The sequence below is a fragment of the Scardinius erythrophthalmus genome (assembly GCF_964197995.2).
Source record: "Scardinius erythrophthalmus genome assembly, chromosome: 3".
Classification (NCBI taxonomy): Eukaryota; Metazoa; Chordata; class Actinopteri; order Cypriniformes; family Leuciscidae; genus Scardinius; species Scardinius erythrophthalmus.
Genome location: NC_138223.1, coordinates 53,983,676 through 54,219,404, shown reverse-complemented (window position 1 = coordinate 54,219,404; position 235,729 = coordinate 53,983,676). Strand labels below are relative to the sequence as shown.

The 235,729-nt window shown below is 42.1% G+C and overlaps 3 protein-coding genes across 3 annotated transcripts; 1 reads left to right on the top strand and 2 right to left on the bottom strand.

Annotated features, from left to right (window-relative positions):
- Positions 1 to 27,504: 27,504 nt before the first annotated feature.
- On the top strand, positions 27,505 to 28,797 carry LOC308687968 (putative nuclease HARBI1; the record flags this gene model as incomplete). The annotated part of the gene is made up of 2 exons (XM_081360785.1): positions 27,505 to 27,937; positions 28,427 to 28,797. The coding sequence occupies 2 exons, from the start codon at positions 27,505 to 27,507 to the stop codon at positions 28,795 to 28,797; spliced, it is 804 nt and encodes a 267-aa protein (XP_081216911.1).
- Positions 28,798 to 46,369: 17,572 nt separating this feature from the next.
- LOC308687967 (uncharacterized protein) lies at positions 46,370 to 215,174 on the bottom strand (the record flags this gene model as incomplete). Its single annotated transcript, XM_081360784.1, has 38 exons — positions 46,370 to 46,968; positions 50,144 to 50,294; positions 53,552 to 53,643; positions 53,726 to 53,792; positions 53,876 to 54,108; positions 54,186 to 54,392; positions 54,468 to 54,629; positions 108,449 to 108,630; positions 108,756 to 108,875; positions 117,025 to 117,217; positions 117,374 to 117,445; positions 121,803 to 121,834; positions 122,792 to 122,923; positions 138,824 to 138,964; positions 140,453 to 140,584; positions 140,673 to 140,813; positions 147,748 to 147,888; positions 149,799 to 149,930; positions 150,019 to 150,159; positions 157,813 to 157,953; positions 159,847 to 159,978; positions 160,067 to 160,207; positions 167,198 to 167,338; positions 169,250 to 169,381; positions 169,470 to 169,610; positions 177,296 to 177,436; positions 179,325 to 179,456; positions 179,545 to 179,685; positions 187,366 to 187,506; positions 189,400 to 189,531; positions 189,620 to 189,760; positions 196,771 to 196,911; positions 198,823 to 198,954; positions 199,043 to 199,183; positions 206,869 to 207,009; positions 208,898 to 209,029; positions 209,118 to 209,258; positions 214,886 to 215,174. The coding sequence occupies 38 exons, from the start codon at positions 215,172 to 215,174 to the stop codon at positions 46,834 to 46,836; spliced, it is 5,379 nt and encodes a 1,792-aa protein (XP_081216910.1). The 3' UTR covers positions 46,370 to 46,833.
- Positions 215,175 to 219,498: 4,324 nt separating this feature from the next.
- Positions 219,499 to 228,553, bottom strand: LOC308687529 (uncharacterized protein). The gene is made up of 5 exons (XM_081360128.1): positions 227,051 to 228,553; positions 226,831 to 226,962; positions 224,802 to 224,942; positions 220,308 to 220,448; positions 219,499 to 220,219 (listed from the first exon to the last, which is right to left on the bottom strand). The coding sequence occupies exons 1-5, from the start codon at positions 227,304 to 227,306 to the stop codon at positions 219,999 to 220,001; spliced, it is 891 nt and encodes a 296-aa protein (XP_081216254.1). The 5' UTR covers positions 227,307 to 228,553; the 3' UTR covers positions 219,499 to 219,998.
- Positions 228,554 to 235,729: the final 7,176 nt, after the last annotated feature.

Genomic DNA, 235,729 nt, shown 5'->3' with positions numbered 1-235,729 from the left:
AAGCCAATATGTGAGGGGGGCGTGAAGGAGGAGTAGTTTACACCTGAGATTACAATGTCCCACCCACTCTGCATAATGAGCCATTCATTCAGGTGTGACACTGACTGGGCCACAATGCAAGGACAAAAGATGTATTTAGAAGAAGACTTATATTGACCATTTAAGATTTTGCTTACATCTATCTTGTAAATATGTTTTGCTATTTTATTAAAAAGGTTACAATTACAACAATAATTACAATTTCAACAATATTTCAAGTGTACTCTTTCTTTGTAAAAAAAAAAAATGATTATAGGCCTACATTTTATCATATGTATTCATTAGTTTGAATATAGCCAACATTGGAACAGCTAACATCTTAGTTGATGACTTTATTTTTGACAAATTTTTTATTTTATATATATATATATATATATATATATATATATATATATATATATATATATATATATATATATATATAAAACATATGAGCAGAAATTGCTAAACAAAAGCTTATTTGATGTGGCAGTATATTCTACAGTAAAAACTGTACCCAAATCTAGTCAACAAAATGTTGTCTTTCATATTTCGCCTGACTGTAACGTTGTTTTTATGAAACATTAGGGTATATAAATGTTAATTTGCAGTTTAATACGTTGCTTATACAAATAGCCTACATTTTATTTCAACATATTTCAGTCGATTTTTACTCATCTCAGTATAGCAATACAGTTTGCTAAAACATCATCATTCATTCACACACAGAAACGTGATTTAAATTTAAACTGTCTTTTTGCAAGCTGTGGTAAACAGCACGCATCTCTGCCGTTCATTCATTCACAAACAGAAACGCGATTCACTTGAGAAGGAAAAAAAACTTACTACAGTATTCCTCAGCTCAGTCGGATCCTTGCTCCTCGAAATACCCGCACTTCTGAGGTATATTTTCCATTATTATTATTCCTCACAGCGCTGCGAGACGGTGTAAACAAGTAATGATCTGAATAAACTTGTGTTTTCTCGAGCTGATATGGGGGCGTTCACAGGTTTGCGTGGATTGCCTCATTCATTTGCGTTTGAATAGCGCGCGCTCTCCGGGGCGTGGTCACATTACATTTGAATGAGCTCTAATGAGCTCGACTGGAATCGCTCTCTTTTAATACAGATTTCACAAGCTGAGAATATTTGTTTTTTTATATAAATTACTTCATTTAAAAGAAGAGAATTCAAGCTTCATGCCTGTGTGTCTGTATGCCTGTTTGACTGAGTATTCGCTGAGTTATTGTTCATTTTCGGACGCGTTTCAGAATGGACTTCACTGACAGAGAGAGGGCAGATCTCACTTCGTGTTTATTTTTCTTTATTTGGCAAAAAGCACAACACTTTGCTTTTATTGTGAGTATACACAAAAATAATACACATTTAACAGAATCGATTGATGTATGAAACTTGTTTGTAATATCAAAGTCAACAGAGCAAAATTAATCTCTTTTGAACTAATAAAAAAAAAAGCGAGCTGGTATCGCCGCCGACCCCAGGGGGTTATGCCAATACAACCTGGATTCTTTTCCTTGTTGAATAACTCCTTAGGAGCATAAGAATTGGCTTAAATGATCCGTGCTGAATTCGTCTGGTCTGACTCAGTTCATCATTGATTGGGAGAGAACAGTTCAAACTTACTGGCTGTGGAAATCAGTGGGCGTGTCTCATTACACTATAAGCAAAACGCCGTAAAATAATGCGCGCTCTGTGCCACCAAAACAGCATTTTTTACGGCGTCATATGGCGAGATGAACGGCGTAAAAAGCGACGCTTTCCATGCACACTAAAACGCCGTCAAATACGGCGTCATTGAGGTATTTTGCGCGTTTTTTATGGCGTTTGTAATTACAACAGCGTATTTTGCGCCATCAAATGCTGTTTAAAACGGCGTATTTTACGGCGTTTGGCTGTAAACACGATTAATCTATAGCGTAATTCTGAACCACATGGCTTGCCATACACTCGTGAGGTCGTGAGATATTGCACACGTTGCGAGTCAGTTTAACTGATAATCGCGTCAAAGCAGCTGGTACATGGCACGACTGTCCTGCACGAATTTTATCCCGAGCCGGCAGCAATCACGTGAGCTTTCGCGCTAAACACAGAGACCGTCAATGTTGCATGCAGGCAAAGCTTCAGATAGGAAAAAAGACAGAAATGTGTGTGCAAATGATTTGTTGAAAAGCAGAACAGTAGCCATTCCTTTCAACATTAAGACTGTATGGTTGCTGCCACCGAGGAAGCCTATAGCCCCATCGACGTGGTTGTGTATGATTTGGCAATAGGGGACAGCAGGTGAAAATCGGGCCGACTCCCCGAATTTTTAAAAAATTATCGGGAGGTCGGGAGGTGCTCGTAACGTGCTCGGCTCGGCTCATAATTCCTCTCACACGCTGCGAGCCGCGACCATGCGAGCAAAAAAATGAAAAAAATCATCTGTGCACAGTAAATTCCCCGGTGTTAAATTAACACCGCTCGGTGTTCATATGGGAACCACCAGCAGGGTATTAAAAGTAACACTGATGCAGTGTTAGAGTTAATTAGATAATTAAATAAGTAATTGAGTGATGATTGTTCGATTATTGAAGACACCTGATGATAACAAGCAGAATCGCTGAAGAAAAGAGAAACAAAAGAACTACAACTGACTTCCGGACACAGCTTTAGATGAAATCAACTGAAAAGACATGACATCTCTCTTATTACAAACCAGTTTGACCTTATTTCTGTCATTCATCTACAGAAGTTCTTTTTGAGAATGAACAAATGTTTTGATGAAAATATTTGGTCACCATCATGGTGATCAGTGTTTCCTCAAGTTGGGTGGTTTGACAATTGATATATTTTTATGTTAGTTGTTGTCTTTGTAACAGTGTTCACTGAAACATAATTTGTTTCAAAGGAAACCATAAACTAAGATATGATATATATTTCATCATCATCAAATTTTTTTTTATATTTGATAAATGTCATAACTGAAGATGTAACTTGTTATTAACAGATTTTAACCATCAAATTTTTTTTTTTTTCAAAGATCAAACATTCTGAATTTTAACTTCTAAATACATTGCGAGAAAATAAACCGAAGAGACAGACAGACAGACAGACAGACGCGCACGCGCACAGTTCAGTTCATGGAGTCTCTCCTAATGAGCTGATGATCTGATTCAGGTGTGTTAAATAAGGGAGACATACAAAATGTGCAGAGCAGTGGGTCCCGAGGACTGGAGTTGAGAACCACTGCTTTAGATTGAGACAATATGTACTCTGAGCGGTGTTGATTTAGCACTGGGGATTTTGCTGTGTGCCTGTAACGTTGTAGTAATCATGAAGACATTGATTAGCTTGTTCAGGTGTGTTTGATTCGTTTTGGAGCTAAACTCCAGGAAAGTGGATCTCGTGGACCAGAGTTGAGAACCCCTGCTCTAGACTATATAAACTCCCTGATATCATATATAAGCTCTGTTTCATCATCAATAATAACAGTTTCTCCACTCACCAACAGCAGCAAGAGTAAAATTGACTCTGTCATGTGTGTCTGTCGGCTTCACCAATGTAGAGATGAGTTTCTCGTTGGCTTTTAACACATGGTTTCCGTTGGAGGCTAGTTCAGCTGGTCTGACTGATGATGAAGACTCTGAAATCTCTCCTGAAGCGTTGAGGACCATATTCAAAACATCGGTCACATTCTAATTTATTGATCAGAAAAAAAAATTAATGTAAATGTAAATATTAAGAAAGCCAATTAATCAGACCTGCGATGTCAATCATGTAACTGACAATTACATTTGATTTGATTATTTTATATATAAAAAAAAAATTATCTTGAAGACTTACAGTCAAAGGAAGCTCTTGATCTGTATTGTTCTCAATCTGCTCTAGAAGATTTTGAAGCTTTTCAGTCTGACTCTGAAATCAAAATTGAGAAGACAGAATTTGATGATGTGTGAGTGATGACTTTAACCGGGTATGAGTGCCTCTGAAATGAGACACAGACAGTGTTTTTGAACGAATTTCTTTAACAAATGATTCAATGACATATATTTTTTTAAACATTTGTCGCCACCTACTGGTGGAAATGAAAATACTTTTCTAAAGGTGCTTTTCTGTATTTTGCTCACTACAGTGGACAGTGTTTGTATCCAAACCAGAGCCAGCCGAGCCTTTTGGGGGCCGTAAGCAGAATTTGATTTGGGGACCCCTCCCACCACGCGTAGTTAAAAAAGTTGTAACTTTTTCTTTACTCTTTTACTAACTCTTTGAAACTTCTGAAAACAAACTGTAAACATATTCCAGCATTGCAATCTTGACATCGCAGCCTGTTCATTATAGCCGTAATAAATATATAATAATAAAATAGTCAACCTAACATATAAAACTTACACTGCTCTGTTTAAATAGTCAGTAGTACAATTCATACCGTTCACAGTAAGCACCGCTCCTGTGATGTTTCCAAGCACATTTTTGCGTGTGAAGAAGATGATTTTTTCCGTCGATATTGGAACGTGAGTGAAGTACAAAGAAGCCTATAATAAAGAATAGTTTACCATCCAAATACATCGCGAATCACTTCGCTTTAAATTATTTTGTTTTGGCTTGTTTATAGTTATTTTTTTATTCTTGTTCTGTTCTGAATATCATTAAATTTAAAGAATAAATCATTGATTTAAATGTCAATCATCAATCATTGATCAAATAAAAAATTTATATCATGGCTTAACATTACCGTGACTTTGTGCACGAATTGTCTGCACGCGAGGTTATGCGCATGACTCAAACACTGGCAGACACAGCAGCAGATGTAGGCAGGTATATTGATCATGAAATCAGAATGTTACTTGTCTTGAATTATTCATTCATTCATTCATGTCACTTTTTAAAGTTAATTAATATGTAAAAAAAAAAAACAGAGGGTGGCCAGGGGGCTTTCTCTGCACATTAAATCCCCCATATTGAATGCAGAACAATGATGATGACAGAGAGTATAGGCATCAAAGCTATTGTGGACCCGCTTACCCAAAACCCTGGTTTGGCAAATAAATGAATGACGGACAGTTACGTATTTCCAACATTTTATTATGTAAGCTTTATGTTACTCCTCAAATAACAAGGGCATTTGTAGTAATTTATATTGTTAATTAATTAGCGAGTCCACAAACTCATTCTTTCAATTGGCTTTTGTATGCAGAGTATTCACAGCTTGTATGGACTGAATGCCCCATAAACCATCAGCAGTTATTAGAAAAGCACATTCATATTTCAGATTACACACATATCTAAAATGCACATGTTATTGCACTGCTTCAGTTTGGACTATTATTGATAGGAGCTGTGAGTCTCTACAACTTCAATTTCAGAAACTCAACTTACGTTGCGTCCTTCCAGCGGCGTTTTATTTATACCTGCAATGACAGAAATCAGCATGAAGACAATAATATAATAAACTGCAAAACTCTGAAAAATAACTATTTTATTAAGCAGCAATTTCAGCAAGATTTTGGATTCAGCAAGATTTCAGCAGTTGTGGACTAATGGTGAGAGCAGTGGTTCCAACTTTTTAGAGTGGTGTACCTCCTTCTGCGTACCCCCTCTCTTCCGGACTTCAGTCATACCTTTTCCATTAAGGGACAATATTTGCCCCCTAAATTTGTTTCCCAGTGCTTTTTTTAACCTTTATGCATAACTTTATGAAATAAAAAATGTTTTCAATGAAAAATGTTCAATAAAGCAATATGCAATGAGGGAAAAATGAAGTGATACTTTAAAATATATTACACTAAAACCAGTAAGTCACTGTCTTCTCAATGAGTGAGTCATTGAGTCATTCTTACATTCAGTAACAAAGCAACTAGCTGTATTTATAAATGAATCATTGAATGATCGACTCACAATTCTTTTCAAAGCTGCAGAATTGTTTACGAAACACTGCACTCTAAAAAGAGATGTGTTAAAAATGACACATGTTGTGTGTGTGCTCAGGGACAACACATGTTGTGTCAGTTTTAACACATGTAGTGTGTGTGCTCAGGGACAACACATGTTGTGTCAGTTTTAACACATGTAGTGTGTGTGCTCAGGGACAACACATGTTGTGTCAGTTTTAACACATGTAGTGTGTGTGCTCAGGGACAACACATGTTGTGTCAGTTTTAACACATGTAGTGTGTGTGCTCAGGGACAACACATGTTGTGTCAGTTTTAACACATGTAGTGTGTGTGCTCAGGGACAACACATGTTGTGTCAGTTTTAACACATGTAGTGTGTGTGCTCAAGGACAACACATGTTGTGTCAGTTTTAACACATGTAGTGTGTGTGCTCAGGGACAACACATGTTGTGACAAATTTAACACAATAAATGTGTGTGTAAGTAATTTTAACACACAAATTGTGTCATTTAAAAAAATAAAGCATATATATTGCATATAAATAACTTGTATTTACACTGGCCTGTTTGTTTGAGAACATAGCAAACACTGCATATCATTCACGGTGATGGTGAGTGTCGGCACGCTCTTATAAAATGAGTTGAAAACAACACAACCTGTAAAAAGAGATGTGTTAAAAATGACACTTGTTGTGTAGATTTTAACACATGTAGTGAGTGTGCTCAGGGACAACACATGTTGTGTTAAATTTAACACACAACCTGTGTCGATTCTTAACACATCTCTGTGTTTATAAGGAGTACACATTTTGTATTACCTTTAACACAACTAATGTGTTATTCCTCTTACACAGAAATATGTTGAAACCTTTTACACACTAATGTGTTATAGTTACACAACTTGTGTCAGATATGTGTCACATGTGACTGTAGTCGGTGTGTATTTGCCAGAGTCACTTCCTGTGTTTTCCAGTCACTTCCACAACTGAGTGTTTGGATGAACACTGAAACGTATTGTTAAAGTCCCTGTAAAGGCAATTCTACAAAAAAATTCTAAACACATTATAAGTGCTAGAAATGTATTGCTAAAACATGTTACAAAGACTGAGAACTGTGAAGTACTAAATTGTGGAGTTAGACCGTTAAACAGTTTTTCACCCTTGCTGTGAGCCGGATTTTTTGGGCGGGGCTAAAACGGGGGATTGATGACGCACTGCGACCCCCTGAGCTTGATTGGGCCCCTACTTGATGACGCACGGAGTCACTAAGCCTATCGCTCAATCGCGAGTTACTATCAGACAGCCTACAGTTTGCTAGCTACTATGCCCACGGCTCTGGCTATGCCTTCGTCATGTAAATGCGTATTCCCTGGATGCAATCACTTAGAAAACAGATCGGTGTCCTTATTTAAATTTCCGAAAAATGATCATATCAAGAAGAGGTGGATTTATCTTATGAAGAGCTAACGTTACCTTGATGGAGAGCTGATGATCACCACCACACCCGCCTCTGTAGAGATCAGGATAGTTTACTTTCGTTGGAGACAACTGGAATTCACTGATAATCCGCTGTTACTGGTGAATGGGGCCGAACCGACTATCTCCCGCTGCCCCCAGCGTTTGAGAGCTGAGACTACTGCTCATTTTTTCGAGATTCTGATAGCTTATTTTATTTACTTGGCGGCTTTTTTAATCATTGAAATTGGGCTGGGTGGCTAATAACACATTTTTCGGTGGTATGACAAACTCAGAACACATACTTAATTTTGACTTTACAGGGACTTTAACTTGTTTTTATGGAGTCCAGTGACGTTTAATAAAGATAATGCATGTTGACACGAACACTCGCCGATGTATTCACATAAACACAACACAATTAATCACTAAAACTAGCACATATATTTTTTGAAAAGTTCGCATGCTACTTGATCGCTCACCGGTGCATTTGGACTGGCTGTTGCCGTAGTTACTGTAACCCGGGTTACATTCGCAGGTGTAGCCGTCTGGATGATTTTTGCACACTGCGTTTGTGCCGCAAACATCTGGATCTTTATTACACTCATCGATGTCTGTGAGAGGTTATATAACGCTTTAAAACTCCATAATGAATATAGTTCATGAAATTATATTCTAGGCCTATTTATTTATGGATTTAAAAACCATCTGTGCATTCAGATTTCTTCTCAAGACACTCATTGATATCTGTTGGGGAAACCGTTGGTATTAATCATAGTGTTTTAATCATAGTAGTGGACTCTTTTATCCCATAACCCTTACGAAAATAAAATACATTTCCATATATTTTTGATCACTATATTAAATGGTTTAAATACAGTATATTGAAAAATATATGGAATCAATGTATTTTCAATGTTTTTTCAATGTTTTGAAAAAGATTGAGGGGAACATTCCATTTGATCATTTTGCAAAAGTTCTTAAATATTCTCTGAACATTCCGAAACAAGTACAACATTTAAAAAAAATGTTGCATTTAACCGTTCCAGGTCAAATAGTTCCATGAACGATGTATAGTTAATGATTAGATGATAATTGTTTTATTAACGACACTGGAAGAACGTTTGTTCATAACTTTGAGAGAATGTTCTGAGAATGCTCTCTGCTCTCTGTAAACCATTTTAACCAACTGCCACTGTAAATGTCGAAATAATGAAAGCCAAACATTTGTTCTGGAAGACACATATTGACCATTAATAAAAAATTGAATTTCTGAAACTGAAGTTCTTTGGTTTGATAAACAGTAAATGGAAAGCAATCCGAGTGAGGCCGCTCACCTTCACATGATGAGTCTAGTCTTGCATCACGATCAAATCCTTCAGGACACGTGCAGTTATAAGAGCCAACGGTGTTCACACACACCAGACCATCTGTGCATTCAGAGGTCTTCTCAAGACACTCATTGATATCTGTTGGGGAAACAGTTGGTATTAATCATAGTGTTTTAATCATAGTAGTCATAGTAATCATAGTTTATCAGATAAACCCCTCTCGTACCCACACACTGTCCGGTTGATGCTGTGAAATTGGGTGGATCTGATTTAAATCCTTTATCACAGGTGCAGTAGTAACTTCCATGTGTATTGAAACACTGAGCGTTTTCGCCACACGGACTCCGCGTCTCACACTCATCTTCATCTGTAAGAGAGGCAGGAATCAAAATCGAAACGTTGTTACAAAGTTTAATAACTACGGTTACACAAATTCCCTCTTTTGAGTGACATACAGAGCATTAACTGTGTATTATGCACATTATGAAAAAGACATTGTATTAAAACACACAAGGTTCTCATTAACGACACAGGTCCTATTTTTTAATGTTTTGAATCCATCGCCACATCCATGAGACTCACTAGACAGCAGGAAAAAACCTGATGAAGAAAAAGAAGATCTGTAGAATTATCTGTTTTTGCATTCATAGAAAAATATAGAATATATGTAAAAATGTAGACATTTATAATGTTACAAAATATTTTTATTTCAAATAAACTGTCCTTGTGAACTTTTTTTGTTCATCAAAGAATCCTGAAAAATAAAATGTACATCATTGTTCCCAGAAAAATATGAAGCAGCACAACGGATAATAATCACTGATAATAATCAGAAGTGTTTCTTGAGCTGCAAATCTGTCAGGGTTCTGCCCTGGCTGCCTCGTCTGTGTTGTCGGATTCATGTTTCTGTGTTTGTCTTGTGTCTGCGCACATGGCTCTGTCCTGGGGTGCGTTTCCCGAAAGCATCGTTAGCCAACTATGGTCGCAAGTTCCGTCGTTATCAGCATAGTTCAACGATTTGGTGTTTCCCGAAACCATCGTTCCAACGAACGTTCGCAAACAGCATCGCAAACTTGTGTGGTTGGAACGACAGCTCTCGAGCTGTGGTTAGAAGCGTAGTTATAGTTTACATGAGATGTGGACTGAATAAATCCTTATCTTCAGCAAAATAAGCAAGCTGACATTCAGTCCAACCCGTGTTATTTATTTAGAATACATACAAATGTAATTTACGTCTTTTAGTTTGTCAAGAGATTTAAAGCATCGTTTCTGAAGACTGCGCATATGCATTTATTTCCTCTGCCAACACAAATGTTTTCCCATCAGTAAATAACACATGTATGGTGTCAACTTATCCAGAGCGGGAGAAAAAAAAATACACATTGTGTGCAAAAATCTACACAACATGTGTCAAAATGCTATCTACACAGTCACATGTGTTGTTTTTTGACACATCTCTTTTTGCAGTGCGGTGTGTGCTGTAGTTCTGCTTTTCTCTTTCGTTGGAACTATTGTTTCGTTGCAAAATAGAGTAAGTACTGACAGTACTGTGTTTAAAATACACGTTTTGTTTGTTGACCTGTTGTATGATAATCAATGTCACGTTTGCCATCGTGTGGATATTTGGGAGTAATTGCATTCTTGCTCGTCATCAACATTAAATACAACAACTCGCACAAGGTGTTTTTGCATCAAAGAAAGTTTGAGTCTTAAATCTCTCACTCTGTGTCTATATTTGTTCTTCATGTGAGTACGTACTAAATCCCCACTTTTGGTGCGTTGTCGAGAACGGCAGTAATGTAGCGCAGCAATACTCTGCAGGCAATCTGTCATATGCTCGCTGCCTGTCACTTATCACTTATTAACAGATAAGTAGGAGTCAAAATGAAAGAAAGATTCAATTTGTGAAATATTGATCCAACACATAAAAAAGTACAATATTGGAAAATCGACCATGTGACCATGTGAGAAGAATGACCAGAAATTGACCTATCGGTAAGCTCCGCCCCCTTAGTTACGGTTGCTAACCCGGACAAACAAACGGAGTGGCTAACTGTCTTACAATGACAGCTGTCAGTGTGGAATCCTTGTCCCAAGATGTTTTTGATAAATTTTGGACGCAGAAGGACCACCTCTCGTCGAGGAGCATTCAAGTGGGACTTAAATATGCCATGGAGGGATAAAAGATTATAAAATAAATATGGTGGGTAACAAGATTAATTTGGAAGCGAGTGTTTACAGATCACAAACAAGCGGGAGAAGCCTCATGTTGCGGTCGTCACGATCGCAGAAAAAACAATATCTAGGATCAACACTGTTCATTTATACCGCAGGCTAAGTTTAAATTAATTTACATTTAACCAGTTTAATATGGAGAGGCACTCCCAGTCAACAATTTGATTTCACAGTGATCTCACCATGAGCTCTCAGGATACTCGTGATGTGGTCACAATCTGAGTTCACAGCGCCCTCACTGTGTGCTCATGCTACAGTCACAATGTGAGGTCAAAGTGCACACAAAGACTGATTTGATTTCGCCCTGCAGCTCAGGCTGGAAACCTCTACATTCTTTTATCCTGCTTCCATTACAAATTTGCGGGAACCAATCACCATCTGCCTTATCCACCTGGCGCGCTATTGGCGGGTTTAACACAATGATGATAGAGAAGCAAAGTACGTCACCCAGATCGTTGGTCTGATTGGTTGAAGGACTATCCAATTGCGTTCAGAGTCATTTGAACTATGCCCGTTGATCACGCCTCTTGTGCAGGAGAAAACACAGAGCAGACTCACCAGACTAATGTTCAATCTGAAAAGATTGAGCTTGGTCTGGTGATAGCCAGACTACACAAAGACTAGACAACATTGTTGAGATTCATAAGCTGATTCTTGATGTCTCTTTGTGTCTAAATGACACAGTAGTTCAAATGTTTGTGTCTTATTATGCAATTCAGATCCATTATAAATGATTATGACACTGTTGGATATCAAACTGTGTAATCTGAGGTCTATTATAATTTAAAATATCAATATCAAACAAAATAATAAAACATCAACATCTAAATCTCTATTAATTCTCAATAAGAACTTCTGTAGACATCTGACAGAAATAAAGTCAGTCTGGTTAGTAATAAGTGAAGCTGGTAATGCTGTTTGTGGAGTTGTTTAATCCTCCTCTGCTGAGATCTTCACAGATTTAATGTCTTCTTTTATTTGATCTAAGGCTGTGGCTGAAGTCAGTTGTATGTTTGGAGAATGTTCTTATGAGAAAGATCTGTTATCAGGTTGTGCACTCATACTGTGAGCTGAACATGTGACACCACGCACGTCCCATCATTGCCTCTCTCATCTACTACGCAAAATATCACAGTTTGACATGTCTGTCACTGGAAAGTTCCACATGGTGTCATGAATAATTAAGAGCAAGTGTCTTCTCATTGGATAAGAAAACTCAGTCACATGAATAATTATGAGACAGTGATGAGTCATCAAAGTACTATAGTGATCTGACACGATGAAGATTTTAAACCCGGAAGATGAAAATAGCGGAAAAAGCTATGGCAGGTGATGTTCAGATGTTCTCCAGTCACGCGAGACACGACAGACACTAAATCAGGGCATAAATGAGAGATTTAATATCCCAAAGTCTCTTTATGGCACAGCAGTACTGATGTCCATCCTTGAGTCTCTGTTATAGTGACAGTATGGGCTGTTTTATCTGATTCAATCTAATCTAATGTAAATCATGTCAGATGTGTTTTGGTGTGAACGGCTTCTCTGTTGACAAAGACTGATAATGGAAAAAATATAAAATGAAAATGTATTTTACTACAGAAAGACCTGAACTTTTGTGTACAGATAATGTATACTTTGTGTTTTGAATGAGCGATTTCTCCATAACTGAGACAGTGTTGTGTGTGAGGAAGTGATGCGGGTCAGTGTCTGTGGTGTGAACACACTCGCTTATCATCATCTACAGAGAATACTGTGGTTTCTGTTATCTCGCCTCTTTACATCCTTACACAGGGTTACCACACCTTGGTTAAACACTGCGAGCCCTAGGCCTCCCAACTGAGTGGGTTTCTGTACGTGCGTTTTTGCTATTCGGGGAGTCTTGTAAGCCCAAATAAACGGTATAACTGAATCCAAAAGCTTGAAAAAAGGTACAGGTATATAAGTAGGCACATTTTGAAAAAGGTAGATTAACTGTGGTAAAGTGACCATTTTAATTGCAATAATTTTGCCAATCATAGATTGCGGAAGGAGCCTCCATTGCTCTATATTATCTTTTAATCTGTCAATCTTAGCCAACATTTTTTATTTAAATAATTACTTGGGGTTCTTTGGTACCACAAGGCCAAGATATGTAAAGTGGTCTTCGACTGTTTTGAAAGGTGAGGGACCAACCTGCCTGGAATTTGTGTGTCTAATTTGTCATGTTGTTCCCGATATAAACAATATGTCACTTTGCAACATTTATTAATGCAAGTCAAGATTATGAGTTTAAGTCTTACATCAAGAGACAACAAGGTTGTTGAGGGTGTCTGTTTCACATGTGAAAGTCTGTTATTACAGTCAGTGTTGAGTATCGTGATGTTGAGGAGATCATCATGAGTTTGAGGGTCTCAGTTACTCACCTGTTAAAACCTTCAGATTCACTTCAGTGGTGGGATCTATTCCAAACTTTTCAACTCCACAGTAGTACGTGTCAGAATCCCCTTCTCTCAGATCTCTGATGGTCACAGTGAAGACTGCTGATCTTCTGTCATCATACAGAGAGAATCTATCCTTCTGAACCCATTTATCTTTAATATCAGTCTTGATTCTGTCTGAGCACTCTAACCATTCACCTTTACAAAAATACTTTTTATTGTCTCTATATCCTTTATCATATCTGCATTTGATCGTGACTCCTCCTCCTGAATATCCTGTCACACTCATGGAGCTCACGACACCTACAACAAACCAGCATTAAAACACTTTAATTTACACAGAAATTAACTTTCCTCAACAGTCAATAAAACAACATGAAGTTAAAGACTCTCCTCATCAATTCTGTGCTGTTTTTCATGATTTACTCTGAGTTCAGATTCTTACCAGGAATCATCAGCAGAGTGAAAGTCCAGATGATCTTCATTCTTCTCTCTTATTAAATGATCTTCTCTGTTGTTAGTAGATTCAGTTCTTCTGAAGCTCTCGATGTGTGTTCAGAAGAGTTTTGAGTGTTTCTTTCCTGGTTACATGTTTAACATGAAGAGCTGAATGTGACAGAGACACCCACTTCCCCTGAGAGAGAGAGAGAGAGAGAGAGACAGAGAGAGAGAGAGAGAGAGAGAGAGAGAGAGAGAGAGAGAGAGAGAGAGAGAGAGAGAGAGAGAGAGAGAGAGAGAGAGAGAGAGAAAGAAAGAAAGAAAGAAAGAAAGAAAGAAAGAGAGAGAGAGAGAATTTTTTGAATTTTAAATACACCTTTATTATAACAATTTAGTCTTGAATTATTCACACTTCATCCAACATTTTTTTATTTCTTCTATACACATGTATATTTAAAACGTCAACACCAATTCATTTCTCTCACATAAAGTACACAATACCTCATCAACACACCAGATTTCTACAAACTTTGGTAAGCAGTCAACCAAAAAGAGAGTATAGAGAGGCACCTTTCGTCAAACAGTTTTTGACAATTGTATTGCCCTCTATGCCCCGTCCACTTTTTTTGACCGTGGGAATTTTCCCACGCTAGCTCCTTCCACTTATGCACTGTTAGCCCGGATTTTATATCTAATTAACAATTTAATTACAGCATACTTAAATTATTTAATTTTGAATTCTACTACTTTTGAAGACATATTTGAATGAGTGGAAAACTTTAAGTTTAATGGATTAAAATTGTAAAGTTTGTGTACTAACCACGCCCCTCCCCCCTCCACACACGTGACGCACGCACACACAGTTAGCTATAGAGTGCCGAAGTTATGACGTCACTTTGTAGGCCAAAACGCGGAAGTGAGTTAGCATTTTAGCACTTCCGGTTCCCTCGCCCTAAAGTCCATGGGTTTTTTGAATGGGTTTTTGCTAAATCGCCTGAAATAAGGTCTGTGGTTAACAAAGCCTCTAAATATTTTCACGTTTTGATCTATGACATAAAACACACCAGTTATAACCTGCTTGTGATTTTTTCAACTTTATTGTGTCTTGAAAAATGGTGGTTGCTAACAAGTTGCTAAAAGGGACTACATCCTTTGGCGGAGACTTTAAACGTCATCATGACAAACAGGAAATCTCTCACTAGCCCGCGTTTCAGCCTCACGTTCTTAGAAGTTTACCTTTCAGTTACAGTTTTTCTCGATTGCTTAAACACTATAACCAGGCTTTTGAACTAAAATTTCAAAACCATAATGCCATTTATCAAAAAGCACACCCATTTCACTAAACTATAAACACTATTCCCTGTTTTGACACATGAGTCAAATTTGTTGAACTGTCACTGCAAAACTCTACACACAAATCTCTTCATTTCTCATTGCCTAGACCATGTTGTCATGTATAAAGCACTAGCACTCAATATTGTTCACTCAAGTCAGCACAGCTTCAGCTCAGTTAGCACACAATTACCCAGGTGGAAACACTAAGAGTCAAAATTTAACACACATCAATCAGATCCTTCAATAGATAGATAAAAGGGCCCAAATCAATTTACTGAGTTTTGGAACAATGGATCCAGAAAGACATGAAGGAAGAGATCGAGGAGGGATAAGGAGGAGTACGAAGGGCAAGAAGACAAGCAGTCTCAGATGAAATTCAAGCCACTCTAGTTGCACGTCTTTGTCAATGGTATGACTATGAGGGAGGCTGGGCTATGAGTAAGGCCAAATTTGAGTCGCTTTACTGTCGCCTCGAGAGCCTTCAGGGAGGAGTGTGGTGGCAAACAAAATTCTATCACTGAATAAAAGACAAACATTTCCAATAGTCTTTGATGAGGTGTATTTTCTTGCAAGAAAAGGCCAGCAGTCGTACAGTCACACAGTGTGGCTGCAGAGTGTGACAGTGAAGAGAGGGCAACATTTCTCCTTTATAGTCTTGACTCCCAGAATGTTATCTTTCTAGGCAAATGATGGTATTTCAACCATATGTGGAACATTCTTAGACGTGTTCATCATATTGTATCCTTGAGTGGATCGAGGCCCTCCTGTCACCTACTAACACTCTTTACCATTCCAATACAATTCCATATTAGAAGAAGGTTTTGTGTGTGCTCTTTTACTGTCATATGATGGTCACACGCATCTTACTGTAAGTAAGTAAATACTGTAAATAAAATAAGAGGAGAGAGTAAAAAAAATATATATTTGTGTGTGTGTGTGTGTGTGTGTGTGTGTGTGTTGTACTGTGTAGTACATGAATGAATAAAAATGTGCCAGTGTATCCATTGGTTGTGTCTTTTGTGTTCATCATGTGAAAAGGTTTGTGAGGGGGGGGAACCACAAGTAACATAACTTACCAGTTTTGGAAATGTTGTTTTGAATTTATTGCACCAGTGTGTTAGACTATGTTGTAGTGTGTGTGATTTTGAGGGCTTGTGTGTCCAGTGTGAGGGCAAAGTTTGGTTTTTCAGCAAGAGTGAATGGTTTTGAGTGTAGAGCTTCATTTTGACCTGAAAATAGGATGTTTGGGGAATTGGGTGAGACGTTATGGATTTGTGTTTATAGTTTTGAGAATATGAGGCATAGTTTCAAGAAATGTGTTTAAGCAATCGAGAAAAACTGAGTTGACACCTAAAATTCCATCTTTAAAAAAATCAGCAGGCAGTTACAGTGTAACGGGGCTTCCTCTACACAAGACATCTAAATGTCTATTTTTATTTATTTATTTATTTTTTTTTGGTTGTTGTTGTTACTTTTTAATATTCACTGTAATGTAAAAAAAAAGCCCCAGGTTACATTTTGTCCGAGAGATGACATGCTACTTTAAAGGTTGGTTGTTCAAACCAAAGTTTTATTTTGTTTTGATGTAGGTCTGTAGTTCAGCCTTCTGATCTGAGAAACTTTGCACTGTTGCACTTTGAAAATAACATGTTTCCTCACACTGATAGTTTAGCAGACTATTTCTGCAGGAAGTACAATTTGACAAATAATTGTACGGGTCCCCTGAAAAAGAAAAGCAGGTAAATCTGTGGACTCTCAGAAAATGTGTTGTTCAAGTGAAGATCATAACTTTTGTTTTTGAAAGAATTTAAGTGAATGCAAACTATGTAGCTTTAATGTTATATCTGTATTCATTTATACAGTTGTTTTATGGAAAAAAATTTCTCAGGAGAATTGTTCACACATATTGCCTCTTTAAAAGCATTTCATTAAGGGTTATTAACTCTACTTGTTTCTGAGTAGAGACACTCTTATTACAAAAGTTTGAAACCTCTTAAACTTGAAGGCAAGGAATGATGTTTCTTGTATTTTGAAATGAAAAGATTTCAATTGAAATAAAAAGAGGGGAAAATTGTTATGATGTTTGCTTGCTTTTTTTAAATTTAAGTTAAGTTTACTCAAGTTATCAAGTACACATTACTTAATTGATTTAGGGCAACCAGTTTGCTCGCATTTTTTAAGTAGTTGGGCTAGTACATTGAACTTAAATATACTATGTGTAATAACTGCAAAGTAATTGATATTACAAAGCATTTTAAGTTTAATTATTTTTTTGAGTTACCATTACTTAATTATTTTAGGGCAACCAGTTTGCTCACATTTTTTTAAGTAGATTCAATTTGTCCGGGCTAACAGTGTGGGCTGTACGTACAGCGTGGGAATTCCGACTTATGCCATGCCTCCTTATGGGTTGAACATCTGAAGCGTGGGAAAATCTCCCACGCTCAGTAGTTCTAAAAGGTGTGTGTTAAAAAAAACTATATATATTAAAACTTTTAAGAAATGTATAATAAAGACATGGTCAGAGGTGAGATCAGTTTTTTTTTTTTTTATTAAAGAAGACAGTTGTATTTTCATTACATTAGAAGTGTTCAAAATCACTTTTAAAACGATGTATAAATGTTAAAAAAATGTTAAAACAACACTGAAATAAGTTAAAAAGTTATGTTAACTCAGCCAGCGCACATACCTGTATTTACATCCTGTTTTCGGTTGAAGTCCACAGTAGTCGATTGTCGAGTTCACGCGCGTGATCATAGGTAACTAAACCTATGCGCGTGAACTCGACAATCGACTACTGTGGACTCCGACCGAAAACAGGAAGTAAATACAGGTATGTGCACTGGCTGAGTTAACATAACTTTTAGCAAAAAATATAACAAATTTTTCATCAGCTTCTGAATTAAAAGTGAGTGTAGTCGAAAGGTTTAATAGAACTTTAAAAGGGCGAATGTGGAGGTATTTAACTTCGATACATTCCAGACGCTACTGTGATATTTTGCAAGATCTGATAGAGGGGTATAATTTCTAGTTATCACAAATCCATAAAAATGAGGCCGCTCGACGTGAATAAAGAAAATGAAGCCGTGGTGTTCAATAATCTATACGGAAAAATGCGTAAATTGACACCCGTCTTTAAATTCTCAGTGGGTGACGTGGTCAGAATATCTAAAGTCCGAAATATTTTTGCCAAAGGGTATGAGCAGAATTATACCGAAGAATATTTTACAATAGCTTTGTGTATACCGAGGGAAGTACCGGTGTATAAATTACAGGACTATGATGGTGAGATAATATAGGGCTTTTTTTACGAAAAAGAACTCCAAAAAATTATTGTGAGTGATGATAAATCGTTTAAGGTCGAAAAAATTCTCGATAAAAAGCGACGCGGAAAAGCCATGTACTTTCTGGTGAAATGGCTTGGTTGGCCATCCAAATTCAATAGTTGGTTTCCTGAAAAACAGGTGATTGATCTACAATCTCCCTTAAAGCCGTAGCAAAAGCCACAGACGCTGTCATTTATGCAAAACATCTAAAATGTCTAAGGAGGAGGGGTTCTACGTCACGCTCCCGTGCAATGCATCTGCAAATGTTTACCCCGAGAATCGCTTATCTAATTACTAGGGGTGTCCCCGACTATGGATTTTCATAGTCGAATCAGAATCGTCAAGTCTTGCCTATAGTCGACTAATAGTCGAATCATGTGTATGGGGCCGGGGCTTTAACATTTCAAAGCCGCGATGTACAGAAAATCACACAAAGATATAGACGAAAATGTATAAAAACATTTTGGATCAATAAAACTAAGAAATAACATAAATAACTCCAGAAAGGCCACACTGCAGACAGGATTTACATTTCACATGCAAATCAAATGAAATCGGCTAAATTACCTGTGCAAGCAGGCTCTAAGCCTACAGCACAACATCGATGCACCGAAAAAATAAACAATTAATTTTACTAAATTAAATTAGAACAGAATATACCTTTCTAATAAATAAAAATACAAGACGAAATAAATAAGAATCAAGTCACAAGATGAGGAGCAAATGTGTGCAAAATGCCTAAAGTGCAGGGGAACATATATTCAAAACACAAGCCACAAATAGTTAGATTAGATAACCCTGAAAGATCAATAAATAAAATTAAAATAAAGAAATTATTAAAATAACGATAGTAGCCAGAATTTTCAACTTTGTGTTTTTAACTTCAGAAACAACAATAAATGCTAAACTGGAGTGCCAGTCTTTTTAGCTAAAAATGTTCACAGCATCCAAAAATCAAATTAGAACCGGCTGAAATGTTTTGAAATCACTTGTACCCTACCTGATCGAGAGAAAAAATCCAGTCTTTCACTCTGTCTGTGTCCGTTGGAGTCTTTTCAAATTGTGCGTGCGGATAAAATACATTCTAAAACACTTAACGTGAAAAACGTTTAACGACTTAATCTCCTAAAATAGTTAAATTAAAATATGAAAACGCTTTACTATAGAAGGAACGCATTGCGTTTTCCTGATGCTAAATCCAGCCTTGGAGAATAATATCCTTTCTGATGGTATACATCCACACTTTAGATTTTCTTATCCCAGACATTGTTAAAGATTTAAATCCTTGCCGCCAAGACGGTCCTCTGTCGGTCACGGATTGAAAGTGAAAGTTAAATCTGTCACGGGGTGTTTGGATTTATTCACGCACGTTAAAAAATATTTATTAAAAGCTTCTTTCTTTGCACATTTTTATATACAGCATTATCATAATAGGCTGAATATTAACGTATTGACATATTGTAAAAGCTAGTTCTATGTGAAATCAGACATTGAGCGTCCTCATATTGCCAAAGTGGCATAATCCTCGTTTCATAACACCTCTGTGGAGATTTGACCGTGAGATCGGTAGTCGAATCAGGCTCCTCCTATCGAAGCATCGAATCTTCGACTATTCGGGGTCACCCCTAATTACAGAACTAGATTGGCAAGAGCAATACATTTAAAAGGGTTATGGGAAGTGGCACTGGTTGATTTTCAATACCCACTAACCTGGTACACTCTCAACGAGGAAGACGCTGATTTCATTATTGAATGCGACCAATGACGAGAATGACGGTGAACGTACCGAAGTGTGAGGGGATCTTAATAGGCCTATTCAAACTTTTCGGAAGGCCCTAAAAATATCTACGAATCATAATAATATAAAATACGGCTATTTTGAGGATATTTCAGCATTACTCAAGGAAATAAATACATCTCTTCCACCGCGGGTGCAGCTTGGCTACGATCATATAAAGAAATGATGTTTTATAAACAAAGTTCGGGAGGAGCACGTTCAAATAATCAATCCAATCTACTCGTCATCAAACAATTATGTCTACCCTAATCAGCATGACAAGAAGTATATATATATCCACTCTGTCAACTCACCTAATATTCCTTGACAGTTTTCCAGCATCCCTCCACCACCCCGACTCCTCACTCTTGGCTCAATCTTCACAGCCAGGAATACGGGGGGAGTACTCTGGGTTCGGGCCGAATACCGAGCCCGGAGCCCTCTCCTCGGACAGCACGCCAAATACGCATTTATTCTATCTGACTTATTTGTAAGTGTGAACTAGTGAATAAGATATTTCTGAAACCAAATAAGAGAGCATCGCTAACGTTTTACGGAAAGCTCGCTGTCATCCTAGGATTAAAATCCGGTGTTTCTATAGAAAATGTAAACAGTTCGGATGAACACGAAGACATGTGCACTACATCCGTCACATACGCGCCATACCAGGCTGATATAAGAGGAGGATTTTATACACTATATGTATACACAGATATAATAGAATAACAATCAGTCGGCGATGCATATGTGCCTTTATTAGGAATGGTACATATTGAACCAGTCACTAACAAAGCAGTTAAGTGTCAGGTACGAAAAATCACATTACGTCTTAAAGGGATAGTTCACTTTGAAATTAATTTTTGATATGTTTTAGCTTACCTCAAGGGCATCCAAGATGTAGGTGTCTTTGTTTCCGCAGTAGTTTCAATTTTGATATTTTTAGGTCAAACCGTTCTTGTCTGTCAGTCATATAATGCAGGTCTATGGTCACTGGCTCAAAACACAAGCACAGAGTCCAAATTAAAACAATTCCCCACGTCCAAATGAAACAATTCCCCATCATAAGTACACATTGATGGCCTAAGACACGAAACGAGCGGTTTGTGTGAGAAAACGAACAGTATTTATATCGTTGTTATCTCTTGAAAACAGCACACGTCCAAATGATCTGACGGCGCGGGCGGGTATAGATATATACATAGATGTCGCCTTGGCTACGGTTTCGTTCCAATGAACTGCAGTAGCGAAGGCGACATCTAGTGTATACATCTATACCCGCCAGCGGGCGGGTATAGATATATACACTAGATGTCGCTTGGCTATGGTTTCGTTCCAATGAACTGCAGTAGCCAAGGCGACATCTATGTATATATCTATACCCGCCCGCGCCGTCAGATCATTTGGACGTGTGCTGTGTTCAAGAGATAACAACGATATAAATACTGTTCGTTTTCTCACACAAACCGCTCGTTTCGTGTCTTAGGCCATCAATGTGTACTTATGATGGGTAATTGTTTCATTTGGACGATGGGGAATTGTTTTAATTTGGACTCTGTGCTTGTGGTTTGAGACAGTGACCATCGACATGCATTATATGACTGACAGACAAGAACGGTTTGACCTAAAAATATCAAAATTGAAACTACTGCGGAAACAAAGACACCTACATCTTGGATGCCCTTGAGGTAAGCTAAAACATATAAAAAATTAATTTCAATGTGAACTATCCCTTTAATAAAAACAAAATTTATGAGATTAGTGTCGAAATTAAAGACGATTTAAATAGAGACGTACCATTCACCTACGGCAGCGGCTCCCAAACTTTTTTTCCTGCGCACCCCCTTCTATGTCCCAACCGGGTTGGCGCACCCCCAATCCCCACTTCAAAAAAATAACGCAACAAAGCTTTGTTTTATCGCCATATAAAGACTCATGTTTAATCATGCGCAAATAACCAGAACACGCATGACAATAACAACATCAACAAAGTTTCAATATAATGCAACAAAGCTACGCAGAAGTTTCCACTTTTAAGAGGACGAGTGACAGACACAGGCTCAGTAACAGAAAGCACGGTTATTTTCAGCCGTGTAAAAAAGAAACATTGCAGCAATATTAAATGACCGTAAATGACCGTGGAGCTAGCATCATCATCATAACACAACGGTTATGGAAATTAGAACGACAGTACATTGAATTAAATTGCAACGAAGTTACAAACGATCCACAACATTAAAGAGAATATAGGCTCCGAAATAGATAAAATAAATAAAAACGAGGATCAATCTGATACTTTTCAAGTACGACAATAAAATTAGCCTACACACGATCCACAACATAATTAAGTAACAAAGAGCATAGGCTCAAACATAAAATAAACAACTATATATATATATATATATATATATAAAGAGCTCACCAAAGCTGAATTTGTTTGATCAAAAATACAGTAAAACTTGTAATATTGTGAAATAGTATTACAATTTAAAATCTTATTTGAATATGTTTAAAAATGTAATTTATTCATGTGATGTCAAAGATGAATTTTCAAAATCATTACTTAAGTGTCACATGACCCTTCAGAAATATGAAAACAGTTTGCTGCTTAATATTTTGGAAACTATAATTTTTTTCATGATTCTTTGATGTATACAATTTTCAAAAGAACAGCATTTATTTAAGACCGAAATATCTTGTAACATTACACATGTGACATGTTTTAAGGTCACTTTTGATCACTTTAATGCATCCTTACTGAAAAAAAAATTCTGACTAACCAACAAATTTTTGAACGGCAGTGTACATTCAGTTGGTCATTATTACAATATAAACACTATCAGACTGATCAACAAGGTATATCTTCATTTACCAGTCGAAGACGGAGCCACTTTCTGCTCTTATGTTTACTCCGTGCACTTTCAAGGGCTTCATCATATTTGTCGTGGTACCGGTCTTTGCAGCAATTATTTTACCGCAAATACTGCATCGCGCGCTGTTGGCATAAAGCCTGGAGAAATGTAGCCATACTTTTGATCGAGTCTTTATGGTATTGTGTGTGTGTGCGCTCGCGTCTCATATGAGTATGTGCGCGGAGAGTTTGTGTGTGTGTGCTCGGGTCACATTGAGTATGTGTATGTGCGCGAGTTTGTGTGTGTGTGTGTGGGCTCGCGTTTCATATAAGTATGTGCGTGGAGAGTTTGTGTGCGCGCGCGCGTCTCATATGAGTATGTGCGCGGAGAGTTCCACGCGTCTCGTGTGTGTAGAGTTTGCGTGTATGTGCGTGAGCGACTTTAGGTGTGTCGTTGTGCATTTCATATGTATTTGTTTTATCAAAAACGAATAAATTCTAGTTTTTTTATTTAAAATAAAAGGAAAAGGAACTTACAAAGGAAATGTTTACTGTTCATGTTTTTTTATTGTATGGAAAAATCAACTGGTTTCCGCCACGGGGAGGCATCTGAAGAACCAGTCTCTGGCTATAGACAGAGAGGATTTTTTCAACAGTTACACACGTATGCCTTCAACTTAACTCCCGATGAAGAATGTGGACAGCATGTGTCACTGATTAGATCAGGAAATATTAGATAAGAGCCTCTAGAACAGTGGTTCTAGAGTTTGTACAGCTCTGCACAGTTTGTATGTCTCCCTCATTTAACACACCTGATTCAGATCATCATCTCGTTAGGGAAGAGCTCTGAACTGAACTGGGTGTGTCAGATAAAGGAGACATATAAAATGTGCAGAGCTGTGGGTCCCCAGGACCAGGATTGAGAACCACTGGTCTAGAGGCTCTCTAAATCGTGCTTCTAATCTAATATTTCCTGATCTAATCAGTGACACATGCTGGCCACATTCTTCATCGGGAGTTAGATTGAAGGCATACAGTGTGTAACTGTTGAAAAAATGAGAACATGTTAAACATTTTAATTTACGCTAAGTACGATTCTCTTTTTGAAATATCAAATCGGAGGCAGGTGCTTGCTGAGCACTACTGAAGGGGACTGAAATGAACACGGTGCAGCTGACGGGAATTATGGTTAACATTGTTTGTAATGTCAATTTTTTAGGAGTACTTGCTTGTGACCATCTTCCCAAAGAACCTTTGAAAGATGTACCGGCTCTATTAATTTGTAATACGGATCCATCGGATGAACCAGGACAGCACTGGCTAGGCTTATACATAGATCGAAACGGACTCGCTTGTTTTTTTGACAGCTTCGGTAATCCACCGCAATCAGATTACTTCCCGAGATCTATTCTCGATTAAAAAAAAACAACAATTCTACACAAATTCATTATTGTACCAGACAAGTCCAAGATTTTACTTCAGTCACCTGTGGGGAACATTGTGTATTTTTTCTATATCATATATCACGAGGAATTGAGTATGAAAATATAGTGAAATTTTACCATCACGATAATCTGTTAAAAAATGATGTTATGGTCTCTCTTTTTGTGAAAAAAATTTAAACCCATTGTCTGTGATAGTAAAAGATTTAAATGTATCTAGTGTGTACAGTCTGGTAAAATGTTCCAGTCTTATTAATTCCTGTGTAACGAATAAATAAAGAATATGTACAGTATATGTAACGAATAAACGACTCGTAATCAGATTTAGTTTTCTTTCTTTTATTTGACATCAAAAAACAATAACACAATATACACAAAATACATCTTTTTTTTTTTAAACACACAAATACTCATAATGAAATACAAAATATCACACATGATAATATTTTGTAAAAAAAAAAAAACACATAACTATATCATTACATATAATTGTTAAAAATCCAGCCATTGCTTTGCATCTAGTGGGGGTGAGTTAAATACGTTTTCATCAGAGGTGTGTGTGTGTGTGTGTGTGTGTGTTGGTGTGTGGTGTTTTTTCAAAGACTTAGTAGGTGCAGAATCAAAGCTATCCGCTTTTGTTTTTCTTTTAAGCGATTCAATCATCCGTCTTACATTCTGATTGGTTACAGTCGAATAAGGTATATGTAATCCTGCAAATGCATTCAGAAATTCATACCACCCTGCAGGACGACGGTTGTCACGGATCATCTGTGGTGATGTTAGGCTCTTTACCAGATCAAATATATGGGATCCGGGAATGATTTTCCCTTTATAAACAAATTCTCTGTCAACTGTCCATGAAGACAAGTGTTTGGCTTTGGACATTTTATCCATAATGTATTTAAAAAATGTTAAGCTTCTCTGAGGAACAACTCTTCTGAGACGATTACATCATCACTGATGTCAACACTATGGGAGGTGACAGGTGTCTCATGTTCCGGCAATGTAAGAGTTAGAGTGTTACTTTCCATATGACCGTGTTTTACCACACTTAAATATCGTTGTAAAACAGTGTAGAGCTTGGATTTTTCGTAAGTGTCCAAATCGTGTCTCTGTAATATCTCTCTAATAGATGAGTCTAGGTTTTCCTCCACAACCGTATGGATATTTTCACGAGGCGGTGCAGTCCTTAGTCTGTCCAGCTGATGTTTTGGCACAAGATACAGTTTTTCAGTATGTTGCATTTTTCTCTTCAGATTCAGTTTCTAGTTATCAGACTAGTTATGAAAGGTAATGCTACACTTAGCAGTGGTAGCAGAAAACCTCAATTTGATTAATCATACGTCGCTGCTTGGGTGTCGACTTGTATAATAGCTTTAAGAGGTAGAGATTTCTGGAAAGCCTCGAGCTCATTGTTACTTCTGGACGTACACCACCGGATAGTCTGAAAAAAGATCCGTTCTGAGCCGGAATTTTTCAGGGGTTTGTGGTTTATAATCTATTAATAAGTAACTGTAAGTACGTTCGGTTGCATCCTGGTACGCTTCGATTAAAAAAAAAACGTTTAAATATTATTCAATAATTTGTGTTTAGGCTTATATAAGATTTCCCCTGAAAAAACTTATTTTGTATTAATAGCAAACAGCTCATAGATCTATGGTGCACAAATTGTGTAAAAATTCGTTCAATTAGACTGCTGGATGCTGCATCTGCCATAACATCATCCAAGACAAAAAGTGTCAGACATCTTCTGTCAGGAGGGAATAATGAGTCGTCATTCAGATTCTGTGGTATGCCTTCAATGAATTTAATATAAAAAGCATGTAACATTTGATCATACATTGGTTGCCACACTAAAAAAAAAATTTGTGTCTAAACATAAGATATATGTATTTGAATTGCATAACAAATTTCCATGCATTTGGATTACATAGTTTTAACATAAACCAATCAATAATCTGAATGTGATTCATATTTTTAAGTCATATCTAAATGAAACAGATAAGATTTATGTATTTGTATTAATAAACTGAATGTGATTTATATTTGTTAGTCGTATGTAAATGAAACAGGTAAGATTTATGTAATAGCACACAGAAAAATGCCCATGTTAAATTAACACTGCTCAGTGTTCATATGTGTGCACACTACAGAGTTAAAGCAGTGTTGAAGTTAATGAGATAATTAACTGATGATTGAGCATTAATTATGAACACCTGCTGTTAACAAGCAGAATCACTGAAGGAAAGAGAAACACAAGAACTACAGCTGACTTCAGCCACAGCCTTAGATGAAATCAACTGAAGAGAAAAGAAGACATTAAATCTGTGAAGATCTCAGCAGAGGAGGATTAAACAACTCCACAAACAGCATTACCAGATGCTATACAGTGGGAAAACCAGCCTGGCAACATAGTGCGTATTAATAAAAGGACACCACATCCTGCCAAATTCCAGCTGCACTAATTGTATTGTGTTCACAGAGCTCACAAGCTATCAGAAAGTTGTACGGCAACCACGTCCGGCGCCAAATAGAACTGGCAGACATAGACATTCAGTACAAGAAGAAAAAGATGGAAAATCTTGCACTGGAGTCCGAAATAAAAAAGAGGACAATTAGGAAACTGGACCTTGAAATAAAAAAACTTGAGAGGGAGGTGAGATATGCCTTCAATGTACACTGTATGCTAACTGTAACACAAATGTATTAATCATTATTTTTCTTTCCTCCCCCAGCTCCAAGAAGATGACACAGCTCAAAATAAAAATTAGGTATATTCTCGTAAAGTCAAGTGAGCCATGACATATGAGCTCTTATTGTGAGCACACAGGACGGTGGCATCTTTCTAAGGTTTTTTTTATTTTCCCAGCAATCAGTACAACCAAGTCATCGTTATAAGGCACCGGCCTCTTTTGCCCACCCCCCCAGCACCAGGTGTGGCCACTAGCCTATTTGAAGGCCCAAAATTGTGTGTTCCTTTCTGCTCTGACAATGGCATGCCCATTCTTGCGAGATGTGGTGGATGAAGAAGCACTTGTGCTGAGGAGAGCCTTCAGGCGAGAAAGGGTCTTCAGGGACCGGTTGGACCCACTGGCCTTCCCTGATGACCATCTATATGAAAGATACAGGTTTTCTGCAGATGGCATCAGGTATCTATGCAGACTACTGGGTCCCAGGATTAAGCACCGCACTGCACGGAGCCATGCACTGAGTGTGGAGCAAATGGTTTGTGTGGCCTTGCGCTTTTTTGCTAGTGGAGCCTTCCTGTACTCAGTGGGGGATGCAGAACAGCTGAACAAGGCCACAATTTGCCGCACAATAAGGAGTGTGTGTCTGGCTATCAAAGCATTAGCAGATGTCTTCATCTCCTTCCCTGGCCACAGAAGACTCTGTGACATCAAAGAGGAGTTCTATAGGATTGCAGGTAAGAGGATCTACAAATTACAGGACAACTGTTAACACATAGTAGGATACTCATTACTTTGTGTGACAGGTTTCCCCAATGTCATTGGTGCAGTAGACTGCACACACATAAGGATAAAAGCCCCCTCAGGTGCCCATGAGGCCGATTTTGTGAATTGGAAATCCTTCCACAGTATTAATGTTCAGGTGAACATAACTTTTTGATATTGTCCATTGACGAACACTCTGCATTGCCAGTGATGTGCATTGATTGGTGTAATATTCCTCATCTTATGATTTCAGATGGTCTGCAATGCTGACTGTGATTGATCAGCAATGTTGTGGCAAAATGGCCTGGCTCAGTCCATGACTCCAGAATCTTTCGGGCCTCTGAAATCTATCAGTGCCTATCACAAGGTAAGCCACACAACCCCCATTTATAACCATCATGGCTGTGTCAAGAATATCACTGTGTTTATGAGGTAGTAATGATGAGATTTTGTGTTGACAGGTGAATTCTCTGGTGTGTTGCTGGGAGACAGGGGGTATGGCTGCCAGCCTTTTCTCCTGACACCTTTCACAGACCCCCAGGAAGCACAGCAGGCCTACAACCATGCCCATGCCAGGACCAGGGCCAGAGTTGAAATGACCTTTGGCCTCCTGAAGGCACGCTTTCACTGCCTTCACAAATTAAGGGTCAGCCCTGTTAGGGCATGTGATATTACTGTGGCTTGTGCTGTCCTCCACAATGTGGCCTGCCTGAGGAAGGAGAGGGCCCCCAGAGTGCCACCAGCCATGGACTGGGACAATCCGGCAATCTTCCCTGATGACGACAGTGGTCGGCTGCTGAGGGACCAATATGTGTTGAATTATTTTAGTTAGTATGTGTGCTTTCAATTTTGGTTAAATATGTCCTGCGGTGGCAGAGGAATTTGGGTTTTTTTGGGTTCGTTTTTTTACGAATTTGGCCTCTTATGATGTTTGTGCGGTATACTGTGTGTAATACAAGGCTGCAGGGAGGCTATTGCATCCATTCATTTGTCTGTTCAGTTGATGTGTATGGATTTGTCCTGCATTTATTTTAGTGTGCAGACATGCAGGGTGTGTTATATACAGACCTTTGAATGTGTATGTATCATTTTGTATAATATGCTTTGATTCTGTGCTTTCCATCTTGTAGAGTCACTGTGACTTCAGTTTCGAAAGGAGCTGATGGTTTACCTGCTTTGTTTTGTCCTTATTCAATAAAGGAACATAATGTTACACATTGTGTTTTTATATTCATATGGAATGTGTATTTGTGTATTTGTTTATATGACAGAGTACTAGGTCCACACTGAGGAAAAAGGATAAAGTCATAAATTTATGAGGCTGGTTCTTTCTGCAGAAAAGCTACATATTCTTTTAACAGTTTTGATACTTATGACAATGTGATACTTAATATTCTGGCACATCAGCATGTCTTTGTTTATGAAACCATACTGAAGTACAATTTCACGAAATGCCCCACATCTGTCATTTTAACAACTGTCCTCCTTTAAAACAACTGGTTACAATATTATGACTTGTCTTTTTTTTCCCTCTGTGGCCCTAATATTCTATCATTTTATATATAGCCTTATAGTCTATGGGAAACTGTAAATTATCTAATGATAGCAACATCATCTAAAAATCATTATTTATCCAAAATGATTGAAATTAATGATCACAAACGTTTAAATAATGACAGTGGGTCTAGTTATATGTGATAACAATGTATAGTGAGCAGTGAAATAACTATTGGTTTCCATTTGTGGTGACTGCTGACTGACATTAGGGATGAGATTAAATAGATCCTTGAATTTAGCCTGGTCTGGAGCAGGCTAGCTCCACAGAATAAATCTCCATGGTAATTTATACCATAACATATCCTCCTGCCCCCTATCCAGCTTTAGTGCAACCGGATTACGGATCAATTGAGCCAGGATCACCAAGATATCCTGGCTTAATCCCTTATCCTAGTTTTGTGCAACAGGCCCCTGGTGATGTTGGCTGTTTATTGATGATGACAAAGTCATCATCATGTAATTGCCTCATTCGCTGATCTTGTTCAGTGTCTAATGCTTTTTAATATTGTTTTATTCATAACAGAAGCCATTTGATTTTAAAGCATGAAATCTAACAGTGTTGTTTATCAAACAATATACTTTTTTTTTTTTTTTTTTTTTATAGTTAGTGCACAAAAACCTTTCATCTATGGCGTTACTTAGACTCACACAGACATCAAGAAACAGCATATGAATCTCAACAATGGTTGACAAAAGATACAAAAAATCCTGATGCATAATTTATTAATGCCGCAATGCATGCTGGGAGATATGGGTGAGTTTTGATTGGTGGTACCCAGCATGCACTGCAGTATGAAGCATTTCATTGATTGTCACCATTGTTGAGAGTCATACACTGATTCTTGATGTCTAAGTAATAATGTAGAAGAGAAGGTTTAATGCACTAAATGTTTTTAAAATTCTTTATATTATTTGATTAACTGTTGGATCTAATGCTGTCAGGTCACACAGCTACTATAATAAATAAAACAAAATCACGTAACCCCGATAATCAAAGCACTGACTAAACTTAGACACTGAAAAAGATAAGTGATTCAGGCCACAATATGATGATTACACCTTCATCAATAAACAGCCAATATCACTTGATCTCATTTTCTCTTGGCTTTTTTGCTGCAACAAATGTGTTTTATAAACACATAATTATAGCAGCCAAAGAAAATGTGATATTAAAGAGTCAATGGTCAAGAGCCCAACTAAAGCAAACGCTAACCACCATCATGGTGACTTTAAAATACAACTATTGATTTCATTCAAACAGAAATGAAATAAAGTCAGTCTGGTTAGTGCTGTTGTGGAGTTGTTTAATCCTCCTCTGCTGAGATCTTCACGGATTTAATGTCTTCTTTTCTCTTCAGTTGATTTCATCTAAGGCTGTGGCTGAAGTCAGTTGTAGTTCTTGTGTTTCTCTTTCCTTCAGTGATTCTGCTTGTTAACAGCAGGTGTTCATAATTAATGCTCAATCATCAGTTAATTATCTCATTAACTTCAACACTGCTTTAACTCTGTAGTGTGCACACATATGAACACTGAGCAGTGTTAATTTAACATGGGCATTTTTCTGTGTACTATTACATAAATCTTACCTGTTTCATTTACATACGACTGACAAATATAAATCACATTCAGTTTATTAATACACTTACATAAATCTTATCTGTTACATTTAGATATGACTTAAAAATATGAATCACATTCAGATTATTGATTGGTTTATGTTAAAACTATGTAATCCAAATGCATGGAAATTTGTTATGCAATTTAAATACATAAATCTTATTTTTAGACCAAATTTTTTTTTTGAGTGCAGGATGTATACACGTACACAAAATTATCAAACTTGACGGAACACATTTTCTCTGAATTATGCATCAGAGTCTTCACAAAAAAAGTCTTCCCACTACTGCTAGGACCGCTAATAACAGCCAAACAGTCAAAAACATCTGTTTCACACATTTTCAAAATATTGTTAAAACCCGTAAGGTAAGGTAGTATAATCTGGTTGGAGTACTCGCTTATCATACACGATGGAAAAAATTGTCACATCTGACCTATTGTGCAATGTGAAACGACTCTTGTTTTGTGTGATGGTGTGTGTTTTTGCTGACAGGTTTAATTTGACACCTGTTTCGACATAGCCTCGCACAAGACCGATCAGTCTCTGTAATGTAACTATTTCATTGTTCTCTTCAGTTAGCGTGACCCCTTTAGCTTTGAGGCACGAGCGACCATTGGCTGTGCGAAAAGCATACGATTTCGGTCCTGAAGAACAGAACTCAATAATAAAATTGTGAGCATCTAACTCATTCGTGAGCTGTCCAAGATATGCTCCTGTTTCAGGCATCCATTCGCCGATTTTGGACACAAAATCCGTGTCTGCATAAATCGCACATCTGCCTAATTTGTCCAAAAGATTATACAACTCCAGTCGAGCGTAAGCGGTGGTAAAGATACAAACGAAAACATTAACATCGCGCGTGGGAGCGGGATCTTGCGCCGAGCTACTCCACTGGATTAAGGCGACTGTGTCAGATACGAAAGAGAAATGCTGTATTACGTGGGTGCTACTAAAGAGACGCTGTGTGGATTCTTCCGGGTCTGTGAGAAGCTCTGTGGTTGGCAAATGCGAGCGCAAAAAGCAGCGACCCCACAATGTGTTCAGAATCAATTTGCTTATGGATCTTTTCGCTGGATTATGGATTATTTTAGAGGTGTCTAGCTGAATCCCCTCTTTTTCGAGATATTCTTCCACGTAAGATTGTTTTTCTGCCTCTGTCACTACATGAGAAGGGAACCCGGAGGCTTCCTGTTTGAATTTTAGAAATGTTTTGACGTAACCGGTGAATAAGATATCAGACGTATGTGGAAAATGCCATACCTTGTGTATTTTTATTATACGGTAGCTGTATTGAATAGCCTTCTGGAGCTCCACGCTTACCAATGTGCCTGTGATTGAACGAAAGTCGTCAGTATGACTGCATTGTGTGTCCTGAATCTGATTTTCGGCGCACGTTCTACAGAGAGGGAACATCAGTTTGCCAGCACATCTGTAAGGCAATACAGGGTGATACAGTCCTCGTGGGGGGAGAACTGTCGCTTTGACGAGACCAAAATAATTCTCCACCGGTTCAAAATCCTTAAAAATTATTTTAGGATGACCTATAGGATACGTTTTACTAGACTGAACGTATGGATACAATGATGTATAGTCAATGTAGTCGTGTAGTCGATTATCTCATCATCAGCTACTTTGTGGTAGAGCTTGTATGCATTTGTTCGCCCGCCGAAGAGCGCCTCACGAGGGCGTAGTCTCTCAGGCGCTGCGTAAGACTCCATAAACTCGATGACGTCAGGATCTGTCTGTTTTAACCCCTCCCACTCACAATCCCAAATAGAGATAACACGCAAACCATACACTTTACGGAGGGATTCTAGTTTTGCATCCATCTGTCTCCTAAGAGTACCAAAAGACACTTTTGATAAAGGATTAATTTCATCTGGTTTAAACCGACAATTGTGCCCGTGGTAAAAACAGCCTAAATACTCAAGGGCTATTTTTTGTCTGCTGTCAGATTCATAATAACCGTCAACGTGATATTTCCCAATGGTTCTCTCCATGATTTCTATATCAACGTTTTGACTCGTTTTAATATACTCGAGCCACTGAACGGATACGTTTGAGAACGTTTTATACTGGTTTATGTAGGCGTGGCTGTGTGTTAGAGCTAGTGTGTCGCGAGAGAGAAAGTTCGTTTTGAAGGTCTTCATGCATGTCCCTGGTAATGTTATTGATTTAAAAGGATACATTTTTGTAATGCTAAGGAATTCGGATCTGTATCGTACGCACGCTTCTCGTAGAATAACAACATCGTTTTTGCAGTAAAACGCAAAATCCTTTTTAAAATCAAAGACACTGTCTGACACATCTGCGTACCACTCATCAAATTGTGTGCACTCGGTTTCACTCATTGTCTCACATCCATAACTCTTTATTGCTCCAATATAATCCGCATTTTCTGATTTATTGAAACGATGTGGGAAGAAACCCTTTTCGTTCGCGTTTAGGTTTAACGCAGCGGGTATCTTTGCGAGTTTTAACCCCCTGGGCTCGGCGGTATCGTCGGCAATACCAGCTCACTTTTTTTCTTATCAGTACAAAAGAGACTCTAAATAGTCTGTTGATTTTGATTTTACATGTAAGTGTTATACATCAATCAAAACGCTTAAATGTCTTCTTTTATTTGTGTACACTCATAATAAAATCAAAATGTTGTGTTTTCCGTAAAATAAAGAAAATAAACATGATGAGCGTTCTGCCGTCTCTCTCAATGTGAATCTCATTCTGAAACGCGACAGAAAATGACCTGTAACTCAGCGAATGTTTGTCACACAGACTTGAAACGCATGTCTATACAACGCTTGGAGTCTCTATTTTTAAAGTCTGTAAGTTATATAAAAAACAAATATTCTCTGTTTAAGTAATCTGTATGAAAGCAGCGGCATGTACAGTTTCTCAAACGCTTCCTCATTAACTCTAATGTGACCACGCCCATGCGCATGCACAGTTTTAACACCTGATAACAACCATGATCCATCACTCTTCATAAACCAGATAGAACAGGCCTCTCAAAGCAACCACAACGTATCAACTGATTCCACTTTGACATTACAAATCTCTATTGTGAGAGATAAAACAGGGGGTGGCAGTAGGAAAATTATGAGCAGGAGAAATATGAGAAGTTTATGATCACAGATCTGGATCATTTTCTGCTTTATCTGTGAGCCGCTGGTGGCCTGTGTTATGAAGAGCTCTCTCTCTCTCTCTCTCTCTCTCTCTCTCTCTCTCTCTCTCTCTCTCTCTCTCTCTCTCTCTCTCTCTCTCTCTCTCTCTCTCTCTCTCTCTCTCTCTCTCTCTCTCTCTCTCTCTCTCTCTCTCTCTCCCACTCACTCACTCACACACTTCCCTGCCTCTTTCTCTCTCACTCACTCACTCACTCACTCACTCACTCACTCACTCACTCACTCACTCACTCACTCACTCACTCACTCACACACACACACACACACACATTCATTCATGCACACTCACTCACGCGCACACACACACACACACACACACACACACACACACACACACACACACACACACACACACACACACACACACTCTCTCTCACTTCCGGTGCGATTGTTGAGCAAGTGTGTGCGGGTTGGTGTGAGCGTTGTGCAGACTGGTGTGAGTGTTAAAGTGTTAAAGTGGTGTGGTGTGAAAGTTTTTTATTCTCTTCTTTCTGCTGTGATGGATTTTTTAATTAATCAACTAAATAATCAACTAACATTTGTTTTTCTTGCAGGAATGACATTCCTATGCTTTTACATGTTTCCAAACTCTTCAGGGAAAACTTGTGACTTTGAGTGTGTGTGTGTATAAATAAAAATTAGGGGAAGTGAAACTAGATAGATTACTAGTTCTCAAACCTTGTGATAAGTAATCACAAAAACAGAGTTTGCTTGTGCCATTGACAGAGGGAAAAGTTTGGGGCTTTTGAACCAATTGAACCAATCATATTGAAGGTGACATGTTAGTCACTATAATCTTATTTGTTGTCTTGATTCTATAAAAACTGTTGTATCCGTGTTTTCTGGTGGGATTCTCAATGGAATTTGTCTGAGATCCTCCAGCCTTGCTTCTTGGGAGAGATTCCCTGAGAACTGCTCGGGAAGATCTCCTGGTCGTGATTAAAGCATTTAAAGGACATTTGCTGAAGTCTGTTTGTCGATTATTCCTGCGCAGGAAGTAAGCTAGTTTAGGTTAGTTAGGTTAGGTGACTATTATTGAACTGGGACGTCGATTTGTAGATGAGACCCAGATAGTTAGGTTTAGGGAAAAATCTCCCACACTGCTTATCTTTGTGTTGATTTTGTTGTTGTCCGGTTTGTTAATAGTTTTGTTAGTTTAGTTTGAGGGCCGTGTGCGATCCGTTATTTGGAGGCATGTCGGCCGAGGAAACACAGGGTTTGAGTTCACTCACGAGACGCCATGAGATTAAGGTGGCGTCTGCGGTGAGCGTTGAGGAACATTGTTTGGCCGTTGGGGAAGTGGTGGGACACGCTAGTGTTTTGTCCGCTTCTAGAATGAACAATGCAACAGTGTTTTTTCTGGATAGTGTAGACAAGGCGAATGAGTTAGTAGAGCGGGGAATTGTTATTGATGGCGAATTTATTTCAGTTCTCCCACTCTCCTTACCAGCGAAAAAAGGTTATTCTATCTAATGTACCACCTTTTGTTAGTGATGGATTTTTAACGCAAGCTTTGACACGCTATGGAAAGTAGGTGTCCCCAATAAACAAGATTCCAATTAGTAGCGAGTCGCCTTTATTGAAACATATTGCTTCTTTGAGGTGCTTTGTGTACATGATTATTCTGGACGATGCGATCTAGATCTGACACTGAATTTTCACAGAATTGACGATTTTAGCTATGCTATTTTCATCACTACTGGAAAAGTCAGATGCTTTGGATGTGGTAATAAAAGACATTTCATTCGGAATTGTATGAACAAAAATACTGAGGGAGAAGAAGGAAAAGAAAATGGAACAGTTGAACAAGTGACTAAAAAGATGTAAATGCATTTTTGAGCTTTTTAAATGATAAATTATTTAAATTTTTTTGGAAGGTATTTAAGGAGAAGAAATCTTCCTTTAAATCTATACAACAATGGTGGTTTGTTGCACCTTGTTCATTATATGGCAAGGTGCCGATAAAACAATTTATGCAACAATATACTCGAAATGTCACAAAAGAATTGAATCGTTCTTTAGATATGCTTGAATAAGATGGATTTACAAAAGTGTTTTCAAACCTCAAGTGATAGTAATTTAAGGGAAACCCTTTAAAAGATAAAAGCTGAACTTAAAGAGCTGTTAGAGCATAAAGCACAAGGAGCATTAGTTGTAATATTGATCAGATGGATGCACCTTCCAAATATTTATTTAGTCATGAGAAGAAAAATGGGCAAAAACATTTAATCCATGCTCTGCATTCTAAGGATGGGACTTTGTTATCTAATCCCAGACAGATGCGTGAGGTAACAATGCGGTTTTATCAGTCCCTTTACAGAAGTGAACTTGACCCGAAAAAGAGGGAATAATCTCAGAAGACTCCAATGAAGAACTGGGATGTGGCCTAACTCTAGGAGAGCTCTATAAGACACTCTGAGATATGGGGTCTGGGAAAGCTCCGAGTGTGGATGGGCTTCCAGTGGATTTTCTGAAAGCTTTCTGGTCGGAGATGGGAGATGACCTGCTGGAGGTGTTCAATGACAGCTTACTGAACCGTTGAGCTACCGAAGGGCAGTGGTTACTCTTCTTCCCGAAAAAAGGAGATCTCACTGAGATTAAGAACTGGAGGCCAGCATCACTTCTGTGCAGTGATTATAAATGACTTCGTAACAAGGTTCAGATGTTATGGGAAGGAGGAGGCGGGAACCGGCGGACATTCAAATATTTTAATAAATAAATAAATACAAAAATGGAAGTATAAGCCAGCAGCCCCTCGCGGACGACTGCTGGCCACACACAAAACAGAAACAAAACATAACATAAAATCAGGCCTGTTCCTCTCTCGTTCTTCACTGTCGTCGCTCCTCCTTTATGCTTCCGCTCCTCCATGAGAGATTCGAGACCGGTGCGTCGCGCAGGTGTCACTCATCAGCAATCATGCCACTGGCCTCGTGCCGCCCTCTCACGGCCCCGGTCTCATCCTGCTCGCCACAGACTTTCTTAAACTTTAGCTAATAGATTGACTAAAGTAATAGGACAGGTGATCCATCTAGATCAATCTAATTGCGTACCAGACAGGTCAATTTTTGACAATATTTTTTTTAATTAGAGATATTATATAGGCTTCCAAATGATTTAATATCAAATGTGGTGTGTTGTATTTAGACCAAGAGAAACCGTTTGATCAGGTTTAGCATGCTTATCTATGGAATGTTTTAGAAGCTTTTGTTTTTAACCCCTTGATCGGCAGGGATCACTGGTGATCCTGGATTATTGTTGTTCAAAATTCATTACTTGTCAAAACATCACACTCTTACTTGATCTGGACAATCTCAGCATCATAAGAAAGGTTTAAGACTCCAGCTTCGATATTTGACCACTGTTTGTGATTAAACTGTTTTGCAGTGACATTAATTTCTTAATTTATGCCAGGAGAGCAAAATAATTAATCTGTAACGTTCGTTATTTTGAATAGAAATCATCACTCATAAAACATTAATTCTCGTCTACTCCGGTTTATTTGTCTTCAAATACATAAAATATACAGCATTCACCAGGGCTATTAGTCCAATGGTGCGCATATTTGGAGAAATAATGATTAATTATTAGCTAGATGTGTGTCTACTCTTCCTGATTTGCGTCATATTTGATCTCAGAGCTCTATCATTTGCTGTACAGCTGTCAATCATCTCACGTGGTTCAACATGACCATAATCCTGCATCTTCTGCATGACACGTCCTGTGTACACTTCTTCATTCTGGACATCCGTGATAAGGTCTGAGTGTACAGCTGGTGTTGCAATTTTAAAAAACAAATTTTCTGGGGACATTTTATTTTCTGAGGGGGATCCCCTTCATTTATTATTTTAATTATTAAACTAGATCTGGTGACTATAATTATTATAGTTTTTTATGGATACAATTCTAAAATTTAAAATTATGCTCTACTCAAGTTAGGGAGTTGTATTACACACTGTTTATCTAAATTCCCAAATTCACTTGTTATTATAGGAGGAGATTTTAATATCACCTTAGACAACTCCCTTGACCGATGGCCACCTCACAGTGTAAATTATCATAACTCCACACTAAAGACCTTTATGCAGAAATGTAGTGTAATAGATTTAGTGTAAACGCGTCCTGTGTACACTTCCTCATTCTGGACATCCGTGATAAGGTCTGAGCGTACAGCTGGTGTTGCAATTAAAAAAAAAAAAAAAAATTCTGGGGACATTTTATTTTCTGAGGGGGATCCCCTTGGTCATTTCATTATTTTAATTATTAAACTAGATCTGGTGACTATAATTATTATATATTTTTATGGGTACAATTCTAAAATTGAAAATGATGCTCTACTCAAAGTTAGAAAGTTACACACTGTTTATCTAAATTCCCAAATTCACTTGTTATTATAGGAGGAGATTTTAATATCACCTTAGACAACTCCCTTGACCGATGGCCACCTCGCTGTCACGGAATGGGTAGGTGGAAGTAGCGAGGACTCAAGTGCAGAAACAAATAGCTATTTATTAACAAAAGAATTAAAACAAAACTACAAACAATAACTACCCCATGGGGGAAAACAAGAGAGATCATAGGCGGGAACAGGAAACACAAGGGAAACATGGACAACCAGCGAACCAGCACAGGACTGCAAACACAGGGAGACTAAATAGGGAAGCAACAAAAGAGGGTAACGAGGAAAACAGGTGGGGCAAATAAATCCCTAATCAGGTAACAAGGTGGGAGGGGCTAGACAACTGACAGGAGAGCACATGGCACAAGGAAATACATGACAAGCCATGCGCTCACAACAAACCAGACTATACACAAACACATGACAAACCGGGAATGCCAGAGCTCTGTCACCAACCCAAGATGAAACCCAAACAGAAGTGACAGAACTCAGACACTCGCAGTGTAAATTATCATAACTCCACACTAAAGGCCTTTATGCAGAAATTTAGTGTACTAGATATTTGGAGTGAGAAATTCCATAGTATTATTTATTTCACGTGGAATAATAAGGCATGTACCGTTAGTTCTATATGTATAAAAGAAGTCCTTATTACAGAACTTAAATTTAATAAATCCCCTGGTGTAGATGGTTTAAACTCTGAATTCTATAAAACCTTTTCAGAAGAACTTGCTCCTTTTCTTAAATCCTTTCCTTGCTCCTTTTAAATCTTTTCTTACAGTCTATTGAGTATGGTAAACTCCTGAATTTAAACAAGTGTGAATTAATGTCTCTTAAAAACAATAATCTTCTGTCAATTTGTAATATTCCCATTAAAGATGAAATCACATATTTAGGTATTAAGATTGTAAAGAATGAAGATGAATGATGTAAACTTAATTTTTCACCAGTCATTGACAAAAAAAAAAATAAAAATAAAATAAAAAAATAAATCAGTGGTTAATAAGAGACCTATCCTTGAGGGGGAGAGTACTGATCACAGAGGCAGTGGGCATCTCGAGACTTACATATGCAGCGCTCTCATTAGCAGTTAATGATAATACTTGTACAATTATTGATAAAATGCTGTTTAACTTCTTCTGGAAAAATAAAACTCATTATATAAAAAAATCTGTGGTTATGAACTCAACTGAAAATGGAGGCCTGAACTTCTTAGATTTTACCACCCTTAATCACACCTTCAAAGTTAAATGGATTAAGCAATTCCTTAAAAAAACACCATCTATCTGGAATATTACACCTCACTTCATCTTTTCACAAGTTGGTGGTCTCCAATTTCTACAGTATTACCAAGCTTCCTTTAAAACTGTCCAACTTTCATAAACAAATGCTTCTTTCCTGGAATTTAATCTATAAACACAATTTATCTCCAAACAGGTGTTTTATCTGGAATAATAAGCACATTCTGTATAAATCTAAATCTTTATTTATTATGAATTGGTTTTGTAATGATATAATTTTTGTTAGACAACTGTATAACAATGAAGGTCTTATGTTGACCTACTCTGAATTCCTTTCTAAATATAATATTCCAGTTACTCCTAAGGACTTCGCTGTGGTTATGGATGCTGTTCCCTCTGGTCTAAACATGCTTCTTAAAAACACCTGTCCTCTGTTCTCTCCATACTCGTTGGATCCTGCTGATACTGAAGTAGGCCGTATCTGTTTCTCTCTTTCCTGTATTAAAAATAATAATCGTTGTGTACGGGCTTTGTTCCAAAGGGATATTGTCTCCAGACCTGCTATTATAACATTCTGGAATGGTTGTGCTGATAATCTGTTATGGAATAAAATCTGGAAACTTCCTCACAAATATTTAATCACAAACAAAACTCATTTATAAATATTACCCATGTAATTATTATCTTGTGAACAGATTTAATTGTGATATTGATACATTTTGTACATTTTGTGATCAACATGATGAAACATTTTATCATTTATTTTGGAGTTGTCCTCATACAGTTTGTTTTTGGTCAGATTTCTGTTCCTTTATTAAGGCTCATAAACTCTCAGAAAAAAAGGTACAAAAGCTGTCGCTGTGGCGGTACCTTTTCAAAAGGTACACTTTTGTACCTAAAGAGTACATATTAGTCCCTCAAAGGTACATATTAGCAGAGGTGGGTAATCCAGGGGCCAAAGAGTAAAAGTCCTGCCATATGTTTATTCCACCCATAAACTCAGTCAGCTGATTTCACTAATTAGTTCTCTCTCCTGCTGAATTGGAACAAAATACTGAGGAGGACTTTTACTTTCTGAACCTGGACTTTACACCTCTGCATAGCAATGCCACATGTCAGCCAAGAGTAAAGAAATAAACCAGAACTCTGCTAATATGTACTCTTTAGGTACAAAAGTGTACCTTTTGAAAAGGTACCGCCACAGCGACAGCTTTTGTACCTTTTTTTCCGCTAATGTTTTGCCGGCTTCTTGAGCCGTGTATACTGCAATGCTGGAGACATTGCCATTGGGAATTTTTGGTTTCATAGTATTTAAAGGATGAATATGAGGGGCTGCTGAAATTGTCGAACTGTTATTCTGTAATGTACTGCCAATGAGAGACTATCTGACCAAAAACATTGCTGGACTAGACTGGTTAATGTGTTTGTCATGTACATTTTTAACTTCCTAAATTTTTTGTTTCCCCCCATTTTAGTTTCATTTGGGTCAAGTCCAACAGAAAGTATCCAGCTGCGAACTCTTGGCCAGCTTTTTGTCGTCAACTACACACATCTAACACATCTAAGTTTACTTATTCCAAAGATGGACAGTAGAGCATGTTGTGATGTTGCAGGGCTACAATAATATAGTTTCTTATCAGCAGCCTGATCCTTTGGACACCTCAGGGAAGTCTTTCTGTGAAAGCAGCCTGCACTTTTTCTGCTAATACGGTCAAATGTGACTATTTAGTGATGCCACTAAAAGTCATTTCCAATATAGTGGTGGCTCAAAGTAGGGCTGGGTGATATATCGATATAAAAAATATATCGATATATTTTTAAACGCGATATGGAATTAGACCATTTCGCATATATCGATATAATTCAAATTTGCGCTGTGATCCTTGCTCAAGGCAACAGCTGACCCGGAGCTCTCTGCACTGCTCCCCGCGCCCCCGCCCCTCCTTTTCCACTTTGCGTGCATGTTTAGAGCATGTATGTTATGAGAGGCAAATCATTACTACTTCAGAAAACCCAGCACAATAGGAACTACCAGGCAGTGACATAAGTGTACACAGCAAAATCCCCAGTGTTAAATTAACACTCCTCAGTGTTTATATGTGTCCACACTACAGGGTGTTAAAAATTAACACTGAAGCAGTGTTGAAGTTAATGAGATAATTAAGTTAACACTGAAGCAGTGTTGAAGTTAATGCGATAATTAAGTGATTAATTAAGTGATGATTGGCCATTAGTGGTGACACCTGATGATAACAAGCAGACTCACTGAAGGAAAGAGAAACAAGAACAGAAAAGAGAAACACAAGAACTACTGACTTCGAGCCATTATTGCACTTATTATTTTACCAGTTTGACTTTATTTCTGTCATACATCTACACACGGTCTTATTTAGATTTAACAGAAGTTTAGATGGTAATGTTTTATGGAATGTTTCGTTTCATGTCACCATTATGGTGACCAGTGTTTGCTTTAGTTGGGCTCTTGACACTTTATTATTTAACATTAAGATTTCTCTGGCTGCTCCAACTCTGTGTTTATAGAGCATATGTGTTGTGGCAAGAGAAACTATGACTTGGGCTGTGTTTCCTGAAAACATTGCAAGCCTAATTTGATCGTATAGACCATTTGTTGCAGTTGGTCTGCGATCAAGTTAAGTTTAAGATGCTTTTGGAAATTCAGTCCTGGTTATGTTTCAATGATGAAATTACTAGTGACCTGATTCAATGATGTCACCCAGCATTATAAACTGATTATCTAATTGTTTTATTAATTTTTCACTACAGTAGTTACTTCCAGCAATGTTTTAAAGATCTGAAGGATTTAAAATCACACACAGACATCAAGAATCTACATATGAATCTCAACAATGGTTACAATCAAACAAATGCTTAATGTTGCAGTGCATGATGGGAGCCACCAATCAGAACGCATCAATGGCTGACATCATGCATTGCAGCATGAATAAATTATGCAGCTGAATTGTCCTGTAATTTTCATTGTTTTTTTCTGTTTGCTTTTATTTTGCTATTGTTTTGTTCTGACTTTAGTATCTTGTTTTGTGATGTTCAGAGTTGATCTGTTTGTCACTAGTTTGTTTATTGTCACCATTGTTGAGATTCATATGCGGATTCTTGATGTCTGTGTGTTTAAACACAACAACTTCTTTGCTCAAAGTATTTTCAAAATTTTTGATATTGCTGTTGGATCTCAAACTATAGAATCTCAGAGCTACAATCACCAATACTAAAACGAGACATTATGCATATAGTCATAAATTTAGAGTCTGAATGACATCAGTGAATCAGGACATTACATGATGATAATGTCATTATCATCAAAACATACAGGTCATGTTTTCTCTTGCAGTAACAAATGTGCTTTATAAACACAGAGTTGTAGCAACCAAAGAAAAACATATTTTAAAAAATGAAAAGAGTCAAGAGCCCAACTAAAGCAAACACTGATCACCATAATGGTAACTTGAAAAGAAAAATTCCATAAAACATTACCGTCTAAACTTCTGTTGACTCTCAAGAACTTTTGTCGATGTATGACAGAAATAAAGTCAAACTGGTAATAAGTGCAACAATGTGTAATGACTCGAAGTCAGTAGTTCTTGTGTTTCTCTTTTTTCTGTTATTGTTTTTTCTCTTTCCGTCAATGATTCTGCTTGTTATCATCAGGTGTCACCACTAATGGCCAATCATCACTTAATTAATCACTTAATTATCTCATTAACTTCAACACTGCTTCAGTGTTAACTTAATTATCTCATTAACTTCAACACTGCTTCAGTGTTAATTTTTAACACCCTGTAGTGTGGACACATATAAACACTGAGGAGTGTTAATTTAACACTGGGGATTTTGCTGTGTACGCTGAAATAAAGTCTTTCACCTCAGAAAAACAGACTTTCTTGTCCTGTCAGCCGATATACTGTCCTCGTAGCGCACACTCATCAATTGCACGCGCAAATGCGGCGGCGCGCGCTGTGTATCACCTCACTATCGCCAAACTACCAGCATGCAACGCCGTTACGTTGTAAATTACACGAAATAAAAGTAATGCAGGTATGATTTTCATTCTATTCACCAAGAGCAGTTTCCATGTTTCATTAACAGTTATTGTTATTGTGTATTCACCACCCAGCGGGCATCTTGATGTCAAAATTACGTCAAGAAATTGGTCAAAAATGAAAGTCAAATTGACGTCAAAGTGTTGATGTCAATTTGATGTCAAGATTTGACCTCTGCTGATGTCATTTTGCCAAACAAAAAGGTGAAACGCATGGCCGTACACTTATTACCAGCTTCACTTAAAACTAACCAGATTTACTTTATTTAATTTCCGGTTTAAATAAATATAATATTTAAATAGTTTAAAATATATTAAACATATTTTGATGAAACCATGATGGTGGTTAGCGTTTGCTTTAGTTGTGCTCTTGGCCCTTGACTCTTTAAGTTTCTAAAGACTCTAAAATAAAATTTTCTCTGGCTGCTATAACTGTGTGTTTATAAAGCACAACTGTTGTAGCTAAAAAAAGTCATGAGATCAGGAGATGTTGGCGGTTTATTGAAGATGATGACAGTATCATCATGTAATTGCCTGAATTGCTGATCTTATTCAGTGTCTAATGTTTGGTTATATAGGACTTGTGTTTTTAATGTTGTATTATAATATAAGCCATTTAATTTATCAGCATGAGAATAACGTTTTTTTAAATTAATAAAGGATTTTAAAAAACATTTAATGCATTAAACTTAACATTATTACTTAGCTATCAAGAATCAGTGTATGACTCTCAACAATGGTGACAATCAATTAAATACTTCATGCTGCAGTGCATGCTGGGTACCACCAATCAAAACTCACCCATATCTCCCAGCATGCATTGCAGCTTTAATAAATTATGCAGCTGGAGTTGATCTGATTATCTGGATATTTTGTTTAATTGTCACCATTGTTGAGATTCATATGCTGTTTCTTGATGTCTGTGTGCGTCTAAGTGCTGCCATAGATGAAATGTTTTTGTGCACTAAATAGTTTTTAAAAACCAAGTGCATTATTTGATAAACAACACTGCTAGATATGCTGTAGAAACAAATTACTTCTATCATGAATAAAACCACTTTTAAACCACAAGTCCCATATAATCAAAGCATTAGACACTGAACATGATCAGGGATTCAGGCAGTTACATGATGATATCATCAATAAACAGCCAACCTCTCCTGATCTCAGTTTCTGATGGCTTTTTTAGCTACAACAATTATGTTTTATAAACACACAATTAAAGCAGCCAGAAAAATTTATATATTAAAGAGTCAAGGGTCAAGAGCACAACTAAAGCAAACGCTAACCACCATCATGGTGACTTTAAAATACAAAATATGATTTCATTAAACTGGAAATTAAATAAAGTAAATCTGGTTAGTTTAAGTGAAGCTGGTAATAAGTGTACGGCCATGCATTTCACCTTTTTGTTTGGCAAAATGACATCAGCAGAGGTCAAAATCTTGACGTCAAATTGACATCGACACTTTGACGTCAATTTGACTTTCATTTTTGACCTATTTCTTGACGTAATTTTGACATCAATTTGATGTCATATTGATGTTAAATTGACATCAAATGCCCACTGGGCATGGTAACTGTCGTTTCCATAATAACCCCAAAATGCCACTTTATTTTTCTTTGTGTTAATTTTTTATATTTTTTAAATGACATTGTATTAACAAAAACTAGTTTGGGACTGCTATTTAATAGCTTTAGCATAGGCCTAATGTTTATTTATTAGTACTGGTCTTTACTATTAGTCATATTCTTACAATTCATGTGTATGTTAAGTAAAGGGGGACAGTACTTGTGTGTGTTAAAACGTGTTATAATTTGCATATATAAAAAATATAATTGGCATATATATATATATATATATGCAAATTATAACATGTTTACACAAAATTTGTTTATATATATTCAATGTAAATTTTGATAATCATAATTAATAGATCACAATTACAATTCCAAGGGAATAATCGGCAATTATGATTTTTGTCATAATCGTGCAGCCCTAAGGTGAAGAAACCTGTTTATTATTTATTCATTTGATTTAGCAACTGTTCACTGAAATAGCCGGTTTCAATAAAACTACTTGTGATGTCATATTTGGCTTTGACTTTGACTGAACATTTGCTCTCATTTTGCGGAAAAAAATATCAGGATATATATCGTATATCGATATTCAGCCTAAATATATCGGGATATGACTTTTGGTCCATATCGCCCAGCCCTAGCTCAAAGTGATGCTTGGATCCTCTCTCTTCTAAGTATGTAAAACAACACTTGATGCAGAAGTTATATGGTGAGAAACTCAAAAGCTCAAAGTCAGATAGAGGACAAATTTGTAACAAATACTAGATTTATTTAAAATAAATTATTCAAACTACTGATATTGTGGTTCATTTCTTATGCAAAATCATATGAAACCTTTTTCTGTTTTATTACAGGTAATTTATGTTATTGTTTTTAATTGTGAAACTAAATTTGTTTATTCACAAATTCTGTGAGATACTACTGTGGAATCTTTTTGGATTGTGAGATTATAAGTTATGAATATGTTTTGAGTTTTGAATAGATTGTTTAAAAGAAAATAAGATTTGAAATGTTACAGATATCACACTGCTTTAATAAAACACTTTAAGCTGAAAAACAATTGCTTTATCTTATTATTTTTGTTAGCGTATTAAAAGTGTAACCCAGTATACAAGCCTCTAAAAATCATGGTAGTTCCTCTACCAAAGAAATGTTGCACTTAAAGAAATGTATAGATTCACATAAGTGTATTGACCGCTGTAAATATATAGCAGGTTAACTAGTGACATTTGTAACTGAGACGGTCATGTCACTTTCATAAGAATGGCACTTCCTTTGCTGAATATGGATGCTTTCGTCTTCAGTGTTTCTTGATGGACATCTGAAGAACTTCCTGTACTGCTGCCTGACCTGGACAAGAATGAGAAGAGAAATAGTTTTAAACTCTGGTTAAAAAAACAAAAACACAGAACATGTCCAAGTTATTTTTCAAGAATATAATTTTAGAAGATGAGAAATGAAAAATTAACTTAACCCTTTAGAACCTGAAGCTAAAATAGGCGTTTTTCACATATTTAGATTTTTTGACTGTACAATTCTAAAACAATGTGCTATCTTAATGTGCAAGGTGTCATCTTTTTCAGAAAGAGATAAGCTTTCAATAAATTACAGTTATTGACCATTAATTGTGTGTGGTGAGTTTGTAAATAGAATTTAAATAGACAAAAAAAAAAAAAAAAAAAAAACAGAATAAAATTTACTGATTTTTATTTAGAAAAAAAAACAGAAAAAATCATGAACGAAAGAAACTAACACTTTAAAGTTGAACAATGAACTATAATACATATATACAAGTCTTTTTTGTGACATTGGGTGGCACAGTTTTCATTTAGGACACTTTTTTTCAAACACGCACACATACAAATGCACACATTCTTAGGCACGCACACATACACATACACGCACTACATACTTAGATACGTGAAAGAGTAACGGCCATCCGCTTCCCAAGTTTCATTAAAAATCATCCTTATCCCCTCTTCTGCTGTCTAACACTTCTTTCGCCATGTATTTGTTTGTTTCTTTTATTATTTTATGCAATCCAAAACACTCTAACCTGCCGCGCTTCGTATCTCATATGTTCAAATCCTCCTTCCCGCGCTGCTGTCATTTGCAGACGGAAAGCATGAAATTACCGTAATAAGCCGTATATTGCCGAAAAGCGTATGTTATCTACTGTCAGGGGCAATTTGAATGGCTTTGATAGTGCAAACGGTTGAAGAGTTACGGTCAAATGAATACAGCTTGCTGGTATGTGTCGGCGACGACACAGCCGGTTCTAAAGGGTTAAAGGGTTAGTTCACCCCAAAATGAAAATTAGCTCATGATTTACTCGCCCTCAAGTCATCCTAGGTGTATATGACATTCTTCTTTCAGACGAATACAATCAGAGTTTAAAGTATAATAGTTGATCCAGTTACAAGCTTTATAATGGCAGTGAATGGCCGTTTCGGTGAAAGAGTGACCCTTGACCTGACGCACAACGTAATGATGAACACGGAGATCGAGCAAAACAAAACACCAGTCACAAATTAGTTTAAAAAGACAATTTTTTGAGAGAAAATATGAGAGGAGCTTGAGTTTGTTGCCCAGCCCTGTTTGTTTGAACCGTGAGAGGCGTCAAAGCTTCCCAGCGGGCATCTTGATGTCAAAATTACGTCAAGAAATAGGTCAAAAATGAAAGTCAAATTGACGTCAAAGTGTCGATGTCAATTTGACGTCAAGAGTTCTCTGCTGATGTCATTTTGCCAAACAAAAAGGTGAAACGCATGGCCGTACACTTATTACCAGCTTCACTTAAAACTAACCAGATTTACTTTATTTAATTTCCGGTTTAAATAAATATAATATTTAAATAGTTTAAAATATATTAAACATATTTTGATGAAACCATGATGGTGGTTAGCGTTTGCTTTAGTTGTGCTCTTGGCCCTTGACTCTTTAATATTAAATTTTCTCAGGCTGCTATAACTGTGTGTTTATAAAGCACAACTGTTGTAGCTAAAAAAGCCATGAGGGCAGGAGATGTTGGTGGTTTATTGAAGATGATGACAATATCATCATGTAATTACCTGAATCTCTGATCTTATTCAGTGTCTAATCTTTGGTCATATAGGACTTGTGATTTTAATGTTGTATTATAATAGAAGCCATTTAATTTAACAGCATGAGAATAACATTTTTTTAAATTAATAAAGAATTTTAAAAAACATTTAATGCATTAAACTCAACATTATTACTGAGCTATCAAGAATCAGTGTATGACTCTCAACAATGGTGACAATCAATTAAATGCTTCATGCTGCAGTGCATGCTGGGTACCACCAATCAAAACTCACCCATATCTCCCAGCATGCATTGCGGCTTTAATAAATTATGCAGCTGGAGTTGATCTGATTATCTGGATATTTTGTTTGATTGTCACCATTGTTGAGATTCATACGCTGTTTCTTGATGTCTGTGTGCGTCTAAGTAATGCCATAGATGACAGGGTTTTGAGCACTAAATAGTTATTAAAAACCAAGTATATTATTTGATAAACAACACTGCTAGACATGCTGTAGAATCAAATTACTTCTGTCATGAATAAAACCGCTTTTAAACCACAAGTCCCATATAATCAAAGCATTAGACACTGAACATGATCAGGGATTCAGGCATTTACATGATGATATCATCAATAAACAGCCAACATCTCCTGATCTCAGTTTCTCATGGCTTTTTTAGCTACAACAATTGTGCTTTATAAACACACAATTAAAGCAGCCAGAGAAATTTTATATTAAAGAGTCAAGGGTCAAGAGCACAACTAAAGCAAACGCTAACCACCATCATGGTGACTTTAAAATACAAAATATGATTTCATTAAACTGGAAATTAAATAAAGTAAATCTGGTTAGTTTTAAGTGAAGCTGGTGATAAGTGTACGGCCATGCATTTCACCTTTTTGTTTGGCAAAATGACATCAGCAGAGGTCAAATCTTGACATCAAATTGACATCGACACTTTGACGTCAATATGACTTTCATTTTTGACCAATTTCTTGACGTAATTTTGACATCAGTTTGATGTCATATTGATGTTAAATTGACATCAAATGCCCACTGGGTTACGCCACTCCTACATCTACGTCATACATGCGTCACTGGTTACTCTTTTGGTGTAAGTCGACTTGTGTACGGCTGTCTGCCGGAAGCTAGTTGTTTTAGTCGATATATTTTTCTCACACAAACACATCGCTTCACTTCAGAAGGCCTTTATTACTGTACGTACACACCGCGGCCGACTTGAGCTTCCAAAGTTACCGGAAGTCATTCATTTTCAATGGAAGCTGGCTTCTCTCAGAGCCAGGACATTTTTTAATATATCTCTGATTGTATTCGTCTGAAAGAAGAATGTCATATACACCTAGGATGACTTAAGGGTGAGTAAATCATGGGCTAATTTTCATTTTTGGGAACTAACCCTTTAATATAAAGTAGGTGAGAGATGATTTTCTGGTAGACTGTCTGTACTGATGTCTGACCTGATCATTGAGGACACAATAGACCAGGAACATGAAGGTTCCCTGCTGGGAGTTCAAGATCAGGAAGAAGATCTCCAGCTCCTTCCAGAAACCCAGAATCCAGGAGCAACCAAGAACCACAAACTGAGCCAGTGTTTTAAATGTCATATTCCTGCAGAGAAAGATGGAGAGTTAATATATATTTATTGATTATATTGTTGTGGAAAATCTGCAATTGTCCTGTTATAAGTATGACTTTTTGTCTGCACTGTAAAAAAATTCTAACCCTCCCAAATCAAAAATTTAAAGTGACCGATAACATCTAAATTTTTCAATTGGCCCAAGTTTTAATTTACAGAATTTCACTTGGGCCAATTGAAAAATTTAGATGTTATCGGTCACTTTAAATTTTTGATTTGGGAGTGTTAGAAATTTTTTACAGTCTGTAGAACACTTCTGTATTGTAATCAACCACACTTGAAACTTGTTTAAGAAAGTGATTTATGAAGAAAAACTCTGCAATTGTTATTGTACACATTTGACTTTACCTAACCTGTATGGAAGTAAAATAATGTCAAATGTTTTTGAAATAAAAAGCCTGTTGAATTGCACTACTTAAAAAAATAGGCATTGCATTAACCATGCTTGCATTTTAATGCATTGTATTAAGTGCATTTTTATGGGCTGAAATTCAACATGGTTGAATATTTAAGCTGTGAATATTTCAATTAAAAACATTTCAAACACCTTTTCATTATTAAAAATTCAAAAATCCATATTCACCTTTCATATTTCACTTCCAAAATATTCAAACTGTTTAAAAATAATGATCAATAATATTCAACAGGCAATTTTCGGTCCATTTTCGGTCCATTTTATTTCGCTTTGCAAATTCGCTTCCACAAATTCAGTGGTTCAAATTCGACAGTTAATTCAACATTGACGTCCAGGAACTGCAGGAAAAGCAGTAGATTGCCGAGCATACTCTCCATCTGCTGTTAGTCGACCTCACCATCAGATGGTGCAAAAGCATGTGTTGTTGACGAAGACATTCATTCATAAAATGGAAATGATTATCTGTGTCAGTATATGTGGAAAAGATGATAAAGACACAAAAGCTGTATTTATGTTTCATTCAATAACTTCATTGTTACTTTCCCTGTGTATTCTACATGTCATCAGCTTTCTCTACCATGAACAGGATTATAATCGGTTTCCCTTGTAAAGGCAATTTTCAGAGGTTAATAAAAACAGCATCAAAGGCGTAAGAAACTTTCAAGAGGCAAAATTGTAATAAAGTGAAAAGGTTTATTCTTTGAGGATTCTTTTCATACAAGTCGCAGCTACCCAACTTGGAAACAGAACTCCTGCCTGACTCAACAAACATAGACATTTTTATACAGGTTTCTGACATCCTAACCCCTCCTTCCCAGTTTCTGTAGTTTTCCTTAAAGATATCCCATATCTTTAGCTGGTTTGGACTGGTTTCTACCCCCCTGGGCAGGTCAAACTGTTCTTTGTCCATGAGAAGCCAAAAGGCCTTCATTTATGACCTAAATTACCTCCTGCTTCCCTCAGCTGCTAGAAACCCTCACAGAAACACATGATTAATTGAAATTAACAGTTTGGAAACAAATGAATATAGGAAATACAGATTTTTTCCATAACACCCTCAATACCTCATACTCAAGGATTCACCTTCCGTTGGGACAAAACGCTTAACGCATACAGTGATATGAAAGACCAAACTCGCACCTTATTGGGGATGTAGGCTGTAGGCTATATAGGCAACAGGCAAGAAGATGGACTCAGAATATAAACTTAACGCGCAAAGTTTCATGCTGAGCGTTTCGTGATATACTGGCATAAAATCAACACTTGATCAATTAATACTAACACTTTCTATTCTATTCTATTCTATTGTATTCTATTGTATTCTATTCTATTCTATTCTCTCTCTCTCTCTCTCTCTCTCTCTCTCTCTATATATATATATATATATATTTATTATGCCTACGTGTATTGCATTAGCTTAAACTGGGAAGAACCATAGCACTTGCATATTGTTGTCCTATTGTTAGTTTAACTGTAAATCGCTTCGTCTGCTAAATGACTAAATGTAAAATTGGCTTGACTTTGGACATTCGCACATTTAGGGACCGTCTCTAAAGTTGCATACAACATTGGCATACACGTTTCTAACTTCAATAGCAAACTTCAATTTATTTGAATAAATATAAAAAATCCAAAGGGTGCGCATTATGCCTGACACTACATGAACACGTTACAGTTGGTTTTATGACTGTAAGTCGTTCTATTCAAATGCTATCGGAGTTAGAAACGTGTATACCAATGTCGTATACACTTTAGAGACGGTCCCTAAATGTGCGAATGTCCAACGTCAAGCCGTCTTTATGCCAGTCTATCACTGGGAAACGCTCAGCTTTGCGCGTTATTCTGAGTCCATCTGCTTGCCTGCGAGTTTGGTCTTTTATATCACTGTAATTAGTCCATTAAGATACGTTAAGCGTTTATATGTCCAGCAGGGGAATCCTGAAGTATTGAGGGAAACCCATAGCCTGCATGCAGCACATCGCCACAATATAAAGTTAAGGCAACTAAACAACCAAGAAAAATATATGTCAACCTCAAAAATGTAACATTGGATCTGTACATCCGCATCGGGGAATAACATTATAATCTCGTTCACGGTAGAGAAAGATGCATGTAGGCTACACAGGAAAAGTAACCGTGAAGGCACTGAATTTAACATAAAACAGCCGTCATAATAATCACAAATACACTTACATTGCTGTAAATGAGTTTTATGAATGAATGACTTGCTCTAATTTTGCTGGTCTTCGTCAACAACAAGCGCTTTTGCACCATCTGATGGTGAGGTCGACTAACAGCAGATGGAGAGTATGCTCGGCAATCTACTGCTTTTCCTGCAGTTCCTGGACGTCAATGTTGAATTTACTGTTGAATTTGAACCACTGAATTTGCAAAGCGAAATAAAATGGATCGAAAATTGCCTGTTGAATATTATAGGTTGTATTTTTAAACAGTTTGACTATTTTGGAAGTGAAATATGAAAGGTGAATATGGATTATTGAATTTTTAATAATGAAAAGGTGTTTGAAATGTTTTTAATTGAAATATTCACAGCTTAAATATTCAACCATGCTGAATTTCAGCCCATAAAAATGCAAGCCCTAAAAATATAATGCATTAACATGCAAGCATGGTTAATGCAATGCCTATTTTTTTCAAGTAGTGCAATTCAACAGGCTTTTTATTTCAAAAACATTTGACATTATTTTACTTCCATAACCTGAGAATAATCAAAATAAGGTTAAAGGTAAATATGCAGCATATAACAATATATATACATATTTCATGGAGTGTTCAAATCATATTGTTTTTTACCTGGTTCGTTTCATATGTGAAACTTCAGCGTTCAGATTTTTCAAGGTGGAGGTCAGACTGATGATGATGTAGATGAAGAGAATCATGTTTAACTGCACAGTAAGAGAAACAACCGTAATTAATCTTTAATCACTTTTCCTTTTAATACAAAGTCATGATGAGAAATGTGCTTACTGCTAGTATGACGCAAACAGGTCCCTGAAAACTCCAGTTAAAGCCTTTATCCATTTTAATCCAGCACCTGTTTAGAGGAAGAAAAATAATTAAATGAACAAACATGAAGGATGAAGGTGTTGATCTCTGAGTCGCTCAAACTAAACTCACTGTTCACTTCCGTAGCCTTTAGGATTCACCCCAGCAGACACAGCCACCACAACCAGAGCAACCGTATATCCAATCACACACAGGAATCCACTGCTAAGCACCCCCCTCCTTTTGGAGCTGATCTGTGATAGGTTCTTCACACAGATGAAGAGCAGCACAGCTTCAATGAACATCCACACAAAGCCGGAGAGAAAGAGGAAGTGCAGCACACCTGATATCACGGCACACAACACCTGGAGATCATGAGAGACGGTTATGATGATTCTCAGTGAGACTGTGCTGAGCTGTAGGGCTCCTTCATCATTCTCACCTGATGAGGGCTTATAAGGCTCAGGAACTGTTGTGTGAGCAGGAACAGAAGGTGAGCCAACAGAAGACTCACGCAGAGGTTGATTCGAGCCACATTATTCACTCCAGGACTCCACTGACAAAGGGCAAAGGTCAACAGGGCCAAACTGAAGAACACCAGCCCCACGATCACACACACCAAATTCAAGATGTCCAGCTTTGAGTCGCTCTGAGGAAACATGTCAGAGTACATGAGTGCCAAATCTGTGCTGTTCTTCAATGCTCACTATAAATGTTCTCGTACCTCTGATGGGCGGCTGGTTTGCATGATGAGAGCGAATGTGGACAGATGAGCACAGGAACACACAGTGTAGCTGCTGTTGGTCTCTAAAACAGAACAACCATCTACAATCCACTCGCTGATGTTCCAGTACACACAGGACAGAGGACTGCCGGGCTCAAACACCTGCAAAAAGAAGAAAGAACATGCAGAAAATAGTATAACACTGAATATTAGATGTTTTCAGATGTTCATCAGTTCTCAGGTTGGACAAAAACACATTTCAGTCTCTCACTCTGATGTGTTTGAGGGTGAAGTTGACTGGTTTGGTGAGTTTAGTGTTGGTGGTTTTGGGAAGAGTAACTGAGATCACAGTGGACATCATTTTAATCGTGTCATTTGATGTGTTGAAGACGCCTGGCTTCAGTAAATTCTCCATTGTGTTATAACTCATGAAAGCCACAGCAGCTGATCCTGTGTGACAGAAACAGAAGAAACTTGTACTGAACACATTAAAACCTTTAGTTAAATGTGGTTTAGTGATATATCTTCTAAAAATGTTTTATTTTAAATGTTGTATTAAAACACATCTCACATACTTGTTTCATTGTTGTTCTTGGCGATCCCAATGAGATCGATGTCCACGGAAGAATTTGTTGTGTTAAGTCGAGGGATTTTATCTAAGGTGACACTGGGTCCAACCATGAAGATTTCAACCTCTGATTTAGAAAATAAGCAGTTATGTTTTGTTTTTTGTTTTTATTAAAGTTGATTCAATCTGCACAAATGTGCAAAAAACAAAACAATAAAAAGACTAAAATAAAATAACTATTTCATCTAATTACTAGTTTGAACTAATCAGTTAACTTTGTACACAGCAAAATCCCCAGAGTTAAATTAAGTCAAGCTGGTAATGTTGTTTGTGGAGTTGTTTAATCCTCTTCGGCTGAGATCTTGAGAGATGTAATGTCTTCTTTTATCTTAAGTTGATTTATCTTAGGGTAGGGGAGACCGGGGAGTGTTGCAACAGGGGATGGTTGCAACATGTCATTTTTCTCCAATCAGAAACAAGCTAGAGTGATGACACTCATACTGCACATGCACAGTTAGACCCTCCCCCACCAAGAAGACAGTAGACATATTCAACATCTGCTGCTGCATTTATTGAACAAAACTTGCTTTGGAGGTATGAAAGTAATTTTTTTCATGAGATGTAATTTTGTCATACTGTCCTGACATTTTGTATGAATTAATCAAAACTTACTTAGTTTGAATTATTGTTTTGTTGACTTCTAAGTGACATAGTTAGCATGTGTCAAAGTCAGTGTGTCTAGCAGGCATGGCTGATGGTTTTGCAACAAGTTATAAATTGCATGTGTAATAAAAGTTTGTTGCATTGCAAATTGTTCAATTCTTCCTGTCTGGCACTGAAATATGGAGAGATTGAATAGCATCTGTAACACCTGCACACTGAATATATGTAGGCCTATGTTCTACACATAAACAAACAAAACTCAATAACTGTTATTTGATAAATATCACTAAATAAATAAATAATAGGTTACAATAATATTATTATAGAAATAAATAATACTATTGGCCTAAAACAGTTCATATTTTCATCATTGAAAGCCTAATTTGATTGTACAGACCATTTGTTGCAGTTGGTCTGCAATCAAGTAAGGCTTAAGATGCTTTTGGAAATGCAGCCCTGGTTATGATTTGATGATGAAATTACTAGTAACCTGATTCAATAATGGCACCCATCATTATAATCTAATTATCCTCATGTTTTATTAATTTTGCACTACAGTAGTTATTTCCAACAATATTTTAATTATCTGAAAGTTTAAAAATCACACACAGATATCAAGAATCTACATATGAATCTCAACAATGGTGACAATCAAACAAATGCTTAATGTTGCAGTGCATGATGGGAGCCACCAATCAGAACGCATCCATGGCTCACATCATGCATTGCAGCATGACTAAATTATGCAGCTGAATTGTCCTGTAATTTTCATTGTTTTTTTCTGTTTGCTTTTATTTTGCTATTGTTTTGTTCTGACTTTAATAGCTTGTTTTGTGATGTTCAGAGTTGATCTGTTCCTCACTAGTTTGTTTATTGTCACCATTGTTGAGATTCATATGCTGATTCTTGATGTCTGTGTGTTTAAATACATCAACTTTTTTGCACAAAGTATTTTCAAAATTTTTCATATTGCTGTTGGATCTCAAACTGTAGAATCTCAGAGCTACAATCACCAATACTAAAACGAGACATTAAGCATATAGTCAAAAATTTAGACTCTGAATGACATCAGTGAATCAGGTCACTACATGATGATAACGTCATTATCATCAAAACATATTGGCCCTCATTTATCAAAAGTGCGTACACCAAATTTCCAGCGTACACCTGGCGTACACCCAAAACCACGGTGACTTTGAGATTTATCAATATGGACGTTGGCGTACGGCACGCTCAAATCCTACGCCAGCTCAGGAGGTGGTGTACGCACGTTTTGAGTGCGGGAATGCGCAGAAAAACAATTCCTAACACCACAAAACGCACTGACAAACTAAAAGATATGATATATTATGACCCACTGTAAAAAAACAACAACATAGTAATTATAAACTTCAGTGTTTATTTTTGTGCAACATGGACTTCAATGTTTAATTTGTGTGACTTTACCAAAGCATTTGAATTGTAGGCATATGTATTCCTTAAGTTGCGAGCCTGTGCGCTTTACCTGACGTTTCAAGCCTTGTTTATACTTTCGCCTGGCTCCGCAGCGCGAGTCTCCCCAGACTGCGCGCGCACCTCCCCAAATGGACGAGGCGTTTATACTCGACGCGCTCGCCGTTGTACTATTCTTTGAAACGATGGTTAGGCCAGGGTTAGGCCCGGCAGGTGTGCACGGACTGGGTTTAGTAATGAAAGGCTTTCAATGACCAAAAAAATCATTCAGACTGACAAAATAATAAAAATGACATTCTTCTTCTTTTAAATAATAATAATAATAATACAAATACAAATAATAATAATAACGACATCCTTCTTCTAAATAACAATAAGCGTCATTAATAATAAAAATCTAGAAATCAATTTTGTTTCTTTCCACTTCCCTGGTTTCGCTTTCTCTTTCTCAAAGAACTTTCTCTTCTTTGCCGTCTTCCGTGTGTCCATGGCGTAAAATAAGGGCGTGGGGGGAGCGGAGACTTGAATATATAGGGGCGTGTTATTCTAATGACACTCGTTTTCAGCCGCGGCATTTATCAAGCGCAGGTATTGCGTACACCTGGATTTCAAAGGTACGCACAGCTTCATAAATCAGGCGGTGAGAAGAGTGTAAGCATAATCTTACGCCAACATATACGCCCGTTTCTACGCAAGAATGATAAATGAGGGCCATTGTGAGCAGATCATGTGTTCTCTTGCAATAACAAATGTGCTTTATAAACACAATGATGGAACAGTCAGAGAAAAACTAATATTAAGAAAATGAAAAGAGTCAAGAGCCCAACTAGAGCAAACACTGACCACCATAATGGTAACTTGAAAAGAAAACTTCCATAAAACATTACCGTCTAAACTTAACTGTTGAATCTCAAGAACTTTTGTCGATGTATGACAGAAATAAAGTCAAACTGGTAATAATAAGTGCAACAATGTGTAATGACTCGAAGTCAGTAGTTCTTGTGTTTCTCTTTTTTCTGTTATTGTTTTTTCTCTTTCCGTCAGTGAGTCTGCTTATTAACATCAGCTGTCACCACTAATAGCCAATCACTTAATTAATCACTTAATTATCTCATTAACTTCAACACTGCTTCAGTGTTAATTTTAACACTCTGTAGAGTGGGACCATATGTACTCTGAGCAGTGTTGATTTAACACTGGGTTTTTTGCTGTGTGGCTTCTTCCATTCAAATAAATACTGTGAACAATATGTCATATATAATCATCTTTATATGGTATGGAGTTTAATAAAATTTGAACATTTGGTTGATCTAGTCCCAATAGTCTCTGAGTAACTGAGAAAAATGCAAAAAGTGTTGCAACTGTCCCCGGTCTCCCTTACGTTTACACGACAACGATACGCTTACAACTCAGAAGTGTTTCCTTTGAGTTTTCAAAACTTTGCATTTTCAGCAGAGGTGGAAAGTCCAGTGGTCAGAAAGTAAAAGTCCTGCCATATATTTATTCCACCCATGAACTCACACAGCAAACACTCCAGTGTTAAATGAACTCTCCTGGGAGTTTATTTGGCTCCAGACTCAAGAGTGTTAAAGTTAATGAGATAATTAAGTGATTGATTGAGTGATGATTGAGCATTATTGAAAACACCTGATGTTAACAAGCAGAATCACTGAAGGAGAAAATCTCTTTTTTAAGTTGCCATTATGGTGATCAGTGTTTGCTTTAGTTGGGCTCTTGACCCTTAAACTAATAACTTTAGATTTTTTTTGGCTGTTGTATCTGGGTTATAACTCTCAGATGAACAAATAGAAATGTTGATCATGTGGTGTTTTTTATGTTTTGACACAATCATAATTTGACCTGAATCACAAAACTCATTTAGAGAGTTAAGTTTACCTTGTTGATTATAGCTGCCTGTGATTCTAATATTATGCCATGGTAATAATTTTCAATGTAAACAGAAAGATTTCTTGAAAGTTGTTCTGATCAAAGGACTTTGAAAAATTATATTATTTGGACACACTGACACCAAGAATCAGCCTGTGATTCTCAACAATGGTGACAATAATAAAGCATGTTGCAGTGCATTCTGGGTGCCACCAATCAAAACTCATCCATGGCTCCCATCATGCATTGCGGTATGAATAAATTATGATCTGAATTGTCTTGTTTTCCTAATTGAATATTCTTTTTGTCACCATTGTTGAGATTCATACACTGAATCTTGATGTCTGTGTGTGCCTTAAAGAAAAATTTTCCTTTTCTTTATCAGAACAACTTTTAAGAAATAATTTGAATTATATTGAAAATTCTGGAACTTAATCTGTAGAATTACTGTGATGTTGTAATGACCAATATACATTTAAGTCAGAGATTAGGCTCTAATTGAGTTCAGTGATTCAAATCAAATTATGATTATGTTCAAATATAACCAACACCACCTGACCAACTTTTCTTTTTGTTCATCTGGCTGTAATAACTCAGATCAACAGCCAAACAAAATCTAAAGATAATCATTTGAAGGTCAACTGCCCAACTAAATCGAACACTAATCTCCATAACGGTGTCTAAAATTGTGATTTTTCTCCTTCAGTGATTCGGCTTGTTAACATCAGGTGTTTTCAATAATGCTCAATCATCACTCAATCAATCACTTAATTATCTCATTAACTTTAACACTCTTGAGTCTGGAGCCAGAAAAAAAACAGGAGAGTTCATTTAACACTGGAGTTTTTGCTGTGTGAGTTCATGGGTGGAATAAACATATGGCAGGACTTTTACTTTCTGACCCCTGGAATCTCCACCTCTGATTTTCAGGCACCCAAACTGACTCTTTGTTGTCGTGGAAACGAATGGCCAAAACGTATAAAAAGTTATACGTTTTTAGTTGAAAACGGTGTCGTGTAAACAGACCCTAAAGCCTCATTCACACCGGACGCCGAAGCGGCGCGGAACGGAGGCCGCTTCCTTTCGGCGCCCATGTTAACCTATGGTGTCATTCTATTTTTTGCGCGAGCCGCGAGTGATCCGCGTCCATTCCGGCAGGAAGTCACACCAAGAAACACGAGACATCCGGTCAATTGTCAAAATATAAGCAATTTTCTAATTAAAATACCGCGAGTATTAACTAAACACGTGTGTGTCTCGACAATGGATTAATAAAAGAAGTGTACAAACTTCTTGGTTACAGAAACATGGTGTATTCATTTTATGAGGTTATTTACTTACCCATGAAGTAAAAAATAGCTCTGAATAAACAACAACTGAGCAGAAGCGCTTGTCGACCGCCGCGGAGAACACGCGTCTGGTGTGAACAGGCAGGCGCCGGACCGCGTGTGATTTTCCGTTTCGCGTCGCTTCGGCGTCTGGTGTGAACCAGGCGTAATGCTGTGGCTGAAGCGGGTGTTCATCACTAATGCTCAATCATCTCTTAATTAATCACTTAATTATCTCATTAACTTTAACACTTTTAACACTCTTTAGATTGGGACAATATGTACTCAGTGTGAGCAGTTTTGATTTAACTCTGTGTGCCTGTAACGTTGTAGTAATCATGAAGACATTGATTAGCTTGTTCAGGTGTGTTTGATTAGGGTTGGAGCTAAACTCCAGGAAAGTGGATCTCGTGGTCCAGAGTTGAGAACCCCTGCTCTAGACTATATAAACTCCCTGATATCATATATAAGCTCAGTTTCATCATCAATAATAACAGTTTCTCCACTCACCAACAGCAGCAAGAGTAAAATTGACTCTGTCATGTGTGTCTGTCGGCTTCACCAATGTAGAGATGAGTTTCTCGTTGGCTTTTAACACATGGTTTCCGTTGGAGGCTAGTTCAGCTCGGCTGACTGATGATGAAGACTCTGAAATCTCTTCTGAAGTGTTGAGGACCATATTCAAAATATTGGTCACAGTCTAATTTATTGATCAGAAAAAAAAAAAAAAAAAATACTGTAAATATTAAGAAAGCCAATTAATCATACCTGCGATGTCAATCATGTAACTGACAATTACATTTGATTTGATTATTTTATATATATATAAAAAAAAAATCTCTTGAAGACTTACAGTCAAAGGAAGCTCTTGCGCTGTAATGTTCTCGATCTGCTCCAGAAGATTTTGAAGGGATTCAGTCTGACTCTGAAATCAATGAGAAGACAGAATTTGACGATGTGTGAGTGATGACTTTAACCGGGTATGCTGAGTGCCTCTGAAATGAGACACAGACAGTGTTTTTTAACAAATTTCTTTAACAAATGATTAAATGACAATTTTTTTAAACATTTGTCGTGCTTTTCTGTATTTTGCTCGCTACAGTGGACAGTGTTTGTATCCAAACCAGTGCCGGCCCGAGCCTTTTGGGGGCCCTAAGCAGAATATGATTTGGGGGCCCCCTCCCACCACGCTGTAAAAAATAAAATCGTAAAAAAAACGGTCAATGACTGTCAGCTACGGCTGCCAAACAAAAACCGTAAAAATAAAGTAAAATATCCTAATTTAAATGAAGTGCAAAAAACTTTTACATAAAATTTCCTTAAATGTTTTACAGAAAAACACTGTTATTTTACAGCTATTTCCTGAATTATTACGATCAAACACCTTCACTGTAAAAAACTCCCATAAAAAAACAGTCAAATGACTGTCAGCTACGGCTGCCATACAAAACCCATAAAATTAATATAAAATATCCTAAATTAATTAAGTGCAAAATACTTTTACAGAAATCTTCATTAATCTTTTTTGACAGAAACACAGTTATTTCACATTTATTTTCTGAATTTTTTACTGAAAAACATGCAATTAACTACATGCATGATTTGCTGCGACTATACGTCACTGCATCAGCAACTACACAGTTACTGTCAAATAAAACAACATGCAGCTTTTCTTCAGTGTTACTCTGCTCATCCTGGACTGAAGCTCAGGCTCTACTCTTCAACACAATGGTGACACACGAAACACACCATACAGAAACACTTTAAACCCCAACAGAACATTAAACACTAACAGATCTCTCAGGATCTCAGCATCTTCACTTATTACAATCCAGACTTTATTTCTTTCATACTAACATTCTTATTGAGAATTAACAGAGGTTTAGAAGTTGAAGTGTTATTGAAAATAATAAAGTTTGATGTCACCATGATGGAGACCAGGGTTTGCTTTAGTTGGGCTCTTGAACTTTTAGTGTTTAACATTAATTTTTCTCTGTCTGCTTTACCTGTGTGTCTCTGATGCATATTAGTTATGGTAGGAATCCAAGAGAAACTCAGATCAGATGATGTTGGTCACTTTTTAGTGATAATAACATGTAGTGTCCTGCTTCATTGATACCATCTGTAGTGAAGTCTCTGATTAAGTTGGTAAATATTAGTTAATTTTGTGTGACAAAATTGCTGGAGAAGAATCTGCAGTGCTGAGATACTCAGATTTTATGAAGTTATTATACAGAAAATGCTTTGACAGGATCATGTAGACTCACTCAGACATCAAGAATCAGCGTATGAATCACAACAATGATGACAATGAAAAAAATAAAATAAATCTGAATTACTATAAAGTCACAAAAAGGCTTTGTTGGTTGTCACCATTGTTGAGATTCACATGATGATTCTTGATGTCTCTATACTACTAAAAAAAATGAACCAGCTCAAATCTTTTCTGTATAATATATATATATTTTTTTTTTCAGTTTGTTATAATACTGACATCACAATATTTCAAGGGTCATGTGAAAAATTATGACATTAATTATAGATTTGCATTAAGCTTAATTCCAGCTACATATTATGCAATCTAAAATAATATATTCAGATATTTGATTGCTATACATGTGAATCAGACCATCATCAGATCATCACCAATGAATGACCAAGACCATCTGATATTTTCTCCTGCATTTATTGCTATAACAAATGCTTATTAGATACACAGTTAAAGCCGCCAGAGAAAACTAAAGTTATAAACCCAAGGGTCATGAGCCCAACTAAAGCAGACACTGATCTCAATCATGGTGACATCAAATTTATTTTAAAGTTTTTTATACTTTATTTAAATTAGCATATTTGACTTTAATTTTATGGTTTTTGTTTGGCAGCCGCAGCTGCCAGTCATTTGATCCTTTTTTTACGATTTTTTTTACAATGAAGGTGTTTGATCGTGATTATTCAGGAAATACCTGTAAAATAACAGTGTTTTTCAGTTTATTTAATTTAGGATGTTTTACAGTTTTTTGGGGAGCTGACAGTCATTTGACCATTTTATCATTTAACTGTTCTGTTACTGTTTAATTACAGATTATATTTGTAATTTTACATACATTTTTATGTAATTTAACAAAACAGAAAAAATATTGTATGAAAAATACAATCAATTTTCTGTATAAAAAATGTGAATTACTGGAATTTTTCATTAATGTCACAATACCTAAAATAATAGCTGAATTTTTATTTTACAGATATTTTTTGTAATTTTACAGTGTTTTGAGTACAATTTAAAATTAAAGAAAATGATCGTCAAAAAATCACAGTTATTTTCTGTAAAATTTGGATTTGTTTTTACAGTGCACGCGTACACAGCAAAATCCCCCGTGTTAAATTAACACTCCTCAGTGTTTATATGTGTCCACACTACAGGGTGTTAAAATTAACACTGAAGCGGTGTTGAAGTTAATGAGATAATTAAGTAAACACTGAAGCAGTGTTGAAGTTAATGAGATAATTAAGTGATTAATTAAGTGATTGGCCATTAGTGGTGACACCTGATGATAACAAGCAGACTCACTGAAGGAAAGAGAAAAAATAATAACAGAAAAAAGAGAAACACAAGAACTACTGACTTCGAGTCATTACACATTGTTGCATTTATTATTACCAGTTTGACTTTATTTCTGTCATACATCGACAAAAGTTCTTGAGAGTCAACAGAAGTTTAGACGGTAATGTTTTATGGAAGTTTTCTTTTCAAGTTACCATTTTGGTGGTCAGTGTTTGCTTTAGTTGGGCTCTTGACACTTTTCATTTTTTGATATTAGTTTTTCTCTGGTTGCTACAACTCTGTGTTTATGAGGCACATTTGTTACTGCAAGCAAAAACATGACCTGCTCACAATGATAAAAATTTTGATGATAAAAACATTATCATGTAGTGTCCTGATGCACTGATGTCATTCAGACTCTAAATTTTTGACTATATGCTTGATGTCTCGTTTTAGTATTGGTGATTGTAGCTCTGAGATTTTACAGTTTGAGATCCAACAGCAATATGAAAAATTTTGAAAATACTTTGAGCGAAGTTATTGTGTTTAAACACACAGACATCAAGAATCAGCATATGAATCTCAACAATGGTGACAATAAACAAACTAGTGAGGAACAGATCAACTCTGAACATCACAAAACAAGATACTAAAGTCAGAACAAAACAATAGCAAAATAAAAGCCAACAGAAAAAACAATGAAAATTACAGGACAATTCAGCTGCATAATTTAGTCATGCTGCAATGCATGATGTCAGCCAGGGATGCGTTCTGATTGGTGGCTCCCATCATGCACTGCAACATTAAGCATTTGTTTGATTGTCACCATTGTTGAGATTCATATGTAGATTCTTGATGTCTGTGTGTGATTTTAAATCCTTAAGATTTTTAATACATTGCTGGAAGTAATTACTGTAGTGAAAAATTAATAAAACAATTAGATAATCAGTTTATAATGCTGGGTGACAACATTGAATCGGGTCACTAGTAATTTCATCATTGAAACATAACCAGGGCTGAATTTCCAAAAGTATCTTAAACTTAACCCTCTGGGGTCTAAGGTGTTTTTGGGGTCCTTGAGATATTCTGACATGCCCTGACATTTGTGCTTTTTTCAGTTGCTTATAAACATATTAATGGCAAAAAAAAATTACACACTATTTAGCACAAACAGGGCTACCATAATATGTGAGCAACAAGAATGTACATGTCTGCATTTTTGAGAGAATAATGTTTATGCGTGGTTATTGAAAAAACTAAAAACTAAAGTTTCTGAAATAAGACCACAAAACACATACTAAATATATGTCAATAAGACTTTTGTCTAATGGATGTCATCGCCTAGTGTTTTTTCTTCAAAATTATGTGAAAATCACCCTGCCTAATCATTCACATAACACAATACATTGATTTGAATTTTGCAAAGCACTTTCTGTTTGGAAAGGCAATATGGGCGTCAACGATTCAACACCATCATGCATATTTAGTGGTTCACACCTTAGGAGACAGTGGGGCCTGCATACTTAATTAGCCATTCATTCAGGTGAGTCACTGAGCCACAAGAATGCAAGAGCAACAGTTGGAAGCATCTCAATTCTTTTTTATTTTTCCACATATTGTGCTTGCAATTTGGCCTATAATATCCAAGGAAAACAGTCTAGTAATTGTGCAGTTAATTCTCATACTGTATTTTCAGTTTTGGAATATTTATCCTCTCCCCAAATTTGTCACTAATAAAACACAATAAAAATTATTTAAAGAAAAGGCTTATATTTACCTTTTAATAGTTTGTTTACATCTACCTTGTAAATATATTTTTTTATTAAAAAGGTTACAATTACAACAATTCAAGTGTAATCTTTCTTTGTAAAAACTAAAGTATAGCCTACATTTTATCATACATATTTCAAAGTTAAGGATTTGATTGATTATTTGATTACTTTATTTTTGACAAAACATACTATATTTAACATGAGCAAATATTGGCAAACAAAAGCTTATTTGAGGTGGCAGATATTTTACAGTAAAAATGTATAATCTATCCAAAACTAATCAACGAAATGTTGTCTTTCATATGTCTGTAACATAGGTCTTTCATTTTTATTATAAGAAATATAAATGTTAATTTGCAGTTTAATACGTTGCTTATACAAATACATTTTATTTCAACATATTTCAGTCGATTTTTACTCAGTATAGCAATACAGTTTGCTAAAACCGAAACATTCATTCACAAACAGAAACGCCTGACTGTAACGTTGTTTTTATGAAATATTAGGGCATATAAATGTTAATTTTCAGTTTAATACGTTGCTTATACAAATAGCCTACATTTTATTTCAACATATTTCTGTCGATTTTTACTCAACTCAGTATAGCAATACAGTTTGCTAAAACATCATCATTCATTCACACAGAGACGCAATTTAAATTTAAACTGTCTTTTTGCGAGCTGTGATAAACAGCGCGCATCTCTGCGGCTGCCGTTCATTCATTCACAGAAACGCGATTAACTTGAGAAGGAAAAAAAACTTACTACATATTCGGATCCTCTCTCCTCAATACCTGCACTCTGAGGTAGATTTTCCGTTATTATTATTCCTCACAGCGCTGCCAGATGGTGTAAACACGTAGTAGGCTACAATGATATGATTAAACTTGTGTTTCCTCGAGCTGATAAGGGGGCGTTCACAGGATTGCCTCAGTAATTTGCGTTTGAATAGCACGCGCTCTCCGTGGGCGAAGTCACATTACATTTGAATGAGCTCTAATTAGCTCGACTGGAATCGCTCTCTTTTAATACAGATTTCACAAGATGAGAATATTTGTTTTTTATATAAATTACCTCATTTTAAAGAAGAGAATTCAAGCTTCATGCCTGTGTGTCTGTATGCCTGTTTGACTGAGTATTCGCTGAGTTATTGTTCATTTTCGGACGCGTTTCAGAATGGTCTTCACTGACAGAGAGAAGGCAGAACTCGCATCACGTTTATTTTTCTTTATTTGGCAAAAAGCACAACAGTTTGTTTTTATTGTGAGTATACACAAAAATAATACACATTTAACAGAATCGATTGATGTATGAAACTTGCTTGTAAAAGTCAACAGAGCAAAATTAATTTCTTTTGAACTGAACTGAAAAAAATCCAGCAAAACGCGGGGGCGCGTTTGTCAACCTCAGAGGGTTAACTTGATTGCAGACCAACTGCAACAAATGGTCTATACGATCAAATTAGGCTTGCAAATTTTTCAGGAAACACAGCCCAAATCATAGTTTCTCTTGCCACAACACATATGCTCTATAAACACAGAGTTGGAGCAACCAGAGAAACACTAACGTTAAAAAGTAAAGGGTCAAGAGCCCCAACTAAAGCAAACACTGACCACCATAATGGTGACATGAAACGAAACATTCCATAAAACATTACCATCTAAACTTCTGTTAAATCTAAATAAGAACATGTGTAGATGTATGACAGAAATAAAGTCAAACTGGTAAAATAATAAGTGCAATAATGGCTCGAAGTCAGTAGTTCTTGTGTTTTTTTTTTTCTGTTCTTGTTTCTCTTTCCTTCAGTGAGTCTGCTTGTTATCATCAGGTGTCACCACTAATGGCCAATCATCACTTAATTAATCACTTAATTATCTCATTAACTTCAACACTGCTTCAGTGTTAACTTAATTACCTCATTAACTTCAACACTGCTTCAGTGTTAATTTTAACACCCTGTAGTGTGGACACATATAAACACTGAGGAGTGTTAATTTAACACTGGGGATTTTGCTGTGTAGTTAAAAAAGTTGTAACTTTTTCTTTACTCTTTTACTAACTCTTTGAAACTTCTGAAAACAAACTGTAAACATATTCCAGCATTGCAATCTTGACATCGCAGCCTGTTCATTATAGCCGTAATAAATATATAATAATAAAATAGTCAACCTAACATATAAAACTTACACTGCTCTGTTTAAATAGTCAGTAGTACAATTCATACCATTCACAGTAAGCACCGCTCCACTGTGATGTTTCCAAGCACATTTTTGCGTGTGAAGAGGATGATTTTTTCTGTCGATATTGGAACGTGAGTGAAGTACAAAGAAGCCTATAATAAAGAATAGTTTACCATCCAAATACATTGCGAATCGCTTACTTTCACTTTCGCTTTAAATTATTTAGTTTTGGCTTGTTTATAGTTATTTTTTTATTTTTGTTCTGTTCTGAATATCATTAAATTTAAAGGATAAATCATTGATTTAAATGTCAATCATCATTCATTGATCAAATTTTTGTATCATGGCTTAATATTACCGTGACTTTGCACACAAATTGTCTGCACGCGAGGTTATGCGCATGACTCAAACACTGGCAGACACAGCAGCAGTTGTAGGCAGGTATATTTTACTTGTCTTGAATTATTCATTCCTACCTATTATTCCTACCTATTCATTCATTCATTCATTTATGTCACTTGTTTAAGTTAATTAATATGTAAAAAATAAAATAAAAAACACTGAAAAAAGTGAAACATCAGTGCAATTCATTCAAAATATATATTTACATTGGTCCAATGGAAAATTGTGATTTTCAGTTTATACCTTCTGTTTTCACTTTGCCTCAAAGTAAGTGTTACGCCCTCTATCACTGAAAAAAAAAAAAAGATGTAATTTGTTACAGCTAATTTTTTTAGATTTTCTCAAATTGTATTTATGATTTAGTTAAAACCATAAATTTTGATTTAATGTCAAACCAAAATTATAATTTTTTTACTCAAGAGTGTTAAAGTTAATGAGATAATTAAATGATTAATTGAGTGATGATTGACTATTATTGAAGACACCTGATGTTAACAAGCAGAATCACTGTAGGAGAAAATCACAAATAGTAAGTTACCATTATGGGGTGGTGTGGCGCAATGGATAAGACACATGCCTTTGGTGTGAGAGACCCGGGTTTGAATTCACTGTGAGACACCAATGTGTCCCTGAGCAAGACACTTAACTCCTAGTTGCTCCAGAGGCGTGTGACCTCTGACATATATGGTCAGCTAAATGAAGAAATGTAAATGGTGATCAGTGTTTGCTTTAGTTGGGCTCTTGTCTCTTATATGTTTACTTCAGATTTTGTTTGGCTGTTGTATCTGAGTTATAACTGACAGATAAAAAAAAAAAAAAAAAAGTGATCTGATGGTGTTGATTATATAAATAAAATTTGAAAAAATCAAAAAAAAAATTGCTGTAACAAATTACAGATTTTTTTTTAAGTTAATCCAAAGAATCTTTTTTTTTCAGTGCAGGGGGTGGCCAGGGGACCCCAAGCAGCAACTTAGTTTGCTTATGCCTTGGGTCGGCCCTGATCCAAACTTGTTTAAGATACAAAAAATCCAAAAGTTTAAGTTTGTAAAAGAAGTAATGAGAATGTGTGGTTGAAATGGACAGCTTCGTCGACAGCTTTCTCTGCACATTAAATCCCCCATATTGCCAGCAAACAATGAGAATGCAGAACAATGATGATGACAGAGAGTATAGGCTTCAAAGCTATTGTGGACCCGCTTACCCAAAACCCTGGTTTGGCAAATAAATGAATGACGGACAGTATTTCCCAAAATTGTATTATGTAAGCTTTATGTTACTCCTCAAATAACAAGGGAATTTGTAGTAATTTCTAGTAGGGCTGGGCGATTTAAATCGCGATATTGTTATGCGCATCTCGTCAGTAAAGCCGGTTCCTTGATTAGTAGTAAATCGCCATCACCTGCTTTCAGATGGAGCGGCATTTAGGGCTGAGGAGATAATTAAGTGATTAATTTAGTGATGATTGAGCATTATTGAAGACACCTGATGTTAACAAGCAGAATCACTGAAGGAGAAAATCACAAATTGTAAGTTATATGTTTACTCTAATATTTACTGTTGTTTGTCTGCTGTTATTGATTTATAACAGTTAAATGAACAAAGTAAAATGTTATCTTATAGTATTGATTATGTTTTGACATAATCATGCTGTGATCTGAAAAAGGAATCTTATTGAGATAGTTTGGTTTAACTTGTTAGCTGCAGTTTAGCGATTCTTCAGCCTATGATTATCAGTACTTTACTTATAATTCAAAATATTTAATAAACATTGTACTGATCAAAAGACATTCAGATAAATTCATTTAAAACACAGACATCAATAATCAGCCTGTGAATCTCAACAATGGTGACAATAATAAAGCATGTTGCAGTGGCTGCCACCAATCACAACTCATTAATGGCTCCCATCATGCATTGCGGTATGAATAAATTATGATCTGAATTGTCTATGTAATTTACTTTTCCTAATTGAATATTCTGCTCCTCACCATTGTTGAGATGCATAGACTGAATCTTGACATCTGTGTGTGCCTAAAAGAAAGTTTTTTTTTTTTTTTTTTACAACTTTTAAGAAATCCTTTATATTACATAAAAAATTCTGGGCATTTATGCAGATTCACTAACCAACAACATAAATCAAGATAAGAAAGAAGGATTTTAATGAGTTCAGTGATCAAGTTCAAATGATGATTGTCATAACATAACCAACACCATCAGATCACTTTTTTCTTTGTTCAACTGGTGATTCAAATTCAGAAACAACAGACAAACAAAATCTAAAGTTAATAATATATGGGTCAAGAGCCCAACTAAAGCAACCATTGATCGCCATAACGGTAACTTACAATTTGAGATTTTCTCCTTCAGTGATTCTGCTTGTTAACATCAGTGTCTTCAATAATGCTCAATCATCACTAAATTAATCACTTAATTATCTCATTAACTTTAACACTCTTGAGTGTGGACTCATATACACTCCCAGGAGTGTTCATTTAACACTGGAGTTTTTGCTGTATACAAAGAGCCGTAGTTAACTGACAAGCTGAGCCATATCGCATTAATTATAGCTGGCAATACGTCCGCGATATTAATGCGATATGGCTCAGCTTGTCAGTTAACTACGGCTCTTTGTAGTAAATGCCGCTCCATCTGAAAGCAGGTGATGGCGATTTACTACTAATCAAGGAACCGGCTTTACTGACGAGATGCGCATAACAATATCGCGATTTAAATCGCCCAGCCCTAATTTCTAGTATTAATTAATTAGCGAGTCCACAAACTCATTCTTTCAATTGGCTTTTGTATGCAGAGTATTCACAGCTTATATGGACTGAATGCCCCATAAACCATCAGCAATTATTAGAAAAGCACATTCATATTTCAGATTACACACATATCTAAAATGCACATGTTATTGCACTGCTTCAGTTTAGACTATTATTGATAGGAGTCTCTACAACTTCAATTTCAGAAACTCAACTTACGTTGCGTCCTTCCAGCGGCGTTATATTTATACCTGCAATGACAGAAATCAGCATGAAGACAATAATATAATAAACTGCAAAACTTTAAAAAATAACTATTTTATTAAGCAGCAATTTCAGCAAGATTGTGGATTTTTGCGTATCCTTCTGCGTACCCCCTCTCTTCCGGACTTCAGTCATACCTTTTCCATTAGGGGACAATATTTGCCCCCTAAATTGATTTCCCAGTGCTTTTTTTTACCTTTATGCATAACTTTATTAAATAAAAAAAAATGTCAATGAAAAATGTTCAATAGAGCAATATGCAATGATGGAAAAATGAAGTGATACTTTAAAATATATTACACTAAAACCAGTAAGTCACTGTCTTCTCAATGAGCGAGTCATTGAGTCATTCTTACATTCAGTAACAAAGCAACTAGCTGTATTTATAAATGAATCATTGAATGATTGACTCACAATTCTTTTCAAAGCAGCAGAATTGTTTACGAAACCCTGCACTCTAAAAAGAGATGTGTTAAAAATGACAATTGTTGTGTAGATTTTAACACATGTAGTGAGTGTGCTCAGGGACAACACATGTTGAGTAGATTTTAACACATGTAGTGTGTGTGCTCAGGGACAACACATGTTGTGTAGATTTTAACACATGTAGTGTGTGTGCTCAGGGACAACACATGTTGAGTAGATTTTAACACATGTAGTGTGTGTGCTCAGGGACAACACATGTTGTGTCAAATTTAACACACAACCTGTGTCGATTCTTAACACATCTCTGTGTTTATAAGGACTACACATTTTGTATTACCTTTAACACAACTAATGTGTTATTCCTCTTACAGTATGTTGAAACCTTTTACATACTAATGTGTTATAGTTACACAACTTGTGTCAGATATGTGTCACATGTGACTGTAGTCGGTGTGTATTTGCCAGAGTTACTTCCTGTGTTTTTACAACTGAGTGTTTGGACGAACACTGAAACGTATTGTTAACTTGTGTTTATGTAGTCCAGTGACGTTTAATAAAGAGTTTGTTTGGACATTTGGATGTTTTAGACATCATGAATCTACATAGACAAGCTCTTATTGAGAATTAACAGAGTTTTAGATGTTGATGTTTCACTGAATGTTTTATTGAAGTCACCAGAATCGTGATTAATGGCTCCTTTATTTGAGCTCTTGACCCTTTACTCTTCTTTTAGTTTTTCTCTGGCTGCTGTAACTGTTTTTTAATAAAATACATTTGCTATGGCGAGAGAAAATATGATCAGATGTCTCTTGATGATATCATAATCAGCAAGTGCTGATCTGATCATGTTTATGAGTATATGGATGGTGCGCATTTAATTTATTTATGTGCTGTTAGTTATAACAATCTTGTGACACTACATCATGCTATCCAGCAGTGCAGAATAAAAAGAAATGTTTTCTGAAAATTTTAATCTGCAGCAGAAACTAGTCAAACACAGACATCAAGAATCAGCGTATGAATCTCAACAATGGTGACAAATGAAAAGCTTTACCAATTTCTGGTCATCTCCTCACATTGTCACATGGTTGATTTTCCAATATTGTACTTTTTTTGTGTGTTGGATCAATATTTCACAAATTGAATCTTTCTTTCATTTTGACTCCTACTTATCTGTTAATAAGTGATAAGTGACAGGCAGCGAGCATATGACAGATTGCCTGCAGAGTATTGCTGCGCTACATTACTGCCGTTCTCGACAACGCACCAAAAGTGGGGATTTATGGTGCCTTCACGTGCTATGGAAAAGATGATGTTTTCCACTTGTGAACTGGTATTTACCAGTGTGTTGTGTTCAAGTGCTTTTGTTGTCGTAATGTAGGGAAAAGATGGACTCTCAGATCCAGGCTCCTATTGACTGCTAGCTAGCATCTGCTCTGGGTAGGTAACACCAAGCCATAACGGTATTTTTAAAACTGACACTGAGTGTTAACGCATTATATTACAATTGTTAATGACACAACATTGTATAGGCTACAAAAACTATACGCTAACAGTAGCAAAAAACGTTTAGTTGTGTACAATGCTTATCATTCACGACTCTTGCGATGCTCTCCGCCATTTTGAAAAGGTCAAAGGTTATCTCATCTCGGCAACTCGTGCATCAAAATATTCTACGAGTTGCCCAGTGGAAAATACCACATGAGGGGGTGTTCATGTGCATTTTCCACGTCGGCTTTTGGTATTTACCATAATTACCATAGCACGTGAAGGCACCATTAGTACATACTCACATGAACAGAGGTGGAGAGTCCAGGGGTCAGAAAGTAAAAGTCCTGCCATATATTTATTCCACCCATGAACTCACACAGCAAACACTCCAGTGTTAAATTAACTCTCCTGTGAGTTTATTTGGCTCCAGACTCAAGAGTGTTAAAGTTAATGAGATAATTAAGTAATTGTTTGAGTGATGATTGAGCATTATTGAAAACACCTGATGTTAACAAGCAGAATAACTGAAGGAGAAAATCTCTTTTTTAAGTTGCCATTATGGTGATCAGTGTTTGCTTTAGTTGGGCTCTTGATCCTTAAACTAATACCTTTAGATTTTGTTTCGCTGTTGTATTTGGGTTATAACTCTCAGATGAACAAAGAGAAACGTTGATCAGGTGGTATTGGTTATGTTTTGACATAATCATAATTTGACTTGAATCACAAAACTCATTTAGAGAGTTAAGTTTACTTTGTTGATTATAGCTGCCTGTGATTCTAATATTATGCCATGTTAACGTAATCCGAAAGATTTCTTGAAAGTTGTTCTGATCAAAGGACTTTGAAAAATTATATTTTTTGGACACACTGACACCAAGAATCAGCCTGTGATTCTCAACAATGGTGACAATAATAAAGCATGTTGCAGTGCATTCTGGGTGCCACCAATCAAAACTCATCCATGGCTCCCATCATGCATTGCGGTATGAATAAATTATGATCTGAATTGTCTTGTTTTCCTAATTGAATATTCTTTTTGTCACCATTGTTGAGATTCATACGCTGAATCTTGATGTCTGTGTGTGCCTTAAAGAAAGTTTTTCCTTTTCTTTATCAGAACAACTTTTAAGAAATAATTTGAATTATATTGAAAAATCTGGAACTTAATCTGTAGAATTACTGTGATGTTGTAATGACCAATATACATTTAAGTCAGAGATTAGGCTCTAATTGAGTTCAGTGATTCAGATCAAATTATGATTATGTTCAAATATAACCAACACCACCTGATCAACTTTTCTTTTTGTTCATCTGGCTGTAATAACTCAGATCAACAGCCAAACAAAATCTAAAGATAATCATTTGAAGGTCAACTGCCCAACTAAATCGAACACTAATCTCCATAACGGTGTCTAAAATTGTGATTTTTCTCCTTCAGTGATTCTGCTTGTTAACATCAGGTGTCTTCAATAATGCTCAATCATCACTCAATCAATCACTTAATTAGCTCATTAACCTTAACACTCTTGAGTCTCGAGCCAAATAAACTCCCAGGAGAGTTCATTTAACACTGGAGTGTTTGCTGTGTGAGTTCATGGGTGGAATAAACATATGGCAGGACTTTTACTTTCTGACCCCTGGAATCTCCACCTCTGCACATGAAGAACAAATATAGACACAGAGTGAGAGATTTAAGACTCAAACTTTCTTTGATACAAAAACACCTTGTGCGAGTTGTTGTATTTAATGTTGATAATGAGCAAGAATGCAATTGTTCCCAAATATCCACATGATGGCAAACGTGACATTGATTAACATACAACAGGTCAACAAAATCTGAAACACAAAATGTGTATTTTAAACACAGTACTGTCAGTACTTACTCTATTTTGCAATGAAACAATAGTTCCAACGAAAGAGAAAAGCAGAACTACAGCACACAATTGCCTAACTCCTCGATGCAACTCAAAAGGGTTAGATTTGTTCAAGTTTGTCAGAATGGATGAACGAGGACATAAATATAAAATCTTTACCCACTTGATAAAACGACTCCCAGACCCAAATTGCACTTGTAGTGCAAGTGTGGTAAAGTGGACTAACATACTCGTGATGTGTTCACAATCTGAGTTCACAGTGAGCTAAAAGTGTAACCTCACAGCGCCCTCACTGTGTGCTCATGCTATAGTCACAATGTGAGGTCAAAGTGCACACAAAGGCTAGACTGATTTGATTTCGCCCTGCAGCTCAGGCTGGAAACCTGTACATTCTTTTATCCTGCTTCCGTTACAAATTTGCAGGAACCAATCACAAACTGCCTTATCCACCTGGCGCGCTATTGGCGGGTTTAACACAACGACGATAGAGAAGCAAAGAACGTCACCCGGATCATTGGTCTGATTGGTTGAAGGACTATCCAATTGCGTTCAGAGTCATTTGAACTATGCCCGTTGATCACGCCTCTTGTGCAGGAGAAAACACAGAGCAGACTCACCAGACTAATGTTCAATCTTAAAAGATTGAGCTTGGTCTGGTGATAGCCAGACTACACAAAGACTAGATACCCAGCATGCATTGCAGCATGAAGGTTTCGATCGTCACCATTGTTGAGATTCATAAGCTGATTCTTGATGTCTCTTTGTGTCTAAATGATACAGTTGTTCAAATGTTTGTGTCTTATTATGCAATTCAGATCTGTTATAAATGATTATGACACTGTTGGATATCAAACTGTGTAATCTGAGGTCTATTATAACTTAAAATACCAATGTCAAACAAAATAATAAACCATCAACATCTAAATTTCTATTAATTCTCAATAATAACTTCTGTAGACGTGTGACAGAAATAAAGTCAGTCTGGTTAGTAATAAGTGAAGCTGGTAATGCTGTTTGTGGAGTTGTTTAATCCTCCTCTGCTGAGATCTTCACAGATTTAATGTCTTTTATTTGATCTAAGGCTGTGGCTGAAGTCAGTTGTATGTTTGGAGAATGTTCTTATGAGAAAGATCTGTTATCAGGGTGTGCACTCATACTGTGAGCTCACCATGTGACACCACACATGTCCCATCATTGCCTCTCAAAACAAAGACAAAGACTGATAATGAAAAAAATATATATATATATGAAAAGGTATTTTACTACAGAAAGACCTGACCTTTGGTGTACAGATAATGTATACTTTGTGTTTTGAATGAGCGATTTCTCCATAACTGAGACAGTGTTGTGTGTGAGGAAGTGATGCGGGTCAGTGTATGTGGTGTGAACACACTCACTTATCATCATCTACAGAGGATACTGTGGTTTCTGTTCTCTCTTTACATCCTTACACAGGGTTACCACACCTTGGTTAAACACTGCGAGCCCTAGGCCTACCAACTGAGTGGGTTTCTGTACGTGCGCTTTTGCTATTCGGGGAGTCTTGTAAGCCCAAATAAATGGTATGATAACTGAATCCAAAAACTTGAAAAAAGATAAAGGTATATAAGTAGGCACATTTTGAGAGGAACTGTGGTATAGGTGACCATTTTAATTGCAATAATTTTGCCAATCATAGATAGCGGATGGAGTCTCCATTGCTCTATATTATCTTTTAATCTGTCAATCTTAGCCAAAATTTAAATATTTACTTGGGGTTCTTTGGTACCACAATGCCAAGATATGTAAAGTGGTCTTCGACTGTTTTGAAAGGTGAGGGACCAACCTGCCTGGAATTTGTGTGTCTAATTTGTCATGTTGTTCCCGATATAAACAATATGTCACTTTGCAACATTTATTAATGCAAGTCAAGATTATGAGTTTAAGTCTTACATCAAGAGACAAAAAGGTTGTTGAGGGTGTCTGTTTCACATGTGAACGTCAGTAATTACAGTCAGTGTTGAGTATCGTGATGTTGTGGAGATCATCATGAGTTTGAGGGTCTCAGTTACTCACCTGTTAAAACCTTCAGATTCACTTCAGTGGAGGGATCTGTTGTTGATATATCAACTCCACACTGGTACGTCCCAGAATCCAGTTCTCTCAGATCTCTGATGGTCACAGTGAAGACTGCTGAACTTGTGTCATCATACAGAGAGAATCTATCATTCTTAACCCATTTATCTTTCTCATTAGTCCTGATTCGATCTCTGCACTTTGATCCCTGTTCTTTACAAATATACTTTTTATTCTCTGTATATCCTTTATCATATTTGCATTTGATTGTGACTCCTTCTCCTGAATATCCTGTCACACTCATGGAGCTCACGACACCTACAACAAACCAGCATTAAAACACTTTAATTTACACAGAAATTAACTTTCCTCAACAGTCAATAAAACAGAATGAAGTTAAAGACTCTCCTCATCAATTCTGTGCTGTTTTTCATGATTTACTCTAAGTTCAGATTCTTACCAGGAATCATCAGCAGAGTGAAAGTCCAGATGATCTTCATTCTTCTCTCTTATTAAATGATCTTCTCTGTTGTTAGTAGATTCAGTTCTTCTGAAGCTCTCGATGTGTGTTCAGAAGAGTTTTGAGTGTTTCTTTCCTGGTTACATGTTTAACATGAAGAGCTGAATGTGACAGAGACGCCCACTTCCCCTGAGAGAGAGAGAGAGAGAGAGAGAGAGAGAGTCAGACAGAGAGAAAGAGAAAGAGAGAAAGAGAGAGAGAGAGAGAGAGAGAGAGAGAGAGAGAGAGTTTTTTTAATTTTAAATACACCTTTATTATAACAATTTAGTCTTGAATTATTCACACTTCATCCAACATTTTTTTATTTCTTTTATACACATGTATATTTAAAAAGTCAACACCAATTCATTTCTCTCACATAAAGTACACAATACCTCATCAACACACCAGATTTCTTCTAGTTCTCTAGTTGTTTTATGTGCACGTGAACGTCATGGCAACGTACAACACAAAGTACCTCACGCGGGAAACACTTAACGTAACACGTAAATGCGCGTAGCTAACATAAATCAAGCAAGTATGCATGGGCCACGAAGTGTTGGCAAAATAACACATTAACGGACCGGAGGAAATAATATGGATTTTTTTTCCCAAAAACTAAATAAACAAAATAAATTCAAGCACTTTCAAGGAACTGTATCTATTATGTTCATTTTCAAAAACTTTCCAGGTTTTTTTTTCCAAAAACTTTTTTTCAGATTCACAAACTTTCAAGGATTTCAAAGACCCGTGGGAACCCTGCTTACAACACGTGATACAGCGCTCTCTCAGGCCCCGTCCACACTACTGCGTTTTAGTTTAGAAACGGAGAATTAAAACGAATATGATCTCGGTCGTTTTAGCTGCGTATTAGAATTGATCTCCGTCCACATTAAAACGACTGAAAACGCGGATCACATGACCATTCACCAACACTGGGCATGCGCGTGCCGGTGTAAACACAACTTCATTGATAAAATTATCTCACCATGCGCCAGTTCTTCCCGGGTTAACCCAAAACCGACGCTGCACACGGGAATTGTCACAGATCGCTCGAATAATAGCTTGCCTCCGGCGCATGTAGGCAGTTATAGCATTGTAAAATGCAGAATTTACTTGCACAACAGCTGCTAGCAAAGATATACGCCATGACTGATGACACCCAATCATAGAGCCGAGCGTGAGCCTCTACTATGTCATCGTTTCTAAAGTCCTCCGTTTTGACCCGTCCACACTAAAACACCCTCCGGAGATTCAAAAATGAAAAACGGGTCGGCAGCATTTCTAAACTTCTCCGTTTTGGGTCTCTGTTTTTGCCGTTTTAGTGTGGACGGGAGGTGCAAACGTAGCAAAAGGTCTCCGTTTTTAAACGAAAACGCAGTAGTGTGGACGGGGCCTCAGACACACACAGACCTCTCTGATGTTACTGATATATTAGTTATGATTATATGTGTTTTACACCATATCCGTGTGCACTGTCCACTTCACGCATGCAGAATATTCTGATTTACCAGGTTTAATTTCCAGGTTAATCTCTGTGTTTTTATCAGGTTTTCCCCGTCCTGTCTTCACACCACACCAGTATTGGCCTTTATCCTCTGTATCAGTGATGGTGACGGTGAAGATGTGGGTCGTTCTGTCATCGGTCAGAGAGAATCTCCTGTCTTTAGCTGGAGTTTGGCACTCAAGATGGCTGCCGTGTAGTGAGTGAGTGCTGCGAGCTCTAGTCTACTGGCTCAACTATTTGTTTACTAAGGATGTTGTGATTTATATTTCCACTTCAAAAAAGTATTTGGTGCTAATGATCTACATGTGGTGAAACAAGAAAGAAATACTAATATAGCCATAGCTTCAACCATATGAGCTTTGTGAATTCACCCTTCTTTCTGTGCGAGTGGAAACGCAGCTGGCCTCACAATGGGTGAACCAATTACTCTCCAAAGTATTTTTGATATGATGCAGCAAATGAAGCTCGACATGATTTGACTCTAAAATAGATTCACTTCGACCCAGTCTGGTGAAAATAGATGACTCACTTCATATGCTTGGAGATCAGGTCAATGAGATTCAGCTGAGAGTTAGCGCAAACGAAGATAACATAGCTGAACTGGTCAAACGAGTAAAGGTGCTCGAAAAGGAAAACACTGACCTTAAAGCATGGACTGAAGACGCCGAGAACCGAAGTAGACGCTCTAATTTACGATTCATCGGCATTCCTGAGAAGGCTGAGGCCAAAGATATTCTCGGCTTCATGAGTCATCTGATTCCACAGCTCCTAGGTGAAACAAATTTCTCCGTTCCTCCTATGATTGAGCGTTGTCATCGCATCGGTATCATGGACAATGTTAAAGCCAAGGGTCCCAGGCCTATCTTGTAAAGTTTCAGCATTTCCAAGACAAGCTGAAGATAATGAAACTAGCCAGGGACAAGAAGGACCTTCTTCAGTACAATGTGAGGGCTGTGAATCGAGAGGGCTCCTCGAAAGAAGTTCGAGTCTATATTTACCCGGACTTCTCCGCTGGTGTAGTCCAGAGACGCAGAGAATTTGATACTGTGAAGAAAAAGTTACGTGATCGGGACATTGATTATGGCCTGATCTTTCCCTCCACGCTGAGAGTTACCCACGCTGGTAAGAAACATTTCTTTCATACTCCTGGTGAAGCTGAGAAATTCCTCGGTGCAATTTCCTCCATTAAGTCATCCATTGACTCTGATATGGCAACAGACTAATGGCTGGTGACCAGTGGATAGTATCAGCACTAGCATAATACATTGCCTGCTGATGAACTTTTATATATATATTTTTTTTTTTTTGGAACTCTTCTGTTATTTATATCCGTGAATTTATTTTATCATCGGACTGGCATTGAGTTTGTTTCATATGTTCAATCTTGTCGCTGATAGAATTACTGTGTTGGCAACTGCTGCTTTACTTTTGCTTTCTTTTTGGCAAAACTGTTTATGTGCGATGCTAGTGGCAGCTGCTTTATTACTGTTTGCCGTATAGCATAACACAAGTGTTGTAAAATAGCTTAACACTAAAAGATGGGTTAGTTTAAATTATGTAAACTGGGTATGATAGATGCCCATAAATAATTTGTTTAGAAAAATTACAGAATTGTCTATTTTTGGGTGTTTGAAGCTAACAAATTATGAAGCATATTATTATTATATTATCTTATTTTAGTTTTCTTGTCTTCTGACGACTTTATAAAAGCCCTTTATCTTACTGTTAGTAGATTTGGATTTTTCATTTGATATGTTCGCATTATGCTGAGCCATGCAGATTGAGCTGCGTATCTTATTTTTATTTTTTATTATTACTTATTTGGAAAGAGCGGTATGTGTTTATTCCAATGCTGTATGCGCTTTCCTGTCCGGTCTATGTGTGAGTGCGTGTGTGCCTGTGTCTGTGTCTGTTGCTCTCCTTCTGCCTCTCTCTCCACCTATTTTGCCTGCTATATACCTCAATTTGCGATGATGCTTTGTGTGCATTCTTACTGCCAGATTATACACATACTTATTCAGTTATTTTGGAATAATGAATTGTGCTAAAGGGCTGTATGTTATTCATTTGAACATTAGCAGTTTGCCACCGAAAATGGATTTATTGAGAGCCTGGCTTACTTATAATAAACCCCATGTAATTACTTTGTCTGAAACTTGGCTAAACAGCAATATTTCTGATGATGATGTCAAACTTGACAATTATGTTGTATTTAGGAACGATAGAGGTTCAAGAGGTGGGGGCCTCTTAATATATGTATCCTCAAATCTGACTGCAGAACTTGTTCTTCCAAATGAGTATCCCCGGCATTTTGAAGGCCTTTTTGTTAAAATCATGTTTCATGAAAACAAACGATTAATCATTGGAAATATTTATAAACCTCCATCTGCACCAGCAGAAACTACTGATTGTATTTTGTCTACCATTAATTCTTTAGACTGCAAATGTGAAAAGATTATATTAGGTGACTTCAATTCTAACTGGCTAGATCATTCTTCTCAACAAGATCGTAATCTCTTTAACAGTATAAATCTAACTCAACTTATAACTGAACCTTCTAGAGTCAGTCCCAGTTCCTCTTCTTTGCTTGACTGGATTTTATTCTCCCACCCTGATAGGATTTTACAATCTGGGGTTTTACCGGATTCTTTTAGTGACCATTCTATGTTTTTTTGTATTTGGAAAATTAAAGTGCCTCGTCTTCCTCCTAAATTGATTAAAGTAAGACAATTTAATCAAATTAACCCTGAACTCTTTATACAGGATATATTAAATATAAATTGGGAGAGATTTCAATTAATTCCATCTGTGGAAGATGCTTGGAATTTTTTTTATACCGAGTTTTTTGAGATTATTAACAAGCATGCTCCTTGGATATTAATTAAGGTCAAGGGTCGACATCTACCATGGCACGAATTGGTGCTTTGTTGCAGTTTCCTTTAAACACATACAAAAATGGAAGTAAATATTCAATTCCATTAAAAAAAACTATAATATGTTATAGTTTGCAAACTAATGCTAAAACTAGAAAGGTGGCAGCTAGTAAGCTAGAATTCCGTCTCTTCCCCGGGCCAGACACGACAAATCCCAGACAGGGTATAGTGATGCGCCGTTATTTCTGACGTACGATAACGTTACTCCGAGTCCAAGCGCTCGCGCTATTTCTGGCAAGGGACCAACAGGTTTACATTTTGCATTAATGGTCCTGCCCGGTCGCTTCAATGTGTCCAATATAGACTGTTCTATAGACAGACCTCTGACTGTTATAGCGTTGTAGACACGTGGTGTACGGCAAAAATTAGGAAATAAAAATCACGATGGAATGGTGCCAGCCAGAGAGGCCGTTACGTCAAATACAGTAGTATACAGCAAATTTAAAAAATACAGTAAGTATCTGTATGTGGTGTTAGACGTCACAGAAAATTCCCATGATGCAATGGGAATCACAGTTATTTACTGTAAAGAGAAATAGCAGTATAATACTGGGGGATTTAAAATAAATAACTGTAGAAATTACAGAAAAGTCTAACAGTGTACCCTAGGGGTTTGCAGTGCGTATCATTTACACGCAAAAAAAAAAAAAAAAAAAAAAACTATTTTTGGCGTATAAATGGCACGATCAATAAAATGTATCTGTTTATAAATTTGAGCATCTTTTAGCACCACTGGGTAGGAGGTGAACCAGGATAGGGCAGTTCCAGAAATACCAAGAGCAGAGAGTCGTGAAATGAGAATACTATGAGAGATTGTATCAAATGCAGAGGAAATGTCTAGGAGAATTAGAATACTGGTGGAGCCGGAGTCAGTGGCAACAAGGAGATCATTAACAACCCTAAGAAGTGCAGTCTCAGTGCTGTGGAGGGTGCGAAAACCAGATTGAAAACATTCATAAATGTTGTTGGATGACAAATGAGTTTGAAGTTGAGCAGCAACCACTTTCTCAAGCAGTTTTGAAAGAAATAGTAAATTAGAAATAGGTCGGTTGGCCATGTCAGAGGGGTCGAGGCCAGGTTTCTTTAGGACAGGAGTGACGGCAGCAGTTTTAAGTTTCAGAGGAACAACACCAGTGCTTAGAAGTTGAGTTATGAGAAGTGAAATCGATGGTGAAATAACGGGTGCACATTTTTTGAGTAGAGTAGTAGGAGCAGGATCAAGATGACAGGAAGATGAGTTTGCTTTGTTAATTAGCTCAGAGATATAAGCAGGGGTTGGAGGGGCAAAAGCAGTGAGAGTACCAAATGTAGAAGAGGTGGGGAAGACATGTGTAAGAACAGTAGAGGTAGTGGATGGGAAGAGAGTATAAATTCTATCAGTCTTACTTTGAAAGAAGTGCAGAAATGACTCACAGAGGTCTGCTGAGTTACTCATAGGGGGTGCAGGAGGGTTGGTGAGTTTGTTGACTATAGAAAACAGTGTTTTTGGTCGAGAGGATGCATTGTTAATGATGGTAGAGTAGTAACTAGAGCGTGCAATATTTATAGCAGATGGACAGGTGATCCATCTAGATCAATCTTATTGTGTACCAAACAGGTCAATCTTTGACAATATTTTTTTAATTCGATATATTATATAGGCTTCCAAATTATTTAATATCAATTGTGGTGTGTTATCTTCAGACCAAGAGTAAGCGTTTGATCAGGTTGAGCATGCTTATCTATGGAATGTTTTAGAAGCTTTTAGTTTTAATGAGAAGTTTTCAAACATGTGACATTGAGAGTGTTATTAAGTTTAATAGTGCTCTTATGTGCTTCATTCGAGGTCAGTACAGGTATTAGACAAGGATGTTCATTATCAGGAATGTTATATTCTCTTGTTATTCAACCACTTCTACAAACAATTAGGAAGAATTTAGATATGGGGTGCCCAACCCTGCTCCTGCATATCGACTGTCCTGCCGAGTTTATCTTCAACCAATAAAGGTCTTCAGGATCACATGAAAATTAAAGGCAGGTGTGTTTGATTAGGGTTGGAGATGAACTGTGCAGGACAGTCGATCGGCAGGAGCAGGGTTGGGCACCCCTGATTTAGATGGTTTTAGGATACCACTTTGTGATGTTAATATTGTATATCAGCTTATGCCGACGACCTTATAATAATTATTAATAAACAAAGCGACATATATGTTTTATCTAAATTGATAGAAGACTTTGGAAAATGGTCTTCAGGTAAAGTAAATTGTAAAAAAGTGGGGCATTTTTATTGGGGGATTGGAATGAAGGGAAACCAATTCTTCCTGAAGGTCTGTGTTGAAATAGGTAGGGTTGCAAATATCTTTTTTTTTTTTTTTTTTTTTTTTTTTAGGAGATGATAATATCGTACAAAAAAAAAAGGGATGTAAAAGAAAAATGGGATTTATTACAAACAGTGAAAGGTCGTCTAGACAAATGGAAGTGGATTCTACCCAACCTGTCTTATAGGGGAAGAACACTTATTGTAAATAATTTGGTCGCTTTACTCTTATGGCACAGACTGGTTTGTAATGATCCTCCAGTGAAATTGATGGCCGAGATTCAAGCGGATTTTGTTGACTTTTTTGGGGAGTATTTTATTTTTGCCCGAAGAAGAAGGGGGTCAACGAGTGGTTCATCTCCAGAGAAGGAGTGCAGCTTTCCAGTTGTGTTTTTACTCAGGACTGTTGGAAACCTTGGAGTAGATAAATCTTTTATTTTTATTTTTAATGGACCCTAAGTGCTTGGATATTTTAAAATTGTCGTCTTTTTATCAGCATCTTTTCAAGATTTGGAGTTTTTTTCATATTCAAAGGACTGAAAATTTTCATTCCATTTTTTGGTTGCTGAATGAACCCTTGATTTTTAAGGCAAGACTGGATTTGTGTGCGACCAATTTTTTACCAGGATTCAATAAGATATTACAAAACTCAGGTTCCCTTTCAGTCACTCACGTTCGACGTAAAGTCGACGTGACAACGTAATTGGGATCACTTCAGGGAGCCCTATCAACTTTGAGTGTCTACAGAACGAGCCAATGAACGTTGGCGTGCGTGAATCCAACACGCGCCCCGCCCTGCAGCGTGGGTATAAACAGGAAGCGGGCGCACGCACACATTGTCTTTCACTTCGGAGCCGAGCTTCTGTTAGACTTTAGTTCTAGTAGAATTCAGCTGTACACTGAAGACTTCAACTCTCTGCCCAGTGTTGGTGTGATGGCGCGATCAACGCCGGTCGCGAGCAATATTTTTTTTCCCAGGATGGTAGGGGAAGGTACCGCCTTTTTCACCTCTGATTGGCTAGAAGGGCTCTCCTCCGATTGGTTATTTGATTTGGCCGTGAAACGTCATCTCACGTCATCTCACGTCATCTCACGTCATCTCACGAAAAAAAGCATGTTGGCACCAGTCCAGAGAACCACGTTCCTGCAGTAGTGTGGGATTCGGTCAGGACACAATTTGCCTTCACCTCTAACTGTGAGGGCTCACTCTACCAGAGGCATGGCGTCCTCTAGAGCTCTCCTCTCAGGGGCTCCGATCCAGGAAGCTTGCGACGCAGCAGGATGGGCCACCCCTCACACTTTTATTAATTTTATAGCCTGGACATTCCATTGACACCTGGCACCCTTGTGCTCTTGTCCTAAGTGTGCCTGTGCGCAGCTTCACACTAGGACAGGCAGGGCTTGTTGTGGCATAGTGGGTACTCGTTCCCCCAAAGTGTCATTCGACGTAGTTCGAGTTCCCTCGAAAGGGAACGCCTCAGGTTACGACTGTAACCCTTGTTTCCTGAGAAAGGGAACGAGAACTGCGTCCTTTCGCCACGCCTCCCCCTGCCTGGGAGCGCTTGCTTCATCACAGAAGCTATCTCTGTTGTGTGCCGGCGTCCTTTTGTAGATTCCGCATATGCCGTCACACATTACGTCATGACGCAACATCAAAAATTTAATTTTTTCAAGTGCCATATTTGTAGGCGATTGAGAGAAAAATAATTATACTGTACTATTAAAATATCTACATTGAAAGAATGAAATTGATCACATAATTTTTCTGTTGTCTAAAACAATAGTTCTCAACCTGGGTAATGTTTGAGGTCACATCTAGGAATGCAATGAACTATTGGGCACTTATGGCAAAACTGAACCAGGAGAACAACCATACAAGAGGCTAGTATTATCCTATGAAATTAAAGGGAATGTAATAATTATGGTTAAAATAATTAAATATAAAATATGTAGATGCGGATATAAATTGATTGATAAAAACAATGAAATTAAAGTTACTTAAAAAGATGGGAAACTCTGGCCTAAAAGCACTCACTTTCCATGATCTAACAAAATTATTAAAGAGCAACTTGCAGGTTAGAAGACCCAACAAGTCAATGTATAGAAAAATAATGTAGGAACTAGATTTTCTTTAAAAAAAAATTATAAATACGGTACAGTGGCTTCTGGAGTCGTTTTTGTGAGAAAATTTTACTTCCGCATCTGAAAATGGGCGTGACGGGCGAGAGTCGTGACGTAGCACGAGGGAGAGCGGTCGATTCAAACAACAGGGAAATATGGATTGCAATGACATTTCGGACGCTGAGGAAATTGTTGACGGACCACAGCCATACAATTATGAGCCTGCTAGGCTGCCAAGAGAGCAGGGACAGGCCAGGATCAATGTTAGACAGAACATATTGGAACTTACAATAACAGAAACTAAGCTTTGATCAGGCGTTTGTCATGCTCATTAAATTAATATCCGCCCAGACTAACGTTACGTGATATAACTTAGCGGTTTCTCATCGAGAGACAGAGAGATATTTATTCCTGCTAACATTTTTTGTTCCATAGGTGCTTGTGTGGGAAATGCGAGGCAATGTTTACAGCTGAGGAAAGTCAGTGTTGCAGGGAGGTGGATGCATACTGGGCCTTAGTGGAAAATACCAAACTTGCATGGTTGCAGTTAGTGTTACTACAGTAAAGCCATGGTGAATGTTGCTGATCTGTGGACACTGGATAGTTCGTTCATTCATTGCACAATGTTTATTCCTGGTTTCCACGTCAGCGCTGTTTGATCCGTTAATAACGGAGAAATGTGAATATTTCTCACTAGATCTCGCAGCGATGTTATTACTTCAGTGGCGAATTCAAATGCTTGATTTACTGGATCTCGCAGTTACAGTGTTGCTTGATGAGGCTCGCGCTGCACTAGTCCAAACTGATAAACGGTCCACACAAACACAATAACGAGTAGCTCAGTTTCGTTCCGCTTACATTGCGTTTGCCAGTTGATGTTGTGCTCGCACACGACCGAGTGTGCGGTGACAGACGCGGCAGTGAAGTCTGCTCTCTTCACCTGAACAAAACGCACCCAAGAACGAAAAGCCTTGTTTTTCCTAGAAGGAAAATGATGGACACGATGTCCTGACAGGCTGATTTTTGTGCAACCAGCACAAACACAATGATTTACCATTATGGCTTCTCTAAAACTCGATCTAAAACTTTCTCTGTCGCTCACTACTGCTCTAACTACTACAGCCACAATGAGAGCGCTGGCTGAACGCGAGCTCATATTTACCTCGGCATACGTCATATGACGCGTTGCTATAGGGGGAAAGGCGTATTCCAGAGCCTAGCACATTTTCATCAAAATCTCTACAACCAATTAGATTTCATTAATAATTTCTACATATGTGTTTTTAAAAAACCTCTTCAGACAAAATCAAGTATTAATTCAGTTATAAATTTAACCTGCAAGTTGCTCTTTAATACAAACGAGTTTTAGAGCTACAGTAGTATCCTATATTGGTAAATCTGGAATAGTTGAGGCATATTCAATGTTAATCTTTTTTTTTTTTTTTACAGGACTGTGCTTGGGCAAGAAAACTTGACAGACTGTTGGTATGGATGGTAATTGGAGTTACAATGAGAGGAGCAATGTGAGAAGACGAGCATTAAAAAAAAGTTGATGAACTAATACAGACAATAGATAGTGAGTGTAGCAGGCAAGAGTTTGAAATAAATTATGCAGAGAGCTTCAATGATGAAACTTCTGTATGGTTTGAGGAGGAGTTTCAGGGCAGCAGAGATAGTGGGAATGAACAGATTCCAAAAGACTGGTTTCTGTCTGATGAGGAGGAAATGGATCATAGTGATGCATGCAGTGACACTATTGATGACTTGAAGGATTCTCTTGCTGACTGGGCCACTGAGTTTAGCATTCCCCTGATTGCCTTATCAGCCCTGCTCTGCATTTTACAAGTTCACCATCCCTCTCTGCCAAAAGATGGGCGAACATTACTTAAAACCAGAGTTGTATAGTCCAAGGGTCAGAAATTAAAAGTCCTGCCATGTGTTTATTCCACCCATGAACTCAGTCAGCTGATTTCACTAATTAGTTCTCTCTCCTGCTGAATTAGCAAATCCAGGTGATTGGAACTAAATACTGAGGAGGACTTTTACTTTCTGAACCTGGACTTTACACCTCTGCATAGCAATGCCACATGTCAGCCAAGAGCAAAGAAATAAACCAGAACTGGACCTTATCGTAGCCACAAAATCTGTGTATATTAAATATGGAGTCATTTCAGCCACAATCTTAGATGAAATCAAATGAAGACAAGAGACATTAAATCTGTGAAGATCTCAGCAGAGGAGGATTAAACAACTCCACAAACAGCATTACCAGCTTCACTTATTACTAACCAGACTGACTTTATTTCTGTCAGACGTCTACAGAAGTTCTTATTGAGAATTAACAGAGGTTTAACTCTAATGTGTTTCATTTGAAGTCACCATAACATTGATTAGTGTTTCCATTAGTTGGGCTCTTAGCTCTTATTAAATCTTTTTTTTTTTTTTTTGGCTGCTATGACAGTGTGTTTGTCAAACACATTTGCAGCAGCAAAGAAAGCTAAAGTGAAATGAGATTAGGTGATCATGGTTACCTGTTGATGGTTATATAATCATCATGAAATAGACTGATTCACTGAGGTTTTTATAATACAATGTAACAATTATGTTGTTCCACTAATATATTCACGTCCCAAACCTTGTGTTATTAGCATGAGATCCAGCAATATATCAATCGGTTTAAATCTTTTAACAAGGATGAAACAAAAAAAACTGACACACACAGATATCAACAATCAGCGTATGAATCTCAACAATGGTGACAATCACAAATAATATTTAGATAAACAGATCAATTCAGAACATCACTGAAAAGCTACTAATTCACAACAAAACCAACAGCAAAAAATAAATGTACATATTTAGAATTATACAAAATAATAGGACAATTCAGCTGCATAATTTATTCATGCTGCAGTGCATGCTGGGAGTTTTGTACTATGCTGGTACCCAGCATGCATTGCAGCAAGGTACTTTTGATTGTCACCATTGTTGAGATTCATACGCTGATTGTTGATGTCTGTGTGTGTCAAATTAAACTAACTTTTGCATGCTCATGGTTGTTGAAGTCTTCTAACTTATTGTTATAATATTGCTGGATCTCATGCTGCAGTAACACAGGGATTAGATTAAAACAAATCACTTAATCAGTCTATTTCATGATGGTTATAAAACCATCACCAGGTAACCATCATCACCTGTTCTCATTTCACTTTAGCTTTCTTTGCTGCTGCAAATGTGTTTGACAAACACACTGTCACAGCGGCCAAAAAAGACAAAAGATATAATAAGAGTTAAGAGCCCAACTAATGTAAACACTAATCACTGTTATGGTGACTTCAAATGAAACAGAGTTAAACCTCTGTTAATTCTCAATAAATACTTTTGTAGACGTCTGACAGAAATAAAGTCAGTCTGTTTAGTAATAAGTGAAGCTGGTAATGCTGTTTGTGGAGTTGTTTAATCCTCCTCTGCTGAGATCTTCACAGATTTAATGTCTCTTGTCTTCATTTGATTTCATCTGAGGCTGTGGCTGAAATGTCTCCATATTTAATATACACAGATTTTTTTGGCTACGATAAGGTCCAGTTCTGGTTTATTTCTTTGCTCTTGGCTGACATGTGGCATTGCTATGCAGAGGTGTAAAGTCCAGGTTCAGAAAGTAAAAGTCCTCCTCAGTATTTTGTTCCAATCACCTGGATTTGCTAATTCAGCAGGAGAGAGAACTAATTAGTGAAATCAGCTGACTGAGTTCATGGGTGGAATAAACACATGGCAGGACTTTTACTTTCTGACCCCTGGACTATACAACTCTGCTTAAAACAAAAACAGCATACAAAATAGAAACTCTATCAGGTGGAATGTTTCACTACTTTGGAATACTAAGCTTGTTTCATGGACTGTTGAATAAGGTGTGGTCTGTTGTCCCAGATAGACACTTATTTAAATTACAGCTGAATTTTGACGGCCTACCCCTGCTCAAAAGCAGTAGTACTCAGTTTTGGCCCATTCTTGGTATGTTGCAGGGGTACAGCGAGAAACCAGTGCTGATTGGTCTTTTTTGTGGCAACACTAAACCAAAGTCTTTGTCAAAGTATTTGCAACATCTGGTGAGTGAATTAAAGTCACTGAGCAGTGTTTTTTTTTTTTTTTTTTTTTTTTTTCAGGGAAAGAGGTTCTTTTTGAACATCTGCTCTGTTGTATGTGACACCCCAGCCCGAGCCTTTGTCAAAGGAGTGAAATCACACTGTGCATACCATGGATGTGACAAGTGTCACCAAATTGTTGTCCGTATAGGACATCAAATGACATTTCCTGATTTAAGTGCAAGGCTTAGAACAGACGAATGCTTTAGACAAAATACAGATGTAGAACACCACCATGAACACTCACCTTTAGCTGACCTTAATATTGACATGGTTGCCAGCTTCCCTTATGATTACATGTACTTAGTATGCTTAGGGGTTATGAGGCGTCTGCTTGATTTGTGGATGGGTCCTCCTGGACCCCTGCGTTGTCGTATGTCAAGCAGTCAAGCTTCCTTGATTTCAGAGAGACAACTTTCTTTGAGGGATTACATTCTTTCTGAGTTCACTACCCAGTGGGCATTTGATGTCAATTTAACATCAATATGACATCAAATTGATGTCAAAATTACGTCAAGAAATTGGTCAAAAATGAAAGTCAAATTGACGTCAAAGTGTCGATGTCAATTTGATGTCAAGATTTTGACCTCTGCTGATGTCATTTTGCCAAACAAAAAGGTGAAATGCATTACCGTACACTTATTACCAGCTTCACTTAAACTAACCAGATTTACTTTATTTACCTCCACTCCATTTATTATCCTAAATTAGATGCACCTGTTTGAGGTCGTTAGCTGCATAAAGACACCTGTCCACCCCATACAATCAGTAAGAATCCAACTACTAACATGGCCAAGACCAAAGAGCTGTCCAAAGACACTAGAGACAAAATTGTACACCTCCACAAGGCTGGAAAGGGCTACGGGGAAATTGCCAAGCAGCTTGGTGAAAAAAGGTCCACTGTTGGAGCAATCATTAGAAAATGGAAGAAGCTAAACATGACTGTCAATCTCCCTCGGACTGGGGCTCCATGCAAGATCTCACCTCGTGGGGTCTCAATGATCCTAAGAAAGGTGAGAAATCAGCCCAGAACTACACAGGAGGAGCTGGTCAATGACCTGAAAAGAGCTGGGACCACTGTTTCCAAGGTTACTGTTGGTAATACACTAAGACGTTAATAACTTTTACTTTGAATATTATACTGTAAAAACGCATAATTATAGTTGATTTTAGTTGATCATAGTTGATCATAATTAGAGATGAAATGGCATGACAAATTAATTTTTTGATTATAGTGACCAAAATGATAATGGTTATCGCAGAATCTTGTTCAAAAAGTACTAATACTACAGAATGAAATCAATTCACCAAGTTTTATGACAAAAACCAGCAAATAACTAAATATTTGCTTAGGCTACTTAAACATTAAAATAATAACATTAAAGATGATGGCCAGAGTTTCTTGCAACATCTTATCTACTAACAAGTTCAAATAAAGTTTTGACAAAAAAAAAAAGGTTTAAAAAAAGATAACGCTCACATATTCAGCCTTTAAATCATTTTTATTCAAAAAAGAAAAAAAAATTAATTCATTATAGTCAAAAAAGATAAATTACTGACATTTGCAATGCACATTATACACAAATCCGCCGCGAACTCTATGGGCGCCGCCATCTTGCCTGCCGCCATTACTGCGTGCCTGTGAAGTGTGAGGGTGTGACACTTGCCGGTGTCCTATAATGACATTTCAATGAAAGCGGATCCTGGGGCTTAAATATTGTGATTGTCAAAACATTTTAGTTACTAAACTGAATTTTATTAGGTTTAGTGACAACATGTTGCAATGTTTATATTATATGGTACAATTTCTGGTACGTTTTTTTTTTTTAATTATTGCTTGAAACAATTTCAGGATTTCAATTCAGTTCAATTCTTGTGATTTGTTTTAATATTTACTAATTTGGGTAAATATTAGGTACACAAGATAGGCGTTATTTTTTCTCAAGAAAAAAAATTCTCACCTAATGCTGTACGTTAAGTTAAACATACAGAGATCCTTCAGCTGGCAGTATTATTTAAGGTTAAAAATAACTCAAATTAATATAATGCGTTTTTCTTTATTATAATAACAACTTTATTTAATGCTATAAGAAAACATATAATAAATATGTAATATAGTACACATATTTAGCTAAATACTCTCTATAGCTCTTTTTTTCTTTCCTGAGGTAAATGTTATGTGACATAATTGTTCTCCAGCTGTTTTGTTGACCCTTTCCGCGGTTAAAAAAACACTGATTGATCGATATTATGTATGATGAATATACATTTCGGTAGGTTATGCTATGTTTCTTTTAACATTGTTCATTCGTGTTTATTTACTATTAAGTTATGATCGGTTCACGTGCCATAGGGATCTGTCACGTCACATTTACAAACGCCAAAATATTTATTGTTTGAATTTCATAATAAAATTGACAGAATGAGAGCTGAGCTTTTTTTTTTTATATCATAACTAACCTGCTCTGTCTAGTCAGTCTGTCGGTCTCCGTGTCCTCTTTGCTTCTCGATTTTTATGTGCGTGAGAAAATGGATGTGTGTCAATTGCGTGTGTCTCACGGTGAAAGCGTGAGAGTTGGCAGCTCACAGGTAACGTTATTCAACATTATTTTATTAATCATCTGACATGCGAGCTTCAGAACCTAAAGTACAGGGCATTGATTGAAGGTCAGAATTACATGAGCTCCGGATGGATTGGCCAGATACTTGCATACCTTCGCAGATGAGCTCACTTTAAAAGGTGTCGTGCGGTTTTCACAGGCAGTGAACTCGTACCATAATGTGTCAGTAACAAGAGAAAACTGCAAAGTTCTCGAAGTAGTGTGTAACTGCATGGCCGGCCGAGGGAAGTGTTGTAGCCATACAGCAGGGCAACTGTACAAAATTAAAGATGAATAGATAAAAATAACATTTCGTACAGCTACATCTGCTACAGCCGCCTACGGGACCAACGCTACTTCCTTAGCAGCAAGGCACGCAGTAATGGCGGCGCTGCTTTACTTCCGTGTTTCGCCGGATTTGTCTATAGCTTATCTTTTTTAACTGCGCTCTCCACAACGACAAAGAAGTTTTTTTTAGTAGCTAATGGTTTTCCACCACCTAGCAATACTTAGCTCTGTTAAGTTACTATGCAGATTTATTTACGGAGAGGAGAAAAACACCCGTAGTGTTTGGGTGCAGCCCTTACCCGCGCGACTACCGGTACATTTGAAATAACGAGCTTGAGCGCGCAAAAGACGCAATATGTGAACGGCCCCTTCGCGAGCTATACCTCCATTCTGGCCGTGCACGAGCTACTGGTGGTCTCCCGCGCCCCTGTGGCAGTTCCCCACACAGTGAGTGAAATGAAAGATAAAAGAAAACTGCTTCTTGGCGCAGGGTTTTTTTTTTAACTGCTCGTGCCGCCCCATGTGACTGCCCGGTTCGCCCGTGCCTAAAACCGCTACTGTTTATTAGCCTGCATCGCCTTTGATGCTCAGATGTTTAACCCCTGAAAAAAAATCTTTTGTGCGGTCTGAAAAATGTGCGCGGTCTGAAAAATCTATTGCGCGGCCACTTCGACTGGCCTGCGCGGGCGCGAGCGTGCGCAGCTTAGAGGGAACATTGCTCCAGACCTAAACCCAATAGAGAATCTTTGGAGGGAGCTCAAACTCCGTGTTTCTCAGCGACAGCCCAGAAACCTGACTGATCTAGAGAAGATCTGTGTGGAGGAGTGGGCCAAAATCCCTCCTGCAGTGTGTGCAAACCTGGTGAAAAACTACAGGAAACGTTTGACCTCTGTAATTGCAAACAAAGGCTACTGTACCAAATATTAACATTGATTTTCTCAGGTGTTCAAATACTTATTTGCAGCTGTATCATACAAATAAATAGTTAAAAAATCATACATTGTGATTTCTGGATTTTTTTTTTTTGATTATGTCTCTCACAGTGGACATGCACCTACGATGACAATTTCAGACCCCTCCATGATTTCTACGTGGGAGAACTTGCAAAATAGCAGGGTGTTCAAATACTTATTTTCCTCACTGTATATATATATATATATATATATATAATTATTGTAATCTTTTGTAGACAGTTACAGTAAGGCAAGATTAAAACTACCTGAAGCTGTCGAACACACAGACCTTGCAACAGATGGGGAGGATTCCCCAATTAAACCCAAACGAAGAAGAATGTAAGTTGTCTTTATTTGTAATCTATGATTATATTTAGTCAGTATATTGTAAAATGTGGCAGATATGTAAGTAACAAAGTGATTCTTCAGGCCAAAGAACCTACTGTACCTTTTCCTGGAGAAGATGAGGATGAAGAAATCAGTGTTGATCAGTCAAAAGATAATGCAAAGAAAAGGTATTTTCTTTTTTTTGTTTACTTATTTCTTACACGACATATAGCTTCTTTCTCTTTCTCTGAACAGAAAAGAAGAACTGCCTAGAGCTCCGAAGATCTTTCACTCATTTTCTTCTGACTCCCAAAGGATGCAGAAGACTGGATCTACTCAGAAGTCTGTGTTGGCCAAATCTAAGCCAACAAAATTGTAAGCAGTATAAGTTGTTATTTTGAGTAAGGTAATTGATTCATTTAACTTGTGAAAATGCCTAAAATGCTCTGTTCTAACTTTCTTCAAACCCTCACATAGTTTACCAAATATCCCTCCTAATTCCCAAAGTCATCATACCTCTAATGTACCTAAGAGGACCCACACACATTCTGACCAGTCTCGAAGAAACCATGCAACTGCTGATCCACTTGAGAGGAGCCGCATTAACCCTGACCCGCTTCAGAGAAGCCGCACTTCTCCTAACCAGCTTCAGAGATTCCACACAAGCTGTACTTCTCCCAACTTGTCTGACAATGATTGCACTCCACCTGTCCTGCTTCAGAGATGCACGACAGAGAAATAGTGCAACTGCTGAGCCGTCTCAGAAGGTCCAGACTTCCTCTGATCCACTTCGAAGAGGCCACAAAACTTCAGACTAATTTCAGAGAGGCCGCAATTCCCCTGATCCGCTTCAGAGAAGCCACACAACTGCTGAGCCGTTTCAGAAAGTCCACACTTCTCCTGACCCGCTTCAAAGAAACCATGCAAATGCTGACCCGTTTCAAAGAAGCAACACTTCCCCTAACCCGCTTCAGAGAAGCTGTATTTCTCCTGACTTGTTTGAGATAGATTATACTCTCCCTGACCCTTTTCAGAGAAGTCACTCTCCCCCTGACCCACTGCAAAGAAGCTGCACTTCCCCTGATCGGCATCAGAGAGGGATTGTTTACCACCAGCCACAAGGACTATTAACCCTGAGACGGTCCTCGGTCATTTCTGACCGAAGCATTTTCTGTTTTGAATTTCTAAAAATCACAGCTTCATCGGAATGTTATGAAACTTGGTGACTTTTATGGCATTAGGTATGTGAATACAAAAAAAAATTGGTTTTGGTCTTCGGTCAAAAATGACCGACCCATAGGAAATGAATGGGAAATTGACAAAAAAAAAAAAAAATCTTCGAATTTTTGTGTGTACAATCTACAAATCGGCCACAATCCTAAAAAAAAGTACACAGCTGTAAAGGGGTAACACTCCACAATATCAAGAGTGCAAAAAAGACCCACACACACATACAAACACACTTTTATACACATACACACCAATACATTTTGATTACAAAAAATCTATTTTGAATTTTTAAAAATCACAGCTTCATCGGAATGTTACAAAACTTGGTGATTTTTATGGCATTAGGTATGTGAACACACAAAAAAAAAATTAGGTCATGATCCGAGCATGCTAAGTCGTCGTTGAAAAAATAGTCACACTTGTGGTCTTCAGTCAAAAATGACCCCCATAGAAAATGAATGGGAAATTAAAAAATTTTTACATTAAGTGTTATAATTGAATGAATTGCATTTTTTGTTACAAATTCTGTAAAAAAAAAAAAGTAAATGTGTCCATAAACAGCTGGGGAATTCACATGCCTCTCCATAGAGAGATGCCATCTAGTGGTTACACCATGGCTCTACGCTTCTCTCCATACTCTCACCAGATGGTGCTAATCTGCTTAAAACATTTTTTTTTTTTTGAAGGCCTAGACTCTATATTAAACTAAAATACTGCATTAAAAAAAAAAAAACATATATATATATATAATTTTTTATTTTATTTTCAATGGCAAAAAATAGACCATAAATATTGCATAAATATTAATAAATTCAATAAAATTCTCTCAAAATACAAAATTAAAAAGAAAAAATATTATAGAACAAAAATAAATTGCATTGGTTTTACTGGGATGGAGGAAGTTTCATTTTTAGGTGTCCGGTCACTTCTGAGCGGGAAGGCCCAGGATGTGACTCCGAAACGAAGACCGTCTGAGGGTTAAGACATCAAGCTGTTCTTGATACTTGTATTTGTTTATTGGGAAATGTGAAAATGTACCTTTTTACTTTTACATATTGTGTACCATATGGACTTAGGGGGTTTATTTCAGTTTCTTGCTTTTGTTTCAGCCCTCCTGCGTAACATTCTCACAAATCAAGAGATCATGATGGACCAAATGAAGATAATCTATAGGACAGTTCAGGGTCTAAAATCTGTCAGTGAAGAAGACATAGGCCTTGAAGCAAACCTACTGCCAGTAGCTGATCTTCAGTCTCTGCAAAACTTGGAGGAGCGATTGAGAAAATTTCCTGACTTTCAAAAGCAATTGGTAAGTCAGTTATATTAAAGATATATATGTTTTGTTTAGACTTACTAAAGGCATATATATATATATATATATATATCATAATATTATTATTATTATATATTTTTTTGTCTGTTGTTGTTTTTTAAAGGAAGTTCAAACAAAACTGAACATTTTAAACTTAAGCTTGGATGAGTTGGTTTCTTTTGATGAACACAAAGAAGACATTTTGAGGAATGTTGGCAACCAGACAGTCGAAGGTAACATTGGTAAAAACATATATATATATTATGGAAGCCAGTGGTTACCATCGACTGTCTGGTTAAAGGATTAGTTCACCTCAAAATGAAAATTTCCTAATAATTTACTTTAATGCCATCCAAGATATCCATGTCTTTCTTTCTTCAGTGGAAGAGAAATGACGTTTTTGTAGGAAAACATTTCTGGATTTTTCTCCACAGACTGGACTTCAGTGGTTACCATCATTTTGCAGTCAGAATCGATGCAGTTTCAAAGGTCTTTGAAGAGCTTCAACGGGCTGGTGAACGATCCCAGCTGAGGATTAAGGGCTGATCTAGCGAAACGATCGATCATTAAAAAAACATCCAGTGTACAGAAGAGACGGATCGGACATTATTTATTCTGCAAAAATTACACTCAGAGAGGTAAGATGGGCTCCTATTTTAAAGGGGTCATATAATGCCATTTTTGTACAAGTTAATATGATTCTTTAGGGTCTAAATGAAAAGTGTGTAATATACTTTAATTAAAAATTCTTATTAGTATTGTAAGAAAACACTCATTTTACCTGGTCAAAAACAACTCTGTTTTCAGCACGCCGTTTCAGTGCATGTGTCTTTAAATGATAATGAGCTTTGCTCACCCCGCCCCTCTGTTCTGTTCATTTGACACAACACACGTGGAGTGTTGCCTTGACAACAGTTGAGGGTATATTTTGGAGAAAGAATGGCAGCAGGAGTCTGAGGACACATCTGTGCAACCAACCGTATCAATTTGAACAGGAGTCGGCCCCGGAACAAGATGACGGCTCCGAAGAAGTTCGACAATTAAGGATCGAACATGACATTTCTGAATGGTTGGGTAACATAATGTCACTTTGATCTATCTTTGTTTGTACTGGCAGGGTAGAGTAGTGAGATATGAACGCTATGTGTTTACTGATGTATACGTTAGTTCATTGACAGACTGATGTTACAGCTAATGGTCATGAATTTTTTTTTTCAGTAAATGTAGGCTTGTCCGTGATGCGTAACGTTATCTATGCAGTGTTAGGAACAACTGTCAGGGCTGAAGCACTAAAAATTTACTGATCTGTTTAAAAAATAACCAGTCTGTGAGACTATGACAGTCATTAGGCACATAAACAACACATACTCAGACAGGATGTCACACGGTCAGACGGCTCGATTTGAGACGGGAAAACATATAAGGAGATTAAAAAAAATTAACACTGGATGGATTTTTATCATTATATGATGGTTGTGTACAGGCACTGCCAACACACATTTCAGTACAATCAACTTGTAAAAGTGCATGTACCATTATATGACCCCTTTAAGAGTTTGATTACAAACTCTTTTCTTCCCTGTCTTTATTTTTCTAATCCTGTTCTTCTCTACTTTCTCAGGCACTTTGTGGTTGCACAGTTAACGTTCCAACACTGGATAATCGCACGGTTAACTTAACAACTCAAGACATTGTCCGTCCCGGGATGAAACGGCGTGTCACCGGGGAGGGTCTTCCTCTTCCGAAATCCCCAGATCGTCGTGGGGACTTGATTGTCGAGTATGAGGTCAAGTTTCCCGAAAGATTAAGCCAGAGTGCCAAGGACACTATCGTAAATGTTTTGCGGGCTTCTTGAGCCGTGTATACTGCAATGCTGGAGACATTGCCATTGGGAATTTTTGGTTTCATAGTATTTAAAGGATGAATATGAGGGGCTGCTGAAATTGTCGAACTGTTATTCTGTAATGTACTGCCAACTTGGTTTGCTACATGCCATGGGATTAATCAATGCATGCTGATCAACAATGTATAATAATAATAATAATAATTATTATTAATCTGCATACCCTAGTTTTGCACTGATGTAAAAAGACTGACAGTGACACAATAAGACCTCATGTTAGCAAAATGTTTTAATCTTTTAACTCTTAAAAAAAAAAAAACTCTTAAAAAAACATGTATGTTCTTTAATGTTTGCTTATAATTTTACGGTCTTCACATAGGGATGGGAATTGATAAGATTTTATCAATAATAATGCCACTGACGATTCTGATTATCGATCCAATTCTTTATCGATTCTCTTATCGATTATTGATAGCACTGTGTGGAAAAATGTAGTCATATGCTTTTTTTTTTTTTAAACAAGTGGTTTTCTTTATTTTGAAGTTTAAGCTTGAGTTAGCAAACTGTACTTTTTTATATAATTTATGTAATAAATATAACCTTATTGTAAAGTGTTACTGATTAGTTACACCGATTCAGACGTCACCTGAGTTCACTGTTGGAAAGATTAGTTGTTTTAACCATTCATTAAAATGAATCGGTTCAAAGGAGTCATTAGTTCGCGAATTGGACGTGTCGTGCGCGTTGTGTGATTATGCCAGCAGTTAGGACAATGACATCCAAGATTTGTGTCAACATAAAAACATTTCATCACTGTATAGTTTTATTTCGTTTAATTAAAGTGTTGTTTAAGTCAGCTGAATGTCCAGAACGCTTTTCAGAGAAGATAAGGAAACTTATTTAGCAAAATTCACACCCAGCAGTAATTCAGAAAAAAAAGGTCTTTCGACCTTTTACCACCGTGTCGATTTATTTTTGATTAATATGTGCGTGCGAGGGAGAGAGAGCAACACAGCGCCTAGTTTGGAGACGGTGAAGTCGTTTACACAGAGAGTGCGCGCGCGCGACCGGCTCTCTCTCTCTGCTCGTTCTTTCAGTTAAACATACACCCTGTCACAAACGCAGCCGTTCATCTACATTACTCACCGATCAAATAAGACTTTGGCGGGACAAAAAATCATTTTGGTGGGCGCTAAAATGCAGGAAAATTCATGCGCGAGTTTCCATTAGACTCGCACGGTAGCCAGCCGTCTCATCAAATGGCGAGCTCAGCTCAGTTCAGTGTTGCCAACTATTTTCAAAGGAAAGTAGCTAACGCCTCCCCTAAAAGTCGCTAAATGTCGCTAGATGACGTCATACGTCAATTAGCATATTCATGACGTCATCGCGGCGTACTTGCGTTCTGCCTGCCTAATGTTTTTTCTCGTTAAAATCATGCTCACATACTGTATTTTAATATAACATACTATACTATAATATAATATAATATAATATAATATAATATAATATAATATAATATAATATAATATAATATAGCCGAATGTCCAATAAAGCTGTTCTCATTTACTATATATTTTTTTTGTCAGACAATAGAACGAGTAGCTGTTGAATTACTATTTTTTTTATATGTGTAAAATTATCTGAATTGAGAGAGTTCGGGAACTGGGTGAACTAAAGCACTGTGATAGTGAGTATTACAAGTGATAAGCACAAGTAATAAAATAAAATGGTCAAACTAAATTCTTTAAATATAAAACAAAAGATAAGTGATAAGTCCGTCCGTGGAAACAACACTGCTCATTCACGTCTGTTCCGTGCTGCTGCTCCTCTCTCAGCCATTCACTGAACAGGGTAGACGCAGAGAGAGGTGTGTGACGGCAAGGAGAACGCAAACCTCGCGCTCGCAGGACTGTGCTGGCAACATTTGGAGGTTACTGAGGTTTGTCCAAAAAGTAGCTAGATTTGTCGCTAGTCGCTTTTTTGAAAAAATGTCGCTAAAGGGGTCTGAAAAGTCGCTAAAAATAGCGACAAAGGCGCTAAGTTGGCAACACTGGCTCAGTTGACGCTGTGTGCTTCAAGATTCTGACGCAAGTCCTAAGATTCCAATTGGCCAAGAGAAAAAGTGCTAAGATTCCGATTGGCCCAGAGAAATGTCAATTATAAGAATTATCCAATAATGTTTCGCAATTCTAGCCTGCATGGCAGTTACTGTGAGAAACAATATCCCCCCCCCCCCCTCGAAAAAAACTCTCCGGTTCTACGCGATTCACGTAAATGACCCAATTGACCAAGAAAACGGCGATTGTCGCCGAAAAGCGACAAGTTTGCAGGTATGTTTTCTGCTAATACGGTCTAATGTGACCATTTACTGATGCCACTAAAAGTAATTTCCAGTATAGTGGTGGCTCAAAGTGATGCTTGGATCCTCTCTCTTCTAAGTATGTGAAACAACACTTGATGCAGAAGTGTATGGTGAGAAACCCAAAAGCTCAAAGTCAGATAGAGGACAAATTTGTAACAAATACTAGATTTATTTAAAATAAATGATTCAAACTACTGATATTGTGGGTAATTTCTTATGCAAAATCATATGAAACCTTTTTCTGTTTTATTACAGGTAATTTATGTTATTGTTTTTAATTGTGAAACTAAATTTGTTTATTCACAAATTCTGTGGGATCTTTTTGGATTGTGAGATTATAAATCATGAATATGTTTTGAATTTTGAATAAATTGTTTAAAAGAAAATAAGATTTGAAATGTTACAGATAGTACATTGCTTTAATAAAACACTTTAAGCTGAAAAACAATTGCTTTATCTTATTATTTTTGTTAGCGTATTAAAAGTGTAACCCAGTATACAAGCCTCTAAAAATCATGGTAGTTCCTCTACCAAAGAAATGTTGCACTTAAAGAAATTTATAGATTCACATAAGTGTATTGACCGCTGTAAATATAGCAGGTTAACTAGTGAAATTTGTAACTGAGACAGTCACGACAGAATCACTTTCATAAGAATGGCACTTCCTTTGCTGAATATGGATGCTTATGTCTTCACTGTTTCTTGATGGACATCTGAAGAACTTCCTGTACTGCTGCCTGACCTGGACAAGAATGAGAAGAGAAATAGTTTTAAACTCTGGTTAAAAAAAACAAAAACACAGAAAATGTCCAGGTTATTTTTCAAGAATATAATTTTAGAGGATGAGAAATGAAATATGAACTTAACCCTTTAGAACCTGAAGCTAAAATAGGTGTTTTTCACATATGTAGATTTTTTTACTGTACAATTCTAAAACAATGTGCTATCTTAATGTGCAAGGTGTCATCTTTTTCAGAAAAAGATTAGCTTTCAATAAATTACAGTCATTGGCCATTAATTGTGTGTGGTGAGTTTGCAAATAGAATTTAAATAGACAGAAAAAAAAAAAAAAAAAAAACGAGAATAAAATTAACTGATTTTTATTTAGAAAAAAAAACAGAAAAAATCATGAACGAAAGAAACTAACACTTTAAAGTTGAAAAATGACCTATAATACATATATTCAAGTCTTTTTTGTGACATTGGGTGGCACAGTTTTCATTTAGCACACTTTTTTTTCATACACGCACACATACAAATGCACACATTCATAGTCACGCACACATGCTCTCACTACATACTTAGATACATGAAAGAGTAACGGCCATCCGCTTCCCAAGTTTCATTAAAAATCATCCTAATCCCCTCTTCTGCTGTCTAACACTTCTTTCGCCATGTATTTGTTTGTTTCTTTTATTATTTTATGCAATCCAAAACACTCTAACCTGCTACGCGTCGTATCTCTCTGTTCAAATCCTCCTTCCCGCGCTGCTGTCATTTGCAGATGGAAAGCATGAAATTACGTAATAAGCCGTATATTGCCGAAAAGCGTATGTTATCTACTGTCAGGGGCAATTTGAATGGTTTTGATAGTGCAAACGGCTGAAGAGTTACGGTCAAATGAATACAGCTTGCTGGTAAGTGTCGGCGACAACACAGCCGGTTCTAAAGGGTTAAAGGGTTAGTTCACCCCAAAATGAAAATTAGCCCATGATTTACTCACCCTCAAGTCATCCTAGGTGTATATGACATTCTTCTTTCAGACGAATACAATCAGAGTTATATTAAAAAATGTCCTGGCTCTTTCAAGCTTTTTAATGGCAGTGAATGGCCGTTTCAGTGAAAGAGTGACCCTTGACCTGACGCACAACGTAATGACGAACACGGAGATCGAGCAAAACAAAACACCAGTCACAAATTAGTTTAAAAATACAATTTTTTGAGAGAAAATATGAGAGGAGCTTGAGTTTGTTGCCCAGCCCTGTTTGTTTGAACTGTGAGAGGCGTCAAAGCTTACGCCACTCCTACATCTACGTCATACATGCGTCACTGGTTACTCTTTTGGTGCAAGTCGACTTGTGTACGGCCGTCTGCCGGAAGCTAGTTGTTTTAGTCGATATATTTTTCTCACACAAACACATCGCTTCACTTCAGAAGGCCTTTATTACTGTACACTGTTAGACCTAACCGGGTTTTTTTTACAGTAAAATAAAAAATACTGTTAATTGTACAGTTCTTTACTGTAATCTAGTTTGTTTCTGTAAAAATGCACTAAATTCTAATTCAAGTTAACTAATTACAGTTGCAGAAACCGACTGCCTTAAATTGACCAACTGTCATTTAAATGTATTAACTAAAATTTATAATGCATTAATAATCTGAGCAAAGTAAAACTGTGAACTTCTTTCATTTGAGACCACTAAAAAACTATTGAACATAAAAAGACACGCCTGTTAAATAAAGCAACATGCAGCATATCATCAATGTTTGTAGATCTTCTCCTGGACTGAAGCACAGGCTCTACTCTTCTGCACAATGGTGACCCACAAACAAGATTGTACAGTAAACCACTGGCAACAGTGTTGCCAGTATAAACCTGTTTTATAACTTACAGTTTATTACTGTTAAGATACATTTTGTGGGTGTGACTTTTTATCTTACACTGTTAACCCTTTCAACCCCACAGGAAAATCCACACTACAATGAGTAAAAGTAACATTGAGACAGTGTTGCAGTGAGATAATTAAGGGAATATGTAAGTGATTGATGAGCATTAGTGATGAACACCTGCTGTTAATAAGCAGAATCACTGAAGAAAAGAGAAACACAAGAACAGAAAATAGAGAAACACAATAACTACAACTGACTTCCAGCCATTACACATTATTACACTTATTATTAACCAGTATGACTTTATTTCTGTCATACATCTACAGAAGTTGTTATTAAGATGTTTAATTGAAAATGTTTGTTTGAAGTTACCATTATAGAGATCAGTGCTTGCTTTAGTAGGGATGCAGATGCTAAAACATTCATTTTTCTTTTGCTACTGTGTTTTTGCAAGTCACACTTGTGCGCACACAGTTTATGAATGATTGCGGTTGTAATGCTTATGGTGACAAATTCATCATATTGCTGATTCATTCACTAAGGAATTAATTCTTATTCATTCAGAGTTTTATCCTCGATCAAAAGTGTTACATTAGCACCACTGTGAAACTACAGCAATAAATTACTATGACTCTTTTTTTTAACACATCATGCATACACCAAAAAAAAAACAGAGCTACACTATGTTTTAGAAACACAGAGATATCACAATTTAGCACATTAATCTCAACAATGGTGGCAATATTTTTTTATTTTTTTTATTCATGCAGCAATGCATGCTGGGAGTTTTATATTATCCTGGAACCCAGCATGCATTGCAACATGAAAGTTTTCACCATTGTTGAGATTCATGTGCTGATTGTTGATGTCTGTGTGTGTCTGAGCCAAGCAGGAGTAAAATAAAATTTAATGCAATTTTTCAGAAGACATGATTACAGAAATTTTTATTTCATTTTGTAGATACACAGATTTATGCTAAATATGACATACCCATAATTTCAATGAATATATACAGGAATAATCTGAAAATCAGATAATCCAAGATGACTGTGACATCATCACAAAAGAATAAAAACACCTTATAAACTTCCTCTTGACTTTTTCTTGCCATAACAAATGTGTTTTATAAACTCACTGTTACAGCAGTCAGAGAGAGATGAATGGTAAGAAGTCAAGGGACAAGAGACCAACTAAAGCAAATACTGATCTCCATCATGGTGACAACAAATTGTATTATTAACTAAATCTCTGTTAATTCTCAACAAGAACTTTTGTACATGTATGAAAGAAATAATCTTAAACTGGTTTGTAAACTGGTTTCACACTCAGTATTACTGGAAGTCAGTTGTAGTTTTTGTGTTTCTCTTTTTTCTGTTCTTGTTTCTCTGTCCTTCAGTGATTCTGCTTATCAGGTGTTCATCAGTGTCTCAATTCACTCACTTCTTTTCATTCACTCTGTCAAGTGGACTATATTAGTGAACTAATGTAGGGAATAGTGAATGAGGGTATAGGGTGTGATTGGGAAAACAGCCATATATATCATTTACAGTATATTCCTGTAGGCTATTTTTGTTTTCTACGGTATATTACTGTTTTAATGGAAAATGGTATGATACTGTCTGAATTACGCCTTTTTTTACAGCAAGGGCTAACAGTGTACGTACACACCGCTGCCGACTTCAGCTTCCAAAGTTACCGGAAGTCATTCATTTTCAATTGAAGCTGCAGGCTTCTCTCGGAGCCAGGACATTTTTAAATATATCTCTGATTGTATTCGTCTGAAAGAAGAATGTCATATACACCTAGGATGACTTGAGGGTGAGTAAATCATGGCTAATTTTCATTTTTGGGAACTAACCCTTTAATATAAAGTACTGTAGGTGAGAGATGATTTTCTGGTAGACTGTCTGTACTGATGTCTGACCTGATCATTGAGGACACAATAGACCAGGAACATGAAGGTTCCCTGCTGGGAGTTCAAGATCAGGAAGGGGATCTCCAGCTCCTTCCAGAAACCCAGAATCCAGGAGCAACCAAGAATCACAAACTGAGCCAGTGTTTTAAATGTCATATTCCTGCAGAGAAAGATGGAGAGTTAATATATATTTATTGATTATATTGTTGTGGAAAATCTGCAATTGTCCTGTTATAAGTATGACTTTTTGTCTGTAGAACACTTCTGTATTTTAATCAACCACACTTGAAACTTGTTTAAGAAAGTGATTTATGAAGAACAACTCTGCAATTGTTATTGTACACATTTGACTTTACCTAACCTGTATGGAAGTAAAATAATGTCAAATGTTTTTGAAATAAAAAGCCTGTTGAATTGCACTACTTGAAAGAAAATAGGCATTGCATTAACCATGCTTGCATTTTAATGCATTGTATTAAGTGCATTTTTATGGGCTGAAATTCAACATGGTTGAATATTTAAGCTGTGAATATTTCAATTAAAAACATTTCAAACACCCTTTCATTATTAAAAATTCAATAATCCATATTCACCTTTCATATTTCACTTCCAAAATATTCAAACTGTTTAAAAATTTTGCACCCCCTACTGGTGAGATAGACTAACAGCAGATGGAGAGTATGCTCGGCAATCTACTGCTTTTCCTGCAGTTCCTGGATGCCAATGTTGAATTTACTGTCGAATTTGAACCACTGAATTTGCAAAGCGAAATAAAATGGATCGAAAATTGCCTGTTGAATATTATAGGTTGTATTTTCAAACAGTTTGAATATTTTGGAAGAGAAATATGAAAGGTGAATATGGATTACTGAATTTTTAATAATGAAAAGGTGTTTGAAATGTTTTTAATTGAAATATTCACAGCTTAAATATTCAACCATGTTGAATTTCAGCCCATAAAAATGCAAGCTCTAAAAATACAATGCATTAAAATGCAAGCATGGTTAATGCAATGCCTATTTTTTTCAAGTAGTGCAATTCAACAGGCTTTTTATTTCAAAAACATTTGACATTATTTTACTTCCATAACCTGAGAATAATCAAAATAAGGTTAAAGGTAAATATGCAGCATATATATATATATATATATACATATTTCATGGAGTGTTCAAATCATATTGTTTGTTACTTGGTTCGTTTCATATGTGAAACTTCAGCGTTCAGATTTTTCAAGGTGGAGGTCAGACTGATGATGATGTAGATGAAGAGAATCATGTTTAACTGCACAGTAAGAGAAACAGCAGTAATAAATCTTTAATCATTTTTCCTTTTAATACAAAGTCATGATGAGAAATGTGCTTACTGCTAGTATGACGCAAACAGGTCCCTGAAAACTCCAGATAAAGCCTTTATCCATTTCAATCCAGCACCTGTTTAGAGGAAGAAAAATAATGAAATGAACAAACATGAAGGATGAAGGTGTTGATCTCTGAGTCTCTCAAACTAAACTCACTTTTTACTTCCGTAGCCTTTAGGATTCACCCCAGCAGACACAGCCACCACAACCAGAGCAACCGTATATCCAATCACACACAGGAATCCACTGCTAAGCACCCCCCTCCTTTTGGAGCTGATCTGTGATAGGTTCTTCACACAGATGAAGAGCAGCACAGCTTCAATGAACATCCACACAAAGCCGGAGAGAAAGAGGAAGTGCAGCACACCTGATATCACGGCACACAACACCTAGAGATCATGAGAGACGGTTATGATGATTCTCAGTGAGACTGTGCTGAGCTGTAGGGCTCCTTCATCATTCTCACCTGATGACGGCGTATGAGTTTCAGGAACTGTTGTGTGAGCAGGAACAGAAGGTGAGCCAACAGAAGACTCACGCAGAGGTTGATTCGAGCCACATTATTCACTCCAGGACTCCACTGACAAAGGGCAAAGGTCAACAGGGTCAAACTGAAGAACACCAGCCCCACGATCACACACACCAAATTCAAGATGTCCAGCTTTGAGTCGCTCTGAGGAAACATGTCAGAGTACATGAGTGCCAAATCTGTGCTGTTCTTCAATGCTCACTATAAATGTTCTCGTACCTCTGATGGGCGGCTGGTTTGCATGATGAGAGCGAATGTGGACAGATGAACACAGGAACACACAGTGTAGCTGCTGTTGGTCTTTAAAACAGAACAACCATCTACAATCCACTCGCCGATGTTCCAGTACACACAGGACAGAGAACCGTCAGGGTCAAACTCCTGCAAAAAGAAGAAAGAACATGCAGAAAATAGTATAACACTGAATATTAGATGTTTTCAGATGTTCATCAGTTCTCAGGTTGGACAAAAACACATTTCAGTCTCTCACGCTGATGTGTTTGAAGGTGAAGTTGACTGGTTTGGTGAGTTTAGTGTTGGTGGTTTTGAGAAGAGTAACTGAGATCACAGTGGACATCATGGTTTTAATCGTGTCAGTTGATGTGTTGAAGAAGTCTGGCTTCAGTAGATTCTCCATTGCGTTATAACTCATGAAAGCCACAGCAGCTGATCCTGTGTGACAGAAACAGAAGAAACTTGTATTCAACACATTAAAACCTTTAGTTCAATGTGGTTTAGTGATATATCTTCTAAAAAAAATTTATTTTAAATGTTGTATTAAAACACATCTCACATACTTGTTTCATTGTTGTTCTTGGCGATCCCAATGAGATCGATGTCCACAGAACAATTTGTCGTGTCAAGTCGAGGGATTTTATCTAAGGTGACATTGGGTCCAACCATGAAGACTTCAACCTCTGAATTAGAAAATAAGCAGTTATGTTTTTTTATTATTTTTATTTTTTTATTAAAGTTGATTCAATCTGCACAAATGTGCAAAAAAACAAAACAATAAAAAGTCTAAAATAAAATAACTATTTAATTTAATTACTAGTTTGAACTAATCAGTTAACTTTGTACACAGCAAAATCCCCAGAGTTAACTTAAGTCAAGCTAGTAATGCTGTTTGTGGAGTTGTTTAATCCTCTTCTGCTGAGATCTTGAGAGATGTAATGTCTTCTTTTATCTTTAGTTGATTCATCTTGTCACCTGAGTGTTGCAATGTCATTTTTCTCCAATCAGAAACAAGCTAGAGTGATGTCACTCATACTGCGCATGCACAGTTAGACCCTCCCCTCACCAAGAAGACAGTAAACATATTCAACATCTGCTGCTGCATTTATTGAACAAAACTTGCTTTGGAGGTATGAAAGTAATTTAACATTTCAACTTACTTAGTTTGAATTATTGTTTTGTTGACTTCTAAGTGACATGGTTAGCATGTGTCAAAGTCAGTGTGTCTAGCACACTGCAAAAAATGCTGTTCTTACTTAGTATTTTTGTGTTGTTTCCAGTCCAAAAATCTAAAAATTCTTAAATCAAGAAGTATTTACTAGAGAAGTAAAACTACATAAGAAATTCTTTTTTGTTTTCAGATAAACAGTAAGTAACTTAAGTAATTTTTGCTTAAAACAAGCTAAATTATCTGCCAGTGCAGTAAGAAAAAAAAACTTAATTCAAAAAAACTTAATAAAAACATAATCTTAAAACAAGATTATTTCCCTTACTGCACTGGCAGATAATTTAGCTTGTTTTAAGCAAAAATCACTTAAGATACTTTCTGTTTATCTGAAAACAAAATAGAATTTCTTATGTAGTTTTACTTCTCTAGTAAATGCTTCTTGATTTAAGAATTTTTAGATTTTTGGACTGGAAACAACACAAAAATACTAAGTAAGAAAAGCATTTTTTGCAGTGCAGGCATATGATGTCTGTCATGGCTGATAGGGTTGGGGACAGTTGCAACAAGTTATAAATTGCATATTTAATAAAAGTTTGTTGCATTGCAAATTGTTCAATTCTTCCTGTCTGGCACTGAAATATGGAGAGATTGAATAACATCTGTAACACCTGCACACTGAATATATGTAGGCCTATGTTCTACACATAAACAAACAAAACTCAATAACTGTTATTTGATAAATATCACTAAATAAATAAATAATAGGTTACAATAATATTATTATAGAAATAAATAATACTATAGGCCTAAAACAGTTCATATTTTCAGAATTCTATATGCTCATTGAGACAAAAAGCTAAAGTTAATTAGTGAAATTTAAGTTTTTTTTTTAACATGTTGCAACCGTCCCATGGTTGTGTTGCAACTGTCCCCTGGGTCGGGGTCAGTTGCAACATCTGGCTTCTTCCATTCAAATAAATACTGTGAACAATATGTCATATATAATCATCTTTAAATGGTATAGAGTTTAATATATACAAATTTGCTTGATCTAGTCCCAATAGTCTCTGAGTAACTGAGAGAAATGCAAAAGGTGTTGCAACTGTCCCTGGTCTCCCCTACGTTTACACGACAACGATACGCTTAAAACTCAGAAGTGTTTCCTTTGAGATTTCAAAACTTTGCATTTTCAGGCACCCAAACTGACTCTTTGTTGTCGTGGAAACGAACGGCCAAACATATAAAAAGTTTAACGTTTTTAGTTGAAAACGGTGTCGTGTAAAAAGACCCTAAGACTGTGGCTGAAGCGGGTGTTTTCTATATAAACTATATCATATATAAGCTCAGTTTCATCATCAATAATAACAGTTTTCTATATAAACTATATCATATATAAGCTCAGTTTCATCATCAATAATAACAGTTCCCTTTCGTCCTGGGAACTCCAACGTGTCGTCGGGGGAGTTCCCTGAAGAATTGGGATCACGCTAGGGAGACCAATTGCCTACGAGTGAATTAAAACGAGCCAATGAAATTGGCATGCAGGATTTGCATTCCGCAGCCCGCCTACCAGCGCGGGTATAAAAAGGCGGAAGCAACGCATGCATAGTGCTTTTTGCTTCGGAGCCGACCGATTGTGTCCTCTCTGAGTGAATGAGCTTTAAGATTGTATCTATCTTACGCTCTACGAGTCTGCTGTTTCGGGAAGGGATCTCTCTGTGTTGGCGTGACGGCGTTTCAGCGACCGCGCGATTTCCTGTCTGCCGGCTGCATCTACACACTTAATTCAAAAGCTGTTTTCACAGCTGGTAAACGGTTGAGTGCGCACAGCGGGCTTGCAGTTTCCCCGCTGTGTTGCCGCGTTGGGTCCCTGTGTGCTTCAGCACAATAAAGAGAGTACTTTCTTCCTGAAAGAGCAACACGAGTGAAGATCGTGTGTTTCTGGATGCGATCGTTTCCTGTCCTCATTTGACGGCCACGTTCATTGTTTCACATGCCTAATCAGTGTGTGAGACTACGTTCGTGGGTGGTTCATATTCTCTCAGGAGTGCATGACCACGTCGGCATGTTGTTCGTCTCCCCTTTTTAAAGGCTCGAGCCGCTCAGCGTGCCGTGTGCCGTCGAGCGCTGGTTGACAGCGCGGGTTGTCACGGCAACCTAGCGCGCGTCATTCGGCGCTCAAGATGCGCGGTCAAGATCAAGACTCCGTGCCTCTATGAGGTGAGTCCCTTTGCTTATTTCCCGATCTAGTTTCTCTTCTGGTGCACCAGAGGAGGGCTACTTTGGCGAATAACATTGGTGATCTGAGGGTACAGTGAGCACGAACCACTCACTCCTCTAGCGCATCACAAACATGCTGAGACTGTGTTCGTGGGTGGTTTGTGCTCTCTACATGAGAGCATGACCACGTCGGCACGTTGTTCGTCTTGCCTGAGGGCTTGAACGCTCAGCGTGCCGTGTGTCATCGAGGCGATGGCCACGTTCACTGTCTTGCATGCCTGGTTGACGGCCATGATCGCTGTTTCACATGCCTAATCAGTGTGTTGAGACTCCGTTCATGGGTGGTTCATGTTCTCTCATGAGTGCATGACCACGTCAGCACGTTGTTTGTCTCCCCTTTCTCGTAAGGGCTTGAGCCGCTCAGCGTGCCGTGTGCCGTCAAGGCTTTGAATGGGATTTTGGTCCTTCTCATGAGGGACCAAGCATTTCATTCGGGGCCCCAGGGAGGACAGATGTCGATCGCTACATCGGAGAGAGGGCTGTTATACTCTGAAATTGATGCTGAGTTCCTACTGTAATGGTGTGTTCTCATGCTGAAGATTCAGACTTGACAGCCACACTTCCTGGGTCTAAAGTGCCTAGATGCGTGTGAAAAATTTTGGCAGTGTGGAAGCATTTTTGGTGCCAATATGGCAAGCCAAGCATGCCTAAATCTGCAGAAGTTTTTCCTCTCTCACTACCCCTGCACATTCAGTGCATGTGGGTAGTTCTGATTCGGGGTGGAGCTGTGCTTAGTGACTGACCGTGATTAGTCACAGCGCTGGCCCTCGGTCAGACGATGTCCACGCTGGTGGTCCAGAAGCGCCTCAAAACCGCCCGCTCGGAGTTCGTTTCCCCCCCGCAAAGGGTAAGGGAAACGACCCTGAGAGGAGTGACCCGGAGTATGTGATGTCTGCTCTTCGGGAGTGTGTGTCATCACACACTCGCAGTAGAATGCCCCCGCAGTAGAATGCCCACGGGCCTTCTCTGCTGTCTGTCCACAGGTGGAAGCAGGTTGGTGTCAAGTTAAAACGCCCAGACCCCGCTCTCGGTCGCTACAATGCCACCAGAGCCGGGTCCCTGTCTTCCACCTCGCTGCCCCTCCGCGGGTACGCCGGTGGTTCGGGTGGGTTTGTTGGGACGGTATCTGGAAGCCTGGCTAGCGCTTCCGGGTCCGTCCTGATGGCTCATCCGCACCATTCGGTTCGGCTATGCAATTCAGTTTGCACGCCGGCCTCCCAAGTTCAGGGGCGTCCACTTCACCCGTGTGCAGTCAGTGGGTGCCCCTGTCTTGCGGAAAGAGATCGATGTCCTGCTGGCGAAGGACGCGATCGAGCCGGTCCCTCCTGCCGAGATGAGGTCCGGGTTTAACAGCCCATACTTCATTGTACCCAAGAAAGGCGGTGGGTTACGGCCAATCCTGGACCTGCAGGTTTTGAATCGGGCCCTGCACAAACTCCCGTTCAAAATGCTCACGCAGAAGCGCATTTTCGAATGCATCCACTTTCACGTTTCGATTCTTCCACGACACAGACCGTTTCTATGGTTTGCGTTCGAGGGTCGTGCGTATCAGTACAAAGTCCTACCCTTCGGGCTGGCCCTGTCGCCTCGTGTCTTCACGAAAGTCGCGGAGGCGGCCATTGTTCCCATGAGAGAACAAGGCGTTCGCCTTCTCAACTATCTCGATGACTGGCTTATTCTAGCTCACTCGCGAGATGTGTTGTGCGATCACAGGGACATGGGCCCTCATTTATCAAAAGTGCGTACACCAAATTTCCAGCGTACACCTGGCGTACACCCAAAACCACGGTGACTTTGAGATTTATCAATATGGACGTTGGCGTACGGCATGCTCAAATCCTACGCCAGCTCAGGAGGTGGTGTACGCACGTTTTGAGTGCGGGAATGCGCAGAAAAACTATTCCTAACACCACAAAACGCACTGACAAACTAAAAGATATGATATATTATGACCCACTGTAAAAAAAAACAACAACATAGTAATTATAAACTTCAGTGTTTATTTTTGTGCAACATGGACTTCAATGTTTAAGTTGCGAGCCTGTGCGCTTCACCTGACGTTTCAAGCCTGTTTATACTTTCGCCTGGCTCCGCAGCGCGAGTCTCCGCAGACTGCGCGCGCACCTCCCCAAATGGCGTTTATACTCGACGCGCTCGCAGTTGTACTATTCTTTGAAACGATGGTTAGGCCAGGGTTAGGCCCGGCAGGTGTGCACTGTGCACGGACTGGGTTTAGTAATGAAAGGCTTTCAATGACCAAAAAAATAATTCAGACTGGTTTAATTCCCTGGTTTCGCTTTCTCTTTCTCAAAGAAGTTTCTCTTCTTTGCCGTCTTCCGTGTGTCCATGGCGTAAAATGAGGGCGTGGGGGGAGCGGAGACTTGAATATATAGGGGCGTGTTATTCTAATGACGCTCGTTTTCAGCCGCGGCATTTATCAAGCGCAGGTATTGCGTACACCTGGATTTCAAAGGTACGCACAGCTTCATAAATCAGGCGGTGAGAAGAGTGTAAGCATAATCTTACGCCAACATATACGCCCGTTTCTACGCAAGAATGATAAATGAGGGCCATGGTGCTTCGGCACCTCAGTCGGTTGGGGCTTCAGGTCAACTGGGACAAGAGCAAACTCTGCCCCGTGCAGAGGATCTCTTATCTCGGAATGGAACTGGACTCGGTCGCCCAGGCTGCACGCCTCACAGAGGAGCGCGTCCAGTCAGTGCTCACCTGCCTCAAGTCCTTTCGAGGCAGGACAGCGGTTCCACTGAAACAATTTCAGAGGCTCCTGGGGCATATGGCAGCCGCAGCCGCAGTAACGCCGCTCGGCCTGTTACATATGAGACCGCTTCAGCGCTGGCTTCACGACCGAGTCCCGAGGTGGGCGTGGCAAAGCGGTACACTCCGGGTCAAAGTTACCCCGCGCTGCCGCCAAACCTTCTTCCCATGGTCGGACCCTGTGTTTCTACGGGCCGGAGTGCCCTTAGTCCGGGTTTACAGGCATGCTGTGGTGTTCACGGATGCCTCTGCCATGGGTTGGGGGGCCACGTACAACGGGCATGCAGTCTCGGGTCTGTGGACGGGGCCCCAGCTGCATTGGCACATCAACTGCCTAGAGTTGCAAGCAGTACGTCTAGCTTTGTGTCGCCTCAAGGGGTTTCTCAGACACAAGCATGTACTGGTCCGTACGGACAGCACTGCGACCGTTGCGTACATCAACCGTCAAGGTGGTCTACGCTCCCGTCGTATGTCGCGACTCGCCTCCCACCTCCTCCTATGGAGTCAGAAGCATCTGAGGTCGCTTTGTGCCGTTCATGTTCCAGGGGAGCTCAACCGTGTGGCAGACGAGCTCTCACGGTTGCCTCCCCTGCCAGGAGAATGGCGATTCCATCCCCAGACGGTCCAGCTGATTTGGAGTGTTTTCGGAGTCGCACAGGTAGACCTGTTTGCTTCTCCGGACACGACCCATTGCCAGTGGTTTTACTCCCTGACCGAGGGGACCCTCGGCACGGACGCCCTGGCTCACAGCTGGCCCCGGGACCTGCGCAAGTATGCGTTTCCCCCAGTGAGCCTTCTTGCACAGACCCTGTGCAAGGTCAGGGAGGACAAGGAGCAGGTCCTTCTAGTGGCGCCGTATTGGCCCACCAGGACTTGGTTCACGGAACTCATGCTCCTCACGACAGCCCCTCCTTGGCCGATTCCTCTGAGGAAGGACCTCCTTTCTCAGAGACGGGGCACTCTATGGCACCCGCGTCCAGACCTCTGGAAACTCCATGTCTGGTTCCTGGACAGGACGCGGAGGTTCTAGGTGGTCTACCACAAGCAGTGGTAGACACCATCACTTCTGCTAGAGCCCCCTCTACGAGGCGCCTCTTGCGTTGAAGTGGAACCTGTTCGTCGATTGGTGTTCCTCCCGTCAGGAGGACCCCCGAACTTGCCCGATCAGAGTCGTGCTTTCCTTCCTGCAAGATGGGTTGGAGCGAAGGCTGTCTCCCTCCACCCTCAAAGTGTATGTCGCTGCAATAGCAGCGCATCACGATGCAGTAGATCGTAACTCTTTGGGGAAGCACGACCTGGTCATCAGATTCCTTAAGGGTGCTAGGAGGTTAAATCCACCTCGTGTTTTGCACTCTGTACCCTCTTGGGACCTAGCTCTGGTACTTTGAGCTCTTCAAAGTCCTCCTTTTGAGCCTTTGTCAACAGTAGAGCTTAATATCCTGTCCATTAAGACAGCGCTCCTGTTAGCATTGGCCTCTTTCAAGAGGGTCGGGGATCTGCAGGCTTTTTCGGTCGACGAATCGTGCCTAGAGTTCGGGCCGGGCCTTTCTCATGTTGTATTGAGACCCCGGCTCGGATATGTGCCCAAGGTTTCTACCACTCCCTTCGTGGACCAGGTAGTGAACCTGCAAGCGCTGCCCCAGGAGGAGGCAGACCCAGCCCTAGCTTTTCTCTGTCCCGTCCACGCCTTGCGGGTTTATATTGACAGAACGCAAAGCTTCAGAACCTCAGATCAGCTCTTTGTCTGTTATGGAGGCCAGCAGAAGGGGAAGGCTGTCTCCAAGCAGAGGTTAGCCCACTGGTTAGTGGATGCTATCACCCGAGCGTATGTGTCTCTGGGTGAGCCTTGTCCTCCCAGGTTGCGCGCTCACTCTACTAGAGGTGTTGCCGCTTCCTGGGCTTTGGCTCAAGGCGCCTCGCTGACAGACATCTGTAGAGCTGCGGGCTGGGCGACACCGAACACGTTTGCTAGGTTCTATAGCCTTCGTGTGGAACCTGTTTCCTCTCGAGTACTCGCTACGGCCAGTGGCTCGAGGGATTAGGTTGTGTCGGCTTGCTACGCCACTCCGTGCCTCGGCCGGATACGTGCGTCCTTTGCTCCGTTGGCGCCAAACGTCGGTGAGCCTTGTGAGTTCCTCCATCACCCCTCCGGTGCCAGGCGTGGCGGACCGCCTGGCGCCAGGTCTGCTACCTCTAGTAGGGAGTTGCTAGTAGACTGGGTGTTTTTCCAAGTGGTCTCTACGGTGACCCATGATGCTACGTGCAGTTCAGCCGTGTCTTCCCCTTGACAGACTCGTTCTGTCGTCCCTGTTGAGTATGCTCCCACTTCCCTCGGATTGGGACTACCTCAGGGACTGCCATATGTTTCACTACCCCAATGGGTTAGTACATATGTGTATTCCAGGCCTTGCTCAGGCAGGCTGGGCTTCCGCAGCATTCCCCCACCCCCCCTGGGGGTTAGGGCACGCTTCCCAGTGTTATCCAAAATCCACTGTGCTCCCCTGTACACAGGGAACGAGGGTTACATACGTAACCGAGACGTTTTCTATATAAACTATATCATATATAAGCTCAGTTTCATCATCAATAATAACAGTTTCTCCACTCACCAACAGCAGCAAGAGTAAAACTGACTCTGTCATTTGTGTCTGTCGGCTTCACCAATGTAGAGATGAGTTTCTCGTTGGCTTTTAACACATGGTTTCCGTTGAAGGCTAGTTCAGCTGGGCTGACTGATGATGAAGACTCTGAAATCTCTCCTGAAGTGTTGAGGACCATATTCAAAACATCGGTCACTGGACTCTAATTTATTGATCAGAAAAAAATAAAATAAAAATACTATAAATGTAAATATTAAGAAAGCCAATTAATCAGACTTGCAATGTCAATCATGTAACTGACAATTGCATTTGATTAGATTATTTTATATATAAAAACAAAATTCTCTTGAAGACTTACAGTCAAAGGAAGCTCTTGAGCTGTAATGTTCTCGATCTGCTCTAGAAGATTTTGAAGGGATTCAGTCTGACTCTGAAATCAAAATTGAGAAGACAGAATTTGACGATGTGTGAGTGATGACTTTAACCGGGTATGCTGAGTGCCTCTGAAATGAGACACAGACAGTGTTTTTTAACAAATTTCTTTAACAAATTATTCAATGACATATATTTTTTTTAAACATTTGTCGCCACCTACTGGTGGAAATGAAAATACTTTTCTAAAGGTGCTTTTCTGTATTTTGCTCGCTACAGTGGACAGTGTTTGTATCCAAACCAGAGGGTTGTTCCATAAAACAAGATTAGAATACATCCAGGCTTATTTTGGTTAGTCAGACTTATTGTCGGTGGATTCTGTTTCATAAAGCAAACTTAAAATAGTTCAAACTCAGTTACCCTGGCAACTTATGCTGGGAAACTAGCCTGGTCCAGGGCAGGCTAACTGTCAGGCTAAGCCTCAGCTGTTACACAGATCATCTAACTCTGACCGACAAGAACACAATGATATTACCACTGACACTCTCTCATACCATTATTGGACTTTATTAACCACTATTAGTCCAAAAATAAATACACAGTATACAGTAAATCAACTTAAATAAGGCAACAATGATAAATTAGACAATATAGACAAATATATATATATATACAGTATATATATATATATATTAAAATATATATATAAAAAAAATTTATATATATATATATATATATATATATATATATATATATATATATATATATATATACACTGTATTTATAGATATAGATATATAGATATAGATAGATAAATAAATACAATATATATACTACAGGTTTTCTTTTTTTACTGGCTGAATGTTTTGTGCCCAAGATTTAATTAGATTGTTTTAAAGATTTATGAATACATTTCTCTCTGGTTTTGTTTGGCAGCTGTAGTACATGTTTATGATTATTAGAAGAACATTAGAACACAATCTAAAAAAAAAGCTTATTAAAGCAGAAGTTAAAATCATAAAATTAAAAATAAATAATTACAAAAGCACAGTATAAATTTTAACTGGTAAGATGAATCTGAGCTTAGTAATTGACAGTATATTAACCTACATTTGATTTACCCCATTACAATAGTCACTTTACAGTTATTGCTATCATAAAAATACACTTGTAGGTTTAAAATTCTAAATAAGGGACATCTAATGTCCACCTAACAAATATTTTAGCATATATATATATATATACTTTATTATGTACTTTATTATGTCTTTCAATTCAAACACATTTAACACAATTATACAAATGGACAGTTCCTTTAAAGACATCATATTTTCCCCCAATAAATATTCCTTATTTTTCCTTCTACTTTTTTTCTTTTGTGATAATACCCACCAACACATAGCCTAAAAAAACACATGATTAGAACAATAACCAAAAAGTACATAGTTAGGCACTTTTACATATGATTTAAGGGGGAAAAGACAAAAAACAATAAATAAATATTAATAAAAATTTTACATTCACATATTTATATCAAACTCTTATAATGACACATAATTCCTAATAGTTATTCAAGTAATATTATTTGAATATCAAATATTCAATATTAAATAAGTAAATAAATAAAATAACAAATAACTAGAAATAAAAGGGAGGGAGGATTATATAAAAATGTAGTTAATGTAGGCTAATATATATTCCTTTATTTTATGGAATATTATTTGATTTTAGAGTTGCACATATCTTTTCAAAATGTATACATTTGCTCTTAATTTCATGTTATCCTCTCCATAGTGTACTTTAGAAACTAAATCTACTCATTTAAAACTGGGGATTATTGCTTTCTCCAAAAAAATATTGCATTAAATAATTCTCAGCATTCTAAATAAGTATACGTCATCTTTATTAAGTAGCATAGGTCCTATACCCAAAACTATATTTTGTATCTTTATATATTTAGTTTCTTAAAATAAACTTCCCTGAATTAGGCTATTTCTGTTCACTGAAGTACTTCTGTTCGCTAGAAGTTCACTGCAACTTATCCAACATCCTAAAGATAAATTATTATAATTAGAAGATATTTCTAGTGTTATAAAATATTGCATATTAATTTTCCAAGCAAAATGTATATTTTAGTCAGAAATATTGCGCTCCTATTTGGCGCGCAGCAGCGCTCGTTCAATATGAAGATTAGCAGCAAAATGGATACATTAGCACGACTTTCTAACATTTACAGATGGAGAATATAACTGTAAAATGTAAGTTTTGCACTGAGGGGGAAAAAATACATGTCACAAACGCATAAAACAGCACAAAATATACGCTGTTTGATGGTGGATAGATTTGATCCACGATCGACCTCTAGGGCTGCTTCAGAAACGCGTGCACACGCAATTATCTAGACTAGATAAACCTGGATCAAATTACTGAGATTGCGTGAGCTTCAATTACCTTTTATGGAACCACTTTAGCCCCAACTTATTTGTTAGGCTCATTCAAGTCCGGTTTTGGAGTTTAATCCCCGCTTTTCTAAGTGTCTTTTATGGAACAACCCTCAGTGCCGGCCCGAGCCTTTTGGGGGCCCTAAGCAGAATTTGATTTGGGGGCCCCCTCCCACCACGCGTAGTTAAAAAAGTTTTAACTTTTTCTTTACTCTTTTACTAACTCTTTGAAACTTCATGTCACTTGTTTAAGTTAATTAATATGTAAAAAAATAAAATAAAATAATATATTTACATTGGTCCAATGGAAAATTGTGATTTTCAGTTTATACCTTCTGTTTTCACTTTGCCTCAAAGTAAGTGTTATGCCCTCTATCACTGAAAAAATATATACTTTGGATTAACTTAAAACAATTGATGTAATTTGTTAGAGCTATTTTTTTTAGATTTTCTCAAATTGTATTTATGATTTAGGTAAAACCATAAATTTTGATTTAATGTCAAACCAAAATTATAATTTTTTTTACTCAAGAGTAAAGCTGCATTATGCAGCGTTGCCGATTTCTTCGCTGTTTTCTCGCTTTTTGCTCGCGGGTTTCTCTATAGAGCTCCCCCTACAGCTTCGGAATAGATATTTGACAACACTGTCGTCAAAACTCGTTGGCTCGTCCCATCTTCTCCCGCTGGTCATGTGCATTTGTTTTCAAAGAACCTGGCGAACGCACGGAGCCATGTCCACTGAGGTATGTAATACACAGAAGGCTAGCATATAAATGTTTAGATAGTATATGTGTGCAGTGCCATAAAGCAGTTTGTTACATCGCGAGACCTGATATCACGCAATACTTCCTGATGCTGCGGCCGGCGGCCCAAAGTTGCAAGGGTGGTTTTTCGTCTCACAGGCACTCGAGGGGTGCGAGAAGACCACCATTCAACCCAAAAACAGTCATATAACCATTCCAATGACTCCGAAGCTGTTCGGTTAAGATAAAAAAGTTACTTAGTTCACCTTTAAAGTGAATGAGATAATTAAGTGATTAATTGAGTGATGATTGACTATTATTGAAGACACCTGATGTTAACAAGCAGAATCACTGAAGGAGAAAATCACAAATTGTAAGTTACCGTTATGGTGATCAGTGTTTGCTTTAGTTGGGCTCTTGACTCTTATATGTTTACTTTAAATTTTGTTTGGCTGCTGTATCTGAGTTATAACTGACAGATGAACAAAGAAAAAAAAGTGATCTGATGATGTTGGTTATAAATAAATAAATACAATTTGACAAAATATATAAAAAAAATTAGCTGTAACAAATTACATACATTTTTTTAAGTTCATTTTTTTCAGTGCAGGGGGTGGCCAGGGGGCCCCAAGCAGCAACTTAGTTCGCTTATGCCTCGGGCCGGCCCTGATCCAAACTAACAAACTTTTGTCACAGAAGTACTGGAATAAAAGTTTAAGTTTGTAAAAGAAGTAATGAGAATGTGTGGTTGAAATGGACAGCTTTGTGGACAGCTTTCTCTGCACATTAAATCCCCCATATTGCCAGCAAACAATGAGAATGCAGAACAATGATGATGACAGAGAGTATAGGCTTCAAAGCTATTGTGGACCCACTTACCCAAAACCCTGGTTTGGCAAATAAATGAATGACGGACAGTTACGTATTTCCAACATTTTATTATGTAAGCTTTATGTTACTCCTCAAATAACAAGGGAATTTGTAGTAATTTGTATTAATTAATTAGCGAGTCCACAAACTCATTCTTTCAATTGGCTTTTGTATGCAGAGTATTCACAGCTTATATGGACTGAATGCCCCCATAAACCATCAGCAATTATTAGAAAAGCGCATTCATATTTCAGATTACACACATATCTAAAATGCACATGTTATTGCACTGCTTCAGTTTGGACTATTATTGATAGGAGCTGTGAGTCTCTACAACTTCAATTTCAGAAACTCAACTTACGTTGCGTCCTTCCAGCGGCTTTATATTCATACCTGCAATGACAGAAATCAGCATGAAGACAATAATATAATAAACTGCAAAACTTTGAAAAATTACTATTTTATTAAGCAGCAATTTCAGCAAGATTGTGGATTCAGCAAGATTTCAGTAGTGTACCTCCTTCTGCGTACCCCCTCTCTTCCGGACTTCAGTCATACCTTTTCCATTAAGGGAAATTCCAATTCCAATATTTGCCCCCTAAATTTATTTCCCAGTGCTTTTTTTTTTTTACCATGCATAACTTTATGAAATAAAAAATGTTTTCAATGAAAAATGTTCAATAGAGCAATATGCAATGACGGAAAAACGAAGTGATACTTTAAAATATATTACACTAAAACCAGTAAGTCACTGTCTTCTCAATGAGCGAGTCATTGAGTCATTCTTACATTCAGTAATAAAGCAACTAGCTGTATTTATAAATGAATCATTGAATGATTGACTCACAATTCTTTTCAAAGCTGCAGAATTGTTTACGAAACACATGTTGTGTCAGTTTTAACACATGTAGTGAGTGTGCTCAGGGACAACATATGTTGTGTCAAATTTAACACAATAAATGTGTGTGTAAGTAATTTTAACACACAAATTGTGTCATTTAAAAAAATAAAGCATATATTGCATATAAATAACTTTTTACACGCTAGAAAAGAAACCTTTTACACACTAATGTGTTATAGTTACACAACTTGTGTCAGATATGTGTCACATGTGACTGTAGTCGGTGTGTATTTGCCAGAGTCACTTCCTGTGTTTTTATAACTGAGTGTTTGGATGAACACTTAAACGTATTGTTAACTTGTTTTTATGTCCAGTGACGTTTAATAAAGATAATGCATGTTGACACGAACACTCGCCGATGTATTCACATAAACACAACACAATTAATCACTAAAACTAGCACATACAGTATATTTTTTGAAAAGTTCGCATGCTACTTGATCGCTCACCGGTGCATTTTGACTGGCTGTTGCCGTAGTTACTGTAACCCAGGTTACATTCGCAGGTGTAGCCGCCTGGATGATTTCTGCACACTGCGTTTGTGCCGCAAACATCTGGATCTTTATTACACTCATCAATGTCTGTGAGAAAGAGAGAAGACCGGATTATATAACGCTTTAAAACTCCATAATAAATATAGTTCATGAAATTATATTCTAGGCCTATTTATTTATGGATTTAAAAACCATCTGTGCATTCAGATTTCTTCTCAAGACACTCATTGATATCTGTTGGGGAAACAGTTGGTATTAATCATAGTATTTTAATCATTGTAGTGGACTCTTATCCCATAACCCTTACGAAAAGAAAATACATTTCCATATATTTTTGATCAATATATTAAATGCTTTAAATATATATACCTGTACATACTAAAAGCAGGTTTAAAACTTGCCCCATTGATGTCAACAGGGTGCAAATTTTAAATAGGCAACACCGATTTGTCGTTGTTCTCTGTATTGACAGCACTCCAAATTTACAAAAAAATGAGCTCAATGTTAAAATTGACCGGAGTTCTCCTTTAATATGATTGTAAGCTCGCACTCGATAAGCCCAAAGTCCCGTATCCGACCAGCGCGGAAGGTCTCTACGTGTTACTGTCTTTTCTCGTGGCAAAGTTTTTTTGATTAAATGAAATACATTTGGAAATGTATTCTCGCATTATTTCATCTGACTCCATAAATGAAAAGGTTTTAATGATATCTGTGGATCATTAAATGTGAGCGAATGTTTGACTATTCTTTTTAACTCTTTAATGAAAATAATGTCAAAGTCAGTTAGAATAATCAAATGTAACAATTTATCATGTCAGGTAAATGTATCATGCCAATTTCATTATCAATTCAAAGATAATCGATACAAAACATCAAATGCTCTGGAATAAAGAGAAGAGATGCGAACCCGACATTATACATGAAGCTGAGAATCTCACTGTCAGCCTCTCAGGCTAATCTGAGATACAGAAAGGCCACGGTCTTCTCGTTGTATTTCAGTATATAGACAGAACTTCTTTCACATGGAAACATCTGCTAACAATGGGAATTTACATTCAGTGTTGACACCTTTAGGGGGGTAGGAGACCATTATTTTGTCTAGAGACCACCTTCCTTTGTGTGCCAGCTATCTCTAAACTCTTAAAAACCTTATAACCTTTTGTTTTACTTATTTGGAAATGAGATCTTTGTACCAGTCACACTAATGGCAGGAAAAAAATATATAAATCATTGATTCTACTTTGTTATATTTAAAAATTTTCTTTCTATAAAAGCCTACTGATATATACGCATGAAAAAGTGAGGGTACACTTGAGATCATCACTGTTATAGGCCTATATAATTCCTAAAAAAAATGACCATGGGAAAATTCTGACATTTCAAAAATTCAGACATTTCAAATGATACCAAACATGTATAATACTCGATGATAATTATCGTCATCAAACCATATGTATTTTGGGGTAATTTTCATGTGGTAAGATTCTCAGCATGAGAGGGGTCAACTTTCCTGTGAACCACCTCGGGCCCTATTTTAACGATCTGAAACGTCTCGGTTACGTATGTAACCCTCGTTCCCTGAGTAGGGATCGGAGACGTTACGTCGGATGACGACGAATGGGGTTTCGCTTAGAAAGCCTATCACCTTCGAGTATATAAAACGAGCCAATGGCAATGAAATGCCATGGGTCTGCGGAATTCGCATAACGTAGGTCCGCCCCCTCTGGGGGTATATAAGGAAGTACGCCGGTAACATGCAGATATGTCTTCGCTGAGGAGCCGAGACTGAACTCAGGTGTTCCCAGCGGTACAGCGGAAGTGGCAGGGAGACGTAACGTCTCCGTTCCCTACTCAGGGAACGAGGGTTACATACGTAACCGAGAACGTTCCCTTTCGTGTTCACTCCGAGTTACGTTGGATGACGACGAATGGGGTCCCCAGTCTAATCACGCCACCTCGGCTGTCTTCCAGTGCCCTGCGTAAGTCTGAGCTCCCTGTTGTGAGACTAGCACGGACGAAGGAGTCCTACTTAACACAGGAATACCAAGGTACACTGGGAAGCATATCTCAGAGGAAATATGCAATTATGCCCAGTCCGAAGGGGGGGGACTTGGAATACATATATGACCCAGAGGGGCTGCATATGGAGTATCACTGGGGTGTCCAGCCGCAGGTGGAATATTTCAACCCCAGGGGTGGCAAGGTGGCTTGCCGAGGGAAAGACACATGCTCAGAGAGGCTTACAGTGGAAATACACATGTGGGGGTCGCCCAGAGGGGGAACCATGCACATGGAGGCACCTAGCCAAGCGCGAAAGCTGCCAGTGGCATAACTCTGGCGTTGACGTCGTCAGTGCTGGAGGAGACTCAGGGCTTATTAGGCTCACCTGAGGAGAATATCGCACGTATCCCATCCGTGGAGAAGAATGGCGAGCAAGCGAAGACACCTGAGCAGAATCTAGTACCGGCTAGTTGAAGCGAGTACATGAGAAGAAACTGGCTCCACTCGGAGATTATAGAATCTCGCGAATGTGTTAGATGTCGCCCAGCCTGCAGCTCTGCAGATGTCTGTTAGCGAGGCGCCATGCGCTAGAGCCCAAGAGGATGCCACACTCCGGGTGGAGTGGGCCGTCACACCAAGGGGGCATGGTCGACCTTGCTGCTGGTATGCCAAAGCAATGGCGTCCACTGTCCAGTGGGACAACCTTTGCTTGGAGAGAGCCTTTCCCTTCAGCTTCCCACCATAACAGACAAAGAGCTGGTCTGAGGTCCTGAAACACCGCGTTCGGTCTACGTAAGCATGGAGGGCGCGCACTGGACAGAGCAGTGCCAAGGCTGGGTCTGCCTCCTCCAAGGGCAGCGCTTGCAGGTTCACTACCTGGTCTCGAAAGGGTGTGGTAGGAACCTTGGGCACATATCCAGGCCGGGGTCTCAGGATCGCGTGAGAGTTAGCCGGCCCGAATTCTAGGCACGCTTCGTCAACCGAAAATGCCTGCAGGTCCCCTACCCTCTTGATGGAGGCCAATGCAACCAGGAGCGCTGTCTTAATTGACAGAAACCTAAGCTCTACTGATTGCAGAGGCTCAAAGGGAGCACTCTGCAGGGCAGTTAAAACCACTGAGAGGTCCCAAGAGGGTACGAAGGGAGGACGAGGAGGATTCAGTCTCCTCGCTCGCCCTCAGGAACCTGATGATCAGGTCGTGCTTTCCCAGAGACTTACCATCAACTGCGTCGTGATGTGCGGCAATAGAGGCAACATACACTTTCAGGGTGGAGGGAGACAGCCTTCACTCCAACCCTTCTTGCAGGAAGGAAAGCACGACACTGATCGGGCATTTCGAGGGTTCTTGATGTTTAGAAGAACACCAGTTGACGAAGAGGTTCCACTTCAACGAATAGGCATGTCTTGTGGACGATGCTCTAGCGGAAGTGATGGTAGCCACCACCGCTGGTGGTAGGGTACTCCAACCTGCCTCGTCCCATCCAGGAGCCACAAGTGGAGGTTCCAAAGATCGGGACGAGGGTGCCAAAGGGTGCCCCGTCCCTGAGAAAGCAGGTCCTTCCTCAGCCGCGTGACCTCCTCATGCACATCCGGGAAGAAAGGTATTGGGGTTGGACGCCGACGGGGATCGGCGGCCGCACCCAAAAACCAATCGTCCAGCCGCGAGCGCACTGGGTCGGGTGGCGGGGACTGTTGATTTAAGAATCTTGCTTTCCCCTGTTGTTTAATTTCATGGAAACAGACACCAGTGATTTTGCCAAAAGATATCTCGTATTTATTTAATTAATATAAAACATAGGAGAGAGAGACATTGGACTAGCGAAGATCTAATTCAGCTGCTCAGTCATCTTTCCATTATTTCCATCTCTTCTCTAATTTTCGGACAAACAGGGCTTGGTTTTTATATCCCTGACCAAGGAAAAAAACTACATCTCCATAGGAACACATACATTCAGCAGAAGAACATGTGGTTTCCATTAACGTTGGAATGTATTCCCCTTATACTATGCTTAATGAAAAACTGCATATACATTTCAGTCCAAAGTCTCCCAAAGTCTCTCCCACATATTCACAAAATACAATGTGTACAAATAATTATGAATGTATATAAAGAGTATAAAAGAGATACATAATACTACTGATTACGAATATTAATGAAAGGTAAAAAAAAGTAATAATAATACTAAAAACAAGTAATAATAATACTAAAAACATTAAATGATGAAATTTGAGTCTTCAGTCCCTCCACTGGAACTACGGCCGTCAGTTCCACCATCATTCCCAGGTGGCCAACCTATAGAAGTGATAGTGAGGAGGAAAAGCAGACCAAGAAATAGATATAAAGAATAGAAGACTAGAAACAGAAATGAAAACAAAACAAAAAGTAAAGAACAAAGAACCCCAACCCATGTTATGTCCCCGCATACTATGTGTCATTTAACATCTATGTGTATGTATTTAAAAATAAACCCCAATCATCTAAGAAAAGAAAAAGTAATAAGTCTTCTGCCAGTGCCTTGACTCGTTAATTACTTAACTCCTCAAGTTCCTGGCCAAAACAACAAACTAAAATAAACGTTGATGTTAAAGGATCCTATCCCTTGGGGTAGAAAATCAGTAAGCGGGTGTTCATTGTTTGTGAGGTTGTGTTTTGTATGTAGTGTAGAATGTGTAAAATCTTCTATTTCACACCGAATTTCCCGTTCCCGGTTCTATCCATTTGGTTAGTAATAACCAATTTAACAGGTTTGGTACTTTTCTTCCTAGTGACACATATGATGATATTTATTGCTAACAGAATCACCAAGACTACTACCATAGTCAAAACTATCCATTCTGACCATGACAGATTTCATGGAATTTTAGTTAATTTTGTCTCAGACATCAATTTAGCTATTCCATTCGCTACGATGACATGACCCATTGCTTGAATTCCCTCCTCTTGGGCTGCCTTAACACTTCCTTTAACTCTCTTAACCATTTCAAAGAGTTCATAATTCCTCTCCTCCACCAAATCATTATTCCACCACTGTGCCTCTAACTGCAACAATTGCACATGTGGAACATGAATTCCACCCAAATAAAGAGGATAGAGAATCTCAACGCAAAATGGATCAGGAGGAATTGGACATAACTTCCCTCCGTAAATCATATTTTCCATTATTCCATCATGTAATATGCACCACTGTGCTTCTGACACCTGCCATGCACCTGTGGCTTGATCTAAAGGAACTACTTCCCAAACTGCAGATCCATTAAGAGATAAACTGAACATTGTAGAGCATGAGCAAATTACCCACTCATGTTCCTCAACACAACAGTCTGTGGTAGAAATCATTGGTGTATCACCTTCAGCCCAATATCCATTCTTTCCTAATCTAATTACTGAATTTCCTTGTCTAACCCCCATTGATTGGAATTGTCTAACTGTCATAATATTACGTTTCCCATATTGAGGCCATACCATAAACAAGGGTAATGTTCCAGAACCTGACAACAAATTTTCATTAATGACAATTTTAATTAATGGAACATGCTTAGCAGAAGTCAAATTAAGTTGATTACCGAAAACCACTAACACAGATTCCACTATTCGCTCAGGAATTTGACCCATTCGAATAACTTGAATATCCTCTACCATTTGATCCTTCAAATTTTGAGCCAGAAATAAACACGCTGCACGATGCGTCTCAAAATTAGATGACTTTGTTAATGCATCTGCCAATTCCTTCGCTGCGTTATTAAGATGCTGACCCGCTGCTATAATATGTAGAGAACCTTGAAGAGCCTCAGTGAGTCCTTTCCCAGTCATTGTTCCCACCCACTGAGTATATTTGCTTAATTGATTCATTTGAGCAGTATTACTAATTGAATTGACAGAACCAAATACCCCCGCTATATCTCCCCATATACTTCGAGATTTACGATTTCGACTTCTCAGAGGATCTTTAGAGGTATAATATTTAATTTCTTTTTCCAACCAACTCCGTATTTGTGTGAAATTTCCACAATAGGACTGATCAAAAACAGTAAGAAGAGATATCAAGTTATAATTAATGCGTTGTCGCACCATATGGGCTTCATTTATCAAGGTTTTGGTTTCTTTTGCTAACAAGATACCATGAGCTGGTGCCGTAGTCGTATTTGGGCAAGTATTAGCTTTGTTTGTCTTTTCCGCAGAAAGATAAAAACACCGTCCAATTTCCCCAGTTTCTAGTTCAGTCTCACAATATTCATTTGCATCTTCCGAATGCCAAACTCTTATGTAATTTCCCTTGAATCTGGTTGTCCCTGAGGTAGTATCCCTTAGAAACCCCTCACATGGCAACACTATGGGATAGATACAGCCTTGGGCTAGTGAATCCCATATTGTAAGCATGTGGGTCCGATTCAAAATGAAGTTCATTTCCACATTAGTAGATGTTATGAGGTCTAACCCCACAATTTCACATTGTTCTTTTGAACAAATTTCTCGTCTTTGAGCACTACCAGAATACCCCCCATCTTTCACCGGCCAAATTATTCTGCTTTTGTAACATTGATGATGAAAGTTACATCCACCATAGATGCCCTCACGATATTTATGAAGATCTTTATCATTACGTGGCACCCAATCCCATAATCCCCATTTGGAAATAAAGGGAAGAGCAAAACGTTGGCCTGATTTCAGAGTTGCATTCCTTGAACTCGAGGAGTCCATAAAGCCTGGCTTCCTTGGTAAATGCCAAGTAAAATGAAAAATAAGCATACCATTGTTGCTGGGTATCGAGAATAACTTGCAACCATCTCTAATCAATGTCAATGGAAATGATCCCTGAAATGGAAGCAGAGAAATAATTAAACATCACTTCTTTATTCCCAATCTTTAAAGCTAATGGATGAACAGTGCTCAATATCAGGCCATAAGCCATCATTATCATTTTGTTCATTCACTAAGCAAGGTTTAACTTGTGACCAATGATACCATCTATCTGTTCCTACACCCTTCCCTTTAAGGCAAACACTTGTATCGGTTGTTAAGAGTATCTCATATGGTCCCTCCCATCTAGGCTCTAAACCTTTCCTAGCAATGCGTTTGACCATAACAAAACTGCCTAACTCAGGAATGTGTGGAATATCAGTAGTGGTATGTTTTTCATCCCATTGCTGTTGAGCTTCTCGCACTTTCTTGTTATTGTCTTTGGTAGCTTTGTCCAGCATTGTTAGATAGCGTCGTAACTTCTCTTGGAACAAAGTAGAATCTCCTCCTGTTCCCGCAGGTGGCGGAGCATCAGGAGGTAGGACCATTGCTCTTCCAGTCATCAGTTCAAAAGGAGTTAGTCCTGTTACTCTGTTTGGAGTTGCTCTCAAGTTCCACAGAATAGCAGGTAATAACTTATGCCAACCTTGGCCAGTTTGCAGAATGGCTTTGGTAAGAGCGGTTTTCAACGATCTGTTCATTCGTTCTACCATGCCTGAGCTTTCCGGATGGTACGAAATGTGAAACTTCTGTTTGATCCCCATCAATTTCATTGCTTCCTTCATCAGTTTTCCAGTGAAGTGAGTTCCATTGTCAGAATCAATTTCATATGGAAGACCCCAGCGAGGAAAAACTTCTTCCACCATTACTCGTGCTGCCGCTTCAGCTGTGCAAGTTCTCGTAGGGAATGCTTCCACCCACCTAGTAAATCTGTCCATGATTACTAGAATGTATTGGTACCCTCCACTGGGTGATAAAGGTCCTGTGAAATCGATTTGGAGGTGTGTCCATGGACCTGTTGGTCTGGGTGCATGTGACATTCGCACCTTTACAGATTTTCCCACATTTGCTTTCATGCAAATTAAGCATCTTCTACAGTAATCATCAATGTCTCTCATCATTCGTGGCCACCACCACGTCTCGCTGATTTGAGCTTTCATTGCTTTTGCTCCAGCATGCACTTTTCCATGATACAGCTGCATTAGTTCTCTTCTTGTTCCAATCGGCATCACCACTTGTCCGGTTGGAATTCTCCAAATGCCTTGATCATCCTCTTTCGCTCCTGCTTTTATCCATTGTTCTTTCTCTTCATCTGTCTCTGTTTGATATGACAGAAGATGGCGCTCAGGATTATCTTTGCTGTTTTCCTGTACCATGGTAACAGGAGTAAGAGGTAGTAAAGCTGCTTCTCTAGCTGCTGCATCTGCTGCCGCGTTTCCTTGACTTTCTTTGGACTTGTCTGATTGATGTGATTTTACTTTGATCACGGCTGCTTCTCTTGGTAAGTGACATGCTGCAATCAAGCGACGAATTATGGAAGCGTGTTGTATTTCGCTCCCGCTGCTAGTGATAAGTCCACGTCTTTTCCACAGAGCAAGATAGTCATGGACCACGCCAAAAGCATAACGACTATCTGTGTAGATGTTGACTCGATCTCCTTCTGATAGTACAAAAGCTTCCGTAAGTGCCGTGAGCTCAGCTACTTGTGCTGAAAATTGCCCAGGAAGAGCTCCTTTCTTCACAACAGTTCCATCAGCTTCCACTACAGCCCATCCAGTATGTTGTTTTCCATCAACGTAATAACTGGATCCATCAACCCATAACTCTTTATCTGGATTTTCAAGAGGGATTGGATTAACAGGACCATGGCTTTCCTCTTCTACTTGTTTTTCACACTCATGTGGTGTTCCCTCATGTGGTTCTAGCATCATTGTTGCAGGGTTAAGGGATGTGTCTCTGATTATTTCCACTCTCAAATCCTTGTTCAACAAAGTTGCTTCCCATTTTGCTCTTCTTGCGTCAGTTATGGTCTTGATGTTTGTGTTGTTCAACAACGTCACTATACTGTGTGGAGTGTGAAGTATGATGGTTTGTGCTCCTATCAAATTTTCCACAGCATCCACTGCCCATGTGGCACCATCGAGAGCTTGTATACATCGTGGTTGACCAATCATTGTGACAGGAATCTTTGTGGAAAAGTATCCAACTGGTCTGTATCGATCACCTGGTTTTTGACACAGTACTGCTGAGTAGGTCTCATTTCCCACCCTGGTCCACAAATGGAATGGCAATCGTCCATCGGGAAGTCCCAAGGCTGGGGCTGATGTCAGTTTCTCTTTCATAGATGTAAATGCTTCCTCAACTTCTGGTGTCCAGGTTATCTGCTCCACTCCAGGCACTCAAGTCGATGAGAGGACTAGTGATGCTGGCAAAATCAGGTATATACTGGCGACAGTAGTTGAAAAGTCCCATCACCTTCCGTATTCCTGTAACTGTTAGAGGTTTTGGGAGTTGCCGTAATGCCTCTACACGCTCTGTTGTCATTCTCCTTCCCTCGACAGATATTTCTTGGCCCAAGTAGATAACCTTGGTTTTGGCCAACTGTGCTTTGTCGGGGTTGACTTTGAATCCTCCTTTCCTAAGGGCTTGTAGGACAACATTCAGAGCAAATATATGGCTGTTTTCATCTGGGCTTGCAATCAACAAGTCATCAACATATTGGATGCAAACACTCCCTGAACTCTCAATTTCAGCTTTTCGCTCCGTTAAGAACTGATCCAAAGTTCTATGGAATACCACAGGAGATAGATTAAGCCCTTGTGGGAGTCTGTTCCAGACAAACTGTTTTGCCCCCACTGTGAAGGCCAATTTCTCTTGAGATCTTTCGTCAATAGGTATAGACCAGAAAGCCGACAGTACATCTAATACTGTGAAAATTCTTGCGTTTCCTGGAATATCATTCAGAATGGTGGCTGGATTGGCCACAATAGGATGCGGTTTTGGTGTTACACTGTTAAGTCTTGTGTAATCGATGGTTAATCTCCATGAGTTATCCGATTTCTTGACAGGCCATACAGGACTATTAGTGGTTGATGAAGATTGTCTGATGATTCCTTCAGCTTCCAAGTCTGCCACTATCTCTTCCACAGCTTGTCTTGCTTCAGGTCGGATAGGGTATTGTTTATGAGGGGCATGTATCGGTCCCTCAGTAACAACAGGGTCAATGTTGGCTTTACCGCAATCCAATTTGTGTTTAGCCCAAACATCTGGATATAAACTGCACAGAAGTCCCCACACACCATCATTTCCCCAATCTCTGATAATTGGTTTTGCCGTACCAACAGACGTTAGATTACATGTGCGATCTTCGTGTGGTATTATCCCAGCTGTTGTAGCGATTTGACGACTGTCGGTAAATATGATCATGTTCAACAGTGGAAGAATGTCCATGCCAATAAGGCTTCCTTGTGAATTCGGCCCTACCCAGAAAGATGTCCATAAGACTTCATCTTCATGTATTTGCAAAGGAACTTGTATACTTTTGCGAAATTTAGTGATACCTCCTCCAACTCCTTCAACTTCCATAGTTTCATCTGTTGTAGGTAGGTTCAGATCTGTTATCGAAATCGCTGCTCCTGTGTCAACCAAAATGTCACATGGGTGGCCCCCTATCAATGCATTGACGAAAAGGCGATTGTCTCTTTTCTTACTAATACAGGGGGCCGCTGATTCCTATTGCGGATGCATAATTCCCTCTATGAGCTGACGGACTTGCGCTTCAGTCCACGTCTTCCCTTGAGAGGTTTCATCATTTTTTTTCGCACTGACTTGTTTAAATGATGGACCTTGACCTTCTGCTCCACCTCCTTTAGCCCAACAATCTTTTATTGAGTGGCCACGCTTTCCACAGTTGGTGCAGAAAATCATCCTCTTCTTTGTGTCCATGTTGTATTGAGCTGTTGCCACTCCTCTTCGATTTGGCTTGTTTCCTTCTTCCTTGTTTGATCTCATAGCCATCTCTAAACGCCCAGCCCATTGTAAAATCTGATCATATGTCTCACCTGGATTGACTCCAAGTGATAAGGCTTGTTGGTATTTTGTACTAAGTCCATCCACAAGTGTGTCAGTGAACTGTACATCATCTCTGTCAGGTTGTTTCTTAGCACAGAGAGCCCATCTCTCGTAAGCATTCCACTTACGCAGAGCATATTCATCTGGAGATTCATCATCCTTTTGCTTAATCAATGTCACTAATGTGAAAGGAATTTTTCCAGTCCCCAAGATTTCTTGGATTTCTTTTCGAAACACATCTAATGCTTGCCAAAGACCCAGGGGTCGCCCCTGGTCATCAACCCACAAATTTATCCATTGGGCTGTGGTTATCGAAGCTGGCAAGCGTTCCCATCTGTCTCTTGGGATTTTAGCTTTCACAATGGTGTGTATGTCTTTTAATGTCATTTGATGTGCTTCAACCAGAGAGTCTAATTCTCGCCAAAACTCTGTGTTTGGATCTTGTCTCTTCAGAGGAGGCAAGGCTGTGAGAATGGCTTGACGTTCTCCTGGTGTGAATGGTCTCCCTTCTGTCATCATTTCAGATTGTAAGTCTTCCCTTTTAACAACAGGTGAAGAAAATTCAGGACCGATCTTGTCAACTGTGATCATGTCGTCATCTCTTGTCTCATCATCCCAGTCAGATCCATAATTACGAGCTGGTGTACATCGCAACATGTCTCTGTCTGGCTGGGCTGATTTAGATCTTGTTATTATTGGAGCTGCTTGTGCAGATGCAATGTACATCTTGTCAACTGGACCTCCATTTGATCTCGAAGGTTGAGACTGTGTCACAGGTTTAGATGAACTTGTATATTGTTCGGGCAAAGCTGGATAGATTGGTTTATAAGGAGGAGGCGTTACTGTGGTTGCGGATTTCACTGGTGGTTGTGAATATTTTCTTTCCGCTTCAGTTATTATATTTGTCCAATCTGGATCAAACGAATCATCATTGGTTGTATTTTCTCCATCTGAACATTTAATAGACATGATTTTGTTCAACTTATTAAATGCTTCGATTTGAGGCTTCATTACTTCAGCAAATGGAACTGGACCGCCATTTATATCACAACAAATTCCACCTTGCTTTACAATCCAATGAGCTGCCAGTATTGGAAATGCTTGTGATTTTATCTTGTCTTTTTGAGACTCGAACCAGTGTAACTGTGCATCCATATTTGCATTTATGTCAAGTCCTTTTTTTAAAAGCTTAGCTTGTTTCTTGTTCTTTCTTTCAAGGTACCAAGCCGAAATTGTTCTGCTGTTGCAGTCACTTTCTGCCATCTTGCAAAGTTACTTTGTGCTGCTCAGAACAGCAGGGATGTGTGTGTCTGTGAGTGTGTTTCTCTAAGGGTGGGGCTATGGTACTCTGCTTCTCTCTCGCTCTCTCTGTATATTATGTGTGTGCGCTCAGAACTGCAAGCCTATGTATGTGTGTGTATGCATATGTGCATGTATGTATGTGTGTGTGTGTGTGTGTCAGAGGCTACCCTTCTTCTCTCTCTCTCCCTCCCTTCTCCAAACTACAGTATATGTGTGTGAAGGTATGGAGCAAATTCTGAAGGGAGGGGCTGCCTCACTCTTTCTCCCTTCACAGAACAAAAGAAAATTTTATAGAAAAGTTAACTTCAATGTTTTTCAGTATTTTTGTTTAGTTTCCAGTTAACTCAAAACAATTTTTTTTATTATTTTTTAAATATTTGTGAATTTTCTCTCAGATTAATTTCTTGTTTTCTTTTTCCTTTTTTTTTCTTTCTTTAAGCTTACTCTGATCAGTATCCTCAAAATATTTGAACAGCTTTACGGTCAAAGTTGGAATGCACGCGATCCTAACTATTTTAACTCGTATTACTCCAGCGTGTTAATGTTTTAGAGTTTTTCCCTGCCATCGTTTTAAACAGACTCGCCACACTTAACCGCTCATGTCAATCGAGCTTTGCTTGTGTTTCACCTCCTCGCCTCGAGTACGAATCTTCCGTGTGTTGGATATATTTTAGAGATTACTCTGCCATCGTTTTAAACAGTCTCGCCATTTATCCAACCACCAATCAGTGACAACCAGCAAATAATAGTTTTACCGTCTTACAGCTAATTCTCCCAAATTTTTGACTAGATGGTCTTTTTTCTAAAAAAGATCCTTCTCAATCCCAGCATATCAAATAACTTTAGAGGTTTACTTTTCAGAGAACCTAAATAAGCCAAATTAAATTGAATTATTTTTATTTTTTTATTATACTATGTTTTATATTCTTTGGCAAAACCACAGGCTCCTTAAACAACACAGTTCTTTTTAGCAGTTACAGTCATTGTCTCTAATCATCAGGCAGACTTAGAACTTTTATATAAAGGAAAAAGTCTTACCTTGAGACATTATTTCTGGATATACTATCTTGTTCCTCGTGACGCCAAATTGTTGATTTAAGAATCTTGCTTTCCCCTGTTGTTTAATTTCATGGAAACAGACACCAGTGATTTTGCCAAAAGATATCTCGTATTTATTTAATTAATATAAAACATAGGAGAGAGAGACATTGGACTAGCGAAGATCTAATTCATCTTTCCATTATTTCCATCTCTTCTCTAATTTTCGGACAAACAGGGCTTGGTTTTTATATCCCTGACCAAGGAAAAAAACTACATCTCCATAGGAACACATACATTCAGCAGAAGAACATGTGGTTTCCATTAACGTTGGAATGTATTCCCCTTATACTATGCTTGATGAAAAACTGCATATACATTTCAGTCCAGCAGCACACTCAAGTCCAAAGTCTCCCAAAGTCTCTCCCACATATTCACAAAATACAATGAGTACAAATAATTATGAATGTATATAAAGAGTATAAAAGAGATACATAATACTACTGATTACGAATATTAATGAAAGGTAAAAAAAAGTAATAATAATACTAAAAACAAGTAATAATAATACTAAAAACATTAAATGATGAAATTTGAGTCTTCAGGGACCACTCGAGCCCAATGGCCGCAGCTGCCCGGGAAAGCATGGCCGTCATCTCGGGATCAGACTCGGACAATGCTGGCACACCCGAAGGTGGCAGCACAGCCGAATCCTCACTTCCCGAGGACTCCTGTCCACCTTGTGATGCAGCGATCGACATTGCATCCTCTTCTGGAGCGCCAAACGAGATTCGCAGGGCCTCCGTAGAGGGACCAGCGGTCTCAGTCCGGACACTCGCGGGTACCAGCGCTGCAGAGGGGGGTGTGGACCGTGGACGAGTCGGCGGTTTGTTCCACACCGTTACCCTCAGGTCACCCCGGCCACCAGCTGAAGTACAGCCTCCCGGGGAGACCGTAGATCGGGGTGTGGGTAGGGGGACTCTCGCTCGAGTGAGCTCATTGAGTCTCGACCGAAGCGCGGAGATGGTCATGTTCCCACAGTGAGAACATGAATCATCCACAAACACTGCTTTAGCATGATCAATGCCCAAACACACAAAGCAGCGATTGTGCCCATCAGAATTAGACACATTGCGACCGCAACCAGAAGTGCACGGGCGAGGCATCTTTAAAAAGACGTGCCGCGTGCAAGCTCTTTTGTGAGAGGAAAAACTCTGCGGATGTTGAAGTGGCCAGGGAGAAACACACTATCTGTCAGATCACTGATCAGATCAGCAGGGTAATGTGCACTCGCTGGAATCGCCGTCACACCAACACCGGAGAGTTCGCTCGTCTAAAAGATGAAGAGATAAAGAGTAACTCAGGATTCAGGTTTCTATGTGGAGTGAAGAATAGCTCTCGGCTCTGAAGCGAAAACATATCTGCATGTTGCCGGCGTACTTCCTTATATACCCCCAGAGGGGGGCGGACCTATGCTATGCAAATTCCGCAGACCCATGGCATTTCATTGCCATTGGCTCGTTTTATATACTCGAAGGTGATAGGCTTTCTAAGCGAAACCCCATCCGTCGTCATCCGACGGAACTCGGAGTGACCACGAAAGCGAACACAAGTATCAAGCGCGAAACGCAAGTAACTTTGTGGGCGGGTCTCGGGCGATGTTGCTAATATACCGACGGTATAAATGACTCTTGCGCCCGATGCAAATCTAAAATGGGTTGGTCTGAAGTAGCTTCATTATTCATAGGTGTGGTTTGGGCATAACGTGAAATAAACCAATCAGAGCGTCATCTCACATTCCCTTTACGAGCAGACGCGCTTGTTCCATGGCGGATTGCTGTTATAACTGCGGATTTGCCAGGCGCACGCCAGGAGCGGTTCACAGCCGAGGAGACCGACGTTCTCATCAGGGCCGTAAAACACAGAGAAGTGAAGCTGGTGGTTAAACAGGCGTATGATAATTTGGGTAAATGTGTAAGCTAGATTTATGCTTTTATAATAAACTATCTATCTATCTATCTATCTATCTATCTATCTATCTATCTATCTATCTATCATAATAATGTATGATTTGCAAAAATGAAAACTGCTGCTTCTGTGTAGATGAGAAAAGCAAAGTGTATGCGCGTTGTGCACACGCTACATTATGGCCAAGCATGCGCCCTTAAAATAGCATATGAATAACATGCGCAACGCATGTTTTTCCTGGTCAGTGGCGGAATTGTTTTCTAAACCTGCAAAATAGCATCAGGGAACGTTTGCGCCGGAGCACGCCTCCTCTTTGCGCTGAACCGCCCCCGGGAGCGCAAGTGCATTTGCTAGTTTACCGACGTGCGTCTGTAGAGGGAAAAGTCCGCTGTGCGCGGGTGCAAAATAGGAATGATACATGCGTCGGTGTACAAAGTCAATTGCGCTAGGTGCAAGATAGAGCCCCTCATGTTTCAAGTTTCATTCAATTATATGCTTAATTTATAAATGCATCACATAGATCTTGGATGGTTATAATCAGGGTCAGATATTAATCAGGGCTTGAACTAGGTAAAAAAAATCCTCTGTTTTTATCTGGCATCTAATAATTATCTAGGCTATGCATATTTAGTTATGGGTTTAAACACCATCACTGCAAACAAGATATGTTCTAAGAATATTTTCCATTAATTTGTAAAAATGTCATTTCTGAAAGTTCTCTGAAAGATCAAAACGTCCAGTTTTTTAAATGTTTTGAAAAAGGTTGAGGGGAACATTCCATTTGATCATTTTGCAGTTGGTATTAATCATAGTGTTTTAATCATAGTAGTCATAGTAATCATAGTTTATCAGATAAACCCCTCTCGTACCCACACACTGTCCGGTTGATGCTGTGAAATTGGGTGGATCTGATTTAAATCCTTTATCACAGGTGCAGTAGTAACTTCCATGTGTATTGAAACACTGAGCGTTTTCGCCACACGGACTCCGCTTCTCACACTCATCTTCATCTGTAAGAGAGGCAGGAATCAAAATCGAAACGTTGTTACAAAGTTTAATAACTACAGTTACACAAATTCCATCTTTTGAGTGACATACAGAGCATTAACTGTGTATTATGCACATTATGAAAAAGACATTGTATTAAAACACACAAGGTTCTCATTACCGACACAGGTCCTATTTTTTTATGTTTTGAATCCATCGCCACATATACTGCAGTCAGATTCACCCGTGTTCACTCTGAAGGAATCACTCACAATGGCTGTGCACTTGTAATGACACATCAAGGATGTTAAGAGGCTAAAAGCAGGTTTAAAACTTGCCCCATTGAAGTCAACAGGGTGCAAATTTTAAAAAGAGGATAACACGGTGTAGGCAACACCGATTTGTCGTTGTTCTCTGTATTGACAGCACTCCAAATGTACAAAAAAAAGAGCTCAATGTTAAAATTGACCGGAGTTCTCCTTTATTTATGATTGTAAGCTCGCACTCGATCAGCCCAAAGTCCGGCATCCGACCAGCGCGGAAGGTCTCTACGTGTTACTGTCTTTTCTCGTGGCAAAGTATTATTGATTAAATGAAATACATTTGGAAATGTATTCTCGCATTATTTCATTTGACTCCATAAATGAAAAGGTTTTAATGATATCTGTGGATCATTAAATGTGAGCGAATGTTTGACTATTCTTTTTAACTCTTTAATAAAAATAATGTCAAAGTCAGTTAGAATAATCAAATGAAACAATTTATTATGTCAGGTAAATGTATCATGCCAATTTCATTATCAATTCAAAGATAATCGATACAAAACATCAAATGCTCTGGAATAAAGAGAAGAGATGCGAACCCGACATTATACATAAAGCTGAGAATCTCACTGTCAGCCTCTCAGGCTAATCTGAGATACAGAAAGGCCACGATCTTCTCGTTGTATTTCAGTATATAGACAGAACTTCTTTCACATTGAAACATCTGCTAACAATGGGAATTTACATTCAGTGTTGACACCTTTTGGGGGGTAGGAGTCCATTTGTCTAGAGACCACCTTCCTTTGTGTGCCAGCTATCTCTAAACTCTTAAAAACCTTATTACCTTTTGTTTTACTTATTTGGAAATGAGACCTTTGTACCAGTCGCACTAATGGCAGGAAAAAAATATATAAATCATTGATTCTACTTTGTTATATTTAAAAATTTTCTTTCTATAAAAGCCTACTGATATATACGCATGAAAAAGTGAGGGTACACTTGAGATCATCACTGTTTTAGGCCAATATAATTCCTAAAAAAAAATGACCAAGGGAAAATTCTGACATTTCAAAAATTCTGACATTTCAAATGATACCAAACATGTATAATACTCGATGATAATTATCGTCATCAAACCATATGTATTTTGGGGTAATTTTCATGTGGTCTCAGCATGAAATTTCTGAAACTGAGGTTCTTTGGTTTGATTAACAGTAAATGGAAAGCAATACGAGTGAGGCCGCTCACCTTCACATGATGAGTCTAGTCTTGCATCACGATCAAATCCTTCAGGACACGTGCAGTTATAAGAGCCAACGGTGTTCACACACACCAGACCATCTGTGCATTCAGAGGTCTTCTCAAGACACTCATTGATATCTGTTGGGGAAACAGTTGGTATTAATCATAGTGTTTTAATCATAGTAGTCATAGTAATCATAGTTTATCAGATAAATCCCTCTCGTACCCACACACTGTCCAGTTGATGCTGTGAAATTGGGTGGATCTGATTTAAATCCTTTATCACAGGTGCAGTAGTAACTTCCATGTGTATTGAAACACTGAGCGTTTTCGCCACACAGACTCCGCGTCTCACACTCATCTTCATCTGTAAGAGAGGCAGGAATCAAAATCGAAATGTTGTTACAAAGTTTAATAACTACGGTTACACACATTCCCTCTTTTGAGTGACATACAGAGCATTAACTGTGTATTATGCACATTATGAAAAAGACATTGTATTAAAACACACAAGGTTCTCATTACCGACACAGGTCCTATTTTTTTATGTTTTGAATCCATCGCCACATATACTGCAGTCAGATTCACCCGTGTTCACTCTGAAGGAATCACTCACAATGGCTGTGCACTTGTAATGACACATCAAGGATGTTAAGAGGCTAAATCAGGTTTAAAACTTGCCCCATTGAAGTCAACAGGGTGCAAATTTTAAAAAGAGGATAACACGGTGTAGGCAACACCGATTTGTCGTTGTTCTCTGTATTGACAGCACTCCAAATGTACAAAAAAATGAGCTCAATGTTAAAATTGACCGGAGTTCTCCTTTAATATGATTGTAAGCTCGCACTCGATAAGCCCAAAGTCCGGCATCCGACCAGCGCGGAAGGTCTCTATGTGTTACTGTCTTTTCTCGTGGCAAAGTATTTTTGATTAAATGAAATACATTCATTCCATAAATGAAAAGGTTTTAATGATATCTGTGGATCATTAATTGTGAGCGAATGCTTGACTATTCTTTTTAACTCTTTAATGAAAATAATGTCAAAGTCAGTTAGAATAATCAAATGTAACAATTTATTATGTCAGGTAAATGTATCATGCCAATTTCATTATCAATTCAAAGATAATCGATACAAAACATCAAATGCTCTGGAATATAAAGAGAAGAGATGCGAACCCGACATTATACATGAAGCTGAGAATCTCACTGTCAGCCTCTCAGGCTAATCTGAGATACAGAAAGGCCACGATCTTCTCATTGTATTTCAGTATATAGACAGAACTTCTTTCACATGGAAACATCTGCTAACAATGGGAATTTACATTCAGTGTTGACACCTTTTGGGGGGTAGGAGACCATTTGTCTAGAGACCACCTTCCTTTGTGTGCCAGCTATCTCTAAACTCTTAAAAACCTTATTACCTTTTGTTTTACTTATTTGGAAATGAGACCTTTGTACCAGTCGCACTAATGGCAGGAAAAACTTTGTTATATTTAACATTTTTCTTTCTATAAAAGCCTACTGATATATACGCATGAAAAAGTGAGGGTACACTTGAGACATATGCTCAGAGAGGCTTACAGTGGAAATACACATGTGGGGGTCACCCAGAGGGGGAACCATGCACATGGAGGCACCTAGCCAAGCGCGAAAGCTGCCAGTGGCATAACTCTGGTGTTGACGTCGTCAGTGCTGGAGGAGACTCAGGGCTTATTAGGCTCACCTGAAGAGAATATCACACGTATCCCGTCCGTGGAGAAGAATGGCGAGCAAGCGAAGACACCTGAGCAGAATCTAGTACCAGCTAGTTGAAGCGAGTACATGAGAAGAAACTGGCTCCACTCGGAGATTATAGAATCTCGCGAATGTGTTAGGTGTCAGGTGTCGCCCAGCCTGCAGCTCTGCAGATGTCTGTTAGCGAGGCGCCATGCGCTAGAGCCCAAGAGGATGCCACACTCCAGGTGGAGTGGGCCGTCACACCAAGGGGGCACGGTCGACCTTGCTGCTGGTATGCCAAAGCAATGGCGTCCACTATCCAGTGGGACAACCATTGCTTGGAGAGAGCCTTTCCCTTCAGCTTCCCACCATAACAGACAAAGAACTGGTCTGAGGTCCTGAAACACTGCGTTCTGTCTACGTAAGCACGGAGGACGCGCACTGGACAGAGCAGTGCCAAGGCTGGGTCTGCCTCCTCCAAGGGCAGCGCTTGCAGGTTCACTACCTGGTCTCGAAAGGGTGTGGTAGGAACCTTGGGCACATATCCAGGCCGGGGTCTCAGGATCACGTGAGAGTTAGCCGGCCCGAATTCCAGGCACGCTTCCTCAACCGAAAATGCCTGAAGGTCCCCTACCCTCTTGATGGAGGCCAATGCAACCAGGAGCGCTGTCTTAATTGACAGAAACCTAAGCTCTACTGATTGCAGAGGCTCAAAGGGAGCACTCTGCAGGGCAGTTAAAACCACTGAGAGGTCCCAAGAGGGTACGAGGGGAGGACGAGGAGGATTCAGTCTCCTGGCTCCACTCAGGAACCTGATGATCAGGTCGTGCTTTCCCAGAGACTTACCATCAACTGCGTCGTGATGTGCGGCAATAGCGGCAACATACACTTTCAGGGAGGAGGGAGACAGCCTTCGCTCCAACCCTTCTTGCAGGAAGGAAAGCACGACACTGATCGGGCATTTCGAGGGTTCTTGATGTTTAGAAGAACACCAGTTGACGAAGAGGTTCCACTTCAATGCATAGGCATGTCTTGTGGACGATGCTCTAGCGGAAGTGATGGGAGCCACCACCGCTGGTGGTAGGGTACTCAAACCTGCCTCGTCCCGTCCAGGAGCCACACGTGGAGGTTCCAAAGATCGGGACGAGGGTGCCAAAGGGTGCCCCGTCCCTGAGAAAGCAGGTCCTTCCTCAGGGGAATTGGCCAGGGAGGTGCTGTCGCGAGAAGTACTAGTTCTGAGAACCAGTTCCAGTTGTGCCAATACGGGGCAACCAAAATGACCTGCCCCTCGTCCTCCCTGATCTTACGCAAAGTCTGGCAAGGAGGCTCACTGGGGGAAACGCATACTTGCGTAGGCCCCGCGGCCAGCTGTGCGCCAGTGCATCCGTGCCGAGCGTGCCCTCGGTCAGGGAATAATACAGGTCCCAGTGGGACGAGTCGTGGGAGGCAAACAGATCTACCTGTGCGTCCCCGAACTGATCCCAAATCAGCTGGACCGTCTGGGGATGGAGTCTCCATTCTCCAGCGAGAGGCCGAAGCCGAGACAGCTCGTCGGCCGCCTGGTTCAGGTCTCCCGGGATATAAATGGCTCGAAGCGACCTCAGATGCTTCTGACTCCATATGAGGAAGTGGCGAGCGAGTTGCGACATACGGCGGGAGTGTAGACCACCTTGATGGTTGATGTACGCTACTGTCGCGGTATTGTCTGATCGGACTAGTACGTGCTGACCCCTGAGCAGCGCACGGAAGCGGTGCAGGGCGAGTCGTGTCTACAGCCAACAACTTGAGGCAATTGACATGCCAAAGGCGCTGGGGTCCTGTCCAGGAGCCCGCGGCAGCATGTCCATTGCACATGGCGCCCCAGCCCGTGGTGGAGGCATCTGTTGATACAACAACATGCCGGGAAACTCGTTCTAAGGGCACTCCGGCCCGTAGAAAACTGAGGTTCGTCCACGGGGTGAAGGTCTGACGGCAGGCTGGAGTCACTGGGACTTGGAGCGTGCCGTGTTGCCATGCCCACCTCGGGACTCGATCGCGAAGCCAAAGCTGAAGCGGTCTCATATGAAGCAATCTGAGCAGCGTTACTGCGGCTGCGGATGCCATATGCCCCAGGAGCCTCTGAAATAGTTTCAGTGGAACCACAATCTTGTTCTCGAATTGGCGAAGACAAGTCAGCAGTAGCTGCGAGCACCTGGCGACCGAGTCGATCTCCATACCGAGAAAAGAGATCCTCTGCACGGGGCAGAGTTTGCTCTTCTCCCAGTTGACCCGAAGGCCCAGACGAGCAAAGTGCTGTAGCACTAGGTCCCTGTGTTCGCAAACCTGATCTCGAGAGTGAGCTAGGATCAGCCAGTCGTCGAGATAGTTCAGGATGCGAACCCCGTGTTCCCGGAGGGGAACAAGGGCTGCCTCGACGACCTTCGTAAAGACGCGAGGAGACAGGGCTAGCCCGAATGGGAGAACCGCGTACTGGTATGCCCGCCCCTCGAAAGCAAACCGTAGGAACGGTCTGTGTCGAGGTAAAATGGAGACATGGAAGTAGGCGTCCTTCAGGTTGATCGCTGCAAACCAATCCTGCGGCCGCACGCACTGGAGGATGCATTTGGCCGTGAGCATCTTGAACGGCAGCCTGTGAAGGGAGCGGTTCAAGATGCGCAGGTCGAGGATTGGCCGTAACCCACCGGATGTCTTCGGTACAATGAAGTAAGGGCTGTAGAAGCCGGACATCATTTCGGCTGGAGGGACAATCTCGATCGCACCCTTCGCCAGTAGGGTGTTGACCTCCGCTCTCATGACAGGGGCATTGCCACCGACCATAGTGAAGCGGACTCCCCTGAAGCGGGGAGGAGACCACGCGAACTGAATCGCGTAGCCGAGCCTGATGGTTCTCGCGACCCAGTGGGACAGTCTTGGAAGCTCTAGCCAGGCCTCCAGAAAGTGCCGTCGGTGGTGCAGCGAGGCGGAATGACCGGCCTAGGCGAGGGTGGCATAGCGGCCCTGTGCGGGTGCACGGTCATTAGCTGCGTCCTGCCAGAGGAGGCCAGGGGAGGACCAGCGTCCCACGGGGACGTGCTCTGGCAGGGGTCTGGCGACAGAGGGGGATGAGAGGAGCGTGGCCCGTGGGCGGTGCGTGCTGTCATCCGAGAACTCTGTGACAGAGGGGGACGATAGTGGCGGGACCCGTGGGCGGTGCGCACTATGGTCCGAGAACTCTGTGTGCTCAGGATTGGGGGAATCAGTTCTTTCTTTAACCACATTAGGGTACTGCTGGTCGTTGGACGAGCAGCGGGGAGTGGAGAACAAAAGATTCTCTCTTGTGGAGTGGCCCTGCTACCATCTCCTGTAAAAAACTGACTGCCAATCCTGAGCAGCCCGTCTCAGGGGCACCGCTTAGCCTGGCGTTTAGCGGGGCGCGGGGCCGGAGAGGGCTATGGCGCCTTCCTGCGGCTTCCTCTACGACACGGCCCAGGTGGAGGCTGCTGCTGGGGCCGTGCGGGAGGGGCGGGAGCCACAGGAGGGCGCCCTCGGCGGCGAGCAGGCTGAGGATTCTGTGCCGACGGCTGGGTGGAGGCAGCAGCGGGCCGTCGGGGCAGAATGAGCTTTATCGCCTCTGTCTGCTTCTGAGCAGTCGAGAACTGTTGGGTCGCACCCAAAAACCAATCGTCCAGCCGCGAGCGCACTGGGTCGGGTAGTGGACAAGTTGGCGGTTTGTTCCACACCGTTACCCTCAGGTCACCCCGGCCACCAGCCGAAGTACAGCCTCCCGGGGAGACCGTAGATCGGGGTGTGGGTGGGGGGATTCATTGAGTCTCGACCGAAGCGCGGAGATGGTCATGTTCCCACAGTGAGAACATGAATCATCCACAAACGCTGCTTTAACGTGATCAATGCCCAAACACACAAAGCAGCGATTGTGCCCATCAGAATTAGACACATTGCGACCGCAACCAGAAGTGCACGGGCGAGGCATCTTTAAAAAGACGTGCCGCGTGCAAGCTCTTTTCTGAGAGGAAAAACTCTGCGGATGTTGAAGTGGCCAGGGAGAAACACACTATCTGTCAGATCACTGATCAGATCAGCAGGGTAATGTGCACTCGCTGGAATCGCCATCACACCAACACCGGAGAGTTCGCTCGTCTCGAAGATGAAGAGATAAAGAGTAACTCAGGATTCAGGCTTCTATGTGGAGTGAAGAATAGCTCTCGGCTCCGAAGCGAAAACATATCTGCATGTTGCCGGCGTACTTCCTTATATACCCCCAGAGGGGGGCGGACCTACGCTATGCAAATTCCGCAGACCCATGGCATTTCATTGCCATTGGCTCGTTTTATATACTCGAAGGTGATAGGCTTTCTAAGCGAAACCCCATTAGTCGTCATCCGACGTAACTCGGAGTGACCACGAAAGGGAACACAAGTATCAAGTGCGAAACGCAAGTAACTTTGTGGGCGGGTCTCGCAAATCTAAAATGGGTTGGTCTGAAGTAGCTTCATTATTCATAGGTGTGGTTTGGGCATAACGTGAAATAAACCAATCAGAGCGTCATCTCACATTCCCTTTACGAGCAGACGCGCTTGTTCCATGGCGGATTGCTGTTATAACTGCGGATTTGCCAGGCGCACGCCAGGAGCGGTTCACAGCCGAGGAGACTGACGTTCTCATCAGGGTCGTAAAACACAGAGAAGTGAAGCTGGTGGTTAAACAGGCGTATGATAATTTAGGTAAATGTGTAAGCTAGATTTATGCTTTTATAAGAAACTATCTATCTATCTATCTATCTATCTATCTATCTATCTATCTATCGTAATAATGTATGATTTGCAAAAATGAAAACTGCTGCTTCTGTGTAGATGAGAAAAGCAAAGTGTATGCGCGTTGTGCACACGCTACATTATGGCCAAGCATGCGCCCTTAAAACAGCATATGAATAACATGCGCAAAGCATGTTTTTCCTGGTCAGTGGCGGAATTGTTTTCTAAACCTGCAAAATAGAATCAGGGAACATTTGCGCCGCAACACGCCTCCTCTTTACGCTGAACCACCCCCGGGAGCGCAAGTGCATTTGCTAGTTTACCGACGTGCGTCTGTGGAGGGAAAAGTCCGATGTGCGCGGGTGCAAAATAGGAATGATACATGCGTCGGTGTACAAAGTCAATTGCGCTGGGTGCAAGATAGAGCCCCTCATGTTTCAAGTTTCATTCAATTATATGCTTAATTTATAAATGCATCACATAGATCTTGGATGGTTATAATCAGGGTCAGATATTAATCAGGGCTTGAACTAGGTAAAAAAAATCCTCTGTTTTTATCTGACATCTAATAATTATCTAGGCTATGCATATTTAGTTATGGGTTTAAACACCATCACTGCAAACAAGATATGTTCTAAGAATATTTTCCATTAATTTGTAAAAATGTCATTTCTGAAAGTTCTCTGAAAGATCAAAACGTCCAGTTTTTTAAATGTTTTGAAAAAGGTTGAGGGGAACATTCCATTTGATCATTTTGCAGTTGGTATTAATCATAGTGTTTTAATCATAGTAGTCATAGTAATCATAGTTTATCAGATAAACCCCTCTCGTACCCACACACTGTCCGGTTGATGCTGTGAAATTGGGTGGATCTGATTTAAATCCTTTATCACAGGTGCAGTAGTAACTTCCATGTGTATTGAAACACTGAGCGCTTTCGCCACACGGACTCCGCGTCTCACACTCATCTTCATCTGTAAGAGAGGCAGGAATCAAAATCGAAACGTTGTTACAAAGTTTAATAACTACGGTTACACAAATTCCCTCTTTTGAGTGACATACAGAGCATTAACTGTGTATTATGCACATTATGAAAAAGACATTGTATTAAAACACACAAGGTTCTCATTACCGACACAGGTTCTATTTTTTTATGTTTTGAATCCATCGCCACATATACTGCAGTCAGATTCACCCGTGTTCACTCTGAAGGAATCACTCACATTGGCTGTGCACTTGTAATGACACATCAAGGATGTTAAGAGGCTAAAAGCAGGTTTAAAACTTGCCCCATTGAAGTCAACAGGGTGCAAATTTTAAAAAGAGGATAACACGGTGTAGGCAACACCGATTTGTCGTTGTTCTCTGTATTGACAGCACTCCAAATTTACAGAAAAATGTGCTCAATGTTAAAATTGACCGGAGTTCTCCTTTAATATGATTGTAAGCTCGCACTCGATCAGCCCAAAGTCCGGTATCCGACCAGCGCGGAAGGTCTCTATGTGTTACTGTCTTTTCTCGTGGCAAAGTATTTTTGATTAAATGAAATACATTTGGAAATATATTCTCGCATTATTTCATCTGACTCCATAAATGAAAAGGTTTTAATGATGTCTGTGGATCATTAAATGTCAAGTCAAGTCAAGTCAAGTATATTTGTATAGCGCTTTTCACAATACAGATTGTATCAAAGCAGCTTCACAGTATTAAATTAAAATAATACAACAAGGTTTGTTTCTAGTGGAATTTATTGATTGATAAAATCAAATTAAATATCCCCAGAATATCCCCAACTGAGCAAGCCAAAGGCAACAGTGGCAAGGAACCGAAAAACTCCATCAAGTGACCTAATGGTGTCCTAAAACTCCATCAGGTGACCCAATGGAGGAAAAAAAACCTTGGGAGAACCCAGGCTCAGTCGGGGGCCAGTTCTCCTCTGGCGTTTATTAACTAGAGGCCGGATTGTAATTTGAACTGTAAGATTAAAAATATTATATGAATGCCTGGCTGAAGAGATGCGACTTTAATCTAGTTTTAAACTAGATTCGCTCAAATGTGAGCGAATGTTTGACTATTCTTTTGAACTCTTTAATGAAAATAATGTCAAAGTCAGTTAGAATAATCAAATGTAACAATTTATTATGTCAGGTAAATGTATCATGCCAATTTCATTATCAATTCAAAGATAATCGATACAAAACATCAAATGCTCTGGAATAAAGAGAAGAGATGCGAACCCGACATTATACATAAAGCTGAGAATCTCACTGTCAGCCTCTCAGGCTAATCTGAGATACAGAAAGGCCACGGTCTTCTCGTTGTATTTCAGTATATAGACAGAACTTCTTTCACATGGAAACATCTGCTAACAATGGGAATTTACATTCAGTGTTGACACCTTTTGGGGGGTAGGAGACCATTTGTCTAGAGTCCACCTTCCTTTGTGTGCCAGCTATCTCTAAACTCTTAAAAACCTTATTACCTTTTGTTTTACTTATTTGGAAATGGGACCTTTGTATCAGTCGCACTAATGGCAGAAAAAAATATATAAATCATTGATTCTACTTTGTTATATTTAAAAAATTTCTTTCTATAAAAGCCTACTGATATATACGCATGAAAAAGTGAGGGTACACTTGAGATCATCACTGTTTTAGGCCTATATAATTCCTAAAAAAAATGACCATTGGAAAATTCAGACATTTCAAAAATTCAGGCATTTCAAATGATACCAAAAATGTATAAAACTCGATGATAATTATCGTCATCAAACCATATGTATTTTTGGGTAATTTTCATGTGGTCTCAGCATGAAATTTCTGAAACTGAAGTTCTTTGGTTTGATTAACAGTAAATGGAAAGCAATACGAGTGCGGCCGCTCACCTTCACATGATGAGTTTAGTCTTGCATCACGATCAAATCCTTCAGGACACGTGCAGTTATAAGAGCCAACGGTGTTCACACACACCAGACCATCTGTGCATTCAGAGGTCTTCTCAAGACACTCATTGATATCTGTTGGGGAAACAGTTGGTATTAATCATAGTGTTTTAATCATAGTAGTCATAGTAATCATAGTTTATCAGATAAACCCCTCTCGTACCCACACACTGTACGGTTGATGCTGTGAAATTGGGTGGATCTGATTTAAATCCTTTATCACAGGTGCAGTAGTAACTTCCATGTGTATTGAAACACTGAGCGTTTTCGCCACACGGACTCCGCGTCTCACACTCATCTTCATCTGTAAGAGAGGCAGGAATCAAAATCAAAACGTTGTTACAAAGTTTAATAACTACGGTTACACAAATTCCCTCTTTTGAGTGACATACAGAGCATTGACTGTGTATTATGCACATTATGAAAAAGACATTGTATTAAAACACACAAGGTTCTCATTACCGACACAGGTCTTATTTTTTAATGTTTTGAATCCATCGCCACATATACTGCAGTCAGATTGACCCGTGTTCACTCTGAAGGAATCACTCACAATGGCTGTGCACTTGTAATGACACATCAAGGATGTTAAGAGGCTAAAAGCAGGTTTAAAACTTGCCCCATTGAAGTCAACAGGGTGCAAATTTTAAAAAGAGGATAACACGATGTAGGCAACACCGATTTGTCGTTGTTCTCTGTATTGACAGCACTCCAAATTTACAAAAAAAATGAGCTCAATGTTAAAATTGACCGGAGTTCTCCTTTAATATGATTGTAAGCTCGCACTCGATAAGCCCAAAGTCCGGCATCCGACCAGCGCGGAAGGTCTCTTCTTTTCTCGTAGCAAAGTATTTTTGATTAAATGAAATACATTTGGAAATGTATTCTCGCATTATTTCATCTGACTCCATAAATGAAAAGGTTTTAATGATATCTGTGGATCATTAATTGTGAGTGAATGTTTGACTATTCTTTTTAACTCTTTAATGAAAATAATGTCAGTTAGAATAATTAAATGTAACAATTTATTATGTCAGGTAAATGTATCATGCCAATTTCATTATCAATTCAAAGATAATCGATACAAAACATCAAATGCTCTGGAATATAAAGAGAAGAGATGCGAACCCGACATTATACATGAAGCTGAAAAATCTCACTGTCAGCCTCTCAGGCTAATCTGAGATACAGAAAGGCCACGATCTTCACGTTGTATTTCAGTATATAGACAGAACTTCTTTCACATTGAAACATCTGCTAACAATGGGAATTTACATTCAGTGTTGACACCTTTTGGGGGGTAGGAGTCCATTTGTCTAGAGACCACCTTCCTTTGTGTGCCAGCTATCTCTAAACTCTTAAAAACCTTATTACCTTTTGTTTTACTTATTTGGAAATGAGACCTTTGTACCAGTCGCACTAATGGCAGGAAAAACTTTGTTATATTTAAAAATTTTCTTTCTATAAAAGCCTACTGATATATACGCATGAAAAGGTGAGACACATGCTCTTGAGACACATGCTCAGAGAGGCTTACAGTGGAAATACATATGTGGGGGTCGCCCAGAGGGGGAACCATGCACATGGAGGCACCTAGCCAAGCGCGAAAGCTGCCAGTGGCATAACTCTGGCGTTGACGTCGTCAGTGCTTGAGGAGACTCAGGGCTTATTAGGCCCACCTGAAGAGAATATCGCACGTATCCCGTCCGAGGAGAAGAATGGCGAGCAAGCGAAGACACCTGAGCAGAATCTAGTACCGGCTAGTTGAAGCGAGTACATGAGAAGAAACTGGCTCCACTCGGAGATTATAGAATCTCGCGAATGTGTTAGGTGTCGCCCAGCCTGCAGCTCTGCAGATGTCTGTTAGCGAGGCGCCATGCGCTAGAGCCCAAGAGGATGCCACACTCCGGGTGGAGTGGGCCGTCACACCAAGGGGGCACGGTCGACCTTGCTGCTGGTATGCCAAAGCAATGGCATCCACTATCCAGTGGGACAACCATTGCTTGGAGAGAGCCTTTCCATTCAGCTTCCCACCATAACAGACAAAGAGCTGGTCTGAGGTCATGAAACACTGCGTTCTGTCTACGTAAGCATGGAGGGCGCGCACTGGACAGAGCAGTGCCAAGGCTGGGTCTGCCTCCTCCAAGGGCAGCGCTTGCAGGTTCACTACCTGGTCTCGAAAGGGTGTGGTAGGAACCTTGGGCACATATCCAGGCCGGGGTCTCAGGAGCACGTGAGAGTTAGCCGGCCCGAATTCCAGGCACGCTTCCTCAACCGAAAATGCCTGCAGGTCCCCTACCCTCTTGATGGAGGCCAATGCAACCAGGAGCGCTGTCTTAATTGACAGAAACCTAAGCTCTACTGATTGCAGAGGCTCAAAGGGAGCACTCTGCAGGGCAGTTAAAACCACTGAGAGGTCCCAAGAGGGTACGAGGGGAGGACGAGGAGGATTCAGTCTCCTCGCTCCCCTCAGGAACCTGATGATCAGGTTGTGCTTTCCCAGAGACTTACCATCAACTGCGTCATGATGTGCGGCAATAGCGGCAACATACACTTTCAGGGTGGAGGGAGACAGCCTTCGCTCCAACCCTTCTTGCAGGAAGGAAAGCACGACACTGATCGGGCATTTCGATGGTTCTTGATGTTTAGAAGAACACCAGTTGACGAAGAGGTTCCACTTCAACGCATAGGCATGTCTTGTGGACGATGCTCTAGCGGAAGTGATGGGAGCCACCACCGCTGGTGGTAGGGTACTCAAACCTGCCTCGTTCCGTCCAGGAGCCACACGTGGAGGTTCCAAAGATCGGGACGAGGGTGCCAAAGGGTGCCCCGTCCCTGAGAAAGCAGGTCCTTCCTCAGGGGAATTGGCCAGGGAGGTGCTGTCGCGAGAAGTACTAGTTCTGAGAACCAGGTCCAGTTGTGCCAATACGGGGCAACCAAAATGACCTGCCCCTCGTCCTCCCTGATCTTGCGCAAAGTCTGCGCAAGGAGGCTCACTGGGGGAAACACATACTTGCGTAGGCCCCGCGGCCAGCTGTGCGCCAGTGCATCCGTGCCGAGCGTGCCCTCGGTCAGGGAATAATACAGGTCCCAGTGGGACGAGTCGTGGGAGGCAAACAGATCTACCTGTGCATCCCCGAACTGATCCCAAATCAGCTGGACCATCTGGGGATGGAGTCTCCATTCTCCAGCGAGAGGCCGAAGCCGAGACAGCTCGCCGGCCGCCTGGTTCAGGTCTCCTGGGATATAAATGGCTCGAAGCGACCTCAGATGCTTCTGACTCCATATGAGGAAGTGGCGAGCGAGTTGCGACATACGGCGGGAGTGTAGACCACCTTGATGGTTGATGTACGCTACTGTCGCGGTATTGTCTGATCGGACTAGTACGTGCTGACCCCTGAGCAGCGCACGGAAGCGGTGCAGGGCGAGTCGTACAGCCAGCAACTTGAGGCAATTGACATGCCAAAGGCGGTGGGGGGTCCTTTCCAGTAGCCCGCAGCAGCATGTCCATTGCACATGGCTCCCCAGCCCGTGGTGGAGGCATCTGTTGATACAACAACATGCCGGGAAACTCGTTCTAAGGGCACTCCGGCCCGTAGAAAACTGAGGTTCGTCCACGGGGTGAAGGTCTGACGGCAGGCTGGAGTCACTGGGACTTGGAGCGTGCCGTGTTGCCATGCCCACCTCGGGACTCGATTGCGAAGCCAAAGCTGAAGCGGTCTCATATGAAGCAATCTGAGCGGCGTTACTGCGGCTGCGGATGCCATATGCCCCAGGAGCCTCTGAAATAGTTTCAGTGGAACCACACTCTTGTCCTCGAATTGGCGAAGACAAGTCAGCAGTGACTGCGCACGCGTGTTCGTAAGCTGTGAGCACATGGCGACCGAGTCGATCTCCATACCGAGAAAAGAGATCCTCTGCACGGGGCAGAGTTTGCTCTTCTCCCAGTTGACCCGAAGGCCCAGACGAGCTAAGTGTTGGAGCACTAGGTCCCTGTGTTCGCAAACCTGATCTCGAGAGTGAGCTAGGATCAGCCAGTCGTCGAGATAGTTCAGGATGCGAACCCCGTGTTCCCGGAGGGGAACAAGGGCTGCCTCGACGACCTTCGTAAAGACGCGAGGAGACAGGGCTAGCCCGAATGGGAGAACCGCGTACTGGTATGCCCGCCCCTCGAACGCAAACCGTAGGAACGGTCTGTGTCGAGGTAAAATGGAGACATGAAAGTAGGCCGTCCTTCAGGTCGATCGCTGCAAACCAATCCTGCGGCCGCACGCACTGGAGGATGCATTTGGCCGTGAGCATCTTGAACGGCAGCCTGTGAAGGGAGCGGTTCAAGATGCACAGGTCGAGGATTGGCCGTAACCCACCGGATGTCTTCGGTACAATGAAGTAAGGGCTGTAGAAGCCGGACCTCATTTCGGCTGGAGGGACAATCTCGATCGCACCCTTCGCCAGTAGGGTGTCGACCTCCGCTGTCATGACAGGGGCATTGCCACCGACCATAGTGAAGCGGACTCCCCTGAAGCGGGGAGGAGACCGCGCAAACTGAATCGCGTAGCCGAGCCTGATGGTTCTCGCGACCCACCGGGACAGTCTGGGAAGCTCTAGCCAGGCCTCCAGAAAGTACACCAGCGGGGTCATACGAACCACAGACGTACCGTCGGTGGTGCAGCGAGGCGGAATGACCGGCCCAGGCGAGGGTGGCATAGCGGCCCTGTGTGGGGGCACGGTCATTAGCCGCGTCCTGCCAGAGGAGGCCAGGGGAGGACCAGCGTCCCACGGGGGCGTGCTCTGGCAGAGGTCTGGCGACAGAGGGGGATGAGAGGAGCGTGGCCCGTGGGCTGCGCATGCTGTCATCCGAGAACTCTGTGACAGAGGGGGACGATAGTGGCGGGACCCGTGGGCGGCGCGCACTATGGTCCGAGAGCTCTGTGTGCTCAGGATTGGGGGAATCAGTTCTTTATTTAACCACATTAGGGTACTGCTCGTCGTTGGACGAGCAGCGGGGAGTGGAGAACAAAAGATTCTCCCCCGGCCCTCCACCGGGGGAAGGAGTGGCCCTGCTACCATCTCCTGTAAAAAACTGACTGCCAATCCTGAGCAGCCCGTCTCAGGGGCGCCGCTTAGTCTGGCGTTTAGCCGGCCGCGGGGCCGGAGAGGGCTGTGGCGCCTTCCTGCGGCTTCCTCCACGACGCGGCCCGGGTGGAGGCTGCTGCTGGGGCCGTGCGGGAGGGGCGGGAGCCGCAGGAGGGCGCCCTCGGCGGCGAGCAGGCTGAGGATTCTGTGCCGACGGCTGGGTGGAGGCAGCAGCGGGCCGTCGGGGCAGAATGTGCTTTATCGCCTCAGTCTGATTCTGAGCGGTCGAGAACTGTTGGGCAAAGTCCTCGACCACACCGCCGAAGAGGCCGGCCTGGGATATGGGGGTGTCGAGCAGACGAATCAGCCAGGTTCAACCACATGTGTCTCTCCTGGACCACAGCTGTGGACATCACCTGACCCAGGGAGCGTGCGGTCACCTTCGTCGCTCGGAGAGCAAGGTCGGTGGCGGCACGCAGCTCATCAAAGAGCCCTGGGTCAGCCCTGCCCTCGTGCATGTCCCTGAGCATCTGGGCCTGATAGACCTGCAAGATGGGCATGCAGAGAGGCAGCTGCCTGTCCCGCCGCTCTGTAAGACTTCGCCACCAGGGTAGACGAAAATCTACAGGCTTTGGACGGGTGCTTAGGGTCGCCCCGAGAGGAAGCGCTTGACGGACACAGCTGCATCGCGACAGAACGCTCCACCGGGGGAACCCCAGTGTACCCACAAGCAGCAGCTCTATCGAGGGGTGGGAAGGCGGAGAAGGTCGACGAACGATCGCGGGAAGACAATGGTGTCTTCCAGGACCGCGTGACCTCCTCATGCACATCCGGGAAGAAAGGTATTGGGGTTGGACGCCGACGGGGATCGGACCAGCGGACCAGTTTCCGTAGAGGGACCAGTGGTCTCAGTCTGGACACTCGCGGGTACCAGTGCTGGAGAGGGGGGTGTGGACCGTGGACGAGTCGGCGGTTTGTTCCACACCGTTACCCTCAGGTCACCCCGGCCACCAGCCGAAGTACAGCCTCCCGGGGAGACCGTAGATCGGGGTGTGGGTGGGGGGACTCTCGCTCGAGTGAGCTCATTGAGTCTCGACCGAAGCGCGGAGATAGTCATGTTCCCACAGTGAGAACATGAATCATCCACAAACGCGGCTTTAGCGTGATCAATGCCCAAACACACAAAGAAGTGATTGTGCCCATCAGAATTAGACACAATGCGACCGCAACCAGAAGTGCACGGGCGAGGCATCTTTAAAAAGACGTGCCGCGTGCAAGCTCTTTTGTGAGAGGAAAAACTCTGCGGATGTTGAAGTGGCCAGGGAGAAACACAATATCTGTCAGATCACTGATCAGATCAGCAGGGTAATGTGCACTCGCTGGAATCGCCATCACACCAACACCGGAGAGTTCGCTCGTCTCGAAGATGAAGAGATAAAGAGTAACTCAGGATTCAGGCTTCTATGTGGAGAGAAGAATAGCTCTCGGCTCCGAAGCGAAAACATATCTGCATGTTTCCGGCGTACTTCCTTATATACCCCCAGAGGGGGGCAGACCTACGCTATGCAAATTCCGCAGACCCATGGTATTTCATTGCCATTGGCTCGTTTTATATACTCGAAGGTGATAGGCTTTCTAAGCGAAACCCCATCCGTCGTCATCCGACGTAACTCGGAGTGACCACGAAAGGGAACACAAGTATCAAGTGCGAAACGCAAGTAACTTTGTGGGCGGGTTTCGGGTGCTGTTGCTATTATACCGACAGGATAAATGACTCTTGCGCCCGATGCAAATCTAAAATGGGTTGGTCTGAAGTAGCTTCATTATTCATACGTGTGGTTTGGGCATAACGTGAAATAAACCAATCAGAGCGTCATCTCACATTCCCTTTACGAGCAGACGCGCTTGTTCCATGGTGGATTTGCCAGGCGCACGCCAGGAGCGGTTCACAGCCGAGGAGACTGACGTTCTCATCAGGGCCGTAAAACACAGAGAAGTGAAGCTGGTGGTTAAACAGGCGTATGATAATTTGGGTAAATGTGTAAGCTAGATTTATGCTTTTATAAGAAACTATCTATCTATCTATCTATCTATCTTTTGTAATAATGTATGATTTGCAAAAATGAAAACTGCTGATTCTATGTAGATGAGAAAAGCAAAGTGTATGCGCGTTGTGCACACGCTACATTATGGCCAAGCATGCGCCCTTAAAACAGCATATGAATAACAAGCGCAACGCATGTTTTTCCTGGTCAGTGGCGGAATTGTTTTCTAAACCTGCAAAATAGCATCAGGGAACGTTTGCGCCGGAACACGCCTCCTCTTTGCGCTGAACCGCCCCCGGGAGCGCAAGTGCATTTGCTAGTTTACCGACGTGCGTCTGTGGAGGGAAAAGTCCGATGTGCGCGGGTGCAAAATAGGAATGATACATGCGTCGGTGTACAAAGTCAATTGCGCTGGGTGCAAGATAGAGCCCCTCATGTTTCAAGTTTCATTCAATTATATGCTTAATTTATAAATGCATCACATAGATCTTGGATGGTTATAATCAGGGTCAGATATTAATCAGGGCTTGAACTAGGTAAAAAAAAATCCTCTGTTTTTATCTGACATCTAATAATTATCTAGGCTATGCATATTTAGTTATGGGTTTAAACACCATCACTGCAAACAAGATATGTTCCAAGAATATTTTCCATTAATTTGTAAAAATGTCATTTCTGAAAGTTCTCTGAAAGATCAAAACGTCCAGTTTTTTAAATGTTTTGAAAAAGGTTGAGGGGAACATTCCATTTGATCATTTTGCAGTTGGTATTAATCATAGTGTTTTAATCATAGTAGTCATAGTAATCATAGTTTATCAGATAAACCCCTCTCGTACCCACACACTGTCCGGTTGATGCTGTGAAATTGGGTGGATCTGATTTAAATCCTTTATCACAGGTGCAGTAGTAACTTCCATGTGTATTGAAACACTGAGCGTTTTCGCCACACGGACTCCGCGTCTCACACTCATCTTCATCTGTAAGAGAGGCAGGAATCAAAATCGAAACGTTGTTACAAAGTTTAATAACTACGGTTACACAAATTCCCTCTTTTGAGTGACATACAGAGCATTAACTGTGTATTATGCACATTATGAAAAAGACATTGTATTAAAACACACAAGGTTCTCATTACCGACACAGGTTCTATTTTTTTATGTTTTGAATCCATCGCCACATATACTGCAGTCAGATTCACCCGTGTTCACTCTGAAGGAATCACTCACATTGGCTGTGCACTTGTAATGACACATCAAGGATGTCAAGAGGCTAAAAGCAGGTTTAAAACTTGCCCCATTGAAGTCAACAGGGTGCAAATTTTAAAAAGAGGATAACACGGTGTAGGCAACACCGATTTGTCGTTGTTCTCTGTATTGACAGCACTCCAAATTTACAGAAAAATGAGCTCAATGTTAAAATTGACCGGAGTTCTCCTTTAATATGATTGTAAGCTCGCACTCGATCAGCCCAAAGTCCGGTCTCCGACCAGCGCGGAAGGTCTCTATGTGTTACTGTCTTTTCTCGTGGCAAAGTATTTTTGATTAAATGAAATACATTTGGAAATATATTCTCGCATTATTTCATCTGACTCCATAAATGAAAAGGTTTTAATGATGTCTGTGGATCATTAAATGTCAAGTCAAGTCAAGTCAAGTCAAGTATATTTGTATAGCGCTTTTCACAATACAGATTGTATCAAAGCAGCTTCACAGTATTAAATTAAAATAATACAACAAGGTTTGTTTCTAGTGGAATTTATTGATTGATAAAATCAAATTAAATATCCCCAGAATATCCCCAACTGAGCAAGCCAAAGGCAACAGTGGCAAGGAACCGAAAAACTCCATCAAGTGACCTAATGGTGTCCTAAAACTCCATCAGGTGACCCAATGGAGGAAAAAAAACCTTGGGAGAACCCAGGCTCAGTCGGGGGCCAGTTCTCCTCTGGCGTTTATTAACTAGAGGCCGGATTGTAATTTGAACTGTAAGATTAAAAATATTATATGAATGCCTGGCTGAAGAGATGCGGCTTTAATCTAGTTTTAAACTAGATTCGCTCAAATGTGAGCGAATGTTTGACTATTCTTTTGAACTCTTTAATGAAAATAATGTCAAAGTCAGTTAGAATAATCAAATGTAACAATTTATTATGTCAGGTAAATGTATCATGCCAATTTCATTATCAATTCAAAGATAATCGATACAAAACATCAAATGCTCTGGAATAAAGAGAAGAGATGCGAACCCGACATTATACATAAAGCTGAGAATCTCACTGTCAGCCTCTCAGGCTAATCTGAGATACAGAAAGGCCACGGTCTTCTCGTTGTATTTCAGTATATAGACAGAACTTCTTTCACATGGAAACATCTGCTAACAATGGGAATTTACATTCAGTGTTGACACCTTTTGGGGGGTAGGAGACCATTTGTCTAGAGACCACCTTCCTTTGTGTGCCAGCTATCTCTAAACTCTTAAAAACCTTATTACCTTTTGTTTTACTTATTTGGAAATGGGACCTTTGTACCAGTCGCACTAATGGCAGAAAAAAATATATAAATCATTGATTCTACTTTGTTATATTTAAAAAATGTATTTCTATAAAAGCCTACTGATATATACGCATGAAAAAGTGAGGGTACACTTGAGATCATCACTGTTTTAGGCCTATATAATTCCTAAAAGACATTTCAAAAATTCAGGCATTTCAAATGATACCAAACATGTATAAAACTCGATGATAATTATCGTCATCAAACCATATGTATTTTTGGGTAATTTTCATGTGGTCTCAGCATGAAATTTCTGAAACTGAAGTTCTTTGGTTTGATTAACAGTAAATGGAAAGCAATACGAGTGAGGCCGCTCACCTTCACATGATGAGTTTAGTCTTGCATCACGATCAAATCCTTCAGGACACGTGCAGTTATAAGAGCCAACGGTGTTCACACACACCAGACCATCTGTGCATTCAGAGGTCTTCTCAAGACACTCATTGATATCTGTTGGGGAAACAGTTGGTATTAATCATAGTGTTTTAATCATAGTAGTCATAGTAATCATAGTTTATCAGATAAACCCCTCTCGTACCCACACACTGTCCGGTTGATGCTGTGAAATTGGGTGGATCTGATTTAAATCCTTTATCACAGGTGCAGTAGTAACTTCCATGTGTATTGAAACACTGAGCGTTTTCGCCACACGGACTCCGCGTCTCACACTCATCTTCATCTGTAAGAGAGGCAGGAATCAAAATCGAAACGTTGTTACAAAGTTTAATAACTACGGTTACACAAATTCCCTCCTTTGAGTGACATACAGAGCATTGACTGTGTATTATGCACATTATGAAAAAGACATTGTATTAAAACACACAAGGTTCTCATTACCGACACAGGTCTTATTTTTTTATGTTTTGAATCCATCGCCACATATACTGCAGTCAGATTGACCCGTGTTCACTCTGAAGGAATCACTCACAATGGCTGTGCACTTGTAATGACACATCAAGGATGTTAAGAGGCTAAAAGCAGGTTTAAAACTTGCCCCATTGAAGTCAACAGGGTGCAAATTTTAAAAAGAGGATAACACGATGTAGGCAACACCGATTTGTCGTTGTTCTCTGTATTGACAGCACTCCAAATTTACAAAAAAAATGAGCTCAATGTTAAAATTGACCGGAGTTCTCCTTTAATATGATTGTAAGCTCGCACTCGATAAGCCCAAAGTCCGGCATCCGACCAGCGCGGAAGGTCTCTTCTTTTCTCGTAGCAAAGTATTTTTGATTAAATGAAATACATTTGGAAATGTATTCTCGCATTATTTCATCTGACTCCATAAATGAAAAGGTTTTAATGATATCTGTGGATCATTAATTGTGAGTGAATGTTTGACTATTCTTTTTAACTCTTTAATGAAAATAATGTCAAAGTCAGTTAGAATAATTAAATGTAACAATTTATTATGTCAGGTAAATGTATCATGCCAATTTCATTATCAATTCAAAGATAATCGATACAAAACATCAAATGCTCTGGAATATAAAGAGAAGAGATGCGAACCCGACATTATACATGAAGCTGAAAAATCTCACTGTCAGCCTCTCAGGCTAATCTGAGATACAGAAAGGCCACGATCTTCACGTTGTATTTCAGTATATAGACAGAACTTCTTTCACATTGAAACATCTGCTAACAATGGGAATTTACATTCAGTGTTGACACCTTTTGGGGGGTAGGAGTCCATTTGTCTAGAGACCACCTTCCTTTGTGTGCCAGCTATCTCTAAACTCTTAAAAACCTTATTACCTTTTGTTTTACTTATTTGGAAATGAGACCTTTGTACCAGTCGCACTAATGGCAGGAAAAACTTTGTTATATTTAAAAAATGTTCTTTCTATAAAAGCCTACTGATATATACGCATGGAAAGGTGAGACACATGCTCTTGAGACACATGCTCAGAGAGGCTTACAGTGGAAATACATATGTGGGGGTCGCCCAGAGGGGGAACCATGCACATGGAGGCACCTAGCCAAGCGCGAAAGCTGCCAGTGGCATAACTCTGGCGTTGACGTCGTCAGTGCTTGAGGAGACTCAGGGCTTATTAGGCTCACCTGAAGAGAATATCGCACGTATCCCGTCCGTGGAGAAGAATGGCGAGCAAGCGAAGACACCTGAGCAGAATCTAGTACCGGCTAGTTGAAGCGAGTACATGAGAAGAAACTGGCTCCACTCGGAGATTATAGAATCTCGCGAATGTGTTAGGTGTCGCCCAGCCTGCAGCTCTGCAGATGTCTGTTAGCGAGGCGCCATGCGCTAGAGCCCAAGAGGATGCCACACTCCGGGTGGAGTGGGCCGTCACACCAAGGGGGCACGGTCGACCTTGCTGCTGGTATGCCAAAGCAATGGCATCCACTATCCAGTGGGACAACCATTGCTTGGAGAGAGCCTTTCCATTCAGCTTCCCACCATAACAGACAAAGAGCTGGTCTGAGGTCATGAAACACTGCGTTCTGTCTACGTAAGCATGGAGGGCGCGCACTGGACAGAGCAGTGCCAAGGCTGGGTCTGCCTCCTCCAAGGGCAGCGCTTGCAGGTTCACTACCTGGTCTCGAAAGGGTGTGGTAGGAACCTTGGGCACATATCCAGGCCGGGGTCTCAGGATCACGTGAGAGTTAGCCGGCCTGAATTCCAGGCATGCTTCCTCAACCGAAAATGCCTGCAGGTCCCCTACCCTCTTGATGGAGGCCAATGCAACCAGGAGCGCTGTCTTAATTGACAGAAACCTAAGCTCTACTGATTGCAGAGGCTCAAAGGGAGCACTCTGCAGGGCAGTTAAAACCACTGAGAGGTCCCAAGAGGGTACGAGGGGAGGACGAGGAGGATTCAGTCTCCTCGCTCCCCTCAGGAACCTGATGATCAGGTTGTGCTTTCCCAGAGACTTACCATCAACTGCGTCATGATGTGCGGCAATAGCGGCAACATACACTTTCAGGGTGGAGGGAGACAGCCTTCGCTCCAACCCTTCTTGCAGGAAGGAAAGCACGACACTGATCGGGCATTTCGATGGTTCTTGATGTTTAGAAGAACACCAGTTGACGAAGAGGTTCCACTTCAACGCATAGGCATGTCTTGTGGACGATGCTCTAGCGGAAGTGATGGGAGCCACCACCGCTGGTGGTAGGGTACTCAAACCTGCCTCGTCCCGTCCAGGAGCCACACGTGGAGGTTCCAAAGATCGGGACGAGGGTGCCAAAGGGTGCCCCGTCCCTGAGAAAGCAGGTCCTTCCTCAGGGGAATTGGCCAGGGAGGTGCTGTCGCGAGAAGTACTAGTTCTGAGAACCAGGTCCAGTTGTGTCCTCCCTGATCTTGCGCAAAGTCTGCGCAAGGAGGCTCACTGGGGGAAACACATACTTGCGTAGGCCCCGCGGCCAGCTGTGCGCCAGTGCATCCGTGCCGAGCGTGCCCTCGGTCAGGGAATAATACAGGTCCCAGTGGGACGAGTCGTGGGAGGCAAACAGATCTACCTGTGCATCCCCGAACTGATCCCAAATCAGCTGGACCGTCTGGGGATGGAGTCTCCATTCTCCAGCGAGAGGCCGAAGCCGAGACAGCTCGCCGGCCGCCTGGTTCAGGTCTCCTGGGATATAAATGGCTCGAAGCGACCTCAGATGCTTCTGACTCCATATGAGGAAGTGGCGAGCGAGTTGCGACATACGGCGGGAGTGTAGACCACCTTGATGGTTGATGTACGCTACTGTCGCGGTATTGTCTGATCGGACTAGTACATGCTGACCCCTGAGCAGCGCACGGAAGCGGTGCAGGGCGAGTCGTACAGCCAGCAACTTGAGGCAATTGACATGCCAAAGGCGGTGGGGGGTCCTGTCCAGTAGCCCGCAGCAGCATGTCCATTGCACATTGCTCCCCAGCCCTTGGTGGAGGCATCTGTTGATACAACAACATGCCGGGAAACTCGTTCTAAGGGCACTCCGGCCCGTAGAAAACTGAGGTTCGTCCACGGGGTGAAGGTCTGACGGCAGGCTGGAGTCACTGGGACTTGGAGCGTGCCGTGTTGCCATGCCCACCTCGGGACTCGATTGCGAAGCCAAAGCTGAAGCGGTCTCATATGAAGCAATCTGAGCGGTGTTACTGCGGCTGCGGATGCCATATGCCCCAGGAGCCTCTGAAATAGTTTCAGTGGAACCACACTCTTGTCCTCGAATTGGCGAAGACAAGTCAGCAGTGACTGCGCACGCGTGCTCGTAAGCTGTGAGCACATGGCGACCGAGTCGATCTCCATACCGAGAAAAGAGATCCTCTGCACGGGGCAGAGTTTGCTCTTCTCCCAGTTGACCCGAAGGCCCAGACGAGCTAAGTGTTGGAGCACTAGGTCCCTGTGTTCGCAAACCTGATCTCGAGAGTGAGCTAGGATCAGCCAGTCGTCGAGATAGTTCAGGATGCGAACCCCGTTTTCCCGGAGGGGAACAAGGGCTGCCTCGACGACCTTCGTAAAGACGCGAGGAGACAGGGCTAGCCCGAATGGGAGAACCGCGTACTGGTATGCCCGCCCCTCGAACGCAAACCGTAGGAACGGTCTGTGTCGAGGTAAAATGGAGACATGAAAGTAGGCCGTCCTTCAGGTCGATCTTTGCAAACCAATCCTGCGGCCGCACGCACTGGAGGATGCATTTGGCCGTGAGCATCTTGAACGGCAGCCTGTGAAGGGAGCGGTTCAAGATGCACAGGTCGAGGATTGGCCGTAACCCACCGGATGTCTTCGGTACAATGAAGTAAGGGCTGTAGAAGCCGGACCTCATTTCGGCTGGAGGGACAATCTCGATCGCACCCTTCGCCAGTAGGGTGTCGACCTCCGCTGTCATGACAGGGGCATTGCCACCGACCATAGTGAAGCGGACTCCCCTGAAGCGGGGAGGAGACCGCGCAAACTGAATCGCGTAGCCGAGCCTGATGGTTCTCGCGACCCACCGGGACAGTCTGGGAAGCTCTAGCCAGGCCTCCAGAAAGTAGACCAGCGGGGTCATACGAACCACAGACGTACCGTCGGTGGTGCAGCGAGGCGGAATGACCGGCCCAGGCGAGGGTGGCATAGCGTTCCTGTGTGGGGGCACGGTCATTAGCCGCGTCCTGCCAGAGGAGGCCAGGGGAGGACCAGCGTCCCACGGGGGCGTGCTCTGGCAGAGGTCTGGCGACAGAGGGGGATGAGAGGAGCGTGGCCCGTGGGCTGCGCATGCTGTCATCCGAGAACTCTGTGACAGAGGGGGACGATAGTGGCGGGACCCGTGGGCGGCGCGCACTATGGTCCGAGAGCTCTGTGTGCTCAGGATTGGGGGAATCAGTTCTTTATTTAACCACATTAGGGTACTGCTCGTCGTTGGACGAGCAGCGGGGAGTGGAGAACAAAAGATTCTCCCCCGGCCCTCCACCGGGGGAAGGAGTGGCCCTGCTACCATCTCCTGTAAAAAACTGACTGCCAATCCTGAGCAGCCCGTCTCAGGGGCACCGCTTAGCCTGGCGTTTAGCGGGGCGCGGGGCCGGAGAGGGCTATGGCGCCTTCCTGCGGCTTCCTCTACGACACGGCCCAGGTGGAGGCTGCTGCTGGGGCCGTGCGGGAGGGGCGGGAGCCACAGGAGGGCGCCCTCGGCGGCGAGCAGGCTGAGGATTCTGTGCTGACGGCTGGGTGGAGGCAGCAGCGGGCCGTCGGGGCAGAATGAGCTTTATCGCCTCAGTCTGCTTCTGAGCAGTCGAGAACTGTTGGGTCGCACCCAAAAACCAATCGTCCAGCCGCGAGCGCACTGGGTCGGGTAGTGGACAAGTTGGCGGTTTGTTCCACACCGTTACCCTCAGGTCACCCCGGCCACCAGCCGAAGTACAGCCTCCCGGGGAGACCGTAGATCGGGGTGTGGGTGGGGGGATTCATTGAGTCTCGACCGAAGCGCGGAGATGGTCATGTTACCACAGTGAGAACATGAATCATCCACAAACGCTGCTTTAACGTGATCAATGCCCAAACACACAAAGCAGCGATTGTGCCCATCAGAATTAGAGACATTGCGACCGCAACCAGAAGTGCACGGGCGAGGCATCTTTAAAAAGACGTGCCGCGTGCAAGCTCTTTTCTGAGAGGAAAAACTCTGCGGATGTTGAAGTGGCCAGGGAGAAACACACTATCTGTCAGATCACTGATCAGATCAGCAGGGTAATGTGCACTCGCTGGAATCGCCATCACACCAACACCGGAGAGTTCGCTCGTCTCGAAGATGAAGAGATAAAGAGTAACTCAGGATTCAGGCTTCTATGTGGAGTGAAGAATAGCTCTCGGCTCCGAAGCGAAAACATATCTGCATGTTGCCGGCGTACTTCCTTATATACCCCCAGAGGGGGGCGGACCTACGCTATGCAAATTCCGCAGACCCATGGCATTTCATTGCCATTGGCTCGTTTTATATACTCGAAGGTGATAGGCTTTCTAAGCGAAACCCCATTAGTCGTCATCCGACGTAACTCGGAGTGACCACGAAAGGGAACACAAGTATCAAGTGCGAAACGCAAGTAACTTTGTGGGCGGGTCTCGCAAATCTAAAATGGGTTGGTCTGAAGTAGCTTCATTATTCATAGGTGTGGTTTGGGCATAACGTGAAATAAACCAATCAGAGCGTCATCTCACATTCCCTTTACGAGCAGATGCGCTTGTTCCATGGCGGATTGCTGTTATAACGGCGGATTTGCCAGGCGCACGCCAGGAGCATTTCACAGCCGAGGAGACTGACGTTCTCATCAGGGTCGTAAAACACAGAGAACTGAAGCTGGTGGTTAAACAGGCGTATGATAATTTAGGTAAATGTGTAAGCTAGATTTATGCTTTTATAAGAAACTATCTATCTATCTATCTATCTATCTATCTATCTATCTATCTATCTATCGTAATAATGTATGATTTGCAAAAATGAAAACTGCTGCTTCTGTGTAGATGAGAAAAGCAAAGTGTATGCGCGTTGTGCACACGCTACATTATGGCCAAGCATGCGCCCTTAAAACAGCATATGAATAACATGCGCAAAGCATGTTTTTCCTGGTCAGTGGCGGAATTGTTTTCTAAACCTGCAAAATAGAATCAGGGAACATTTGCGCCGCAACACGCCTCCTCTTTACGCTGAACCACCCCCGGGAGCGCAAGTGCATTTGCTAGTTTACCGACGTGCGTCTGTGGAGGGAAAAGTCCGATGTGCGCGGGTGCAAAATAGGAATGATACATGCGTCGGTGTACAAAGTCAATTGCGCTGGGTGCAAGATAGAGCCCCTCATGTTTCAAGTTTCATTCAATTATATGCTTAATTTATAAATGCATCACATAGATCTTGGATGGTTATAATCAGGGTCAGATATTAATCAGGGCTTGAACTAGGTAAAAAAAATCCTCTGTTTTTATCTGACATCTAATAATTATCTAGGCTATGCATATTTAGTTATGGGTTTAAACACCATCACTGCAAACAAGATATGTTCTAAGAATATTTTCCATTAATTTGTAAAAATGTCATTTCTGAAAGTTCTCTGAAAGATCAAAACGTCCAGTTTTTTAAATGTTTTGAAAAAGGTTGAGGGGAACATTCCATTTGATCATTTTGCAGTTGGTATTAATCATAGTGTTTTAATCATAGTAGTCATAGTAATCATAGTTTATCAGATAAACCCCTCTCGTACCCACACACTGTCCGGTTGATGCTGTGAAATTGGGTGGATCTGATTTAAATCCTTTATCACAGGTGCAGTAGTAACTTCCATGTGTATTGAAACACTGAGCGCTTTCGCCACACGGACTCCGCGTCTCACACTCATCTTCATCTGTAAGAGAGGCAGGAATCAAAATCGAAACGTTGTTACAAAGTTTAATAACTACGGTTACACAAATTCCCTCTTTTGAGTGACATACAGAGCATTAACTGTGTATTATGCACATTATGAAAAAGACATTGTATTAAAACACACAAGGTTCTCATTACCGACACAGGTTCTATTTTTTTATGTTTTGAATCCATCGCCACATATACTGCAGTCAGATTCACCCGTGTTCACTCTGAAGGAATCACTCACATTGGCTGTGCACTTGTAATGACACATCAAGGATGTTAAGAGGCTAAAAGCAGGTTTAAAACTTGCCCCATTGAAGTCAACAGGGTGCAAATTTTAAAAAGAGGATAACACGGTGTAGGCAACACCGATTTGTCGTTGTTCTCTGTATTGACAGCACTCCAAATTTACAGAAAAATGTGCTCAATGTTAAAATTGACCGGAGTTCTCCTTTAATATGATTGTAAGCTCGCACTCGATCAGCCCAAAGTCCGGTATCCGACCAGCGCGGAAGGTCTCTATGTGTTACTGTCTTTTCTCGTGGCAAAGTATTTTTGATTAAATGAAATACATTTGGAAATATATTCTCGCATTATTTCATCTGACTCCATAAATGAAAAGGTTTTTAATGATGTCTGTGGATCATTAAATGTCAAGTCAAGTCAAGTCAAGTATATTTGTATAGCGCTTTTCACAATACAGATTGTATCAAAGCAGCTTCACAGTATTAAATTAAAATAATACAACAAGGTTTGTTTCTAGTGGAATTTATTGATTGATAAAATCAAATTAAATATCCCCAGAATATCCCCAACTGAGCAAGCCAAAGGCAACAGTGGCAAGGAACCGAAAAACTCCATCAAGTGACCTAATGGTGTCCTAAAACTCCATCAGGTGACCCAATGGAGGAAAAAAAACCTTGGGAGAACCCAGGCTCAGTCGGGGGCCAGTTCTCCTCTGGCGTTTATTAACTAGAGGCCGGATTGTAATTTGAACTGTAAGATTAAAAATATTATATGAATGCCTGGCTGAAGAGATGCGACTTTAATCTAGTTTTAAACTAGATTCGCTCAAATGTGAGCGAATGTTTGACTATTCTTTTGAACTCTTTAATGAAAATAATGTCAAAGTCAGTTAGAATAATCAAATGTAACAATTTATTATGTCAGGTAAATGTATCATGCCAATTTCATTATCAATTCAAAGATAATCGATACAAAACATCAAATGCTCTGGAATAAAGAGAAGAGATGCGAACCCGACATTATACATAAAGCTGAGAATCTCACTGTCAGCCTCTCAGGCTAATCTGAGATACAGAAAGGCCACGGTCTTCTCGTTGTATTTCAGTATATAGACAGAACTTCTTTCACATGGAAACATCTGCTAACAATGGGAATTTACATTCAGTGTTGACACCTTTTGGGGGGTAGGAGACCATTTGTCTAGAGTCCACCTTCCTTTGTGTGCCAGCTATCTCTAAACTCTTAAAAACCTTATTACCTTTTGTTTTACTTATTTGGAAATGGGACCTTTGTATCAGTCGCACTAATGGCAGAAAAAAATATATAAATCATTGATTCTACTTTGTTATATTTAAAAAATTTCTTTCTATAAAAGCCTACTGATATATACGCATGAAAAAGTGAGGGTACACTTGAGATCATCACTGTTTTAGGCCTATATAATTCCTAAAAAAAATGACCATTGGAAAATTCAGACATTTCAAAAATTCAGGCATTTCAAATGATACCAAAAATGTATAAAACTCGATGATAATTATCGTCATCAAACCATATGTATTTTTGGGTAATTTTCATGTGGTCTCAGCATGAAATTTCTGCAACTGAAGTTCTTTGGTTTGATTAAAAGTAAATGGAAAGCAATACGAGTGCGGCCGCTCACCTTCACATGATGAGTTTAGTCTTGCATCACGATCAAATCCTTCAGGACACGTGCAGTTATAAGAGCCAACGGTGTTCACACACACCAGACCATCTGTGCATTCAGAGGTCTTCTCAAGACACTCATTGATATCTGTTGGGGAAACAGTTGGTATTAATCATAGTGTTTTAATCATAGTAGTCATAGTAATCATAGTTTATCAGATAAACCCCTCTCGTACCCACACACTGTCCGGTTGATGCTGTGAAATTGGGTGGATCTGATTTAAATCCTTTATCACAGGTGCAGTAGTAACTTCCATGTGTATTGAAACACTGAGCGTTTTCGCCACACGGACTCCGCGTCTCACACTCATCTTCATCTGTAAGAGAGGCAGGAATCAAAATCAAAACGTTGTTACAAAGTTTAATAACTACGGTTACACAAATTCCCTCTTTTGAGTGACATACAGAGCATTGACTGTGTATTATGCACATTATGAAAAAGACATTGTATTAAAACACACAAGGTTCTCATTACCGACACAGGTCTTATTTTTTAATGTTTTGAATCCATCGCCACATATACTGCAGTCAGATTGACCCGTGTTCACTCTGAAGGAATCACTCACAATGGCTGTGCACTTGTAATGACACATCAAGGATGTTAAGAGGCTAAAAGCAGGTTTAAAACTTGCCCCATTGAAGTCAACAGGGTGCAAATTTTAAAAAGAGGATAACACGATGTAGGCAACACCGATTTGTCGTTGTTCTCTGTATTGACAGCACTCCAAATTTACAAAAAAAATGAGCTCAATGTTAAAATTGACCGGAGTTCTCCTTTAATATGATTGTAAGCTCGCACTCGATAAGCCCAAAGTCCGGCATCCGACCAGCGCGGAAGGTCTCTTCTTTTCTCGTAGCAAAGTATTTTTGATTAAATGAAATACATTTGGAAATGTATTCTCGCATTATTTCATCTGACTCCATAAATGAAAAGGTTTTAATGATATCTGTGGATCATTAATTGTGAGTGAATGTTTGACTATTCTTTTTAACTCTTTAATGAAAATAATGTCAAAGTCAGTTAGAATAATTAAATGTAACAATTTATTATGTCAGGTAAATGTATCATGCCAATTTCATTATCAATTCAAAGATAATCGATACAAAACATCAAATGCTCTGGAATATAAAGAGAAGAGATGCGAACCCGACATTATACATGAAGCTGAAAAATCTCACTGTCAGCCTCTCAGGCTAATCTGAGATACAGAAAGGCCACGATCTTCACGTTGTATTTCAGTATATAGACAGAACTTCTTTCACATTGAAACATCTGCTAACAATGGGAATTTACATTCAGTGTTGACACCTTTTGGGGGGTAGGAGTCCATTTGTCTAGAGACCACCTTCCTTTGTGTGCCAGCTATCTCTAAACTCTTAAAAACCTTATTACCTTTTGTTTTACTTATTTGGAAATGAGACCTTTGTACCAGTCGCACTAATGGCAGGAAAAACTTTGTTATATTTAAAAATGTTCTTTCTATAAAAGCCTACTGATATATACGCATGAAAAGGTGAGACACATGCTCTTGAGACACATGCTCAGAGAGGCTTACAGTGGAAATACATATGTGGGGGTCGCCCAGAGGGGGAACCATGCACATGGAGGCACCTAGCCCAGCGCGAAAGCTGCCAGTGGCATAACTCTGGCGTTGACGTCGTCAGTGCTTGAGGAGACTCAGGGCTTATTAGGCTCACCTGAAGAGAATATCGCACGTATCCCATCCGTGGAGAAGAATGGCGAGCAAGCGAAGACACCTGAGCAGAATCTAGTACCGGCTAGTTGAAGCGAGTACATGAGAAGAAACTGGCTCCACTCGGAGATTATAGAATCTCGCGAATGTGTTAGGTGTCGCCCAGCCTGCAGCTCTGCAGATGTCTGTTAGCGAGGCGCCATGCGCTAGAGCCCAAGAGGATGCCACACTCCGGGTGGAGTGGGCCGTCACACCAAGGGGGCACGGTCGACCTTGCTGCTGGTATGCCAAAGCAATGGCATCCACTATCCAGTGGGACAACCATTGCTTGGAGAGAGCCTTTCCATTCAGCTTCCCACCATAACAGACAAAGAGCTGGTCTGAGGTCATGAAACACTGCGTTCTGTCTACGTAAGCATGGAGGGCGCGCACTGGACAGAGCAGTGCCAAGGCTGGGTCTGCCTCCTCCAAGGGCAGCGCTTGCAGGTTCACTACCTGGTCTCGAAAGGGTGTGGTAGGAACCTTGGGCACATATCCAGGCCGGGGTCTCAGGATCACGTGAGAGTTAGCCGGCCTGAATTCCAGGCACGCTTCCTCAACCGAAAATGCCTGCAGGTCCCCTACCCTCTTGATGGAGGCCAATGCAACCAGGAGCGCTGTCTTAATTGACAGAAACCTAAGCTCTACTGATTGCAGAGGCTCAAAGGGAGCACTCTGCAGGGCAGTTAAAACCACTGAGAGGTCCCAAGAGGGTACGAGGGGAGGACGAGGAGGATTCAGTCTCCTCGCTCCCCTCAGGAACCTGATGATCAGGTTGTGCTTTCCCAGAGACTTACCATCAACTGCGTCATGATGTGCGGCAATAGCGGCAACATACACTTTCAGGGTGGAGGGAGACAGCCTTCGCTCCAACCCTTCTTGCAGGAAGGAAAGCACGACACTGATCGGGCATTTCGATGGTTCTTGATGTTTAGAAGAACACCAGTTGACGAAGAGGTTCCACTTCAACGCATAGGCATGTCTTGTGGACGATGCTCTAGCGGAAGTGATGGGAGCCACCACCGCTGGTGGTAGGGTACTCAAACCTGCCTCGTCCCGTCCAGGAGCCACACGTGGAGGTTCCAAAGATCGGGACGAGGGTGCCAAAGGGTGCCCCGTCCCTGAGAAAGCAGGTCCTTCCTCAGGGGAATTGGCCAGGGAGGTGCTGTCGCGAGAAGTACTAGTTCTGAGAACCAGGTCCAGTTGTGCCAATACGGGGCAACCAAAACGACCTGCCCCTCGTCCTCCCTGATCTTGCGCAAAGTCTGCGCAAGGAGGCTCACTGGGGGAAACACATACTTGCGTAGGCCCCGCGGCCAGCTGTGCGCCAGTGCATCCGTGCCGAGCGTGCCCTCGGTCAGGGAATAATACAGGTCCCAGTGGGACGAGTCGTGGGAGGAAAACAGATCTACCTGTGCATCCCCGAACTGATCCCAAATCAGCTGGACCGTCTGGGGATGGAGTCTCCATTCTCCAGCGAGAGGCCGAAGCCGAGACAGCTCGCCGGCCGCCTGGTTCAGGTCTCCTGGGATATAAATGGCTCGAAGCGACCTCAGATGCTTCTGACTCCATATGAGGAAGTGGCGAGCGAGTTGCGACATACGGCGGGAGTGTAGACCACCTTGATGGTTGATGTACGCTACTGTCGCGGTATTGTCTGATCGGACTAGTACGTGCTGACCCCTGAGCAGCGCACGGAAGCGGTGCAGGGCGAGTCGTACAGCCAGCAACTTGAGGCAATTGACATGCCAAAGGCGGTGGGGGGTCCTGTCCAGTAGCCCGCAGCAGCATGTCCATTGCACATGGCTCCCCAGCCCGTGGTGGAGGCATCTGTTGATACAACAACATGCCGGGAAACTCGTTCTAAGGGCACTCCGGCCCGTAGAAAACTGAGGTTCGTCCACGGGGTGAAGGTCTGACGGCAGGCTGGAGTCACTGGGACTTGGAGCGTGCCGTGTTGCCATGCCCACCTCGGGACTCGATTGCGAAGCCAAAGCTGAAGCGGTCTCATATGAAGCAATCTGAGCGGCGTTACTGCGGCTGCGGATGCCATATGCCCCAGGAGCCTCTGAAATAGTTTCAGTGGAACCACACTCTTGTCCTCGAATTGGCGAAGACAAGTCAGCAGTGACTGCGCACGCGTGCTCGTAAGCTGTGAGCACATGGCGACCGAGTCGATCTCCATACCGAGAAAAGAGATCCTCTGCACGGGGCAGAGTTTGCTCTTCTCCCAGTTGACCCGAAGGCCCAGACGAGCTAAGTGTTGGAGCACTAGGTCCCTGTGTTCGCAAACCTGATCTCGAGAGTGAGCTAGGATCAGCCAGTCGTCGAGATAGTTCAGGATGCGAACCCCGTGTTCCCGGAGGGGAACAAGGGCTGCCTCGACGACCTTCGTAAAGACGCGAGGAGACAGGGCTAGCCCGAATGGGAGAACCGCGTACTGGTATGCCCGCCCCCCGAACGCAAACCGTAGGAACGGTCTGTGTCGAGGTAAAATGGAGACATGAAAGTAGGCCGTCCTTCAGGTCGATCGCTGCAAACCAATCCTGCGGCCGCACGCACTGGAGGATGCATTTGGCCGTGAGCATCTTGAACGGCAGCCTGTGAAGGGAGCGGTTCAAGATGCACAGGTCGAGGATTGGCCGTAACCCACCGGATGTCTTCGGTACAATGAAGTAAGGGCTGTAGAAGCCGGACCTCATTTCGGCTGGAGGGACAATCTCGATCGCACCCTTCGCCAGTAGGGTGTCGACCTCCGCTGTCATGACAGGGGCATTGCCACCGACCATAGTGAAGCGGACTCCCCTGAAGCGGGGAGGAGACCGCGCAAACTGAATCGCGTAGCCGAGCCTGATGGTTCTCGCGACCCACCGGGACAGTCTGGGAAGCTCTAGCCAGGCCTCCAGAAAGTACACCAGCGGGGTCATACGAACCACAGACGTACCGTCGGTGGTGCAGCGAGGCGGAATGACCGGCCCAGGCGAGGGTGGCATAGCGGCCCTGTGTGGGGGCACGGTCATTAGCCGCGTCCTGCCAGAGGAGGCCAGGGGAGGACCAGCGTCCCACGGGGGCGTGCTCTGGCAGAGGTCTGGCGACAGAGGGGGATGAGAGGAGCGTGGCCCGTGGGCTGCGCATGCTGTCATCCGAGAACTCTGTGACAGAGGGGGGCGATAGTGGCGGGACCCGTGGGCGGCGCGCACTATGGTCCGAGAGCTCTGTGTGCTCAGGATTGGGGGAATCAGTTCTTTATTTAACCACATTAGGGTACTGCTCGTCGTTGGACGAGCAGCGGGGAGTGGAGAACAAAAGATTCTCCCCCGGCCCTCCACCGGGGGAAGGAGTGGCCCTGCTACCATCTCCTGTAAAAAACTGACTGCCAATCCTGAGCAGCCCGTCTCAGGGGCGCCGCTTAGTCTGGCGTTTAGCCGGCCGCGGGGCCGGAGAGGGCTGTGGCGCCTTCCTGCGGCTTCCTCCACAACGCGGCCCGGGTGGAGGCTGCTGCTGGGGCCGTGCGGGAGGGGCGGGAGGGGCGGGAGCCGCAGGAGGGCGCCCTCGGCGGCGAGCAGGCTGAAGATTCTGTGCCGACGGCTGGGTGGAGGCAGCAGCGGGCCGTCGGGGCAGAATGTGCTTTATCGCCTCAGTCTGATTCTGAGCGGTCGAGAACTGTTGGGCAAAGTCCTCGACCACACCGCCGAAGAGGCCGGCCTGGGATATGGGGGTGTCGAGCAGACGAGTCCGCACGGCCTCCCGCATATCAGCCAGGTTCAGCCACATGTGTCTCTCCTGGACCACAGCTGTGGACATCACCTGACCCAGGGAGCGTGCGGTCACCTTCGTCGCTCGGAGAGCAAGGTCGGTGGCGGCACGCAGCTCATCAAAGAGCCCTGGGTCAGCCCTGCCCTCGTGCATGTCCCTGAGCATCTGGGCCTGATAGACCTGCAAGATGGGCATGCAGAGAGGCAGCTGCCTGTCCCGCCGCTCTGTAAGACTTCGCCACCAGGGTAGACGAAAATCTACAGGCTTTGGACGGGTGCTTAGGGTCGCCCCGAGAGGAAGCGCTTGACGGACACAGCTGCATCGCGACAGAACGCTCCACCGGGGGAACCCCAGTGTACCCACAAGCAGCAGCTCTATCGAGGGGTGGGAAGGCGGAGAAGGTCGACGAACGATCGCGGGAAGACAATGGTGTCTTCCAGGACCGCGTGACCTCCTCATGCACATCCGGGAAGAAAGGTATTGGGGTTGGACGCCGACGGGGATCGGACCAGCGGACCAGTTTCCGTAGAGGGACCAGTGGTCTCAGTCTGGACACTCGCGGGTACCAGTGCTGGAGAGGGGGGTGTGGACCGTGGACGAGTCGGCGGTTTGTTCCACACCGTTACCCTCAGGTCACCCCGGCCACCAGCCGAAGTACAGCCTCCCGGGGAGACCGTAGATCGGGGTGTGGGTGGGGGGACTCTCGCTCGAGTGAGCTCATTGAGTCTCGACCGAAGCGCGGAGATAGTCATGTTCCCACAGTGAGAACATGAATCATCCACAAACGCGGCTTTAGCGTGATCAATGCCCAAACACACAAAGAAGTGATTGTGCCCATCAGAATTAGACACAATGCGACCGCAACCAGAAGTGCACGGGCGAGGCATCTTTAAAAAGACGTGCCGCGTGCAAGCTCTTTTGTGAGAGGAAAAACTCTGCGGATGTTGAAGTGGCCAGGGAGAAACACAATATCTGTCAGATCACTGATCAGATCAGCAGGGTAATGTGCACTCGCTGGAATCGCCATCACACCAACACCGGAGAGTTCGCTCGTCTCGAAGATGAAGAGATAAAGAGTAACTCAGGATTCAGGCTTCTATGTGGAGAGAAGAATAGCTCTCGGCTCCGAAGCGAAAACATATCTGCATGTTTCCGGCGTACTTCCTTATATACCCCCAGAGGGGGGCGGACCTACGCTATGCACATTCCGCAGACCCATGGTATTTCATTGCCATTGGCTCGTTTTATATACTCGAAGGTGATAGGCTTTCTAAGCGAAACCCCATCCGTCGTCATCCGACGTAACTCGGAGTGACCACGAAAGGGAACACAAGTATCAAGTGCGAAACGCAAGTAACTTTGTGGGCGGGTTTCGGGTGCTGTTGCTATTATACCGACAGGATAAATGACTCTTGCGCCCGATGCAAATCTAAAATGGGTTGGTCTGAAGTAGCTTCATTATTCATACGTGTGGTTTGGGCATAACGTGAAATAAACCAATCAGAGCGTCATCTCACATTCCCTTTACGAGCAGACGCGCTTGTTCCATGGTGGATTTGCCAGGCGCACGCCAGGAGCGGTTCACAGCCGAGGAGACTGACGTTCTCATCAGGGCCGTAAAACACAGAGAAGTGAAGCTGGTGGTTAAACAGGCGTATGATAATTTGGGTAAATGTGTAAGCTAGATTTATGCTTTTATAAGAAACTATCTATCTATCTATCTATCTATTGTAATAATGTATGATTTGCAAAAATGAAAACTGCTGCTTCTATGTAGATGAGAAAAGCAAAGTGTATGCGCGTTGTGCACACGCTACATTATGGCCAAGCATGCGCCCTTAAAACAGCATATGAATAACAAGCGCAACGCATGTTTTTCCTGGTCAGTGGCGGAATTGTTTTCTAAACCTGCAAAATAGCATCAGGGAACGTTTGCGCCGGAACACGCCTCCTCTTTGCGCTGAACCGCCCCCCGGGAGCGCAAGTGCATTTGCTAGTTTACCGACGTGCGTCTGTGGAGGGAAAAGTCCGATGTGCGCGGGTGCAAAATAGGAATGATACATGCGTCGGTGTACAAAGTCAATTGCGCTGGGTGCAAGATAGAGCCCCTCATGTTTCAAGTTTCATTCAATTATATGCTTAATTTATAAATGCATCACATAGATCTTGGATGGTTATAATCAGGGTCAGATATTAATCAGGGCTTGAACTAGGTAAAAAAAAATCCTCTGTTTTTATCTGACATCTAATAATTATCTAGGCTATGCATATTTAGTTATGGGTTTAAACACCATCACTGCAAACAAGATATGTTCTAAGAATATTTTCCATTAATTTGTAAAAATGTCATTTCTGAAAGTTCTCTGAAAGATCAAAACGTCCAGTTTTTTAAATGTTTTGAAAAAGGTTGAGGGGAACATTCCATTTGATCATTTTGCAGTTGGTATTAATCATAGTGTTTTAATCATAGTAGTCATAGTAATCATAGTTTATCAGATAAACCCCTCTCGTACCCACACACTGTCCGGTTGATGCTGTGAAATTGGGTGGATCTGATTTAAATCCTTTATCACAGGTGCAGTAGTAACTTCCATGTGTATTGAAACACTGAGCGCTTTCGCCACACGGACTCCGCGTCTCACACTCATCTTCATCTGTAAGAGAGGCAGGAATCAAAATCGAAACGTTGTTACAAAGTTTAATAACTACGGTTACACAAATTCCCTCTTTTGAGTGACATACAGAGCATTAACTGTGTATTATGCACATTATGAAAAAGACATTGTATTAAAACACACAAGGTTCTCATTACCGACACAGGTTCTATTTTTTTATGTTTTGAATCCATCGCCACATATACTGCAGTCAGATTCACCCGTGTTCACTCTGAAGGAATCACTCACATTGGCTGTGCACTTGTAATGACACATCAAGGATGTCAAGAGGCTAAAAGCAGGTTTAAAACTTGCCCCATTGAAGTCAACAGGGTGCAAATTTTAAAAAGAGGATAACACGGTGTAGGCAACACCGATTTGTCGTTGTTCTCTGTATTGACAGCACTCCAAATTTACAGAAAAATGAGCTCAATGTTAAAATTGACCGGAGTTCTCCTTTAATATGATTGTAAGCTCGCACTCGATCAGCCCAAAGTCCGGTATCCGACCAGCGCGGAAGGTCTCTATGTGTTACTGTCTTTTCTCGTGGCAAAGTATTTTTGATTAAATGAAATACATTTGGAAATATATTCTCGCGTTATTTCATCTGACTCCATAAATGAAAAGGTTTTAATGATGTCTGTGGATCATTAAATGTCAAGTCAAGTCAAGTCAAGTATATTTGTATAGCGCTTTTCACAATACAGATTGTATCAAAGCAGCTTCACAGTATTAAATTAAAATAATACAACAAGGTTTGTTTCTAGTGGAATTTATTGATTGATAAAATCAAATTAAATATCCCCAGAATATCCCCAACTGAGCAAGCCAAAGGCAACAGTGGCAAGGAACCGAAAAACTCCATCAAGTGACCTAATGGTGTCCTAAAACTCCATCAGGTGACCCAATGGAGGAAAAAAAACCTTGGGAGAACCCAGGCTCAGTCGGGGGCCAGTTCTCCTCTGGCGTTTATTAACTAGAGGCCGGATTGTAATTTGAACTGTAAGATTAAAAATATTATATGAATGCCTGGCTGAAGAGATGCGACTTTAATCTAGTTTTAAACTAGATTCGCTCAAATGTGAGCGAATGTTTGACTATTCTTTTGAACTCTTTAATGAAAATAATGTCAAAGTCAGTTAGAATAATCAAATGTAACAATTTATTATGTCAGGTAAATGTATCATGCCAATTTCATTATCAATTCAAAGATAATCGATACAAAACATCAAATGCTCTGGAATAAAGAGAAGAGATGCGAACCCGACATTATACATAAAGCTGAGAATCTCACTGTCAGCCTCTCAGGCTAATCTGAGATACAGAAAGGCCACGGTCTTCTCGTTGTATTTCAGTATATAGACAGAACTTCTTTCACATGGAAACATCTGCTAACAATGGGAATTTACATTCAGTGTTGACACCTTTTGGGGGGTAGGAGACCATTTGTCTAGAGACCACCTTCCTTTGTGTGCCAGCTATCTCTAAACTCTTAAAAACCTTATTACCTTTTGTTTTACTTATTTGGAAATGGGACCTTTGTACCAGTCGCACTAATGGCAGAAAAAAATATATAAATCATTGATTCTACTTTGTTATATTTAAAAAATGTATTTCTATAAAAGCCTACTGATATATACGCATGAAAAAGTGAGGGTACACTTGAGATCATCACTGTTTTAGGCCTATATAATTCCTAAAAGACATTTAAAAAATTCAGGCATTTCAAATGATACCAAACATGTATAAAACTCGATGATAATTATCGTCATCAAACCATATGTATTTTTGGGTAATTTTCATGTGGTCTCAGCATGAAATTTCTGAAACTGAAGTTCTTTGGTTTGATTAACAGTAAATGGAAAGCAATACGAGTGAGGCCGCTCACCTTCACATGATGAGTTTAGTCTTGCATCACGATCAAATCCTTCAGGACACGTGCAGTTATAAGAGCCAACGGTGTTCACACACACCAGACCATCTGTGCATTCAGAGGTCTTCTCAAGACACTCATTGATATCTGTTGGGGAAACAGTTGGTATTAATCATAGTGTTTTAATCATAGTAGTCATAGTAATCATAGTTTATCAGATAAACCCCTCTCGTACCCACACACTGTCCGGTTGATGCTGTGAAATTGGGTGGATCTGATTTAAATCCTTTATCACAGGTGCAGTAGTAACTTCCATGTGTATTGAAACACTGAGCGTTTTCGCCACACGGACTCCGCGTCTCACACTCATCTTCATCTGTAAGAGAGGCAGGAATCAAAATCGAAACGTTGTTACAAAGTTTAATAACTACGGTTACACAAATTCCCTCTTTTGAGTGACATACAGAGCATTGACTGTGTATTATGCACATTATGAAAAAGACATTGTATTAAAACACACAAGGTTCTCATTACCGACACAGGTCTTATTTTTTTATGTTTTGAATCCATCGCCACATATACTGCAGTCAGATTGACCCGTGTTCACTCTGAAGGAATCACTCACAATGGCTGTGCACTTGTAATGACACATCAAGGATGTTAAGAGGCTAAAAGCAGGTTTAAAACTTGCCCCATTGAAGTCAACAGGGTGCAAATTTTAAAAAGAGGATAACACGATGTAGGCAACACCGATTTGTCGTTGTTCTCTGTATTGACAGCACTCCAAATTTACAAAAAAAATGAGCTCAATGTTAAAATTGACCGGAGTTCTCCTTTAATATGATTGTAAGCTCGCACTCGATAAGCCCAAAGTCCGGCATCCGACCAGCGCGGAAGGTCTCTTCTTTTCTCGTAGCAAAGTATTTTTGATTAAATGAAATACATTTGGAAATGTATTCTCGCATTATTTCATCTGACTCCATAAATGAAAAGGTTTTAATGATATCTGTGGATCATTAATTGTGAGTGAATGTTTGACTATTCTTTTTAACTCTTTAATGAAAATAATGTCAAAGTCAGTTAGAATAATTAAATGTAACAATTTATTATGTCAGGTAAATGTATCATGCCAATTTCATTATCAATTCAAAGATAATCGATACAAAACATCAAATGCTCTGGAATATAAAGAGAAGAGATGCGAACCCGACATTATACATGAAGCTGAAAAATCTCACTGTCAGCCTCTCAGGCTAATCTGAGATACAGAAAGGCCACGATCTTCACGTTGTATTTCAGTATATAGACAGAACTTCTTTCACATTGAAACATCTGCTAACAATGGGAATTTACATTCAGTGTTGACACCTTTTGGGGGGTAGGAGTCCATTTGTCTAGAGACCACCTTCCTTTGTGTGCCAGCTATCTCTAAACTCTTAAAAACCTTATTACCTTTTGTTTTACTTATTTGGAAATGAGACCTTTGTACCAGTCGCACTAATGGCAGGAAAAACTTTGTTATATTTAAAAAATGTTCTTTCTATAAAAGCCTACTGATATATACGCATGAAAAGGTGAGACACATGCTCTTGAGACACATGCTCAGAGAGGCTTACAGTGGAAATACATATGTGGGGGTCGCCCAGAGGGGGAACCATGCACATGGAGGCACCTAGCCAAGCGCGAAAGCTGCCAGTGGCATAACTCTGGCGTTGACGTCGTCAGTGCTTGAGGAGACTCAGGGCTTATTAGGCTCACCTGAAGAGAATATCGCACGTATCCCGTCCGTGGAGAAGAATGGCGAGCAAGCGAAGACACCTGAGCAGAATCTAGTACCGGCTAGTTGAAGCGAGTACATGAGAAGAAACTGGCTCCACTCGGAGATTATAGAATCTCGCGAATGTGTTAGGTGTCGCCCAGCCTGCAGCTCTGCAGATGTCTGTTAGCGAGGCGCCATGCGCTAGAGCCCAAGAGGATGCCACACTCCGGGTGGAGTGGGCCGTCACACCAAGGGGGCACGGTCGACCTTGCTGCTGGTATGCCAAAGCAATGGCATCCACTATCCAGTGGGACAACCATTGCTTGGAGAGAGCCTTTCCATTCAGCTTCCCACCATAACAGACAAAGAGCTGGTCTGAGGTCATGAAACACTGCGTTCTGTCTACGTAAGCATGGAGGGCGCGCACTGGACAGAGCAGTGCCAAGGCTGGGTCTGCCTCCTCCAAGGGCAGCGCTTGCAGGTTCACTACCTGGTCTCGAAAGGGTGTGGTAGGAACCTTGGGCACATATCCAGGCCGGGGTCTCAGGATCACGTGAGAGTTAGCCGGCCTGAATTCCAGGCACGCTTCCTCAACCGAAAATGCCTGCAGGTCCCCTACCCTCTTGATGGAGGCCAATACAACCAGGAGCGCTGTCTTAATTGACAGAAACCTAAGCTCTACTGATTGCAGAGGCTCAAAGGGAGCACTCTGCAGGGCAGTTAAAACCACTGAGAGGTCCCAAGAGGGTACGAGGGGAGGACGAGGAGGATTCAGTCTCCTCGCTCCCCTCAGGAACCTGATGATCAGGTTGTGCTTTCCCAGAGACTTACCATCAACTGCGTCATGATGTGCGGCAATAGCGGCAACATACACTTTCAGGGTGGAGGGAGACAGCCTTCGCTCCAACCCTTCTTGCAGGAAGGAAAGCACGACACTGATCGGGCATTTCGATGGTTCTTGATGTTTAGAAGAACACCAGTTGACGAAGAGGTTCCACTTCAACGCATAGGCATGTCTTGTGGACGATGCTCTAGCGGAAGTGATGGGAGCCACCACCGCTGGTGGTAGGGTACTCAAACCTGCCTCGTCCCGTCCAGGAGCCACACGTGGAGGTTCCAAAGATCGGGACGAGGGTGCCAAAGGGTGCCCCGTCCCTGAGAAAGCAGGTCCTTCCTCAGGGGAATTGGCCAGGGAGGTGCTGTCGCGAGAAGTACTAGTTCTGAGAACCAGGTCCAGTTGTGCCAATACGGGGCAACCAAAACGACCTGCCCCTCGTCCTCCCTGATCTTGCGCAAAGTCTGCGCAAGGAGGCTCACTGGGGGAAACACATACTTGCGTAGGCCCCGCGGCCAGCTGTGCGCCAGTGCATCCGTGCCGAGCGTGCCCTCGGTCAGGGAATAATACAGGTCCCAGTGGGACGAGTCGTGGGAGGAAAACAGATCTACCTGTGCATCCCCGAACTGATCCCAAATCAGCTGGACCGTCTGGGGATGGAGTCTCCATTCTCCAGCGAGAGGCCGAAGCCGAGACAGCTCGCCGGCCGCCTGGTTCAGGTCTCCTGGGATATAAATGGCTCGAAGCGACCTCAGATGCTTCTGACTCCATATGAGGAAGTGGCGAGCGAGTTGCGACATACGGCGGGAGTGTAGACCACCTTGATGGTTGATGTACGCTACTGTCGCGGTATTGTCTGATCGGACTAGTACGTGCTGACCCCTGAGCAGCGCACGGAAGCGGTGCAGGGCGAGTCGTACAGCCAGCAACTTGAGGCAATTGACATGCCAAAGGCGGTGGGGGGTCCTGTCCAGTAGCCCGCAGCAGCATGTCCATTGCACATGGCTCCCCAGCCCGTGGTGGAGGCATCTGTTGATACAACAAAATGCCGGGAAACTCGTTCTAAGGGCACTCCGGCCCGTAGAAAACTGAGGTTCGTCCACGGGGTGAAGGTCTGACGGCAGGCTGGAGTCACTGGGACTTGGAGCGTGCCGTGTTGCCATGCCCACCTCGGGACTCGATTGCGAAGCCAAAGCTGAAGCGGTCTCATATGAAGCAATCTGAGCGGCGTTACTGCGGCTGCGGATGCCATATGCCCCAGGAGCCTCTGAAATAGTTTCAGTGGAACCACACTCTTGTCCTCGAATTGGCGAAGACAAGTCAGCAGTGACTGCGCACGCGTGCTCGTAAGCTGTGAGCACATGGCGACCGAGTCGATCTCCATACCGAGAAAAGAGATCCTCTGCACGGGGCAGAGTTTGCTCTTCTCCCAGTTGACCCGAAGGCCCAGACGAGCTAAGTGTTGGAGCACTAGGTCCCTGTGTTCGCAAACCTGATCTCGAGAGTGAGCTAGGATCAGCCAGTCGTCGAGATAGTTCAGGATGCGAACCCCGTGTTCCCGGAGGGGAACAAGGGCTGCCTCGACGACCTTCGTAAAGACGCGAGGAGACAGGGCTAGCCCGAATGGGAGAACCGCGTACTGGTATGCCCGCCCCCCGAACGCAAACCGTAGGAACGGTCTGTGTCGAGGTAAAATGGAGACATGAAAGTAGGCCGTCCTTCAGGTCGATCGCTGCAAACCAATCCTGCGGCCGCACGCACTGGAGGATGCATTTGGCCGTGAGCATCTTGAACGGCAGCCTGTGAAGGGAGCGGTTCAAGATGCACAGGTCGAGGATTGGCCGTAACCCACCGGATGTCTTCGGTACAATGAAGTAAGGGCTGTAGAAGCCGGACCTCATTTCGGCTGGAGGGACAATCTCGATCGCACCCTTCGCCAGTAGGGTGTCGACCTCCGCTGTCATGACAGGGGCATTGCCACCGACCATAGTGAAGCGGACTCCCCTGAAGCGGGGAGGAGACCGCGCAAACTGAATCGCGTAGCCGAGCCTGATGGTTCTCGCGACCCACCGGGACAGTCTGGGAAGCTCTAGCCAGGCCTCCAGAAAGTACACCAGCGGGGTCATACGAACCACAGACGTACCGTCGGTGGTGCAGCGAGGCGGAATGACCGGCCCAGGCGAGGGTGGCATAGCGGCCCTGTGTGGGGGCACGGTCATTAGCCGCGTCCTGCCAGAGGAGGCCAGGGGAGGACCAGCGTCCCACGGGGGCGTGCTCTGGCAGAGGTCTGGCGACAGAGGGGGATGAGAGGAGCGTGGCCCGTGGGCTGCGCATGCTGTCATCCGAGAACTCTGTGACAGAGGGGGGCGATAGTGGCGGGACCCGTGGGCGGCGCGCACTATGGTCCGAGAGCTCTGTGTGCTCAGGATTGGGGGAATCAGTTCTTTATTTAACCACATTAGGGTACTGCTCGTCGTTGGACGAGCAGCGGGGAGTGGAGAACAAAAGATTCTCCCCCGGCCCTCCACCGGGGGAAGGAGTGGCCCTGCTACCATCTCCTGTAAAAAACTGACTGCCAATCCTGAGCAGCCCGTCTCAGGGGCGCCGCTTAGTCTGGCGTTTAGCCGGCCGCGGGGCCGGAGAGGGCTGTGGCGCCTTCCTGCGGCTTCCTCCACAACGCGGCCCGGGTGGAGGCTGCTGCTGGGGCCGTGCGGGAGGGGCGGGAGCCGCAGGAGGGCGCCCTCGGCGGCGAGCAGGCTGAAGATTCTGTGCCGACGGCTGGGTGGAGGCAGCAGCGGGCCGTCGGGGCAGAATGTGCTTTATCGCCTCAGTCTGATTCTGAGCGGTCGAGAACTGTTGGGCAAAGTCCTCGACCACACCGCCGAAGAGGCCGGCCTGGGATATGGGGGTGTCGAGCAGACGAGTCCGCACGGCCTCCCGCATATCAGCCAGGTTCAGCCACATGTGTCTCTCCTGGACCACAGCTGTGGACATCACCTGACCCAGGGAGCGTGCGGTCACCTTCGTCGCTCGGAGAGCAAGGTCGGTGGCGGCACGCAGCTCATCAAAGAGCCCTGGGTCAGCCCTGCCCTCGTGCATGTCCCTGAGCATCTGGGCCTGATAGACCTGCAAGATGGGCATGCAGAGAGGCAGCTGCCTGTCCCGCCGCTCTGTAAGACTTCGCCACCAGGGTAGACGAAAATCTACAGGCTTTGGACGGGTGCTTAGGGTCGCCCCGAGAGGAAGCGCTTGACGGACACAGCTGCATCGCGACAGAACGCTCCACCGGGGGAACCCCAGTGTACCCACAAGCAGCAGCTCTATCGAGGGGTGGGAAGGCGGAGAAGGTCGACGAACGATCGCGGGAAGACAATGGTGTCTTCCAGGACCGCGTGACCTCCTCATGCACATCCGGGAAGAAAGGTATTGGGGTTGGACGCCGACGGGGATCGGACCAGCGGACCAGTTTCCGTAGAGGGACCAGTGGTCTCAGTCTGGACACTCGCGGGTACCAGTGCTGGAGAGGGGGGTGTGGACCGTGGACGAGTCGGCGGTTTGTTCCACACCGTTACCCTCAGGTCACCCCGGCCACCAGCCGAAGTACAGCCTCCCGGGGAGACCGTAGATCGGGGTGTGGGTGGGGGGACTCTCGCTCGAGTGAGCTCATTGAGTCTCGACCGAAGCGCGGAGATAGTCATGTTCCCACAGTGAGAACATGAATCATCCACAAACGCGGCTTTAGCGTGATCAATGCCCAAACACACAAAGAAGTGATTGTGCCCATCAGAATTAGACACAATGCGACCGCAACCAGAAGTGCACGGGCGAGGCATCTTTAAAAAGACGTGCCGCGTGCAAGCTCTTTTGTGAGAGGAAAAACTCTGCGGATGTTGAAGTGGCCAGGGAGAAACACAATATCTGTCAGATCACTGATCAGATCAGCAGGGTAATGTGCACTCGCTGGAATCGCCATCACACCAACACCGGAGAGTTCGCTCGTCTCGAAGATGAAGAGATAAAGAGTAACTCAGGATTCAGGCTTCTATGTGGAGAGAAGAATAGCTCTCGGCTCCGAAGCGAAAACATATCTGCATGTTTCCGGCGTACTTCCTTATATACCCCCAGAGGGGGGCAGACCTACGCTATGCAAATTCCGCAGACCCATGGTATTTCATTGCCATTGGCTCGTTTTATATACTCGAAGGTGATAGGCTTTCTAAGCGAAACCCCATCCGTCGTCATCCGACGTAACTCGGAGTGACCACGAAAGGGAACACAAGTATCAAGTGCGAAACGCAAGTAACTTTGTGGGCGGGTTTCGGGTGCTGTTGCTATTATACCGACAGGATAAATGACTCTTGCGCCCGATGCAAATCTAAAATGGGTTGGTCTGAAGTAGCTTCATTATTCATACGTGTGGTTTGGGCATAACGTGAAATAAACCAATCAGAGCGTCATCTCACATTCCCTTTACGAGCAGACGCGCTTGTTCCATGGTGGATTTGCCAGGCGCACGCCAGGAGCGGTTCACAGCCGAGGAGACTGACGTTCTCATCAGGGCCGTAAAACACAGAGAAGTGAAGCTGGTGGTTAAACAGGCGTATGATAATTTGGGTAAATGTGTAAGCTAGATTTATGCTTTTATAAGAAACTATCTATCTATCTATCTATCTATCTTTTGTAATAATGTATGATTTGCAAAAATGAAAACTGCTGATTCTATGTAGATGAGAAAAGCAAAGTGTATGCGCGTTGTGCACACGCTACATTATGGCCAAGCATGCGCCCTTAAAACAGCATATGAATAACAAGCGCAACGCATGTTTTTCCTGGTCAGTGGCGGAATTGTTTTCTAAACCTGCAAAATAGCATCAGGGAACGTTTGCGCCGGAACACGCCTCCTCTTTGCGCTGAACCGCCCCCGGGAGCGCAAGTGCATTTGCTAGTTTACCGACGTGCGTCTGTGGAGGGAAAAGTCCGATGTGCGCGGGTGCAAAATAGGAATGATACATGCGTCGGTGTACAAAGTCAATTGCGCTGGGTGCAAGATAGAGCCCCTCATGTTTCAAGTTTCATTCAATTATATGCTTAATTTATAAATGCATCACATAGATCTTGGATGGTTATAATCAGGGTCAGATATTAATCAGGGCTTGAACTAGGTAAAAAAAAATCCTCTGTTTTTATCTGACATCTAATAATTATCTAGGCTATGCATATTTAGTTATGGGTTTAAACACCATCACTGCAAACAAGATATGTTCCAAGAATATTTTCCATTAATTTGTAAAAATGTCATTTCTGAAAGTTCTCTGAAAGATCAAAACGTCCAGTTTTTTAAATGTTTTGAAAAAGGTTGAGGGGAACATTCCATTTGATCATTTTGCAGTTGGTATTAATCATAGTGTTTTAATCATAGTAGTCATAGTAATCATAGTTTATCAGATAAACCCCTCTCGTACCCACACACTGTCCGGTTGATGCTGTGAAATTGGGTGGATCTGATTTAAATCCTTTATCACAGGTGCAGTAGTAACTTCCATGTGTATTGAAACACTGAGCGTTTTCGCCACACGGACTCCGCGTCTCACACTCATCTTCATCTGTAAGAGAGGCAGGAATCAAAATCGAAACGTTGTTACAAAGTTTAATAACTACGGTTACACAAATTCCCTCTTTTGAGTGACATACAGAGCATTAACTGTGTATTATGCACATTATGAAAAAGACATTGTATTAAAACACACAAGGTTCTCATTACCGACACAGGTTCTATTTTTTTATGTTTTGAATCCATCGCCACATATACTGCAGTCAGATTCACCCGTGTTCACTCTGAAGGAATCACTCACATTGGCTGTGCACTTGTAATGACACATCAAGGATGTCAAGAGGCTAAAAGCAGGTTTAAAACTTGCCCCATTGAAGTCAACAGGGTGCAAATTTTAAAAAGAGGATAACACGGTGTAGGCAACACCGATTTGTCGTTGTTCTCTGTATTGACAGCACTCCAAATTTACAGAAAAATGAGCTCAATGTTAAAATTGACCGGAGTTCTCCTTTAATATGATTGTAAGCTCGCACTCGATCAGCCCAAAGTCCGGTCTCCGACCAGCGCGGAAGGTCTCTATGTGTTACTGTCTTTTCTCGTGGCAAAGTATTTTTGATTAAATGAAATACATTTGGAAATATATTCTCGCATTATTTCATCTGACTCCATAAATGAAAAGGTTTTAATGATGTCTGTGGATCATTAAATGTCAAGTCAAGTCAAGTCAAGTCAAGTATATTTGTATAGCGCTTTTCACAATACAGATTGTATCAAAGCAGCTTCACAGTATTAAATTAAAATAATACAACAAGGTTTGTTTCTAGTGGAATTTATTGATTGATAAAATCAAATTAAATATCCCCAGAATATCCCCAACTGAGCAAGCCAAAGGCAACAGTGGCAAGGAACCGAAAAACTCCATCAAGTGACCTAATGGTGTCCTAAAACTCCATCAGGTGACCCAATGGAGGAAAAAAAACCTTGGGAGAACCCAGGCTCAGTCGGGGGCCAGTTCTCCTCTGGCGTTTATTAACTAGAGGCCGGATTGTAATTTGAACTGTAAGATTAAAAATATTATATGAATGCCTGGCTGAAGAGATGCGGCTTTAATCTAGTTTTAAACTAGATTCGCTCAAATGTGAGCGAATGTTTGACTATTCTTTTGAACTCTTTAATGAAAATAATGTCAAAGTCAGTTAGAATAATCAAATGTAACAATTTATTATGTCAGGTAAATGTATCATGCCAATTTCATTATCAATTCAAAGATAATCGATACAAAACATCAAATGCTCTGGAATAAAGAGAAGAGATGCGAACCCGACATTATACATAAAGCTGAGAATCTCACTGTCAGCCTCTCAGGCTAATCTGAGATACAGAAAGGCCACGGTCTTCTCGTTGTATTTCAGTATATAGACAGAACTTCTTTCACATGGAAACATCTGCTAACAATGGGAATTTACATTCAGTGTTGACACCTTTTGGGGGGTAGGAGACCATTTGTCTAGAGACCACCTTCCTTTGTGTGCCAGCTATCTCTAAACTCTTAAAAACCTTATTACCTTTTGTTTTACTTATTTGGAAATGGGACCTTTGTACCAGTCGCACTAATGGCAGAAAAAAATATATAAATCATTGATTCTACTTTGTTATATTTAAAAAATGTATTTCTATAAAAGCCTACTGATATATACGCATGAAAAAGTGAGGGTACACTTGAGATCATCACTGTTTTAGGCCTATATAATTCCTAAAAGACATTTAAAAAATTCAGGCATTTCAAATGATACCAAACATGTATAAAACTCGATGATAATTATCGTCATCAAACCATATGTATTTTTGGGTAATTTTCATGTGGTCTCAGCATGAAATTTCTGAAACTGAAGTTCTTTGGTTTGATTAACAGTAAATGGAAAGCAATACGAGTGAGGCCGCTCACCTTCACATGATGAGTTTAGTCTTGCATCACGATCAAATCCTTCAGGACACGTGCAGTTATAAGAGCCAACGGTGTTCACACACACCAGACCATCTGTGCATTCAGAGGTCTTCTCAAGACACTCATTGATATCTGTTGGGGAAACAGTTGGTATTAATCATAGTGTTTTAATCATAGTAGTCATAGTAATCATAGTTTATCAGATAAACCCCTCTCGTACCCACACACTGTCCGGTTGATGCTGTGAAATTGGGTGGATCTGATTTAAATCCTTTATCACAGGTGCAGTAGTAACTTCCATGTGTATTGAAACACTGAGCGTTTTCGCCACACGGACTCCGCGTCTCACACTCATCTTCATCTGTAAGAGAGGCAGGAATCAAAATCGAAACGTTGTTACAAAGTTTAATAACTACGGTTACACAAATTCCCTCCTTTGAGTGACATACAGAGCATTGACTGTGTATTATGCACATTATGAAAAAGACATTGTATTAAAACACACAAGGTTCTCATTACCGACACAGGTCTTATTTTTTTATGTTTTGAATCCATCGCCACATATACTGCAGTCAGATTGACCCGTGTTCACTCTGAAGGAATCACTCACAATGGCTGTGCACTTGTAATGACACATCAAGGATGTTAAGAGGCTAAAAGCAGGTTTAAAACTTGCCCCATTGAAGTCAACAGGGTGCAAATTTTAAAAAGAGGATAACACGATGTAGGCAACACCGATTTGTCGTTGTTCTCTGTATTGACAGCACTCCAAATTTACAAAAAAAATGAGCTCAATGTTAAAATTGACCGGAGTTCTCCTTTAATATGATTGTAAGCTCGCACTCGATAAGCCCAAAGTCCGGCATCCGACCAGCGCGGAAGGTCTCTTCTTTTCTCGTAGCAAAGTATTTTTGATTAAATGAAATACATTTGGAAATGTATTCTCGCATTATTTCATCTGACTCCATAAATGAAAAGGTTTTAATGATATCTGTGGATCATTAATTGTGAGTGAATGTTTGACTATTCTTTTTAACTCTTTAATGAAAATAATGTCAAAGTCAGTTAGAATAATTAAATGTAACAATTTATTATGTCAGGTAAATGTATCATGCCAATTTCATTATCAATTCAAAGATAATCGATACAAAACATCAAATGCTCTGGAATATAAAGAGAAGAGATGCGAACCCGACATTATACATGAAGCTGAAAAATCTCACTGTCAGCCTCTCAGGCTAATCTGAGATACAGAAAGGCCACGATCTTCACGTTGTATTTCAGTATATAGACAGAACTTCTTTCACATTGAAACATCTGCTAACAATGGGAATTTACATTCAGTGTTGACACCTTTTGGGGGGTAGGAGTCCATTTGTCTAGAGACCACCTTCCTTTGTGTGCCAGCTATCTCTAAACTCTTAAAAACCTTATTACCTTTTGTTTTACTTATTTGGAAATGAGACCTTTGTACCAGTCGCACTAATGGCAGGAAAAACTTTGTTATATTTAAAAAATGTTCTTTCTATAAAAGCCTACTGATATATACGCATGGAAAGGTGAGACACATGCTCTTGAGACACATGCTCAGAGAGGCTTACAGTGGAAATACATATGTGGGGGTCGCCCAGAGGGGGAACCATGCACATGGAGGCACCTAGCCAAGCGCGAAAGCTGCCAGTGGCATAACTCTGGCGTTGACGTCGTCAGTGCTTGAGGAGACTCAGGGCTTATTAGGCTCACCTGAAGAGAATATCGCACGTATCCCGTCCGTGGAGAAGAATGGCGAGCAAGCGAAGACACCTGAGCAGAATCTAGTACCGGCTAGTTGAAGCGAGTACATGAGAAGAAACTGGCTCCACTCGGAGATTATAGAATCTCGCGAATGTGTTAGGTGTCGCCCAGCCTGCAGCTCTGCAGATGTCTGTTAGCGAGGCGCCATGCGCTAGAGCCCAAGAGGATGCCACACTCCGGGTGGAGTGGGCCGTCACACCAAGGGGGCACGGTCGACCTTGCTGCTGGTATGCCAAAGCAATGGCATCCACTATCCAGTGGGACAACCATTGCTTGGAGAGAGCCTTTCCATTCAGCTTCCCACCATAACAGACAAAGAGCTGGTCTGAGGTCATGAAACACTGCGTTCTGTCTACGTAAGCATGGAGGGCGCGCACTTGACAGAGCAGTGCCAAGGCTGGGTCTGCCTCCTCCAAGGGCAGCGCTTGCAGGTTCACTACCTGGTCTCGAAAGGGTGTGGTAGGAACCTTGGGCACATATCCAGGCCGGGGTCTCAGGATCACGTGAGAGTTAGCCGGCCTGAATTCCAGGCATGCTTCCTCAACCGAAAATGCCTGCAGGTCCCCTACCCTCTTGATGGAGGCCAATGCAACCAGGAGCGCTGTCTTAATTGACAGAAACCTAAGCTCTACTGATTGCAGAGGCTCAAAGGGAGCACTCTGCAGGGCAGTTAAAACCACTGAGAGGTCCCAAGAGGGTACGAGGGGAGGACGAGGAGGATTCAGTCTCCTCGCTCCCCTCAGGAACCTGATGATCAGGTTGTGCTTTCCCAGAGACTTACCATCAACTGCGTCATGATGTGCGGCAATAGCGGCAACATACACTTTCAGGGTGGAGGGAGACAGCCTTCGCTCCAACCCTTCTTGCAGGAAGGAAAGCACGACACTGATCGGGCATTTCGATGGTTCTTGATGTTTAGAAGAACACCAGTTGACGAAGAGGTTCCACTTCAACGCATAGGCATGTCTTGTGGACGATGCTCTAGCGGAAGTGATGGGAGCCACCACCGCTGGTGGTAGGGTACTCAAACCTGCCTCGTCCCGTCCAGGAGCCACACGTGGAGGTTCCAAAGATCGGGACGAGGGTGCCAAAGGGTGCCCCGTCCCTGAGAAAGCAGGTCCTTCCTCAGGGGAATTGGCCAGGGAGGTGCTGTCGCGAGAAGTACTAGTTCTGAGAACCAGGTCCAGTTGTGTCCTCCCTGATCTTGCGCAAAGTCTGCGCAAGGAGGCTCACTGGGGGAAACACATACTTGCGTAGGCCCCGCGGCCAGCTGTGCGCCAGTGCATCCGTGCCGAGCGTGCCCTCGGTCAGGGAATAATACAGGTCCCAGTGGGACGAGTCGTGGGAGGCAAACAGATCTACCTGTGCATCCCCGAACTGATCCCAAATCAGCTGGACCGTCTGGGGATGGAGTCTCCATTCTCCAGCGAGAGGCCGAAGCCGAGACAGCTCGCCGGCCGCCTGGTTCAGGTCTCCTGGGATATAAATGGCTCGAAGCGACCTCAGATGCTTCTGACTCCATATGAGGAAGTGGCGAGCGAGTTGCGACATACGGCGGGAGTGTAGACCACCTTGATGGTTGATGTACGCTACTGTCGCGGTATTGTCTGATCGGACTAGTACATGCTGACCCCTGAGCAGCGCACGGAAGCGGTGCAGGGCGAGTCGTACAGCCAGCAACTTGAGGCAATTGACATGCCAAAGGCGGTGGGGGGTCCTGTCCAGTAGCCCGCAGCAGCATGTCCATTGCACATGGCTCCCCAGCCCGTGGTGGAGGCATCTGTTGATACAACAACATGCCGGGAAACTCGTTCTAAGGGCACTCCGGCCCGTAGAAAACTGAGGTTCGTCCACGGGGTGAAGGTCTGACGGCAGGCTGGAGTCACTGGGACTTGGAGCGTGCCGTGTTGCCATGCCCACCTCGGGACTCGATTGCGAAGCCAAAGCTGAAGCGGTCTCATATGAAGCAATCTGAGCGGTGTTACTGCGGCTGCGGATGCCATATGCCCCAGGAGCCTCTGAAATAGTTTCAGTGGAACCACACTCTTGTCCTCGAATTGGCGAAGACAAGTCAGCAGTGACTGCGCACGCGTGCTCGTAAGCTGTGAGCACATGGCGACCGAGTCGATCTCCATACCGAGAAAAGAGATCCTCTGCACGGGGCAGAGTTTGCTCTTCTCCCAGTTGACCCGAAGGCCCAGACGAGCTAAGTGTTGGAGCACTAGGTCCCTGTGTTCGCAAACCTGATCTCGAGAGTGAGCTAGGATCAGCCAGTCGTCGAGATAGTTCAGGATGCGAACCCCGTTTTCCCGGAGGGGAACAAGGGCTGCCTCGACGACCTTCGTAAAGACGCGAGGAGACAGGGCTAGCCCGAATGGGAGAACCGCGTACTGGTATGCCCGCCCCTCGAACGCAAACCGTAGGAACGGTCTGTGTCGAGGTAAAATGGAGACATGAAAGTAGGCCGTCCTTCAGGTCGATCTTTGCAAACCAATCCTGCGGCCGCACGCACTGGAGGATGCATTTGGCCGTGAGCATCTTGAACGGCAGCCTGTGAAGGGAGCGGTTCAAGATGCACAGGTCGAGGATTGGCCGTAACCCACCGGATGTCTTCGGTACAATGAAGTAAGGGCTGTAGAAGCCGGACCTCATTTCGGCTGGAGGGACAATCTCGATCGCACCCTTCGCCAGTAGGGTGTCGACCTCCGCTGTCATGACAGGGGCATTGCCACCGACCATAGTGAAGCGGACTCCCCTGAAGCGGGGAGGAGACCGCGCAAACTGAATCGCGTAGCCGAGCCTGATGGTTCTCGCGACCCACCGGGACAGTCTGGGAAGCTCTAGCCAGGCCTCCAGAAAGTAGACCAGCGGGGTCATACGAACCACAGACGTACCGTCGGTGGTGCAGCGAGGCGGAATGACCGGCCCAGGCGAGGGTGGCATAGCGTTCCTGTGTGGGGGCACGGTCATTAGCCGCGTCCTGCCAGAGGAGGCCAGGGGAGGACCAGCGTCCCACGGGGGCGTGCTCTGGCAGAGGTCTGGCGACAGAGGGGGATGAGAGGAGCGTGGCCCGTGGGCTGCGCATGCTGTCATCCGAGAACTCTGTGACAGAGGGGGACGATAGTGGCGGGACCCGTGGGCGGCGCGCACTATGGTCCGAGAGCTCTGTGTGCTCAGGATTGGGGGAATCAGTTCTTTATTTAACCACATTAGGGTACTGCTCGTCGTTGGACGAGCAGCGGGGAGTGGAGAACAAAAGATTCTCCCCCGGCCCTCCACCGGGGGAAGGAGTGGCCCTGCTACCATCTCCTGTAAAAAACTGACTGCCAATCCTGAGCAGCCCGTCTCAGGGGCACCGCTTAGCCTGGCGTTTAGCGGGGCGCGGGGCCGGAGAGGGCTATGGCGCCTTCCTGCGGCTTCCTCTACGACACGGCCCAGGTGGAGGCTGCTGCTGGGGCCGTGCGGGAGGGGCGGGAGCCACAGGAGGGCGCCCTCGGCGGCGAGCAGGCTGAGGATTCTGTGCTGACGGCTGGGTGGAGGCAGCAGCGGGCCGTCGGGGCAGAATGAGCTTTATCGCCTCAGTCTGCTTCTGAGCAGTCGAGAACTGTTGGGTCGCACCCAAAAACCAATCGTCCAGCCGCGAGCGCACTGGGTCGGGTAGTGGACAAGTTGGCGGTTTGTTCCACACCGTTACCCTCAGGTCACCCCGGCCACCAGCCGAAGTACAGCCTCCCGGGGAGACCGTAGATCGGGGTGTGGGTGGGGGGATTCATTGAGTCTCGACCGAAGCGCGGAGATGGTCATGTTACCACAGTGAGAACATGAATCATCCACAAACGCTGCTTTAACGTGATCAATGCCCAAACACACAAAGCAGCGATTGTGCCCATCAGAATTAGAGACATTGCGACCGCAACCAGAAGTGCACGGGCGAGGCATCTTTAAAAAGACGTGCCGCGTGCAAGCTCTTTTCTGAGAGGAAAAACTCTGCGGATGTTGAAGTGGCCAGGGAGAAACACACTATCTGTCAGATCACTGATCAGATCAGCAGGGTAATGTGCACTCGCTGGAATCGCCATCACACCAACACCGGAGAGTTCGCTCGTCTCGAAGATGAAGAGATAAAGAGTAACTCAGGATTCAGGCTTCTATGTGGAGTGAAGAATAGCTCTCGGCTCCGAAGCGAAAACATATCTGCATGTTGCCGGCGTACTTCCTTATATACCCCCAGAGGGGGGCGGACCTACGCTATGCAAATTCCGCAGACCCATGGCATTTCATTGCCATTGGCTCGTTTTATATACTCGAAGGTGATAGGCTTTCTAAGCGAAACCCCATTAGTCGTCATCCGACGTAACTCGGAGTGACCACGAAAGGGAACACAAGTATCAAGTGCGAAACGCAAGTAACTTTGTGGGCGGGTCTCGCAAATCTAAAATGGGTTGGTCTGAAGTAGCTTCATTATTCATAGGTGTGGTTTGGGCATAACGTGAAATAAACCAATCAGAGCGTCATCTCACATTCCCTTTACGAGCAGATGCGCTTGTTCCATGGCGGATTGCTGTTATAACGGCGGATTTGCCAGGCGCACGCCAGGAGCATTTCACAGCCGAGGAGACTGACGTTCTCATCAGGGTCGTAAAACACAGAGAACTGAAGCTGGTGGTTAAACAGGCGTATGATAATTTAGGTAAATGTGTAAGCTAGATTTATGCTTTTATAAGAAACTATCTATCTATCTATCTATCTATCTATCTATCTATCTATCTATCTATCTATCTATCTATCTATCTATCGTAATAATGTATGATTTGCAAAAATGAAAACTGCTGCTTCTGTGTAGATGAGAAAAGCAAAGTGTATGCGCGTTGTGCACACGCTACATTATGGCCAAGCATGCGCCCTTAAAACAGCATATGAATAACATGCGCAAAGCATGTTTTTCCTGGTCAGTGGCGGAATTGTTTTCTAAACCTGCAAAATAGAATCAGGGAACATTTGCGCCGCAACACGCCTCCTCTTTACGCTGAACCACCCCCGGGAGCGCAAGTGCATTTGCTAGTTTACCGACGTGCGTCTGTGGAGGGAAAAGTCCGATGTGCGCGGGTGCAAAATAGGAATGATACATGCGTCGGTGTACAAAGTCAATTGCGCTGGGTGCAAGATAGAGCCCCTCATGTTTCAAGTTTCATTCAATTATATGCTTAATTTATAAATGCATCACATAGATCTTGGATGGTTATAATCAGGGTCAGATATTAATCAGGGCTTGAACTAGGTAAAAAAAATCCTCTGTTTTTATCTGACATCTAATAATTATCTAGGCTATGCATATTTAGTTATGGGTTTAAACACCATCACTGCAAACAAGATATGTTCTAAGAATATTTTCCATTAATTTGTAAAAATGTCATTTCTGAAAGTTCTCTGAAAGATCAAAACGTCCAGTTTTTTAAATGTTTTGAAAAAGGTTGAGGGGAACATTCCATTTGATCATTTTGCAGTTGGTATTAATCATAGTGTTTTAATCATAGTAGTCATAGTAATCATAGTTTATCAGATAAACCCCTCTCGTACCCACACACTGTCCGGTTGATGCTGTGAAATTGGGTGGATCTGATTTAAATCCTTTATCACAGGTGCAGTAGTAACTTCCATGTGTATTGAAACACTGAGCGCTTTCGCCACACGGACTCCGCGTCTCACACTCATCTTCATCTGTAAGAGAGGCAGGAATCAAAATCGAAACGTTGTTACAAAGTTTAATAACTACGGTTACACAAATTCCCTCTTTTGAGTGACATACAGAGCATTAACTGTGTATTATGCACATTATGAAAAAGACATTGTATTAAAACACACAAGGTTCTCATTACCGACACAGGTTCTATTTTTTTATGTTTTGAATCCATCGCCACATATACTGCAGTCAGATTCACCCGTGTTCACTCTGAAGGAATCACTCACATTGGCTGTGCACTTGTAATGACACATCAAGGATGTTAAGAGGCTAAAAGCAGGTTTAAAACTTGCCCCATTGAAGTCAACAGGGTGCAAATTTTAAAAAGAGGATAACACGGTGTAGGCAACACCGATTTGTCGTTGTTCTCTGTATTGACAGCACTCCAAATTTACAGAAAAATGTGCTCAATGTTAAAATTGACCGGAGTTCTCCTTTAATATGATTGTAAGCTCGCACTCGATCAGCCCAAAGTCCGGTATCCGACCAGCGCGGAAGGTCTCTATGTGTTACTGTCTTTTCTCGTGGCAAAGTATTTTTGATTAAATGAAATACATTTGGAAATATATTCTCGCATTATTTCATCTGACTCCATAAATGAAAAGGTTTTTAATGATGTCTGTGGATCATTAAATGTCAAGTCAAGTCAAGTCAAGTATATTTGTATAGCGCTTTTCACAATACAGATTGTATCAAAGCAGCTTCACAGTATTAAATTAAAATAATACAACAAGGTTTGTTTCTAGTGGAATTTATTGATTGATAAAATCAAATTAAATATCCCCAGAATATCCCCAACTGAGCAAGCCAAAGGCAACAGTGGCAAGGAACCGAAAAACTCCATCAAGTGACCTAATGGTGTCCTAAAACTCCATCAGGTGACCCAATGGAGGAAAAAAAACCTTGGGAGAACCCAGGCTCAGTCGGGGGCCAGTTCTCCTCTGGCGTTTATTAACTAGAGGCCGGATTGTAATTTGAACTGTAAGATTAAAAATATTATATGAATGCCTGGCTGAAGAGATGCGACTTTAATCTAGTTTTAAACTAGATTCGCTCAAATGTGAGCGAATGTTTGACTATTCTTTTGAACTCTTTAATGAAAATAATGTCAAAGTCAGTTAGAATAATCAAATGTAACAATTTATTATGTCAGGTAAATGTATCATGCCAATTTCATTATCAATTCAAAGATAATCGATACAAAACATCAAATGCTCTGGAATAAAGAGAAGAGATGCGAACCCGACATTATACATAAAGCTGAGAATCTCACTGTCAGCCTCTCAGGCTAATCTGAGATACAGAAAGGCCACGGTCTTCTCGTTGTATTTCAGTATATAGACAGAACTTCTTTCACATGGAAACATCTGCTAACAATGGGAATTTACATTCAGTGTTGACACCTTTTGGGGGGTAGGAGACCATTTGTCTAGAGTCCACCTTCCTTTGTGTGCCAGCTATCTCTAAACTCTTAAAAACCTTATTACCTTTTGTTTTACTTATTTGGAAATGGGACCTTTGTATCAGTCGCACTAATGGCAGAAAAAAATATATAAATCATTGATTCTACTTTGTTATATTTAAAAAATTTCTTTCTATAAAAGCCTACTGATATATACGCATGAAAAAGTGAGGGTACACTTGAGATCATCACTGTTTTAGGCCTATATAATTCCTAAAAAAAATGACCATTGGAAAATTCAGACATTTCAAAAATTCAGGCATTTCAAATGATACCAAAAATGTATAAAACTCGATGATAATTATCGTCATCAAACCATATGTATTTTTGGGTAATTTTCATGTGGTCTCAGCATGAAATTTCTGCAACTGAAGTTCTTTGGTTTGATTAAAAGTAAATGGAAAGCAATACGAGTGCGGCCGCTCACCTTCACATGATGAGTTTAGTCTTGCATCACGATCAAATCCTTCAGGACACGTGCAGTTATAAGAGCCAACGGTGTTCACACACACCAGACCATCTGTGCATTCAGAGGTCTTCTCAAGACACTCATTGATATCTGTTGGGGAAACAGTTGGTATTAATCATAGTGTTTTAATCATAGTAGTCATAGTAATCATAGTTTATCAGATAAACCCCTCTCGTACCCACACACTGTCCGGTTGATGCTGTGAAATTGGGTGGATCTGATTTAAATCCTTTATCACAGGTGCAGTAGTAACTTCCATGTGTATTGAAACACTGAGCGTTTTCGCCACACGGACTCCGCGTCTCACACTCATCTTCATCTGTAAGAGAGGCAGGAATCAAAATCAAAACTTTGTTACAAAGTTTAATAACTACGGTTACACAAATTCCCTCTTTTGAGTGACATACAGAGCATTGACTGTGTATTATGCACATTATGAAAAAGACATTGTATTAAAACACACAAGGTTCTCATTACCGACACAGGTCTTATTTTTTAATGTTTTGAATCCATCGCCACATATACTGCAGTCAGATTGACCCGTGTTCACTCTGAAGGAATCACTCACAATGGCTGTGCACTTGTAATGACACATCAAGGATGTTAAGAGGCTAAAAGCAGGTTTAAAACTTGCCCCATTGAAGTCAACAGGGTGCAAATTTTAAAAAGAGGATAACACGATGTAGGCAACACCGATTTGTCGTTGTTCTCTGTATTGACAGCACTCCAAATTTACAAAAAAAATGAGCTCAATGTTAAAATTGACCGGAGTTCTCCTTTAATATGATTGTAAGCTCGCACTCGATAAGCCCAAAGTCCGGCATCCGACCAGCGCGGAAGGTCTCTTCTTTTCTCGTAGCAAAGTATTTTTGATTAAATGAAATACATTTGGAAATGTATTCTCGCATTATTTCATCTGACTCCATAAATGAAAAGGTTTTAATGATATCTGTGGATCATTAATTGTGAGTGAATGTTTGACTATTCTTTTTAACTCTTTAATGAAAATAATGTCAAAGTCAGTTAGAATAATTAAATGTAACAATTTATTATGTCAGGTAAATGTATCATGCCAATTTCATTATCAATTCAAAGATAATCGATACAAAACATCAAATGCTCTGGAATATAAAGAGAAGAGATGCGAACCCGACATTATACATGAAGCTGAAAAATCTCACTGTCAGCCTCTCAGGCTAATCTGAGATACAGAAAGGCCACGATCTTCACGTTGTATTTCAGTATATAGACAGAACTTCTTTCACATTGAAACATCTGCTAACAATGGGAATTTACATTCAGTGTTGACACCTTTTGGGGGGTAGGAGTCCATTTGTCTAGAGACCACCTTCCTTTGTGTGCCAGCTATCTCTAAACTCTTAAAAACCTTATTACCTTTTGTTTTACTTATTTGGAAATGAGACCTTTGTACCAGTCGCACTAATGGCAGGAAAAACTTTGTTATATTTAAAAATGTTCTTTCTATAAAAGCCTACTGATATATACGCATGAAAAGGTGAGACACATGCTCTTGAGACACATGCTCAGAGAGGCTTACAGTGGAAATACATATGTGGGGGTCGCCCAGAGGGGGAACCATGCACATGGAGGCACCTAGCCCAGCGCGAAAGCTGCCAGTGGCATAACTCTGGCGTTGACGTCGTCAGTGCTTGAGGAGACTCAGGGCTTATTAGGCTCACCTGAAGAGAATATCGCACGTATCCCATCCGTGGAGAAGAATGGCGAGCAAGCGAAGACACCTGAGCAGAATCTAGTACCGGCTAGTTGAAGCGAGTACATGAGAAGAAACTGGCTCCACTCGGAGATTATAGAATCTCGCGAATGTGTTAGGTGTCGCCCAGCCTGCAGCTCTGCAGATGTCTGTTAGCGAGGCGCCATGCGCTAGAGCCCAAGAGGATGCCACACTCCGGGTGGAGTGGGCCGTCACACCAAGGGGGCACGGTCGACCTTGCTGCTGGTATGCCAAAGCAATGGCATCCACTATCCAGTGGGACAACCATTGCTTGGAGAGAGCCTTTCCATTCAGCTTCCCACCATAACAGACAAAGAGCTGGTCTGAGGTCATGAAACACTGCGTTCTGTCTACGTAAGCATGGAGGGCGCGCACTGGACAGAGCAGTGCCAAGGCTGGGTCTGCCTCCTCCAAGGGCAGCGCTTGCAGGTTCACTACCTGGTCTCGAAAGGGTGTGGTAGGAACCTTGGGCACATATCCAGGCCGGGGTCTCAGGATCACGTGAGAGTTAGCCGGCCTGAATTCCAGGCACGCTTCCTCAACCGAAAATGCCTGCAGGTCCCCTACCCTCTTGATGGAGGCCAATGCAACCAGGAGCGCTGTCTTAATTGACAGAAACCTAAGCTCTACTGATTGCAGAGGCTCAAAGGGAGCACTCTGCAGGGCAGTTAAAACCACTGAGAGGTCCCAAGAGGGTACGAGGGGAGGACGAGGAGGATTCAGTCTCCTCGCTCCCCTCAGGAACCTGATGATCAGGTTGTGCTTTCCCAGAGACTTACCATCAACTGCGTCATGATGTGCGGCAATAGCGGCAACATACACTTTCAGGGTGGAGGGAGACAGCCTTCGCTCCAACCCTTCTTGCAGGAAGGAAAGCACGACACTGATCGGGCATTTCGATGGTTCTTGATGTTTAGAAGAACACCAGTTGACGAAGAGGTTCCACTTCAACGCATAGGCATGTCTTGTGGACGATGCTCTAGCGGAAGTGATGGGAGCCACCACCGCTGGTGGTAGGGTACTCAAACCTGCCTCGTCCCGTCCAGGAGCCACACGTGGAGGTTCCAAAGATCGGGACGAGGGTGCCAAAGGGTGCCCCGTCCCTGAGAAAGCAGGTCCTTCCTCAGGGGAATTGGCCAGGGAGGTGCTGTCGCGAGAAGTACTAGTTCTGAGAACCAGGTCCAGTTGTGCCAATACGGGGCAACCAAAACGACCTGCCCCTCGTCCTCCCTGATCTTGCGCAAAGTCTGCGCAAGGAGGCTCACTGGGGGAAACACATACTTGCGTAGGCCCCGCGGCCAGCTGTGCGCCAGTGCATCCGTGCCGAGCGTGCCCTCGGTCAGGGAATAATACAGGTCCCAGTGGGACGAGTCGTGGGAGGAAAACAGATCTACCTGTGCATCCCCGAACTGATCCCAAATCAGCTGGACCGTCTGGGGATGGAGTCTCCATTCTCCAGCGAGAGGCCGAAGCCGAGACAGCTCGCCGGCCGCCTGGTTCAGGTCTCCTGGGATATAAATGGCTCGAAGCGACCTCAGATGCTTCTGACTCCATATGAGGAAGTGGCGAGCGAGTTGCGACATACGGCGGGAGTGTAGACCACCTTGATGGTTGATGTACGCTACTGTCGCGGTATTGTCTGATCGGACTAGTACGTGCTGACCCCTGAGCAGCGCACGGAAGCGGTGCAGGGCGAGTCGTACAGCCAGCAACTTGAGGCAATTGACATGCCAAAGGCGGTGGGGGGTCCTGTCCAGTAGCCCGCAGCAGCATGTCCATTGCACATGGCTCCCCAGCCCGTGGTGGAGGCATCTGTTGATACAACAACATGCCGGGAAACTCGTTCTAAGGGCACTCCGGCCCGTAGAAAACTGAGGTTCGTCCACGGGGTGAAGGTCTGACGGCAGGCTGGAGTCACTGGGACTTGGAGCGTGCCGTGTTGCCATGCCCACCTCGGGACTCGATTGCGAAGCCAAAGCTGAAGCGGTCTCATATGAAGCAATCTGAGCGGCGTTACTGCGGCTGCGGATGCCATATGCCCCAGGAGCCTCTGAAATAGTTTCAGTGGAACCACACTCTTGTCCTCGAATTGGCGAAGACAAGTCAGCAGTGACTGCGCACGCGTGCTCGTAAGCTGTGAGCACATGGCGACCGAGTCGATCTCCATACCGAGAAAAGAGATCCTCTGCACGGGGCAGAGTTTGCTCTTCTCCCAGTTGACCCGAAGGCCCAGACGAGCTAAGTGTTGGAGCACTAGGTCCCTGTGTTCGCAAACCTGATCTCGAGAGTGAGCTAGGATCAGCCAGTCGTCGAGATAGTTCAGGATGCGAACCCCGTGTTCCCGGAGGGGAACAAGGGCTGCCTCGACGACCTTCGTAAAGACGCGAGGAGACAGGGCTAGCCCGAATGGGAGAACCGCGTACTGGTATGCCCGCCCCCCGAACGCAAACCGTAGGAACGGTCTGTGTCGAGGTAAAATGGAGACATGAAAGTAGGCCGTCCTTCAGGTCGATCGCTGCAAACCAATCCTGCGGCCGCACGCACTGGAGGATGCATTTGGCCGTGAGCATCTTGAACGGCAGCCTGTGAAGGGAGCGGTTCAAGATGCACAGGTCGAGGATTGGCCGTAACCCACCGGATGTCTTCGGTACAATGAAGTAAGGGCTGTAGAAGCCGGACCTCATTTCGGCTGGAGGGACAATCTCGATCGCACCCTTCGCCAGTAGGGTGTCGACCTCCGCTGTCATGACAGGGGCATTGCCACCGACCATAGTGAAGCGGACTCCCCTGAAGCGGGGAGGAGACCGCGCAAACTGAATCGCGTAGCCGAGCCTGATGGTTCTCGCGACCCACCGGGACAGTCTGGGAAGCTCTAGCCAGGCCTCCAGAAAGTACACCAGCGGGGTCATACGAACCACAGACGTACCGTCGGTGGTGCAGCGAGGCGGAATGACCGGCCCAGGCGAGGGTGGCATAGCGGCCCTGTGTGGGGGCACGGTCATTAGCCGCGTCCTGCCAGAGGAGGCCAGGGGAGGACCAGCGTCCCACGGGGGCGTGCTCTGGCAGAGGTCTGGCGACAGAGGGGGATGAGAGGAGCGTGGCCCGTGGGCTGCGCATGCTGTCATCCGAGAACTCTGTGACAGAGGGGGGCGATAGTGGCGGGACCCGTGGGCGGCGCGCACTATGGTCCGAGAGCTCTGTGTGCTCAGGATTGGGGGAATCAGTTCTTTATTTAACCACATTAGGGTACTGCTCGTCGTTGGACGAGCAGCGGGGAGTGGAGAACAAAAGATTCTCCCCCGGCCCTCCACCGGGGGAAGGAGTGGCCCTGCTACCATCTCCTGTAAAAAACTGACTGCCAATCCTGAGCAGCCCGTCTCAGGGGCGCCGCTTAGTCTGGCGTTTAGCCGGCCGCGGGGCCGGAGAGGGCTGTGGCGCCTTCCTGCGGCTTCCTCCACAACGCGGCCCGGGTGGAGGCTGCTGCTGGGGCCGTGCGGGAGGGGCGGGAGGGGCGGGAGCCGCAGGAGGGCGCCCTCGGCGGCGAGCAGGCTGAAGATTCTGTGCCGACGGCTGGGTGGAGGCAGCAGCGGGCCGTCGGGGCAGAATGTGCTTTATCGCCTCAGTCTGATTCTGAGCGGTCGAGAACTGTTGGGCAAAGTCCTCGACCACACCGCCGAAGAGGCCGGCCTGGGATATGGGGGTGTCGAGCAGACGAGTCCGCACGGCCTCCCGCATATCAGCCAGGTTCAGCCACATGTGTCTCTCCTGGACCACAGCTGTGGACATCACCTGACCCAGGGAGCGTGCGGTCACCTTCGTCGCTCGGAGAGCAAGGTCGGTGGCGGCACGCAGCTCATCAAAGAGCCCTGGGTCAGCCCTGCCCTCGTGCATGTCCCTGAGCATCTGGGCCTGATAGACCTGCAAGATGGGCATGCAGAGAGGCAGCTGCCTGTCCCGCCGCTCTGTAAGACTTCGCCACCAGGGTAGACGAAAATCTACAGGCTTTGGACGGGTGCTTAGGGTCGCCCCGAGAGGAAGCGCTTGACGGACACAGCTGCATCGCGACAGAACGCTCCACCGGGGGAACCCCAGTGTACCCACAAGCAGCAGCTCTATCGAGGGGTGGGAAGGCGGAGAAGGTCGACGAACGATCGCGGGAAGACAATGGTGTCTTCCAGGACCGCGTGACCTCCTCATGCACATCCGGGAAGAAAGGTATTGGGGTTGGACGCCGACGGGGATCGGACCAGCGGACCAGTTTCCGTAGAGGGACCAGTGGTCTCAGTCTGGACACTCGCGGGTACCAGTGCTGGAGAGGGGGGTGTGGACCGTGGACGAGTCGGCGGTTTGTTCCACACCGTTACCCTCAGGTCACCCCGGCCACCAGCCGAAGTACAGCCTCCCGGGGAGACCGTAGATCGGGGTGTGGGTGGGGGGACTCTCGCTCGAGTGAGCTCATTGAGTCTCGACCGAAGCGCGGAGATAGTCATGTTCCCACAGTGAGAACATGAATCATCCACAAACGCGGCTTTAGCGTGATCAATGCCCAAACACACAAAGAAGTGATTGTGCCCATCAGAATTAGACACAATGCGACCGCAACCAGAAGTGCACGGGCGAGGCATCTTTAAAAAGACGTGCCGCGTGCAAGCTCTTTTGTGAGAGGAAAAACTCTGCGGATGTTGAAGTGGCCAGGGAGAAACACAATATCTGTCAGATCACTGATCAGATCAGCAGGGTAATGTGCACTCGCTGGAATCGCCATCACACCAACACCGGAGAGTTCGCTCGTCTCGAAGATGAAGAGATAAAGAGTAACTCAGGATTCAGGCTTCTATGTGGAGAGAAGAATAGCTCTCGGCTCCGAAGCGAAAACATATCTGCATGTTTCCGGCGTACTTCCTTATATACCCCCAGAGGGGGGCGGACCTACGCTATGCACATTCCGCAGACCCATGGTATTTCATTGCCATTGGCTCGTTTTATATACTCGAAGGTGATAGGCTTTCTAAGCGAAACCCCATCCGTCGTCATCCGACGTAACTCGGAGTGACCACGAAAGGGAACACAAGTATCAAGTGCGAAACGCAAGTAACTTTGTGGGCGGGTTTCGGGTGCTGTTGCTATTATACCGACAGGATAAATGACTCTTGCGCCCGATGCAAATCTAAAATGGGTTGGTCTGAAGTAGCTTCATTATTCATACGTGTGGTTTGGGCATAACGTGAAATAAACCAATCAGAGCGTCATCTCACATTCCCTTTACGAGCAGACGCGCTTGTTCCATGGTGGATTTGCCAGGCGCACGCCAGGAGCGGTTCACAGCCGAGGAGACTGACGTTCTCATCAGGGCCGTAAAACACAGAGAAGTGAAGCTGGTGGTTAAACAGGCGTATGATAATTTGGGTAAATGTGTAAGCTAGATTTATGCTTTTATAAGAAACTATCTATCTATCTATCTATCTATTGTAATAATGTATGATTTGCAAAAATGAAAACTGCTGCTTCTATGTAGATGAGAAAAGCAAAGTGTATGCGCGTTGTGCACACGCTACATTATGGCCAAGCATGCGCCCTTAAAACAGCATATGAATAACAAGCGCAACGCATGTTTTTCCTGGTCAGTGGCGGAATTGTTTTCTAAACCTGCAAAATAGCATCAGGGAACGTTTGCGCCGGAACACGCCTCCTCTTTGCGCTGAACCGCCCCCCGGGAGCGCAAGTGCATTTGCTAGTTTACCGACGTGCGTCTGTGGAGGGAAAAGTCCGATGTGCGCGGGTGCAAAATAGGAATGATACATGCGTCGGTGTACAAAGTCAATTGCGCTGGGTGCAAGATAGAGCCCCTCATGTTTCAAGTTTCATTCAATTATATGCTTAATTTATAAATGCATCACATAGATCTTGGATGGTTATAATCAGGGTCAGATATTAATCAGGGCTTGAACTAGGTAAAAAAAAATCCTCTGTTTTTATCTGACATCTAATAATTATCTAGGCTATGCATATTTAGTTATGGGTTTAAACACCATCACTGCAAACAAGATATGTTCTAAGAATATTTTCCATTAATTTGTAAAAATGTCATTTCTGAAAGTTCTCTGAAAGATCAAAACGTCCAGTTTTTTAAATGTTTTGAAAAAGGTTGAGGGGAACATTCCATTTGATCATTTTGCAGTTGGTATTAATCATAGTGTTTTAATCATAGTAGTCATAGTAATCATAGTTTATCAGATAAACCCCTCTCGTACCCACACACTGTCCGGTTGATGCTGTGAAATTGGGTGGATCTGATTTAAATCCTTTATCACAGGTGCAGTAGTAACTTCCATGTGTATTGAAACACTGAGCGTTTTCGCCACACGGACTCCGCGTCTCACACTCATCTTCATCTGTAAGAGAGGCAGGAATCAAAATCGAAACGTTGTTACAAAGTTTAATAACTACGGTTACACAAATTCCCTCTTTTGAGTGACATACAGAGCATTAACTGTGTATTATGCACATTATGAAAAAGACATTGTATTAAAACACACAAGGTTCTCATTACCGACACAGGTTCTATTTTTTTATGTTTTGAATCCATCGCCACATATACTGCAGTCAGATTCACCCGTGTTCACTCTGAAGGAATCACTCACATTGGCTGTGCACTTGTAATGACACATCAAGGATGTCAAGAGGCTAAAAGCAGGTTTAAAACTTGCCCCATTGAAGTCAACAGGGTGCAAATTTTAAAAAGAGGATAACACGGTGTAGGCAACACCGATTTGTCGTTGTTCTCTGTATTGACAGCACTCCAAATTTACAGAAAAATGAGCTCAATGTTAAAATTGACCGGAGTTCTCCTTTAATATGATTGTAAGCTCGCACTCGATCAGCCCAAAGTCCGGTATCCGACCAGCGCGGAAGGTCTCTATGTGTTACTGTCTTTTCTCGTGGCAAAGTATTTTTGATTAAATGAAATACATTTGGAAATATATTCTCGCATTATTTCATCTGACTCCATAAATGAAAAGGTTTTAATGATGTCTGTGGATCATTAAATGTCAAGTCAAGTCAAGTCAAGTATATTTGTATAGCGCTTTTCACAATACAGATTGTATCAAAGCAGCTTCACAGTATTAAATTAAAATAATACAACAAGGTTTGTTTCTAGTGGAATTTATTGATTGATAAAATCAAATTAAATATCCCCAGAATATCCCCAACTGAGCAAGCCAAAGGCAACAGTGGCAAGGAACCGAAAAACTCCATCAAGTGACCTAATGGTGTCCTAAAACTCCATCAGGTGACCCAATGGAGGAAAAAAAACCTTGGGAGAACCCAGGCTCAGTCGGGGGCCAGTTCTCCTCTGGCGTTTATTAACTAGAGGCCGGATTGTAATTTGAACTGTAAGATTAAAAATATTATATGAATGCCTGGCTGAAGAGATGCGACTTTAATCTAGTTTTAAACTAGATTCGCTCAAATGTGAGCGAATGTTTGACTATTCTTTTGAACTCTTTAATGAAAATAATGTCAAAGTCAGTTAGAATAATCAAATGTAACAATTTATTATGTCAGGTAAATGTATCATGCCAATTTCATTATCAATTCAAAGATAATCGATACAAAACATCAAATGCTCTGGAATAAAGAGAAGAGATGCGAACCCGACATTATACATAAAGCTGAGAATCTCACTGTCAGCCTCTCAGGCTAATCTGAGATACAGAAAGGCCACGGTCTTCTCGTTGTATTTCAGTATATAGACAGAACTTCTTTCACATGGAAACATCTGCTAACAATGGGAATTTACATTCAGTGTTGACACCTTTTGGGGGGTAGGAGACCATTTGTCTAGAGACCACCTTCCTTTGTGTGCCAGCTATCTCTAAACTCTTAAAAACCTTATTACCTTTTGTTTTACTTATTTGGAAATGGGACCTTTGTACCAGTCGCACTAATGGCAGAAAAAAATATATAAATCATTGATTCTACTTTGTTATATTTAAAAAATGTATTTCTATAAAAGCCTACTGATATATACGCATGAAAAAGTGAGGGTACACTTGAGATCATCACTGTTTTAGGCCTATATAATTCCTAAAAGACATTTAAAAAATTCAGGCATTTCAAATGATACCAAACATGTATAAAACTCGATGATAATTATCGTCATCAAACCATATGTATTTTTGGGTAATTTTCATGTGGTCTCAGCATGAAATTTCTGAAACTGAAGTTCTTTGGTTTGATTAACAGTAAATGGAAAGCAATACGAGTGAGGCCGCTCACCTTCACATGATGAGTTTAGTCTTGCATCACGATCAAATCCTTCAGGACACGTGCAGTTATAAGAGCCAACGGTGTTCACACACACCAGACCATCTGTGCATTCAGAGGTCTTCTCAAGACACTCATTGATATCTGTTGGGGAAACAGTTGGTATTAATCATAGTGTTTTAATCATAGTAGTCATAGTAATCATAGTTTATCAGATAAACCCCTCTCGTACCCACACACTGTCCGGTTGATGCTGTGAAATTGGGTGGATCTGATTTAAATCCTTTATCACAGGTGCAGTAGTAACTTCCATGTGTATTGAAACACTGAGCGTTTTCGCCACACGGACTCCGCGTCTCACACTCATCTTCATCTGTAAGAGAGGCAGGAATCAAAATCGAAACGTTGTTACAAAGTTTAATAACTACGGTTACACAAATTCCCTCTTTTGAGTGACATACAGAGCATTGACTGTGTATTATGCACATTATGAAAAAGACATTGTATTAAAACACACAAGGTTCTCATTACCGACACAGGTCTTATTTTTTTATGTTTTGAATCCATCGCCACATATACTGCAGTCAGATTGACCCGTGTTCACTCTGAAGGAATCACTCACAATGGCTGTGCACTTGTAATGACACATCAAGGATGTTAAGAGGCTAAAAGCAGGTTTAAAACTTGCCCCATTGAAGTCAACAGGGTGCAAATTTTAAAAAGAGGATAACACGATGTAGGCAACACCGATTTGTCGTTGTTCTCTGTATTGACAGCACTCCAAATTTACAAAAAAAATGAGCTCAATGTTAAAATTGACCGGAGTTCTCCTTTAATATGATTGTAAGCTCGCACTCGATAAGCCCAAAGTCCGGCATCCGACCAGCGCGGAAGGTCTCTTCTTTTCTCGTAGCAAAGTATTTTTGATTAAATGAAATACATTTGGAAATGTATTCTCGCATTATTTCATCTGACTCCATAAATGAAAAGGTTTTAATGATATCTGTGGATCATTAATTGTGAGTGAATGTTTGACTATTCTTTTTAACTCTTTAATGAAAATAATGTCAAAGTCAGTTAGAATAATTAAATGTAACAATTTATTATGTCAGGTAAATGTATCATGCCAATTTCATTATCAATTCAAAGATAATCGATACAAAACATCAAATGCTCTGGAATATAAAGAGAAGAGATGCGAACCCGACATTATACATGAAGCTGAAAAATCTCACTGTCAGCCTCTCAGGCTAATCTGAGATACAGAAAGGCCACGATCTTCACGTTGTATTTCAGTATATAGACAGAACTTCTTTCACATTGAAACATCTGCTAACAATGGGAATTTACATTCAGTGTTGACACCTTTTGGGGGGTAGGAGTCCATTTGTCTAGAGACCACCTTCCTTTGTGTGCCAGCTATCTCTAAACTCTTAAAAACCTTATTACCTTTTGTTTTACTTATTTGGAAATGAGACCTTTGTACCAGTCGCACTAATGGCAGGAAAAACTTTGTTATATTTAAAAAATGTTCTTTCTATAAAAGCCTACTGATATATACGCATGAAAAGGTGAGACACATGCTCTTGAGACACATGCTCAGAGAGGCTTACAGTGGAAATACATATGTGGGGGTCGCCCAGAGGGGGAACCATGCACATGGAGGCACCTAGCCAAGCGCGAAAGCTGCCAGTGGCATAACTCTGGCGTTGACGTCGTCAGTGCTTGAGGAGACTCAGGGCTTATTAGGCTCACCTGAAGAGAATATCGCACGTATCCCGTCCGTGGAGAAGAATGGCGAGCAAGCGAAGACACCTGAGCAGAATCTAGTACCGGCTAGTTGAAGCGAGTACATGAGAAGAAACTGGCTCCACTCGGAGATTATAGAATCTCGCGAATGTGTTAGGTGTCGCCCAGCCTGCAGCTCTGCAGATGTCTGTTAGCGAGGCGCCATGCGCTAGAGCCCAAGAGGATGCCACACTCCGGGTGGAGTGGGCCGTCACACCAAGGGGGCACGGTCGACCTTGCTGCTGGTATGCCAAAGCAATGGCATCCACTATCCAGTGGGACAACCATTGCTTGGAGAGAGCCTTTCCATTCAGCTTCCCACCATAACAGACAAAGAGCTGGTCTGAGGTCATGAAACACTGCGTTCTGTCTACGTAAGCATGGAGGGCGCGCACTGGACAGAGCAGTGCCAAGGCTGGGTCTGCCTCCTCCAAGGGCAGCGCTTGCAGGTTCACTACCTGGTCTCGAAAGGGTGTGGTAGGAACCTTGGGCACATATCCAGGCCGGGGTCTCAGGATCACGTGAGAGTTAGCCGGCCTGAATTCCAGGCACGCTTCCTCAACCGAAAATGCCTGCAGGTCCCCTACCCTCTTGATGGAGGCCAATACAACCAGGAGCGCTGTCTTAATTGACAGAAACCTAAGCTCTACTGATTGCAGAGGCTCAAAGGGAGCACTCTGCAGGGCAGTTAAAACCACTGAGAGGTCCCAAGAGGGTACGAGGGGAGGACGAGGAGGATTCAGTCTCCTCGCTCCCCTCAGGAACCTGATGATCAGGTTGTGCTTTCCCAGAGACTTACCATCAACTGCGTCATGATGTGCGGCAATAGCGGCAACATACACTTTCAGGGTGGAGGGAGACAGCCTTCGCTCCAACCCTTCTTGCAGGAAGGAAAGCACGACACTGATCGGGCATTTCGATGGTTCTTGATGTTTAGAAGAACACCAGTTGACGAAGAGGTTCCACTTCAACGCATAGGCATGTCTTGTGGACGATGCTCTAGCGGAAGTGATGGGAGCCACCACCGCTGGTGGTAGGGTACTCAAACCTGCCTCGTCCCGTCCAGGAGCCACACGTGGAGGTTCCAAAGATCGGGACGAGGGTGCCAAAGGGTGCCCCGTCCCTGAGAAAGCAGGTCCTTCCTCAGGGGAATTGGCCAGGGAGGTGCTGTCGCGAGAAGTACTAGTTCTGAGAACCAGGTCCAGTTGTGCCAATACGGGGCAACCAAAACGACCTGCCCCTCGTCCTCCCTGATCTTGCGCAAAGTCTGCGCAAGGAGGCTCACTGGGGGAAACACATACTTGCGTAGGCCCCGCGGCCAGCTGTGCGCCAGTGCATCCGTGCCGAGCGTGCCCTCGGTCAGGGAATAATACAGGTCCCAGTGGGACGAGTCGTGGGAGGAAAACAGATCTACCTGTGCATCCCCGAACTGATCCCAAATCAGCTGGACCGTCTGGGGATGGAGTCTCCATTCTCCAGCGAGAGGCCGAAGCCGAGACAGCTCGCCGGCCGCCTGGTTCAGGTCTCCTGGGATATAAATGGCTCGAAGCGACCTCAGATGCTTCTGACTCCATATGAGGAAGTGGCGAGCGAGTTGCGACATACGGCGGGAGTGTAGACCACCTTGATGGTTGATGTACGCTACTGTCGCGGTATTGTCTGATCGGACTAGTACGTGCTGACCCCTGAGCAGCGCACGGAAGCGGTGCAGGGCGAGTCGTACAGCCAGCAACTTGAGGCAATTGACATGCCAAAGGCGGTGGGGGGTCCTGTCCAGTAGCCCGCAGCAGCATGTCCATTGCACATGGCTCCCCAGCCCGTGGTGGAGGCATCTGTTGATACAACAACATGCCGGGAAACTCGTTCTAAGGGCACTCCGGCCCGTAGAAAACTGAGGTTCGTCCACGGGGTGAAGGTCTGACGGCAGGCTGGAGTCACTGGGACTTGGAGCGTGCCGTGTTGCCATGCCCACCTCGGGACTCGATTGCGAAGCCAAAGCTGAAGCGGTCTCATATGAAGCAATCTGAGCGGCGTTACTGCGGCTGCGGATGCCATATGCCCCAGGAGCCTCTGAAATAGTTTCAGTGGAACCACACTCTTGTCCTCGAATTGGCGAAGACAAGTCAGCAGTGACTGCGCACGCGTGCTCGTAAGCTGTGAGCACATGGCGACCGAGTCGATCTCCATACCGAGAAAAGAGATCCTCTGCACGGGGCAGAGTTTGCTCTTCTCCCAGTTGACCCGAAGGCCCAGACGAGCTAAGTGTTGGAGCACTAGGTCCCTGTGTTCGCAAACCTGATCTCGAGAGTGAGCTAGGATCAGCCAGTCGTCGAGATAGTTCAGGATGCGAACCCCGTGTTCCCGGAGGGGAACAAGGGCTGCCTCGACGACCTTCGTAAAGACGCGAGGAGACAGGGCTAGCCCGAATGGGAGAACCGCGTACTGGTATGCCCGCCCCCCGAACGCAAACCGTAGGAACGGTCTGTGTCGAGGTAAAATGGAGACATGAAAGTAGGCCGTCCTTCAGGTCGATCGCTGCAAACCAATCCTGCGGCCGCACGCACTGGAGGATGCATTTGGCCGTGAGCATCTTGAACGGCAGCCTGTGAAGGGAGCGGTTCAAGATGCACAGGTCGAGGATTGGCCGTAACCCACCGGATGTCTTCGGTACAATGAAGTAAGGGCTGTAGAAGCCGGACCTCATTTCGGCTGGAGGGACAATCTCGATCGCACCCTTCGCCAGTAGGGTGTCGACCTCCGCTGTCATGACAGGGGCATTGCCACCGACCATAGTGAAGCGGACTCCCCTGAAGCGGGGAGGAGACCGCGCAAACTGAATCGCGTAGCCGAGCCTGATGGTTCTCGCGACCCACCGGGACAGTCTGGGAAGCTCTAGCCAGGCCTCCAGAAAGTACACCAGCGGGGTCATACGAACCACAGACGTACCGTCGGTGGTGCAGCGAGGCGGAATGACCGGCCCAGGCGAGGGTGGCATAGCGGCCCTGTGTGGGGGCACGGTCATTAGCCGCGTCCTGCCAGAGGAGGCCAGGGGAGGACCAGCGTCCCACGGGGGCGTGCTCTGGCAGAGGTCTGGCGACAGAGGGGGATGAGAGGAGCGTGGCCCGTGGGCTGCGCATGCTGTCATCCGAGAACTCTGTGACAGAGGGGGGCGATAGTGGCGGGACCCGTGGGCGGCGCGCACTATGGTCCGAGAGCTCTGTGTGCTCAGGATTGGGGGAATCAGTTCTTTATTTAACCACATTAGGGTACTGCTCGTCGTTGGACGAGCAGCGGGGAGTGGAGAACAAAAGATTCTCCCCCGGCCCTCCACCGGGGGAAGGAGTGGCCCTGCTACCATCTCCTGTAAAAAACTGACTGCCAATCCTGAGCAGCCCGTCTCAGGGGCGCCGCTTAGTCTGGCGTTTAGCCGGCCGCGGGGCCGGAGAGGGCTGTGGCGCCTTCCTGCGGCTTCCTCCACAACGCGGCCCGGGTGGAGGCTGCTGCTGGGGCCGTGCGGGAGGGGCGGGAGCCGCAGGAGGGCGCCCTCGGCGGCGAGCAGGCTGAAGATTCTGTGCCGACGGCTGGGTGGAGGCAGCAGCGGGCCGTCGGGGCAGAATGTGCTTTATCGCCTCAGTCTGATTCTGAGCGGTCGAGAACTGTTGGGCAAAGTCCTCGACCACACCGCCGAAGAGGCCGGCCTGGGATATGGGGGTGTCGAGCAGACGAGTCCGCACGGCCTCCCGCATATCAGCCAGGTTCAGCCACATGTGTCTCTCCTGGACCACAGCTGTGGACATCACCTGACCCAGGGAGCGTGCGGTCACCTTCGTCGCTCGGAGAGCAAGGTCGGTGGCGGCACGCAGCTCATCAAAGAGCCCTGGGTCAGCCCTGCCCTCGTGCATGTCCCTGAGCATCTGGGCCTGATAGACCTGCAAGATGGGCATGCAGAGAGGCAGCTGCCTGTCCCGCCGCTCTGTAAGACTTCGCCACCAGGGTAGACGAAAATCTACAGGCTTTGGACGGGTGCTTAGGGTCGCCCCGAGAGGAAGCGCTTGACGGACACAGCTGCATCGCGACAGAACGCTCCACCGGGGGAACCCCAGTGTACCCACAAGCAGCAGCTCTATCGAGGGGTGGGAAGGCGGAGAAGGTCGACGAACGATCGCGGGAAGACAATGGTGTCTTCCAGGACCGCGTGACCTCCTCATGCACATCCGGGAAGAAAGGTATTGGGGTTGGACGCCGACGGGGATCGGACCAGCGGACCAGTTTCCGTAGAGGGACCAGTGGTCTCAGTCTGGACACTCGCGGGTACCAGTGCTGGAGAGGGGGGTGTGGACCGTGGACGAGTCGGCGGTTTGTTCCACACCGTTACCCTCAGGTCACCCCGGCCACCAGCCGAAGTACAGCCTCCCGGGGAGACCGTAGATCGGGGTGTGGGTGGGGGGACTCTCGCTCGAGTGAGCTCATTGAGTCTCGACCGAAGCGCGGAGATAGTCATGTTCCCACAGTGAGAACATGAATCATCCACAAACGCGGCTTTAGCGTGATCAATGCCCAAACACACAAAGAAGTGATTGTGCCCATCAGAATTAGACACAATGCGACCGCAACCAGAAGTGCACGGGCGAGGCATCTTTAAAAAGACGTGCCGCGTGCAAGCTCTTTTGTGAGAGGAAAAACTCTGCGGATGTTGAAGTGGCCAGGGAGAAACACAATATCTGTCAGATCACTGATCAGATCAGCAGGGTAATGTGCACTCGCTGGAATCGCCATCACACCAACACCGGAGAGTTCGCTCGTCTCGAAGATGAAGAGATAAAGAGTAACTCAGGATTCAGGCTTCTATGTGGAGAGAAGAATAGCTCTCGGCTCCGAAGCGAAAACATATCTGCATGTTTCCGGCGTACTTCCTTATATACCCCCAGAGGGGGGCGGACCTACGCTATGCACATTCCGCAGACCCATGGTATTTCATTGCCATTGGCTCGTTTTATATACTCGAAGGTGATAGGCTTTCTAAGCGAAACCCCATCCGTCGTCATCCGACGTAACTCGGAGTGACCACGAAAGGGAACACAAGTATCAAGTGCGAAACGCAAGTAACTTTGTGGGCGGGTTTCGGGTGCTGTTGCTATTATACCGACAGGATAAATGACTCTTGCGCCCGATGCAAATCTAAAATGGGTTGGTCTGAAGTAGCTTCATTATTCATACGTGTGGTTTGGGCATAACGTGAAATAAACCAATCAGAGCGTCATCTCACATTCCCTTTACGAGCAGACGCGCTTGTTCCATGGTGGATTTGCCAGGCGCACGCCAGGAGCGGTTCACAGCCGAGGAGACTGACGTTCTCATCAGGGCCGTAAAACACAGAGAAGTGAAGCTGGTGGTTAAACAGGCGTATGATAATTTGGGTAAATGTGTAAGCTAGATTTATGCTTTTATAAGAAACTATCTATCTATCTATCTATCTATTGTAATAATGTATGATTTGCAAAAATGAAAACTGCTGCTTCTATGTAGATGAGAAAAGCAAAGTGTATGCGCGTTGTGCACACGCTACATTATGGCCAAGCATGCGCCCTTAAAACAGCATATGAATAACAAGCGCAACGCATGTTTTTCCTGGTCAGTGGCGGAATTGTTTTCTAAACCTGCAAAATAGCATCAGGGAACGTTTGCGCCGGAACACGCCTCCTCTTTGCGCTGAACCGCCCCCCGGGAGCGCAAGTGCATTTGCTAGTTTACCGACGTGCGTCTGTGGAGGGAAAAGTCCGATGTGCGCGGGTGCAAAATAGGAATGATACATGCGTCGGTGTACAAAGTCAATTGCGCTGGGTGCAAGATAGAGCCCCTCATGTTTCAAGTTTCATTCAATTATATGCTTAATTTATAAATGCATCACATAGATCTTGGATGGTTATAATCAGGGTCAGATATTAATCAGGGCTTGAACTAGGTAAAAAAAAATCCTCTGTTTTTATCTGACATCTAATAATTATCTAGGCTATGCATATTTAGTTATGGGTTTAAACACCATCACTGCAAACAAGATATGTTCTAAGAATATTTTCCATTAATTTGTAAAAATGTCATTTCTGAAAGTTCTCTGAAAGATCAAAACGTCCAGTTTTTTAAATGTTTTGAAAAAGGTTGAGGGGAACATTCCATTTGATCATTTTGCAGTTGGTATTAATCATAGTGTTTTAATCATAGTAGTCATAGTAATCATAGTTTATCAGATAAACCCCTCTCGTACCCACACACTGTCCGGTTGATGCTGTGAAATTGGGTGGATCTGATTTAAATCCTTTATCACAGGTGCAGTAGTAACTTCCATGTGTATTGAAACACTGAGCGTTTTCGCCACACGGACTCCGCGTCTCACACTCATCTTCATCTGTAAGAGAGGCAGGAATCAAAATCGAAACGTTGTTACAAAGTTTAATAACTACGGTTACACAAATTCCCTCTTTTGAGTGACATACAGAGCATTAACTGTGTATTATGCACATTATGAAAAAGACATTGTATTAAAACACACAAGGTTCTCATTACCGACACAGGTTCTATTTTTTTATGTTTTGAATCCATCGCCACATATACTGCAGTCAGATTCACCCGTGTTCACTCTGAAGGAATCACTCACATTGGCTGTGCACTTGTAATGACACATCAAGGATGTCAAGAGGCTAAAAGCAGGTTTAAAACTTGCCCCATTGAAGTCAACAGGGTGCAAATTTTAAAAAGAGGATAACACGGTGTAGGCAACACCGATTTGTCGTTGTTCTCTGTATTGACAGCACTCCAAATTTACAGAAAAATGAGCTCAATGTTAAAATTGACCGGAGTTCTCCTTTAATATGATTGTAAGCTCGCACTCGATCAGCCCAAAGTCCGGTATCCGACCAGCGCGGAAGGTCTCTATGTGTTACTGTCTTTTCTCGTGGCAAAGTATTTTTGATTAAATGAAATACATTTGGAAATATATTCTCGCATTATTTCATCTGACTCCATAAATGAAAAGGTTTTAATGATGTCTGTGGATCATTAAATGTCAAGTCAAGTCAAGTCAAGTATATTTGTATAGCGCTTTTCACAATACAGATTGTATCAAAGCAGCTTCACAGTATTAAATTAAAATAATACAACAAGGTTTGTTTCTAGTGGAATTTATTGATTGATAAAATCAAATTAAATATCCCCAGAATATCCCCAACTGAGCAAGCCAAAGGCAACAGTGGCAAGGAACCGAAAAACTCCATCAAGTGACCTAATGTTGTCCTAAAACTCCATCAGGTGACCCAATGGAGGAAAAAAAACCTTTGGAGAACCCAGGCTCAGTCGGGGGCCAGTTCTCCTCTGGCGTTTATTAACTAGAGGCCGGATTGTAATTTGAACTGTAAGATTAAAAATATTATATGAATGCCTGGCTGAAGAGATGCGACTTTAATCTAGTTTTAAACTAGATTCGCTCAAATGTGAGCGAATGTTTGACTATTCTTTTGAACTCTTTAATGAAAATAATGTCAAAGTCAGTTAGAATAATCAAATGTAACAATTTATTATGTCAGGTAAATGTATCATGCCAATTTCATTATCAATTCAAAGATAATCGATACAAAACATCAAATGCTCTGGAATAAAGAGAAGAGATGCGAACCCGACATTATACATAAAGCTGAGAATCTCACTGTCAGCCTCTCAGGCTAATCTGAGATACAGAAAGGCCACGGTCTTCTCGTTGTATTTCAGTATATAGACAGAACTTCTTTCACATGGAAACATCTGCTAACAATGGGAATTTACATTCAGTGTTGACACCTTTTGGGGGGTAGGAGACCATTTGTCTAGAGACCACCTTCCTTTGTGTGCCAGCTATCTCTAAACTCTTAAAAACCTTATTACCTTTTGTTTTACTTATTTGGAAATGGGACCTTTGTACCAGTCGCACTAATGGCAGAAAAAAATATATAAATCATTGATTCTACTTTGTTATATTTAAAAAATGTATTTCTATAAAAGCCTACTGATATATACGCATGAAAAAGTGAGGGTACACTTGAGATCATCACTGTTTTAGGCCTATATAATTCCTAAAAGACATTTCAAAAATTCAGGCATTTCAAATGATACCAAACATGTATAAAACTCGATGATAATTATCGTCATCAAACCATGGGCCCTATTTTAACGATCTGAAACGCAAGTGTCAAAGCGCAAAGCGCAAGTAACTTTGTGGGCGGGTCTTGGCGCTGTTGCTATTTTCCCGGCGGGATAAATGACTCTTGCGCCCGACGCAAATCTAAAAGGGGTTGGTCTGAAGTAGCTTCATTATTCATAGGTGTGGTTTGGGCGTAACGTGAAATAAACCAATCAGAGCGACATCTCACATTCCCTTTAAGAGCAGGCGCGCTTGTTCTAAAGCGGATTCCTATTATAATGGCGGATTTGCCAGGCGCACGCCAGGAGCGGATCACAGCCGAGGAGACCGACGTCCTCGTCACGGCCGTAAAACACAGAGAAGTGACATTGGGGATGGAGAAACAAACACACCCAAATTAGCTTCAGTTAAACAGGCGTATGATAATTTGGGCGTATGATTAAATGTGTAAGCTAGATTTATGCCTATTTTATTTTCACATCTTCATGGACACAACAATGATTTCCCTCGTGTATTAATATGAATAAATGAATGAAATCTTTATTTCGAACAATTAAAAAATAAATTAAACCAAAGACAGCAACACATTAAATATCCATCAAGAAAAATAAAACAAAATCAAGAAAAACAAAACCTTTTTTTTTTTTTTTTTTTTTTTGCATACTAATCACACTGTTCGAAAAGGGATACGTAGAAGCCCTAGGCTTATCAAGACCTACAAGACCTAATATTTTTCCTAGTAATAATGTATGATTTGCAAAAATGAAAACGGCTGCTTCTGTGTAGATGAGAGCATCAAATTGTAATGCGCGTTGTGCACACGCTACATTGATTATGGCCAAGCATGCGCCCTTAAAATAGCATGAATAACATGCGCAAAGCGCCACTGACTTTAGACTAGGTTTTTCCTGGTCACTGGCGGAATTGTTTTCTAAACCTGTAAAATAGCATGAGGGAACGTTTGCGCCGAAACACGCCTCCTCTTTGCGCTGAACCGCCCCGGGGAGCGCAAGTGTATTTGCTAGTTAACCGACGTGCTTCTGTGGAGGGAAAAGTCCGCTTTGCGCGGGTGCAAAATAGGAATGATACATGCGTCAGTGTACAAAGTCAATTGCGCTGGGTGCAAGATAGGGCCCCATATGTATTTTTGGGTAATTTTCATGTGGTCTCAGCATGAAATTTCTGAAACTGAAGTTCTTTGGTTTGATTAACAGTAAATGGAAAGCAATACGAGTGAGGCCGCTCACCTTCACATGATGAGTTTAGTCTTGCATCACGATCAAATCCTTCAGGACACGTGCAGTTATAAGAGCCAACGGTGTTCACACACACCAGACCATCTGTGCATTCAGAGGTCTTCTCAAGACACTCATTGATATCTGTTGGGGAAACAGTTGGTATTAATCATAGTGTTTTAATCATAGTAGTCATAGTAATCATAGTTTATCAGATAAACCCCTCTCGTACCCACACACTGTCCGGTTGATGCTGTGAAATTGGGTGGATCTGATTTAAATCCTTTATCACAGGTGCAGTAGTAACTTCCATGTGTATTGAAACACTGAGCGTTTTCGCCACACGGACTCCGCGTCTCACACTCATCTTCATCTGTAAGAGAGGCAGGAATCAAAATCGAAACGTTGTTACAAAGTTTAATAACTACGGTTACACAAATTCCCTCTTTTGAGTGACATACAGAGCATTGACTGTGTATTATGCACATTATGAAAAAGACATTGTATTAAAACACACAAGGTTCTCATTACCGACACAGGTCTTATTTTTTTATGTTTTGAATCCATCGCCACATATACTGCAGTCAGATTGACCCGTGTTCACTCTGAAGGAATCACTCACAATGGCTGTGCACTTGTAATGACACATCAAGGATGTTAAGAGGCTAAAAGCAGGTTTAAAACTTGCCCCATTGAAGTCAACAGGGTGCAAATTTTAAAAAGAGGATAACACGATGTAGGCAACACCGATTTGTCGTTGTTCTCTGTATTGACAGCACTCCAAATTTACAAAAAAAATGAGCTCAATGTTAAAATTGACCGGAGTTCTCCTTTAATATGATTGTAAGCTCGCACTCGATAAGCCCAAAGTCCGGCATCCGACCAGCGCGGAAGGTCTCTTCTTTTCTCGTAGCAAAGTATTTTTGATTAAATGAAATACATTTGGAAATGTATTCTCGCATTATTTCATCTGACTCCATAAATGAAAAGGTTTTAATGATATCTGTGGATCATTAATTGTGAGTGAATGTTTGACTATTCTTTTTAACTCTTTAATGAAAATAATGTCAAAGTCAGTTAGAATAATTAAATGTAACAATTTATTATGTCAGGTAAATGTATCATGCCAATTTCATTATCAATTCAAAGATAATCGATACAAAACATCAAATGCTCTGGAATATATATGTGCAAAGGGACAATCTCGATCGCACCCTTCTCTAGTAGGGTGTCGACCTCCGCTGTCATGACAGGGGCATTGCCACCGACCATAGTGAAGCGGACTCCCCTGAAGCGGGGAGGAGACCGCGCAAACTGAATCGCGTAGCCGAGCCTGATGGTTCTCGCGACCCACCGGGACAGTCTGGGAAGCTCTAGCCAGGCCTCCAGAAAGTACACCAGCGGGGTCATACGAACCACAGACGTACCGTCGGTGGTGCAGCGAGGCGGAATGACCGGCCCAGGCGAGGGTGGCATAGCGGCCCTGTGTGGGGGCACGGTCATTAGCCGCGTCCTGCCAGAGGAGGCCAGGGGAGGACCAGCGTCCCACGGGGGCGTGCTCTGGCAGAGGTCTGGCGACAGAGGGGGATGAGAGGAGCGTGGCCCGTGGGCTGCGCATGCTGTCATCCGAGAACTCTGTGACAGAGGGGGACGATAGTGGCGGGACCCGTGGGCGGCGCGCACTATGGTCCGAGAGCTCTGTGTGCTCAGGATTGGGGGAATCAGTTCTTTATTTAACCACATTAGGGTACTGCTCGTCGTTGGACGAGCAGCGGGGAGTGGAGAACAAAAGATTCTCCCCCGGCCCTCCACCGGGGGAAGGAGTGGCCCTGCTACCATCTCCTGTAAAAAACTGACTGCCAATCCTGAGCAGCCCGTCTCAGGGGCGCCGCTTAGTCTGGCGTTTAGCCGGCCGCGGGGCCGGAGAGGGCTGTGGCGCCTTCCTGCGGCTTCCTCCACGACGCGGCCCGGGTGGAGGCTGCTGCTGGGGCCGTGCGGGAGGGGCGGGAGCCGCAGGAGGGCGCCCTCGGCGGCGAGCAGGCTGAGGATTCTGTGCCGACGGCTGGGTGGAGGCAGCAGCGGGCCGTCGGGGCAGAATGTGCTTTATCGCCTCAGTCTGATTCTGAGCGGTCGAGAACTGTTGGGCAAAGTCCTCGACCACACCGCCGAAGAGGCCGGCCTGGGATATGGGGGTGTCGAGCAGACGAATCAGCCAGGTTCAACCACATGTGTCTCTCCTGGACCACAGCTGTGGACATCACCTGACCCAGGGAGCGTGCGGTCACCTTCGTCGCTCGGAGAGCAAGGTCGGTGGCGGCACGCAGCTCATCAAAGAGCCCTGGGTCAGCCCTGCCCTCGTGCATGTCCCTGAGCATCTGGGCCTGATAGACCTGCAAGATGGGCATGCAGAGAGGCAGCTGCCTGTCCCGCCGCTCTGTAAGACTTCGCCACCAGGGTAGACGAAAATCTACAGGCTTTGGACGGGTGCTTAGGGTCGCCCCGAGAGGAAGCGCTTGACGGACACAGCTGCATCGCGACAGAACGCTCCACCGGGGGAACCCCAGTGTACCCACAAGCAGCAGCTCTATCGAGGGGTGGGAAGGCGGAGAAGGTCGACGAACGATCGCGGGAAGACAATGGTGTCTTCCAGGACCGCGTGACCTCCTCATGCACATCCGGGAAGAAAGGTATTGGGGTTGGACGCCGACGGGGATCGGACCAGCGGACCAGTTTCCGTAGAGGGACCAGTGGTCTCAGTCTGGACACTCGCGGGTACCAGTGCTGGAGAGGGGGGTGTGGACCGTGGACGAGTCGGCGGTTTGTTCCACACCGTTACCCTCAGGTCACCCCGGCCACCAGCCGAAGTACAGCCTCCCGGGGAGACCGTAGATCGGGGTGTGGGTGGGGGGACTCTCGCTCGAGTGAGCTCATTGAGTCTCGACCGAAGCGCGGAGATAGTCATGTTCCCACAGTGAGAACATGAATCATCCACAAACGCGGCTTTAGCGTGATCAATGCCCAAACACACAAAGAAGTGATTGTGCCCATCAGAATTAGACACAATGCGACCGCAACCAGAAGTGCACGGGCGAGGCATCTTTAAAAAGACGTGCCGCGTGCAAGCTCTTTTGTGAGAGGAAAAACTCTGCGGATGTTGAAGTGGCCAGGGAGAAACACAATATCTGTCAGATCACTGATCAGATCAGCAGGGTAATGTGCACTCGCTGGAATCGCCATCACACCAACACCGGAGAGTTCGCTCGTCTCGAAGATGAAGAGATAAAGAGTAACTCAGGATTCAGGCTTCTATGTGGAGAGAAGAATAGCTCTCGGCTCCGAAGCGAAAACATATCTGCATGTTTCCGGCGTACTTCCTTATATACCCCCAGAGGGGGGCAGACCTACGCTATGCAAATTCCGCAGACCCATGGTATTTCATTGCCATTGGCTCGTTTTATATACTCGAAGGTGATAGGCTTTCTAAGCGAAACCCCATCCGTCGTCATCCGACGTAACTCGGAGTGACCACGAAAGGGAACACAAGTATCAAGTGCGAAACGCAAGTAACTTTGTGGGCGGGTTTCGGGTGCTGTTGCTATTATACCGACAGGATAAATGACTCTTGCGCCCGATGCAAATCTAAAATGGGTTGGTCTGAAGTAGCTTCATTATTCATACGTGTGGTTTGGGCATAACGTGAAATAAACCAATCAGAGCGTCATCTCACATTCCCTTTACGAGCAGACGCGCTTGTTCCATGGTGGATTTGCCAGGCGCACGCCAGGAGCGGTTCACAGCCGAGGAGACTGACGTTCTCATCAGGGCCGTAAAACACAGAGAAGTGAAGCTGGTGGTTAAACAGGCGTATGATAATTTGGGTAAATGTGTAAGCTAGATTTATGCTTTTATAAGAAACTATCTATCTATCTATCTATCTATCTTTTGTAATAATGTATGATTTGCAAAAATGAAAACTGCTGATTCTATGTAGATGAGAAAAGCAAAGTGTATGCGCGTTGTGCACACGCTACATTATGGCCAAGCATGCGCCCTTAAAACAGCATATGAATAACAAGCGCAACGCATGTTTTTCCTGGTCAGTGGCGGAATTGTTTTCTAAACCTGCAAAATAGCATCAGGGAACGTTTGCGCCGGAACACGCCTCCTCTTTGCGCTGAACCGCCCCCGGGAGCGCAAGTGCATTTGCTAGTTTACCGACGTGCGTCTGTGGAGGGAAAAGTCCGATGTGCGCGGGTGCAAAATAGGAATGATACATGCGTCGGTGTACAAAGTCAATTGCGCTGGGTGCAAGATAGAGCCCCTCATGTTTCAAGTTTCATTCAATTATATGCTTAATTTATAAATGCATCACATAGATCTTGGATGGTTATAATCAGGGTCAGATATTAATCAGGGCTTGAACTAGGTAAAAAAAAATCCTCTGTTTTTATCTGACATCTAATAATTATCTAGGCTATGCATATTTAGTTATGGGTTTAAACACCATCACTGCAAACAAGATATGTTCCAAGAATATTTTCCATTAATTTGTAAAAATGTCATTTCTGAAAGTTCTCTGAAAGATCAAAACGTCCAGTTTTTTAAATGTTTTGAAAAAGGTTGAGGGGAACATTCCATTTGATCATTTTGCAGTTGGTATTAATCATAGTGTTTTAATCATAGTAGTCATAGTAATCATAGTTTATCAGATAAACCCCTCTCGTACCCACACACTGTCCGGTTGATGCTGTGAAATTGGGTGGATCTGATTTAAATCCTTTATCACAGGTGCAGTAGTAACTTCCATGTGTATTGAAACACTGAGCGTTTTCGCCACACGGACTCCGCGTCTCACACTCATCTTCATCTGTAAGAGAGGCAGGAATCAAAATCGAAACGTTGTTACAAAGTTTAATAACTACGGTTACACAAATTCCCTCTTTTGAGTGACATACAGAGCATTAACTGTGTATTATGCACATTATGAAAAAGACATTGTATTAAAACACACAAGGTTCTCATTACCGACACAGGTTCTATTTTTTTATGTTTTGAATCCATCGCCACATATACTGCAGTCAGATTCACCCGTGTTCACTCTGAAGGAATCACTCACATTGGCTGTGCACTTGTAATGACACATCAAGGATGTCAAGAGGCTAAAAGCAGGTTTAAAACTTGCCCCATTGAAGTCAACAGGGTGCAAATTTTAAAAAGAGGATAACACGGTGTAGGCAACACCGATTTGTCGTTGTTCTCTGTATTGACAGCACTCCAAATTTACAGAAAAATGAGCTCAATGTTAAAATTGACCGGAGTTCTCCTTTAATATGATTGTAAGCTCGCACTCGATCAGCCCAAAGTCCGGTATCCGACCAGCGCGGAAGGTCTCTATGTGTTACTGTCTTTTCTCGTGGCAAAGTATTTTTGATTAAATGAAATACATTTGGAAATATATTCTCGCATTATTTCATCTGACTCCATAAATGAAAAGGTTTTAATGATGTCTGTGGATCATTAAATGTCAAGTCAAGTCAAGTCAAGTATATTTGTATAGCGCTTTTCACAATACAGATTGTATCAAAGCAGCTTCACAGTATTAAATTAAAATAATACAACAAGGTTTGTTTCTAGTGGAATTTATTGATTGATAAAATCAAATTAAATATCCCCAGAATATCCCCAACTGAGCAAGCCAAAGGCAACAGTGGCAAGGAACCGAAAAACTCCATCAAGTGACCTAATGGTGTCCTAAAACTCCATCAGGTGACCCAATGGAGGAAAAAAAACCTTGGGAGAACCCAGGCTCAGTCGGGGGCCAGTTCTCCTCTGGCGTTTATTAACTAGAGGCCGGATTGTAATTTGAACTGTAAGATTAAAAATATTATATGAATGCCTGGCTGAAGAGATGCGACTTTAATCTAGTTTTAAACTAGATTCGCTCAAATGTGAGCGAATGTTTGACTATTCTTTTGAACTCTTTAATGAAAATAATGTCAAAGTCAGTTAGAATAATCAAATGTAACAATTTATTATGTCAGGTAAATGTATCATGCCAATTTCATTATCAATTCAAAGATAATCGATACAAAACATCAAATGCTCTGGAATAAAGAGAAGAGATGCGAACCCGACATTATACATAAAGCTGAGAATCTCACTGTCAGCCTCTCAGGCTAATCTGAGATACAGAAAGGCCACGGTCTTCTCGTTGTATTTCAGTATATAGACAGAACTTCTTTCACATGGAAACATCTGCTAACAATGGGAATTTACATTCAGTGTTGACACCTTTTGGGGGGTAGGAGACCATTTGTCTAGAGACCACCTTCCTTTGTGTGCCAGCTATCTCTAAACTCTTAAAAACCTTATTACCTTTTGTTTTACTTATTTGGAAATGGGACCTTTGTACCAGTCGCACTAATGGCAGAAAAAAATATATAAATCATTGATTCTACTTTGTTATATTTAAAAAATGTATTTCTATAAAAGCCTACTGATATATACGCATGAAAAAGTGAGGGTACACTTGAGATCATCACTGTTTTAGGCCTATATAATTCCTAAAAGACATTTCAAAAATTCAGGCATTTCAAATGATACCAAACATGTATAAAACTCGATGATAATTATCGTCATCAAACCATATGTATTTTTGGGTAATTTTCATGTGGTCTCAGCATGAAATTTCTGAAACTGAAGTTCTTTGGTTTGATTAACAGTAAATGGAAAGCAATACGAGTGAGGCCGCTCACCTTCACATGATGAGTTTAGTCTTGCATCACGATCAAATCCTTCAGGACACGTGCAGTTATAAGAGCCAACGGTGTTCACACACACCAGACCATCTGTGCATTCAGAGGTCTTCTCAAGACACTCATTGATATCTGTTGGGGAAACAGTTGGTATTAATCATAGTGTTTTAATCATAGTAGTCATAGTAATCATAGTTTATCAGATAAACCCCTCTCGTACCCACACACTGTCCGGTTGATGCTGTGAAATTGGGTGGATCTGATTTAAATCCTTTATCACAGGTGCAGTAGTAACTTCCATGTGTATTGAAACACTGAGCGTTTTCGCCACACGGACTCCGCGTCTCACACTCATCTTCATCTGTAAGAGAGGCAGGAATCAAAATCGAAACGTTGTTACAAAGTTTAATAACTACGGTTACACAAATTCCCTCTTTTGAGTGACATACAGAGCATTGACTGTGTATTATGCACATTATGAAAAAGACATTGTATTAAAACACACAAGGTTCTCATTACCGACACAGGTCTTATTTTTTTATGTTTTGAATCCATCGCCACATATACTGCAGTCAGATTGACCCGTGTTCACTCTGAAGGAATCACTCACAATGGCTGTGCACTTGTAATGACACATCAAGGATGTTAAGAGGCTAAAAGCAGGTTTAAAACTTGCCCCATTGAAGTCAACAGGGTGCAAATTTTAAAAAGAGGATAACACGATGTAGGCAACACCGATTTGTCGTTGTTCTCTGTATTGACAGCACTCCAAATTTACAAAAAAAATGAGCTCAATGTTAAAATTGACCGGAGTTCTCCTTTAATATGATTGTAAGCTCGCACTCGATAAGCCCAAAGTCCGGCATCCGACCAGCGCGGAAGGTCTCTTCTTTTCTCGTAGCAAAGTATTTTTGATTAAATGAAATACATTTGGAAATGTATTCTCGCATTATTTCATCTGACTCCATAAATGAAAAGGTTTTAATGATATCTGTGGATCATTAATTGTGAGTGAATGTTTGACTATTCTTTTTAACTCTTTAATGAAAATAATGTCAAAGTCAGTTAGAATAATTAAATGTAACAATTTATTATGTCAGGTAAATGTATCATGCCAATTTCATTATCAATTCAAAGATAATCGATACAAAACATCAAATGCTCTGGAATATAAAGAGAAGAGATGCGAACCCGACATTATACATGAAGCTGAAAAATCTCACTGTCAGCCTCTCAGGCTAATCTGAGATACAGAAAGGCCACGATCTTCACGTTGTATTTCAGTATATAGACAGAACTTCTTTCACATTGAAACATCTGCTAACAATGGGAATTTACATTCAGTGTTGACACCTTTTGGGGGGTAGGAGTCCATTTGTCTAGAGACCACCTTCCTTTGTGTGCCAGCTATCTCTAAACTCTTAAAAACCTTATTACCTTTTGTTTTACTTATTTGGAAATGAGACCTTTGTACCAGTCGCACTAATGGCAGGAAAAACTTTGTTATATTTAAAAAATGTTCTTTCTATAAAAGCCTACTGATATATACGCATGAAAAGGTGAGACACATGCTCTTGAGACACATGCTCAGAGAGGCTTACAGTGGAAATACATATGTGGGGGTCGCCCAGAGGGGGAACCATGCACATGGAGGCACCTAGCCAAGCGCGAAAGCTGCCAGTGGCATAACTCTGGCGTTGACGTCGTCAGTGCTTGAGGAGACTCAGGGCTTATTAGGCTCACCTGAAGAGAATATCGCACGTATCCCGTCCGTGGAGAAGAATGGCGAGCAAGCGAAGACACCTGAGCAGAATCTAGTACCGGCTAGTTGAAGCGAGTACATGAGAAGAAACTGGCTCCACTCGGAGATTATAGAATCTCGCGAATGTGTTAGGTGTCGCCCAGCCTGCAGCTCTGCAGATGTCTGTTAGCGAGGCGCCATGCGCTAGAGCCCAAGAGGATGCCACACTCCGGGTGGAGTGGGCCGTCACACCAAGGGGGCACGGTCGACCTTGCTGCTGGTATGCCAAAGCAATGGCATCCACTATCCAGTGGGACAACCATTGCTTGGAGAGAGCCTTTCCATTCAGCTTCCCACCATAACAGACAAAGAGCTGGTCTGAGGTCATGAAACACTGCGTTCTGTCTACGTAAGCATGGAGGGCGCGCACTGGACAGAGCAGTGCCAAGGCTGGGTCTGCCTCCTCCAAGGGCAGCGCTTGCAGGTTCACTACCTGGTCTCGAAAGGGTGTGGTAGGAACCTTGGGCACATATCCAGGCCGGGGTCTCAGGATCACGTGAGAGTTAGCCGGCCTGAATTCCAGGCACGCTTCCTCAACCGAAAATGCCTGCAGGTCCCCTACCCTCTTGATGGAGGCCAATACAACCAGGAGCGCTGTCTTAATTGACAGAAACCTAAGCTCTACTGATTGCAGAGGCTCAAAGGGAGCACTCTGCAGGGCAGTTAAAACCACTGAGAGGTCCCAAGAGGGTACGAGGGGAGGACGAGGAGGATTCAGTCTCCTCGCTCCCCTCAGGAACCTGATGATCAGGTTGTGCTTTCCCAGAGACTTACCATCAACTGCGTCATGATGTGCGGCAATAGCGGCAACATACACTTTCAGGGTGGAGGGAGACAGCCTTCGCTCCAACCCTTCTTGCAGGAAGGAAAGCACGACACTGATCGGGCATTTCGATGGTTCTTGATGTTTAGAAGAACACCAGTTGACGAAGAGGTTCCACTTCAACGCATAGGCATGTCTTGTGGACGATGCTCTAGCGGAAGTGATGGGAGCCACCACCGCTGGTGGTAGGGTACTCAAACCTGCCTCGTCCCGTCCAGGAGCCACACGTGGAGGTTCCAAAGATCGGGACGAGGGTGCCAAAGGGTGCCCCGTCCCTGAGAAAGCAGGTCCTTCCTCAGGGGAATTGGCCAGGGAGGTGCTGTCGCGAGAAGTACTACTGAGAACCAGGTCCAGTTGTGCCAATACGGGGCAACCAAAATGACCTGCCCCTCGTCCTCCCTGATCTTGCGCAAAGTCTGCGCAAGGAGGCTCACTGGGGGAAACACATACTTGCGTAGGCCCCGCGGCCAGCTGTGCGCCAGTGCATCCGTGCCGAGCGTGCCCTCGGTCAGGGAATAATACAGGTCCCAGTGGGACGAGTCGTGGGAGGCAAACAGATCTACCTGTGCATCCCCGAACTGATCCCAAATCAGCTGGACCGTCTGGGGATGGAGTCTCCATTCTCCAGCGAGAGGCCGAAGCCGAGACAGCTCGCCGGCCGCCTGGTTCAGGTCTCCTGGGATATAAATGGCTCGAAGCGACCTCAGATGCTTCTGACTCCATATGAGGAAGTGGCGAGCGAGTTGCGACATACGGCGGGAGTGTAGACCACCTTGATGGTTGATGTACGCTACTGTCGCGGTATTGTCTGATCGGACTAGTACGTGCTGACCCCTGAGCAGCGCACGGAAGCGGTGCAGGGCGAGTCGTACAGCCAGCAACTTGAGGCAATTGACATGCCAAAGGCGGTGGGGGTCCTGTCCAGTAGCCCGCAGCAGCATGTCCATTGCACATGGCTCCCCAGCCCGTGGTGGAGGCATCTGTTGATACAACAACATGCCGGGAAACTCGTTCTAAGGGCACTCCGGCCCGTAGAAAACTGAGGTTCGTCCACGGGGTGAAGGTCTGACGGCAGGCTGGAGTCACTGGGACTTGGAGCGTGCCGTGTTGCCATGCCCACCTCGGGACTCGATTGCGAAGCCAAAGCTGAAGCGGTCTCATATGAAGCAATCTGAGCGGCGTTACTGCGGCTGCGGATGCCATATGCCCCAGGAGCCTCTGAAATAGTTTCAGTGGAACCACACTCTTGTCCTCGAATTGGCGAAGACAAGTCAGCAGTGACTGCGCACGCGTGCTCGTAAGCTGTGAGCACATGGCGACCGAGTCGATCTCCATACCGAGAAAAGAGATCCTCTGCACGGGGCAGAGTTTGCTCTTCTCCCAGTTGACCCGAAGGCCCAGACGAGCTAAGTGTTGGAGCACTAGGTCCCTGTGTTCGCAAACCTGATCTCGAGAGTGAGCTAGGATCAGCCAGTCGTCGAGATAGTTCAGGATGCGAACCCCGTGTTCCCGGAGGGGAACAAGGGCTGCCTCGACGACCTTCGTAAAGACGCGAGGAGACAGGGCTAGCCCGAATGGGAGAACCGCGTACCGGTATGCCCGCCCCTCGAACGCAAACCGCAGGAACGGTCTGTGTCGAGGTAAAATGGAGACATGAAAGTAGGCCGTCCTTCAGGTCGATCGCTGCAAACCAATCCTGCGGCCGCACGCACTGGAGGATGCATTTGGCCGTGAGCATCTTGAACGGCAGCCTGTGAAGGGAGCGGTTCAAGATGCACAGGTCGAGGATTGGCCGTAACCCACCGGATGTCTTCGGTACAATGAAGTAAGGGCTGTAGAAGCCGGACCTCATTTCGGCTGGAGGGACAATCTCGATCGCACCCTTCGCCAGTAGGGTGTCAACCTCCGCTGTCATGACAGGGGCATTGCCACCGACCATAGTGAAGCGGACTCCCCTGAAGCGGGGAGGAGACCACGCAAACTGAATCGCGTAGCCGAGCCTGATGGTTCTCGCGACCCACCGGGACAGTCTGGGAAGCTCTAGCCAGGCCTCCAGAAAGTACACCAGCGGGGTCATACGAACCACAGACGTACCGTCGGTGGTGCAGCGAGGCGGAATGACCGGCCCAGGCGAGGGTGGCATAGCGGCCCTGTGTGGGGGCACGGTCATTAGCCGCGTCCTGCCAGAGGAGGCCAGGGGAGGACCAGCGTCCCACGGGGGCGTGCTCTGGCAGAGGTCTGGCGACAGAGGGGGATGAGAGGAGCGTGGCCCGTGGGCTGCGCATGCTGTCATCCGAGAACTCTGTGACAGAGGGGGACGATAGTGGCGGGACCCGTGGGCGGCGCGCACTATGGTCCGAGAGCTCTGTGTGCTCAGGATTGGGGGAATCAGTTCTTTATTTAACCACATTAGGGTACTGCTCGTCGTTGGACGAGCAGCGGGGAGTGGAGAACAAAAGATTCTCCCCCGGCCCTCCACCGGGGGAAGGAGTGGCCCTGCTACCATCTCCTGTAAAAAACTGACTGCCAATCCTGAGCAGCCCGTCTCAGGGGCGCCGCTTAGTCTGGCGTTTAGCCGGCCGCGGGACCGGAGAGGGCTGTGGCGCCTTCCTGCGGCTTCCTCCACGACGCGGCCCGGGTGGAGGCTGCTGCTGGGGCCGTGCGGGAGGGGCGGGAGCCGCAGGAGGGCGCCCTCGGCGGCGAGCAGGCTGAGGATTCTGTGCCGACGGCTGGGTGGAGGCAGCAGCGGGCCGTCGGGGCAGAATGTGCTTTATCGCCTCAGTCTGATTCTGAGCGGTCGAGAACTGTTGGGCAAAGTCCTCGACCACACCGCCGAAGAGGCCGGCCTGGGATATGGGGGTGTCGAGCAGACGAGTCCGCTCGGCCTCCCGCATATCAGCCAGGTTCAGCCACATGTGTCTCTCCTGGACCACAGCTGTGGACATCACCTGACCCAGGGAGCGTGCGGTCACCTTCGTCGCTCGGAGAGCAAGGTCGGTGGCGGCACGCAGCTCATCAAAGAGCCCTGGGTCAGCCCTGCCCTCGTGCATGTCCCTGAGCATCTGGGCCTGATAGACCTGCAAGATGGGCATGCAGAGAGGCAGCTGCCTGTCCCGCCGCTCTGTAAGACTTCGCCACCAGGGTAGACGAAAATCTACAGGCTTTGGACGGGTGCTTAGGGTCGCCCCGAGAGGAAGCGCTTGACGGACACAGCTGCATCGCGACAGAACGCTCCACCGGGGGAACCCCAGTGTACCCACAAGCAGCAGCTCTATCGAGGGGTGGGAAGGCGGAGAAGGTCGACGAACGATCGCGGGAAGACAATGGTGTCTTCCAGGACCGCGTGACCTCCTCATGCACATCCGGGAAGAAAGGTATTGGGGTTGGACGCCGACGGGGATCGGACCAGCGGACCAGTTTCCGTAGAGGGACCAGTGGTCTCAGTCTGGACACTCGCGGGTACCAGTGCTGGAGAGGGGGGTGTGGACCGTGGACGAGTCGGCGGTTTGTTCCACACCGTTACCCTCAGGTCACCCCGGCCACCAGCCGAAGTACAGCCTCCCGGGGAGACCGTAGATCGGGGTGTGGGTGGGGGGACTCTCGCTCGAGTGAGCTCATTGAGTAAAAAAAAACATATCTGCATGTTTCCGGCGTACTTCCTTATATACCCCCAGAGGGGGGAGGACCTACGCTATGCAAATTCCGCAGACCCATGGTATTTCATTGCCATTGGCTCGTTTTATATACTCGAAGGTGATAGGCTTTCTAAGCGAAACCCCATCCGTCGTCATCCGACGTAACTCGGAGTGACCACGAAAGGGAACACAAGTATCAAGTGCGAAACGCAAGTAACTTTGTGGGCGGGTTTCGGGTGCTGTTGCTATTATACCGACAGGATAAATGACTCTTGCGCCCGATGCAAATCTAAAATGGGTTGGTCTGAAGTAGCTTCATTATTCATACGTGTGGTTTGGGCATAACGTGAAATAAACCAATCAGAGCGTCATCTCACATTCCCTTTACGAGCAGACGCGCTTGTTCCATGGTGGATTTGCCAGGCGCACGCCAGGAGCGGTTCACAGCCGAGGAGACTGACGTTCTCATCAGGGCCGTAAAACACAGAGAAGTGAAGCTGGTGGTTAAACAGGCGTATGATAATTTGGGTAAATGTGTAAGCTAGATTTATGCTTTTATAAGAAACTATCTATCTATCTATCTATCTATTGTAATAATGTATGATTTGCAAAAATGAAAACTGCTGCTTCTATGTAGATGAGAAAAGCAAAGTGTATGCGCGTTGTGCACACGCTACATTATGGCCAAGCATGCGCCCTTAAAACAGCATATGAATAACAAGCGCAACGCATGTTTTTCCTGGTCAGTGGCGGAATTGTTTTCTAAACCTGCAAAATAGCATCAGGGAACGTTTGCGCCGGAACACGCCTCCTCTTTGCGCTGAACCGCCCCCGGGAGCGCAAGTGCATTTGCTAGTTTACCGACGTGCGTCTGTGGAGGGAAAAGTCCGATGTGCGCGGGTGCAAAATAGGAATGATACATGCGTCGGTGTACAAAGTCAATTGCGCTGGGTGCAAGATAGAGCCCCTCATGTTTCAAGTTTCATTCAATTATATGCTTAATTTATAAATGCATCACATAGATCTTGGATGGTTATAATCAGGGTCAGATATTAATCAGGGCTTGAACTAGGTAAAAAAAAATCCTCTGTTTTTATCTGACATCTAATAATTATCTAGGCTATGCATATTTAGTTATGGGTTTAAACACCATCACTGCAAACAAGATATGTTCTAAGAATATTTTCAATTAATTTGTAAAAATGTCATTTCTGAAAGTTCTCTGAAAGATCAAAACGTCCAGTTTTTTAAATGTTTTGAAAAAGGTTGAGGGGAACATTCCATTTGATCATTTTGCAGTTGGTATTAATCATAGTGTTTTAATCATAGTAGTCATAGTAATCATAGTTTATCAGATAAACCCCTCTCGTACCCACACACTGTCCGGTTGATGCTGTGAAATTGGGTGGATCTGATTTAAATCCTTTATCACAGGTGCAGTAGTAACTTCCATGTGTATTGAAACACTGAGCGTTTTCGCCACACGGACTCCGCGTCTCACACTCATCTTCATCTGTAAGAGAGGCAGGAATCAAAATCGAAACGTTGTTACAAAGTTTAATAACTACGGTTACACAAATTCCCTCTTTTGAGTGACATACAGAGCATTAACTGTGTATTATGCACATTATGAAAAAGACATTGTATTAAAACACACAAGGTTCTCATTACCGACACAGGTTCTATTTTTTTATGTTTTGAATCCATCGCCACATATACTGCAGTCAGATTCACCCGTGTTCACTCTGAAGGAATCACTCACATTGGCTGTGCACTTGTAATGACACATCAAGGATGTCAAGAGGCTAAAAGCAGGTTTAAAACTTGCCCCATTGAAGTCAACAGGGTGCAAATTTTAAAAAGAGGATAACACGGTGTAGGCAACACCGATTTGTCGTTGTTCTCTGTATTGACAGCACTCCAAATTTACAGAAAAATGAGCTCAATGTTAAAATTGACCGGAGTTCTCCTTTAATATGATTGTAAGCTCGCACTCGATCAGCCCAAAGTCCGGTATCCGACCAGCGCGGAAGGTCTCTATGTGTTACTGTCTTTTCTCGTGGCAAAGTATTTTTGATTAAATGAAATACATTTGGAAATATATTCTCGCATTATTTCATCTGACTCCATAAATGAAAAGGTTTTAATGATGTCTGTGGATCATTAAATGTCAAGTCAAGTCAAGTCAAGTATATTTGTATAGCGCTTTTCACAATACAGATTGTATCAAAGCAGCTTCACAGTATTAAATTAAAATAATACAACAAGGTTTGTTTCTAGTGGAATTTATTGATTGATAAAATCAAATTAAATATCCCCAGAATATCCCCAACTGAGCAAGCCAAAGGCAACAGTGGCAAGGAACCGAAAAACTCCATCAAGTGACCTAATGTTGTCCTAAAACTCCATCAGGTGACCCAATGGAGGAAAAAAAACCTTTGGAGAACCCAGGCTCAGTCGGGGGCCAGTTCTCCTCTGGCGTTTATTAACTAGAGGCCGGATTGTAATTTGAACTGTAAGATTAAAAATATTATATGAATGCCTGGCTGAAGAGATGCGACTTTAATCTAGTTTTAAACTAGATTCGCTCAAATGTGAGCGAATGTTTGACTATTCTTTTGAACTCTTTAATGAAAATAA

What these genes read in the sequence shown, in the direction of transcription:
- LOC308687529 (XM_081360128.1), bottom strand. Translation starts at nt 227,306, where the DNA reads ATGTGCATAATACACAGTCAATGCTCTGTATGTCACTCAAAAGAGGGA. An exon ending in ACTAAACTCATCATGTGAAG is followed by an intron (nt 224,943 to 226,830) that starts GTGAGCGGCCTC and finishes CCTCTCTTACAG; the next exon opens with ATGAAGATGAGTGTGAGACG. An exon ending in ATCAACCGGACAGTGTGTGG is followed by an intron (nt 220,220 to 220,307) that starts GTACGAGAGGGG and finishes TTTCCCCAACAG; the next exon opens with ATATCAATGAGTGTCTTGAG.